Consider the following 283,188-nt stretch of genomic DNA (forward strand, 5'->3'; position numbering starts at 1 on the left):
GTGTGATGTCCGAATGCTATCGTATGCACTCCGTCATCACACATCCATCGCTTACCGTCAAATGCAGACAGTGACACCTTCTCCTGCGTGACGTTATGTATCTGATGTCCGTAGCTGCGCAGGCTGTTCATCTTATGCCGCTGTTCCTTGCGTGTTCGTAATACGTTGAGGTAGGACTCGTGCGTAATGTCCTTCTTAACCACATACTTTTTTACGCCTTTAGCTTTCTTTTCTACGCCGTCTAACTTTAGCACGCTGTACATCTTTGGTTTCAGACCCACGTATTCCACGATGGGTTTTCCTAACATTTCGTCTTTCATCTTCCCAATTACCTTCTTATTCTTCGCAGAGTAAAGGAAGTGCTCCTTCGGGTAACCGCTGGTGTCGTACTCGTCTATGTCGGGGAGGCAGTCTTTGTAAACGTCTTCCGTTTGCACTTCTAGAATTAGGGAGTCGGTGTCTGTGTACAGGAGGCGACAGCGGTCTCCGTACTTTGGCTTAAGCTTATCGTAGTAGAACTCGTACATAAGCAGCTTCGATAGATCCAGCACCGTAAAGCCTGTGTAAACGGGCTTGTTTAGTAAGAGGTTTGCCCTTTTCATGTGAATCACGTAGAAGTTCAGCATTTCTACGTATCTAACGAAGCCTGGCTGTGACACGTATGCTTCTGATTCCTCTTTGGTGCTGACTATTTTTACGCTTACGCGCTTGCGGATGTTCTCCATTGTCTTTCCGAACACGCTGTTGTTCATCAGTTTGAAGAGGTTTTTCTCGAAGTCATTTTTCGCTGCGGTACGCTTTTGCGTGTTAAAGTCAATGTAGGGGCGCATCCAGGGTTCCTGCGTGAATTTTAGGACTCTGTGGATCTTCTCTACGCGCATTCCGTGTCGCACGTAGAACTGCAGGTTGCGGTAATGTACCACATACTTCTTCTTATCCATCAGGTTCATAGTTAGTTTCCTGTACGGTTTGTAACCAGGGCACATTTGCTTTTGCAGCGGACTTAGCTGCTTAAATGGTATCTCTATCGCTTCTGGTGCTAAGGGGAACTCATTGTGTTCGTCGTGCAGGCGCTCTGGGTACTCCAGATCCACTTCTAAAACATAACCCTTGTCTTCCTCCTTTCCTACCTGCATGTAGAAGTCTATCGACTTCACTGGATCCCATTCGAAGTCTCTCACAGGTAGGTACTGTGACATTGCCCAACCATAAAGGTTATTCGCATCCAGGTAGTAAATGTATGTGGTTGGTTTCTCTGGGTCGTGCTCTACTAAGGGGTTGTTTGCGCGGGCGTAACGTCGGCTGGGCCCGCATACGCCGCCACGAATACCGTCTTCCATAAACCGATACATGTCGTACTCCGTTAGGAGATCCAACTGCGCATTTGTCTTCTTTAACAAAGCACTCCAGCTGAGCCCAGGAGCCGTGTAGAAATTAGCGGGATCCAATCCGTAATATTCCATAGCCATCTTTCTGAAGCTTTGGAAAACGTCTGCGAGCAGCACTACGTCAGACCTTAGGTAGATGTCGTGGTAGTCACCCATGTTCTCACAGGAGTACTTTTCCCACACGTCTAACGCATGCTGGTACTCCTCATCCTTTATACCGGACTCGTTTAGGGTGCTGTAGAAGCGATCTTTGGGTGGTAGGGACTCTTTGAATCGATCCCAGGAATCCATGTATTCGTATGGGTAGACTCCTTTCCTTTCCGCGCCATATTGACTGGAAATGGGAAAGTTGGTGTTATACTTTACGAGGTTTGCTAAGGAGTCCGCCATAAACTGCTGCGAATCTAAGAACTTCAGCTTGCCCACAGTTACGGACATGTAGCGCTCTTTGTTGTTGGGTATGCATTTGACGTCGGAGCCGTCTGTTCCTTGTAGTAGCAAATGGGAGTCGTACCCGCGGAGGTTGTGAAAGAACACCGGAATCTCCATGTCTGGATTTACTTTGAAGTTTATATTGCATTTCCAATGAGCCTCTCCTCTGTATTTACCCGTGGTGTGGCAGTGATCCCTAACCTTATCCACATAGAAATCCTCAACAAATGCTTTGTGGCAGTGAATGCAGTGCGTGGAGGGCTTTCCCGGCTTCTCACCTTTCTTAGCATACTTCCCGCATTTAAAATGAGCTTCTCCTAGATACTTTCCATCTTCATCCCACGCTTTCTTGGCTCGTCTTCCAAACTGAAGAAGCGTATGTTGGCAAATGTGGCATTTTTTTGCCTTGTTAAAAGCCTCCTGGTTCTCTTTGGTAAATTCCATCTTCTTTGGACGTCTTAATTGTTCTCTAATCTCCCCCTCCTCTTCTCGCAATGCTTCTAGAAACTCATTAGCTGCGTTCTTACCTCGGTAAATCACAGGAGGGTTTGCTTTACCGTCTGATCTGACTACTATGTAACCAAAGGAGCAGATCTCGTGTAATCCTACCTTATTCGTGGCGCCACGTTTCTGCTCTTCCTTAGTTATCAACGCTTCGAAGTCTGCATATATCACGTAAGGCACTTGCATCTGCTTTTGATGGTCTGCGTATGAAAGCTCTTTGTTGGTGGGCATCTGGATCCGTTGCGCCACTTCTTCGACTCCGCGGCAGATCTCATCGTGTTTCTTTAGGGCATTTAAGGATGTAAATGACAGCAAGCAGCAGTCGCAGAAGTACTTTTTGCCTTTGTGCTTAGTATGTCTGTAGAATAGTCTGCTAATGTGTTTAACCCATGAGTAGTGTCCGCCGTGGTAGAATAAATGTACGCGCTCTCCTTTACTTTTTGACAGAACTAACGGTACTATCGTCTGCTCTCTGACTCCGTAAACGTTAATTGCTAGATCGTTTATTTCCTCAAATATGGGGATGTCTATCAGCTGCATGGGAAATTCCACACCATCCCACTCTAAATCATCTGTGGGATACTTACTTATCCTACAGGGATCCTTCTCTGCTGGATACAGTGCAGACCTGATTGCCCACATAAAGCATCGATTGTCTTCATTCTTCACGTTTACAATAGCCTTCTTCCTTTCTACCCACGTTGGTAGCGGTACGTAACTCCCCCCTCGTATGGGTACGTACCTGGCCATACTTATCTCTATTCCTTCAACCTCCTCTACTGTCCAACCCGATCCTTCTTTCGTGTAGTTAGACAGCGACTCCATTATTGCTTCTAAGGCTTCACTGAGTGACCTATCCAGATTCGTGGATTCTAATATCACTAACGACTTTGATCGCAACATTGCTGTCGTCATTACCTCGTCTTTTGACAAACTTACTTCTACCATTATGCTCGCTTTCAGGGCTCCTAATTCTTCTATACCTTTTCGGAGAGTCCTTTTAACCTTCCTTTCTGACTGACGCCAAAACTGTCTAACGTCAATCTCACCGTTACCGGGTATTGACACCGTGCTGAAGTTGCTTTGGGATTCCATCTATATAATAGGAAATATTTTATACCTAATACCAAGCACTTTTTAGGTCGTCGTAGTCGTACTCACAGTCCTGACAATGCCAAAACAATTTAACCTTAGTCTCAAACTTCTTACCACATCCACAATCATAACTGCTCATACACTTCGTCTTCATTTTCAAATGCTTTTTCAAATCCGCTTCTTTCTTAAAAGTTCTCTTACATTCTTCGCACTCCATATATAGACTAACATATTTGCGCTGTTGCCCTCAACCACACTTGGAGTGGGGATTGTCCGTAGGTGGATTTTTGGCACGGGTCTTGCCCGTGTTGAGATTGCGCTGGAACCCCCATTCCCTATACTACTCATTGAATTAAATATATACACCATATAATTATATGCTGATGGGAGAGGAAAAAAACTTTTGTACAAAAGCTGTAGGCCAGAGTGTACCATGCTCCCTATATAAGAAGGACTATAGTGTTGTGAAAGTTGAATTGGTTACGTTGTTGCCGGCAAAGTATCTGAAAGATGTTGTCTAGCTTCGGTACACCACATGTTGAAAAAAATTGTAACGAAGCTATAGACCCAAATGCATCGTGATCCCTATCTCAAATAGGTCTGATGGTGTAACTACTAAGTGATCCGAGAGATGCTTGAGAGTTTGATATCGTATCACTCTGAGTTATTGTATTATCGTCTTTCTCATTAGCCATTTTTGGTGACCTAAAGAAGAAAAAATAGAAGTAAAAGGTGTAAAAAAAATTTTTTTTAATGTTTGAAAAACTTTCCATGGATCCTCTTAACTTTGGGCGTAACATTTTCCCATTTCAGATTAAGTGGCATTCTCTCGAGAATTATCAACTAAGCATGCTTTATTTGAGTTGTATCCATTTCCATGTGTCCTCTCATGCACAACCGTTAAACAAAGAAATAATGCTCTAGGGAATGACACGTTTTCTGAAATAGTAAAACATTTTGCTCAAGGTAAGGGGTCTATAACTATAAGTGGCAAAGGAAAAAAAGGATAACAAAGTAATAATACTCAAGAGAATGACTTGGTAACTGGGGTCTATCAGTAGCAAGGGAAACAAAGGATAACAAGGAAATAATACTCAAGAGAATGACTTGGTAACTGGGGTCTATCAGTAGCAAGGGAAACAAAGGATAATAAAATTCTAAAATCTGGGAATACGGGTTTTAAACTAGTTTAGAAGCTGTCCTTACCGTTCTCTGCAAATGTTTCTGGTCTTCTCCTTTAGAAAATGAAATCTCTGCCTCCCTACTCGATGCCAATAGATCTCGGTGGCAAGGGTTACGAAAGAAACTAAAAAACCTGCTGCTAGAACGATAAACACTCCTGCTAAGCTGTACAGTTCGATTGACTTCTGCTTTAGCCCTGTGGAATCCAATGATATATGTGTATAAAAAATCAAATATCGGCATAACTTAGGCAATCCACTGTTTCCCCATTTCAGGCCACATGTCATTCCCCACATGAATGGATGCTTTGCACCATCACGTCATGGCAGCCATGACAGGAGGCACAACAACAGATTCTTTTTCCCCACGAAACTGAATTCTTTCTCATGTACATCAGTAAATCAAATCACATACGACACCGAGCGAATCCTTGTCGCATGGGTGAGAAGCGACGTATTTGCTGCGGACGCCATCCGTGCTTCCCCTAAAGATCCATGGCAAGTGTCTAAGTAGATATCGGCCATGGAATTGCTACAAAATGACGTACATAAGATTAACAGCCACCAGGATGGCCGAGTGGTTAAGGCGTTGGACTTAAGTTCCAATGTACGAATGTACGCGTGGGTTCGAACCCCACTCCTGGTAGAATCGTTTTTTTTATGACGCGATGCACAAACATTACTTTTTTTCATTATTCTCATCATCACGATTATTAACTATTATCATTATTAACTTAAGCAATGCAACAACAAATGGGTGAATGTAGCTCGAAGGAAGCGCAATACCAAGTTTCTAGTTTAGAGGCCTTGTCTCTGCCTCACCTGGCATTTTGGCTTTTTCGAATGCTTAGAATTCCATTGTCTTACTGAATCCTCGAAAGTAAAACGTTCATTCGGTTTTTATGTATGAAGTATTTTAATAATTAGGTAGACTTAATTGCAGGCATTCCTGGTTGGTGACGGGAGGAATGGGACGGAGGAACAATTGGGACAAATCTCTATAGTCCCTTTTCTCATTCCCTAAATACGGCTGTGTTTTAAGATTGAAGACTCATCTCCGCAGGCTTAGCCTCGCTTAATAGTAAATCATTTGCAAATGCTAGCTTTAATGTAAAGAATGTGCAGCTTGAACAATACCAATGCTTTGAAATCCCACGTACTATTCATGGTATCTGTGAATAGCTGACTGATAAACGAGGCTAAGCCTGTGCAAATGAGTCTTCGAGAGTCTGTAGTCTTCAAAAACAGCGGTATGCATTGAATGTGAAACTGGTGTATTCCCAAGGAATCCTAAGGACAACTAGCCAGGAAAGCCTGCAATGCTGTCTATTAATATGATAAATAGAGTTTTAGAGAACTTACGGTTGGTGTTGATATCTGGACATTCATTTGTACCTTCCCAGTACTTGTATCGTAACTTCTCGATAAACCCGCTTTCACGGAGACGCAATATGGCGAGAGATATCTCTTGAAGGTGAGGGTCTTCATGTCTGAGAGCAAACGCATAGCTGCGAGGAGATTGAAGACCTGGAACTGAACAAACAATTATAGTATTGGAAAAATAGATCTAATCCATTGTTCTCCCATTTTAGACCATGCACGTGTCATTTCCTAGAGTATTATTTCTTTGTTTAATATGAAACGAAGAATTGTGGTGGAAACAAAGCCTGCAGCAAAACACAGACAAGGCTTCGCTGATAAAAAAAGGCAGTAAACGACCTTGCCCCTTTTGCGAAACATCGCATTACGATTCATTGGAAAGCAATCATTTGATTCATTCTAACTTTTTTGACATCGACGTCGTAGCCACCATCTTGGATCAATTTAACAAAAGACTCGTCAATGAATTCTTTTGTTATATCAACCAACATAGCTACCGTATCTTATGTTCGAATCAGGGACTGAAATCCTGTAAACAGTTAGACAGCGGCGTGGTATTAGAAATCCGAGGCTGGCAACTGTTATTAGAAGAGCTACCAGGATGGCCGAGTGGTTAAGGCGTTGGACTTAAGTTCCAATGTACGAATGTACGCGTGGGTTCGAACCCCACTCCTGGTAGGAATGTTTATTTTTTATGAAGCGATGTACAAACATTTTTCTTTTCCTCCTCCTCCTCCTCCCCCTCCTCCTCCTCCTCAGACTCACATGTAAACAAGTCGCATGGCTGCTTCTGTGCTACATACTCCAGTACCGGACCGTCAAGAATATGTATGTAGGGACTGCCACTTCTCATCCATTCGATCGATTCTGAATCATTCTTGGGTAGACGCTTCATTTTGTTCCAAGCTCTTCTGTATATCTCATAATCAGCAGAGAGAAACAAAGAGTGTAGATTGGACTTCTCGAGTACACCAAGGTCGTAATTCGAATCAACTGCCTCCTCAAAGTTGGTGACTGGTTTGATGAAGATGTCGACAGTGAAGAAAGCCACTAAGTTCGCAGTGTAAGTTGATAACCACACAAGGATAGAAAACCAGAAGAAACCAGCCAAAATACGGCCTGAATTACATAACGAAAAGAAAAAGAATAGAGGTTTTGCACCATCACGTGCCAACGCTCATGCTACAGCTTGGGCTGCCTGTTGTTAGAAAGCAGAACCGATAAAATCCCTTTGCACGTGATGGTGCAAAACCTCTATTACTGATATATTAGAAAACAAATAAACTGTTGCCAATCAGCTGTAAGCACTCTTTTCGCTAATCCAAGCTGTTCTTCATAAATTTTCGGTTTCAAACGTATGGAAACTAACGCTTTGGACGACTTCGATTAACTACTGAGGAGAAAGCATAGCACACTTCCATGAAGTACTGTTAGGCTCAGGTCTAACGTCGAACTTCACATGAGCCGAACTTAATAACATCAAAGAAGACTGCCTTGTTATCCATTGTTTCAATTTGGTTCGGCTCATATGAAGTTTGACGTTTGACCTGAGCCTTATAGTGTTTGTCATAATACCCAGGGTTCGGCTATTTTTGACTGCCTTTAATTAGTATTTTAATTAATGTCTTGAAGATTCGCAGCACAATGCAACTAACAAATGGAATAAATATCCAAATTTGTACTCAAATACCCACTGTTTGAAGTCAAGACAAAATACTGAAAAATGGTGAGCTTAATAGAGTCTTACCCGAGGTAGATTTGGGCGCGTGATCAGTGCCTTGCAGAAGCATGCTTCCAGCTGTAAACCAAAAGGAGTTGATCAAGTTCAACTCCTCCGACGTCTTGCTGCCATGTTCGTTTTTGTAGCCATAAGGACTGAAATAATTCAAAATATATACCGCCAAAGAAACGGCCACAAACGAAGCAGCCACCACCGTCCAGACATTTGTAGTGTAGGGCGCCATAAATTGGAAGAACTCCCTCTCTGCGACGACAGTCTTCTTCATCATCATATCGTCTGTGTAGTACATAAAGCTGGCTGTCAGGGCAACGTACTTCTGGCGTTCCACATTTTTTGATAAAGGAGCTACAATCATTTCTGCTTTCTGAAAACCAAAATGAGGTCTATAAGTTATGAAGTCAACAAGTTCCAAAAACTTTGGAATTGAAATGGAAACCTTTTATGAACATGATCGTTTTTGGTTGGCATGGGTGGTGTAGGGGTCTCTATTTACCGCTCGCCTCTCACCGATACTGCCCTACTTTGAGCCCCAGCTCAGACTGTGTGTTGAATTTGTTTGATGCGTTGTTCTCTCCCTTGCCACGAGGGTTTTCTTCGGGTTCTCCGATTGCCTTCTTCCGTAAAATTCAACATGTGAGTTGAGTGTTGTATGTCGTAAATATAGAATGTAGTGGTAGTGAGTGTGAAACCTCGCGGAAGAGTCCCATCGACGGGAAATAGTGTTTGTAATAATATTTTTAGTTTTCGCAGTCGCCGGGTGCCATTGTGCCCACACATGCACGCTATTAAGAGAAACAGTCATAACTTACCCTATCGATTAGTTCTCCGATCATTCCATTCCATGTACCGTTAATCAGTGCACCGTAATATCCATCATCAACCAACTTTATATGGTAAGTGAACTTTAGGTCAGATGCAAGTTTTTTTAATATGTCGATACAGAAGCCATGGTAGGTGACCGTCCCTTCTGACGATACGCGCCTCATCACAAATGGGTCTGTCTACATACGTCAAAAATGAAAACGGAACAATAGTCCCTTTATGCCATTACCTGCGCCATCTTGAAAGGCAGCCGTGCCTTTGCTTCGAAGCGAGACGAACGGTGAGCTTAAAATGTAAATAATTGTTCAAGGTGTTAAAAAAAGTCTCTATCATTGCAAGCTCACCGTTCGTCTTGCTTCGATGAAAAGACACGGTTACCTTTCAAGATGGCGCAGGGAACTGTAAAACGGACTATTTAAAGCTACTTGCATGTAGCTTGAAAAGGATGTGACGTCAAAGGAGCTCAATTCGGAGGACAAAACAAAAGAATTTCAATATCCTTGGAATTGGAATCCTATCGGTTTTGCCCTTCAAATTGAGCTGCATTTCGACGTGCAATGCTTTTCCAAAACACTCCACACGTACACTAAACCACATACATGCCATTAGACCATGTTTCCTCGTTATCAGATGGAGGTAATACTTGTGTTCTTGCAAAGCTTTATATAATTTGCACCAGTGCAGTTTATTTTCCAGGTATACTTACCACTGCAGTTACGACAGATATCTCTCTTCCCTTTAGCAAAGAACCATCCAGAGATTTATCATTAAAGTGGATTCTGTCCATTATTTCTAGGATATTTCCAGCTTTTGTCCATTTACCAATCTGACATAATTAGAATATTTTGAGTATCAATAACGCTACCAAGTTTTTCCAACCATCGAACGATTATTATCGTTCCTGTTATCATTATTGGCATCATCAACAACATCATTATTATATCATCGCCATTATCATATCGGCTCCATCACTGATCATTGGCATTATCCATGGGATCTCGGGGAACGCGAGAATAGGATTGTCGTAGTTGATCAGGCGGTCCTAGTTTCAGTTGTTTATCGGCGAACAAAGAGCTATCATTTCACGATAATTCCATAAAAGAATTGAAGCCACAACGAACCATTTGACCCATAGGTATTCGTTATAAGAGTAGGTAGAATTTTAAATGTATTGCTAGTCCATAACCTAGCTAGGGAAGCAATAATTCAGAGTAATTTTTTCTGACTTCGGTCGCCATGTTTTTTTCAATGAACCGCGTGATCAGATTTCTTCCTGCGCGATGATTGTAATTGGCTAGTTTTTGATGGGCTGTCAGAACGAGATGACCTGGATTGTCTTACCTCTGTAAAGGTGTTGTTAATAAGGTTCAGGATTCGAAGTTCGTTGAGCACCCGACGACCTTTGGTGTCAAACCGGACGGGGGACACGAGACCATTTTTATTTACTTGCATCTGTAGAGAAATTGATCATATTCCTTAGTATTTATCAACATCTTAGTCATTAATAAACCTTTTCGGTTTTGGCGCAGGCTTGGGCGTAATGCTTTTCGATTTTAGACCATGTGTCACTAATAATGATTATCATGAGAATAAGATTCGTTGTTTGAGTTGTATCCTCATTCTCATGCACAACCGTTAACTCTATGGAATAACGAGATGTCTGAAATGGAATAATAAAGAGGAATATTATCACTAGGCTTTTAATGGGTTATCATCATCATCGACAGTTTGTTGAATTATAATTTCTTCATCGTGATATCATCACGGCATCATATGGTACATTATCGTTATTTTTATCATCATCATCATCATATCATTACCATTATCATCGTCATCATCGTCATCATCGTCATCGTCATCGTCCTTATCATCTTCATCATCATCATCACCATCATCACCACCATCATCACCACTATCATCGTCGTCATCCTCATCACCATCATGATCATGGTCATATTAGTTATTAACGTCATAATTATACAGCTTCTCATTAATCCCATATAGGTAGCTGTCCAATTATTTTCTTAATTGGACAGGTCTTGTTGATATGGGATTAAATAATCAGCTATATACGTAATAGGTAATGGGATTTCATGCTCCCCAATCAAGAAATAATTAGACTCGAAAAATTCTTCTGACTGCCAAATTGGACTCGGCCTACGGCCTCATCCTATTTTGGAAGTCCTCGGAATTTTCCTCGTCCAATTATTTCTCAATATGACAGCATGGAGTCCTATTACATATACTTATTGTTATCTTTATTATTATTTCCATCAATTGCATCGTGCAGTTCATAACTTTGGGATGCCAACATTGACATTATTATCTTCATCACCATAGTTTTACTGATATCATCTCATACCTGTTTTGCATATCTATAAAATGTCTCTCTGTTGGATGACAAGGTAGCACTGTCGTTGCCTGTCAACCACATTCCATTGTCGTGAAGATTTTTTAACGTCATGGCAACCAATAAAATAGCATCATACACAAGATCAAAATTATCCTGTGTAAGAAACAAAAAGGAATGGTGCCATTTTTACATGTAATAGAATTGTAACATCTAATTGGTTAAATGCCAGTGTGTTCTTTTATATGGGGTTAGCCTAACGTTCACAAATACCAACGGTAAAGTAAAGAATGCACAACTTCAATAATACAAACACTTTGAAATTCCACGGACCTTGACTGGAATGCATGAATATCTCTTCACAAAACCTAACAAGCTAAATTCCACATGGTCAGGAAACAAGTGTCAATTGAGGCATGCAATGAAGGATAATCATTGTAAATAATAATGTTAAATATAGCTTGTGTTAAATAATTTTCTCTACGAAAAGTACATACCCGTTTACTGTTCCATTTGGCGCTGACATTAGTTGTAAGCCCAAACCCAACAACCATATGAGAGCTTTCTGCAGTAAGTACGTCCTGCAAAACCTGACGCGGGAAATATATGATCAATAGACCGTTTTCTCAAGGTTGCGTACGCATCCAAATTTAAGGGACTTGACGGGCCACGATACTAGAACACGAGCTTTACGATGAGTATTATCATGCATTGCTATGATTTTTTTGATAAAAATTCATAAAATCGATTATTTTCCTTCTAAACATAAGACTGGCTTCTCAATTTTACTAAAATTGCGTTTTTCAGTTTTGTCGTGGTCCTTCAAGATTGGATGCGCACGCAACGTTAAGAAAACTGTCTATATTACAGCTCTGTTGCCAGTTGCATGTTTGCGACTTCGTAAGCAAAACTCGAAATTACAAAGTGCATCCGTAAGGGTTAAACCAGGTCGTGACAATTTATTATGTATGAAGGCCGAGTCTCGTCAAAAAAGTTTTACACGATATATATATAAATGTGAAAGCAGGCAGTGATGATGAAATTAATTATTTTGTTGCACGTAAACATTGCAATGGCATAACGCTCTCAGCAAATGAAGAGTCCAGAACATTGTCAGTAATGTTTAAGTAATCTACACCTTGAAAAACATATGGTTGTATAAATGTCACGAAAAGACATACCGAATCTTGTATTATCCAGACATAGGTCTTACTGGGGTTGCAGCGATCCTATGAATATAAAAACAAAGTCAGAATTGTAGTAGTGGCGGTGGTGGCGGTGTGCGGTGGCGGTGGTGGCGGTGGTGGCGGTGGTGGCGGTGGTGGCGGTGGTGGCGGTGGTGGCGGTGGTGGCGGTGGTGGTGGTGGTGGCGGTGGTGGTGGTAGTATATAATGTCATGATAATATTATTACCATCATAAGAATTGATGATTTTTCGTTGGCGAACAGAAGAACGACATCAGCTTCTGAGGCAGCCAGTTCCTTCATGATTCTCTCACAGGAACACTCATTCTTATGAACGTTGATCTCGTCATGCTTAATTTGTATGTAAACTGACGTATAGTCCTTGTTGGCTGTCAAAGTTTTGAAGAAGAATGCTTCGTAGAACCTCGAAGCTGCGGACACAACAAAAGAGTATAACCAGTGTCTAGATTAGGCAACAGCAGCAAAAGCAAGATAGGGAAAGAAAGGTGACTAGAAAACGACAGAAATAGCCAGTTGACATGGATGACAAGATGACAAGATGGTACGTAACTGGCATTGCTACGATGGCCAGAAGAAGATCATAATAAGAGAGGACATGGACGAGCTGACAAGGAAATAAAAGATAATGGCCAAGAAAGATGACATGGGGAAGATGACGGTCCAGGACAACATATATGGCACTGACAACTGAGATAGTAACAGAGAATTGCTATAGTGAGAGAATGTGAACAAAGCAAATGAACGAGACGCATATCAAGCTTTACTCTATATGTTAGTGTCGAAGTTGGAGTAGAGAAAGCTCACTCCATATACGGTATGATCAATTCCATATTTGGATTGTGCGGAAAAGGTGCAAAAAAGGCTGTCGTTTTATAACGAATTCAACATGAACATTTTTGAACATTATGAAGAAGAAAAGAAAAAAAAAAAAGACAAGTAAAAAAAAAGAAAAACTTTGGAAAATCGAGGAAGGATACAGGGACGACGCTAACTCGTGGGTCTGTCTCGCAGACAACAGACACAGGGAAATACGACACTCAATATTTGAATGTATGGACAATAATAAACAGCAGGGAAGCAAACATGGCAAGAAAGATCTGGTAAATGACGGTACCGTAGAATCCCAGTTATAAATTACATCTCCCATATGAACAAGAAGATTGAAAGTAATGATACGTACCCTCAACCATCAAAGCAATCTTCTTCCACTGAAAGGCATCCAGGATTTGAACAGTCGCCTGCGAATAGCTATCGTAATCCGCTGACATGATGATCGCATTACAAGCTTCTCTTATCTTGTAGTTTCCGCTGCCATGGAGACGAATTATCGGTATCTTAGTAATGGTGCTTACTTCACATGCAGAATGAGGTAAGGTGTTAAAGTCCAACAAGGCGATGACGTCACTACTGACGAGAGAAGAGGCTGAAACAAGATCACAGACATTGAGACGAGTTAAGCACTACCGTACTCCGGTAAAAACAGTGCTTTTAATTTGCACTAAAAAGTTTAAAATAGTGCAACGTCTATTTGTTTTGCATTATTTCATCAGTGCTATTTAGTAGCAAATTAGTGGCAGTGATGTAGTATTGAAGAAATAGAAAACGCGCGCGCGTGCTTTGTGCAGTCATAAAGCACGTGGGGGTTGGCAGAACACGAGAGAAGTGTTAGGAGAAGCACGACGCGTAGCGGAGTGCTTCTCGACACTCCTCGAGTATTCTGCCAATCCCCAAGTGCTTTATAACTGCACACAGTCCAGCAAGCAATCTTTTTTATTTCTTTTATAAAATGCAAAGGGCGCGTGCTTGCTGTGTGCTCTCATAAAGCACGCGCTCCCGACCAATCAGAATGCGAGATTTATAACAGTTACTTTATAATGTTTCATATTTTTAGAGTTTAAACTTCCCATGGAGTAATAAAACAAACTTAATGGGAAGCTCTACTAAGTACCCTATACTCACAGTACGTATATAGGTCTGATTTCTGCGAAGTGTTTCGTATTTGTAGGGTAAAAGAGGAACCATTGGCTACTAGTTGAGAGTTGATGTCATCAACAGCCTGTTTTGCTGCATCCCTTTCGTCTCTTGTAGTCGTATTCAGCAGCTCTGCCAAAAAGTTCGAATATTCCATATTAATCAATTCATGGTTCCGACTCATGCAGACAATAGCAAACCAATCGACGTTCCAGAATTTTTTCCAGGGGAATTAAAATCTTGTCTCACAAACAACTACACAGTATCTGTTTTAAAGAGTACTACAAGGATTACAAGGCAATTTTTCTATTCTTTTCACAGGACAGTAAAGTATTGAAACAATTTATAAAAGTTTTAAATTCTGAGATATTCTAGATAATTCGCTAAGCTTGTGGGAAGTAGAAACGGTAAAGGGGAGACAGAAACATCAATTATGGATGAATCGTTAAAACTGAACTAATAATTTCATCTCTGAATGATTTACGTTTCCTAATTAATTTTCGGGTCCCCTACTTTCTTACCTAATAAAAAGTTCTTGCCTTTTGCATTGTTTATCGCTAGGAGTATTATCAATATCAGGCACAGCTCCACGGATGTTCGTCTTCTCATCGCTTTATTGAGGCTTGATTCGTGGATGATATGAGTCTGATTAATTAAAATACTATATTTCTTTCTTGTTACAGCTGACAAGGGATTGCTTTAATTATACTTCTATCCAAGGATTTGCCAGGAGGTTCCCCTAGGTATTGAATATAACGACAATTTCTGTTAATAAAAATTGCAAAAAGGTTGAATAAATGCATCAAATGTTACACACAGTTTGAGGAAGGTTTTATGGGATCCTTTTTGACGTTTAAAATGTGACAATGAACGAAAATGATTTCTTGTTGGGGATACTGGGGTTTTTTAAAGTGCCTATCACCCTTCTGACAATATTCACCGTATTAATTCTACATGGGGTAAGATGTTGAATAGCACTAAAAAAATGTATAGTTTAAGTGCAGCTTCTTGAAGTTACAAAGGTTTTTCCATGCCATATATATTATATTTCTTTACCGAATTTAGATCTAGGAGATAAGAAATTGATGAAAAATAGAAGGCCAAATTCAATAATTTGCTTATTAAGCTCTTTTAAAACTCAATAATTTTGAAAAGCGATTATTATTTGGTATATTTTGCATTCCTAACTTTTAGGGCTTGAACTTGGCTATATACACCTAATTCAAAAAACGTTGTCATCGCCAAAGGCGATAGGCAATAGGAGATAGGCGAAAAGCGATAGGACATATGTCTTTTCAAGATCCAAGTATAGCTGTTACATTTAGGAATTGAATGTATAAGTTGTGAAGACAGTCAGTTAGGACTGAAAATTTAGGAATTAAATTTGTAAAAATCGATTGCCAATCAGAGTGACCACAGTAAATCCGTGAAACTTTAGTAATACTAAATAGCACAATTTCATGCAAATTCCATTGTTTTCTATTGTTTAACTAGCACTATTTTGTACTATTTAGTAATTAGTGTTTCACGGATTTACTGTGGTCATTTTAACTATGGATTAGTATAAGCCTTTTCATAGTTTAAGAATCGATTCCACTGAGCATGCGATTTTATCCCGAATTTCTACCTTCTTTTTTCTAAACTTTCTTTTGTTCTTAATTAAACAAAAGAAGGTGAGAAATTCGGGATAAAATCGCATGTGCAGTGGAATCGATTCTTAAACTATGAAAATGCTTATTGCAGCAACTCAAGACAGCCGTATGTCAAAGTCACCGTTCATGACAATGAATTAGGTTTTACATAGAAATAATTAGCAAGTAAGCTCAGCTTTTCCTCAACATCATGATCTCATGAAAAACCTAAATAAACATTAGTTTAACTTAAATCTTAAAAAATCTTGTATTCTCTTACATAAAAATTGGACAAAAATGACATCGTTAAAAATAAACAAATCTTAACTAGCGGGTATAAATGTACTCAGTATCAAGTGTGTTGTTCTAAGGATAGCACATAAAATAATATAAATGAAAAATTCAACATCGTGGATTAAAATAATGATAATAGTACGACTTCGGACCAAAACGAAGGCGGTGTCAGTGGATCGAAATTTAAAGAAAGTATCGTTTTCCTCTACGGTGTTATCCAATGCATTTATCATTATTTGTAACCAAATTAAAAATATCTTGTTATGCCACCTGTACCTACCTTACACTCGCGAAACTTGTCGACTAAATAGTTAGAGATCAGAAATCTAACGCCTTCAATGTTTTTATAACTTCACAACTGGGAGAAAGTATATTGGGGAATTACATATTCGCAAATGAATGCTCTCTTTCTTTCTCTCAACGCATCTTACTCAGGGATTTTTCTAATGAATTATCAATGAGAATCAATTTCCATTTGAATAGAGAAGAAATTACTTATTTGACAAATAAATGAGTAAACATTGGCTTAATGTTTTTATAGGCTGCAATCGATAAATGTTTTGCCGTTTCTAATGTCAATTTTCTCCTACCCTGCGAGCAGAGTCTCCTTTTACCTGTAAAAGGAGACTCTGTTCGCAGGGTGATTTTCTCCCAGCTGAATGCGAAGTTCTATAACATGGATTATCAAGAGTACGAAAGGCAGTGTTTTCTTTTCATTGTAGATAGGCTGGTAATGACATTCATTCTAACTGATTGATACCCAGAAATTCTCGAACTTTGCTTACCACATGCCCTATTTCACTATGACGTCACTGCTTGTTTATGTGGGGGATAGAATCGCCAAAACCAATAGAAAATTCAACAAAATTTGCTCCTAGCGAAACAGTTTAATCTAGAATAGCCTGGTTTTCAGATATAATATGTGTTAATATGTACTAAAAAATATTCTGAGCGTTTGCTGGCTATTCTACTTCTCTTCGTGGATTGATAAGGGTTTATAACAATTTTCGGTTAGTTTGCGTTGATTTGATCCCGTCGTTCTTTGCGTTTAAATAATAGATTGTTTTGATGTAACGTCATAGTGAAATAGGGCAATTACATTACTTGCTATGTTTGATCCTAAAAACGGCGAGCTTAATTAGGAGCCCAACTTTCTTGTTATTGTCGACTTTGAAGATGAATTAATTTGCACCACTGATTCATGATTGTTCCCGATTGTTCTATCGAATTTTGAAATATAAACCCCAATGTCGCAGTATGAAATAAGAGAAGGCCAATGATAATTGGTTTGCAAAACACATATCCGTGAAATATCTTTTGTTTTCACTTGTATCATTGCGGTTCTATTTTGTGGTAATTATTTGGTATTCCATGGATATATGGTTTGCACTCTAACTGACAAATAACATAAAATTAGTAGCTAACAGTTAGCTGATTTTTTTTATTATCTTGGTTAATATTATGATCAGGGCTTGAAAAATTATTAACACTTAACGTGATAAATTAGTAGTTAACTGACAATCGGGTACCCTCATACACATCTTCAAATAAGCATCAGTATGAATGCTCACAATCTTACATAAGCCAATAGCTTGCATGTGTCGATAAATATAGGCCACAATCGTTAAAATTCTGGCACAATATCGAGTCTAGCCTTACGGAATAAAGTGCTGCAGGTTCGATTATAACGTTGTTGGGGAATGAACTGACTAGCATTTATACGAAAATGTTATTACTATAGCGCGAAAGATAGCAAGGGCGGATCCAGGGGGAGGGTCGGGGGAGTCGCGACCCCCCTGTCATTCCTGAGGTCAAATGGGCTTCTTGTGGTAAAAATGCGACTGGGATTCCTTTGCCCACAAAATTTACCCCTGAGACTCCCCCTTCAAAAAACCCTGGATCCGCCCTTGGATAGGAACGTCGTATATGATACATTAAGTTACTTATTCCTACCAATAAATGTATTCGGTGATCCACATGTTTGTACGTACATGAAGTATTAGACGACTAAAGCCTTGCAATCTATTCTGAAATTTAAAATATCGAACATATTTGCCGTTATATATATCACTAAGCTGGAAGTACCTATATCTCCCTTGATGGGGATTCTACTTTTTTCCCTTATCCATTTTGAATTTAACGTTTGTTTAATTCAAAGGCAAAATAAACAAAAAATTACGAAAAGTTTGACATCTTCAGTTTTATTACAAAAAGATTCTATTTACAACTAGATGAAGTTTTCTTTGGCTTTTCTTTGTCATTTTACTTGGATTAATTTTTTTTTTCTTTCATCCTTCATAAATATTCCAACCATCCTCAAATAAATTATTGCTCGAAAATGCGACGAAAAAATATATCTTCCCAAGGCATCAAAATTAACCAGAACCAAAGCCACCATTTGGGTCGTGGTCCAGTTTTCAAAACAAGTGGTTCTGCTTTTTCTATTTACTTATGTAATGAATATTTTTTACTGACAAGGGAGGAAAATGGTTCTGATGGTTAAAAAATGTACGGTTCAAACCGGACCAACCGGTACTAGAGTCTTCGGCCCTGTCGACTTCGGCCCTGTCATCTTTCCGCTCGTTTAGTCGTTGCTAAATGTATCAGGAATTTTCATCCTTTTTCTTCATCTACTTCAGCCGCTTGATTGACTCTGCCCATATGCAAGTCGTTATTCCTGAAATAAATAAATAAATAAATAAATAAAACTTTATAAACAAAATGTAGATAAACTATTTTTCAATGAATGGCCAATCTCGTACCCAGAGCCTTTATTTATTTCGTTGAGCATGCGCAGTAAGAAACAAAGGCTCTGTGTGCGAGATTGGATGAATGGCTTGGTTGCAACACGCAAAAATACGACCACGTTTAACGTATTCTCATACTTCTATGCACAGGCTTCTTGTTGCCAAACGAGCTTTTGCACCCCTCATTTGGTGGTATCAACCAGCTTTGCATCGAAATGTGTCGTTAACGTACGAAAGCCCTTGCATAGAAGTATGAAAATACAATAAATATGAACATACTTTTGCGCGTATTGCGCTTGAGATGATGTAAACATTGTCCAACGTTTGAATAAACAAAAGGATTTTTTATCCTTTTTGTGTCATTGCTCGTTTTTTGCATACTTTCGCGCAATGTGTTATGTTTCTAATCGTGCATTTTCCTTCATTCATTTGTGATTCATCCGATGTGTCATTGTTTAGAAGTTCATAATTAGTATTGGTCGCCAGCTCATTATCTTTCGAACGTCGACGTATTTAGCAAGAGCTTCGTTTACATGGCTTTATTCCGTCGATTTCTAGCTGCTGTATGCTTCTAATGGTAAGTATAAGGTTGTCGTATGAACTGATAGAAAATGCTTTATGTGATAAGCAACTTTTAATTCGACTTGCCAAATAAATGCACTCATTTTTTATTCGATTTTATCAAGTTTATCCAAGTCACTACTTGGTTGTGTGACCATATTTTTGCAAGAAACCATGATATATGACCATTATACAAATGCATATATATATGATTGCTGCATTTCAAGATGAGAGAAGTGGTTTAATAATGTAGTTTTGAATTCAGAACATTCGCAAATACAAACAACATGAAAATGTCTACGTACGTAGTAACACTTATCTGAGATATGATACACCTAGTAGTTCAGCAGGTGGGTAGGTATGTAGGGGGAAAGAGAGTGATTGAGCTAGTAAATTGATGGGTCAGTAGCTGGTAGTGGAGTGCTAGTGGAGCGGATGGCTTAGTAGGTGGTTAGGTGCGTATAGGCAGAGAAGGTGAAAGCTAGTTCGGAGAGTGGATGAGTGAGTTGGTAGGTGAGTAGGTACCGTAGGTGGGTAAGTAGATGGCTTGGTAGATCAGTAGGTATGTACCTTCGGAACCATTTTCCCGTAAAACCTAGAGAAACTTTCCAATTGGGTAATAATTCTACTTTCTCCCTTATTCTTGCACCATTATTATACCAGTAGATTTCTAAGGCTAGTACTATGACTGAAACTAGGCACCCAACAGCTAAAACAGCAAACACACCAGCCATGCTGGACAACTGAATTGTACTGCGAGTTATTTCTGGAAAAAAAAGACAACAGTATTTGAATAAGTCGTCATAGAGTTAAAAAAGAACGATCACAATTCAAGGAACTTTTTTTCTGTTGATGTATTTTTCAAAAATCTTCAAATACCCAGATACTTTTAAGGTGATGACAGCCATGACAAGAGACAGGAACAACTGAATCTGATTTACGTCTATTGTTGTGCCTCCTGTTATGGCTGCCATGACGTGATCTTGCAAAGCCATTATATTTACTTTAGTATGGTTTCTTTGTTCACTGGATAATGATTCGCGACGTCTCATATTAGCAATTCCAGTATTTTAGGGCTGTTTGTTTTAGTTGACATATTTCCAAGATGGCGTCTATTTTGTCCCCTAAGACAGCCCCAAAATGCAACGCAATGCCAACTCGATCCAGTTTTTTCCCTCAATATCGATATGCTAACAGTTAGTGCTACGAAACGGCGCTTCTTCGGAGTGTTTGATATGAGAAAAATACGTTGAAAATCTAATGTATAAAAATACTACTTACTTTGGTTATTATTCGTATTACACTTGCTATTACTGTCCCAGTATTTTCTTTTCAACGCGTCAATGAAGCCAGTGTCTCGAAGGTGTAGGATGCCTAATGATATTTGTTGTAGATGGGGATCGTCCGTCTTTAGAGCAATACCGTAGCTCTTGGGGGTCTCCAGCCCTGGAACTACACACACACACAAGAAAAAAGTTTTTGCTTTTCAAATTTACAAAATTCTGACATTTTTATGTTTTTTTCCGAGGGAATTTATTACTGTATGCAAGAAAGGGCCCTTTAGGTCTATGTAGGAGTCCATGTAGATTCCTTTATCCCTGTTGGCTTTAAAAATAATTGTTTCTCTAAATCTATATACTCTTTACCTTGGGCGTAATGTAATGGGGGTCTCTAGTCCTGGAACTACGCAAACCCGCAAAAAATACGTTTTTACTTCTGAAATTTTATAAAGTTCTGACATTTTTACGCGATTTTTGTTTACTGGAGAGAATTGGTTACTGCAAGAAAGGGTCCTTTAGGTCTCTATAAGTCCATATATAGATTCCTTTTGCCCTTTATGCCTTAAAAATAATTGTTCTACGTTTTTCTAATGTTTTTTTTCTTCCACTGCAGACCACGTGTCATTTTCTAGAGTATTATTTCTTTGTTTGATAGTTACGCATGAGGGGTAGAAGACAAAAGAAAATGGATAGGACTCAAACAGACAATCTTATTCTCAGAGAGAATGACACGTGGTCTGAAATGGAAAAACATTAGTCTTAGGGTGCATGTTACGTCATAGCCGCCATGTTAATTGACTATACAAAGCATTCCTCATAGAGTTTTTGCACCACCACGTGACGGCAGCCATAATAGATGGCAGAAACAATACATCAACAAATCGTTTTAAATGGGAGAGCAAAGGGATTTTATTGTTCTGCCATCTAACCACAGGCAGCCCAAGCGGCACGTGATGGTGCAAAGCCTCTATTAAGCTTCTTTTGTTAGATCAGCCAACATGGCGACTATTTCACTTTTATTTATATCTCAAGGGATTTTTTGGTCACGTGCTTGTACTCCAAGTATACCCAAAGAGGTTTATTCTAAGCAAGTGAACGAAAACATTGTCTTACTTATTATAAGATCACACGGTGGTTTGTTGATCTCATACTCCAGTAGCGGTCCATTTGCAATATGGATGTACTGACGTTCCCTCGCCCATTGGATTCCAGTGGGATTATCTTTAGGAATGTTCTTCATTAGTCTCCAGGCTCTTTGATAGAGCTCCACCTGAGAGGTCGAAAAAAACGTGTACAAATGGGATTTTCTTGAAAGACCCATTTCGTATTCGGTAGAATCGACTGCTTGTTGGAAGCTTGTTATTGGAAAGACCAAGTTGTTGACGGTAAAAAATGCTGCCAGATTCGCTGTATACGTTGATATCCAGAGGAGGATTGAAAACCAGAAGAAGCCAACTAGTACACGACCTGAACATATTATAAAAACATGTTAGGAGGTAAGTTATGGGATTATTTTTTCTTTTGCTGCTCGAGGTAGTTTTTGATGGTCTTGCAATTTTATTTGTTGCTGCAAGTAAGGGAATGTAGAAACATCAACTCCATCACTTACCTGAGAAGGCTTTGGGCAAATGTTCCGCTCCTTGTTGCAACATACATGCAATTGAGAACCAGAAACAGTTGAAAAACTGAAACTCCTCAGATGTCTTCCTTCCTTCATCATTTTTGTGTCCATACGGACTGAAATAGTTTATGAGAAACAACGCCAACGAGACCACAAGAAAACTTAAGAAAAGCGTCCCCCATACCCCTTCTGTGAAGGGAGCCATGAACTGAAAATAGTTTATGTGTTCTATTGGTGTTTTTCGCATCACCATATTTTCTCTGTAGTACATGTAGCTTACGGTGAAGTCTACCGCTTTTTCACGTTCTCCGGTTATGGTGATGTCTGCTACAATCATGTCCGCCTCCTTTGGGATGAAGCAAAATAACAGAAAATTTAATGAGCTGCATTACGTTAGCCTTCTATGGGAAGAACCAAAATAGCAGACGATGCAATAGGACACTTGCATTATGGCGTCATTTACCACTACCGAAATCCCAGCTAATTAGCAATTGTCTTACTATTCGATCTTATTTTATTTTATTTCATTAAATTTACAACCAATGCAAGTAAGCATAAACGCGAATGATACATACCACAATGGCATAAATAGATGAACAAAAGAATCAAAATATAAACTACACGCTGCCACATTGGTTGAAGGACTGAACAACAGAACATGGGTCGCATACGAAGATCAATGAGGGAATACAAATTTGATAAGAAAGAAAGTTCGCAAAGCTGCAAACATAACGGCCTCTGATAAAAAAATCAAACAAAAATACGATGCACTAATACGTATTGTGATTGATATTGTGATTGGCTGCAAATATATTATTCTTCGATGAAAAAAAAACCCACAAAATAACAGACGATGCAATATGTATAATGATAATCTGCACTCTTGTCAACCTTCTATGGAAAGACGATGAAGCTCTTAGCAATGGTTACTATGGTTTCAAACCATTTCTCAAGCTGAATTTAAATATCCTTCAGCATTGAGACCTGAACAAGACAACTAAACGGCTTTCCATATTTAGAAGACGTTACTATAGTAACTATATAGAGCGGTTTTAAGACCGTCATAACGCACAGGAAGCCCAACAGGTACTCACTCCGTCTATTATTTCTCGTATCATGCCATTCCACGAACCATTGTGTATGGAACCATACTGGTGATCAGGTGGTTCGTGAATATCGTAAGTGAACTTCAAATCAGCTGCCAGTTTTTGTAGCAAATCTATACAGAATCCAGTGTAATTAATCGTGCCATCGGGGAGCATGGTCTTAAATACAAAAGGCTCAATCTGTAGAAAATATTCAAATTGACAATCATTATTCCAGTCCCTAAAAATATTTTAGAGCTTACACTTCATAGCTAGCCTGCGTTATTTGGTTGTCTGCAGTTGTTGTGTGAAAAAATCCTGGTGCGAGGGATAACTTTGGTGGCTTACTTCCCAACAGGGAGGACACCGTAAGGGGTAACCAATTATAGAGCAGGTGTATGTTACGTCATTGCCACCATCTTGCATTAATCATTAAGCTTCTCTTGTTAGATCAACCAAGATTGCGGCTGCTTCATTGTTGTTTATATCCCAAGTGGTTTTGAGTCATGTGGTTGCACACACTCTAAAGAGCATTGAGTTTGTAATTATCACTGTGTTCTTTGACTCATTTACTCAGGCTTAGCTTCGTATCAGTGTCTAAATATCCAGAAATATTAACGGTAAAGTAAAGAATGCACAACTTGATCAATACAAATACTTTGAAATTCCACGAAACTTGTCTGGAACACGTGAATATTCTTCACAAAATTGAGGCTAAGTATTAAGCGAAAAGTTCACCACACCCTACCTTAATTCATGTGCGGCCAATATCAGGGACGGATCTAGAGGACTGGTGTAGGGGTGCGCACTGTGTTATTACGTTACATGTATCATAACAATAATCATATTCAATCCAATAAACCAATCATAACCGAAATTTATTCAGACCATGCTATCCGTTTGCGTCGCCATTTGTTGGGACTTTTGAAAGCCATCCGAAACCTTTTCTATCAGAATTTCTAAAGATGTTTCATTGTTGAGATAATAATAAAAGACGCCAATCAAAGAGCCGTTCAAGAGATATCAGACGCAACCTACCGCCATGGTCGTGACGGACAGTCTCCTTCCCTGTAGAGTTGCAGGGTTGTTTTTCTGCTCGACATTTTGTTTTATTTCTCCATCGAGTCGAAGTTTAGAAGAGTTCTTGGACCATGTTCCAATCTAAATATGATAAGTTGTATCAGTACAAGATATGGATAGCGAAAGCAAATTATAAAGTAGTAGAGTTGAAAACATATGGTAAAAAAAGTAATCTAAAAAAGGAGAAGAAAGTGACGAGATCATTAGAAAAATTAAAGAAAAATTTTAGAAACGTTTGAGCTGTTTTTCTAGAACGCTTTCAGCATTAATTTGGATGCGCGCGCGCCTAACAGATAAATACATCGGAAATCACTCTTTTTCCAGTTGGAATCGATTTGAGATATTTATTTCGCATTTTCCTGTTAGCATGGCATCGAAGATAATTGTGAAGGGAGTCTACGTTTCTTCGATCACCACAACTTTTCCACGGAGTTAGTTTTATTCTCCTAACGAATGCAATATACAGCGAATCGAAAAATGGCGGCCATTTTGAATAATTATAGCTATATATAGCCTCTCATACATGTGAAAACGCTTCCATGTGAACACGAAGCTAGTCAGTGAAACAAAAACATGAAAGCATAGTATTTAAAAATCAATCGCCGAAGGCGAAGTGATTATCGGTGGAATATCACCATAATCACTGAGTCTGAGGGGAATAATTGCTTTAGTATAATTTTAGACTTAAATATCAGAGAAATTCAGAATTTAAAAAAAACACATTTTAGTATTACTTCCGATCTGGAAAACTTTGGAAAACCTCATATTCACCGCTCCAGCTGTGATTATCGTCTCAGAATTACCGGTCGCTCGACCAATCACAGACCGAGAAATCTATATTCAAATAAAATTATACTAATATTTTATTAACAAGCTCGTTGTGCTAGCATTAGGTAAACTGAAGGTGATAATTAACCAATTAAAGTCCAGATAATTAATTATATCTAGATGATTATAGTTAGGTAATTAAAGTGCTTCCCTTGACCAGTAATTAAGAAATTAAAGCTACAAGGTTCTCTAGGTTCTTGAAACACGAAAACGCTCAGACGTAGAAGAATATTTTCATTTATAACAATTTGTTAATTTCTTACCTTAACAAAGACGTCGTTTCTCAAATTTACAATAGTCAACTGCTGTACAAGCCTTTCGCCTTTCTTGTTAAACTTGACCAGACCTGTCTTTCCAGTGATCGTTGTCTGAAAATTAGCAATGTAATAGACCTCTTTACCTTGGCCGTCATGTTTTTTCATTACAGATCACGTGTCATTCTCGAGTATAATTTCATTTGTTTGAGTTGTTTCTATATTCAAGTGTCTTCTCATGCACAACCGTCAAACAAAGAAATCTATACACCGAATGGAAATATGGCGGCCAATTTGAATAACTATTGCGACTGACTAGCCTATCATACATGTGAAAAAGCTTGTATGTCTCCACGTTGACACGAGGCTAGCCAGTCGCTAGTCAGTGCAGACAGGAAAGTTATCCCAATTGGTCGTCATATTCCGATTCGGTGTATGGAATATCACGGTGTCTGAAATGGGAAAACATTACACACAAGCTAAAGAAGTCTATTGTTTGAAATAATATAACTAATATTCTACCTTGATTGCCTTTTCATACAATCTTTTTCTGTTCAACAGTAGAGAAGAAGTACTGTTGCCTGGCAACCAGATCCCAGAACCTAGTAACCTATCCATTGCCATGGAAACCACAGATGTTGTATCGGAGATGAGATTGATACTGTCCTAAAAAAAGTAAGGAAAACTGAGCTCGAGTAAAAGAAACACATTTGCGAATCCACATGAAGATGAAGGATTAGCCATTCCTAGGTTAAAAAAACTGGGTTGACAAATGTTGTGGGACTGTTTTGGCGGAATCATTCCCAAGATGGCGTCTAATTCGTCCCCTAAAACACTCCCACAATGCACTGCAATTAATGTCAACTCGACCCAGTTCTCCCCTAAATCTTGGAACGATTAATACTTGCGTGGAACCAAAATTTGATTTAAAGAAATAATGTAGCATAGCTTACCTGAAAAAGCGAGGTGTTCTTTGATGGCAATGAGCTCTGTTCCCGCGGGAGGTGAAAACCAACTGTCATGTGATCTGGGTGGGACTTTATGTAGTCGGAGATCTAACAAAATTAATGAAAAGTGGCATCATCTTAGAGCTAATTAAAGGCAGGGTGTGGCTAACTTATTGTTGGATTGGAAATTAAAATGTTGGGTTGAAGGGAAGAAAACAGCAGAGCCGAAAGAAAATTTCAGTGGAACTAGGAAGAGCCCCGACAATCGCTATACTCAAGCGTAGTTCCGAGGTCAGGATTCGAACCGTATGCTCAAAATGCATGATGTATGCAGATGCACAATAATAATTGATAAACTGCCCTTAATACCTAATAAGCATTTCAAACTAGACCCCTGTAGCTTGGATATGATACTATCCCATTTCAGCCGCGACCACGTGTCATTCCCTTAAGATTAAGAATCTTTGAGTTATTTATGTCTTCTTATGGGCAATTGAAAAGACTTGACACTCAAGAGAATGACACGTGGTCTGGAATGAGAAAATATTACGACAAGAATTCTGTTGATTCTTTTTACCTCTGGTAAAATCTACCTTAAAGCTATCCTATCCATAGTTACATGACATTATCCCCAGCATGCAAGTGTCTCAAAAATTATAAGTGGTATTGTTGCAAAAAAATAAATAATAAGGCGTTGCTTACCGATTCCTGTATTATCCAAACATACGACTTTTTTGGATTGCACGCTTCCTGTCAAGTAAAAAAACCACAATAGATTAATACTTGCCTTTGCTGAGATTCCTATGAAGATCAAGATCGGTAAATGTTTTTGAAATATATAAAGGCTTTGCACCATCACATGATGGCAGACAGTAGGCAGGAACAATTGAATCTGGTCAAATCTGATCATTTACAAGAGAAATAATTCACAGGGCCAAAGACTCTAGTGTGGTGCCTCCTGTCATGGCTGCCATCACGTGAAGGTGCCAAAGCACTATTCCCATGTGAAAATTTAGAATAAATCATACTCAACAAATTTATTCTTACCATTGGAAGGAGCACTGATTTGTAACTGTCTCTGACGTAAAGTAGAATAACATCCACGTCAGAAGCAGCAAGTGTTTTCATGACTTTGTTCGCCATAGCAAAGGATGTCTTGTTGGCTTCGTCCTTCATTTGGATGTACGTTATTTCGTAATCCTTGTTGACTGATAGAGACTGGAAGTAGACTGTTTGGTAGAACCGATGACCTGGTGGAAAGCAGTTAACACATGTGAGTAGGTATTACTAGATGTACTTTTCTATTGACTAGAGAGAGGGAAAGAGAGTGTGAGGGGGAGAGGGAGAGAGGGAGGGAGAGAGAGGGAGAGAGAGGGAGAGAGAGGGAAAGGGATGGAGAGAGACAGAGAGAGAGAGAGAGAGAGAGAGCGAGTATGGCTAGAGGCAGATCCGTGCGCTATATTTAATCGCAAAATTGTCATAGCTCAATCCTTCAAACCTGCACAATTTATCAATACCCTGAAGTAGCCTCTTGGCCGATCAAAAGTTAGGGCACGACTTACTATGCGATCCACGATGTTACGTTTTGCGGAGAGAGGACTTGAAAACCGGTTAACCAGGAAGAAAAGTCAGGACCTTTCGTAATGTGGATACAGGTCAATTAGCCACGCGGATGTTATGTGGTTGTAAAATGCGTGATATGATCTCTGACCTACCTCTGATGTATGGCAGTGAAATGAAGGCTTTTGGTGTATTAGCCTTGTCATCAGGGTTATTTTTTGGCTCATCGAATCCACAGTACGAAAGGTCCTGACTAAGGTCAAAGATCGTGACAGCCCAAACGATCGAGTCGGTGCTATCTATATGATTTCATGTAATAATTGTGAAGCAACATATATTGGTGAGACGGGTAGATCGTTTAATATCAGACGTAAAGAAAATCAAAGTGCTGTTGAAAAACAGAATGATCATAATAACATTGCCAGGCATCATACCATGCGATAAACTGGGAATCCAGTGAATGCCTTATGGCTTATGAGAAACGATAACTTCGCTCACAATACCGAAACAGCGGCGCGCACTCATTAGACCGACGCCGTCAATTACGCAAATCCAGGTAATTAGGCTATATTGTTATCGTGGCAGTATAAATATGACCAATCTGACTTTATTCTTCACTTGACTCTGAAGATGACTTCCGCTCAGGTTGTCGAAACGTCAGTCACATCAAACAGTCCTTCTCAGGACTACATCCACCCGGATGATTATAACACTTCGATTAACATTCATTCACCTGGGTTCAGACCGTTCTATACAATACCAGCAATAAAACCTTAGACCGCATAGGTGAGAGGCAAGTTTAACTACTGCGAGCACCCTTGATTGCCTAATCTTGAGCTATTATTGAAACTAATACAGCTCTTACCTTCGAATATCAAAGCGATCTTTCTCCATTGAAATGATCCCAGTATTTGAACTGTTGCTTCGGCATAGCTAAAGTAGTCAGCCGACATTGTGATCAAGTTTTCAGAAAACCCTAAGTGATCCACTTTGGCGGTTTTCTGGTCGTGAAGGCGAAATAATGGAATCCCAGAAATGCTACTGAGAATGCACTCTTCCAGGGGATCTGGGTCCAAGCTAAATATACCAATGACGTCACTCTTAAGCAGAGAGTAACCTGAAAAATGACACAAACTGTTACTTTTTTAAAACCAAAACTATTCTCCCCCACATCAGTTTTCTTTATTGTTTCCTGAGGAACGAAACTGGAGACCATTTTGGAAAACATATTCTGCGTTACCATTGGTGTTTTGCACCAACACGTGATGGCAGCCATGTTTGATGGCAGGAACAATAAATAGTAGTAGGATAAAAAAACTCAATTTCTGACACAAAAGGATTCTATTGTTATACCATCTAACATTCCTTCCGGCACGTGATGGTGCAAATCTCTATTAAGGAAATGAGGTTTGCAAAAATGAAGCTTGTCGCCATGTTAGCTCTGATGATGCTTAAATATGGGGTAAAACATTCTTTAGGGAATCGCTGGTTGACTTTAAGTGTTTGGTACTGATATTTCCAAAGAATATAAAAAGGACAGCTATGTTTTGGATGATGTGCGCTGATATATATAGAGGCTTTCCATCATCACGTGATGGCAACCATGACAGAAAGCACCAACAGTTGAAACTGGTCTAATCAGTGATTTACATGAGAAAGAATTCAGCAGGTTTGCCCCAGGAGAAAAATTGGCAGCCACGATGACTAATTATATTTACTAATCTAGGTTTCTATTCATTTCTAGCAAGGGAATAAAATTGGTATTCATTTGGATAACATTCACTATGAAGCTAATCTGTCCAAGTGATTGGCTTCTTAGGCCCCGTCCACACGTATCCGGAAATTTTTGTACCCGCAATTTTTTTTTTTACGGATACGGGTTGCGTCCACACGTTGTCCGGAAATTTTTGTATCCGTATTCGCAAATTTTACGAAAACGGATACGTGTGGACGGTGAAAACGATTCGAATACGCTGCGTCTGGACGCAAACATTTTCGTATACGCAAAAAATAATTTGCGGATACAAACATTTCTTGATACGTGTGGACGGGGCCTTATGACAAGATAGTAACTATACTAGGGATAACCTCAGGTTAGGAAGTGCGGGCGTAGAACATTGGTGGAAGGTATTCTTAATTTATTTGAGAGGCTTGAGTAGCTATTAATATATGGAGAGGCAGATGCAAGTGAGTATTTAGTGATTCAGTTGGCCTGCTAAAGAAGGTTATCCCTGTGGATCGAATTCCCTCTCGTACTCGTGAAAACCTGTTTGAGCACTGGCCTAATCCTGTAAGTCTGCATTCTTCGCATTCTTTACATTCCAGTTGGAAGTCGAAAACTCTGAAAAGCTGTCTAGTCTCTCGTTTTCCGCGGGCCCAGGCCCCTTGGCGTTTTCTCGTCAAGATTATGCTTGCGTGCTCCTCTTGTCGCCCGCAATAAAGCAATCATTTCTGACGGCAATAAAAGTCACTGGGTAGCCATGTTTCATGATATTATTATGTATAAAGGCAATCATTACTGACGGAATATAAGTAGCAGCCATGTTGGATAAATATTCAATATATTGTAGAAGGTACTCCGGTCCGTTTCAAGTGCGAACGGAATTGGCAGCCTTTTATTGATATAGCGTCAATCATAACAAAAAAAAAAACCAACAACAACAACGACAAAAACAAAAAAAAAAACAAAAAAAAAAAAAAAAAAAAAAAAAAAAAAAAAAACAAAAAACAAAAAAACAAAAAAACAAAAAAACAAAAAAACAAAAAAACAAAAAAACAAAAAAACAAAAAAACAAAAAAACAAAAAAACAAAAAAACGAAAAAAAACAAAAAAACAAAAAAACAAAAAAACAAAAACAAAACAACAACAACAAAAAAAAACGCGTGTTTGCTCGGCGACAGTTTTAAAGACGTTTTTAGAAGTTTTTTTACTTGAAAATACATACCATTTTTATAAACATCACTTGGTCCAGAACTGACGTTTGACAGTCGAAGAGAAAATAACGATCCACTTGCTTTTAGTTCGGAATTCTTTTCATCCATGACCATTCTTAGCATGGATCTTGATTCGTTTGCGTAACTACGAGGCTCCAAAACTTCTAAAAATTCACAGAGAAAAATAGTCCAGTATTTGAAACTACAACATAGACACGGTAAAACATGAAATACTGCATGCTTAAAAGGTTGGCAAAAGTTGTTTTTATTTTGGTAAACCCTTGTATGACAACTATTTTATCTTTTCGACCACAGCATGTCAGTATGAAGAATGTGTTAAAGTATGAAGAATGTGAAAAATCGCTAATTCTAGCGCCGCTGTTTTACCTCTTTTTATATTTAAATATGTTTTTTGAGCTATTGCAGTATTTTTTTTAGAGATTTTAATGTTATGTAATAAGCATATCGATGTTTCTTTGTCAAAAACTAACAACCCAATTTAAATCTCACCTCCGTTATTTTCAAATTCACTGAAGATACTTTAACAAAACTAAGGAAAATGTGTGTACGGTGCCTTCCTATTCCACGTACAATTAATTTGCGACGGGGAAAATATTATATAACTTGTTACATACAAATTACCAATACAGGTGTCTTTGACTTACCGATAAAGTACGAATTAACAACAAAAAAATTTATGACAACCAAGAGGAGCAATTCTCTGTACATCTTTAGCAGCAAAACGAAACTGAAATTGCAAGTTCAAGAGTTGAATGTAATCAGAGTTTGGAATTGTGATTTGGATGATAAAGATGGCAAATTAGTGGCGAGAAAATACTTCAAACGTCAGTCAAGTTCGCATGACAAATAACTAAGAAACATAGTTAGTTCGCAATAGGGGGTTTGCGTTGGTTTGAGGACGGGTAGATGCTGTTTTTTAAGAAGATTTAAATGCAGTTGAGATAACCGAAGGAGATATCGCTATCGCTGTTAAACTGGAGTTTGTACGGCGAATATCGGTGTCGGTTTGATTTAGCGGTTTAAGTGAAAAGATTCAAACCTTAGCAAAAATAAACAAATAATCTTAATTCTTAGTCATTTTAGTTAATTACAAAATACTTTGACTGCGAAACATACCTTCTTAAGAGACTATACTTCTAAGATCGTCTAAAAGCAACAAAACAAAACTGATTTGCCAACATCTTTGGGAAACGATCGAGCACCGAACATAATCAACCAAAAAGAACACTCTTGTTGTTTTTAACGAGAGGAAATGAATGGTTGTCTTTGTCAAAGGAAAAAAAAGACAGAATTAAACTTACCATAAGGCGACTGAGACGCAAATAAAATATTTATGTCAAAACGTATGGTTTCAGGTTGTCACATTGAAATTCGATTATGACGTTCACTCAAGTCCCTCGTGCCAAAAATTGAATTTGGAGAAACTAAGGATGATATTCCTTTATTATCCTAACTTTCTATGGATAATACGCAGCCAATTAGTTACTGGTGAGTGTGATAATTATTTACATATCAATTGTATAATAACTTGTTTTTCTACTGTGAAACTTCTCTACTATTAATTTGGCTGTCGCTTAAAATTTTTTAAGCTTCTTATTTTTGTCACATTCGGCAACCGTAAAAAATTCTTGGGGTCGGCAAATTTGGCATTAAATAAACCTTTAGCAAAAACTAACTTTTCAGGCCATTAAAACTGAACCTTATTGATTGCTTACGACTCTCTGAAGTCTTTCTAAACCTCCATAGAAATGTCTAGAAAAGACGGTTGAAAAGATTTGACAGCTAAATAAATTAAGTTATAACGCTATAGTTGTCAATAGAAACATCAAACTGCAATAACGTCTGGCAGACATCAAAAACCACTGTGTTATTATTTACGTACTGATGTCACGGTAAAATGTGCAATATCAATATGGTTACAACTCTATTTACCATAGTAAATAGAGGGGTGACTAAATGTTATTATTTACTGATGTTCAATGATGCAAGTAACAAAGGTTTGGCTTTTTGGACAAAAAAATAAAAAGCAAAAATGAAACATTTTTCTAGACTTATGTGGTAATTTAGGACTTTTTTTACTTTTACTTATGAATGTGAATCAGTTATTCAAGCATTTAAAGTCGATATTTGTTTGCTTATCTTCTTATTCTTCCAACATTTTAGTAAAGCAATTTTCAATGTTACACGAACTAGGTAGTTGCGAAGGGCAAGCTAAAATATACTACCTTTTGCGCCTCTGGCGGCTGAAAAACTAAATTCCAACGAGCAATTCCCACTCGCAGCGACCAAGTTCGGGTAATATTTATTGAGAATTTGCTGCAAATTATCAGTTAAAAGGCTGTTGGAACTTCTGAATCGTATTTCTACCATAAATAAAGCACGTTTTACTTAAAGCACAGGCCATTGCACACTTTCAAGTAATTCATTTTAAATCAAAGGCAGCTATAGTATATGAGAAATGACTTCGATTCAGTTACATTGTTAATCTTGGAATTGGGGGCCACAGGGATCATTTTAAGTTCATGACATCATCGTCACAACCACCACCACTATCACCAAACACCACAACTAACCATCATCATTATCACCACTATCCAACATCACCAACATCATTACTGTTAACAATTCGAAACTTAGAGGAATGTAGCATATCAGCATCAACATTACATCCTCATCAAGGAAAAAGAACCTCCTTAGACCGCGTTAATCTATCATTACTTTGGCAATAAAAAAAGTAATTAAACACTCTAAAATACCTTAATGAGAAAACCGAAGCAGCACTGCGGTAATAAAAGTCAAATCAGTTAAAGCTATTAAAGGTATGACAAGCTGTGTGAGAAAATAAGAAGAGAAGAACTCGCGAGGCGTATGAATTTTTCTTCGGACAGCACAATCCCGTAAAAACGGAACCCCTTAAACGAACGACGTTTTGAGTGGTTAAAAATTCCTCTGGGAACGTGTAAACACAGCCTCAGTTTTATACAAGTAAGGTGTTATTAAAGTTGCAGGCAGAATTTGTAACTGGAATCATTTGATTTTTTAACAATGCCAAAGTTTTATTCTTTTATACGGTTTTTTGGAAGTTGAGTATCCATTTGGATCCATAGGTAGATTGTTTCACATGTACAGAATTAGCGGTTTAATTCCAAGCAAGTCATCTTTAGATTTTAATCTAAAAAACTATTCAATTTTTTTAGATTTACCTTGAAGGGATAGCTCATATTTGACTCAGCGAGCAGGGTCTCCTTTGATACTCGTATTTGTGCTACTGTACTCAAATTTTCTATAGTGTGTGAAGATTTCCTTTCATCATTTTGTTTGGCAATGAATCTGCTCACCTTATGATTTGAACTGTAGAATATAACAATACAAGCAGTTCCTCAATAGCTTCTGTCCTTTAAAAAGGAAGTTCTTGTATAATACTATCTTAGTGCTGGCAACTCTTTGATCCTCGGTACTGAAATGCAAATATGAAAATAACATAATCATCTTAGATTGCGTTTCAACATATCTTGGCTTTAATTTCTTCGACTTTGAAAAGAGCTAGCTGTCGCCATCTTGGTCTGTAAATATTCTAATAACAATACGATTAAAGCTTACCGCTTTTCAGTGAGTTCTATTTTGTGAAGGTAGACTGTTGAATTATTTTGTGATCATTATTCTTTTTCTCTTGCGTAGGGCTGCTATCCCGCTGAGAGAAACCTATTTCATTTTTATTGTATGGGTAAAAAAATCGTTTTATTTCCACAAATGAATTCTCAGAACTGAATATTGGGGATACAAGTTGTTGGAGCCAAGCTCGTTAATTGGATACATGGCTAATGCATGGTACATCCAGTATAGGGTTACAAGAAAGGATTCAAGAGATCTACGTTCAATAATTTCCACTTATTGTTAAATTCAACCTTCAAATTAATTTGATTGGTAAAGCTTTTTACTTTGTGATCAAAGCTAGCCTTTTGCTCTAGTTGAAGGATCATAAGCAAACAGGTAAATAAAGAAAAATTACTTTTAGATAATTACAGTCACCAAGGCCAAAACCTCACAAGTTCACAGTCAAAATCAATTTTTCGAGATTTAGTTTGGACATTGATACTTTTTTAACCTCATAATTTTAGAGTTTTTGATCAAATTCAATTTCTTGATTCGCAGGCTTATTTAAACAAAGACACAGCGAGTTGGCAGCTGGCACTAGAGTTATTGGTAAAACGCGGAAAATAATATCAGGCAAGACACAATGAATTTTTTTGTTTTGTTTTTGTGAACGGTTTTGATTTAATATGTTGATCATAGAAGTGCGGAATATCTATCTGCCTGCGGTGTCCCTGTTTGAGTCCCTGTTTGTGATTTTGTTTGTGTCCCTGTTTGTGATCCTGTTTGTGTCCCTGTTTGTGTTCCTTTTTGTGTTCCTGTTTGTGTCCCTGTTTTTGATCCTGTTTGTGTTCCTGTTGCTGTCCCTGTTTGTGATCCTATTTGTGTCCCTGTTTGTGTCCCTGTTTGTGTCCCTGTTTGTGTCCCTGTTTGTGATCCTGTTTGTGTCCCTGTTGGTGTCCCTGTTTGTGTTCCTGTTTGTGATCCTGTGTTCCTGTGTTCCTGTGTTCCTGTGTTCCTGTGTTCCTGTGTTCCTGTGTTCCTGTGTTCCTGTGTTCCTGTGTTCCTGTGTTCCTGTGTTCCTGTGTTCCTGTGTTCCTGTGTTCCTGTGTTCCTGTGTTCCTGTGTTCCTGTGTTCCTGTGTTCCTGTGTTCCTGTGTTCCTGTGTTCCTGTGTTCCTGTGTTCCTGTGTTCCTGTGTTCCTGTGTTCCTGTGTTCCTGTGTTCCTGTGTTCCTGTGTTCCTGTGTTCCTGTGTTCCTGTGTTCCTGTGTTCCTGTGTTCCTGTGTTCCTGTGTTCCTGTGTTCCTGTGTTCCTGTGTTCCTGTGTTCCTGTGTTCCTGTGTTCCTGTGTTCCTGTGTTCCTGTTTGTGATCCTGTTTGTGTCCCTGTTTGTGATCCTGTTTGTGTCCCTGTTTGTGTCCCTGTTTGTGTCCCTGTTTGGGTCGGGTGCTGGGCAGGACTGAGAGGGCCTTGCACACAAATTTGCCCTTCCAAATTTTGCTTTCAGCACAGTGGTTTTGAACCATCACATGATGGCAGCCATGACAGGAGGCAGGAAACATTGAATCTTCAAAAGAGAAAGATCAGAGAAGCCGTAGAAATGAGACGAATTAGGCCTTAAAGAACAAAGAGCAATGCATTAAAATCCCACGAGGCTATTAGAAACTGTTAATGCATGAATTTCTTAGTCATCGCTAAGATATCGCCACTGAATAAAGGAAGAGTGATCTCTTTCGAAACGTCTGACTAAATCTACTTTTGACTCTGTTATCTGGTATCTCTTTTATATTTATTTATAATGCCAGAGTTGTTAAAAGCTTTCTTCTCGCGATATATTTGTTAGTTCTCTTTTTTAATTTTGTTAAAACAGTTTTGGGGCGATAAGATGCTTCCTGTTGTTTTTATGGATGTATTTTGGTTTATGGTTTTATTATTTTGTTGCTGTAGAGGTGCATAAGGATTGCTGAGTTGTTTTTCCCTGTACGATTGCTTGTTTGTTCACTTGTTTGTTTATTTTTATGCGGTTCTCTTTAGGTTTTATCGTTGTACTTATGTTGAATTTGATTTTTGATGTATTTTCTTCTTCCTTTTTAGGGATAAAAATGGATATGTTGAATACAAAGGACAGTGAGACCCTTCACTCTTCCTTATGGTTCATGGTGCTTCTGCTTTGCTATATCATTCAAGGAGGATCATGTGTTCCTGTTGAGATAGGTATCCCCAAACTGAACATCTTCGATAAGAAAATCGATAAGAAACATCAAACATTTTATTGATAAAAATGCTACGACGATTATTTTTATCGCTGCTTTTTGCAAAATATCATTATTTGTCAGTCAATGTCTCCCAATCTCGCTACGTTTCTCAAAATGTATTGATGGGTCAGATTTTTTTATTCTCGTCATATCCGCAATGTTGGTTGACGATAACAAAGCATCCCTCATTAGCTTCTCTTGTTAGATCAACCAACATGGCAGCTGTTTCATCGTTATTTATATCTCAAGGGATTTTGAGTCACGTGGTTGCACGCCAAGAATAGCAACATGACGGCGCCACAAGTTATTGTAATAACATTAAAATGCTTAACTTTGACTGTCACGTGTCACCATTAAATAAAAATTCATTAACCAGTAATTCTGTTTTTTATTTGTTTTTCCAGAAGTGAATACAGAGAGTGACATTGAGTTTCTAGCTGCTCAACGTGCTCTACAGATGTATAATGAATCTAATTTTACGTTTGAGTCGAGAAATAAGAATAATATGACCGCTAAGGATCTGTATGAGTATGGTGAGTAAGGGGTGACATGAATGGCAGCCTACGCAAGACTAACAGAAAATAATGACAACAGAGGGGTAGTCAGGGCGGGTTTGCCAAGGGGGCCATTCCCTCCGTGGCAACAAAATGGCGGCTTTCGAAAATAAATATTTTTGCCCCTCAATTTTTGCAAATATAAAACGTAAAAGTTAATGGCAGTCGGTTCTTTCTTTTTTTCGTTCTTTCTTTTTGGTTCATCGTTTCGGGGGCTCAAACAAAATGGCAGATTTTTGAATTTGGCTTTCCCCTCCCCTTTGGAAATTTCTGGCTACAACGCTGGACAATGAATAGGATGTGCACCAAGTCGGGATATTTCGTGGTGTTTCACGAGATATACATTGCATTACTATTTTATCCACACCTTTGTTGAACCGCAAATGGGTCAATACAATGCAAACTTGATCCATTGTCCTCATTGGATGTCAAACCCCTAACCAACTGCATCGAATTTGTTTATAGTTCAGTCTCTCCTCGACCATGATGTGGCCGTGATTATCGAAGGCATGGGAACTAGCAAGCTAAGCTGTTCTGCAAGTGCTGTTGCTAATATTCCACTAATTAGAATCCATGACAGAGTAAACCGCGAAATATCAACAAGTCTTCAGTTCTGTCAGCCCTCCTTTGCATTGAATGCTGGGTACAAGGACTATTCGGAGGCTGTGATGTCAATACTGGACATGTTTGGATGGAACACGATGACCCTTATTTATGATAGTGAGCATTACCCTTGAGATTTCAAAGACAGATTTTTTGTTGATTTTCATAGAATAGGAGGTCAGGGGTCCCTTTTCCATAAAAACGAAAATAAATTATTAAAGTCCCCTTGACAGTTCCCTGCGCCATCTTACAAGGTAGCCGTGCCTTTGCATCGAAGCGAGAAGAATGGTGAGCTTAGAATGATAGAGACGTGTGAATAATTGTAAGAGGTCTCTATCATTGCAAGTGCACCGTTCGTCTCGCCAGTTCGATGCAAAGACCTTTCAAGATGACGCATGCAACTGTGAAAGGGACTATTAGATTTTTACCGTGATCATGCTCAGTTCTGGGCAAAGTCTTGAGCTTGTGGAACTTTTAAATAACAGGCCATTGGCGCTGACAGCTCAAATGAACCAAGCCCTTTTAACAACTCAATTTGCGTAGTAATGAAAAATGTACCTCTCCATAGGTGAAGCTTCAGATCAGATGTAGAATATAAGAGAAATATCATTAAATTGGATATTATTTGTTCGAGGTTTGCAGCATGCGTTTCACCTAATCTTCGTTCGCACTTGACGTCACACCCATATTTTATGCACAGCCTTAAAAACAGGATGTCAGCCATGCTGTGAGTTTTAACACATTTAATTTTCTTATTATTTTGTAGCTGATAGATTCCATGAAGTGGCTTTCTTCAGCTCACTGAGCTTGGCAAGGAAGTGTCAGCTACACTTCATAAGCGCGCAGCACACAAATGAAGATCCGAAATCCAATGATGACAACATTTACCGAATCGTTAAACAAATTCAAATACTGTCAAGTCAAGTTCACATTCTGTTCGTTGGTATCGAGATGATCAAAAAGATCCTAGAAAAGGTACAGCTGGTTGTATATTAAGAGAAAAACATTCTTAGGAGTGTCTACCTTCCTTTTTAGACTGGTCTGTTTGCCAGCATCTATCACAGATATTCATCGATCTCTATACTTGGTCTGTGAGCTGCCATATTCCCAGATCCGAAGCTCATTACTAGAAGAATTCATCTGCCATACTTGTTCTGTGAGCCAGCATATTACCAGATCAGGAGTTCATTACTAGGAGCATCTATCTCCCATACTGGATCTGTCAGCCAACATATTCCCAGATAAGGAGCATCCATTTTCCATACGGTGTCGAATAGTGAGCCAGCATATTCCAAGACGAGATCCCTGAGAGTATTGCTAGAAATAATATAATCTCTCATTCTGATTCCTTCTAATTAAGAATATGAATTGTAAAACGAAAGTAACGATGAGGAAATTAATAATAAAGAGCAATCCTAGTTAGCAACGAAGAAATCGTAAACTTTACTTTCTAATAAGTACTTTAACTCAGATAGGTGGATCGTGAACCTTACTTTCTAATAAGTACTTTAACTTAGATAGGTGGATGTGGCAAGATAATTCCCTCCCAGGAATAGTTCTCGTCAGAAATTAACTCTAGAATTAATTTGGTATTTTGATGTAAATATTTTCATCGTTTACATCTTTCATTTTCTTTTCTTCTTATCACAAATTTGTCCCATCATTTACTTCAAATATGTTTTATCTAGGTGTTACCGTGTCACATCAACCAAAGCAATACAATATGGATCATCAGTGGGACGGTACGTTTTATTCAGACTTACGTTAGACGTGTACTTCCCTTCATAATGTTACTTTGTTAGCTTCTTTACTATAACTAAGGGCCACATTATGACATGAACTCCCATCTCAGGAGCTCAGATTTTTTTGCCGAGTTTCCTGTCTCAGTACTAATGTCTCCTATATAATTATTTTTTCTAGGTTCCCATGAAATTGTCAGCAATAAACTCTCATATTGTTATTGGATTTCGACAGTCCTTGAATGACGACGCAGCAGCGAGGGACCTTGTTGCTAATATTGCAAATAATCTAGCAGGTAGCAAAGATCCTTCACTGGGAGACTACGAGGTATGGAAAACATAAAGATCTGCGACTTGATAGAGTGAAAAGAGAATAGACCCCTTGCATGTAACGTTAATTCAGCTCAAGTTAGAGGACCCCCCTTGTGTCTGAAATCAAAGCAGCTCAAATTGGAGGACAAAACAAAAGAATTTCAATCTCAAGAGAATTGGAAACCTATCGTTATGGCCTCCAAATTGAGCTGCATTCCGACGTGCTGCAAGGGGAAAGAATAACAGGTAGAAAATAAAGAAGATAGAGAAAAGGGTATCTGATGGATAATAGGAATGCATATGCCGAGATTTATATATATATATATATATATATTCTGAGAGATTTTTTTTCAGTAAAAAGTTCAGTAAAAACGTTTTGTGTGCTCATATTTAGGAAGATGCGGCCTTAGCGTTTGACGCTGTTCTTGCTGCCACGGACGCCATCAGGAAACAAATAGCGGAGGGTTTTTGGAGTCGGGGAAACTCCAGCAGGACCGTCAAGAAAAGAGGATCAATACTACATAAGTACATTAGTAAGGTAAACATAGCCGTGATATGCCCAGTTGCATTTGGTAATATGATAGAGCGAAGCAGGGTTCACTGATTTGCAGTTTTCGGAAGAGTTTCGAATTCAAGTCGCTAAAGTTTCGGCAGTTTCATTTGGCGAATATAAAAGCTCACTAACCCAAACTGGAGTAACTTTAGTCATTTGACAATAATTTTATCCCACAGGGACATTTAAGTCATACTACAACAAGATAGAAAAAAAATCCTTTGCCCATTTCCTTTATTATTCTTATTGTATTTCTTATTTATATTATTTCCTTTACGAGAATACTGCCCATTTATATCTCCTTTGTCGTAGGTCAGTACTCAAGGAATGACAGGATCGATTGCGTTTGACGAAAAGGGAAGAAGAAAAGACGTCCAATTTGACGTGTTAAAACTTCGCAATAATTTATTTGTGAAGGTAATCTTTGAAAAATTCTCATAAAATTTTTCTAAGTGGTGCCTTTTCCAGGAATGTAGAAAGGGCGCTTGCCCTGTTTGCATCTCCTATTAATTATAGTTTTCTGGTCACCATTTTGGATAAATTTAATTTCTTTGTTGAATTATATCAACCAATATCAACATTGACTGGCTTTTAGAGGCTGCAGTTGTGCTGCCTCTTGTCGCTGAGGCAAGCAAACAGTCAACTCGATACTAAATCCTTCTCAACGAACTCTTTGTTTTTTTAGACTGGTTCTTACGATGGGACTCAGCCTCTGTCAAGAAGGCTGCACTTGACAGATAACTTAGAGCAAAATAGTGAAGAGAATAAGACAAATCATGGGAGACTAGAAGGATCGAAGCTAAAGGTTGTCACTGTATTGGTAGGTGTTTGCCTCATCTGCGGCTTCGATGATATCAGTCAGGGTTACTTGATTATTCATGCATGATGGCAGACATGACAGGAAGCAGTAAGAATTGAATCTGGTCTAATCTGTTTTCCGTGAGAAAGAATTCAATATCCAAGGGAAAAAGATTTTTGTGCCTCCTGTCATGGGCGCCACGTCTATAGAGGTGTTTGCACCATCATTTTGTTAAATGGTACAATCGTTTTACATCAAAAAGAATTTAATTCCCAAGAGTAAAGGTGTTTAATATTTCTGCCATCTAACATGTCCGCCGGCTCGTGATCATGCAAAACCGGTATTACGAAAAGCTAAAAGAAATTCTATTTAAGATCCAGGCATGGAGCCTTGCGAAATCCAAATTTACTGTAACCTGCCTTAATGTTGTTTTAACCGTACCAGGAAACACCATTCGTGATGAAAACAAATAAGTCAGATGGCAGCTTTGTGTATGAAGGTTACGCCATTGACCTTTTAAAAGAGATTGCTAAACAACATAAGTTCATATACGAGATCTACGAATCCCCTGATGGTATGTATGGAGCTGAAGAGAATGGGAGATGGAATGGTGCCATCAAAGAATTGCTAGACGGGGTACGTTGGAGTAATCATTTTCTTTATACAAGAATCAATGTCGATGTTTTTAAAGGTTTTCAAATTCTTAAAACACGTTTTGTCATAGGCTTGATAACATCAATCGAATTTTGATGGCATGTTCTTATGTTTATTCCCCACCTACGTCACCATAACCATAACCATCACTTCCATTACCATCACCATCGCCACCATAATCATATAACGTCATCATCACCATTGCCATTGCCATTGCCATTGCCACTGCCATTGCCATTGAACAATAAGGTTCACAAAAAATAATCTGTAGGTGGATCGAGTGCAAACCTTTTTGGACTTTTTTGGAGACTATTACTGTTTCAAGACGTGTTCGTGTTGGTGGGGAAATAGTTATGCGTATTTAATCAAACAATCACTTCTCTAAGTATCTAATTACAACTGCGTAAGCTAATATTGTAACATCTCCCCTTTTATAATGTTTGAAATACATGGCTGGGATGATATAGAAAGATTTTAAAGATTTAAAAAATAAATGACCAAACAAAATGGCTGACTAAACTACGAAATGATTATATGGATATTAAAGTTCAACTGTAACAAAATCAATGTCCTATAAATGTTCGGTAGTCAAGTAAACCGATCAGGTTTCTTAACCACTCTCTGACTTCTTCGCAGTACAGGTGGATTGACCGCGGGTTCTGACGCAGGTAGAACTTGAGGTGTCCTTGCACTGTCTGCCTCTGGTGATGCTTGTGTGTCACTAGCTGGTTCTTTCGGTGCTTCGTCGACGGGCTTTAAAAGCTGTCTGTTTCGGCGAAGTAACTCTCCGTTCGACTCAACTAGATATGACCTGTCTGAGAGTTTCTCTTTACAGTTCCCTACTTCCCAGGGCTTGCCTCTCTGGTTTGGCGCTACTCTTACCTCTTGGCCTATTTCTAGGTCTGGTAGGACCTTTACATGTCTGTCGTAGTGACTTTTGGCTTTCTGGCGCTTAAGGTGGATTTTGGTTGTCACACCTTCCGCTACTTTGGGATACAGAAGGTTAGTTGCTATGGGGACTAGTGTCTTTGTTCTCCTAGACATCAAGCGCTGTACTGGGCTGCTCTGCATTCCTTGAGTGGGGGTATTTCGATAATCTAGCAAGGCTAACCACGGATCTTTACGGTCGTGCATGGCTTTCTTGAGCAGGCTCTTGGCTACTTTCACTGCTGATTCCGCCTTTCCATTTGACTTTGGGTGGTATGGCGATGAGGTGACATGTTTGAACTCCCAGTCTCTTGCGAATTCAGCAAACTCATTGCTGACGTATTGAGGCCCGTTGTCGGATACCAGCACATCGGGTATCCCATGTCGACTGAACTGTTCCTTCAGAAACTTGGTAATGGATGCTGAGGTTGTATCTTTCAGAGGACTTATTTCTATGTAGTCTGAGTAGTAATCTACCAAGACTATATAGTCTCTGTTCTGCAGCGTGAAAAGATCTGTGCCTAGTCTGCTCCAAGGTCTGTCGGGTATTTCGTGCGACTGCATTGGCATGCTGGGGTTACTTGGTTGATATTCTGAGCACACATGACAAGCCTTTACTGCATTTTCGATGTCGTGGTTCATTGCTGGCCAGTAAACGCGATCTCGTGCTTTCCTTGCACACGCCTCGATTCCTTGATGACTTGAGTGTAACCTCGCGACTACTTCAGATCTGAGGGCTCGAGGTATGATGATGCGTTGATTCTTGAATAAGATGCCGTTGTGGAGTGTCAGTTCCTCTCGGAAATGCCAGTAGTCTCTGATAGCTACTGGTACTTTGTCACGTACGTCAGGCCATCCTATTAGTATAGTATTCTTAAGTGACTGCATTGTAGGGTCTTGCTCTGTGGCTTTTTGTAGTTGCGCTAACCTTTCACTTGTGACCTTTACATTGTCGAGGGGGTTGATTTCTTCTAGTTCTAGCGCAAACACTTGGAACTCGTCTCCAGGTTCTCCTTGGTCTGCGAGGAAGGCTCGTGAGAGGTGATCTGCCACGTACATTTGTTGTCCTGGCTTGTAAGTTACGTTCAGGTTGTATCGCTGTAGGCGTAATATCATCCTCTGTAACCTGCTGGGTGCTGCTAACAACGATTTCTTGAAGATCACTTGCAAAGGTTTGTGGTCTGATTCTACTGTTATCAGCTCTCTCCGTGTGATGTACTGGCTGAACTTTGCACAAGCGAAGACGATTGCAAGACATTCTTTTTCGATTTGTGCGTAGCGTTGCTCAACTGGTGTGAGAGTTCGGGATGCAAACGCTACTGGTTGGCCGTTTTGAAGCAAGGTTGCTCCGAGGCCTTTCTCACTAGCATCACATTGGATAGTGACTTCTTCGCTCATGTCATAGTACTTGAGTACTGGATGCGCAATCACGAGTTGTTTAACTTCTGAGAAGGCTTTGTCGTGCTGGCGTGACCACACAAATCTTGCATTCTTTGTGGTTAGTTCACGAAGAGGCAGTGCGACTTCTGATAGTCGAGGGAGAAACTTGGAGAGATAATTTACAAAGCCTAGTAGGCTGAGTGTCTCTTGCTTGTTGGTAGGCTTTGGCATTTCGGTCACTGCTTTGACCTTATCTGGATCTGGCTTGAGTCCGGTGGATGACAAGATGTGTCCCATGAACTTCACTTCTTTTCTCCGCATGATGAGCTTCTTGCTGTTCAGCTTTAAGTTGATCTGTCTTGCTCTCTTGAGCAGACGTAGCAGATTTTCGTCATGGTTTTTGTTGGCTTCTGCTAATGTGTCACCGTAACCGACCACTAACATATCGTCGCGGAGCACTTCCACGCCTTCTAGGTCTCCCAGTCGCTCGTGTAGGGTGCTTTCGAATTCCTCTGGGGCTGAGCTGACGCCAAAGGGCATGCGTAGATATCTGTAACGGCCAAATGGGGTCCAAAAGGTTGTAAGCTTACTGCTAGCTTCGTCCAAACCGATTTGGTAGAACCCATCCTTTGCGTCTAACGTTGTGAAGACTTTGGCCTTGCCGAGTCTGGGTAGCATCTCATCCATCGTAGGCATTTGGTATTTGGGTCGTTTGATCGCTTTGTTTAGATCTTTGGGATCCAAACAGATTCGTATCTTTCCAGGTTTGGCTACAACGACCATGCTGCTGATCCATTCGGTGGGTTCTGTCTCTTTGACAATGATTTTCTTTTTCTCGAGTTCAGCTAACTTTGTTTTGACTTCCTGGCGAAGCGTAACTGCGATTCTTCTAGGCGCGTGTTGAACTGGCGTGACATCTGGGTCAACTGCGATTGTAGCGTTACCAATGTTTCCCAATCCTTCGAAGACGTCTCGAAAATCTTTTAAGATACTTTCTTTAGTTAGGGGCAGAGTTCCGGTTTCTTGAACCGCGTGGACTTGATGATCGATGTTTAACTTGATTAGATCTAATTGTTGGCATGTCTCGGCTGATAAAATTGGTTTGTGGTTTCCGTTGACAACCTGAAATTTGAAGCAATGTTTTTCGTTGACCTTAAGTGTCACTTCACCTAATGTTTCCATGATTGATCCATCAAACAATCGTAGTTTGACATTGCTTTGCTTGAGCGTCGGATTACCGTCTTGGTTGATGATTGCTACATCCTTGTGGCTGATTACGTTACAGGTCGCTCCTGTGTCTAGTTGGCAGTCCAAATCCGTTTTATAACTGGAATTGGTGTTCATAAACTCAAGCTTTGCAAAAAGCTGCTTGCCCTTCGTTTTCACCGAACCAACTTCTTCAATCTTCAACGTGAATTCGTCGGATGAGTATTCTCCTTCTTCTGATTCTCCTGATTCAGCTGTCATCGCTTTGACATTGCTTGACCTCGATTTACACACAGACGCGAAATGGTTTTGTTTCTTGCACGTTTTGCATTCACGGCCATAGGCGGGGCAGTCTTCTAACTTGTGTTTCTGAGAACCACCACAGCGGTAGCACTTGTAAATGCTCGTTCGTTGACTTGTAGTTCGTTTACTGTCCTCGCTTGGCGTTCTGTGGGAACGTCTGTTGTTGTACTTGTCACTTGGCTTGCTTGGAGATTTAGGCTTCCGTTCTCGTATTTCATTGATTTCTTCGTTATTTGTCTTATCCACTAGACTCATGGCTTTTAACTGACTGCTAGCTAATTCACTTGAGCGGCAAATGTTGAGGGCTTTGTTGAGATCTAGACTGTCCTCTTTTAAAAGACGTAGTTTTGTTGCGTGTTCTCGTATACCAAGAACGAGTCGATCCCTGATAAGCTCTTCCGTTAACGGACCAAACTGACATGATGAAGCGCATTTTCTAAGGCGATTTACGTAGCCATCTACGGTTTCTTCTGGGCCTTGAGTACAGCTGTTGAACAGATATCGTTCGTACACCACGTTGCGCTTTGGTTTGAAGTAGGCTTCTAGCGCGTTTAAGCATGTGTTTACGTCGTTCTTTTCTTCGTCACTTAACTTGAGATTAAGGAATATTTGCAGACATTCCTTCCCCATTACAGAGCGAAACGTTGCTAGTCGTATCTTTGGGTCTTGCTGGTACAGTCCGGTTGCGACTTCGTAGTCCTCCCACTGTTGTTTAAAGAAGTCCCAATTGTTTACTTGATCTCCTTTGGTATTCATCGGCGTTGGTACCGGAAAATGCGACGTGAATATTGGTCCTCGTGGACCGCTGCTGGTCGAAGCTTCCTCCTTACTTGACATATTACTTCTTCAATGCCTCGGCAGTAGGAACTTGACGGTTTTTTTCAGCTACTTTGGAAGCGTTATTTCCAATTTATTTCTGACACCATGTTTCAAGACGTGTTCGTGTTGGTGGGGAAATAGTTATGCGTATTTAATCAAACAATCACTTCTCTAAGTATCTAATTACAACTGCGTAAGCTAATATTGTAACAATTACTTCATTGCATTGTTTCTCCTTCTTATTCCAGAATGCTGATATAGCTGTCACTGCGTTAACAATTACTGAAGCACGCGAAAAAGTAGTGGACTTCACAGCATCTTACGAATATTACACTGAAGATCTGTTGATAAAAAAAGACACGTCAAAAGAAGGACTAGACTTGATGCATTTTCTCTCTCCCTTTACGATTGAAAATTGGACTGCAGTGTTATTGGTTTTGCTTTTGGTGGCTACTGTTCTATACTCCGTGAACTATTGTAGTCCCTATGGAATGAAAAAGGAGGGAGGATCTGGCACGGCTCCGGAGTTTTGCCTATCAAATTGTATGTGGTTTTCTGTAGCTTGTATGTTACAACAAGGCGCCGATTATCAACCAAAACCTACGTCAGGTACATTAGTCTAGTATAATCTCCAAAGAATTAAAATTCATCGAAAACTTGCGAAAACCAGTGAATATTTGAATACCTTGTCGGTGCATTTCCACATTTCTACACGCAGTGAAACGAAATAACCGAAACTTGTTCTCAGTGGGGTAATAGAGTTTTCTTCATATTCATTTCTTTTAAAAATACCTAAACGCTGCGCCATTCAGGGTAAACCTTAGTTGGAGAGTTGACAAGGTTGTTATTTCATTATTCATAATAGTGAATGTCCGTGATAGTGAGACCATAGTTCCTTTCGGCCCGATCGGGCAACTGCCAATCACCGCTTTCCATTTCGCCGTTCGCCCCTTAAATTTTCTTTTCGAAATAGCTGTGCACTTTTTTCTTGTTTCAGCTCGAATCCTGGCCGGCAGTTTTTGGTTTTACGTTTTAGTCTGGGTTGCAACTTACACTGCTTATTTGGCTGCCACCTTTACTGTCGATCAAAGCCTTCATTCTATCAATAGTCTGGAAGGAGCAATCGACTCAGGGCGTAAATTTACTTTTCTTAATGGCTCAAATGTGTACTCGTTCTTTCGGGATACAGACTTTCCATTGTACAAGAAGGTAAGACCTGTGATTCTCGTTTCTCTTTTCGATATTTGAAGGAAAACTAGGCAGGCAGGCAGGCAGGCAGGCAGGCAGGCAGGCAGGCAGGCAGGCAGGCAGGCAGGCAGGCAGGCAGGCAGGCGCGCCTAAATAAGCTTTCATGCAAAGCGATTAACCTCGGCTTTATTTGAATTACATAAGGTTTGGGAACGCTTGGTTATTAGTTCTTCTACTGCGGATGCTGTCAAGCTTGTCCGACAGAATAATGCTATTTACATATCTGGAGGAACTATTTCGGAATACACTGCCGGAAAAAATCCATGCGATCTAAGACTAGGTAAGACTGATGAGGGGGTCACTCTCCACCAAAACACATGCACTCTAGAATCCGCTGAATACACGAGGGGTCCTTCTCCAATCGCCTCGACAAATCATCTGGCTTCCCCATCCTCCCCCAAAACACATGTACGATTGGCTTATTGACTGCTAATGGAAGGTGAGTTGTAGACACCCTGTGATACCCTAAGTACACTCGACACCCACGACATACATAATCTTTCTGCAAAAACAGTGCAAATAGAAACCAAACAGGCATTTTTTGAATGTAGTACCAGTTGTCAGCACATCTTTGGACGACAGTCTTTTTCATCCAGAAAAACAATAGCTACAGTAAAAATCAATATTTTTGATACACCCATAATGCTCCCAAAATTGATTGACGTTTACCGTACTCTCTCCCCCTCCCCTAGTATGTAGAGGGGTTTTCCTTCTACGTGCTATTTTTAGAGTAATGTATCAACAACACTTTTACTGTAGCTATCGATCAAGAATTCCAAATCTTTGCAAATGAGCTTTTAAGATATTCTGAATAAGCTTTTCTTCTTCTCAGTTCCAGGTCTTACAACCCCTGAGGGCATGGGGTTTGCTTTAAAGTCAGGTGACCCCAGACTTGATAACATAACACTCTCTATTCTTTACCTACGGGACAATGGACACATGTCGAAATTAAAACGAAAATGGTGGCTGTTCAAACATGATTGTGTTACTCAAACACAAACGAGTAGGTACAATTATTTATCTTGGAAACTTGGGGATGGTAGAAATATCAAAAATGGAATGGGAAAATATGGGCTACGTTTGTTTTGTCCTCCTTTTCAGAGCATATGCCATTTCTTGGGTACTATCTAGAGTGCCAACCATATATCGCTGAAATAGTACTATTTGCAACACGTACATCTTTTTTTTTTTTTTTAATTTAAACATATAAATTCTTTAAGTTTACTCCAAGAGCTCTCATTCGAGCTCATCTAGGGAGTTCACTTCCATCTTAGTTGGAAAACGTTAAGCTCAAAGCATATCAAAAAAGGATCTTTGATGGCGTTTCCTTTCTGTTTTCTACCCAGTTTTTAAACAACACCAAATTACTTTGGACAAGATGCTAGGCGTGTTTGCTCTTCTTGGTGTGGGGGTGTTCGTGTCGTTTGTGGTCCTTGCAATGGAGATATTATGGCACAAGAAGAAAGCATCGATCTATTCATTAAGGTATATATTATACTAAGTTGACTGTGCCTCTTCTCTATAAATTTTGAATTTTTTTTATCGAAATGTGGAATCAAACAAACTTGTTATAGTTGGACCAAAAATCAGGTGAATATTGTTCAAGTCATTCTATATAGTGCATTGCCCCATTCATTCGTGAATAAATTTATAAAAGCCGATGAATCTCACTCGGGTGCATCGAGTCATCTGATAAAATCTAAAGAAGCTTATTGGTCCGTTGCAGAGGTGGCTTTAAGGATTTTGATTAGAAGGTGCAGTCATCTTTGAGCACTAAGGATGGAAATCATGTGCGATAAATAAATTAACTAGTTGCTCTTTGGGATATAAAATTTATCAGAAGAAATGATAGAGTATTTATAATCGTACCAGTCAGTTCAAATTGGGGCTAATTTCACACTTTCTCTTGTTCAGTTAATTAGCACCAATTGTCTTACTATTCTCATGAGGGAATACAAATTTAAATAAGAAAGAAAATTCGCATCTTGCATCTTGCATCTTGTATCTTGCATCTTGCATCTTGCATCTTGCATCTTGCATCTTGCATCTTGCATCTTGCATCTTGCATCTTGCATCTTGCATCTTGCATCTTGCATCTTGGTAGTGGGAGTCGAATGACAGCATCATGCAAACGTGGTATTGTGAACTTAAATAATGTCCCCGGATTCACACAGGATTCACTTCAAAGGGATGAGGATGATCTGCCATTGCATTGAGTCACATGATAAGATTTAAGAAACCTCATAGTGGTCCAATGGAAATAGGTTTTTTGACCAATATTATATATTATAACTTATGCCCAGATATAGTGCTCCAAATCATTTTTCTTTTTTGTTTCTTAAAATAGAATAATGATTATTTTTCTAGGACAGAATCTGTTCAGCCAGCTGATGATAAAGAATGAAAACTAGCACTAATTTTTTGACGTCATCTATTTATCCAACCAATGGTAACATTACACAATATCACGTGAGGAAGACATTCTTTATACACTACTCTCTACAGAATGGTTTGAGCTACATAGTCTCAAGACATTAAAACAAATACTACAGTTTTGAGCTCTCCCTGTTGCTCAGGGTTAGACTCAATTTTGTGTAGGATATTCATGTATTCCAGTGAAGGTCCGTGAAAATTCAAAGTGTTTGTATTATTGAAGTTGTGCATTCCTTACTTTACTGTTGCTATTTACGAATATTTAGACACTGATACGAGGCTTACCCTAAGTAAACGAGTCTGCAATCGAGTAACACAGAGGTAATTTGGAACTAGAAAATGGTCTGTTTAACAAATAGACATCAGTTTTTTATGTTTCTGTCCTCTTATTGACGATAAATTACGTCATCACATTTTCAAAGTAGTGTGGATCAAAGAGGCGTAGCCGTACACTACTTTATCTGTCTGTCCTCTTATTGATGATAAAAAAATATCCAATCAGCGCGCGAGAAATTTGTGCGTTATTGTAAAATAACCCATAGCCACGTCTTTTCAACTGGGACAACTGGACGACGACAGAATAACGGGAGTTGAATATTATGTTGTTTATTGTTTATTGTGACTCTGACAAAACGAAAGAATGCATGCGTTAAATTCTGTGTGAACTACAAAATATGGGAATTACAAATAAAAGGGAAGAATGGGAGCAACGTTCTCCAACTAAATTACAAAGCCGGTTTACTATTAAATCAAGTGCAACTGATTTCTATATAATACTTTGTGTTTACTAACAAAACCATCGTAACGATAATCAGAAAGCGGAGGTGCCCCTTCCATTATATGCCAACTATTTTCACAAAGTTTCTTTAAGAGTCTGGTTTGGTTTACCAGCCAATCATGATCTCTGGTTGGCACATGATTGACAAACGCTGACTCCACTCCATTGCTGTAAGTTGAACACAAGTGCATCGGACGCGTACTGTAAATGTGCGAAATATTTTGGCAATGGGCTTGCGACTTGAGAGATTCCTGCTTTGAAATTTTAAATGAAAATTGACTCTAACATTTAATTTTTGTCATCTCATCTCTAATTATATAAGTGTGAAGAAGAAAACTTATATATTCATTCAGATGATAGACAACAATGCAAAGCGTTCGCCATACTATTACATCGTAATAAGAGGCGTTAAAGAAAACAAGTCAAATTGAGATTTGAATGGTTGTCAAAAAACGATGATCGTCAACTAGGTTATATTATACAAAAGCCTATACGTAGATTAAAGTACGAAATATAGTGAATAATACATAAGTCCACAATGGTATACAATCATCCCCCCAAAAATTGAAAAATAAAAAAAGACATGAACGTAAATATAAAAGAATTGGCCGCCATTTTGGAGAAAATGAAAGAAATATAAAAATGTTTTTGTCACATTTTTCCAACATAGCGGCTATGACGTGCAAACGAAAAATGTGTTAAAGATTGCTTATCCTGCGCTTGGAAAAGCATTCCATCTGTTACTCTAGATTCCGTTTCCTCTTGGTAATGTCTTAGAATCCTTATCATTAAAGGGCATGACTGGCGTCCTGAAACCAAAAGCAATCAGAAAAAAATGATATAGCAAAAGACATGGTCACCATGTTGGATGACATAACAAAAGATATGGCCACCATGTTGGATAATATAACAAAAGACATGGTCACCATGTTGGATGATATAACAAAAGACATGGCCACCATGTTGGATGATAAAACAAAAAAATAATGACCACCATGTTGGATGATATAACAAAAGACATGATCACCATGTTGGATGATATGACAAAAGACATGGCCACCATGTTGGATGTTATAACAAAAGATATGGCCACTATGTTGGATGATATGACAAAAGACATGACCACCATGTTGGATGATATAACAAAAGACATGACCACCATGTTGGATGATATAACAAAAGACATGACCACCATGTTGGATGATATAACAAAAGACATGGTCACCATGTTGGATGATATAACAAAAGACATGACCACCATGTTGGATGATGACATGCATCTAACTCTTTTTTGCACCACTTACTTCATCGTTTTTTTGAGAGAGACTTTGCGAAGCTTTTCAAATTTCTCCTCAGCTTTTCGTTTCCATAGTATCTCTACAATCAGTACAACAAAGGCAATAACTGTTCCTCCACCAAGCACGATGTAAACACCAACCATGTTCTTTAGGTGAACCTTCTTACTCTCCAACGCTGGAAAAAAGGGTAATATGTTTTAGTTATGGGCTTGATTTTTTGCGTTCTGGCTAGATAAGTATACACCTAGTTTTAAAAAGTCATCCCAAAGCGATAGGCAATAGGCGAAAAGCGATAGGAGATAGGTCATTCCGAGATCCAAGAATAGCTGAAATGACTTGCGTTTCTGCTTTTTATTCTCGTCAAGAACATGGACCTTAGCGTTGAGACTGATTCAATGTTGTTTGTAGTCGACGAAACACTTTCATTCTCGGAATAACTAACTGCCTATCGCTTTAGGAAATAGGTGTATTTACTTACAGTTCGTATCCTCTTTAGGACATGCTGCATTTGTAACCCACCAAAAGTTTTGCTTCTCGTCGAGGATGCCTTTCTCGCGCATGCGCAGCATGCTTAGGGTCATATTCTTCGTGTAGATGCTGCCAGGATGTAAAGCGAATGCGAGGCCTTTCGGAGTGCTTAGGCCAGGAGCTTTAAAAGAATATAAAATCAATTATCTCATCGTTAAACAGAAGAAGAAGAAAAAACCATTTATATATTGTGAGCGAAAACTCTTAAAAAATCGAAAAAAAAATCGGAAAATATGGAATGATCAGTGATATGGATAGCATCAATCTGTAGCAAGTAAGGTTATTGAATGCCTACCTGTCCTAAGATTGCAAGGTGGTTGGGTGGCAGAACATCTTATTATGGGATCACCATTGATATGAATGGGATACACTGTAGTAAGTAAGGTTACTGAATGCCTACCTGCCCTAAGATTGCAAGGTGGTTGGGTGGCAGAACATCTTAGTATGGGATCATCATTGATATGAATAGCATTAATCTGTAGTAAGTAAGGTTACTGCATGCCTACCTGTCCTAAGAGTGCAAGGTGGTTGGGTGGCAGCATATCGCAGTATTGGCCCATCAGCAATATGGATGTATTTTTTCGTTCTAGCCCATTCTATCCCATTTATGCTAGTGTTGGGGAAGGTGTTTCTATTTTTCATTCGATTCCACAACTGCTGGTAGCTTTCATAGTCCGTTGTCATGAAGTATGAGTAGAGTGCCGATGAAAACGTCACTCCAATGTCATAATCAGAATTAATGACATCCTGCAATATAATTACTCGATATTATTATATAGTTGAGATAGTGCGCGCGCTCTGATTGGTAGTAAACTGTGCTGTATTAGTGAACGGAGCACGGTCACCTGACGCCAACCTCGCGTGCAGCAAACTTTGCAAAGAAATGCGAAAAAACAGCATTTAAAACTACAACCGATTTTTTTCTTTCTATATATAAAACGGCTTCTTTTCGTGCTCTGTTCTAGTAATACATGTAGCACTTTGGAATCATTTAAAACACTCAAGCAGTGTGCCTACGTCATTTCCTGCGCGCCGTTTTACTAAACGGAGCACGGAAAAGGTGCTTTATTTGTAAGTTAATATATTATTAAATTATATGATTATAAATTATAATGGTTGCTTTTATAATACATTCGTGCTCGTTATATATTTCAGAATTTGAATTTTGATATTTTTGTACGAACGCATTCTTTCAGCTACCATCATTTGCTCATGGAAATTTTTGAAGCAGGGAGTTGGCTTAATAAGCTCGTTAATGCGATTGTCTTTAGTCATTTTTTCATGAAAACCTTTTGTTACCTGGATGTTGTTGATCGTGGTTGCAGCACTTTTTGCCGTGAAAAACGCAGCAAGGTTTGCTGTGTAGGTTGATACGAACACAAGAATACAAAACCAGTAGAATCCTGCGAAAATTCGCCCTGAAAAAAAAATCGTATTTAATTTATTTAGAGACTGCGTGTGCTCTTGATTATATTGATGGGAAGAAGCATGAGGCACAGTGGGATGGAGGGAGAGAGGGAGAGAGGGAGAGAGGGAGAGAGGGAGAGAGGGAGAGAGGGAGAGAGGGAGAGAGGGAGAGAGGGAGAGAGGGAGAGAGAATGGGCATCTACAATTGATCTCATAATCTGCCAACCTCGGCAAGTGAAGAAAGAAAGGAAGAAAACCAACAATTATGCAATTATACTAGATTATAAGGTACAAGGTGAGTTGCATTTTCGTTTTTCATTTAACCTGCGTATCAGGCCCCCGAAGAAGAAAGGAGGGGGGGGGGGGGGGAACTGTGGAGTTGGCTCTCATTTTCCCCTCTCCCCATCTCCCTCTCCCTAAAAGAGCCAGATACTCAGGTTATTTTTCAATCTTTTTTCTACAGACTTCACTACCTGACAATGCTTTTGGTCGGTCAGCGGCCCCTTGCTGTAAAATACACGCCAAGGAAAACCACAAACTGTTGAACAGCGAGAACTCTGCAGCTGCACCTTGACCGTTCTTGTCTTTCCAGCCATAAGGACAGAAGTAATTCAAGAGATATGTAATTATCCCGACTACGACGACTGTACCAGCCAAGGAGAACCAAATAGCGTGAGACAGAGGGTCCACGAAGATAAAGAGATTATCTTCTTCAGCAGGTTTGGACATAAGCATTTCGTCAGTGTAGTGTTGGTAAGCCACCGTGAAGTCAACCACCTTTTCTCGACTTTCTGTTACGGTGAGAGCTGCCACGGCCATGTCTGCTTTCTGAATGAAGAAAAGAATGCCAATAAGAATCAGTGTTTTAAAAAAGCGAAGCCTCTTTGGAAAAAAGCATTTCGTATTTCGAAAACAAAAATATGTTTGAACTCTGTAAGAAAGTTGGTTTTCCTCACATGAAATTTTCCCCAAAGCTAGTTCATGATTTTTTGAAGTAAGGAGTATACTTACTCTATCGATAAGTTGCCGAATCATACCATTCCATTCTCCGTTGATCAACGCACCATATGCCTTGTCAGGTGAGAAATTTATTTCGTATTTGAACCCAAGGTCACGTGCAAGTTGATCGAGAATATCGATACAAAAACCTCTGAAGCCAACAGTGCCATCCTCTTTCTTGTACTGTATGATGTATGGGTGGACCTGGAATAGAGGACCGGGAACAACATTGGACTTCTCTCTATGCAATGAAAGGATTTCTCTCTATGCAATGGAAGGATTTCTCTCTATGCAATGAAAGGATTTCGATAGATGGCATCAGAAATCAAATTCATTGGCTTGTGCTCGATTGAGCAAAGGCCAATAGAGCATGTTACACCATTGCCGCCATCTTGGTTGACGATAACAAAGCATTCCTCATTAGCTTCTCTTGTTAGATCTACCAAGATGGCGGATGTTTCATTGTTATTCATCTCTCAAGGGATTTTGAGTCACATGGTTGCACACACTCCATTCCATCGGACCTTAAACAAAGTGCTTTGTGAGGGAGCCACTCCGGTAGAGATAAAATTCAAAGCATAGGAGAGAACTTGTCTCCCTTGATTCGAGGATTTTTTCAGTTTTTCTTCCTCTGCTACACGTAATCAGCTAAATTCCGATTGGATTTTTGAATTAGCCGGGTGGACATGGAAAACAACCTCCTATTCCTTCCTGTTGGAATTCATGGCTCGAACGTAAATAGCAGTTTTTTTGTCGACTTTCCGAAGAGATGATTTCTCTGGGAATCCGGTTTTTCCTCCCTCCGTCAAACTGAACTTTGAACTTTGACCTGAGACATGTTTATGCAACTTGTCTCTACATCACGATGAGGTTGTGGTGATGGAATGACACAAAATATAAATGCTATTGGATTGATCCGATTGCAAAATCTTTTTTTACCATCGCACTTCTGTGTTGGTATGGGATAAGACTTGTGGAATCGTTTCTATTATTTTACTTCATACCTCTACAGTTGTAATCCGAAGAGTGTGCCCCCTTAGAGGCGGCTGCTTGCAGTATTCTGCAACTACGTTTATAGACATTGGTTTGTGAAGAACAGCGTTACCAGATTTGGACCAATTACCGATCTGAAAAGAAAAAACTGACTAGCCATAGGTACCAAGTTGAGATATACTATTACCTGTCACTCGTACAATTGGCACATCTAGTGGCCCTAGGATGCCTGTATTCCTTCTATTCATAATATGTATGGATCTTCGAGGAAGGTAGGGAGGGGCGATTTGAGGTTAATGGAGAGGAACCCTTTTCCAATTGGCAGTCTCTTTATAACGCGTGTGTGTATCTTTGAGGAACTGGTAGAGAGGGGCGATTTGTTGAGGTTAAAGGAGAGGAACCCTTTTCCAATTAGAAGTTTCTTCATAACGTGTATGTATCTTGGAGGAAGGTAGGGAGGGGCGATTTGTTGAGGTAATTCGAGAGGAACCCTTTTCCAATTAGAAGTTTCTTCATAACATGTATGTAATTCGAAGAACGTTGAAAATCTTTCACCAACATTGTAAGTGTTGGCATGTGGAAAAGCTGGTGTAGAACTGACATCAAAAGATGGATAAAAGGAGGTCAAGAGCTGAATAATTGTGACCAAATATTTGGGAGAGCCGTTAAGAGAAGATAATATTTAGTTCACATGGTATGAAGAAGGCATGACACGTGACCAGAGGACCGTTGACAGACACTCACCTTAACATGCATATTGTTTTGCAAGTTTATTATTTGAAGTTCTTCGACCTCTCGTTCCAGATGGGAATTGATTTTGGTGGTGCCAGTGAAACCCTTAACGCTTGTCTTAAGAGAAAGTTTCAGTAGATTGTCATCATGATGATTTTTTTCCATGCAAATTGTGCAAAACCATCTTTCGTTACAAATATTAATAAAAACCTTCTTAGCTGGGGTATGATGATAAATCATATATCTCTGAAATAGTACTAACCGGGCTAATTAGTGCAAAATGGCACCAAAGAAACAGTTGAAAACAAAAAAATATATATTTAGATTTTTGTGCTATTTCATGGATATTGTTTGCACTCTGCCAGGTTCAAAATATAAACTATCTAGTGTCCCAGTACTAACATTCAAGATGTATTCCCGAAGCAATTCACCATTTGTAGGATAAGGTGAACTGTCGTTTGCGCTGGCATTCCAACGGCTATCATGGATGGCGTCATTAGCTGCCTTGGCAACCAACAGTAGTGCATCATGGGAAAGCAGCGGACCCTCCTGAAATGGAATTAGGAAGTAAGTATCCCTTAAGATATCCCTTAACATGTCTCTACATAAAAATGCAGCCTAAAATCTTGTTATAAATCTCTTACAGAGGTAACAAAAAAAATGTGCGACTTTCTTACCTCCATCCATGAAGTCATTGTTGGCAAATCCCCATTGTTTTTAAGGATTGTTTTCAGTTCTTGTGTTTCGCTTTCGTTTGTGACTGGCAGCTGGAAAGCGACCACGATGTTTTGCCCGACTGATGTCAGGTTGCTAGGAAACTAAAAGAAAAGAAAAGAAATATGAAAAGTCTGCACATTCTTTTTTGGCTTTGAAGATCACTCTTTGGTATTGTACGGTTTAAGAGTGGCTAGCTAATGATAAAAGAAAAGGAAAAGGAGAAGATGACAAAGAAGAAGAGCACGTAGAAGAAGAGCACGTAGAAGAAGAGCACGTAGAAGAAGAAGAAGAAGAAGAAGAAGAAGAAGAAGAAGAAGAAGAAGAAGAAGAAGAAGAGCACGTAGACGAAGGAAAAGGAGAAGGAGAAAAGGAGGTAGACGACGACGAAATTGATGAAGGAAACTAATGAGAAGAAGTCTTTTGTAATGCCCTTTTTCTCACGCAAAACTTTAACAAACTAAGGTATTCGAGCACGTGCTACCTATCACTTACAGTACTCCATTATACTTACCTTTCCTTGTATCAACCAGGTCACTGGATTTTGCAGAGAACATGTTTGCTACACGATCAAAAAATATATAATCTATTAATGATTTCTGTTCACATTTTTGGGCAGGTCCTTAAGTATATACCACAAGAAAAACGTAAAAGAGTCAGTTAGCAACATTTCCAAACCCAGTTGCTCAGTTCAAAGCTGTTGATTGGTGCTCATTAACTTTTGATTACTAAGTCTTTATGTGAGATTTAATTCAGGAAAGTGACGTAACGAGAGTAGTACAGAGTTTGGGGCACACGCGCGTGTTGGCACAAAATCTCCCGCCAAATTCACAAGAACTTTGACCAAAGCTAGGGGTTATACTGTGTGTGCACTTTTCAATGAAATCATGTTTCAGCTAGTGGCGCGAAGCAAGAGTCCCAAGGGTTTGGGGAAGCCAGACCTTAAAGTCTCGTCTTACCATTTGCAACAGACTTTTGATGAAGGCATCGCTGACCAATGGGATTATAGCCTGGGGTTTTGTTTTAACTATGGTTTTCCAGATTCTCTCCAAAAGAATAGAGTCAGTCTCATTGACTCTGTTCTCCATCAAAACAAGATGTATTCGGGACATTTCGCTGGCCAGTTCGAGTTGTAGCTGAGCTACGTGTGTTGCTTCTTCCACTGAATTAGAAAAGATGATATGGGTTGTGGTTCTCCTGTTATTTCTATTGTGTTTTGCCAAATCCCCGCAAGCTTTGTAACTGTATTCAACGCATGCGCGCGTTTTCTACTTTTTGACGTAACGCAGCAGTCGAAACAGGTGTCTGTCACAAAGAATCTAAGGACCTTTTGTGCCTCACAAACAGCGCGATAACAAAAGAAAACAATAGAATTAGCGTCTATTACTATGTATTACGTTGACTATTCATTCAAGGGCGAAGGAAAATCACTCTAAAACCATAGACAGATTAGAAAAAGTCGGTTCCATACTCTCTTTTGACTCCGCGTAGGGTCATTTTTAATTATAATGTTACGCAACCTAAATCGTGCAAAGCAGTGAAACCACGTAGGAATGTATAACATCACCCCATCAGGCAGGCAACTATAAAAAGCCAGATTTCAGATGAAAGCTAGCAAGGTTGTTAACTAGAGCAGTGGTACAAATTATGAGTAAACGTTTACCTGACTTAACACATACATAGGTGAGCCGAAGCGGAGACCTCTTTTACACTCGTCGTTTGTTGTGCCCATTTCAGACTATCTGATTTATGTTAAAACTTTAACACGTTTATCATAAAATAACAACGTGGTCTAGTATGGGAAAATATTACGCCGCAAAGTTGAGGTATATTCCCAGTCTGGGGGTCAAACTCTCAAGGAAATGTCACGTGGTCTGAAATGGGCAATTTGCATACAAAGGTAAAGAGGTCTATTGCAAATAAACGCCATCTTGAAACTAATGTCCCCTGAGTCCCACAATGCTCTGCAAATACAACTCGACCCAGTCTTTTGCTCAATCCTGGAATGTCTAGTACATCGGATAATTCTCCTACAGCCACAGAAATACCAGAAGGCTTATAGTACTTACTCTCGTATAGAATGACAATCTTGGTCCAGCTTGGATTCATCTTTACCAAGTCTCTGGTCGCCAGACTGTGGCTTTCTGAGTTGGCCGATACGGACATGACGTAGCGACATTGATCAACTTCCAAGAGCTCATGTGGTCTGCCATTTAGGCTGACCAGCGGAGATCGTGTGAGAGAACTTACTATGCACGATATCTGGGAAATTTGGTTGTCTTCGATGAAGACTGTCGTTTTGTTTTTGATAGATGAGGCTGGGTAGAGAAAGAGGCAAGTCCCAACATACATTGCAGTCATTCTCAATCACACGCGCCCTCTAGCGATTGTTTCTGTCGCGACGAAGAAGCTTTTGGTGCACGTCAATCAAGGCGTTTCCATGACATTCTATAGGCACGTGCCCTTGTGTTTTCCGACAATGTTATGGAAACGCCTTGTGATTGACGTCCACCAAAACTTTCTTCGTCGCGACAGAAAAAATCGCTAGAGCGGCGCGTGTGATTGAAAATGGCTGTAATTAATCATAATTCTAGACCCTTTGCACTACCCTACCTCTTTACCTAGGGCGTAACAATTTCCCATAATGTTTTCCCATTTCAGATGACGGGTCATTTCTTGAAAATAAGATTCTTTGTTTGAGTTGTATCAATATTCATGCGTCTTCGATGCTCGTTTACAACCGTTAAACAAAGAAATTATACTCTAGGGAATGACACGTGGTCTAGTATGGGAAAATATTACGCCGCAAAAATGAGGTATATTCCCAGTCTGGGGGTCAAAGCAAAAGTATTCCTTCTCTTGAGGATTGAACTTATCCACATTTGCAACTCAAGCTTGAAAGCAACTACGACCTTTGTTTATGCCCTGGTCGATTGCTGTTGATGAGCATGCATTGACATCTGAGTCGTACACGCATTCCACTTACAACAATTTTCGTATGACTTGTAATGAAATTTTCTAGAAATTTCATTGGCTGATTATTTTCTTGCGCAATGAGATTGCAGTCTGGCAGTGCCGTGTACTTTACGGTGACCGTGTCCACGTGTCCACGCCGTGTTCATGCCCTGTTCCGGGCATTTGATTGTCGGGATGGAGAGCAATTCCTCACGCAATTTAATTGATCCGACGTATCTCTTGCCCTGTCACGACTACGTTCGTGCCGCGAACTTTTCACAGTCGTACGAAAACTGCTCTATGTTTGTACTACAAGAGTAAACCAGAAATTATATACAGTGATACCTACCATACTCAAACAGGTCGGGTTGCCCCAGTGTGATGGATACCGTACGAATGTGGAAGTTTACCGAGGAATTCCCAGATGCAGTTTTATTGACTGCATACCGCAGTGACGTCATGATCTCACGTGATACGTAACCATTGGCAAGTACTTCTGAAATAAAGAAAATCCATTACGAATTATTAGCTTAGTTGTTACTAAAGCTCAAGGCAAATTTTGGCAGCCATATGAAATTAGGATGTGTGGGCTACTCTAAAATCAAAGCTCTGGATTGTTCACTTCAGCAGTGACAATAAAATCATCTTGATCATTAGTGTCGACATCCTTTAACCATTATACATAACACTCTGTTAGTCTAATGATTGGTGTTTATATTATCGTTGATTATAGACCTATTTAGCTTCGTCGTTTGTTGTGTACAATTCAGACCATGTGATGCCACTCTTGGGAGTTGATTCTTTCATGTGTAAATATTTTAACATGTTCGTCAGAAAAGAACAGTTCTCAAGGGAATGTCATGTGATCTGAAATGGGCAAATCTGCATACGAAGCTAAAAAGGTATATTGTTTTAGTATGTTTGTTTGTTGGAATATTAATTGGTAAATATGTCGGTTGGGATGGCATTTAATCTTAACTTCATCAGCGTCCCGCTTAGAATTGATACTTTCAATATGTAATATTTCAAACACGCGAGAGAGTTCTTCCTACGATTTCCAAACACCGAAAAGCGAGTTGAAAAAACGAGGCGCAGCCGTTTGGAAATCGGAGGAAGAACTCTCTCAAGTGTTTGAAATTACTTCTCAAACTAATGAATATTTCCTGGAGAAAATCAAAGAAAACGTTTACGAAATTTAATGCAAATTAACAACACATTTCCAAACCACCGTCACAGTAGTGATTTGCTTTGTTTTCTCCTCATTACTTATTCATGAGTATGAGAATAAAGGTTCACTCAGTTGCTTCAAGTTCTTAGATATATAAGGTTCACTCAGTTGCTTCAAGTTCTTAGATATATAAGGTTCACTCAGTTGCTTCAAGTTCCTTACCAATGTAAATGTCTTGTTTCGGAGTTTGCTGACTTGAATCCCTCGCTAAAAGTAAGAACCACAGTAAAGTAAAGATCACCGCGGACAACAGTTTTCTTACTTCAACCATGGTTCATCCCAATCTGACAAAGAAATCAGTCATAATACATTATAATCGTGTTATATAGCTTGTCGAGAACTGAACAAGCCTTGAATATATCAGAAAATAGTTAGAGAATTTGTGAAAGGAAAGGAAAGGAAAGGAAAGGAAAGGAATACTATAGATGATACAGTTTTGAGTCAGTTTGTAATGACCAATTTCAAATTCAAACTTCAAAGAAGAAAAGCCAAGACAAGAAAATGACAACAACATCAACAACATCATCATCATCAACGACAACAACAACAAACAAACAAACAAACAAACAAACAATGAAATAAAAGGCACAATATAATGATTTTTTTCATCAGAATTTCAAAACGACAAATAGAAAGCGAATAAGAACAAAACACATCAACTAAACAAGACAATAGCGTTATTTCAAATACGGAATAATCCCACGCAGCGAATCGCTTTCACTCGTACCAATTTCATCTGTTAATCAGTTTTCACCAAAATCTTTAGGAACTCTCTTGGTTATTATGTGCTTTGGTGAATAATTTTTTTAATAATCCTCGCCAAATATTTTGTTTTCGTATTTACTTGGGATATAATTCATTTTACTCGGACGAAAGTATGGTTACTGGAAAAAGTTTTTACAAGGTGTTTGCCTTTTTATTCGCTCGTTGTTATTCAACACATCAACATAGGAAAGTTCGTTAGTTGAACTGTACATTTGATATTCTAAATTTTTGATACATTATACGATAATTTAGCTGGGAATTATATGTGATATTGACGGACAGATCAGCATGGGTTTACAGGTCTTTTTAGTTCATGACATACAAAAACAACTCAAAACCTGTGCCTGTTCATAAATAACTATTGCAATCATTGGTAATAGAACGGAATTAGAGTTCGAGTGCTCAAAACAAACGAATGAACTTCAACTGTAGTAAAGATACGCCGTTAATTCAGAGAGACTCGAAATTGTATTTGTCCCTTGAGGAAACTACATTGCACAGTACTTAGAACAAAAGGATGCATAAATATTCACTTGAAAAAAATATTAAAAACAACTTTATTATAATTTTTTCCCCTACGTAAACACGTTTTTCTCATTTCATCTCCTCGACTTGATAATCCAGTATTTCTGAGAACGTTTCCGCGAAAATTGTATTTTTGAGTTTTGGCACTTTTTAAATAGGTTTTACTTAATAATTGGTAAGAAATCCTTTGTTTTTTATTTTATTTTTACTACATAATTAGTGAAAAAAACTAATTTTAAAAGTAATTCATTCTCAGCCCCCCTTTTTGCATAATCGCAGCTAGAACATCTTATTTTTGGCCGATGTTATGCATTGAAGAATTGGAGTATTCTATAAGATTTGTAGCCTATTTTGCTTTGTAGTTGATCCGTTCTAAGGCAATGTTTACTGTATCAGAGCAAAACTCAAGTCACCGATATAGTTCAAGTAAAAAATATTAATATTATATAAAGTTCAATAAATGTGCATGCAGGTGAACAAAATTTGGTAAAAAGGTTTAAAAATAACTAATAAACGATTTTACTTCTTTCGCACAGCAATATCATTCTAAAAACGTATCACAATTTTAAAATTTACCTTTAAAGCCAGTATATTTTCTTCAATAGAACGTGAACTACATTCTAGATCTGGGTTACCAAAAGTCGCTCTAAATATTCGAATACAAAGGAAAATCCTTGCGCTTAATCAACGTATAAATAGCAACTGTAACCACCACAAGTTTTATTTATTTCAATTTGAATAAACTAAATTATTAATTGTTTCCAGAACCGAATCGAAAATGAATTGGTAAAACGCAAAGTAATTAGAAGCGCAGACCCAATTAAGATTTTTCTCTAGATTCTAACGGGGACTATTAATCACTATAGCGGTCTTTTTGGCATATCTTTCATTAGCACCTCATTAAAATAAACCATAAATATTTTTCGTCAAAAAAAAAAAAAAAAAAAAAAAAAAATCGTAATATATAATATAGTGTAAATGAAAACAAGAGTACAAGTAATGAAACGACAATAAAATAATTATTATATATAAAATAATTATTATTTTATATTTAGGATAGTACGGCTGATTGGTCGAAAACTGTGCTTTATTAGTGAACAGAGCACAGTGTTGACGCCATCCGCGCGACGCGAAGTGTTGGTAGATCCTACGACCGTCTTTCTTTTTGCGTAAATTAATTCAATACCGAAATAAAATTAGTAACTATGTAATAAAACAACTAAAACAGCTTTTTCCGTGCTCCCTTCAGTAGTAAATCACTTAGGAAGCACCGTAAGGACTCAAGAAGTGCGAGGAGCACTCGCCTACGGCTCGGGCTTCTCCTTACACTTCCTTCGCGCATATGCCGCTTCGTGTGCATATTACTGAAAGGAGCACGGAAAAAGCTGTTTTATTTGTTAAATGATGATAAACAATTATAAATAATAATAATAAATGATAATAATAATATTAATAATAAAATAATAATCATGAAAAATAATAATGATAATAAATGAAAGAAAAGCAACTTTTATGTTATACTATTTGTCGTCTAGTACTAGGGCTTTTTTATCGATATATTTACTAGAGGAGATTTTTCACGCTAGCTGCTCCCTTAACTCATTCGGAAAGTATCAAAAACAGCTGATAAAATATCGAAAGGCATCGTTTTATCGTCCCCGTCAACAGCTATCTATTACTGGTTTTTTTTTTCGTCGTTAAATTTAGAATGATTTTTTTGGCAAAAACAGTTATTTTTCATTTGTTGCTCGGTGTGTTGTTCACACGAAATTTAATTTTGAACACAGTAAGAAAAGATGGTCTACATGTGGCACAAATATATTGGACGAGAGGTACCGTCTCTTCAATTGCTTTTATTCATTGTTTGCCTTTTACGTTTTCTTTTTTGTGCGCAAAAAATGAGTTGTGGGCAAAAACTAAAAATAATAATTGATAATAATAATAATATAAATAAATAAATAAATGAATAAATAAATAAATAAGTAAATAAATGAGTGAGTGAGTGAATGAATGAATAAATAAATAATTAATTAGTTAATAAGAGAGAAAGAAAAGTGCAAGAAGTGTGAAAGGATTAGGCAAGCAAGAAATAAGGGGGAAAAAGGTAGAGTAAAGGGAGTGGATAAGGAAAACGGGAAGAGAATGGGAGATGAAAGAAAAAGTAAAGAGTGGAAAACAGAAGTGTGATCAACACTCTAACAGAGTGAAAAACAGTAAGAGATGAGAAGAGGAGAGGAGAGGAGAGGAGAGGAAAAGTAAGGGGAGGAAAGTGGATGAGGAAAGAAGGAAAAAGGAAAGAGCATGAAAAAGGAAGAGAATATAAAATGGAAGAGAATAAAACGAAAACGTGAAATGAAGAGAACCACAAATGAAAAGAAGCGAAATAGAAAAACACATAGAGAATAGAAGAAAAAGATAAAGGGAAATGAAAGAAAAGAAAGAAAAGAAAGAAAGGAGAGAAAAAAACAGAAGGGGAAGCCAGTGCCCAAATACATCTTCATAGCAGAAGTAACTAAAAAAACAAACTTCAAAGACTCCAGCTCGAGAAGTATTCTATTTCATACCAAAAATCTCATATTATATTCCAATTGTTTAAACATGCTGTTATCATGTTGGTCAGCAGACTGTATACGGAAACAACCTGTGCAGGCGCACTAGGAAGAACACATTGACACTAAGAAATTTCGTACACAGAGTTCCTCGGTGTCGTTCCTTCCCGAAGACTGGTACCGGTTATGAAGAGAACACCACATATCTTAGTATTTTTGAGTCGTTTACATTTAGTGTAAATATCGATTAGCATCGTTTGTTAAATTTTTACATCCTAAAGACACCGAAGTTTGTGTGTTTGATGGGCGCGTTGAGTGCAGCACTTAGACTCAGCCCAAGGACTGTCCGTGTGTCTGCTGGGTCGATCACACCGTCATCCCATAGCCTAGAGGAAAAAGAAGATTAGCTGCTAGAATAATATTATGTGCAAGTATAATAAATATACTAGGCAATATGAAAACCTATCATGAGAATGGATGGATGGATGGATGGGTGGGTGGGTGGGTTGGTTGGTTGGTTGGGTGGATGGATGGATGGATGGGTGGACATTGGTGGGGATGGAAGGATGGAAGGATGGATGGATGATAGGTGGAAGATAGATGGATTGAAGGAGGGTTGGTTGGTTGGCTGGGCAGGGATGGATGGATGGAGGGAGGGAGGGAGGGAGGGATGGATGGATGGATGGATGGGTGGTTTGAAGGGAGACAACGTTAATCCATGAGATGATGCTAACGGTAAAGATGCTTGTAATATAATGCGCCCCTGATGACAATCAAAAGATCTTTATTACCTTGATGAAGAAAAATAAGGATGACCTTCTAATTCATATCGCTCCATTACTGGTATTTTAATAGCATCTTCTTCTTCTTTACTAAACTGTTAAAATACAATTTAAATTTTTTTTAGCTTCCTAAGATTCAAATTTAGTTGCAGAATTTTTTCCTTTGCTTCTCTGTCTTCTTTTTGGGTTAATTTCTTTTTTATTTCAAGGTGCAGAATAATTTCGCTGGTATTAACACAGGAGAAGAATAATCTATAGTTTCATTTTCTAATATCTTTTCTGTCGTTGCTGTTTTCTTTCTTTTTTTTTTTGTTTTTGTTTTTGAACTTATTTATTTTAACAGCTTGGTTGTTTTATTTTTTCTTTTCTCTCTTTTTCTTGTTCCCTTCACACTGCCCTTCATCTGATAGTTTACTTCTACCCATTAAGCTTACCGTTTTTCCTTCTCTTTCTCTTTGGTCACGTGACACAGTAGTGAGAACCGTCGCGGCCTGTTCACCACCCATGACTGATATTCTAGAGTTCGGCCACATGTAGAGAAAGCGAGGACTGGGGAAGAAAGGACTCATGTTAACAGCTCATTGCTTCAGGGAGATTGTGGATGGCTCCGACTCCCGTTAGTTACCGTTGCTATGTCCCACAAGCTTAACAAATGATCTAGAATATCACTTGGTCTGTTGCTTAAGCATTAAAGAAGCTAGAGTTACACTTGGCTACGCCTCGTGTGACTCTTACGCTTCCTTCGTGCTTAAGCAACCTCACGCGTGCACCCAAAACTCGATGAAAGCACGCTAATCAATGACCAATCATTTAGATTTTCGACTGACTAGCCTCGCATTCAAGTGGAAACACAAAAGCGTTTGCGCATGTATGACAGGCTAGTCAGTCCAGAACAATAGTTATTCAAATTGGCCGCCAATTTTCGATTCGGTGTATAACATACCCATATGCTCGTCCACACATCCCATAATTTCCTGCCCCAAAGCTGCCACCAATGATGACGGTGATCTTAGGGACCTGCGCACACGACACAGCATTCACCATCTTTGCACCGTTCTTGGCTATGCCACCTTTTTCGTACTCCTTACCAACCATAAAACCTGCAATTAGTTGCATATTAATGAGCTAAACTCTCTATTTGAAGGCGAATTATGGTGATTTCTGATATCTGCCAGTAGTGATTGGCTCTCAGCAGTGTGATTAAATCCCGAATGACGCCATTTTGAATTTTAAATCGTACTGTTTTGAAGAGCCACACGGTCGTGCAATTTTGTAATCACTCGTATGATTTCAGACCAAATTGCACTCCAGTTTGTTTAAATACTAATATGAATTTTAGCCCTCTTTCACTCACATTCAAAGCGCTAGTTAAAATGTCCCCTAAAGAGGTGACGGGAAACAAGCCTGCTTTTGAAAGAGAAATATTTATAAATCTTGTACGTGTGGATGATTGGATATTGAAAGCTTTAAAAACTCGCTCTGATTGGCTCATATATGCAGCCACGACCATAACAACATTTGACGACTTTATGAGAAGGGTGACACTTGACAGCCGCAACTGAGCCCTGTTGAGGCCCTTCAATGTCTTTAAATGAGGCGATACAACTATTTGCAGATATTTTTAAGCAAGGAAAGCACATTCTGAGCGGATATTATAAGAACTAAGTGTAAGTCTGGCCAAAGGAAAGAGAAAAGAGATTAATCTTTTTGTTACCTGTAATATTTTGCAAGAAAAGGAGAGGTATATTTCGTTTGCAGCACAGCTCAATAAAGTGTGTTCCTTTGAGCGCCGATTCCGAGAAGAGGACACCATTGTTACCAATGATTCCCACAGGATAGCCATGGATTCGAGCGAACCCTACAGATAAGAGTATGTACATTATCAAACTCGATCATAATCAACACTATTTTCATTGTTACCACCACCACCATTGTCATCGTAAACATATACACCTTCATCATCATCATCATCATCATCACCAACATCATCATTGTCATCACCGATGACATTATCATCAATGTAAACATATACACCTTCATCACCACCACCATCATCATTGTCACAAACACAACCACCACCAACAACAACATTATCAATATACACCTTCATCATCATTATCATCATCCCCATCATCACCATCATCATTGTCACCACCACCACCACCATTATCATCAATGTAAACATGCACACCTTTATGATCATGATCATGATCCCCACCAACATCATCGTCACAACCTCCACCACCATCATAATCATCATCATTGTCACCACCACCACCACCATCATCATCATCAATGTAAACATATACAACTTATCGTCATTATCATCATTACTATCACAGCCACCACCATTATCATCACTATCATTGTATTAAAGGAGGTGTTGTGTAAGTTCTACCTCACCTGTAACCAAGGTATCTCCATACAAGGCTTTGAACTCATCAAACTTACTCCCATCAACGATTCGTGCAATCACCTGGAGATGAGAGAATATATAATCTAGATTAGCTCCAGGACAACCAAATGAATATGAACATCCAACTTGTGAACCCAGTAAATGACTGCTCAGGTCACGAGTCTTTCCTGTAGCTCAGTGGTTAGAGTGTCCGGCAGGTTTCCAGAAGGTCATGGGTGTGATTCCTATCAGGGACTCTGATTTTTTTCTGAGTTCCTTCAGCTAGATACAAATGATAATAATTTCTGTGAATTCAAATAGTTTCTTACTAAAGAGCACTGTGAGTACTCCACCAAACCATATACCAGTACAGACAGGTAAAATCACTCAAGAAAGTGGCTCTAAAACAGGAAATGTAGATGTACCTCTCTGATGTCATAGGACCTCTTCAGATCTGTGCCAACTATGCCATAGATGTCATCAGCGTCATAGAGAGGATCCTCTGGGGGTTCAATGGTCACCTGGATTAGAACATACAAACAAACAGAAAAACAAATTGTTAGCATGCAGATCAACAGCAGCAAAGGAGCCCGGCTCAAATAGATTGCTTGATTGCTTTACAGTAGTGGACAAGATGGATTGGAGTGGGCCGATGGCTGGTCTGTTGACTACATTGGAACAAGCCCTAGTCCTGAGACAAAACTGATTCCTGGACTCGGAATCACATGTAAGTTGAATTTGTAAAGTCTCTCCCTTGATTCGAAGGTTTTTCTCTGCCCTCCCCATCATAATTCGATCTGTGAGTTAGCCATGCTCTGGCTTAGATCAGTCCAAATGTTGTTTCAGGGATTGATAAAATTCGAAGATCTGTTGACTGGTCAGACATGGGTTTGAGCTTCAGCCAGACAACATGTAGGGTTTCAAAATAACTGCAGAGAAGATCAGACTGCCTTTACCTGCACATTTTAGTAATCAAATGAGAGGTTGTCAAATTATTTAGCAACTTGATAAACATACCTGAGGATTCTTTTTATAGTTAAGATTCTTTACACAGTTTCTTGCTTCATGTAGAGCATGCAAGTCATTGACAGCATAGTAATCTGTTACTCCGGATGTGCTATGAAATGCATGGTAAAAAAAGACAAGAAAATGTTAGTTTGATGTGCACAGTAGCAAACACGTAGTACAACATTTTATACAAGAAAGAAAAAATGAAAGGGAAAGGGAACGGTCGAAGCATGGATGGATGGAAGAAAGGATGAACAATTGCAAGAAGGAAGAAAAGAAGAGAAGAAAAGAAAAGAAAAGGTAGCTAATGGCAAAGAAAGAAAAGGAAAGGAAAGGAAAGGAAAGGAAGGAAGGGAAGGGAAGGGAAGGGAAGGGAAGGGAAGGGAAGGGAAGGGAAGGGAAGGGAAGGGAAGGGAAAGGAACTGTACTTGTCCCAGTCATTCAACTTGATTGCTCCTGCCAAAGATTTATGCTCCAGTACACCACAGATAAATTGCCTTTAAAAGCAAGTCTCAATGAGGTCAAAGACTTAATTTACTCACCGACAGTGAAGGTCTGCACCACCTAATTCTTCTGCACTTACAACCTCTTGGGTTGCAGCCTTGACCTAAGTAACAAAAGAATGAGCTTACACCTTAACATACGGTAAATGATCATGTATGAACGAGTTAGTATTGCATGAATGAGTCCTGAACTGAGAAAAGGCCTAGGAGTCAACCATGTATTGTTTTTGCATGTCTTGCAACCATGGTGCATTTGTGGTCTAACTTCAGTACGAACACCTTTTGTTTATTATTCCTCATATTATGGTAAACGAATGAGAAGAAAACTTGAAGACCCTTTAAAAACATTTTACAGTAATAATAATCATCGCCTGACATTTCAGACATGAGTCCTTTATTGGAGTAAAATGGTAAATTGATTCTTGTACAAAGTTAGACCAGAATATGCCATGCTTATCAAACTCACGATATTATAATAAATAGTCATTACTCACCAGGGGTGGTCCACCAAGGAAGATTGTCCCTTGCTGTTTTACAATAATACTCTCATCAGCCATGGCAGGTACATAGGCACCACCCGCTGTACATGACCCCAATACCACTGCTATCTGGAAAAACAAACACAATCTGGCATCCTCACTTATAACCGATCAATGTGAATTGTAGTCTGTATCCCTTACTATTGCTGACTGATTGACTGACTGACTGACTGACTGAGTGACTGACTGACTGACTGGGTGACTGACTGACTGGGTGACTGAGTGACTGGCTGACTGAGTGACTGGCTGACTGAGTGACTGAGTGACTGGGTGACTGGCTGACTGAGTGACTGGGTGACTGGGTGACTAAGTGACTGGGTGACTGACCCATTGATGAACTGAGTGGCCACTTGTTTACAGATGACCAAACTGCCTCAACACAAAGATTGTTATGGAGATATTTACACGTTGGTTAATTATGTTTAGATGAATGCAATTTGCACCATTCGCCCTTTGCCCCTTCAATCTTATTTGAAATAGCTGTAAATAATTGATACCAAAGTTTTTACCTGAGCAATACCCTTAGAAGACATTTGAGCTTGGTTGTAAAATATTCGTCCAAAATGCATTTTGTCTGGGAAAACATCAGCTTGTCTAGGAAGATTAGCTCCACCAGAATCAACTACAAAATAGAAAAATAAGTTTAAAAATGTCATTTAAAAGAACATCAATTTCCTTATAATTCTCTCACCAGTTTCATTAGGGTACATGTATGAAGGTTGGCTTAGTGGCCTGGGTTCTTATGGATTCAATTCTTTGACTCGACATCACATGTGGCTACAACAGTCTTTTGGTCTTTCTCTTGAATGAATGGTGGTATGGGTGGCAGTAGTGGTTTACTGTTTGCCTCTTACCTCTCCCGTCTCGAGCCCTGGCTCAGACTGGATCATATGTGAATTGAGTTTGTTTGACGTGTTGTTCTCTTTCTTGCCACAAGGGTTTCCTTTGGGTTCTCCAGTTTCCTCCCTCCATAAAAATCAACATGTGAGTCTAAGTGTTGTGTGTCATAATATAGAATGTAGTAGTAGTGCATGTGTAGTAAACCTCATGGAAAAGCACTGTATAGGGGGATGTACTAATGTAAAATATATACTGAGGGCTTTTCTCTGGACTCTCGAAACCCAACATGTTAGTTTCCATTCAATCTCTAAGTTAGAAGCGCCCCGGCTTAGATCAGCCCTGAGGCTGTTTCAGAATAGAGATAAAATTTGAAGGTAACAAAGAAATTTTAATTGAATTACCTAGATAAATACAAGGAAGCCTATTCTCAGCAGCAATTTCTTGAGCCCGTACATGTTTCTTGACTGTGATTGGATAGTATGATCCACCCTTGACGGTTGGGTCATTTGCAACTACCATACATTCAACTCTGATGAGAATTAAAGAATGACAATTATAAGAAATATTTGTAAAGCCTTACACTTCAAATGAAATGAAATGAAATTTGGATTTAGTGGATATCCTTCAAATGCTGGCTCATTTTTATTCCTTTTTTTGTTAATATAATAGAAAACACATGTGTTCCAGTCAAGGTCCATCAAGTTTCAGAGTGTTTGTATTTTTGCAGTTGTGCATTCTTTACTTTACCGTTGGTATTTGCGAGCAATTAGACTGATTTGAGGCTAAGCCTGAGTAATCAAGAAACACAACGGTAATTTGGAACTCGAAGAGGGTCTATTTGGAATTCCCTGAGTTTCCATGATATCTATATATGGCTGAGTATGCTTTTGAAGTGATATGAAGTGATGGCTTTTCCACTGAGCCATGAGTGAGAGAGAATTAAGATACTTACCCATTAACACTACCAATTCCAGTTATTATTCCTCCAGCTGGCACCTCTTCTTTCCCATACAACTGATAACCAGCAAACTGAGATAACTCTAAGAATGGTGATCTAATCAAACACATAAACATGGAACAGCCATGTCAGATACATGAAATATATAAATTTTAAATATAATATATAAATTGGTGCTTGGTAAAGGAATAGCAAGTGCACAAATTTTAGGGTTTTGCTCCATTGTTCTCCGGTTTTAAAAATTAACATGTGATCCGAGTATATAAATCATAAAAATCAACATGTGATCCGAGCATTGTGGGTATAAGATAGTAAATGTAGTGGTAGTGAGTGTGAGTGAAAGCAAGCTAGCCCACATCAGTGAATGCTGCAAAAATAATCAGCCTGGTGTAACAAATAAAAGATTATTATTTTTATTGGTTTAATTACCCAGGGTCTAGAAGGTTTGCTATTCTTTCTCTTGGGAGCATCTTTCCTCTTGCTGTCTGTCTTTCTCTGGCTGACTTACTTCCACCTACACAAAGATTACAGATTGGATCTGAGCATGTGAACAATATATCATATACAATATTCCATAAATTGCCTTTAAAAAAATGCAGTCTCTGTTTATTTACATAGGAGTCAGTTCTCAAAATGCTACCTATTTGAAAACAACCTCTTAAAAAAAGTAGAACCCTTTTAAAACAGATCTTTAGCTTCAGCAGAATGTTTTCCAGTTTCAGATTTGTCATTCCCTAGAGTATCATTCCTTTGTTTAACAGTTGTACACAAGAAGACACATGAATATAGATCAAAATCATACAAAAAGTATAATTCTCAAGGGAATGACATCTTGGTCTGAAAAGGGAAAACAATAGGCACAAACTAAGGAGATCTATATAGGGACTAAAGGTACAAGGGTAAGTGACTACATAAATAGGGTGTCCATGGATACACTGAAAATGTATTAGTGCACATGTACAATCATGTACAACACATGTACAAGAGTAAATGCATTGCACTGTAATAGGGTGTCCATACTACATGTGACTTAACTAAACATATTGTTGATAATCTATTTATGTAAACTGGGTTCTGATTGGCCCAATTATGTAATATTCCAGATCACATGATCATATTAATTAATTAGCTTCATTACCTTCTTTGATTTTGTTTACTTTGGCTCTCAGATCCTCAACCACACGTTCCATATTTTCTTTATTTGTCTAGAAAATACAAGGATCTTAAGGATAATTTGTTGAAATTTGTTTAAATAATTTTCCCACAATAAATAAGCCTACGTTTGAACTGCTTCATTCATTATTAATAATTCGTCATTTTTTATCTCATATTTTGTTAGATAACCTTATATAAGAATATAGGAATATAGGAGATTAATTTACAAGGAAGAACGTATAAATCTTATCTAATGTACCTTAAAATCAGGCGAGTTTTTATCAACTTGACTCTGTACAACACTGGCCTTGGCTAAATTATGATACCACGATGAGCGTAGATAAAATCGGTTTAAACACCGATTATACCTTAAAAATACTGCTAAGCCCCTCATTATGATTCAATTAATAATATATCTAATATCTAAACGTCTACGTACTGGGGAAGGTACAAAAATGGCTTTACGAATTGAGAGATTTTTACTACAATTCGTCCGCCATTTTGTAAAAGTTACACGTGATAGCACAGGAAGCCCAGTCAGAATTTTCGTCACTCATACGGCTGCCAAAACTTATGCTGAAGGAAATAAAGGCAGGCAGTGTATTTGTGGTTAAATTTCGTATATACAAATGTTTAAGGAGGACCGAATATAAACTTCTCTGGTGTCTTATCCAAACATTTCGACATTAACTACAGATCCTACAGATACGATGTCTGTATTTATTGACTCCCAGAGCTTGGGTTTCCTGTGGTTTCGTCTTGGAAACAAAAATGGCGGTCGGGCTTGTTCTTTCTTTCCTAGCAGCATCGATTATCTTCCCTCTCTTCACACTTATTTTTTGTGGGTTTTTATTCGTTCAGAACTTGCACAAGAGGCACTCCCGCATTCCGGGACCGAAAAGAGACAGCTTCATTTGGGGAAACGTTAAAGAATTTCAACCACAGCACAACAAGAAGGCAAGGTTTCTAGTTTTCGAAGACTTGGTGGGAAAGCATGGATCTGTCTTGGTAACGTGGGATATGATCAAGCCTGTAGTTACTGTATCAGACCCAGAAGTTTTAAAATCCATCTTTAAGCCTGCAGATTTTAAAGATGTTATTTCTCGCGGAGAATTTGAGACCATTTTTGAGCAGAGATTCCTTGGAAAAGGAGGGAAATTCGACAGCTGTTCTTTTTTTGATAAGAAATTCATGGAAAGACAGATGAAGAACTTTAACCATTGTTGTGGAGCGTTCTTAGAGGAACTTAAGAAAAGGGCAAATGGTGGGGATGAAGTAAAGATGGCAGATATGTTTTCAAGATTAACATCTGATTTGATTGCTAAGGTAAGAGTGAACTAATAAGGAATGATTGAATGGATGAACGGACGGACGAAAAGACTATGTACTTATTGACTGAGTGGGAGGGCTGTACGGGAAAATATTTGCCTCGAGGTGATGCCGTATGAACCGAGCGTAGCAAGGTCCGTACAAATGACCGAGAGCCAAATATTTTGCCGTACGGCCTGACCTAACTCAGTCAATAAGCATTTTATCATATGACCCTCACGAAAAATATCAATAAAAAATAAAAGAAAGAAAGAAATAGTAAATAAAAGCTAAAAAAGAGAAAGCGCACGGATTCGAGCAGGGCCGTACGAATCCGTACGGCCCTGCTCGCTCAAAGCTGTCTGGCCCCCATCACGTGACTTTTTCCAATGGTTTTATTAGAGCACTGCGAACAGGGCCGTACAGGTCATATGATAAGTTTCTTTATTCAATCAGTTACGGTGATTCAACTTTATCATTTATTGATCACTGTATCCATTTTGATCTAGATTGCCTTTGGTTTTGACCTTAACTGCATTGCAGACTCAGATGTGCCATTTTACAAAGCATTGAGAGCTTGTCAAGAAGCATCTTGGTGGAAATTATGCAATCCTTTTCACAAGTGGGATATTGGGAGCTATGATTACCAAAATGATGTGATTGAAGCTGTCAAATACTTAAGAGATTTTGGTAAAAAGGTTATAGACAGCCGCAGGTCAGCCATGGAGGAAGGGGAAGCCATTCTTGAGGATTATCTAACAGGCATGTTCAGAGCTGTTGATGTTGATAGTTCTCTTACATTTGATGATATGTTGGATGAGTTTGTCACTGTTTTTATTGTGGGTAAGTTAAAAAAATTTTATAATCTGTAGACCCCTTACATTGCTTTCCTAGAGGAATTTAATTATACAGTAAGCTGTCCCACTTTTCCCTCCAAAATTAGTAAGGGTGAGTGTTTTGGGATTCAACCCTCTCCTTACTCCACTTACTTGGCTGCTCACTCAGCTCCAATCTCGTGGGTGTCCACAGGAATCCCAAAATATTTATCTTTACTGAGTCTGGAGGCAAAAGTGGGACCAGTCTCTCAGTCTAAGAGGAATTGTTGTTGTGGGGAAAAAATTAGGCTGGCTTTTCTTTTGAAAAAAAATCCATTGTTTGGTCGTTCAGCCTTCTCAGGACCCAGTACAAGAGGTCTATAGTTGCTTTGTAGAGAAGCTACTGCTACACTTGTATCATGACAAACCTCTGGGGGAATAAAGAGCTATTGTTTTGCAACTCGTCGGGGTATCATTGTTATTCCTTTCGTATCCTTTGGGATACTCATGAATTTTTCAAAGTAGTAAAAACGAAAAGAAAATGAATCCTCTGGAGGTTTGTCACGCTGAATTGGGAAAACATTGTCACACCACGAATAAGGTCTATTAAGATTAGTGTAGTAGTAATGCACTTGCCTCTCTGCTCTAGGGTTTTAGGTTAAATTTCTGGTCTCACATGTGAGCAGCATTACTAGAGATCTTAATTATATTAATTCAAGCGTTTTTCTCAAGATTCTCCACCAATAAGATGTAGGAGACATATATATTTTGTTTTTAAACTTCTTAATCTCACCAGGTCAGGATCAGCTCACTAGTCTTTTGTCAAACTTCCTATTGGTGCTCTTCCAGCATCCACTCATTGAAGAAAAGTAAGTTTCAAGTTTTATTACTGAAATCATTGGTGGCTTGAACTTTCTTTTTGCATTCTTATTTTTCTGAATTTTTTTTTTTGAAATGGAGATTTATCAGGTCTAGGAGCTTAAGGATTTAAATGGCATGGATAAACTTAATTGCAAAATCATTTTTAGGTTGAAAACATATATATATATAAAGCATATCATGCTTCAAAACCCCTTCTATTAGTAAACTGCATATCAAACAATTGCAAAGAAGTGTTTCCTACAATATCCAAACACTAAGAAGTGAGTTGAAAAAATGAGGCAGAGCTGATACAGGACATGGTGAATAACAAACGTTACTTGATGCAGGGTTTTAAACTTTTCATTCCTTCAATTTCTGGATTGTAGTCATACTTGCAAAACTTAGCTAGTTAAATTTTTTGTCACTCACTAAATACAAATTTCACCCGCATTTTACAAGTTGGCGAGTGTTAATTTTGTGCCCTGATTAATAATTCTTGGAGAAATAAAATGCATTACATGTAAGTTATCCAAATTTTATGCTAAAGTTAAGATCACATTCCCAAACCTCCTTCACACGAGTGATTTTCTTTGTTTTGTCTTCATGGATTATTAATGAAATTTAGAAGTAAATGTATAGGTCATTAAATTTTTTGATTAATATTTACCGGTATTTTATTTCTATATTTCTAAGGCTGTACGAAGAAGCAATCAATGTTGTCCAAGGAAGTAGAGATGTTGCCATTGAAGACCTTGATAAGCTGAACTATATGTATTGTGTTACCAAGGAGACACTGCGTCTGAATCCTCCTATCCCTGCAGTTTCCATGGAAACAACTAAAGAAGAAAAACTTGGGGGTTACTTGATTCCCGAGAAGACGACAGTCCAAATCATACCTTATATCATGCAGACTGATCCTATTGCATGGAGCAATCCCAAGGAATTTAATCCTGAAAGGTTCATGGAATCAAAAGAGTTGAGCATTGCGGCACAGTTGCCATATTGCTTGAGGAAGCATTGTTATATCAATGACAACTTTGCTGAATGTCTGGTGAAAGCTCTCTTTCCATGTTTGCTGCAGAAGTTCAAGTTCGTTCTTGTTCCTGGTCAAGATGTGAGACCACAAGAAGAGTTGACTATCTTGCCTAAAGATGGTGTTCTCTGTACAATGACTCTGATTTAGTTAAGGAAAATATATTAGCTACTAATATAAACAGTTCAAAAGCCTGTAACTTTTAAATTCTAATTGCAAAGAAAGGTGCAATGATAAGATTAATACAATCATGTAGAAGTATGACACTTCTTAATTCCCACATTCGTTGCTTCGAATTTCCTTGTTTTGTTTAGATTTGCAAGGGGATATTTTTGTTGTTTTTTTCCCCTCATACTATTACCTGTTTTAAAATAATATAATTTTAAATGAATAATAAAATAGTGGAGGCATTTGTCATGATATTGGCTCAACACACGACAAATGCAAATGGTTTGCAAATATATATACAGCCCCTGTATATATATTTATACCTTTCTTTGTAAATATGGGAAAAATTGGATATTGCATTTCATTATTGAGCCTTTCCGGTTTTTGACCTGGCTGAGGAAATTCTGGGGTAAGTGTTTGGAAACAAATTATAAAATCGTATTACTTGGGTTCTAAGAATATTTACAGTACTAGCTAGAAAAATCCTGAGGGGGAGGGGGTCAGGTGAACTGCACTGCACTGGAAATTCAGTCTCTTTTTAGTTATAAGCATGTGCTGAAACTGGTCGTGTCTATATGTGTTTTTTTTTTTTTTGCTCATTTTTTGTGCACGCATCCTCACTTATTGTGTATGGATGTCTTCGATTTCATTCCATAACACAGGAATCCCAACTTCAATTTATTTCTTTTTTCGTCTATATTGTAAAAAGCTGCAACAAAATAAAACGAAGATAAATATGTGTATTCGAGATCAATTTTTAAAATTATATTCTATAATTCATCTTTTTTACACCCGAACAAAAATAACATTGGACTTGAAATATGTGAGCTCTGAGCCTTCGATACAATGGCTTGCTGGTCAGTGTTCTTTAACAGTTAAAATGGCGACCTGCAGAAGAAAAATGTTGAACGTCTCTCAACAGAAAAAAAACGACAATTTATAGTTGTAAGTATTCCTATTACTATATATTTTTACTGTCTTAAGAAGCTGTTTCCATAAAAGCCACAATTTTTCTCAAATTTTGCTGCGAAAATCTTTCTCATCTCCGAGAGCCTTCGATAATAATTTCCATACTCGTTCGTTTGGATTTTTGCTGTATTTTTTGTGAGTTTTACTAAAGACTTTAATTATTCTTAATAGGAAAATACTGTTATTTAAGTAAATGAAGCGATTAATGATAATTTTAGAAAACTTTCTACTAGTAGCAAAAGATTTTTTGTGTTTCGTACACGTGGTATTCTACGAAGGTTTTGGACTTGTAGTCCAATAACAGCAACAGGCTGAGTTCAAGTCTTGCTGACGCTGTGGAGCTTTGAATAATTCCTTCTTAAATCTTTCTTAGCTATTTATATTTTCTTTACATTTGGTATCACCAACTAAGTTTATTTAAAAAAAGTAAATCTAGAGATAAGGAAAATCTTGTTGAGCACATTTTTACTTTCACAGTGCAAATAATATTAAATTCATTAAACTTTGAAGTAAGTTTGTTTCACACCCTATTAATTGCCCGTAATGTACTTATTTTGATTTTGTTTAAAAAGATTTAGGAAGAATGAGTTAATTGTATTATGTTCCAGGGTAGAAATCCTTGCAATACTAATAATAATTAATAATTTGATAAATTATATTGTTTGAAATACATAAAATGACCTAATGTGCATTGCAATCAAGAATAATAAATAAATTAAAACAACCATAATATATGTTATGGTAGCATATAATAGGCAGGAACTGCAGAACTAGGGGGCTGGGTGAGCTTATAATCCCCCCCGTCCCCTAATTTGTTGCTGCTCGCAGTCTACCAAGTAGCAAAACAATCAAGAAAAATATATCCACTTCATATTTTGGCAACTCTTTTATAATCATAACAAGCCACAAGCATGATTTTATTGCGTTTGGGCGCATTCAGATCTGCATGTTTAGAATATTTCTGGGGGATTAAGAGTGGGAGAAGTGTGAAGCTTTTGTTTTATGGCCAGCAGGACGCCTGACTGGAAAGACTGCTTCATATTGAAAGGCGTTGATCAAATTAACTCGCTTGTTATTCTGTCGTTATTACCATGGTAACGTAGGGATCCTGGTCTTCGCAATAAAATTGCACTTGCGGCTTGTTATGTTTGTTGACATTCTCCATGGGTCCATGATTCCATCATATATTGATCTCATCCCATCCATCATTCCATCCACCCGTTCACCCATCTCATTCAATCCCATCCATCCATTCATGTCATATATCTCATCCATCTATCCTGGCATATCTATTTATCTTGTGCTATCCCAACCTGGGAAGCACGGGTGGCATAGCGGTGAGAGCACCTGGGTTCGAGTCCTGCCATGCTCGGTGTCATATGTGAGTAGAGTTGTTTATTGGTTCTCTCCTGTGCTTCGAGGGTTTTCCAGGTTCTCCAGTTTTCCTCCCTCCTCAAAAATCAACTTCTAAATTCCAATTGGAATTACAATGGATGGAGAGCCATTCTGTAGAAGTGCCACTGTCCTGATAAATCCCATTTATTTTATTTTTATTTTATTTTACCTTCTTTCCATCCAATATTTTATTCAAACATGTATGGTATGTAGTATGTTAGCCTCCATTGAAGGCGTTCTTTTTGTTGCTCCTTTCTCCCACCCCACTACCACTAACACAGAAAGAATACTGACACAAATAAAGTCTGCAAACTTGATGTACATGGATGTAGGTGGATGCCCCTGAAAGGTTACTTAAGGAGGCTTTAAATGTTTTTTTATGAATGTCCTTATTTAGATTTTTTTTTTGTGCTTGGTGAATTATTAAAGATATGAATTTTGGTTTTCTTCAAGCTAATTTTTGCCAGAAAAAATATTCTGAGCTCTGGGCAAGATTTGAACCAGTGACCTTCTGTTTGCTAGTCAGAAGCTCTAACAACTGGGCTACTAGTGAGTTCCAGATGGTATTTAAGCCTGATAATGTCATAGCCATTGTCATTTTGAAGTTTGTATAACAAAAAGTTTGCCCCAGAAATTTTCATATTCAAACTTAAAAACTGTTGTTCTGATGGTTTAATTTGTTCTGTACATGTTATATGCAATGCATCACTTTTATTTGTATGCATGTACATGAAATCGCAGCTAATCTCCATGTGATAATATGAAATTGCATGCATACCTCTACTTTCAGCAACATGCTTGCAGCTAATCTTAAATTCATGGGTGTATAATATGCAGCTGCAAAGGCATGCATTAGTAGCCCCTGGTTGCTCCCCCTCTCCCCTTTGCTTCTCCTTTCCCTCAATAATTATTTTGGTGTGGTAGCGACTTTCATTAATAGCAATATTAATTTTTGTAAATTTCTCTGATGATTTAGAAATCCAGGGTTTGGTGGTTTGTGGCAACATGTCTTCTTTACCAGAATCTTCCCAACCTACAGACAGATTCTCAATTTTAGATCTTGACAAGATAAAAGCTGAACTTGAATCCAGTGGAAAAATCGACTGTCCAACACCAACTTGCAAAGAAACTTTCAAATCCATCTGGGGCTTAAAATTTCATTTGAAAAAGAACAGCTGTAACTCTCCTAAATTTAACTGTGATAAATGTAATGGCGCTTTCCAGTCGCGGATACTTCTTCAGCAACACGTCTGTGGTGCATCAAAGGAAGATACTGATGGAAGCATGAAGAAAGGCAATAAAGACGATGCTAAAGGGGACAATGATATAAATGTTGCACCAATTAATACTAATGTTAAAACTGATTCTTCTGAAAGTTTGACAAGCAATCCGGAGATGTTAGCTCCAAAAAGAAAACGAGAAAGTTGTCCGAAAAAAAAGGATGAGTTACCAATAATTCCTAAAGAAAACCCAACAGAGATTTCTCCTACTCCAGGAGAAGATAGTTTGTTAAAAGATGAAAGAGAAATTTATCAAGAAGTACTTGTCGGAAGAGAAGAAACTTGCACCACATCAGTGGATCCCATTCAAACACCAAAACCCGCAATAGAAAATGTTCAGGTTCTCACTTCGCCAAAGAGAAAAAGAGGAAGACCTAGAAAAACGGAGAGTCCAGCGAACAAATCCTCTGAAAAAAGAACAAGTAGAAATCCCAGTGAATTGAATAAAGATTCAAAGAATAGTGGTTTAGAGTCTGCCAAAAGAGATGGCATAAATGAAAACACTACGAAGGATACCACGAATGATCAGAAACAAACTGGTTCTGCCAACTTACAAGACTTTGCAACGCCGAAGAGAAAACGACGAGGAAGACCTCCAAAAGCTAAAACCAACGACCTGATAGGAATATCAAGTAAGGTGTCTGACAATTCTAGAGATTCTTCTGTGCAACAGAATGGTGTGAAATCCGTTAAGAAAAGAGGCAGGCCACGAAAGATCACGACCGATAGTCCAAGTGTTGATGTTGCTAAAAGAAGCAGTGCGCGATCTGCGTCAAAGAAAGGTTAGTAGATTCGTCTTTGCTTTGGGTCACGGTAGTGCTTACACGCCCAATTGGGATTTAAGCTCAAGGTTTTGTTGGGGGAGGGGGGGAGGGGGGATGGTGATGATGATGATGTTGGTGAGATAACAATGAATGATGACGATGATGATGATGATGATGAGGATGAATGATGTTGATGATAAATTATGATAGTGCTGGCGATGATGATGCTGTTGGTGATTATGATGATGATGGTATTGGTCACGATGATGATGTTATAGAATGATGACGATAATGTTGGTGATAATGTTGATGATAAATAAAGATGAATGCTGATGATAACGATGCCTAATCCGGACAAAAACACTTATGGCAAGAGAGAGAACCACACATCAAAGCACCATGATGATGATATAACATCTAAATTTATTTTCTCTTAGTGAAGTAAGCGGAAAGAAAACATAGTGATAGCGATGACGATAGCATCCTTGACGACGACGATGATGATGATGATATGACATCTAAATTCATTTTCTCATAGTGAATTATGCGGAAACAAAATATGATGATAGCGATGATGATAGCATCCTTGACGAAGATAATGATGATGATATGACATTATGTAAATTCATTTTCTCATAGTGAATTATGCAGAAACAAAATATGATGATAGCGATGATGATAGCATCCTTGACGACGATAATGATGATGATAATATGACATTATGTAAATTCATTTTCTCATAGTGAATTATGCAGAAACAAAATATGACGATAGCGATGATGATAGCATCCTTGACAACGACGACGACGACGATGATGATGGAGCCTCAAAGAAACCAAAACTAGACGCCTCAATTGATGGAGATGATGATGATGACGACGATGATGATGATGATGGTGTTAATATCAAAACACCAAAACCAGTGAAGACCACAGCACAAACTGAAAAACAGGTAGTTTATATCATTATTATAGACTTTTAGTCTCGCGGCATCGAAGGTACTAGTGCAACGTCGCAAAATGTTCAGCAGTTCACTTCACAGGGACGTAGGAGCCGTTAAGGAAGAGAGGTGAGAGGCGAGTACTAACTAGAGATATTTTGGACAAAAGAATCCCAAACAAAAGGGTTGTGACACCACCTAATTAAATGTTCTTATTTCTTACAGAAACTGATGGCTAGTCTAAAGAAGCAGCTCAAGACAGGAAAAATTTCTTGCGCTAACAACTGCGGAAAAAAGTTTGCTAGCATCGCAGGGTATAACTTTCACTTGGAAATTTGCGGCAAAGAAAGAAGCACAATAAAGTGTGATGTTTGTGGTAAAGAATACACCACACAGGCTGGGTTGAAGTACCACATGAATGCTAATCATCCAGAGACTGAGGTACGTCTCCTGCATAATGAACACCAACATGAATAACCAACATGTGATTTAAAAAATATTCCAAGAAACAAGTTCTGGGCTGATCAAAACCATGGCACGGCTAACTCACAGATCAAACTCTGAAGCAACCTCTATGTTGCTCAAAGTCAGGGCACGGCTAGCTCACAGATCAAACCCTGAAACAACCTCTGGGCTGATCTAAGTCAGGGCACGGCTAACGTAACTCACAGATCGAACCCTGAAACAATTCTGGGCTGATCAAATCATGGCAAGGTTAAATTACAGATCAAAGCCTAAAAAAACTTTCGAACTGATGAAATCAGGGCACGGCTTACTCTTTTCTTATCACTTATGGTTCATTGGTGTTTTCCAGAAATTTCTGCATTATTCTTTCTATATGCAAGTATTTCAAAAAAGCTCGCAACAATATGGAATCATCTCAAATTTTCATCATTTACATATGATATATTATTTATGTTATGAGTAACATGCAACATGCAGCATGCAACATGCAACATGCAGCATGCAACATACAACATGCAACATCCAAAAACCTTTTTTTAAATAGTTGTATTTTTAAGTTACGCGCGTATTTATATCCAAAAGGACGAGGCTGAAGAAGAAAAAGATAAAAAAGAAGAAACCGAAGGCCAGGAAACGACCATTGACAGCACAGAAGATGCATCGAGGAGACCAAGAAGAGCTGCTTCAAGGTATTGACAAAGATCTTCTCTGAAACATGCTTATACATGCCTATAAACCTGTATTCATATTTCTGCTATCCAGTATATTCTAGTACTGTATATTCCATCCTTGGCGCGTTTTTTAAGTTTTGTTTTTTGAGATTTTGACTTCAGCCTGGTGCTGCACAATAGGACACAGGGTTCTCTTCGAGGTACTGGCACCAATTTTCAACCACGTAAAATTCCCATACCTATCCCACAATAGAGGCTTTGCACCATCACATGATGGCAGCCATGAAAGGAGGCAGGAACAATCGAATCTGGCCTAATCTGATTTACATGAGAAAGAATTCAGTTTCCCAAGAGGCAACGACTCTATTGTTATGCCTCCTGTCAAGGCAGCCATCACGTGATGGTGCCAAGGCTCTAAAGACTAAATTACCTTCGTATGTAAATTGCTCATTTCAAACCATGTGATGTTCACATGATGTTCTCGTGAGAGTTGTTCCTTTATCTTTCTTAATTTTATACCTTCATATTCATGTGGATATAAAAGCATTTGAAAGAAACGTATCGATTCAACAAAAGAACCGAAGCAAATGAAAAAATGTCAGAAGAAATTAGTAGAGACATTGATCCAAACACCTGTCCCGATTTAAAAATAAAAAGAAGCTTTGTGCAATAAAGTACTTTTTCCACCATCTTAGAGCGAAGCAGAAGTTCCGGGAAATTGAAATAGAGCAGAAGAAAATCGAAATATTGAATAAGAAGAGTAGTTACGGAAGCCGATCATCAACACTGGACCAGCACGTGAAGAAACTGAGAGAGGATATCATCACTCCTACCTTGATAAAAACAGTAAAAGATGAGCTAAGGGAGAATAAAGAAATGGTGTGTCCTAATGAGGTATGTTGGTTTTGAAAGGAATGATTCAATTTCTAGTTCTCTGCTTCTCAGGTTTAGCCTTGATTTTGTAGAACTTTTACGTGTTCCAGTGTAGGGCTGTTAAATATCACAGTGTTTCTATTCTTGAAGCTATGCATCGTTTTGTTTGCCGGTATTTGTGAATATTTTGATACGAAAATGATGAGGCTATTCCTGAGCAAATAAGTCTGTAATCAAGGAACACAGTCGTATGATACGAATTTCGAAAAAGCCTTCCGTTGCAGTTTATTGTAGCTTTGTCAAAATCCTTGCGACAATGATCTTTGAGTGTTTTTTTGTGCTTTAGTGGGAGGACGTAAATGAAAAACAACTTTAGTGTATCTGTAATACCTTAGCTGAAATACTTTCACCTAATAGAGCATGAGCATGTTACGTCATAGCCGCCATCTTGGTTGACGATAACAAAGCATTCCTCATTAGCTTCTCTTGTTAGATCGACCAAGATGGCGGCTGTTTCATTGTTATTCATATCTCAAGGGATTTTGATTCACGTGTTTGCGGCACACATTGTATTTTGAGGCGGAGTAATCTTGTTTTGATTATTTATTTCCAGGGATGCGAGAAATTATTTAAAGCATTTATAGCATTCAGAAATCATTATTTGCAATGCGGCTTCGATAGCTGTCCCTACAGTTGCCTGTTGTGTGGGCAGGGGTACAACTCCATAGATGGTGTAAGAAGTCACGTGGAAAAATTCCATGGAATAGTAAGTACAGTCTGAGGAACAGTATTCTGTTTTTCTCTTCTCTTCTCTTCTCTTCTCTTCTCTTCTCTTCTCTTCTCTTCTCTTCTCTTCTCTTCTCTTCTCTTCTCTTCTCTTCTCTTCTCTTCTCTTCTCTTCTCTTCTCTTTTCTTCTCTTCTCTCCTCTCCTCTTCTCTTCTCTTCTGCAAGCACAGATTACGTATGACCAAGTCAGATTATCTTTTCAAATCCAAAACATCTTGATTCACGTCTATGCTTATTCTCCTAGAGCAGGTGTCATTCACCTCTGTATATTCCTTTCGTTCAAATGTAGGACGTCGACGGAGACTCTCGTAAGGATAGCGGGGCCTCAGGATCAGAACAAGAAGACTCAGATGAGAGCAGGGACAGTGACGTGGACTACAAGAAGAGCACTGACGATGAATCCAACGAAGAAGAGGAAGAAGAAGACTATGATGTCATTGAGGAAGATGAAAGTGATGTTGCTTCTAGTGAGGGCGAAGACGATGATGGTGGCAAAAAAGCACTGCAGTGGGACAAGCATAAAAAGAGATATAAAGTGGAAATGAGACGTAAAGGTGGAGAAAGAAATAATGGGTTCTTGATAATGTTATTGGCGCTTGCAAGTCACGTGCTTTCATAGATTAGAAGAAGCAGGTACAGGTTATCGTCACCATGATCACCTTCGTTGTCATCACTATCAGCATCAGCATCAGCATCAACATCCATCATCACTATCATTATCATCATCATCATCATGATGAGCATCATTACCTTTCATCATCATTAGCAGCACTAGCAGCAGCATCGCCATCATCGCCATTTCCATCTTCATTATGACCATCATCATGACCATCATCATGACCATCATCATGACCATCTTCATCATCATGACCATCATCATGACCATCATCATCATCATGACCATCATCATGACCATCATCATGACCATCATCATTACCATCATCATGACCATCACCATCATGACCATCAACTTTATCACCAACATCATCTTTATCATCTTAAGAATCCTAAATATTTGAAAAGACATCATTGTGCTTACAGTAATTTCCGTCGTTTCCTTGACTTTCCTGTCCAGTGTGCATCCATTTTCTCTTTTATATTATTTTCTTTGGTATTTTTCTTTCAGACAATAGAAATTCAGACATGATGCTTTTTGTTGGACGATGGAATAAAACCTTTAGAGAGTTCGAAAAATGGTAGGTCTTTGATGTGTGTGTGGCTGTTGAAGAAGTAAAAACATTCGAGTCGACTTTGGACTTGAAGAAGAAGAATGAGAAGAAGAAAAGGGAAGAGGATAGGAAAGGAGAGGAGAGTAGAAAAGAGAAAGGGAAATGGAAAAGAATAAAACGACCAAATGGTTGAACCAAAAAAAAAAAAAAAAACACACAAATAAAAAAAACTATGGCTTTCCTTTTTTTATTTTGCTGAAGTTCGTGTGAAATATCCTTCGAAAAAATTAACCAAGGCCGTAAAAAGTTCAGTAGCAACTGCATACTACTTTGGCCTATTTGTTTAACATCGATTAGTGAATGACCCCTCCCCCCCCCCAAAAACAAACAAAACAAAACAAAACAAAAACAAAAACAGAAAACAAAAAAGCACAAATCAAAAGCTATGACTTTCCTATTTTTCGTTTTGCTGGAGTTCCAGTGAAATATCCAAGGTTTAGTTTATCTTCTATTACTGTCCAACTGTGGTTTTTCGTTTATTCTGACTTCTAAACTTCAGTGACAATTACCTAAATTTATTTCCTTCATTTCTTTTTCACAATACAGGAGAAAAGAAAATTTCAGCAAGAAAGAGTTCTTCACCCAGCATATCCCTACCCACAATCACTGGTCTAGAGTCCGAACCAGGTGAGATGTTCAAATATATATACTCCAACTGTCCAACACATTGATTAAAAAGATGAGTTATCTAACTAAAAACTAGTGTGAGCTGCGTCGGTGTTTCTAATGAAGCAGGAATGATAAAAGGGTAAATTATACACCGTGAAAAGATGAGAAAACTGACGTTTCAGACTCTAGTCCTTCGTCGGAGTAAAAGAGCAAGATTAAGAAGATGATGCACTAGTCGTTCAATTACTTCAATATTTATATAATGTTCTCTAATGAGACGTCTGGAGAAATCCAATAGACGTAACTTGTCGATAATAAGAAGCTATGAGAGGAAACAGAAGATTTGTTACTTTGGGTATTCTCAAAGTGTTTGGGTGACCTCTTCCAGTTTTTCATTCCATCCCCCTAATTTAAGTTCTTGTGGTAAAGATAGGTGACTATAGGAATATTTTCTCTCAAAAGACGATTACGTTGGATCTTTAGCGCACACAAATTCATATTTTGTTCACCACGGGAATCTCACCAAGCCTTTTTGAATTTACGGTTTAAATGCCCTTATAAACGGTCCCAACATTTGACCCAACATTTTGACCCAACCATGAAAAACGTTCCCAACATTTGACCCAACCTTTAACCCAACATTTTGACTCAACATTTGACCCAACATTTGGCCCAACCTTTAACCCAACATTTTGACTCAACATTTGACCCAACATTTGACCCAACCTTTGACCCAACCTTTAACCCAACATTTTGACTCAACATTTGACCCAACATTTGACCCAACATTTGATCCAACATTTGACCCAACATTTTGACCCAACCATGAAAAACGTTCCCAACATTTGACCCAACCTTTAACCCAACATTTTGACTCAACATTTGACCCAACATTTGGCCCAACATTTGGCCCAACCTTTATCCCAACATTTTGACTCAACATTTGACCCAACATTTGACCCAACATTTGGCCCAACCTTTGACCCAACATTTAACCCAACATTTGATCCAACATTTGACCCATCATTGACCCAACATTTGACCCAACCTTTGACCCAACATTTGACCCAACCTTTGACCCAACCTTTGACCCAACATTTGACCCAACCTTTGACCCAACATTTTGACCCAGCCATGATAAACGGTCGCAACATTTGACCCATCAAACGTTGGCTAAATGCTGGATGAAATGTTGGGACCCATTGTCAGGGCCTTTTAACAAATAGACATCAGTTTTTTATTTGGTCTGTCCTCTTATTGACAATAAATCGTCAATTCATTGTCAAAGTTGTGTGGATCCACGAGGCGTTGCCGAGAAAAATGAAAAAATTGGGACGCATAAGTGTGAACAAGTGTACTACTAATAAAATTAATTATATACTTTTCTGTTGCCATAGTGACGTTTCCGGTTACATGCCAACTTCGACAGAATCACCACACTTCCGTATCGTGAGACCAAATATCGAGCAGCATCAGAACACGTTGGATACACAGTTACCTGTCTTCACTGCTCTGCCTAAAGATGACAGTAAGTGTATACTGACTACATACTGTGTGGCATATCCACCAAGTTTGCTTATTTTACATTCTAACCTTGGACGATTTGGGATGGTTGATTTATCAGATATTTGTGTAATTTTAGACTTACATATAGAGGTTTGCGCGCTGTGATTATTTGGTCGAACGACCAGTGATTCTGAGACGATAATCCCGCTCGAGTATGAGATTTCCCCAAAGTTTGCATGAGCGGAAGTTATACGAAAACGTTTTTTATCCTGAATTTCGTCTTTTCTCAGATATTCAAGTCTATAATTATACTGAAACAAGACTCGCGGTCACTGAGCCTTCGGCAAATAATTGTTTAATAAAACTAGGGACAACATTAACATTTCTGTGCTGTTCTATTCTACATTCCTTTCCCCAGTCCGAGTGATATTTTTCACCATCCCTACCCCCTAAATATTTAACCTTTCTGTGGAATACTTCCAGGTGGTGTCCATGGAGATCGCATATTTTACGCAGGGGGACCTGTATGGGAACTAAGTTGGTGTCCGACCCCAGGTAAGTGCATCAGTGATAATATGTAGAACACAGCTTTTAACCGACTTACCATTGATTCAATAACGCAAACCTTTCTTTTATTTTAGATGGGGAGCAAAACGCCAACCAGTACTTGGTAGCCAGTGCACATAAATCATTTGACACGGTATATATAAATTTCTGGAATTTAATTTATCAATCCCCCTTCCCTTCCCTTCCCTTCCCTTCCCTTCCCTTCCCTTCCCTCATCTCTTTCCTCATCTCTTCTTCTTTTCTCTTCACTCCTTTGTAATTTTTGGTCAATTTATGAGGAGCATTTAATCCTAATATATACTACATGTATGTAAATCATTACAAAATAAGTTCAAATAAAAGCATTGGCGCGAATTTTTTCCAGGTCCATAACGCCTATGAACACCATAAAGAAAAAGGCCTACTTCAAGTATGGAATCTAGGGACACTCTCGAACACTTCATCAAGGTATAAACCAAACATGGCCTAACTCCGTCAATGTAACTGTTGTAAGACAGGGTCTTGCTATACAACTTACGGTCCGCCGATGCATCTCCAAAAGAAACCCTTTTTTTCCCGCTACCCCTAAACAGCCTCTGGGCTGATGAAAGTCAGTGCACGACAAAATCATATGCGGAGGAAGAGAAAATGGAGAACCCGGAGAAAAGCCCTCAAATAAAAGGAGAGACTGAAACTCTACTTACATATTATATGGAATGGAGTCCAGGAATCGCATCCGAGACCCTAGAGGGGAGAGGCGGGAGCACTGGTGCTACGTTACCCTTGGTTCCGTATGTTTCCCCACATTAGAGAGCTTAATATTTGCAAAGTCTACGACGGCGACGTCAACCAGAAGTGTGAGTAATTTCTCTTTTGTTGTTCTGTTGATTGGAGATCATCCAGAACATTGTCAGTAAAGGCAACTCATCCATTGGGAAGACAGAGACGAAGGCACGAAATTCCAAAGTGAAGTTATTTACACTTCCGGTTGACGTCGCCGTCGTAGATTTTGCAAATCTTTAAGATCCCTATTGTTGAGAGATGATTGCATTTGATCGATGGATCAATTCACCTTCACATGGCTTTTATTCCCAGCTCCGGCGAAAGTCCAACATTAGCTCTTACTATAGCACATGATTTTGGACCGATATGGAGAATATCCTGGTGTCCGAATGGAGTCTGGCAATCCCCACCCCTAACCGTGGACAAGGTAATTGAACCATTATTTGTAGAGTAGAAGTGAGAATTGTACACCAAGGAAGACAGTTTATTCATAGAAGGAATAATATTAAATCTCTGGGTAATGCTAAGACTTGGAAAACAACTGTCAAACAGCGAGCATGTATTACTTCTGTTGTTGTTGGTAGTAGTGATAGTGCTGTCATTTTTACTGTTGCTATTGTTGTTTGTTGTTGTCGTTGTTGTTGTTACTGTTATTTTTTGTTCTAATTGTTGTTGTAGATGTTGTTGTTAATTCTGGCACAGTCGTTGCTGCTGAAATTTTTAATCCTGCTGGTGCTAAGTGCTTCTGCTGCTGATGTTGTTGTTGTGGTGGTGGTTGTTTTGTGCTGCTGTTCCTGCTGCTGCTGTTGTTGCTCTTGTTGGTTGTAAAGGTGCTCTTGTGGCCAGCTGAATGAGACGTTTTCCATAAAAAGCTACGTTGGTTATTGAGAACTTGAGTTGGGAATTAGTTACCAGTCATCTTAGACTCGTTACGAGTTCCATGACAATTACTCAGCCTACTGACTTGTAGTGTATCAATATTGTTTCATGTTTCTTACAATTGCTGTTTCTTTGTGTAATTAGGACAATAATATTTCACGATTAGGCTTAATGGCACTAGCTTGTGGTGACGGGATTGTGCGAATAATAAGGTCAGTCCTCAGTATACTACTAGACTACAAGCAATCCCTATATCTCCCTTGGTCTCTGTTTGGTGTTTGCTTTGATTATAGTTTGCCCCATCGAGGGTTAGTAGCTAGTTGAATATCCCCAGGGGAGAGGCGTGGAGATTGAAGGACGAAAGGAAAATACATATACATTTAACCTTGCCTGTTACGATGCAAACCTAGAAGATCGTCTCGATGGCACGTATACCATGCTACTGGTCAGGGCCCGCGGAGCAAGCTCTGAAGTTGTGGGGCTAAAAAATCTCTTTCGCACAAAGATAACTGCGATGAAAATTTTTTTAATGCCTTAGAAGGTTTTTCTGTCTGTGCCCTTCAAGAGCCCTGAATGAGGGTACAAAATATCTCATGGCTCGAGCAAACCAAGACAAAACAAAAAGATCATATTTACGCAGATAATCCACCTATCTCTGCCATTATTGCGTAGTCACTGATAACGATATACTGATCATTGATACTGATATGTCGCTGATCACTTCTACTTTGCTAAGGAACAGCTCAAGTCATATGCTAGAGACTTCCCGTCCCCTAACAGAGAACGAAGGACTTCTAGCTATATTGACGTGCTAATGGAAAGACAACACACAATTGAGAATCTTCCTTGTTTAATGATTTAATTCTGTTGCAGCTACAAGATGATGATATCTCCAATGTTTAAATGAGTATGACCCATTTGAGACCCCCCATCCCCTTTGTACCCCAACAAAAATTGCAGCATTTATATCGCAATAGTTAAAGAATCAAAGCTATTTTATTTTATTCTTCAGTGTTCCTCATCCTGATGACCTTCTGTCAAGACTTAGTGACTTGTCTAATGTCGAGGCTAACGAAACAGACGAAAATAAATCAATTAATAAAAGTAAGTCCACCATCCTCAATCAGTCTCCAATCACAACGCAATTTTTCTAATGACATTGACCTATTTCCTAGTAATGGTTCAATGTGTGCCTCACGTGGAGTTGTACCCTTGCCCTCTCAACGCTACTTACAATGGAAGGCGTGGTCAAGCACTTTGTGTTGAATGGTCAGTGGTTGAACCTTATAATAAAGTTGCTGCTGGATTTTCAGATGGTAAGTTTTTTGGGTCCTGGTCTCGCTAAAGACTTGTCTTGTTGTACATGTAAAACCCGGGGTCGATTTAGGATTCCAAGATAAGGGTGGAGGGAGCCCTTTAGTATGGTTTTCCACGAAAGAATTGTTTCCCGTGTGGAGTGCGCACACGTGTCTCGTGAGCTCCAGGGGATGATCCTCTGGGAAAATTTCAATTTATTGTTCGGAGATACTTTATGCCGTATTTCCAAGTCATTTTATGTCCCAATCGAGACTCGCCCTCTTAGCAGTCACCTCACTTAAAAGATCATCCCTTATCTTCCTTATACAAGTCCTCGGTCTCTGGATGAACTAGATGAACTGTCTTGTGTTTTATCTAGGTACTGCAGTGGTGTGGAATCTTCTTACCGAGTCACCTTTACTTAGAAAATCCACCGGAAAGGAAAAACTGACTTTACGTAAGTATCTTGTTGTATCAGAGGATCATCATGATGTTCTGGAATGGGATTTTCTTCTTAACCACCTTTAGGTAATCGTATACTTACTTCATGACCAGCAGACACGTGTCGAACGACTATTGCCCGACTATTGGTCGACAGTTGCCCGACTGTTGACCAACACTTGCCCAACACTTGACCGTCACTTCGCCGACAATTCACTACGATCGTTTTGCCTACGTGTAGTTTTGTCTACAGAGGTATCTTATCAAATACTTTGTGATAAATCTTCAACGACTATCGGCCAACACTAACCTAACCTAGCCTAACTGAATAACCGATTCTGACTGATAGAGCCTCGCATTTTGACAAGTAATATCTTTGTATGGATGCACATGTGACGTCATACTCATTTTTCCCTTAAACTAACTTGTATATCATGGCTCTTTCATCTGTGACACGAAATCTGACCTTACTTGAATGCGAGATTTGATTCTGACTGACAGAGTCAAGCATTGTCAAAAGTAATATCGTTGTATGAAGGCACTTGTGACGTTATATTCATTTTTCCTTTAAACTAACATGTTTATCATGGCTCATTCATCTGTGACACGAGATCTGGCCTTACATTGATACGAGATTTGACCTTTACAAACGATTTTGACTGACAGAACCTAGCATTGTAACAAGTATTGTAACAGTCAATTCAAAACATGTTGTCGTCGGACAATTCAAGCCTACGCAACTGGACCGAAAGGAACTCTGGGTAGTAATCATTGAAGCCGAGTTGACTCCATAATTTTATCTAACTAGTTATGCCTGGTTTACAGCACGGACCTTCGTAGGCGAGCGGGAAGTGTTGAAGGAGACGTTTTTTAATGCCTTCATATTTTCGGAATTGTGAACTGAATCATAACTACTTTGTTTTTCTTCACCTAAACACGAAGACATGCATTTGATGGATTGTTTCTCGCCATTATTATGTTATTACGAGCGTGAACAATTAATTCAGAACGAATATTTAACCGCTTCAGTGATTTTTACCCATATTCCTTTCGGTCCAGTCGCGTAGGCTTGAGCCGATCGACGACAACGTTTTTTGAATTGACTGTATATCTCTGTATGGAGGCACAGGTGATGTCATATTCATTTTTCTTCAAAGGTCTGGCACCTAACATGTTTATCAAGGCTCATTCATCTCTAATACGAGACCTGGCTTTTTGCCCTGGTAACGATGACTTCTTAGTTACTGGTGAGTGAACATACATGTAGATAACGACTAGTTTTGGAACTAACTTGTATCTACGGTGAAAAAATTATCTACTACGACACATTAAGACATACAAATGAGGGAACTTCGAAGCTGAACTTTTGTGTATTTTACACACATATTATCAATATTATATTAAATTACGAGAATATTCAAAACAGAATTATATATTATATCATGTGAAAAGAGAAAAAAAAGTAAGGAATATAACCAAAAAAAAAAAAAAAAAAAAAAAAAAAGGGGAATGCGTTTGATTTTCGAAGTAGAAAAAAACTTTCGACTCAACATCCACCCACGTAGTCTCCCCCACAGCCGCTTTCACTGTCGACACTGAAAGCGGCTGTGGGGGAGACTACCACCCACGGTGATTTATAAAAGTTACACAATGGACTACTTTGGCGATACAGCGGCCATCTTGCCAGGGGGCAAAACAGTACAAAGATGACGGAAAATAGATAGTTTCGTCTGTTTGTCTTTCTTTTATGGGTGAAGGTGATCGATGTGCCGTCTTAATTCATCTTTTGTTGTATTGTCTTGTGGTGAGCTGTTTTAGCAAAATAAGTCACTACTCTAAGAAGTTCTATTTGCCCCCTGGACGCCCCATAATGCCTTGCGATCAGAGATGTATTCGCCGTATCGTGGAAGTAGTCCATTTATCCACAAACCACAGCAAGCCACAACTAAGATGTTAAACGTGGAACGACGTTCCACGTTTGCAAGTTTAAATCAAAGTAATTATGCAAATCTGTGAGATCTCATACATGCGTAACAGGGGGTCGCCGTCATGAAATAGTAGTAGGACCCCCACGGGAAGGACCAAAGGATGGACCTTTTCTGGAAGGGGCCAAATCCTTCATCTAGGGAACTATATAATGTAGTACAAAACATTTTGGGTAGCACTAACCGAAAGGCTGCCACAAACAGAGCTTGGGCTACCTGTGCTCACACTTAAGCTATTTTTAGGTAGTCATGATCGAAGTTACAAGATATGGGACCTAACGTCATCGATATCACCGGTGTATGTAACAAAGAAAGGTGAGTGGTTAATACTCAACTTAACCAGCTAATATGAATTGTGAGGTAAAAATTAAAAATTCCCATATCAAACTACGTGTCATTCCCTAGAGTATCATTTCTTTGTTTAAAGTTTGCCCACGAGAAGACACATGAATATGGATACAACTCTAACAAAGAATGTTATTTTCTATGGGGATAAAAGGGGGGAAATATGATAAAACGTTTGAAATAAAATAAGTGACAACTGATGCATTTATGCATATTGTTATTGAATTTAAACTTACGTTTCCTTTTTTAAGGACTTCCTTATGAGGTGGAATGGCCATTCTGTGCCAATGGGTTTTTGTATTGTGAGGATATCATATATTTTAAAGATGAACCCTCAGTAAGAATATTTAACCTAGCAGGCGTGAAACCTCTGCCTCGTGTTTGCTTGAAATTTCCTTCTTCTCCATATGTAAGTACTATTTACTCTTGTGTCATTGACTCTTTTATTAAATCCGATATCATTTATTCATCCATCCATCCATCCCTCCCTCCCTCCCTCCATTCCTCCCTCCCTCCCTCCCTCCCTCCCTCCCTCCTTCCCTCCCTCCCTCCCTCCCTCCTTCCCTCCCTCCTTCCCTCCTTCCCTCCCTCCTTCCCTCCCTCCATTCCTCCCTCCTTCCCTCCATTCCTCCCTCCCTCCCTGTCTCCCTCTCCCTCTCCCTCTCTCTTCAACCCTCCATCCTTCCATCCTTCCATCCATCCATGCATAATATTTTATTGCACGGCCATGGCTTATTAATCTGCTCTTGTGTTTATCGTCGATGCTCGTGTGCATCCCCATGCCCTTAGACTTGTACAATGCATATATCATATGATCAGACTGACGCCAGTCTTCTATGGAACCATATCTCTTGATACACCTTTTTTCTCTAGGCATGTCTTCTATGAAAAATGACATTATTTTAGCTCCTTTTGACGAGATAAACATTTTGAAATTTGTAAATAAATCATTTGCCATTTGTATTTTCTATTTTTCCTTTGGTGATGAATTTTGAAAAAACTCGTTTCGATAAGGAATGCTTTGTTCTGATTGGCTGGTTTATTGTCTTTTGGTCTTCTCATATCCAATCACAGTAAGGTGTTTCAACATTTTTCACGTTCATTTCACATTTTTCTACTTGTATTACAAGGGAACGCACCGCTCTCAAACAATCAGATATGAGTAATTTTTACATCTGTGTCATTACTTTAATTAAACCATTATTTTCTAGACATTGTCGTTCAACAGTTGGATCAATGTCTTTGCCAGTGCTGATGTCGCTGGGAATGTTGTACTTGGTAAAATGATTTCTTCAGGCGAAGAAAAATGGGTAAGTAAAGAAGCGACAATAGCTACTAGCAATAGAATAGGTCATGTGCCTATGGAACGGTAAATGTTCCAAAGATGATCATCTTCAACCTCCAATCCTATCATTTGCCTTCCAATCCCTGGCATTCCTTTCCATCCCGTCAGTTCTCAAACTCATTAATAATTCGCGAGGACAAAACCAGAAAATCAATGGCGTGAAAAAGGTTTGAAAATGTGTTCTTAATTAGCATAAAGTTTGGGTAACTTATGCCTTGAATTTCTCCAAGGATTATTAATGATCATGCACTTGAAAGAGTGCTTCATCTTCTATCCAAACACCTCAAAGTTGGTTAAAAAACTCGTCTCCGCCTTGTTTTTCCAACTCACTTATACGTGTTTGGAAATTGGATGGGATGAAACACTCTTTCACGTGTTTTATATGTAATAGGACTCCATGCTGTCCAATTAAGGAATAATTGGACGAGGAAAATTCCGAGGACTGACAAAATTGGATGAGGCCGTAGGCCGAGTCCAATTTGGCAGTCAGAGGAATTTTTCGAGTCTAATTATTTCTTGATTGGGGTGCATGAAATCCCATTACCTATTTATTATATAGCTGCCTAATTAATCCCATATCAACAAGACCTGTCCAATTAAGAAAATAATTGGACAGTTACCTATATGGGATTAATGAAAAGCTGTATAATTAGATATATTACTTCCCATTCCATCCCTTCCCTTCTTTTCCCTTCTCAACATTATTTCACAAGCATTACTTTGTTAGGATCTCTACAAGACGAAATTAGAAGACCTTGAAGCAAGTGGTGAGACACCAGATTCTACTGACGATGTAGCAGCACAATTAAAAGAGAAAAGCCGAAGTCTAACAGAAGAAACCAGCATTTCACGAATCGTGTTTGAAGACAGGAATACTGTAAGTGTTTTACTTTCTTGACAAATGGTATAAACAGAACATAGTGAAGATGTTCAAAGCAGTTGATGGTAGTAATGATGATTAAAGTGATCGTAGCGATGTTCATGGTCACTGATGTTAGTGATGGTGATAAAGTAATGTTCGTGATGATAAGTTGATGGAAGTAATGATGATGAGAGTGATCGTAGCGATGTTCATGGTCACTGATGTTAGTGATGGTGATAAAGTAATGTTCGTGATGATAATAATTATGACAGCTTGGCCATGACAATGTTGGTATTCAGGTTGTTTATCATGATAATGATGATGATGTTGACGATAACGATGGTGATGATGATGTTATTGAGAAGTGATGGTGTTGAGTTATTATAATGGTAATGATGATGCTAAAAAAACTTGTCATCGCTTATCACCACCGCAGTACTACATTTGTCGAACTGAAAGCATAATACAACAACAACAACAACCGTATTTATTCATTACCTATTCTAAATAACATTTAAAAGAGAAAAATAAATACAAAGTATTAAAACCTAAATAAAGGTACAAGGTATCTATAATAACCACAAGGGCTAGCCGAGATAGATAGCTATACATACAGTATTAAACAATAGAAAATTGGTCTATGAATATAACATAAAGAATTTAATGGTGATGGTGATGGTGATGGGGATGGTGATGGTGATGGGGATGGGGATGGTGATGGTGATGGTGATGGTGATGGTGATGGTGATGGTGATGGTGATGGTGATGGTGATGGTGATGGTGATGGTGATGGTGATGGTGATGGTGATAGTGGTGATGTAGATGAAGATGATAGGAATGATGAAGATGATGAGGATGATGATGAAGAAGATGATGATGGTAATGATGAAGATTGTGGTGATGATGATGGTGGTGATGATGATGGTGATGATGATGATGATGATGATGATAATGGCGATTAAGAGTGATGATGACGGTTTGCGATACATTTGCGTCAGTTGATCAATCACCTCATTAAAAAAATACTTTGAACCTTCATCATTATTAACGATGGTAAATTATTCGATGATATTATCATTATAGTTGCAATTTCAATTCTTGGTATCAAAGAACAACAACAAAGAACTGGATGAAAAACTGCATCCAGTTCCTTACAACTGCTCAACATTACAGGCAGTACATAAGGTTTGTATGAACTCCTTGCTTTTAATCCCTACCTGGAGGTCAAAACGATAAAAATTATTAACACTAAGGAAGATTTCAATCAAAAGAATGGAATTTTGTTGACCCCCAGATTGGGAATACCGATCCCGGTTATTCTTGAGTGTGCACCCAAACAATTGGTAGTTTTCCCAATGGAATACAGAATGTCTAACCAACAAACTCGAATTCATAAGATTTTTTAGTAGTTACCAATTTTTTTCTGAATGTACCTTGAGAATGCATTAACACTAAGAAAGACATTTACAGTTTCCAGCAATCGTTTCCAGTTTCTGTTCCATGCTGTATATCAAAAACACATTTCAGCTTGTCCGACGTAGCAACAGTAACTAGGGAGGTAGAATAATGAATGCGGGATCGGTGTATTAGTGTGAAGGATCTATAATCGCAATTTCTATTTTTACTTGCCTATACTTGCCTCTACTATATTAACCAATCGATCTCTTCCCCTACCTACGTTTTAGCATCATCTATAGCTATCACCTGTAACAAAGTTACACAGTCTTTTTTGTTTTCAAGTTTCTCCCAAACTGGGAACTAATGCATTGAGATTATTGAGCAAAGTAGGGAAAATGTTGGTTGTGTGCCTCACCATATTCAAACTAGCATCATGTTTAGTGCGCAGTGTCCTCCCTCTTGTTTCCCTCAATACTGAATACTAGTGGGGGAAAACCAGGATAAACGTTTTGTTGAAACATTTCGATTGAAAGCTATGTAACTGGAGTATGAAATATATTGTTTTACATTCTACTATTGAATAGCGTTTTTTCTCGTTCGCTCTTTGGTTTCTTTGTTTGGGAACACCAAATAAGAGTTGTTTCTAGCAGCATCCTACCCTGCCTCATGTAAGGGAACCACCTTCCAAAATAAGAGGGGAAAATATTGAGGATGTTTACTATACACAACGGGTTTAAATCCTGTCAGGTGGACCAGGGTTTGTTACGTGTCTTTCTTTAAGATAGTATTATAATTTAAATTTTAGGTCAGATGGAACCCAAATAAACAGGCTCTGACGTGGATAGCTACAGGGGGTGCATCAGGATTGGTTAGAATACATCACATTAGACAAGTAGAACCTCGCCATCTTAAATCTGCTTCGTAGCAGCTCATTCATGGCGGCCATTTAATTTGTCATGCCTATTGTTTTATACGATTCAACATGACCGCCATGTCTTTTGTCAGATCATCCAACATGGCGACCATGTCTTTTGTTATATCATCCAACATGGTGGCCATGTCTTTTGTCATATCATCCAACATGGTGACCATGTCTTTTGTTATATCATCCAACATGGTGGCCATGTCTTTTGTTATATCATCCAACATGGCGACCATTTCTTTTTTTATATCATCCAACATGGCGACCATTTCTTTGTTTCATCATCCAACATGGTGGCCATGTCTTTTGTTATATCCTCCAACATGGTGGCCATGTATTTTGTTACATTATTTCTATATGGTGGTCATGTGTTTTTTAATATCTTTCAACATGGTGGCCGTGTCTTTTGTTATATTCTCCAACATGGTGGCCATGTCTTTTGTTATATCATCCATCATGGTGGTCATGTCTTTTGTTATATCATCCAACATGGCGACCATGTCTTTTGTTATATCATCCAACATGGTGGTCATGTCTTTTATTATATCATCCAACATGGTGGCTATGTCTTTTGTTATATCATTCAACATGGTGGCAATGAAGTATATTTATTTTTTGTTAATTTGGCTTTAAATAATAAATAGAAATGGTCATACATTCTTTACACAAAATTACAATATTGCATTTCTCTTCCACTTCTTTATTTTCCGAAAAACACTGAACTTAAAAAATATATAAAAAAATTACTCTATTCATGACTCGTATGTCATCGAGAATAAATAGAAGGTTTATGCAGCTCATATTATTTTCGAAATCTCTACGAAATAAATATTTTCTAATCTAAGGGGCGTCCATTACGGTCCATCTTTTTAGTAGTGCGTGACACAGTGCGACGTACGTGACAAGTGTCATGATTTGCATAATATCAGCTTCAGCGTGTTTGTATATCGTAATTGGAACTGCACATGCGGTAAAGATGATGTCTGTCATATTCTTCGCTATTTTATCTGCTATCCTTGGATTTCTCTTACTAATTTTCGACTTTGTATTCGTCCATGCACCGAAGAAGAAAGAAGGCATTGAAGTAATCACAGATGCGACGACTGGAAAAAGACGAAAGCGAATATTCGAAGGCGCGTTTGACTACGGAACTCATGATGATATCTATTGCTTTGGGCAAGCCTTAATCTCGCGAGTAGTATTTATTGAATCCCAGGTTCCACTGGACAAGTCTGTTTTGATGGAAGGACTCGTATCTATGGCTAAAATCCACCCTCTTTTACGAATGAAATGTGAATGGGAATGTTCAAAGGGAAAGACGTATCGCTATCTGTCTGAAATGGACAACTTGACCACTAATGAGTTGTTATATTCAGAGATTGATAAAGAACGAGATAATTGGAAGGACGTACTGGAGAATGAGCTTTTGAAAGGGCTTGATCTATCAATGGGGCCCTTGTGGCGAGTCACGAGGATGAAAGAAGTGTTTGATTCCACTTCCAACACTTATAAAAACACGGTCTTGTTCACTTTCCATCATTCTATCTGCGATGGTGTATCGATTTTTAACTTCCACGATAAACTCCTTGAAGTCATGGATAAATTATTCTATGGAGATCTTCTGGATAAAAACCTAGAGCCACTGCCTCTATTAGAACCGCTTTCAGTACTAATCAAACATCGTACACAACTCCCTTGGACACAGGACCTTAGACTGAAACTTGAGCACTATAAACACAGACTGCTAGCTTTGATCAAGCTGTCTCCCAAAAACCTGTTCCTTGAAAGGTTTCCTCCTCCTATTAGAACTGATACCATGGTCAACTCTAAGACGGTCTTGATACCAAGCTGTTTGACAATAGAAGACACATCAGTATTTGTGAAAAACTGTAAAGTGCACAATTCTACTGTGGGGGGTGCCCTAGGAGCAACTCTTGCACTTGCTGTAAGAAACCTACTGCCTACTGGTACTGGATCTTTAGATCAGATTACTATAGGATTGCCAATAAATATAAGGAGTGGATGCAAGCCAGTGGTCAGTAATCAGGATTTTGGTTTCTATGTTGGAGTTATATTCATCCCGTTGTCAATTCCTGGTGAAATACCAAGTATTGATAATTACTTCTGGGAGTTAGCAAGGAAGATGTCAGCAGAAATAAGAAGAAAGATCTCAAAAGATGAGCAGTATGATCTGCACAAAAAGGCAAAATATGGTGGCTTTTGCACCACTGATTCTTGGGAAAGTGGGAAGAATGATGTAAGTGATGCTGGCAGATATCCTAATTTTGAGCTGAGTAACATAGGGAACTATGACTTGGATAAACAAAGGGTTTACAAAATAACAGAGACATACTCTGGTGTTGCACAAGACATTTGGGGTCCTGTGATGTCGGTTGTTGTCATGACTGTCAGTAGAAAACTATGTTGGAATGTGTCATATTCTACGAGAGCTGTCTGTGAAGAGGTGGCTAAAAATTACTCAGAGCAGATCTTGAAATTAATTAAGGACATTGGGTGCAGTCAAAAGGTATTCAATTGAAACCCTTTCTACACAGGCCATGTATATAACCATTGTGTTAACCATTAGAAGGATGTATCATTGATAATACACCTATTTTGGAAAATGTTGTCAGTCGGAGATCTGAAATCTGAAACCGAAATGAATTGTGGATTGTAAGCTGGTAATTGTGTTGTGGTTTTAATTAGAAGTTCTCAACAAGTTATGTAATAATTTAATGTATAAATATATCTACTTTGAGCAATGACCTGTGCTAACGAGTTGTCTGACTAAGTGTATCTTGATTTTTTTCTGGGGGAAGGGGGGTCCTTTTACAAATTTCCTCTTTGGTGTGTGTATGGATATTTTCTGGAACTACACATTCCAGTTCAATCTGTGAGTTAGCCATGCCCTCAAGCAGATCAATCCAAAATGTTGTTTTAGGGTATCATTTAAGTTTTAAGGCTTTTAAAAGGAATTACTTTATGAAGGGTACTAACACTAAGTCTGCTTTTTTGGTTGACAGCTACTTTTTTGGTTTTGTCAATCAAAAAAATTTGTTAATCATTTAATGATAAAATAATTTCTTTTACTCTGTGATGAAGGACTAAAAGTCATTAAACATCCGAAAAATCAGTATCTATATTACGACAATATTCTATATTTAATACTATTTAGATTAAATGCGTTCATTGACTGAATATATTATCATTAGAAATAATTAATTTTATCAAACTCATTAATAATGCATGAGGAAAACACAACAGAAATCACGACCGTGAAGAGTGTAGTAAATCTGATACAAAACTGTGTTCATTTGCATAAACTTTAAGTTGAATTTTCTTGGCCAAATTCACTTTAATTTTGAAAATTTTAGTGAAACACAAAGGAACTAACATAGATGTTTGATAAGTCATATACAGTATTCGTGTCCGTGTTGTATCAGATATACAATCACTCGGCTACGCCTCGTGGTTGTATATCTGATACAACACGGCCACTCATACTGTATATATTACTTGTACTTTTTATTTCTCCTAATTTTCAATAATATACTCTAAATTTTCATGTTTGAGCCAATCTTTCCCTCCCCCTCCCCCACCAAACAGACTTGTAGTCTTTTTCTGTCTGTCTGTCTGCACCCAATTTGTTTTAGGGTGGTCTGCTGCATGTGATGGATAAATGAGTAAGTTATTAATACTGATGGGTTTGGTTAAAAATACTAAGGGGTGAAGTTATAGCTTAACATGTTTGCAAGTGTGAGGAGGGTCAATATACAGTATTAGGCGATAGACCCTATTTGTGGTGATGCAGCATATTCCCATTTCAGACCATGTCTTATTATCAAGAGTACCATTTCTTTGTTTAACCGTTGTGCATGAGAAGATGCATGAATATAAATACAACTCAAACAAAGAATCTCATTCTCTAGGTAAAATATGTGGTCTGTAATTGGTAAACATTGCACCCAGATAAATTAGGTCTACTAGGGACTTCCTTTTAAGTCACTTAATAATCGGTGGGGGGGGGGGGGGGGGGGGGGAGTCATTGTAAGGGGAATTTTTTTTGTTTTGTTTTACATCAACATTTCCATACCAACTACAAATCAGATAATTGGGGGGGTTTATGTAAATCCCCCAAAAATAATTGAACAAGCACTTCACCCCTTTACCCACCTCAGAGCGTTTACTAAAGTAACAACCGTATTTCCTCTATTATGACACTAGTCATTAATAAGCCCCCTTCTTTAATAAGCACCCATCTGAGGCGTCAAAAAGTAAAAAGTAAATAAGCCCCCAGCCTCTAATAAGTGCCCACCTCTAATATAAGGTCGGTTGTGGTTCTTTTTCCCTTGTCAGGCCCAGCTTTGAAAGTCATTTTAAGTCTGTCAAGTTTATGAATCAAAAAAATATGATTTATTGATTTATTTCGATTATTATTTATTAAGCTCCCAGCCTGTAATAATTCCCCAGTACAAAAGCACTAAAAAAGAATAAGCCCCTAGAGGACTTAACAGAAGGAATATGCCATATCCACTTTTGCTTCTGTTCATTCATTCCCTGCTTCCTCATCCAAAATTTCTTGGATATTTTCATTCAAATCCATGCGATAAATCGTCAAGATATCTTTCTGTCCACAAAACATCTTATGCCAAAAGAACTGCAAAAAGCTGTTGTACAATGCGGCATTGCATACCATCAGCATCAGGTTTACTATCGCGACGGGATGAGCTGCAGTAGCCTTGTCAACCGTGTAAATCTTGAAGGCCACTTGTGCAGATGTTGTAATGGCTTTGCAAAGGTTGTCCAATGCAAAAATTGACAGTGCAGGGGGTAGGGTGAAGTTTAGTTGAAACACTAAAACGAGGGTGAATACCTTTGAAACAATCACAAGAATTTCGATGTACATATGAGCCTTTTTGTTTTGGTCAATTATAAGCGCATCTTAAACGACTACTAAAGTAAGCACGAATGACAATGACCAAAAATATGGTTTCTTAAGGAGGATCGTTAAGACTTTTGTATTTTTTTCGGGGCGAATTTCTGGAACAAATCGCTTGCATAAAGAAAAGAGTATTAAGAAGGATGATATAATGGAGCAATATAGCCAGACAGTTTTCCAACAATACGGGTCACAGTGAGAGTCATTATAAATGGTGAAGTTATCACAGTCCACGCTTGTCTTTCCATGCCATAATGTACAATCAACGACAAAAATGGCAAAAAGCACCAAAGATACAGCCCTGAACACTTGAAATATGAAGAAGAATGGCATGGCACGAGAGGCAAGTCTTGTTAGGAATATGACCAAAGATGTACGCTGAAAGGATCGAAAAGGGCAATATTATAATCATCATTATCATCATCATTATTCTTACCATTATCATCATCATTAGCATCATCATCTTCATCATTTTTATCATCGTCATCATCATCATCATCTATATAATTATCATCATCATTATAATCATTATTATCATCATCGTCGTCGTCATCGTCACCATCATCATCTTTATAACCATCATCATTGTCGTCAATATCATCATCATCATCGTTATCATCATCGTCATCGTCACCGTCGCCATTATCATTAGAGAAATTTAGCATTGAAACGCATTATCCTGGCCGAAACCGGGGATTTAACGCACATTTAAATTATAACGCGCGTTTAACAGCGTGGATGCACGCTGATACTTCAGCAGTCTAACAATTTCAACAGCAATATCTTCGAAATTGACTATTGTCCATATTAACTATGAGGTTTGTTGTGTGTGGTTCACTCGATAATGGATTGTGCACTGATCAGGTTCCATCTATTTCTTGATACAAGTAAAGAGTTCGCACGATTCTACTGTCATGCTTCGCCTAATTTACCTACCTGTTCTCCATTTTGCTCCATTTTTTAAAACTTTTCTTTGTAGTGTCTTCGTTTGTAGTTGATTTATTTATCTTGGGTTTGAAAGCGGAAGCTACTACACGCGGTGTAATCTTTCACATTTGTCAGACTCGATGATTTTTTCCCCCGGCTGACCAAACAAATTCGGATGGCGATTCAAACTCTATATTGGATTTAATTTCTTTCCTATACAGAAGTAAATTGCATTTTTATGAATAACGGTAAGTTTGAGCCAAATATTTAATATTTTCAAGAATTTTCCCTTGTATATGTATTAAACTCTCAAGTATCCGTGGTCACGCGTCACGCTAGACACTCATTCGTTGGTAGTTATCATTCAGGTTGCACTTATCTCACCAAACTGCTTGAAAAAAAAAAAAAACTGCTTGTACGGACAACTTTTGCAGACTGGAATTTATCAGTAAGTAATAATAACTTAATTGATTTAGGAGTTGTTTTACTATGATCACTTATAGGTATAATGATAATGTTGGACTATTGTTAGCAGTAGACTATGATCAGAAAAAGCGCAGGACTACGAATAAGAATTATCGACGCTTATTCATTCGTTCCAAACATTCGATTTTTTTTAAGCAACAGGCTAATTTCTTTAAGGGATTTTCACTTTCATACTTAGATAATATCATTTTTTTTCGTATTTGAAAGAATTTTCTGAAAGTTTCAGTGCTTTCAAAAATATTTTGCCAATATATTCCGAGATCGAACGAGTCAAGGTTCCAAAACGGACGAGCATATAGGCTCAGTTAAAGTATATTGCGGCCCCAAAACGTCAGAAAAACTACTGACAAAGCATTGTCTCAATTCTTCATTCTCTTTTTATTCATTTTGCCTTTCAAAAACACAGGGAAAAACGCTTTAGGAAACGTATTTAATATCAGCCAGCAAAGCTTTTCACTCTGTAAATACATGACGCTTCGATTCGGCCCTGTTAACACAGGAATTCAACTTAGATTATAGTGCGAAAACAAAGTAAAAATAGGTTCAATGAAGAAAAATCCCGTAGGTTGCAAACCATATATTCCGTGTATATTTCGCTGCGCTCACTCGTGAGAGATCTTTTCAACACTTGAAGATAAAATTCGTATCTCCGCGCGCCCATGTAACATCCTCTATTTATTTGATAGCTTACGTAGTACTCTTCCAATGTTGGAAAACTGAAAAGTGTACTACCTGAAATTAAAATTCTACATTCAAACATATTTCGTGTATTTGCAACTAAATCTGTAGACTTGTAAACAAAATTACGTCACGACTTGTGCTAAATTTCTTGAATTTCTAGAGAAATACGTTTTTGAAACAAATTTAACCGTGATATTCTTACTAATGCCAATAAGCTACACATTTTTTCGTGTCATTACACTTTAACATTCAGCTGTTCTTTTCTTGCTTCTGACCTTGGATATTTATTACATGCACGAGTCTATGTGTTCATTTTTGGAGCTATTTTTTTAGTAGAACTAATAGAACATTTTACATCTAATTTTAACAACATTTATTATTATTTCCGTTGAGTGTACAACATGAAGATTTTGCTCCTTCTTGGCGTGTTGGTGCTCTTTTCCATGCAGCCTCAAGATGTTGATGCTGGTCTGCTTGCTTACGGTATCTGCCAGACTGGCTGTAACACGGTTTGGGTTGCCTGTGTCTCTGCTGCTGGAGGAACTGCTGGTGTGACCACTGGTGCAGTTGGGGTCCCGGCCGCCATTTTGACATGCAATGCTGCACAAGGAGTTTGTATGGCTGCCTGCGTAGCTGCTGGATGTACTCCAACACCTTGAGACGTTCCAAGACATGACGCACCATCACCCTACCACCTTTAAGTGTATTCAATTTGATTAATCGTTTTGACTACTTTTATATTGCATTTATTGTAATCTTAAGTCGCATGCATTTGATTTAAGTCTTGATAAAACTTGATTAAGTACAGCTCAGTAATTGTTAACCAATGCTTTTGATCACATATACAAAATAATGCTCACTTGTTTGTTAAAAGATTTTGAATCAGTGACATCGCTTTCTTTTGTCATCGTGTACAGTGATAAATTGAAATACAATAAAGGTTTTAACAACCTAGAAAATTATTTTTCTTTCTTCCTTGGGTAAGCATCGGAACAATTAGGGGAGACAACTCGAAATGGCGTATCTGACCGCTCGTCAGATTATCTGTGTGTAATCACACCATCTACACCATCGCCTGATGAAGACTAGCAGTCTAGTGCAGTGAAAACGTCGCGGTCCTTCTACAAATCACCCTCAATCTTGAGACAAATGAATAAGTATCAATTAATACCATTTTTCTTGGATAGAAAATGAGCAAGTTTTCAACAAACTAATGATCATTTCAATTCTAAAGTTTAACGTATCGGTCAATTTAAATTAAGCCTGTCCTCGGAGAGGGGGCATGTCCCCTACACCCATTAGTCCAACACCAATCACATTTGGCCCACGAACGTATCCCTTCCAAAAGAATTCAAAATATTTACCACGTGAGAATGTTAATCACTGTACATTTGTTTTACCGACTCCACTCTTACGTAATGCTTCTGGTGCATGGTGTTTGGCATTGACTTGCAAGCATCATAGAGGTAAGTTGACTTTATTTAGACGTACTTGTCATCTTCTTTCTGAAGCAGAACTGTATTTTTGCAATTCCAACATACGAATATAAACTACAATTTATACTACATTTGTGGGCTCAAAAAACCTTTGATTCGTGAAAGGAAATGATGCGAATAGGATACTAAGATATGTGGCTAGCCCTGAGTAAATGAGTAAACTGACTATCAGCCTTCTGACAATATTCACAGTATTGATTCTACATTAGGTAAGATGTTGAATAATCCAAAAAAATATAGTTTGAGTGCGGCTTCTTGAAGTTATAAAGGTTTTTCCATGCCATATACTGATGCTTCAGATAAAATTAGGAAATCAAAAGGTTCAAGTGAACTACTTTTCCACGACGTTTCTGAAATGTTAAAGTGCCTATGACCCCTAACTCAATATTTTCAGCATTGATTCTACATGAAGTGAATAGTCGAATGGTGAAATATTTTCATACGATTTGAGTGATGCATCTTGGAGATGCTAATGAGTGTGATGTCATAGTAAGCATTGTTAAATATACGAAAATTTACTGGGATAGTAAAATATCCTGTATAAAACATAATTATCTTACTCAGGGTTTATAGAAAGGTTATTGCAAATTTGTTTTCTTATAGTAATCAGTGTTTTGATTTTAAAATGATGACAAATAAACCCAAATGCCTACTATGACATCACACTCATTAGCATACTGGAAGTACAAACCTTGATATCTCCAAGATGCATCACTCAAATCATATAAAAATATTTCACCATTCGACTATTCACTTCATCTAGAATCAATGCTGAAAGTTAGGGGTCAGGCACTTTAAATTTTTGCAAAATTTCTATGCTTCAAAATTTCAAGGTGTCAAAATAAAATGCTCTCACAGATGTTCTTAAAATTTTCTGAAACTTGAACAAAGTACTCATCCTCCAAGATCTCAGGCGCGATATTTAGAAACTTAGATCAAAAAAAGGGAGAAAATGTATGGTAAAGCAAACGCACCAATACTTAATAGCAGTTTTATATTAATTCCGATTTCTGTAAAAACATGCTCCTTCGAATTTTTTATCTTTCCTTAAAACTTCCAAAATATTTTTTCCCCCAATGAACTGTTACCGAGCGCGCCAAGAAAACCCCATGGATCCACTTTAAACCGACTCCGTCGTACACAGATCTTTGCACCATCATCAGTCTGCACCAATCAAACAAAGCCAAGTAGTCATTGTATTGACTGGAGGTTAAATGACGTCATAACGTATGACTATATATCTTTTAGTTACTTCAGTCCCCTCGTGACAAAAGCAAAGGCGCAGCTAGTGAAAGCGAGAGAACTGTAACTCAAAACTGTTACTGGAAAATATTAGTAAGTATTGCTAACTTTCTTGATTTTGGGTGTTTTACTATGATCAGCCTATAATGATATTGTTAATCGTGTGTTCTTAAACGAATTTTTATGCGTAAGCCGAACTCAGGATCCGTATATCAGGGACAGAGAGCGAAAAGTGCTGCATTGCTGTTTTGATCAAAACATTTGTTCTGTTTTTGTTTTTTTTCATTCTTTTTCTATTCTCTTTTTCCGTCAAAAAACATCAAGAAACGTTTTTCATTTAATGTTGATATAAGCCATCATCTTTCCACCCGTAACGTACCTGAGTTCATCACGCTTTTCATTTCGGTTTCCAAGAATTACAAGAAGGACAAGCGAACAATAACCGTATATGGCAAAGCTAACCTTGCTTGAAGCACAGGGATTCAAGACTCATCGTACGTGTGAAAATATAAATAATTACGGAAAATCAATAATGAAGAATCAGCTGCAGTATCATAACGTATCCGTTAAACTACCCAAAGTATTTTCAGTTGGTTATACGCTATAACAAATATATATAGAAGTAAGTCAGTTATTGGAAACCGAATCTCGGCGTTACATGTGATTCTTGGAATTTCGAGCAATGATTGGAATTGCGTTACGTCCTCACATGTTTGAATTCTTGCATTTGTAATACAAAAAGACGATATGTTAATACGATTTTGATAAAAGTATAGCGCCCGTCGTAGATTTGTAGAAGAGCTGATTCATTTTGGGGAGAAGTAAAATTATTAATTACACAGGCAATATTTTGCCGACTTAAAAAACCGACTGATTCGAGTATTGCTCTCGTTTTTCTTGGAATTGTTTTTTTTCTTTTCGACTTGTTGAAGGAGCGATATTGACCAATATTAAATTCCCAGTGTTTTTTTTTAAACGTGCAACTGTTCTTTTCTTGCTTCTGACATTGGATATTTATTATATGCACGAGTTTATATGTTCATTTTTGGAGCTAATTTTTTAGTAGAATTAATAGAAAATTTAACATCTAAGTTCAACTTCATAGCATTTTTTTCTTATTTCCGTTAGATATTTTACACCCTGAGTGTACAACATGAATCCGAAGTTGCTCCTTCTTGGCGCGTTGTTGTTTTTTTCCCTGCAGCCTCAAGATGCTGATGGTGGTCTGCTTGCTTACGGTATCTGCCAGACTGGCTGTAACACGGTTTGGGTTGCCTGTTGCGCCGCTGCTGGAGGAACTGCTGGTGTGACCACTGGTGGAGCTGCTGTCCCAGCCGCCATCTTGGCCTGCAATGCTGCACAAGGAGTTTGCATGGCAGCCTGCGTAGCAGCTGGATTGACTCCAACACCTTGAGACGTTCCAAGACATGACGCACCATCCCCTCCCACGGGATCCTCCTTTCTGTTTAAGTGTAGTCAATTTGATTAATCGTTTTGACTACGTTAATATTGCATTTATTGTAATCTTAAGTCGCATGCATTTGATTTAAGTCTTGATAAAACTTGATTAAGTACAGCTCAGTAATTGTTAACCAATGCTTTTGATCACATATACAAAATAATGCTCACTTGTTTGTTAAAAGATTTTGAATCAGTGACATCGCTTTCTTTTGTCATCGTGTATAGTGATAAATTGAAATACAATAAAGCTTTTAACAACCTAGAAAACTATTTTTCTTCTTCCTTGGGTAAGCATCAGAACAATTACTGAAGGGGATACAAATCGAAATGGCGTATCTGACCGCTCGTCAGATTATCTGCGTGTAATCACACCATCTACGCCTGATGAAGACTAGCAGTCTAGTGCAGTGAAAACGTCGCGGTCCTTCTACAAATGACCCTCAATCTTGAGACAAAGGAATAAGTATCAATTAATACCATTTTTCTTGGATAGAAAATGAGCAAGTATTCAACAAACTAACGATCATTTCAATTCTAAAGTTTAACGTATCGGTCAATTTAAATTAAGCCTGTCCTCGGAGAGGGGGCATGCCCCCTACACCCATTAGTCCATCACCACTCATATTTGGCCCACGAACGTATCCCTTCCAAAGGAATTCAAAATATTTACCACGTGGGAATGTTATAATTACTGTACATTTGTTTTACCGACTCCACTCTTACGTAATGGTTCTGGTGCATGGCGTTTGGCATTGGCTTGCAAGCAACATAGAGGTAAGTTGACTTTATCTAGACGTACTTGTCATATTAGGAGCAGTTCGTATTTTTGCAATTCCAACATACAAATATCAACTACAATTCATACTACTGCATTTGTGGGCTCAAAACACCTTTGATTCGTGCTTCGATACCAAGACGTAATCGCCTAACCCCGGGGATCAGAAATTACTTATTTAAGTTTCTGACATAACCTTGTTGGCTTCAAGGTAATGTTTTTGCTAAAACCAGCTTATTGCGAAATGTTTGCTAATAAAATTTTAAAGCGTTTATGAGAAAAATACCGCAGAACTACGTCCTCGTTACAAGTGGTCCCAAACCATTAGTGGTCATTCCCATTAGACAATTATCATGACGTCATTATATTCCTGATCTTATTTACATACTCAATATTCTGGTGAACCAAGAGTTTATAAAGTAAGCCCTACTTTTACTGCTGGTTCAGTCACTACCTACGATATGACCATATATTTCATATGATATTGAAAATATCCACTATATTTTATATCACCTCTAAGGGGTACTTTTCTAGTGATATTTACTACATTGCCTTTGATTCTTTACTCCCAACGTACAAATCATAAACAGGATGAATAAATATGAAGGTGCACCATCAACAATAACTTCGACAAGATTTCTTCGGTTAGGATTCAATTTCATCATTTTCATTTTCTTCATCCTTAACGATATATATTATTAATATTGATTTCTTTTCATACAACAGACGCACCCTCGTTTGATTTAAGCTCAAAATATACGTACAAAACGTTGATTACAGGCTATATTTACAAGGCAAGGGTAGCTCGAGTTAATTTTGCATTTTTATTAATTTCAAAACATTAATTTTGGCGCATAATCCAAAAACGTTTTTCTTGATTGAATTCTGGGGATTTCCCTAGTCACGTGATTTCCAGGAATTTGCTAACATGACATTTCTCAGAATTTGTGTCACGCCATTTTTCTCAGAATTTGCTTACATGACATTTCTCAGAATTTTTTCACACCGTTTTTCTCAGAATCTGGTCGCTGATCTATTCGATTGCTGGGCATATTTTGTTGATTTAGGGCTTGTGTAAGAGTACTTTGTTTGGTTCTATGATGCAAATCAGAGGATCGGCAATTTTCAATTTTGTGTGCTGGAACCGCCCATTTAATACTACTTAGAGACTTTCTTTTCAGAGTTCCCCCTTCCAACTAGTAATTATTCATATTTATGCCTTACTAATTTGCATAATTCCTAGACAAGCTTGGGTGAAACCCCGATTCGCTTTTGCTAAAGTAAACATTTAATTCTTTAGTCTTTCTAGAACCTTGTTTTTCGCTCCTTGGTGATATTTCTTTCGTGATTCCACAGATAATTCTTTGACCACCACTCTTTCGTCTCTTCGATCTTATCTCAGAATAGCTTCTAATATATAGTTGCAGTCATATGATATCATATATTATAAAATATCCAATATTAGCGTTTATTTAGGAACATTTATTTTACGATCGAAACTAGACTACATTTACACCGACTCCGTCGTACATAGTTCTTTGCACGCCACCATCATCAGTCTGCACCAATCAAACAAAGCCAAGTAGCCATTGCATTGACTGGTGGTTAAATGATGTCATAATGTATGACTACCTTATTAAAGGGCCACTTGGACGAAAATCGTTCCAAATTTAAAACTCTTTCATTCGAGCTGGAACTTTGCTGAAATAATCTTGAATACATTAAGAACCACCCACTGGAATATCTTTCTAATATTCGAAAGGAAAGGGCCAAAATTTTACGATTTATTTTCGTCCGCCATTAATTTCTTTGACTCACAGAATTCGGCTCAAGAAGACTGGCACGAGTACTTATGACGTCATTTACTCAACCCAAACCAAAACATTGGTGGGTAATGTATGTGCCATGTTCGTAAAACTCGGTTTATTTGGTTTATTCAGAAAATATATAATGTTTCATTCGGTTTCCTAACTACTATATGACCAAACAATGTCTAGGCGCTGAAATTTTTTACTTTCAATAATACTGTCGATCATAATTCGAAAATTTCAATACATCTCGGCACGCCAAGAATCACAACAAAGTAGGACGCATGGACGAGATTCTAGCGGTTCCATCGCGCGAAGTGACTGAGATATTCGGGATTTATTCGAAACAACTTTTCAAGGTATATTTACATACAAGGGCAAAGAGCAACCCCACAATTTGGGTCCGCGAGACATCCGACACAATGAAAGAAAAATCTACGAGCTGAGTGACAGACGCCGCTGTCGCGCGAGTAATAAATAAGAAACCTTTGACATGTTCTTTTACAAAGATAATATTAGATAATCGTATGTTTGTACCTATTCAATGCATAATAAACATTTTGAAGCAAATAATAACCGTCCTGTAGTAAACCAGCTAGGAGAATTACGAGCTCACATTTTAAATTATTCGGCACATAGATCTAAGTATATTGTCACAAATCTTTATATCACAACGCAGAATTCATAACATCAATCACTATTAGATTACATTGAAACTTCAAATTTAAGATCTTTATATCATGGACAGTATGTAGCAAATACAAATAATGAAATGAACGTAAGGAATTTTTATGAAAACCTCTTCCCAAGCAATTCTTCTTCTTCTAGTTCGGCTTCATCTTCATACATTATAACTTATGGTTCTAACTCTTCAGGATTGACAAAGCGAGCGTCCAAAGGAGTTTCCATTATATTTGAAGAGGTATCAAAGGTTTAAAAAAAGTCTGTTTAGAGATTCTTTTCACGATAACGCGTTTAAAACATCAAATAAACTTCAGGTGATTTAACAAGAAATGTATGGTCAAAACGACGCTAACATGACGGTGTTGAGTAAATGACGTCACAGCGTAAAACTGCTGTACATAATGACTCGTTGGCCGTGACACAAAGAAATTAATGGCGGACGAAAATAAATCGTAAAATTTTGGCCCTTCCCTTTCGAATATTAGAAAGATATTTCAGTGAGTGGTTCTAAATGTGTTCAAGATTATCTCAACAAAGTTCCAGCTCGAATGAAAGAGTTTTAATTTTGGAACGATTTTCGTCCAAGTGGCCCTTTAAAGCGAAGGGATTGAAAGCAAGAGAACTGTTACTCAAAACTGTTACTGGATAATATTAGTAAGCATTGCAAACTTTAATTCTTGATTTAGGGTGTTTTACTATGATCAGCCTATAATGATATTGTTAATCGTGTGTTTTTAAACGAATTTTTATGCGTAAGCCGAACTCAGCATCCGTATATCAGGGACAAAGAGCGAAAAGTGTTGCATTGCAGTTGAGTTCATCACGCTTTTTATTTCGGTTTTCGAGAATGACAAAAAGGACAAGCGAACAATAACCATGTGGCAAAATTAACCTTGCTTGGAGCACAGGGATCCAAGACTCATCGTACGTGTGAAAATATAAATAATTACGGAAAATCAATAATGAAGAATCAGCTGCAGTATCATAACGTATCCGTTAAACAACTCAAAGTATTTTCAGTTGGTTATACGCTATAACAAATAGATGTAGAAGTAAGTCAGTTGTTGGAAACCGAATCTCGGCGTTACATGTGATTCTTTGGAATTTCGAGCAATGATTGGAATTGCGTTACGTCCTCACATGTTTGAATTCTTGCATTTGTAATACAAAAAGACGATATGTTAATACGATTTTGATAAAAGTATAGCGCCCGTCGTAGATTTGTAGAAGAGCTGATTCATTTTGGGGAGAAGTAAAATTATTAATTACACAGGCAATATTTAGCCGAAGTTTTAAAAACCGACTGATTCGAGTATTGCTCTCGTTTTTCTTGGAATTGTTTTTTTCTTTTCGACTTGTTGAAGGATCGATAATGACCAATATTAAATTCTCAGTGTTTTTTTAACGTGCAACTGTTCTTTTCTTGCTTCTGACCTTGGATATTTATTACATGCACGAGTCTATATGTTCAATTTTGGAGCTAATGCCTCTAGGCCGTAGCCTAGTACAGAGCAGTATGTTCTACACAAAACACATGCTCACTCAAACTTATAGCAGTTTTTACCTATACACTTTTACACTGAACTCCACTGATAAGAACCTTTCTTAAAATCGTAGGCTTAATAGGTTCTTATGTGGAGGGGTCTTAAGGAGGCTCTGCGCATTGAAACGGTTACAACTTCGTCTTGAATAACTCGATCTGTAAGCGCTTTTCATACAATATCAGGGAAGGATTAAAGGTTTCAAAAATGAAAAATTAGTTTAAAGCGGCCTTTTCATTATGACATTGTAACATTATATGATATTGTGTGACAATGCATCTTTGTTTAACTAGTTACGTTATAGTTAATCACATGATTGTAATCGTATATATATACACATGTATGCCAGATATATATCAGCTCGCGTACTGATCAATACATGTAGTATAGAGTCAAGATAAAACAAATAAATCGAGACATAACCAACCGAAGACTATCACATGGATGTCAGAACCGGGATCAGTTAACTTACTTCGAAGAACCTATTTGTAAAGCCAAGTCTTCGAGAGATGACACCCGGGGATTACACAACAATAACACCGAGGTCAATTTTCAAGTCGCCGCCACGCATCATCGTATTCATTAGTATATACATCGTATTGTTCAGCAAATCCAGTACGAGAATGGGAGATCTTTCAGGCTTCGAAGCCCCAAAGATGGATTGGTCGTCTGGACCAGATTTATATAACCGTTTCAAGCGTTTTAAACAGAAATGCGAACTCATGTTTGATGGGCCATTGAAGGGCAAAACTAAAGAGTAAAGGATTAACTACCTACTGTTATGGTCAGGAGACTATGGACTAGATCTATACAACACTTGGACATTGGACGAGGAAGAGCACAAGGACATAAATGGATATTGGAAGAGATTTGAGGATCATGTTAAGCCACAAGCAAACCATATCTTGAACAGATTTAATTTACGTAATGTGAGACAAAACGGCAGACCGCTAGACGTATGAGACGTATGACGCTGAAGTTAGCCGGACATTCAGCCGGACATTCAGCCGGACATTCGCAGAGGTCAAGTTAGATATTAATAAGTGCTACCAAAATTCTCCTGATTTATATATTGATTTTAAAATACTCCATTTCGGTGAGGAATCCAACATGCTTTCTTTCTAAACAAATCTAATAGCATAATTTTTAATGGTTTTGGCTCCGCACTATAGCAGCCCGCGACACTTAGAAAAATTTTAGCATCTCACTCGAATAACAACTATTTAAATTTTAATAACTTCTGTACGATTCAACCGAATTCCTAGAAAATCATGCAACGGACTATCACTACACCACTTAGCCCAGTGCAAAGGCTTTTAGATTTTTTTTGAGATTTTTTCTTATGTTTTTGATGCCCTCAATTCAAAAGGTTTTTCAATTAACGCCGAATTCAAACTTGAATAACTCTTCGCCGGATGTTCCATTTTCACTTGTTTTTCCTTCACTACACGCTACAGCGAAAAAAGACCCCAGTGCAAGATATTTGCAGGCTATAAACATGTCGAAAATGCTCGAAAAAAGACTCCGAACTTGGTTCGTTCCACAAATGACATCCGACACTTCAACTCACGCGAAGTCCACTTCAGACACGCTCGCCTAATTCCAAGTTTAATAACTTCTCTACGGTTCAACTAAAACACCCGAAAATCAATAACCAGACGCTCACTACACCACTTAGCCCAGTGCAAAGGTCTTTAGAATTTTTCCGAGATTTTTTCTTATGTTTTTGATGCCCTCAATTCAAAAGGTTTTTCACTTAACGCCGAATTCAAACTTGAATAACTCTTCGCCGGATGTTCCATTTTCACTTGTTTTTCCTTCACTACACGCTACAGCGAAAAAAGACCCCAGTGCAAGATATTTGCAGGCTATAAACATGTCGAAAATGTTCGAAAGAAGACTCCGAACTTGGTTCGTTCCGCAAATGACAGCCGACACTTCAACTCACGCGAAGTCCACTTCAGACACGCTCGCCTAATTCCAAGTTTAATAACTTCTCTACGGTTCAACTAAAACACCCGAAAATCAATAACCAAACGCTCACTACACCACTTAGCCCAGTGCAAAGGTCTTTAGAATTTTTCCGAGATTTTTTCTTATTTTTTTGACGCCCTCAATTCAAAAGATTTTTCACTTAAAGCCGTTAAGCTCGCGATCTGCAACGCGTTGTCATATGATTGTTGAACAAAGAAAGATAGAGTACACGAGAAGAAGCTATAATATGCCTTTTCGCATATAAAAGGCACACACTGTTCGCCGTAGACCTACAGAAAGGTGTTACGCATTTTCGAAACAGGTCGATCCGCGAACTCAAAAGGAATCTGAACTCAATTGATTTAATGTAACTCACCTGACGTCGCTGAAACGTTTTAAGCTTCAGTAAGCACAGAAAAAGGACGAAAATGCAAGTTTGCGTCAAGGAGAAGACAGATACGAGGTGAAAATGAAATTAAACTTCCTGTTTAAGCTTATTTTTCTGAATGAATGAATGTTATTTATTTACACCACATCCAGATATGCTTATTGCATTTTACAGATAATAATAGAAAAAAAGAAGGTGTTAGGTTACCTTAAGTAATCAAACAACTAATCAAGTCAGGTAGCCTATTCACAAATATTACATTAAAAAGATAAATAACTTGGGTCTATTTTTACACATGCTAATAATACATTTATAATGACAAAAAAGAAGAAAGGCATAATAATTAGGTGAAAATAACAAAAGAAATAATATCATCACTGGCTAATATTGGACTGGAAACGTTTTAGCAAGATTCTTTTTAAATATTTTTTTAGAGGAGCAGGATTTTATTTGTTGAATGTTATCACTGTGATAAATATGTTGTTGAAAGCGGTATTTGCGTACATCAGAGATCGTACTAGTATCACTATAATAGAACAAGAGCTTGTGTCGCTCACACTGATGATGTCTTTGTTTAAAGTGCTACTTCCTCAACCTCGGAAAAAAGCGATTTGGAGTATAAGGCATCTTTTTTTTTTTTGAAAAATTTCCAGCAATATTTGATCACCTTACTCTTGAAATGAATGGTTGTTATCCTTACCTGGATATCAAGGTTTCTCAAATGACGGTGCCAACAGTCGTAAACTGCTCGGGTTTCCCCTTCTGATACATTTTCAGGACCATAGACGAACTCAGCTAGCTTCCAGAATTTACCATTACGTTTTCTCGAGTCGCCTTTTGCGGGCCGTAAGTCAGGATTGTTCCTTACTATCTGAACAATTCTCTGTACATCAAGCGATCTTTTTTACCGTTTCTGAAAAAAGGAAAGTAACAGTTTTTTACAGTTCGTTTGGAATGAAACTGTTCTGGTGTTTAACCTTAGAATAGGGAAAAATATATATATTTATGTAGCTGTGTAGTCAGCCTAACCAACTTATTGCACTTACCTTAACACGGGGCATTTTTGCTTGAATCGAGCATGAATGGCATCGCTGATATTCCTTTCAAGTGAAATACTTACTGCTCATTCTGCAGTGGTAGGAGCAGCAAGCCGATCTTAGGTATGCAATAGTTGCCAAAAGATAGTAAGAACTATAGAGTAGCTTGACAGTGATTTCTGTGCGGGTCAAATGCGAATGATGCTATGTTCTCATTGCCCTACTATACATATAGTTGTAAATGCGTAATTAGTAGCTTATCGCTTCTTAAAGATATGACTGTGTTTTCACTCGGACAATTGAAACTAGCTTAAATACGACACCGGAAATAAGGCAAAGTTAAACTACCTAGCAAGATGGTTTAAATTGTCCTACCAAATAAATGGGCCAATCACAGTGTTATTCTTGAAAGGTGGACGTCGCATTTAAAAAACACCTTCAGGAATTTTACGCAAGTTAACTAATCAGGGTTTGGATAGATGCCTATTATCGTGTGACTTCCTGTCCCCATCCTGGCACGCCTATAGATAACGTGATGACAAGGAACAAGGTGCAGATAAGCTTGCTGCAATTAGAAATGAAAAAAACTTTTATTTTATTTTAATTTAATCGTTAAAAGAAAACACTTGTTCTGAATCTTGTGTAAAATGGTACCCTCGACATAGTATTATCCGACCCTCGACTTAGTACCCTCGACCTCGACATAATACTCGACCCTAGACACTTGACCAAAAGACAAACTCATGTAAGATCCGTGTAAATGTTGACAAGAAAATTGACTGGATATCGACCACACACGGTCATTTTTTTGACGAAGTCATATTCCTACTTCTCAGTGCTGTGTTCTATCAACATATTTATTCCAAAAAAGGTGGTTTATTTTGGGGGTTCATTGTGTTTATTGTTCTATTACTGCCATACAAAGTTTCATTTATAGAGGTAAACAGCAATATTCTTTAGAGAAGAAAAATCGTGGTTCATTATGATTGGTTAATGTTGACACTTGTTCGTTGATGATGAAAAGGCAATGGAAAATAACGAAAGTTTGAATTCGGCGTTAAGTGAAAAACCTTTTGAATTGAGGGCATCAAAAACATAAGAAAAAATCTCGGAAAAATTCTAAAGACCTTTGCACTGGGCTAAGTGGTGTAACGAGCGTTTGGTTATTATATTATTAACCTAACACCTTCTTCTTTTTTTCTATTATTATCTGTAAAATGCAATAAGCATATCTGGATGTGGTGTAAATAAATAACATTCATTCATTCAGAAAAATAAGCTTAAACAGGAAGTTTAATTTCATTTTCACCTCGTATCTGTCTTCTCCTTGACGCAAACTTGCATTTTCGTCCTTTTTCTGTGCTTACTGAAGCTTAAAACGTTTCAGCGACGTCAGGTGAGTTACATTAAATCAATTGAGTTCAGATTCCTTTTGAGTTCGCGGATCGACCTGTTTCGAAAATGCGTAACACCTTTCTGTAGGTCTACGGCGAACAGTGTGTGCCTTTTATATGCGAAAAGGCATATTATAGCTTCTTCTCGTGTACTCTATCTTTCTTTGTTCAACAATCATATGACAACGCGTTGCAGATCGCGAGCTTAACGGCTTTAAGTGAAAAATCTTTTGAATTGAGGGCGTCAAAAAAATAAGAAAAAATCTCGGAAAAATTCTAAAGACCTTTGCACTGGGCTAAGTGGTGTAGTGAGCGTTTGGTTATTGATTTTCGGGTGTTTTAGTTGAACCGTAGAGAAGTTATTAAACTTGGAATTAGGCGAGCGTGTCTGAAGTGGACTTCGCGTGAGTTGAAGTGTCGGCTGTCATTTGCGGAACGAACCAAGTTCGGAGTCTTCTTTCGAACATTTTCGACATGTTTATAGCCTGCAAATATCTTGCACTGGGGTCTTTTTTCGCTGTAGCGTGTAGTGAAGGAAAAACAAGTGAAAATGGAACATCCGGCGAAGAGTTATTCAAGTTTGAATTCGGCGTTAAGTGAAAAACCTTTTGAATTGAGGGCATCAAAAACATAAGAAAAAATCTCGGAAAAATTCTAAAGACCTTTGCACTGGGCTAAGTGGTGTAGTGAGCGTCTGGTTATTGATTTTCGGGTGTTTTAGTTGAACCGTAGAGAAGTTATTAAACTTGGAATTAGGCGAGCGTGTCTGAAGTGGACTTCGCGTGAGTTGAAGTGTCGGATGTCATTTGTGGAACGAACCAAGTTCGGAGTCTTTTTTCGAGCATTTTCGACATGTTTATAGCCTGCAAATATCTTGCACTGGGGTCTTTTTTCGCTGTAGCGTGTAGTGAAGGAAAAACAAGTGAAAATGGAACATCCGGCGAAGAGTTATTCAAGTTTGAATTCGGCGTTAATTGAAAAACCTTTTGAATTGAGGGCATCAAAAACATAAGAAAAAATCTCAAAAAAAATCTAAAAGCCTTTGCACTGGGCTAAGTGGTGTAGTGATAGTCCGTTGCATGATTTTCTAGGAATTCGGTTGAATCGTACAGAAGTTATTAAAATTTAAATAGTTGTTATTCGAGTGAGATGCTAAAATTTTTCTAAGTGTCGCGGGCTGCTATAGTGCGGAGCCAAAACCATTAAAAATTATGCTATTAGATTTGTTTAGAAAGAAAGCATGTTGGATTCCTCACCGAAATGGAGTATTTTAAAATCAATATATAAATCAGGAGAATTTTGGTAGCACTTATTAATATCTAACTTGACCTCTGCGAATGTCCGGCTGAATGTCCGGCTGAATGTCCGGCTAACTTCAGCGTCATGCTAGACGTCTTTCTGACAGAAGCACAACTCATCGTACAAAGTTGTGGATTTCCCGTCGAACTACGAGATGAAATGCTGAGAGACACTCTAGTTTTTGGCACTGGCTATGAGACTGTTAGAAAGAAATGCATTGCAGAGGGAAATTCATTGACGTTCCAAAGAGCGAGGGAAATCGCACGAACCGAAGAAGCAACACGTGAACAACTTGTCGCGATGAGCAACGCAAGCCATGAAGTAAATGCTCTAAAGGGTCCACAGCGACAAACGCAAAATCAACGTAAGTATGAACAGTACCCTACGAATAAAGAAACTAAATCGACGACCAAGTCCACGTGTCACCGTTGCGGGAATGAACAGCACACAGCAAACCGGAAATGCCCCGCCAGCGGTGTCGAATGTCATTACTGCCACAGACGAGGACATTTCAGTAAGATGTGTAACAAGCGCAGACAAGTACACGAAATAAACGAGGAACCAAGTCCTGAACACTGTGAAGAAGATTTTAAAAGATTCTTTATGGGATCGCTTGAAGTCGACGGGTTACAGAGTTCAAGTCGCAACAAAGTGATTACAACCGTTAACGTCACAACAAGGCCATTCCACAAGAAAATGACAAGGTTATCATGTAAACTTGATACGGGCGCAGAGACCAATGTTATGTCTAAAACAGACTTCGACAAGATAATCGCTTTACCGAAAGATAAAGTACTCGGGCCACCACATATTCTGACCGCGTATGGTGGACAGGAAATCCGTTGTATCGGTACATGTGAACTGTACGTACACTACAATGGGAATACTACGAAGGTACCCTTTACTGTAACAGATGTACAAGGGCCTGCCATGCTTGGATGCAACACGTGCGAACAACTTGGACTCGTTACAATCAACTGCAGCATTGAAACATTCAACAAGCAAAAAGGAAAGTTGCAAGACAACCGTCCTCTAACCAAAGAGAGACTCATACATGAATACAAAGACCGTTTTGAAGGTATTGGTACCTTTGAAATGAAGCCATACCACATCACCTTGGACCCAAGAGCAGAGCCGGTCGTTCACCCTCCTAGAGCAGTACCTATACATTTACGCGAACGTTTCAAAGCCGAACTTGACAACATGGAGGAACTTGGAGTTATAGAAGCAGTAAATGAGCCTACAGACTGGGTCAACAGTGTAGTCCTGAACGAGACAGTCAACGACAAGGGTGAGATAACAAAGCTAAGAGTGTGCCTGGACCCCAGGGACCTCAACAAATGGGTAAAGCGAGAGCACTACCACTCTAGGACGATAGACGATGTAGTAAGCCAACTACATAATGCTAAATTCTTTAGTATTGTTGATGCCACGAAGGGCTACTGGCATGTGCCTCTTGACAAAGAGAGCTCGCTGCTCACCACGTTTAACACCCCATTCGGCCGGTATCGATTCACGCGAATGCCATTTGGACTAAACGTATCGCAAGACATTTTCCAAAAGGAACTCGACTCATCCCTAGAAGGCCTGCAAGGTGTTACAGGCATCGCCGACGACAACTTCGTGTATGGCAAAACAGAGAAAGAACATGACGACAACTTAGCCAAATTAATGTGCCGCGCAAGAGAGAAGGGCATAAAGTTCAATAAAGACAAAGTGCAAGTCAAATGCAAAGAAGTGAGTTTTTTTTGGACACACATGGACACCTGAAGGGATTAAGCCAGATACAAAGAAAATATCAGCCATATTGAACATGCAACCACCGCAAAGCGTCAAGGATTTACAGAGTTTCTTGGGCCTTGTTAATTACTTGACAAGGTACTCCAGCCGTCTAGCGACAATCACAGCACCACTAAGAGAACTGACCAAAGCTGAAACAGCTTTTGTTTGGGATACAGAACAGGATAAAGCCTTCCAGGATGTCAAGAAAGAAATCGCATCAGCTCCAATACTCCGGTACTTCGACAAGAATGCTGAGACAACTATTCAAACAGATGCGTCGCAGAAGGGACTAGGCGCAGTCCTCCTACAAAATGGCCAACCAGTATGCTACGCATCGAAAGCACTCACAGATACAGAATCAAACTACAGTAACATTGAGAGAGAGACGCTAGGCGTGGTATGGGGCCTAGAAAGATTTCATTATTTTATATATGGGAAGCACTGCAAGATAGAAACTGACCACAAACCTCTTGAGTCAATCTTCAAAAAGAAACTCGCTAGCTGCCCCCCGAGGCTACAACGATTGGTGCTCCGCGCATTGAAGTATGACGTCACAGTTACATAAGTTAAAGGAGCTAATGTCCCCATTGCAGACGCCCTCTCGAGAATCACTCCACAAACAGGGCCAACCATTGGAGAACTACCAAGAATAGATGTCCACTGCATCACAAAGACCCTACCTGCCTCGCCTACAAAACTTAAACAGATCAGAGAAGGGACAGCAAGGGATTCTACCATGTCGCTTCTCAGAGAAACCGTGTTTAGAGGATGGCCTGATCAGAGAGGTAATTGTCCAGCAGCTCTATTAGACTATTGGAATTTTCGAGAAGAGCTTACTATCGAAGATGGTATCCTCCTTAAGCAAGACCGAATCATCGTCCCACCCAAGCTACGTGCTGACATCTTACGCGCCCTCCACCAAGGCCACCTAGGCATCGAAAAGTGTCTTCTCAGAGCACGATCATGTGTATTCTGGCCTGGAATAACGAAAGATATAACGCAAATAGTTGAACAATGTGAACCATGTCAGAGATATCAAAATAAGAACCAAAGAGAACCAATCTTGCAAGCTGATACACCCAGCCGACCATGGGAAACACTCAGTTCTGACATGTTTGAGTACAAAGGTAAGCACTACCTACTAGTGGCTGACCAATACAGCAAGTTCCCAGTCATACGTTACCTCACAGGTACTACCTCAGCAGCCGTCATCAGCCACCTGAAGAGTATATTCGCAGAGCATGGTATTCCATCACGCCTTATAACTGACAACGGACCGCAGTACAACTGCAGAGAATTCAGTTCGTTTACAGCAACATATGGTATAGATCATGTGACAAGCTCACCTTTGTACCCACAGTCAAACGGTTTTGCTGAGAGAATGGTGCAAACCATAAAAAACATCCTGAAGAAGTGTGACGAGCGAGGTGAGGACCCATACTTGGGGATCCTTTCGTACAGGACAACACCAGTCAACAATAACCTCAAGTCACCAGCAGAACTTCTTAACAGTCGAAAGTTCAAGACCACTTTACCAGCTGCACAAAGAGCATTCCAGACTGGAAATGATAGGGACCAGATCAGAGAGAGTCTACTTGACCGACAAGAACAGCAGAGTAAATACTATAACCGTACCACTGGAAGAGTACAACAACCCTTATATGGTGGGCAACCAGTGCGCATGTATGATCACAGATGGAAGACATGGGAGCCAGCAGTAGTACAGCAACAAGCTAGAGAACCAAGGTCGTACCTTGTGAAAAGGCATGATAATGAAACTGTATATCGCAGAACAAGGTCTGACTTGCGACCGGATACAGCAGTACAAAAGCAAGATACACCACCAAAGCCACCAGCAGATGACCAAGTACCACAAAGTACTAGTGGCATGGACACGCCCTCAAACTACACAACTAGATATGGACGGGTTGTCAAACCAACAACAAAGTTTGACTTGTAGTTCGTTGAGAGGAGGATGTAACATTATATGATATTGTGTGACAATGCATCTTTCTTTAACTAGTTACGTTATAGTTAATCACATGATTGTAATCGTATATATATACACATGTATGCCAGATATATATCAGCTCGCGTACTGATCAATACATGCAGTATAGAGTCAAGATAAAACAAATAAATCGAGACATAACCAACCGAAGACTATCACAGACATAACTAACGTTTTCGCACGATTTGAGGTTCAGAGCCCATGAAAATATTGAGCATTGAATATTTAGTGCATGGATCACACAACAATTGGTTCTATGTAGCACAAGAATTTGGAGTTGGCGTGAAATGTGTTTCTTGTTGACTACTAAACCAAAATAACGGGGCCACAATAGCGGGGGTTTTAACAGTGAATGTGCCCCCGACTACCGGGGAAAATGTCTGATTTTAACACCACTCAAATGTTAAATTCCCCGGTATTTCGCGGGTGTCGGGGGGTGGGGGTTTCAATTGACTAGTGCACAATTGTTTTAGTAGAATTAATAGAAAATTTCACATCTAATTTTAACATTTTTTTCTTATTGCCGTTAGATATTTTACACCCTGAGTGTACAACATGAATCCGAAGTTGCTCCTTCTTGGCGCGTTGTTGTTTTTTTCCCCTGCAGCCTCAAGATGCTGATGGTGGTCTGCTTGCTTACGGTATCTGCCAGACTGGCTGTAACACGGTTTGGGTTGCCTGTTGCGCCGCTGCTGGAGGAACTGCTGGTGTGACCACTGGTGGAGCTGCTGTCCCAGCCGCCATCTTGGCCTGCAATGCTGCACAAGGAGTTTGCATGGCAGCCTGCGTAGCAGCTGGATTGACTCCAACACCTTGAGACAGTACAAGACATGACGCACCATCCCCTCCCAGGGGATCCTCTCCTCTGTTTTAGTGTAGTCAATTTGATTAATCGTTTTGACTACTTTTATATTGCATTTATTGTAATCTAAGTCGCATGCATTTGATTTAAGTCTTGATAAAACTTGATTAAGTATAGCTCAGTAATTGTTAACCAATGCTTTTGATCACATATACAAAATAATGCTCACTTGTTTGTTAAAAGTTTTTGAATCAGTGACATGGCTTTCTTTTGTCATCGTGTACAGTGATCAATTGAAATTCAATAAAGCTTTTAACAACCTAGAAAATTATTTTTCTTTCTTCCTTGGGTAAGCATCAGGACAATTAGGGGATACAACTCGAAACGTTGGGTCCAACCGCTGTCAGATTATCTATGTATAATCACACCATCTACGCCATCGTGCTTCGATACTATGACGTAATCACTTAACCCAGGGGATCAGAAACTACGTGAGATAACCTTGTTGGCTTCAAGGTAAAGTTGTTGCTAAAACAAGCTTATTGCAAAACGTTTTCTCATGAAATCTTAAAGCGTTTATGAGAAAAATGCCTCAGAACTACGTCCTCGTTACAAGTGTTCCAAAACCATTAGCTGTCATTCCCATTAGAGAATTGTCATGACGTCGTTAACCAAGAGTTTATAAAGTAAGCCCTACTTTCGCTGCTGGTTTAGTCACTACTAACGACGTGATCATATATTTCATATGATATTGATACTCTTACGGAGTATGGCGCATTGACGGCGGTACGGATTTGACGATATCTGCTGACCAATCACACAGTGCGATGTTAATTTTCATCCAATCAGAATTTTCGAGTCCGACACGACAAGGTCATGAGACGACAAATATATCACGGCACTTTCTCTCATACCATTGATAAAGACGTTGTAAGTTCGGCGCTAATGTGTATTTGATAGTAGCATGTAGGCGAGTTTTGATATTCTGGAATTCAAGTACATCTGTTGAAAAATCAATGATTATGTAATCACAATACATTTGATCGTGTAATATGAACCCAGCGCTTAGGGGTGTGGTGAGTTTTCGTGAGGAGTTTATAGCGGAGTGAGAGAGCAGTGAGTACTATAATCAAGAGCTAATAAATCAAGAAAAACCGAATCTTTTGTGATAATTTGCCAGTGTGTCGTGGAAGCAACTACGACACCTCGCAGGATATTCTATGGCATTCAAATAATAATAATAATAATAATGATGATGATGATGATGATAATGATGATGATAATGATAATGATAATAATAATATAACTATAATCGTATAGCTAGCAGACAGCTGGTATTTATTTCTTAATTGTAGACCGTCACGGTGTACAGTGATTTTTTCAAAATAATACAAATTCCTTTCCATTGCACCTTTTTAACCAATCGCAACGATTCGTTTTTCTTTTTTGAGAACAGGTGTTTTTTTGCTAGTCTAAGGGAAGGTACGTGTTTTATTAGGGGGTGGGGGTGGGGGGATGACTGGTGCTTCAAAAGGGAAGGTCATCAGTAAAAAAATTAACTTTTTTGGCAGGCCGAGCCTTTTTATTCTGACGAAAGCTTTTCATTGTTGATTCAATAGGAGCGTCATAAAATTCTTAATGAATGAAACGAGGGAGGGCTAGAGTCCCTTAGAAATGTTTACTGTGAATCCCCAATGATGGCGTCTATTTCGTCTCTCAAACATAACCACAATGCAATGCAAACTCGACCCATTTTCCCCCTGAACCTCAGAACGGCTAATGGCGACCTTAATGCTAATAGTTCTCTTTAATTAATAGCGTTTAATGGCAGTCAGTCTTGTGCGACCAGATGGGCTTTCTTTTTTCCAGGAATGCCTTGATTCCCTCTTTTCCATCAGACAACTTGAGATTCTCTACCATCACAGCTCCTGCTTGGCTAAAAAAAAAAAAATGAAATAAATAAATAAATAAATAAATAAATAAATAAATAAATAAATAAATAAATAAATAAATAAATAAATAAATAAATCGTAGGAACTTAATCGTAAAAATTTAAAAGAGTTTTTCCATTTTGAACCATGGAAAGCCGAGTATCCACGAACAATCCCAGAATGCCAAGTGCAAAAGGATCCAATATATTGTTAGTAACATTATTAGTAGCATGGATATATAACCCTAACGTGTGTTAGCCAACTGTGGACCACAAACAATCCCAGAAGCCCAAGTGCAAGAGTTGCTTGTTGGTTCTCTCCTGTGCTTCAAGGGTTTTTCTACGTTTTCTTCAGATTTTCCACCCTCAACAAAAATCAACTTGTAAAGGTGCAATTCCAGAAATTATCCATACTTCCCCCACGGAGGAATTCGTTTCTAAGACCCTCCCTACCTCTGGAAATTCCAATTTTCTTCCATAAAAACTCTGTAATTTCGTTCTTTCTTTGACCCCCTACCCCTCAGAAATTCCAAATTCGTCTGTGGGTGGGGTATGGATAATTCCTGGAACTACACAACTACCTAACTCGATCTATTGGTAGCCTTATCAAGTGGATTGCAAAACCTGTTAGGCTTTCTGTCCACCATGGAGTGGGAAATCCGATTACATTTTTTAAAATTTATGCAATGAGATTTCATCTTTGAGGTACCCACAACCAAACAATCCCATCATGCAAGCGCAGTTGAACCCAAGGTGCTACATTGGACTGATACATACATGGCCCCAACTGTATTCATTAGCTCCATCTGTATGTGGAAACCACAAACAATCCCACAATCCCTTTTGTGCTGCAACTCAAATGGCAAGACGGTTAGTTAAGCTACTTACCTGTAGGCATCATCTCTGTTCATTGCAACTTGGGAATAAAAACAACCTTTTCCTATGGCAACCACAGGTTGACTGGTCTCGCATATTTTGGTGGCTATCTTGTTTACCTCATCTCCAAGTGAATCTTCTGCCACAACTTTGCTTAGTAGTCCATGGATAAGTGCTTCTGGAAATGAGAAATAAAGTTTGGGAAACTACACCACATGGCTTGGGTGGGAGCCAGGAAAAAGACACACCCAATTTGTGCTGAGCTCCTTTGCTCCCATACCCCCAGAAAACTTTTGCTGAGAAAACATTGTGTATGGCAGTATAGCTTGAATAGAAAAATATTGTTCCTCATGCCTTATATGGTGTTGTTTGTACCCAAGCCATACCATAATGCATTCTGTTTATCAAACTCAGAGAAGGCCTATACAAGCCACCTGGTGTCAAGTTGAAGGTGGGGGAAGGGGGTCATGCTCTGCCTTAGATGAATCTAGGAAAGGACTGCACCCCAGAAAGATGCTGCAGGTACTAAGTGTGCAAGTTTTTCAATAGTGCAGTTATCGTATCACTGTGAAAAATTCACGGCACGAACGCGGCAATGACACAGCAAGGGATACACCAGACCAATCACATTGCACGAGAATTTACTCTCCCTCCAATCAAATACCTGGAACATGGCATAAACACAGTGCGGACACAGTCACGCCAAGGTCACGGCAATGCCAGACCAATCACATTGCACGTGAATAAATCAGCCAATTAAAATTCTAGAATACATCACAGTCACGGCACGTCACGCTTACGGCACTGAGCTTTTCACAGTCATACGAAAACTGCTCTAGTCAAGGTGTGGTGTAATTACAGTCAACTTGCCAGGAAGCCAACTTGCCCATAATCCAGGTCAACTTGCCCACAATCCACGTCAACTAGCCTGATGTAATTTCTTATAATTTCAAATTCATAGTAAAAGAACCTTACTCATGTATTGTGTCATATCTTTTTTCCCCAAAAAAAGTCTTTGAAATATAATCTCCTATCATACAGTATTGACTTAATTCACATAACTAAGATAATTGATTGGGAAAATAACCTGGATTGGGCAAGTTGACCAATTAATGGCAAGTTGAACAATGGATTACCAGTGAGTTTGTAATATGGGGAGTTGACCAGATATCCAGAGAGTACATACTACAACAAAGTTTCTCATATGACTTCAATTCTAACCTTGAGATGAGATAGGATGGCCTGTTAACAACATCTCCATGGCAACCTTATGAGGCACTGCTCTGGATAATGCAACACCAGGAGTGGAGCAGAATAGGCCAATATTTACTCTTAAAACAAACAGATTTGATGGTTTTCAGTAATAAAACAAATAGACATCAGTTTGTTATGTGTCTGTCCTCTTATTGCATCATCACATTGTCATAGTAGTTGTGATCAAAATAACCAACAGAAAGAGCTCTCACTCGTTGACTGTCTGTCCTCTCATTGATGATAAAAAATAACCAATCAGTGCACGGGAAATTTATAAGTTATTGTAAAATTGAAAATATACATGCCTGGATCTCTCAAAGACAATTATTTTCCTAAGAAGTTTGAGATGATAGCTTACAAATGCTTCCAACTTCTATGGACTTTTACTGGAATGTGTGAATATTCTATACTAAATATTCTACACAGAAAACTCGAAATTTTTAGTATTTTGATATATCTTCTGGATAAGAAAATACATACCCTGGAGTTGCAAACTGACTCTTCTCGGAAGCCACTGCAATATCACAGCTGGCAACCAGTTGGCACCCAGCAGCTGTTGCAAGACCTTGAGTAAGTGAAGAAAGAAGTCACACAAATACATGATTCTAGGCAAGAAATGATCCCTTGCAACTATGAAGTAGCATGATACATACTGCCATGTGGCAAAAATTTGTCACAATTGAAATTGCAAAATTGATTGAGATATTAGGGAGGGGTGGTGGTGGTGGTGGGGGGGGGGGGGGGGGGGTAGATATGGCCAGCCAGCTTGTCATTTGTACAATATATTTATATATGCATGTAATGATTGTCCAAATTATGAACAGAACACTCACCATTTACTTGTGCAATCACTGGATAAGGTATATCCTACAGATATTAAATAACAGAATGTAAATACTGACCAACTTAATTAAATTTACATGTTACAGTTCAATACAGGGCTCAAAAAAATGGACAGTCGATAGGCAATGTCTGGCCTAATCTGGCAGTTATTATCTGGTAAAACACCTCTTAGGTCAGTCCCCTTGACTGGTCATAAGTTCATCAGTCTGTTGTCACCAGTCACAATTTCCGAGTGCTTAGATGCCATCATTTTTTGTCAGCAATGTCAAGTAAAATAGTCACCTGAATGAGAGTCATAACTTCTGTACACCTGTGGAACACTTGTTGGTGATACTCTGTACTTCGTTCTTCTGACTGCAAAGAAATGAAGGTACTGGATTAAGGAACTTACTAACAACTGGTATGACAATAGTGCAACAACTTCCAGCTGATCCAAGAAAAAATGTTAGCCATTCAGAATTGAGAAAATTCGCAAAATCAAAGTCTCTTTTATTCCTTTTGAAATTATGGATTTCCAAGCTACCAAATGAACAAATACATTGCTAATAAGCACTTGATAACAGTGACACAATTATTAATAAGTTATAAATTTTTATTGCATTTTTCCTGGTCAATTGTCATGACAACTCAGTTTTGCAGTGATGTCGTGGTATGTCACAGTATTTCATATCAGCTGGTTAGTAATGAAAGAATATAATATGAATTATATTTATCGTTATCATTTCTATTATGTTATTAATCATATATGTAATCATTTATTCATTGATAAATTTAATAACCAACCAGTTCCTTCAAGTCATGACCAGACGAGAACACTGGGCCATTGGCTGACAATATTATAACCCTTAGTTCATTATCCAAATTGTGCAAGAGGTTCGCCTTGATGGCATTCAGCATGTCTAACGAGAGAGCATTTCTCTTCTTTGGGTTGTTAAGAATGATTCTTCTTATGCCTTTATCTTGATTGCATACGGTTAACGAGTCTTCTTTACGACTAACAGGACTTCTACTGAAGGATCTTGATAGGAAGACAGTAGATATCTGTGGATTGAGTCAATTAGAAACCAATATGCAGATCAAAAACTTGTCGAGATTTCGAGAACCGAAAATATAAAATAAATGCAGGAAACAAACCTGGCATTGATTGAAGTGCAATCTGTTTAAGTATCGAAGCATGTTTTTGCAGATAAATTATTAGATTATTATTGAACTGTTGATTTTGTTTTGATCTCTTTAAAAATGAGCCTGCAGTCATCTCGTCAGCGGTGTATCTGACACAGGAATCCCAGTAAGTACGTATTTTTCTTTCTCTCTTTTAGTGTGTAACTACCGGATTTATACCAATTATCGCGTTGAAATGCCAATAATCCTTCTACCCAAGATAAGTTAAGGCTTGAAAAATGTTAAAACCTATCGAGAATTCAAGTCCGACATTCTTTCAAGAGATCATTGGGGTAACCCCTAGCACTTTCCCTCAGTCCCAGGGGACTGTTAGACTGTTAGTTCTTAAAACGAAAAGTACTTACAGTGTATCAGTAACCAGTTTTTACGAATTACAATTGCGAATGTTGATTGCCGATTTTCACAAGTTGTTTTAAGTAAAAATATCTTAATTCATTTGTCAATTGGAGTATCAAATTCCCCGATAATAAAAGTTTAAAGAAGCAACGGCACGGTCACTACACGGAAATGACGTCATCCATATCGATACAACGTGAAACAAAATGGTTATTATGCTTCAACATCACACCTGCAACCACTAATATAAAATGATACTAAACTTAACGTCACGACATATTCCTTGATTTTTCAAGGCAAAACAGTGCTCTCTGTAGTCTTGTAGTCTTGACCATCATATGATTATGGAACAGATTTGTATCAGCTGATCCTCCCATATACATTAAACTAAGCCTTTCAGCAGTTATGCAAAGTTCAATTTATTGCGATAAAAAATTAAAATTGAATGATACACTCGGCATATATAAAACATAATCAAATATTTTATTTATTTATTTTAACTGTTTACAAAAAATAATTCATTGATGCGAAAGCTTGCTCAGGGGCGTAGCCAAAATTTGTGTAAGATCAAGATTTTTTTGTATTATTAGAAAATCATTAGTCTAGTCCCTGGCTACGCCCCTATGAGGCTGACGAGTACATGAGGCCAACTGTGTGAAATTATTCGTGTGTGCTCAAAACAAAACGGTCATTGCATTTAAACTTTGAATCCCGTTTAAGGGTGAAATGGTGACCAAAGAAAACTAAGGAAAATGTGCTTAAAAATGAACTGCGGCTAGCAGATATCAGCCGGGTTACACTCCACTGTCTTCAAACGATCGTTACATTTGGGTAACTTCCATTCTGTGTTGGCACATTGTCATGGCCGCCATAAGTGAGGTTTATGACAAAAGATTTCTTTCTCATTAGATTCCTTCGTCACTAATGTCTGGGCATAAAGAGCTAGCTGAAATACGCAGCCAGTGTGTTCTTATGGCGAGAATAGTAGGTGTGGAGAAGGAAAACAATCATCTCAAACGAAAGACGCACAAAACGTAAATGCAACGGCCCAAATAAGAAGTTGCTCGTGTCAAATCTTCAAAAATGCTTATAAATTTCTAACGTTAAAATAAGCCAGGGATTTTAGTCACCTGTTTCTTTTGCTATTTAAAAAGTTTTAAGAAAATATATCTTTCCGAGTGATTTTTGGTGATAGTGAAAACTTAAAATTGCGCTTGGCAAGTGTGAATGATACGTGTAAAATGTCTATTAATTAAAGAGTTGTGTACTCTAAATTGAAGGTAACTATACTCAGTTTCTCATATATGGAAATTAGAGCAGATTTCCTATGCCTGGCCATGATATTTAGTCATTGTGACAGCGCGCATAAGCGGTGAGCCAATCAGAATCCACCAAGTTATTGCTCAGTTATGCATGTTTGCAGCACAGGGAGCCGATTATTTAAAAAGATCCATTTAAAAGATCCATTTAAAGAAAAACATTTACAAATTTTTTTTGAAAGATTGAAATTTAATTTATCACACATAAATCATAATCAATACAAAAGCATTGCTTGGGCTCCCTGTGGTATGCAGAATGGAGATTGAAGTGTTGTTTGACAAACGCAGTTCCAATGAATGATATGAAGAAAAGTGGAAGATCTTTTAGGAGTAGATCAAAAACAGGCCCGAGAGATGATGATGAATATGATGAAGAAAAAGAACGTCGAGTGGCTTTTGGCTAATCACGTGCCAATGAAAATGAACTGACACACGTCATATGGTAAGCCAATCACAGTCCTCGAAGTTATTGCTCACCCAATCAGAATGCTATAATGCGATACCGTCACGAACACGGTAGGGCAAGGTGGTACCGTGAATAGAGTATTAGCATGCTACGTCATAACCACCATCTTGGTTGACGATAACAAAGCATTCCTCATTAGCTTCTCTTGTTACATCAACCAAGATGGCGGCTGTTTCATTGTTATTCATATCTCAAAGGATTTTGTGTCACATGGTTGCACACACTGTTTTTTGCCAGTCATACAAAGTCTGCTCTCATTCGCAAACGTAAATATAATCACGTGATAAAGATAGCTTCTGGTGCTATCCATTCATGCTATGCTGTGCCAACGATTAAATACGAAGTGTTCTTTCTACAATATACAAATTGGTTTAAATTTCAAGTCCTAATATCAAATTATGGACTCATTTATAGAACCCTTGCACTAATTTCCGACCTGGGGGTCAAAACAAAGATTTTCCTTCTTTTGAAGATTGAAAAAAAATTGATTTTTTCCTTATGGATTTTTTTTTCTGGATTTTGCACAAGGATTCTTAATATATTTACAATAACTAATACTACATTAATAATTCGTTCCCATCGAGGTAAGTTGACTCTATTGCTGGGGTCAAAGATTCTTCCCCTAGGGACATCCTAGCATTTGAGTCACCCTGCCTTCGTAAGGCTTTAAGAAGTTCAATAAAAATGATGCATTGTGGTCTAGCTTGGGTAGAAACAAATACCGAAGCTAGAACACAATGCTCTATCTAAATGATAATTAATCAAATCCAACCAACCTCTTTCAAGCTGTCTAGAAGATTGGTATTTTGATAATTTAAATGCTATGGGTGCAGCTTCAAAAACAAGGTTTTTCATTGGGTGGTTCAAAAACTTTGAGTTGGACATGTTAAACCCAAAAACAACTGCTACATGTTGAGGCATACGTTTCTAGGAGATCCTGGACTAAGTTTCTATGGAGATGTTTAGCAGACTAGGCTATCGGAGACTCCAGCTCAAAACTCCCATGCATTGATTTCTTGGACAGAACACGGAAGGGGGGGGGGGGGGGGGGGGGCGTAGGGCCAAAGCTTCTCTAGACATCACTAAAAGTAAGTTGGAGGGTCTAAAAACGGGCAACCATGCCTTTTGCCGTTCTGCCCAGGAATAGACCTATTTACATTAGGCATGGAGTTTTTTCATTTATGACTACGTGTCAGTCCCTTGAATTGCATCTATATTCATGTGTCTTCTCATGCAAAACCATAAAACAAAGCAAATCATACTCTAGGGAACGATACGTTGTCTGAAATGATAAAACACTACACCTAAGCCGAAAAGGTCTATTCCTCGACAATGTGGGAGGAAAGAGCATCTTCTTGAAAAATTTCATTACTAGTAATTTTGTTCCTTAGGTGAACCAACTCATCAACTCAAAATCCTTAATCCACCCATGGTGAGTATATTTCCTAAAGTTAAACTAATGTAAGGTTATTTCCAGCCAAAATTGTGGTCCTTTTACTATTGAGTACCTTCCACATGATCTAGACAAAAGTCACCAATCTGTCGTCTGTCTCACTTGTCGTAGGCTTTGGTCCTTCACTGACAACATCACTCCCGGCTGAATTTCTTTTCGCCTCGTTTACGATAGACTCATAATGACCAGACGCAGAGTCCTTGGACGACTTTGAGGCTGTTGAAGATCTATCTGTTTGAGTAGGTTTGGCATGTTTTGTCAAAACCTCATCGTAATCATGTGAACCTGTTGAAGATCTTTTCTCGCCTTCGAGAGAGCTTGCACTAAGTCTTCCATCAGAATTCCTGGGAGATCCTAGAGGAGGCTTGAGTCGCTTCAGTACACCATTGGGATCTTCATGTGACATAAGAGACGTTTGATTCTCAGTTCTAATATCTTTTGACTGCGTTATCTTCAAATCGCTTACGGTCTTGGTCGGTCTTGATCGTGATGTGATTGATTTAATTTCGACTTTAGTCGCCACTTCTTCGTAAGCATTCTCTTCGGATTCTGTTTGAGGCTGAGTTGAAGAACTTGATGGCTGATTATCATTTGCTAAAAACATATTGACAAATACAGGTAATGAGGTTAAGAGTTGATACTTATGAGTGGATTCCGAGGTTAAGCAAAAAGACTGGATCGAGTTGGCATTGCAGTGCATTGTGGGACTATTTAAGGGGACATGTTCCCAAGATGGCGTCTATTTAAAGTTGACATGGAAATGCATTGTGGAGCTGTTTAACGGGACATATTTTCAAGATGGCGTCTATTTCGTATCCTAAAACAGTCCCACAATGCACTGCAATGCCCACTCGACTAGTGATCTTTGATCCCACATTTGGTGATGGATGTCGGTATGTTTCCTATGTCCCTGCCTCACAAAAAGGTATTCTTCGGAGAAGCATCTACATCAAAAAAACATTAGTTTAATAGTGCAGTTTTTGTTGACACAGAGACATTGAATTGAGCCACTAAGTCCTTAATATAAATAATAATAAACTTTAACAATGTCTTATATCTTATAGCTTGGAACCGGGGTGCTTTGCTAATTGGTGAGACCTTTTGTAACGATGAAGTACTGTACGTTCTTTTGCGCATTAACCCGAATGCAAAATAATAGAGATCTTTAGCATTAGGTTTACCGCCAACCGCTAAGGATCACTGTGGCCCAGAAACACGCGCGCAAACACGGAGAAAGACTCAGCTTGTGTGAAATTCAATATTGCGGCCCTTCCAGCAACAACTTCGTTACGACGCCTTGCTAAATCACAGGGAGCCCGGCTTGATGATGCTAAATCGGTAAAACGATCACGTTTCATATGTTGATGACATTACATAATAATCGTAACTCAATACACCCCTATTACAAACGGTCACTACGTAATAGAACACCAGTGTTTGTAACGCGTAACTTAATACCGTGATAAATTCAAATACGTAACGCACGCGTTAAGAAGAGAGAAAGGAGAGAAGGGCTGAAACAAGCGAAGTTTATTCGTTGTATGTGCGCCAGCAGTTGATGGGACACTTAATTTATTCATAACCAGCATGACATCGAACGGGTACTCAAATGTACTAGTTAGGAGTTCGTCCATAATAGTAGGTATTAAAACTGATTTAAAAAAATACTAAATGAGTTTGTTATCGATTATAAACTAAGAATTATTTTCGTGAATTTCGAGGACAGGCTACTTGAAAACGTTGAAGTTGGCTCTGAAGAAATATCAATCGCCGAAATATACGAAGAGCTACCGGCATATAGTTCAGGATACCCTGCGAGCAGAGGTTTTTTTTCTGACCCTCCGTGGAGCTGGCTGTCGGGGAGAAAAAATACCTCGAGGTGGCAAATCAGGCTAGGTTAATCATAAACATGTCCCATCAACTGCTGGCGCACGTAACTTTAAACCAAGCTTGCCGAAATTGCCGAAAATATCATGAGAACTGCTCACAAGTAGTGACCGTTTGTAATATGGGGGTATTGAGTTACGATTATTATGTAATGTCATCAACATATGAAACGTGATCGTTTTACCGATTTAGCATCAAGCTGGAAGTTAAACGCCTGACGTAGCACTGGAGCTTGAGGTTTGCTCTACGCATCCAGCAAAAGGTCTCTCGCACCCTCCAACAAAAAAATACTGCATAGACTTTTTCTGAGATTTCAAAATATGGTGTATTATAGTCTAACTTGGGTACAAACATATTTTAAAGTGTTCGCCATGTCTTATATAGTGTTAGAGATATTACGTGGAGATATTAGCATGTACTTGCTATTTTTTTAATTCAAGAATAAATAAAGCTATTGTATCGTTGTATTGTATTGTGTCGTTGTAAAAAAGCAAGACCAGGATTCACCAGTTCGCTATCTCAGAAAATGTTTATCGGTTACAGTAAAGGCGCGATTACACGAAGCAATTTTCTCTGCAACTCGTCTCGCAACGGCGTTACGACAAAGTTGCATAGAGCCTTACGGTATGTACTGAACCTACAGCGCAATTTGAACAAATGTTGCGACACAAGTTGCGACAAAAGTTGCAGTAATCATTGCCAAAAGTAGAATTCGTTTTCCTATTTTGACAACGATTGCGTCTGCGTTGCACCGTAAGAACACTCTTGCAACTTGTGCCAAAACGCTGTTGCGAAACAAGTTGCGGGAGAAAATTGTTCCGTGTAAACGCGCCTAAACGTAAAGCCATTAGCCTGCGTGTAACCGAACATAAACCGTTGGCTAGGTTCAGTTTGTGTTCGGATGCTCGAAGGTTATAAAGGCCTATAGACTTTTACCTTTATCATCATCTTTCCTGACGGATTCGAGATCAGCGTATAAAGACGGAGGGATAGGGGGTGGGGTCTCGTCTTCGTCGAAACCCTCAGGTAATGCAGTAGCAGGAGCGAATTCATGAGCATGACCAGGGTGCGAAACTTCTGCTGAATGCCTTTTCTTCTTGGCAAGATTCACTTTAGCGTACGTTTCGTCCACTTCGAACATTGTTTGAGGTCTGTCAGACTGCAGTGAAGGAGGATCTGCGGGCGAGTCAGACAGCGGAGAAGCGTTTAACCCGTCTCCTTCACTCTGTGTTCGTTTACGCACAGTTGAGCTAACATGGATTAGACTCGAAACAGGAGGAGGAGCTGGAGCATGGTGAATCTCGCCAGAAAGAGATTTTTGTCTCTGCTTCTCTACTTGACTGTAACGTTCATCGTCATCCTTCTCTGAGGCACGCTTTTTAGACGGACCTTTCTGTACAACGGCGTAGTCGGCGTCCTCAACCACAATGTCTGATTTTCGCGCATCAAGAACGCCACTTTGTTGCTTTATATCATCAGTAACAACCTCGTATAGACCACTACCACCGCTCGTTTCTGTAGGAATACGAGGCATATCCCGTGAGGCCACAACTGAAACTGCATACTCGAGTCCATTTGCTGGTTTCTTGGGTGGTATACGAGTTTCGACGACGTCGTATTGATTACTTTCCGAAGACAGTCGTTTCATATTCGCGCCTTGGTCGTTGATACACTCGTACAACTCGGAGGCAGGTCGTGATTGGTCCTTCGGTAACAGATTTATTTTATCGTATGTTCTCGTCTTACTCGTGGTGACAGTTTCGTAATCACCATCTTCTAAGCTTTGTTTTGGTCTTTGAGCATGATTCTCTACCATATCATATTGTGCTTCTTCAACGCTAGCAGATGAAGGTCTCGGTGGAAGAGGTATATTTGCAGGTCGACTAGAAGATGGCACATGTTCTGGAGTCGAAATTTTCTGACTTCCGCTCTTCTTCTTCTTCTTTTCCTTTTTGGTGCTGATGTTCTCCAAATCCTCGACATTGCCCTTCGTCTTTGAAGACTTTCTTCTCTTCCAGAACGATTTTTTTTGTTCTTCATTCTCTTCAGGGCTGCTTTTCGGTTCTTTGCCATTGCTACCCGTTCGTTTTCTCGAGGGTTTGCGAAAAAAACTTTTCTTGGCCCCTTCGGAAGAATCAGTTCGCGTCCGAGCCTCACTGGAGCTGTTGTTCTCCTTTGATTGTTTTCCAGCGCCTGGAGCTTCTTTGTCACTACCCGTTCTTTGTTTTTCAGGAGTCACGTTTTGTGTTCCATTTTCAGGTGCCGAAGATTCCAATTCCACTTCCTCAACGTTTTCTACACTATTTTTAGAGCCAGAACTGCGCGGGCGAGAATCGACCTCTCCCATGGAACGCTTGTCTGGTTGGCTTGACTGACTTGCAGCCCGTCCTTTAGAATTCACTGCACCATTTTCTGTCGTAGATTGAGAGTTCCTGTCACTTTTCTTGCTCTCATTTGTATTTCTTCTGTCATTGCTTGAGTTCTCATTTTCGTTTTTGACATGCAATTTATGTTCCGTAGTCTTCTGCCCGTCCTAAAAATAGATATAGACGTAAGAAAACATTCGGTTTAGAAAGATTTTGTAAACAAGTTACTTATAAAACACTGCGACGGTATAAAAAAGTAAAAAAACATAATAAAAAGAAAAAAATATGATAGCGACGTTTCGACTTGTAGCACACGTCTAAACGCCGTGTAAAAAAAATGTATTAAGGTATTTTTTAGGATGATTTACGTTTATGTACCTAAAGTAATGGAGAGCCATATAATGAGCACTCTCCTCTAACTAACATGTCCCAGGGAATGTACCTAAAGTAATGTAGAGCCATATAATGAGCATTCTCATCTAACTAACATGTCCCAGGGAATGTACCTAAAGTAATGTAGAGCCATATAATGAGCACTCTCCTCTAACTAACATGTCCCAGGGAATGTACCTAAAGTAATGTAGAGCCATATAATGAGCACTCTCCTCTAACTAACATGTCCCAGGGTATGTACCTAAAGTAATGGACAGCCATATCATGAGCATTCTCCTCTAACTAACATGTCCCAGGGAATGTATCTAAAGTAATGGAGAGCCATATAATGAGCACTCTCCTCTTACTAACATGTTCCAGGGAATGTACCTAAAGTAATGTAGAGCCATATAATGAGCACTCTCCTCTAACTAACATGTCCCAGGGAATGTACCTAAAGTAATGTAGAGCCATATAATGAGCACTCTCATCTAACTAACATGTCCCAGGGTATGTACCTAAAGTAATGGACAGCCATATAATGAGCATTCTCCTCTAACTAACATGTCCCAGGGAATGTACCTAAAGTAATGGAGAGCCATATAATGAGCACTCTCCTCTTACTAACATGTCCCAGGGAATGTACCTAAAGTAATGGACAGCCATATAATGAGCACTCTCCTCTAACTAACATGTCCCAGGGAATGAACCTAAAGTAATGGAGAGCCATATAATGAGCACTCTCCTCTAACTAACATGTCCCAGGGAATGTACCTAAAGTAATGTAGAGCCATATAATGAGCACTCTCCTCTAACTAACATGTCCCAGGGTATGTACCTAAAGTAATAGAGAGCCATATAACTTGAGTTTTCCCCCCTGCTTCTCTGATTTTCCTCCCGTCACAAATATCAAGTTCTGAATTTCAATCACTCAGCCCTTCCTACCCCCAGAAACAGAACAGAAACTCTGTGAAAATATTAATGCTACATGTAAATCCCCTTTGGTTTTGATTTAAAGCACCAGGTGACAAAAAATGCCCTTTTTTGTCTTTTCAAGACATCAAATCCATAGAAAATAAACCCTTTATCAAGATGTGAACACATTACCTCTTCTATTGTAACACTGGAGACTGCAACAACATGATGATCAGCTTCAGCACCTCCAACTTCATCACTGAGAGCCCTAATAGAAAGCAAAAGGATGCTACTGACAATTTATGTTAGAGACCAGTCATTAGAGGGTAAAGGGGAGTTATGGTAGATATATTGGGAGTGCTATAGTGCTAAAAATTATTATATTTAAAACAGAAGGGATTCTCTCTAAGGTAAATAAGAAAACAAACTTTGATCAGGAGTTGTGTAGGCTTGGGTTTAGAGAAAGGTGTGACAGTCGACAGGGACCAGCAAAGCTAATTTGAACATGATAGACACCAATTGCATCTTAATCTCAATCAATTGTATTGGGGGGGGGGGGGGGGGGGGGGGGGGTCCTTTATTGACTTGCTATATAAATAATAGAAAGGTAAAGCTACTGTATGTGCAAGTGTGAGCATGCTCAGTGCTAGACCTCATCCCACATCGAACAGTGAAATTTCATATATACTCGATTGCAGAAATTTTGTAGTATACATTTATACAAATAATATCTAATTTATTCAGTATATTTAATGATATGCAAAACGGAAAAATCGCTTTATTTATTGTTTGTTTCATTCAATGACTGTCAAAATATTTTTTTCTTGTCTTTTAGATCGTACAGATTATAAATCAGTTGGTTTTAAGAGTTGAAAATGGTTATTTTGCATTATGCATCTCATTAGATATTTGTATAAATGTATACTACAACGTTTCTGCAATCGAGTATATATATATATATAGCTGATTCAACCCTTTACTGGATATTTCATGAAGTCCAAAAGTTTCAAAGTTTCGTGTTATGCTCATAAGCAGATGATGTAAGACAATTGATAAACTAAACTATTGATCTGCTAAGATCTTTTGTGAGTATAAGCGAGTGAGCGAGAGGCACATTTGCATATTCAGACCCATCACAATAACTCATTTCTATGCTTCCCGTATCCATGCAATGCATTGAATAGAGGCTTTGCACCATCACGTGATGGCAGCCATGATGGGAGGCACAGCAACAGAGTCTTTCTTTCCTGGGAAAATAAATCATTTCTCATTTACATCAAATCAGACCAGATTCAATTGCTCCTGCCTCCTGTCCTGACTTCCATCCCGTGATAGTGCAAAGCCCCTGTAGGTACAGCTGTAGATAAACTGCTGTACAATGGTTTTATTGAATACATGATAATGTCAGCTACTAAACTTACTTTTCATGAGTGGTATTTCCACAAGCACACATTGCTAAAGAAACAATAAGTACAATAATTCCAGCAACAGCCACCAGTACAGGGGTAGCTAATGAAAAATCCATGTCGCGAACACTGTTCTCAATCTTAAAACTGAGGAGTTTGCGTCTCTGAGTTTTCCAGGAAGATTGAGTGAAACGTTTCTTGATAGTATCTAAATATGTTTAAAATGGAAGTTATTGCATGTAAATGTGAAGAACACATACATCTGCAGTTTTATTACATGATTAGCACTTGCTAAGTGTACAGTAAGGGACCGTTTATAATTTATGACTTGGGGGCTATGTTGATAATTTCTGAGCAACATCTTTCAGAGAAGTATGTTGTTGGTAATATCTTCAGGTTCATAACACTTATTCACTGAAAACATGTTAAATCCAACATTCCACCAAGTGTATCTGCAGCATTTGTTTTGAAAACTAAGCTTAAGGAAGTGAATAGGAAAAACTTTGAAATCTGACATGTGAAACTTTGCCACTTGATGTCAAACTAAAACATGTTTTGCACGTGTGTGAGGCATAGATGCAATCAATGGTATATGCTTTCTAAATAATTATTGTACGTCCTGATCATGATGCAATAAGGTTATCTGTTAGTGTTATAAAATTTAAGTTAATTAAAACTCAGAAATTTCAATACGAAGTACCAACTGAATATGTTTGATTGACGCGGCAAAAAAACAAATTCCACTGATGTGCCAAATTTCATTGATGTGCAGTTTACAATTACCGAGTTCCAAAATATCTATCTAAAACTTCAGTAAGAATATGACTACCTCAAGAGTACTATATTTATGGAACCACCTTAAATTATGATGGGCCCATCCTAAGGTAATTTGAGAGTTTGAAAGGCTGCACTGTAGTGACCCAATGGTATATCCGGTTGTAACCCCCCCCCCCCTCCCCCTCTGACAATGACAACTCAACCATGGAACCCCCAGTATGTTCTAAGACACCCCTAGTCTGTAATATGACGACACCCATGTTTGTTTGACATTTACAGATATAAATAGTCATTCAATGCATAGTTGCAGGGCTTGAGTGTTTAAAAAAAAAATGTAAATCAGTAGACAACAAAAATATTGATATGTATTTAAAGATCAAGTTATACGAATAAAATGCCTTCCTTAGAAGCCAAATTTGCTCTTAGAGTTACCCATGTATGTAAAACCAGCTTGGATTAGGGTTAGTGTCTAGGGGTAGGGTTAGGGTTATTTTCCAAAAATGTTTACTGTATCATACATGTAGCTTGAATGTTTACTGTAGTACAGACTGGGTGCATCATGGTATGAACTGGGGCTTTATGGTAGTACAAACTGGTTTAGTTATGATATTTACTGGGGACGTCATTTAGTATATACTGGGGGCATTATGATATATACTGTGGGTGTCATGACCATAATTCGACCCAACCATTACATCAACCAGTCACTAAAATTACAAATATAAGCTTAAATAAAATTAAGTATATAGCTGAAACAATTACTGATAGTATATGAGGTATTTTTTGGATTAAAGAATGATGCTTTGATATGCATATATGCTGCATTTTGGAGATAAAATATAACATTCACGAGATATATATTGTGATCTTCAAAGCAATGTGCCAGTGCTTGTCTGTAGTAACATGAAACTACATAAGCTTATCGTGACAGTCATTAAGTGAACTGTCCATTTGAATATAAGTAAAAACAAGGATACTTCTGTCTTATGTTTTTCTTCGTTGAGGTTTGCATGAATAATTAGATAATGGAAATTTTAGATTCTATTGTATGTTTTATAATAAAATTATTCGACAAGATGGATGCATCTGATTGTGGTGCTGAGAATAGTAATATTATAAAACATGAATCAAAGAATCCATGAACTAAATAATAAGAATCACGAGAGGTAATAAATATCCCAATACAGACAATTACCGTGAAAAACTACTATCAATAAATATATGCATTCATGCATAGATGCTAATGATTTTTAACTTCAAAACTTACCAGCTGAAAGCAAAGCACAGCGTCTTCCATAACAGTCTAGTTCAACAAGAACAAAGACTTCATCTACTGGAAGATGTTTAAAATCACGATGTTTTAAAATCACCTGATAGACGAGGAAGTTAAAGCTTTAGACAACTAACATAAAATCCATTGTTTTAATTCATGAAAATGTTGACATTCGTACATTTTTTCTGACAATTACGTCTTCCAATTGTTGAACGTTCGGAAAAAATACATGACTCTAGGAATGCATAACCAAATAAATGGATCATTTTACTCAAAATAAAAGCGAATCAGTATATCTGTGAATACAGTAAAGTAGTAGGAGTTTCTCATTTGAATCAGCAGTCATTTAGCGTTGTTTCATAATTGTAATTCACCGTCAAAATAAACTTCGACAAACAAAGTTTTTGCATACCTCAAGTTTAGCGTTGTGTTTCTTTGTCACAATACGTGTGAAAAATCTTGTTTTTAGAGGGATTTTTCCATGAAATCCTCTTAGTATTTTCACTGAACGGACTCTGCAGTCAAGTGGTGAGAAATCGGGATGACTATTGCCATGTTTAAAGATCTCCAAGCTTTGGTATCCAGTGAAGAAGACGGGTTTTGTATTGAAACGGAGGGTTAGATTGCAGCTTTTACTTCCGCTCTTTGAATCCCTGATTTCTACGCTTCCAGTTATTTTGATCAAACTTCCCACTAAAATCCAATGGAACAAATCATTTCCCATGTTGGAGCTGAATCCGTAATCCTCTACAGCCTAAGTGTCATCCAAACAAGAGCATTTCTTTATCCCAATATTGTTTCAGCTCCAACACACCTCAACTGAGGAAATTTCCCATCAGGCATTTGGGCTCGAACCGGAAGTCTAGTGTATTTCCGGTTCGACACAACAGACGGTCAGCAATCAGCAATGAACTGTTAATCGACCACACATCGACCACTTCTTTTTTGTTCCTCCTTTCGCATCTTCTTTCTAATCTTTTGTTAAAATACCGCTCCCAAAATTTCATTTTTCTAACAGTTGTAAATCTACATTTATTTTTTCTACAACCTCAGAATTTATCAGAATTTGAATGCATATATATGTGCCCTTTTGCAAGAACGGTTGTCATACGAAAATAGAATATTTGTACTTTAGTAGGAAAGGAATTAATTAAAAGACAAAAGGGGATCACTGAACTAGTATGACAACGTTCTTGCGCAGATATATATATTTCGATAATTATTGGCCAAAGTTATAATGATAATATGAGGAAATAAAATAAATCAAAGGAAAAAATACGAACATCGCAAACTGAAATAATCAAGACGAGAGGAAAAATAAGCAGGAAAAGTAGAAGAAAAAAAGAAAGAAAGGAAGGAAGAAAAAAAGAAAAGAATGAATGAAAGAATGAAAGAATGAAAGAAAGAAAGAAAGAAAAAACGAAAGGAACGAAGGAAGAAAGAAAGAAAGGAAGAAAAAAAGAAAGCAAGGAAGAAAGCAAGAACTGAAAGAAAGGAAGAAAGAAATAAAGAAAGTAAGTAAGTAAGAAAGAAAGAAAGAAAGAAAGAAAGAAAGAAAGAAAGAAAGAAAGAAAGAAAGAAAGAAAGAAAGAAAGAAAGGACGAAAGGAAGAAAGAAAGGAAGGAAGGAAGGAAGGAAGGAAGGAAGAAAGAAAGAAAGAAAGAACTATCATTCGCGAAGCATCCTGGGACGAGCCACTCCTCCAGCCGACCCACAATGCCCCGCGCACCATTGCACGTTGGAAGAAACTTTCAAGATGTCGTCTGCTCCAAGCTCAGCTGATCTCCTTCACGTTGGAGGCGAAAGAACCTCAGGACAGGTCATAAGAAACCAAAATGGCAAGTTAACATAAAGTTTAATACCCATTCTAAACATTAAGCTTATTTTTTTGTCCATTTTCATTTCAGTTACGGCCGTCACAGCCATCGCAAATATTGTCAAAAGTTCTCTGGGACCAGTCGGTCTGGACAAAATGCTAGTCGATGATATTGGGGTAGGTTTTCTCTCTGTTTAATTACGTTACCAGGGTTATTTAGTAGTTATTTTACATGGTCAGGAATTTAGCTTTTAGATCTAACAGTGAGATCGTTGATAGAAACCTTTACAAAGGCGAACAGTGTAAATGCCGGTACATGAACTGTATGAACTGTCATTTTGCACGTGTTTGATTGGTGTGGCTCACTTTACACGAAGTTCTCGTCTGTACCACGGCTTCTTTATGCTAAATTTGTAAATAAATGAATGACTAGAAGTCTTAAATCCGTTCAGAGAAGCCTTTTTGTGGGAATTTCTATTGATTATATAAATGTACTTGTGGTACAAATTAGATAGGAGGTCAATTGTTAATGAAGTTAAAAAACGTACAAACCTAACCACGTACCTCCACCCCCTGGTAAATGTTAATATGCTATATATGTAAAGTATATCGTAATCTTAAGTATATTCTTAATTATCATAGTATGAAATTATAAAATCAATAAGCAAACTATTGACAAAACAGTTTATATCTAAGTTTGCTTTTTTATGACATTTGGTTATACAAATTTTATATCTTTTAACACCAGGGCCAGGTTTTACGAAGGCTGGATAGCACTATCTGATGGACAAATCTTTCCTAGTGGATAAATAATTGGATAACAGCATTGACTTATCCATTGGATAATGATTTATCCCTCACATAGTGCTATTAACCCTTCATTCAACCCGGCCCTGCAATGCAAGCATAAACATAACTACAAGGTTGTATTTATTATGATAGGCTGCACATATCAAATTATAAAAGTCCTGGTTATAAGCCCTTAGCTTGTATTTATTTGCAAGGGTTTTTTGATGGACTCATAAGGCAGGGCCTCATAACCAAAAGAGAAAAGACTTTTGAATGAAGAGGGAACCTTTAGTACCTTTTTTTATGTGTTATAAACACTATAATAATTATGAAATATCATGGGGTGAGTAAATTGGGGCGGAGTAAATTGTCTTAGCAAAGTGGAGTTATATTTCAACTGGGATGTGGTATTTATTTTTTTCCCTTTCTGTAAAGGATGTTACTATCACCAATGATGGTGCCACAATCTTAAAACTCCTTGAAGTAGAACACCCTGCGGCAAAGATCTTGTGTGAGCTAGCCGACTTACAAGACCAGGAAGTTGGTGATGGTACTACATCCGTTGTTATTTTAGCAGCAGAGTTACTCAAGGGAGCTAACGAGCTGGTTGCACAGAAGATTCATCCTACATCAATTATTAGTGGTTATAGGCTGGCTTGCAAGTAAGTCTATAAATAATGTTTTCCATTCAATACTGTGACCACTACACATTGGGTTCAACCTGGGTTCGATTCTTGGACTCATATGTGAGTAGAGTTGTTTGTTGGTTCTCTCCTGTGCTTTTCTCCAGGTTATCTGGTTGTCCTCCCTCTGCTAAATTCATCTTCTAAATTCTAATTTAATCTAGAAGGACCTAGATGAAAATTACTCTGTGTAAATCTAGTTACCCTATCAAATTGTGTAGTTTTTAATGGTTTGGTGCAATTACTACATACCTTGTCATATAAAAACCACTGTATGTTTGATCACTCATGATGTAAATGTTTTTTTATCTTAGGGAAGCATGTAAATATATCCAAGAACACTTAACCCTTAATGTAGATGACCTAGGCAGGGACTGCATCGTTAATGCCGCTAAAACATCACTGTCTTCTAAGCTAATCAACCAGCAATCAGATTTCTTTGCTAATATGATTGTTGACGCTGTGACGGCAGTCAAGAGATCAGGAAACAAGGGTGAAGCCAAGTATCCTATTAAAGGCATCAATGTACTCAAGGCGCATGGTGCAAGTGCACAGGAAAGTGTTCTAATTGATGGATATGCTCTGAACTGTACTATTGCTTCACAAGGTAAAGCACACATTTCGTCTTTGTTCTGTGGTCCACCTCTTTGAAATCATCATCTTCACTACCTACAGTTCAACCTCATCATTGCTGCCTATCGCTTAACCATCCTTATGTGTGATGTACATGGTGATATATATGATTATTTACGATGTTACGCATTGCGATCATACATATAGTTATACACAGTCGTACTGCTAGGCTTTACCATTTTACTGGAATGATATAACAATGTGCCACCATGCATGTAGCATGTTTTTACTAGTAAATCCGAGTAGTAATTAAGAACGTTTTAACATGTTTTGTGTTATGTTTTTCCTGTGATGCAGCAATGCCAAAACACATCCAAAATGCAAAGATTGCCTGTCTTGACTTTACTCTTCAAAAAGCCAAGATGCATTTGGGAGTCAGTGTGGTGGTTGATGACCCTGAGAAACTTGACGCAATAAGAGAAAGGTAAACTTGGGACCTATTTGGTTAATACAGCGACATATCCCCGGCTTTTCCTAGGGAAAGGTTGTTTCCAAGACAGCTCCAATATTCAGGTGTGGTGAGAGGGAGGAGTGGCTAATCAAAAAATTGAAAATTTTTGTTCATATTAACTGAAAATGTTATCCAGATAAACTTTTATTGGGTTTAATTGTAGCTCTCAATTTTGGTTTCTTCCAATTTGGGACATTGTTTTGGTCATTTTCCAACTTGTTATGGGTTTACTGTGGCTTTGGCATGACGTACCCTGTAACAATCCTGGATCTGCCACTGCAATATGTAATAACTTTAACAACGTTTTGAAGTTTTACGCTTTACTGTATTATTAGCAAAATACCAAAAAAGTACCCAATCAATCCCCACCTCACCCCCAGGATCTGCCAATGTACCCAGTTTCAGTATTCAAAACTTTTTCATCTCGCATCTTAGGGAGTCCACCATTACCAAAGAGAGAGTGCAGAAGATATTGTCATCAGGAGCCAATGTTGTTCTGGTATCAGGTGGTATTGATGATCTGTGCCTCAAGTACTTTGTTGAAAATGGTGCCATGGGAGTCAGACGAGTCAAGAAGGCAGACCTAAAAAGAATAGCAAGGGCTACTGGAGGTACAGTACCTATAGTGTATTGTACATGTACAACCATTCAACAACCAAAACAAAAAACTTATATGTTACAACCATGACTTCTCATAAGGGGGCTCTTCAGTGAGGTTTGCTCCACATTCACTACCACTACATTTATTCTTTACAACAGTCATGTGACGCTCAACTCACATGTTGATTTTTTACGGAGGGAGGAAAACCATACAATTTGGGAAAAACCCTCATGGGAAGGTAGAGAAAAACATCAAACAAACTCAGTTGGAACTTGAACCTTAGCAGCACATGCTGTGCATGAAAAAATTGTTTCCAACCAGTCATCTAAATAGAATTTTTTTATTTACAAATAACATATGTTTGAGCATTTATGTACATAGTTTTTTTAATATCAATACAGTACCTTGTAAAGCGGTGTTGAACATTGGAATTGTTACTATATAGAATAAAATAATGACTAGGGATAACCTCAGGTTAGGAAGTGCGGGCGTAGAACATTGGTGGAAGATTTTCTTAATTTATTTGAGAGGCTTGAGTAGCTATTAATATATGGAGAGGCAGATGCAAGTGAGTATTTAGTGATTTGGTTAGCCTGCTAAGGAAGGTTATCCCTGCGGATCGAATTCCCTCATGTATGCCTGAAAACCTGTTTGAGCACTGGCCTAATCCTGTAAGTCTGCATTCCTCACATTCTTTACATTCCAGTTGGAAGTCGAAAACTCTGAAAAGCTGTCTAGTCTCTTGTATTCCACAGGCCCAGGCACCTTGGCGTTTTCTCGTCAAGATTATGCTTGCATGCTCCTCTTGTGGCCCGCAATTATTATTATTATCTTATTAAACTATCTTTTATACCTTCTTCAGCAACAATGGTACTGTCACTGGCTAACCTTGAGGGAGAGGAGAGCTTTGATGCAAGTATGTTAGGAATGGCAGATGAAGTACGACAAGAAAGAATTAGTGATGACGAACTGATCATTATTAAGGGGTAAGGACCCTGTGTCAAATGCAGAACATTTATATTAACTGCACTCACGTTGAGGTCTGAAGGTAACTCTTTCAAAATTTCTTGATTATTTCAATGCAATTCAGTTGACTTGCTCAGTTGGTAGGAGTGGCTGGACCAACACTTAGGATCTAAAAATAACTAAGGAGAAGGTGCTGCCTTTGTATGTAAAATTACATCTGCAAATGGTTAAACTTTCACATGGATCTGATGACCATCTTGATGGTATCCCATCCCTAATCAACCAGAGTTAATCAGTTGAATTACTGTCAATTGTTATCCTCTATAAACAAAGTTGAGTTATTCTGTTTTTTTTTATAAGACTAAAAGTTGTGGGCAGGTTTAGCCCTAAGAGCTGAAAACTTATATTATATTACAATCTCCCTCTCCATGCACAGACCATGTTAAAATCCCTATCTGTATTGATCCACAGGACTAAAGCCAGGTCTTCAGCCTCCATAATCCTGAGAGGTGCAAACGATTACATGCTGGATGAAATGGAGCGTTCTCTTCATGATGCTATATGTGTTGTTAAACGTGTCTTGGAATCTAAGACTCTTGTTCCTGGTGGAGGTGCTGTAGAAGCTGCTTTGTCGATTTATCTGGAAAATTTTGCTACGTCATTGGTAAGTTGTATAATCAAACCAATAATAGAGCATTTTCGCTTGCATGACAAGGCAGCTATATTGGTGTACCAAACAAGCATACAATTTCCAACATGGCCACTGTGACATCACATGGAAATCCTCTATAAGTACCTATTAGGATTCATAGGTACTGTAACATAGGATCTTCGTTAGAGCAGACTAATCTTTTGAAGGCAGTTGTGAATGTAGCCACGCTTTCTCCAGACCATCACATTGCTCAAGAATTTACACTCCATTCAATCAGACACTCAAAACATGGCATGAACATGATGCAGACACGGCTATGCCAAGGTTACGGCACTGCCACACCCTGATCATATTGTGTGAGAAAAAATAAATTTGCCAATTAAAACTCTAGAAAAAATTACTGTTGTGGCCAGGCAAGGCATATGCATATGGCACTGAGCTTTTCACAGCTATGTGAAAACTGCTCTATAGCTTACTTAAATGTTTTCAAGAACAGGATTCTGACTAGTAGTGGTATCGAACGTAAGGGGGGAGAGATGGGTTGGTAGGTGGTATGAGTCCCAGATGATGAATGTCATGGATCTTATTCATCTGATTATCTTGATGAGATTACTCCATGCTGCCTTCCTACTGATGGGATATTATACTCCGCATACAGTATATGTATTTGCATGTAGTAAAACTAGAGAAACTCTTAGAATATTTTGTTGTATTAATTTCTTCATTTCTTTATTCTTTTTTATATTATATATTAACACTCAGTATAGATGTATTTACATGTAGTAAAACTACAGAAACTCTTATAATACTTTGTTGTATATTCCTTCATTTATTTACTCTTTTTTTTTTTCTTTCCTTGTTTATAATCTTAGGGTTCTAGGGAGCAGTTGGCCATAGCTGAGTTTGCACACTCACTTCTAGTAATTCCCAAAATCCTAGCTGTCAATGCTGCACAGGATTCTGCTGATTTGGTAGCAAAACTAAGAGCATTCCACAATACTTCTCAAATCAATGCTGAAAGATCACATCTTAAATGGTAAGCTAATACTATCTATCAAAAATAGATTTAATTTAAAAACGAATTTGACTGCCATTTTCTCAGAATGGTAACGGTATGAGCAGTTGTGAGTTGTTTTCAACCATTCCCAAGAGAATTGAATAACAAAAGACATGGCAGCCATGTTGGAGGATATAACAAAAGAATTCATTGACAATTCTTTTGTTAAGTTCCTCCATCATGGTCGCTGTGAAAACCAATAATTTGTCACAGTAATCATAATCCCACAACCCTATAAGCTGTTGAAACTTCGAATTTAAACAGACAATGATTATACTAAATTTGCCATTCCAGGATCGGACTTGATTTAGTAGATGGCACCGTAAGAGACAACAAGAAAGCTGGCGTTCTTGAACCTGCAATATGTAAAATAAAATGTTTAAAGTTTGCAACTGAAGCAGCGATTACTATACTCCGTATCGACGACATGATCAAACTAGCACCTGAAAAGAAAGAAGAAGGAGGCTATCAGCAAGCATACCAATCTGGACAACTTGGTTAATGATAAAAACTGATATATCGTAGACCTTTTCTGGTATAGCCAACATGGTCCATTAGGGTCTACCTTGGGTATAAATTTCTTGTTCAGCACACTTCGTATGGTGTTGTTTATAGTCCCCTTGCAGCACTTTGCAATGCAGCTCAATCTGGGGGACAAAACAATAGGTTATAATTCTCAGGAGATTGGAATTCCTTGGTTTGTCCCCCAGATCGAGCTGCTTTCACATTACATGCAAGGCATCTACACCCAAGCTAGATCACAATGCATTAGGTTTATAAACTCAAAAAGGGTCTATATTTTTGTAGTACAAGTATGAACAATTACTTCACAGGACAGTTAACTGAGGCTCAATTTCAAACTATTGTGTAAAGACATTGCAGCTACTCTTGTCATTTTTCTTGATCAAGGCACCTCTAGATATGGCATGTTTTGACATCTGTCAATCAAGCTAACAGTGGTTTAAGTAAATTAATTTTGATTGACGATAAATAATTCATCTAAAAATCCAGGCATTTACAAGTTGTCATGGTTAATGCAAACATTTCAACATACTCTAATGGTTGTTATGGGAACATGGTAATTTGTAGGTGCTGGTAGGTGCAGATTAGTGCTAATTATGTACAGGTTGCACTCTATTTAAAATATCAATTTCTAAAAAGGTGTACTTTATAGTGTTCAAATCCTCATCAATGGTTTTATGTCCGTAGTGTTTCTGTAGTGCTAATACACAGTTAGAAAAAGAAAGAGCTATAGTGGAGCCATGGTGTTTTACATTTTGTCATTCAAAAATCCAGTTGACTAGTGATAGTTCTTGTTCATTTTGTACTTCTATCAAATTACTTTGCAGTGTGTTTAAGGAGTGTTGACATCAAATAAACAAACCAAAAGGAAAAAAAATCTGGTTCTTTTCATTATTTGTTATAAACACATATATTACAATTTTGTGAATGACCAATATTTCTCTCCAAGGGGGAGGGGGGTGCCGGTCACCCCCACCACTTTGACAAAGGGAGTATCCAACCTGGAAAATTTCCCAATAGACCTTTCCTGAATTCTCTTGGATGACCACAAAACAATGGTTTGAAGTCGAGACTGAACTTGAATCTTTTATTCATCAAGTTCAACCTCGACTTCAAACCATTGTTTGGTGATCAGTCAAGCGAATTCAGGAAAGGTCTATTAAGCATATTCAAAGGTTATTTTTCAGAAATTGAGAAACCCACAAATCAACCACTACATATCAATAGGCCACTTTTGCTTGTCATGCACAAAGGTTTCAGTACGAGGCTATGTGCAAAATCAAATCATTCTTTCCCCTTTTACGAATCACTGAGCATTATGCATGAAACCCCACATTAAAACCTTTGTGCGTAACAAGCAAACCATATCTCGGAAGTGGGCTATCGGATTTGTTAGTTCTCACTTGGTGCCAGCAGGTAGCCTCCTAACAGGAACCTGAAGTGCCTCATAGAGGCTGTGCAGGAGGCTAGGTGTCAGGGGGATTTTCTCATGGCTTCAGTTATATATATGGAAAAAACCACTGCCACACACCAGGGTATGTTCCTTCTTTTCAAAATGATTTTACTCATTTTCCTTCAAAAACCAAAATTTAAGAGTATTTTTTGTTATTGTTTTGTTTTGTTTTAGTTTTACTGTTGATTAGTCACTAATTATACAACTTCGTTTCACAAGCCAAATAAAATCGCTTGAGTAAATAGGAAATTTTCTGAAAATCCACAATCATGTTACATAGTTATATGGAGTTCCTGTGGCAATCTATTCAGATGAGAGAGTGGGCCGAGCATATTGCCAGCACGTACACAAATTAAAACGAACGACCTTCAATGTTCTTCAATGGAAAACATTTCTATCGCATTTTAGTCTGACGTTATTGCAGATTTACCATCTTAAACTACGTAGGTTTTTAACATGGCTTGGTCTGCTCCTTCAGAGTGGGACCGATGGGATCCTGATAGACTGATAGTTTGTCCTTATGACCCAATACACAAGGTTCCCGCGAAGAGGTATCAGTACCATGTGATCAAGTGTAGAAAGGTAAACATGTTGAAAACAAGGCCAAATCCGTTGAATTTCTTCATTTTTTAAATGATATCTAAGAGAGCAATTCAAGTTTTGTTGTCTTTCTTGTATATAACGCTGTGTTTGTTATGTCATTTAACGTTTTAACCCGAGGAAAATATTCTGAAAGTGGATGTACTGTACATTATAGTGAGATACATGTATATGTGTATGCCTTCCAACTTCTTATCCATCCCTACCTTTTTATCTGTGTATAAAGTCGTTATCTAGGTGGAGAGAAGGTCAAATTCCCTACTTTGGGGTCGTGGAATATTGTCAATTTTCCACAAATTCTTGTGATGCCAGTGAAGATCGTGGCAGTGATTCACTCATTCAAAACAGTGAAACAATATGACAAGCAAAAGATTCCTCTCCCTCGCCCTCTCAGAATGAAAGTTTTACTTACAGTGTACAGTGTACTTGAGCACAAGAGGTTATTGAAGAAATAGAAAACATGCGCTTGTGCTGTGTGCAGTGGGAATTTGGCAGAACACCAGAGAAGTGTTAGGAGAAGCACGACACGTAGGGGAGTGCTTCTCAACGCTTCTCGGGTGTTCTGCCAATCCGCAAGTGCTTTATAACTCCATACAGCACAGCTAGCAAGTTTTTTATTATTTTTATAAGATACAAATTACAATAACCGTTGTTTTAGATAGGAATGACACAACTTAAAGTGTGCGCACGTGCTGTGTGCTCTCACGCGAGATTTATGACAGTTATTTTATAATGGCACTTAAATAGACAATACTCCATTTTAAAGTTCCATTCAGTGACCACAAATAATAGTTTCTTACCAAGGCTGGAGTTGTGATTCCGCACATAGCAAAACCACAGTTTATCATGTGCAGTAACTCCAACCTCAGCTAGGAACTATTATTTGTGGTCACTGATTGTAACTGTAAAATGGAGTATTTACTTTATTTCACTTCATTTGATATAGAATTATCCCGAGAAAGACTTTGTTTCATGCCCATTCAATGCTAAACACATAATGTTGAGACCTGAACTTAGACGACACATCACAAGATGTCCAGATAGGGTGAGTTACAGCGAGTTTACAGTAATGAAAGGACAGGATGTACATTCATAAACATCTCTTACTCAGACGAACAGTTTTGCAGGCAATCGATGTTGCAAGCCATGTCACAATTTGTTTTGTGCAATGTTATATCAGAATTAGAAAACAATCCTACTTCAGCAACATTGCTCAATGTTGGACCATGCCTACCCTCCCTGAAACTTCCAAATGCAAATTCTACGTACACCTTAATGCACCCTGGTGCAAATCCTGCTCAGGATCCTGGTAGGATCCTACTAGGATCCTACCAGGATCCTGAGCAGGATCTTGTACAGGATCCTGTGCAAGATCCTGTTTCAAGATCCTATAGGATCTTGAATAGGATCCTATAGGATCTTGAATAGGATCCTATAGGATCCTGATAGGATCCTATAGGATCTTATAGGATCCTATAGGATCTTAACAGGATCCTATAGGATCCTATTCAAGATCCTATAGGATCTTGAAACAGGATCTTGCAAAGGATCCTGTACAAGATCCTATAGGATCCTGTTTAATATATCGTAGGATCTTGTACAAGATCCTACAGGATCCTGTTCAAGATCCTACAGGATCCAGTTCAAGATCCTACAGGATCCTATAACATCCTACTTAATATCCTACAGGATACTGTTCAAGATCCTACAGGATCCTATAACATCCTACAGGATCCTATAGCATTCTATTCAAGATCCTATTCAAGATCCTATTCAAGATCCTATTCAAGATCCTATTCAAGATCCTATAGGATCCTATTTAGGATCCTATTCAAGATCCTATTCAAGATCATGTAGGATCCTAATTGAGGTTTTGATAGGATCCTGTACAGGATTTTGTTATTTTCTTGAGGGTATAGTTTTCAAAATAAGACTATGGTGGCCATCTTGGATTGCAAGGCATTATGGGGCATCCATGGGCAATTAATCATATTGTATAGTTCCAAAAATTATCCATACCCCCTCACGGAGGAATTTTTTTAAGACACCCCCTACCCCCCGGAAATTCCAATTCTTTTCCATACAAACTCTGTAATTTTTGTTCTTTCTCTGACATCCCTATTCTTCGGAAATTCCAAATTCCTCTGTGGGGTGGGTATGGATGATTTCTGGAACTACACATTACCCATATTCTTTATCATGGTCTTAGATTTGTAGCTTTTTAGGTGACTACACTAATTTTATAGAAATAAGTATATAAATATTTCATAATCTTTGTTTTTTCAGGGTGAAGTTGAACCATATTCATTTAAAGGTACAGTATTTTGAAACTAAATTCTGTAGCCTGGCTGCAATGTTTTCCCATTACAAGTTGCCCATTATGGAACATAACATGTCATTCCTTTGAGAATAAGAAGAATAAGAGTTGTATCCATATTCATGTGTCTTCTCATGCATGATCATACTCTTGGGAATGACGTCTGAAATAAAAAAGGTCTGTTGTGCCTTATTACAGATGCCATTAACTTTTCACTTATCACCAAATTCTAGTACATTATCTGTCAATGACACTTTTTTTGACCCATTTTATGATCATTATGAGCATGGGAAGCACAAAATTCCTTGTTGTTCACTAAATAATTTGAGCCTAACCAAACTAGGTGTCATATAGGAGTTGTTTGCTGGTTCTCTGCTGAGGGCTTTTCTTCGGGTTCTCCTGTTTTCCTCCTTCAAAAAAAATCAATTTCCAAATCCAATTTTGATTAGGAATTTGGGACCAAATTGGAAACAGGCCTCTGTGCTTTACCTGTTATGTCAGGGGTGGATCCAGGAAGTTTAGAAGGGGGGTGACTATTACAAAGGTTTTACCAGGAATTTGAGGAAAAGGGGGGTGACTGTTACTAACGATATACTGATAAATTTGTGCAAAAGGGGGGTGACTAGTCACCTACATTACCACACCTGGATCCGCCCCTGTATGTGTACATGTATACCCTAGTAAAACAAGGAATGTTTTACCTTTGTTTCAGATAATGAACAGGACAGTGAAGGGTTTTATTTCAAAGGTGATACCTCAGTGCCGTGTTATAAAAAAGAACCTGTATCAAGAACACTAGATGAGGACTGGGATAGAGGTGAGATGTTTATTTCAAAGTGACGTTACTGCGATTTTCGATTTGCGGACTTGAACATTTCAACTGTTAGTATAGGAAATTGGTTTTTCACTGCCGCCAGTCAAAAATATAAAAAGTTACGACTGGTTATTTTTAATTGACGGCATTGAAAAAGTAAATTTCAGTATGCAGCTCACAACTACCAAGTTTGCAGAATTTACATACATGTACTGTACATGTAAAGTGTATGTGAGAAGGGTTGCTTGTCTCTGCAGATGATGAAGACACAACTTCTCTACAAAATCTGTCTGAATATTATGCAAACAGTGCATCTTTACCAGGAGGAAGTAGACAACTAGTAGAAGATATATCAAGGTTAGGAGTGACTCTAATTTTCTTTCCTTCTGCTTTCTACATGTATGGCTCTATAGTTTTCAGGGTTCGTGCTACTGTACTCCTTAAACTCCTTGAAAACTCCTTGAATTTAATTCACAGTTTTCAAGGGCACTTGAAAAGCTCTTGAATTCAATGGTTTTAGCGAAACTCCTTGAAAACTCCTTGAATTTTGCTTTGGTCATTACTTGCATGGTTCTGAAATAGATCTAAGTCAGAAAGATCGGAAAGTCTGAAAGTCAGCCATGTGCAACCAGTGTGTAAAACCTTGGCATAGTTAGCTGAACATACTCCTTGAAAATTCATACTCCTTGTATACTCCTTGAATAGTCCTTGAATTTTAACTGGTTACCTCAGCACGAACCCTGAGTTTTAATAATTAGTTTGTGGTTATGATATCAATTTTGTTGGTGTATAACTAGATTGTGTTTGTTTGTTTTTGTTTTTTCATTCATTATTGTTGACTTTTCTTTTTATTGCATGTTGCATGTTGCATGCTGCTTACAAAGCTTGAGATGCATTTTATTCACATGTAAATAACATCAGCACAGAAGAAATTTCTAAAATCTAAAATCTACAAAACTTTTCGCTGTTGTATCACAGCGTGGGACAATCACAACAGAGCTAGGCTCCAAACTAAGTGAAAGCCCAAAGATCGAATTAGAATTTAGAAGTTGATCTTCGAGGAGGGAGGAAAACCGGAGAACCTGGAGAAAAACCCTTGAAGCACAGGAGAGAACCAACAAACAACTCTACTCACATATGACATTGAGATCGGCAGGAATCAAACTCGGGCCGCATTGGTGAGAGGTAGTGCATTAGCAGTGCACACCACTAGTGCTTCCCAAAACATGCCAGAAAAGCATGCAGACAAAGTTTGGGAAATTTCATATCAATGTGCCCTTTTGCTTATTGGATTCATATCGTCCATAGTGCAGTTAATGCTTGTTATGCAACAAAAATTATGCAACAAAACCTTCACTAACTTTCGTTGAAATTGCTATATATAGTTCATTGCTTTTTTGTTTGTTATTTACCTCCTTTCATTATTTGTTTGTTTATTTTTGAATTCTTGATTTCATTATTCGATTCAATCATTCATTATTGAAAACGAATCTTCAAAGCCTAGCACATACAAAGGCCAAGCATACACTTATTTCAATAAAGTTAGTCACCTGAAAAGCTATAAGGCTGAGGCCAACAAGGATTATGGATTATGCTTTTTTGATATGAAAAGTTTCCCATGATGCTCAGTGATCTCATCTTTCTAGGTGACTAACTTTATTGAAATAAGTATATACACTTATTTCAATAAAGTTAGTCACCTAGAAAGCTGAGATCACTGAGCATCATGGGAAACTTTTCATATCAAAAAAGCATATATATACAAAGCTTTTTTAACACAACCTGCAGCTCGATGATGCTCAGAAGAGGTGAGACTGTAACCGGTAAAAGATTCGCAAGTCCATGAACAGTTATCAAGCGGTTGAACGTGTAAAATGAATCTACCCATAATCCTTGTCGGCCTCAGCTTTATAGCTTTTCAGGTGACTAACTTTATTGAAATAAGTGTATGCATCTAAAATGCAAGATCAACTTTTTGTGTAAGGATTATGTAATATTAATGACTTACCTTCTGTTTCCGCTATAAACAAGAGTCACGAGCCAAGTTCATTGAATTTTCAAATTTTTATTATTTTTTGAATATTGAAGATTCGTTTTCAATAATGAATGTTCGAATCGAATAATGAAATCAAGAATCCAAAAACAAAGTCATTAATGACCTCTACGTGTTCACGCTTGAGGTGATTTGACTGTAAATGAATGTGAGTAATTTATAATGATAAAAGACATCAAGTAACAGAATATACGACTATAGGTTAACCCCATCATAAGTTAATAGAGGGGAATGGTTAGGAAACCAATTGTTATAGGTCTTTGATCGCTTTTGATGTTGAACCGGTCTTGACCATGCACAATGTTTGATTTATGCTCATCCAAAATTGCGAAATAAGTAAACATAAACTTTTTGTATGGGATTGTTGTAAGGAATATTCAAATATCTCTTCCAAATCCTTAAATATTTTGAACTAGCAGTGAAAAGAAAGATTTTTGTCTGTTCACTCAGCCATTGCCAAAAATGGTAAAACAATGGTAATACAAAGGATTGTGAATGGCCACTCTTGAAAAAAGTGAACAAAGACCTATAACAATAGGTTTCATAACCATTCCCCTCTATTAACCCTACATTTAGCCTAAACTCAAGAGAACGAGAGCAATTCAAGCGAAACATGAGAACCCAGGCAGTACAAAGTCATCATTCGGCGCAGCAAAGATTTTCGGACCACGCGAATCATCGTGAGGCGGCGGAGTCCATTGCTAGGAGAATTGGGGATATTGATATTAGAAGAGAAGATGAAAATGCTTCAAACAGTTATCCACGAAGCCAATGGTTTCATCCTGTGAATAGTAATCATCAAAATGACGTCACTATTAGTAAAACCACGAACTTTTATTTAGAAAGTATGCAAGATGGTGATGTCCCATTGCATGGCCAAGAAAAACATTGGACATCGAAAAAGGATGATATTTCTGCTTCTAGGAATTGTAACGGATTTTCAAAAGACGAAGATAAATGCTTACGTAGTGATTACTCGACTTCAGGAACAATATATTCGCACCAAAATAATAGACATTTTGATATAGCCACGAATACGAATAATCATAGTTTGGGCGTGGCTAGGCCGGAAAAGATAGGAGATGAAAACAGCACAGGTATCCCCATCTTCAAAGGAGCAGGTCGAGCTAAACTAGCCGAAGAAGCAAGGAGAATGAATTTCGGTAAGTAAGTAGTTGGTATACAGTCAATTCAAAAAATGTTGTCGTCGACCAACTCAAGCCTACGCGACTGGACCGAAAGTAATTCTGGGTAGTAATCATTGAAGCCGAGTTGACTCCATAATCTTATCTGACTAGTTATGCCTGGTTTACAGCACGAACCTTCGTAGGCGAGCGGGAAGTGTTGAAGGAGACGTTTTTTTAATGCCTTCATATTTTCGAAATTGTGAACTGAATCATAACTACTTTGTTTTTCTTTCACTAAACTCAAAGACATGCATTCGTTTCTCGCCATTATTATCTTATTACTAGCGGGAACAATAGCGCAGCGCAACCGTGACGTCATAAAAACGAAGACAAAGGCGAAATTCGGACAAACAAACTTACAAGTTTACTTTCAGCAGACAATTTCCACAGCCGATCGCAGTTGATCTCAGTTTACATGGGTTATTATTGTAACTTTAAGTAAAAATAATAAAATCGGCTCGTATAATCCTCGTAGCGGTTAAACAGAATGCAATGTTTGTCCGAATCTTTAAGCTATTTTTAGAATCAGTGCGCTGCGCTATTAATTCACAACGAATATTTAGCCGCTTCAGTGATTTTTACCCACATTCCTTTTGGTCCGGTCGCGTAGGCTTGAGCCGGTCGACGACAACGTCTTTTGAATTGACTGTATTGGGTGATTCTGGGGTAACTCCGTGTTCATGTGAGATCGTGAATCTGGGTGTTGGTAAGTATTTGTTATATTGGGTGATTCTGGGGGTAACTCCGTGATCATGTGAGATTGTGATCTGGGCGTAAGCAGGTAGTTGGTATATATCTTATATACAATATACAATATTTTCCAGGTTTCCTGCTTCACGTACAACAGCTTTTACTCAAAAATAAAGAAATTAAAACTCATCGGTGGAAAGATTCATCAAATACCTTTTAGAAATAGCATATTTCGTTGTTATTAGAAAATATTTTGGTTTGACCAGAGATAATAGAAAATACTTGGAAATTTTCTCTGTGACAAACGATGCATTGTGCGCCTAGATTTTAAGTCATCTGGAGTGAGTTCAGTTTTTACGTCTTTTTAAAAAATGTTTCCCTCCTTCAATATAACATTTAAAAGCTTTTTTTTCCTGAGAAATACTGATTTTTTTAAAGGTTTGAGAAGAAGTGGTGCTCCAGTAGGCAGAGGAAGAGGAATCCTGAAATTATTTGGCTCCAACTACCAGGGATAGTCTCAACCATCCAGTCTACTCTTCTGCTGTGTTGGATTGGTATTTATACGCGAAGAATGCGTCATTAAGGGGCAGTACATTAATTGTTGAGGGGGATGGGGGAGGGGTTACTGGAATCCTGAAATTATTCAGTTCCATAACCCAGGGATAATTTCAACCATCCAGTCTACTCTTCTGCAGTATTGGAATGGTATTCGTACACGAAGAATGTTCGTTATGTTTCGGGGGGGGGGAAGGGGGATTGTGGACGACAAAATAAGAGGGCACCGTATTTCTACCATTCGTTTCGGGAAGGTTGAATTCGATATTCTAGTGGTTCCCTGCCATTTTACAATATCCTTTTTAAGATGTTAGGTTCTAGGACTCTCACCTTCAAATGCCGCACTTAAACACAAAGAGTTTTATCCCCACACTTGTCCCCTATGTGAATAATGAGTGATCCGTACCCATGGCAACGACATATTTATATGTATTTATAACAACTATTGCAGACATATATATGGAGAGGAATTAGTGGGAAAAATAATACGCTATTTCTGAAAAATTAATTGGATATAATATATTGATTCGAGTCTTTGAATCATTGCATGGATTATTCTCCTGCAGGGATTATTCTTAATATTCAGCAAACACGTTTTAGTTCTTACTTGGCTTGTAGTTCGTAGTTTTAAAATAAAAGCTTGTTTTCAAGAAGCCTTGGAAACATCCTGATGCTGGCGTCGTTTCACATTACGAACAAGGCCCTTTTTAAATCTCTCGGTAGAACTTATGGTTTTCACTTACATTGTGGCAAACTTTTCAGTTGCTCCCTGGTTGGACGAATACAAAACATTTCACTAAATTTATATGACAAGAAACTAGTATTTCTGCATTTTCGTTAGACCAGCCGCTTACTTTACACACGTGTTGCTGGATATATTATTTCTAATGGAATCTTTTCGAGGAAGATCACTCATCATCAACCTACATATATAGGTGTCATTCCATTGTTACTGAATGATGACTTTTATTGAATCCTTTAACGAAGAAAATTCACTCATCATCATTAACAGTCGACATGCATAAATGTTATTCCATTGACTCCTAGGGGATGGGGGGGGGGGGGGGGGGGGGGGACATCATCCTGAAATCGAGATGCATTCCAGTAGATGAGAACTTCAAAAGTCCCCTTGCAGCACGTCGGAATGCAGCTCAATTTGGAGGATATAACAATAGGTTTCTAATTCTATTGAGATTGAAAATTGTTTTGTTTGCTCATCAAAACTGAGCTGCTTTGACGTCACATGCAAAGGGTCTAAAGCCGAAGGCTTCAACTTTTATAACGATGTCCCTTTATCAATCTTGAAAAGAAGCCATTTTCTTTCCCATCAAGAACTCTGGGATTATCGTATTCCATCACGTGACCATGGTCAAGAACCACTACCTTGTCATAGTCCATGATGGTGTTCACTCGATGAGCTATGGTCAGCACAGTACACTTGGTAAACTTTTGCCTGATTACTTGCTGAATGAGGTGATCTGTCTTGTAGTCCACGTTGGCTGTTGCTTCATCCAGCACAAGTATTTTACAATTCTGTAATAATGCTCGAGCAAGACACAGCAGTTGTCGTTCACCTACACTAAATCCTGACCCTCCTTCCCCTACGCAGTAGTCTAGCTGGTGGTGCAGTTTGCTGACTTTCTTCATCAGTTGTACTTCATCAAGTGCTGTCCAGATAGCCTGGTCTGTAAAACGATTGAATGGATCTAGATTCTTCCTGAGACTTCCAGCAAACAGCACAGGGTCTTGAGTGATAACAGCCATGGATCTGCGCACAACCTGTATATCAATGGTGCCAAGATCAACACCGTCAATAAATACTTGGCCTTGAGGATCGGGCATCCGAAAGAGAGCAGCTACAAGAGATGACTTGCCTGCTCCAGTGCGACCTACGATACCAATCTTCTCTTTGGGTTGAACATCAAGGTTGATTTCCTTTAGTACTGAGGGTCCACCTTCTAAATACACCATAGACAAGTCTCGTATAGACAAAGAACCTTGACTGGGCCAGTCATCTGATGATTTGTCTTGTCTGGTGTACCCAGGTTCAGAAGGTAGCTCAGTATACGTCATCACTCGTTCGACTGACGTCATTTGACTCACAACATCAGTAGCCTGGCGTATACCGTATTGGGTAGTACCGAAGAGAGTGATAGAAAGTGACAGTAACATTCCAGCTAAACCTGAGAGCAAAAACGTTACAAATAAAACTATTTTGCCCTCATTCTGTCAGATCTATTTGCACAAATCAATCATTTGCAAGAACTGATATTTGTATATTTACCGTGATCATGAATGGCAACCAGTCCTACGATGGCTACCCCAACCAAGAAAAAGGCACACAGTAAATCAACGTACAGTCCAAGCCAGCGAGATGTTGCCATGACTAGGAAAAAGGCTTTGGTATGCTCATCTTGAAGCCTGTGAAATTAAAGTCATTAGTGCAGAAGAACGACTCTTGTACACTTCATAACTGTATGGGGGAGTGGGAGTTGTAAATGACTTTACAACAATGAAAAGTGTCTCCTCCGAACTGAGTTGTTTGTGAAAGAGGTTACAAGCAGCAGCACCTGACATGGAAGACTAAATTTCATTACTTTCTCGGAACTGATGATAGCCACCCTAACCATGTCAAACCAAAGGCACTGTTTATTTAACACACTCGCTTTTGACTAGCAAATAATGCTATGCAGTTTTTTACCTTAACAATTTGTTGCAGCATTCTTCTTCCGCCCCTGATGTTCGAATGACTTCTAACCCTGTAATGGTTTCGGCAACATGGTCATAGACAGGGCTGCATCTTATCGCTTCTATTCTCTTCAGTTCACGAGAACTCTTCAGATAATACGCAGCAATCAAGAATAACAGCATTGCCATTGGAATGACAGCAACAGCGATCCACAGGCTAACTACCAAAGCTAGTAATATAACTATAACTATATTCAAGCACATAGGAACCGAGTAAAGGAATTGGATAGGCAGCAGATCATCCATAGCACCGATATCTTTGGAAAAGCGGTTCATTATTCGTCCAGCAGGATTGGTATCAAAGAACAGAACAGGAGACTTGATAACAGCCAGTGTCATCTTGTCGTGCAGCTTTCTTGTAGACCTCAAAATTGCACTTACAAAAGCCAAGTCTTTTACTAAGAAAAGAATTAACGATGCTCCAACCAAACCACCAAACACGCTCAAGGAGAAGGAACCTCTTTGCTCCTGTAGTGTCATATGAACTATTCGTGACATCCACCAAGTTGGAACCACCGATGACGCTACACGAAGGAGAACGTACGTTAATCATGAGTAAGCAACAGAAAGAATGACCGGCTTCTGTCCATTACACACTATCCAAGTGCCTCTTGGACAAACATTTTCCTAGATTTAAATCAGCTGAAACTTTTCTAATATAATTTTCTATATTGTTGTAATAAAAACTGGTGAAAGTTATTTGAAAATGTTATGCCTCAAATTTGGGCCATTTCTTGGTGCTGGAAGGCGCCTGAAGCATGAAGACTATAAACCAAATACGCAAGGATAATGAATTTGGAGCTAAACAATACCCAAAATACAATAAAGCTTGCTATACCGGGAAAGACTCCAAATAGAGATCCACTACTTTACTACTTAATAGACCTCTTGAGCTTCGTATGCAAATTGCCCATCATATTAGATGACATGACATTCCCTTGAGAATTTTTTTTTGATGACAAGCATGTTAAAATATTTACACATGAAAGAATCTACAAGAGTGGCGTCACATGGTCTGAAATGTGCGCAACAAACAATAAAGGTCTATTCCACAGGTTCTTTTACCAGGTCCTCAATTTACAGGGTAAAGAAGGGTTTTGCGACTAAACCTACGGTTCCTTTTCCAAGAAAGCATTATAGTCTAAATATTTGCTGATGTAATTAGCAAAAGCAACAACTTCTCCTATCAGTATTTAAGACCCTGAGTTACTTGGTCCGGTCAAGACCAAGTTTTTACAAGTTGAGCTAACTGTACGCACGTTATATTTAATGTCAAAATACATAGAGAGAGATACCAAAGATATAGATGAATTTTGTTTCGTCCATGAAATTAACAATAGTAAACGTATGGCTATACTTTTAGTTCAGGTAACCTTACTATTCTAGGAGACTCAAAGTCTCGAATTACCAAATTGCCAAATTACCGCCAACCTCTTGGTTGGCCAAGCCATTGGTTGAGCATCGGACTTTCGTACGGGAGGTTGTGATTCGAATCCCGGCCGGACCAACAATAGAGTTCTTAAAAAAATTGAGGAGAAAGTGCTGCCTTTGCATACATCGACATCTTCATATACATCTGCAAATGGTTACACTTTCGAGTGGCTCGGATGTCCTCTTTAAATGGCGGTCCCGTCTCTCCACAAATTATCGTCATAACCAATATCGGAGGGACGTAAAAGAACCACTGAGGACGTAAAGAAACCCTGGCAGTGACCACCCTTAGTGCCTACACCTCATACTAACCGTCTCTCATGATTGTAAATTGCATAAAAAACAATCTGAAATTCACAACTCAATGTAAAGCGCCTTTGGTTATATCCATAAGGAAAGGGCGCTATATAAATCATAAATTATTCCCATTATAAATACCTTGAGCGATGATGTAAAATAAAGCAAGGCAACCAATGATAACAGAGGGTAATCCAGCCTTGAAAAACCTCCAGTACAAGCGCCAAGACACCGTACCAGTAACTCTGTCCTCATCTTCCTCCCTCATGTCCTTAGAATTATCATAATCATAATGATTGACGTCTTCAAGCAATGTGTAGTCGCTTGTAGTATCTTCATGTCTTTTCTGTAAGGTATCTACTATTCCGTTTTCGCTCAATTCCGAATATGTCCCGAGAACAACAGCACCCTCTCTTACTACTGCTATCTTGTCAGCTCGTGGAAGGTATTGTACTTGATGGGTCGCCAGAACTCTTACTCGATTCGACAGCTCTCCACAGATACACTTATCAAAGATGTGTTGTCCAACCCTGGCATCAACTGCACTGAGTGGGTCATCCAGTAAGAAGATATCTGCTTCTGAGTAGACTGCGCGTGCTAGACTGAGTCTTGCACGCTGGCCACCACTGAGACCTACACCTCTCTGGCCAATAATGGTCAAGTCTTCATGAGGGAAGCAGTTGATGTCTTTCTCAAGGTCACACATTTCTAGTATTCTCTTGTATCGAGACTCGTCAAATGGTCGTCCAAAGACAATATTATCACGAATGGAAGCCGAGAAGATCCAAGGTATTTGGCTAACATAAGCTGTTCGACCATGGACCGTAATCTCTCCTTCAGTTGTGGGAATTTCCCCAAGGATGGCCATCAGTAAAGAGCTCTTTCCACTGCCAACAGGTCCTGTGACTATAAGTAACTGGTTTGATTGTACTACCATCGAGACTTGGTGTAAAACACTCTTTTGTTGACTTGTCCATGATGCCGACATCTCGATTATATTTACTCTGGGCTCAGTGTCCAGTTCAATACATGTTGCTCTCGTGCTATCAATATTTTTGGTAAAAGTCAAACTTCCAATTTTACAAGGTTGGGTATCTTTGGAATATATTATGGCACTTCTACTTGTTTTAATTAATGCTGGACGATTACATAGGAATTCCTCGATCCTTTTCCAAAATATATCCAGTTTCAGGAGCCCATTTAACCAGGTAAAGAAAAGATAGGAGAAAATACCCTTTTTTAACGTCTTGGAACCGGTTTCAGAGGCAAGGCGTTGATATTTTCCACCCATTTATCATTTACTGATGTCTCTCAGGATGTTCTCCAATACTAATGAAGGATTTTTAAAACGTGTTGTCGTTTAGAGAGCTAGGGATCAAGTTACTCAGGTCAAACGAATACCTTCTTTCAATTGGTTCTCAAGACAAAAAGGGAGACAGCTAGTTTGATAGTATGATAATAATTCAAATGTTTTGCGTTTTAGTTTTTTGTTAATATTATTTTAGTCTTTTATTAATATCATAATTTATTTATTCATTCATCCTTTTATTCATTTTTATTCATTCATTCATTCATATATTTATTATTTTTTTCAATTTATTTATTAGCTTATTTATTCATTTATTTATTAATTGATTGATTTGTTTACTTATTAACTAATTAATCTATTTATTTATTTATTTATTTATCCATTTATTCATTTATTTGTTTGGTTGTTTGTTAATTTGTTTGTTTATTTATTTATCAATTAACTAGATAGTTCATTATCATTTAGTTCCATTACTATCAGATCTTGTTACTCGCTCGCTCCTTTTTCCTACATTTTTTATTCTAACATACAATCTTAGCTCACACAGTTTTAGTTTTCCGTTTAGTTCATATTTCACGTGCAAATAGTTGGCTCGCGCAGTTGTAAGTTAATTCATGTGGCTCTAAAGATGGCCAGATATCACAAGAAAGTGAAACTTTTAAACGGATTTTTCTCTAAGTATGATAACAGTTTGATAATATGTAGAAGTGCTAAACATCCTCCTTAGAGAATATGCATGTTTCGTATAGAGTATTTAGCCTCACGTGAGAAGCCACCAGCAATATTGATGTATCAAACAATAGAAACTTTCTCATAAAAATACTAGTTTAGACTATGTGCGGTGTTAAATAATGATATATTGCTCTTTTCAGCTGAACAGACCCTCCTTCCCGTAAAGACTGTAGATTCTGCACCAGTCAAGGATCATAATATTTTTAATTATAGATAAATAATAATATATCACCAAAACCAGATAGTCTTTCTAAGGTAGAATTTATTTTAATTCTTCAGAAGTCTTAAAAATGTGATAATTTAAAAACAAAATAAAAAATAAACACCTGAAAGAAAATGGAAAATATGTATTTTTGGAAAGTTTGTTCGCTTTGAACAAAAATTAAATGAATTTATATTAACCTAGACATTACAAGGCAGACTGATGATTCACTGAAACATCAATTCTGCATTTCAATTTCACTGCCCCTTCACAATTTGGTCTTCGACGTTAGTCAGCAAATTTTTTACACGTGCGAGTGTATCCATGCTGCCTTACTGCACAATTCTTTATGCGTTTCCTGCGCATCAATAGCCACTTCTCTGTAGCTCTTTCTTTTCTTGTCACTTGGTTAAACTGTCTTTTAATTTCGATTTTAACTGTACTTGTGAATTGAACATATTTACGGCCGAAGCGTGTATCGACGACTTTGTCTCATTAGCATGTTTTTTTAATCTAACAGTGTAAATTTCACACCGTGAAAAGATGAAAAAACTTACTGACGTTTCGGACGCTAGTCCTTCGTCGGAGTAAAAGAGCGTCTGAAACGTCAAAAAGTTTTTTCATCTTTTCACGGTGTGAAATTTACCCATTTTATCTTAACTGCTTCATTAGAAACACCGACGCAGTTCACCCTAGTTTTCAGCTAGTTATCTCCTATTTTAATCTAAGGCTTATTTGCAGGTAAAACGTAACGTTATGTGAAATCGTATTAATGACTGCCAAAATTTTAATAATACTTTAAAATCTTTTATAAGCCGTTTGAGATATCAATACTTAGCAAATGTGATGTTTTTTTCTGAAGATAGAGCAGCATTTACTTCCAACTGCTTCACAAATCATGTGAAGGTCATACCACACAAAACCGCGAAAGCATTGCGTGACCATCGGCGACGGGATCATAAATACTGTGTGTGGATGTGACTTATTTTTAAAAAAATTGTCTTTATGTCCGGTTTGCTAACTAAATGTTAAACTGGGATATTAGATAGTCTTTCTGTATTTCTGTAAGACACGTTTTCGATCTTCGTATAATTTTAATCCCGAGCCGCCCACGTTGTGATCGAACTGAGCTGTATTTAGAGTGTCCTGAAGGGGTAAAATGCCTTTCTTGGGCTGGGAAAATGGGATTTCATGCATACTGGGACTGGGATTCATAAACAAAAACAAAAAAAAACAACAACAACAACAACAACAATCTAAAATGGTAATAAGATTGATATTTGAGCAAAACATAGGCTAGGACTATGGGATTTGAACTGGGATTTGGGTAAAATTTGGGTTGGGAAATGGGATTAGGACACCACTTACAGGACCCTCTATTTATCACCTTCCATTTTGCTCGGATTTGAACGGCCAGAAGCTGCTAAAACGAACGGCTTTTAAATGCTAAAACGTTAGGAGGAGGACATGTACGAAATGTAGAATAACGGGGAATCAAAGTCTTAGAGTCTCTATTTATTTGGATCCATTTTTTTGAATAACTCACATACACACTATTTATTATCCTGTCGCCAATGGTCACGCAATGCTTTCGCGGTTTTGTGCAAATGGTCGTCACTACACAGAGAATTATATGGTTTGTGAAGCACCTGGAAGTAAGTTCTGCTCTGTCTTCAGAAAAAGCACTCACATTTGCTAAGTATTGATATCTCAAACGGCTTATAAAAGGTCTGAGAAATATAATTTTAATTTGGCAGTCATTTACTTGCTAATTTATGCAAAAATGATCCTTGAAAAACAACGTATTTAGACATATTTGGTCGATTGCAGCAGATAAAAAACATTTACCTAAGAATGTCTTTTCAACGTCTTGAACAATATCATAGTGACATTACATACCGTGAAAACGTCTCTCTTCCGTTGTATCCCGACGGCCATGATAAAATTCTCACTTGTTTGAGGGTACTTTTAAGCTCAAGAAAACTGTGTGTCACGAAGGGGAAGTGGGGGAGTAATTACTTTCCCAACAGACACAAAGATTCGGGTAGTTCTTCTGTTGCTTCCTTCTGCTTTATTTTCTGTTGCTTGTAGTACTTTACAATGATCTCATCTGAACTCTGGTTATGGCTCTTGACTAGCTGCTACTTCGTTGTGTTCTGTAGTATCAGCTCTTACTCGTGCTCTCTTACTTACACTCACTTACTGAACTGAACTCTGAGTGAGCTCGTATTTAAGGGCTAAGCTTACGCAATACCCCACATAACTGGTTTATACTAGGTCAAACTAGATTAGACCAGTTAGGTCAAGTATGATGTAAGAGCTTGAGACAGGTGTTGACTTTAGGAAAAAGTACGAGCACTCAGTTCTAAGAGCTGACCCTAAAAATCTGTCGATGGTGTTCGCTAACTTAACTAGCATAGAGCAGATTGCACTAAAGATATTCTAAAGTTATAATTAAGATCATTCTGAAGAAGAGAACAGAAAAAGGCTTAGGTAAGTAGTTGTTTGTACAGTAAACAACCCTGCTCTTTTCCAGTACGCATGTACAAAGTTGTGCATGATCAAAACCCGTTTTCACTGGAAAAGTGCAGTAGATTTGCAGCTGTTGTTTACTACAAAAAGTACTTCCCAATTAGAAGTGTAAGGCTATGTCAATGAACAAACATCCTTGACCCTCAGGTTACTGAACAAGTCATTATAGATGACTTACAATTGGTCAATGACAAGTTGTCTATTGACATGTCATTAAAATAAAGAGATTTCCTTACATTTCTTATTTACAGAAGGCTTAACAAATAAGTTTCTTTTTCTAGATTATTTTTCCCTTAATATTATTTTTCCCCTTTACATGTGTCGTGCAAATAATTCTTCAAAAAATTCGTCTCATTTATGTCTCATTTTTTCTGTCAGTCGCTCTAGATGTTTAATTTTTAGGTAAAATGGGGCAAATTCCTTCATATTCCTTCATAGCAATAGCGCAGTTTTGGCGGAGCTAGTCTACAAACGTGTCCATCCGCAATAACGACATATGCTCTAAAGATATTGGAGTTTGAAAAATGGCGGCCATTTTTCATGCTCACGTCATATTCTCAATATTTGAGCAGCCTAACAATATGATAAGCTATGTCTCAGCCCAATTTTAATCAAAATCAACCCAGTTTAGTAGCGTTATAGAACTTTAGCTGTTCTTCAAAAGTAATTACGGAGATAAGTTACCATAACAACGACGTTGGTTCAAGGCCACCCTTATTTAAAAATCAGGTTTTTGAAATTTCTACCTTTACGAGAGACGTATCGAATAAGAATTCAGTCAACAATTTTCTGCTCAAGTTAAAAAATTACAAAGCAATCATGTGAAAAAAGGTTAAAATCGCTGTTAGGGGCCTGGACACCAGCGTGCTGCCAAAGCTGTATCGTTTCTAGACGAAGTATTGTCTCAACGGAGACAGAGGATCCGAGCAAAAGGGTAAAAATAACTACAAGATTCGTGTGTGTGTGTCTCTACTCGAGTAACTCAGTTGACTGATACACACCCGTGAGGGTTCAGGTTACATAAGGCCAATAACTGATTATATGATAACGTCACAAAAGCAATCACTGTTTTTGCATTTTCATGTTTCATATCTTGATAATACAAGTATACAGCAAATATTCTTAGAGATACGCTGGAATCTATGTTGAAGCAAACTGAGCCGATCACAATATAACGGCATCAACATCCTAATTAGCATAAACTTTTAAAATTATATGTCTTTCGAACCAAAATTGTTAACGAAAAACGAAAAACACCAGTTTTCTTCTTTTGTAACGGTGCTTTAAAATGTGTTTAATTAAAGTAAAAATTGCACAGTTAAATTTCAACGTCGTGGCACTGACAATGGTGGCTCTATTCCAGTATAATTGTGAATCAGTTCAGCAAACCAGTGTATGTAGCAACCTAACTACCAGATACATCAAATTTTATCAGACCTTCATGGTATGTCCCTTTATCAATCTTGAGAAGAAGCCATTCTCTTTCCCAGAAAGAACTCTGGGATTATCGTATTCCACAACGTGACCATGGTCAAGAACCACTACCTTGTCATAGTCCATGATGGTGTTCACTCGATGAGCTATGGTCAGCACAGTACACTTGGTAAATTTTTGCCTGATTACTTGCTGAATGAGGTGATCTGTCCTGTAATCCACGTTGGCTGTTGCTTCATCCAGCACAAGTATTTTACACTTCTGTAATAATGCTCGAGCAAGACACAGCAGTTGTCGTTCACCTACACTAAATCCTGACCCTCCCTCCCCTACACAGTAGTCTAGCTGGTGGTGCAGTTTGCTGACTTTCTTTATCAGTTGTACTTCATCAAGTGCTGTCCAGATAGCCTGGTCTGTAAAACAATTGAATGGATCTAAATTTTTCCTGAGACTTCCAGCAAACAGCACAGGGTCTTGAGTGATAACAGCCATGGATCTGCGCACAGCCTGTATATCAATGGTGCCAAGATCAACACCGTCAATAAATACTTGGCCTTGAGGATCGGGCATCCGAAAGAGAGCAGCTACAAGAGATGACTTGCCTGCTCCAGTGCGACCTACGATACCAATCTTCTCTTTGGGTTGAACATCGAGGTTGATTTCCTTTAGTACTGAGGGTCCACCTTCTAAATACACCATAGACAAGTCTCGTATAGACAAAGAACCTTGACTGGGCCAGTCATCTGATGGTTTGTCTTGTCTGGTGTACCCAGGTTCAGAAGGTAGCTCAGCATACTTCATCACTCGTTCGACTGACGTCATTTGACTCTCGACATCAGTAGCCAGGCGTATACCGTATTGGGTATTACCGAAGAGAGTGATAGAAAGTGACAGCAACATTCCAGCCAATCCTTAGAATAAAACGTTCGAAATAAAATTATGTTACCCTTACTATGTCAGATCTAATGGCACTAATCAAACATTTGCACGAAGTAATATTGGTATATTTACCGTGATCGTGAATGGCAGCCAGTCCTACGATGGCTACCCCAACCAAGAAAAAGGCACACAGCAAATCCACATACAGTCCAAGCCAGCGAGATGTTGCCATGACTAGGAAAAAGGCTTTGGTGTGTTCATCTTGAAGCCTGTGAAATTAAAGTCATTAGTGCGGGAAGACGACGAGTACAGCAATAGAGAAATAGTTTTGCACCATCACGTGCCCATCCCATAATACTGTTTAAGCTTCCTGTGGTTAGATGGCAGAACAATTAAATTCCTTTACTTTGGGTATTGAATTGTTTCTTATGTAAAACGACTGTATTGTTACTGCCATCTAACATGGCTGCCGTCACGTTGTGGTGGAAAACCTCTATTATCAAAGATAGGCAGGCGTTGAGCTGCAAACAATTTAAAATTAGTAAAGATTTATTAAACCACATTTGTGGAATGGTTCACATAGTTTACTGGTTACTGATCTTTCATAGGCTCTCGAGTTAAATCCAAGGATTCTCTCAAAATCATCTCAATGATACCAATTTACACTTGTACGCTTCATAACTGTATGGGGAAGTGGCAGTCGTAAATGACTTTACAACAATGAAAAGTGTCTCCTCCAAAATGAGTTGTTTGTGAAAGAGATTACAAGCAGCAGCACCTGGCATGGAAGACTAAATTTCATTACTTTCTCGGAACTGGCGATAGCCACCCTGAACATGTCAAACGAAAAGCACTGTTTATTCAACACACTCGCTTTTGACTAGCAAATAATGCTATGCAGTTTTTTACCTTAACAATTTGTTGCAGCATTCTTCTTCCCTCCCTGATGTTCGAATGACTTCTAACCCTGTAATGGTTTCGGCAACATGGTCATAGACAGGGCTGCATCTTATCGCTTCTATTCTCTTCAGCTCACGAGAACTCTTTAGATAATACGCAGCAATCAAAAATAACAGCATTACCATTGGAATGACAGCAACAGCGATCCACAGGCTAACTACCAAAGCTAGTAATATAACTATAACTATATTCAAGCAAATAGGAACCGAATAAAGAAATTGGATCGGCAGCAGATCATCCATAGCACCGATATCTTTGGAAAAGCGATTCATTATTCGTCCAGCAGGATTGGTATCAAAGAACAGAACAGGAGAAGTGATAACAGCAAGTGTCATCTTGTTGTGCAGCTTTCTTGTAGACCTCAAAATTGCACTGACAAAAGCCAAATCTTTTGCTAAGAAAAGAATAAATGATGCTCCAACCAAACCACCAAACACGCCCAAGGAGAAGGAACCTCTTTGCTCCTGTAGTGTCATATGAACTATTCGTGACATCCACCAAGTTGGAACCACCGATGACGCTACGAAAGAGAAAGTACGTTACTTTGAGTAAGGAACAGAATGAATAACCGGTGTTTCTCCATTACACACTATCCAAGTGCCTCTTGGACTAACATTTTCCTAGATTTAAATCAGCTAAAACTTTTCTAATTAAAATAATTTTCTATATTAAGGTTGTAATAAACACTGGTGAAAGTTTTTTTCTTGATATTCCGAAGGGAAGTATTGCATTTTTGCGAATCTTTAACATTTCTTTCAGTATCTATAACACTAACAAGATTAGGAAAATAATGATTATAATGATGATGATGCATAATAAGGCGCTGTTAGCAGCCATGCAGCTTACAATCATGAGGGAATTGTTAGTCTAATAGTGTCAAATTTGGGATCTTTATTGGTGCTGGAAGGCACCTGAAGCATGAAGACGATAAAACAAATACGCAAGGATGATGAATTTGGAGCTAAACAATTCTCTGCAAAACAAAAAACTCTAACCCAGAACACATTAAGCTTGCTACACCAGGAAAGACTCCAAATAGAGATCCACTACTTTACTACTTAATAGACCTCTTGAGCTTCTTATGCAAATTGCTAATCATATTAGATCACATGACATTCCCTTGAGAATGTTTTTTTAATGAGAAACATGTTAAAATATTTACACATGAAAAAATCAAATCCCAAGAATGGCATCTCTGTCTGAAACGTGCACAACAAACAACAAAGGTCTATTCCACAGGTTCTTTTATCAGGTCCTCAATTTACAGGGTAAAGAAGTGTTTTGCGACTGAACCTACGGTTGCTTTCCCGAGAAAACATTATAGTCTAAATATTTTCTGATGTAATTAGCAAAAGTAACAACTTCTCCTATTGGTATTTAAGACCCTGAGTTACTTGGTCCGGTTGTGACTCGACCTTTCGCAAAACAGACCAAGTTTTTACAAGTTGAGCTAACTGTACGCACGTTATATTTAATGCCAAAATACATTGAGAGAGATACCAAAGATATAGATGAATTTTGTGTCGTTCATGAAATTAACAATAGTAAACGCATGGCTAATTTTTTAGTCCAGGTAACCTTACTATTCTAGGAGTCTCAAAGTCTCGAATTACCAAATTGCCAAATTACCGCCAACCGCTTGGTTGGCCAAACCGTTGGTTGAGCATCGGACTTTCGTACGGGAGGTTGTGGTTCGAATCCCGGCCGGACCAACAATCGGGTTCTTAAAATAATTGAGGAGAAAGTGCTGCCTTTGCATACATCGACATCTTCATATACATCTGCGAATGGTTACACTTTCGATTGGATCGGATGTCCTCTTTAAATGGCGGCTCCGTCTCTCCACAAATTATCGTCATAACCAATATCGGAGGGACGTAAAAGAACTGCGGAGGACGTAAAGATACCCTGGCAGTGACCACCCTTAGTGCCTACACCTCATACTAACCGTCTCTCGTGATTTTAAATTGCATAAGAAACAATCTGAAATTCACAACTCAATGTAAAGCCCCTTTGGTTATATCCATATAGAAAGGGCGATGTATAAATCATAAATTATTCTCATTATAAATACCTTGAGCGATGATGTAAAATAAAGCAAGGCAACCAATGATAACAGGTGGTAATCCAGCCTTGAAAAACCTCCAGTACAGACGCCAAGACACCGTACCAGTAGCTCTGTCCTCATCTTCCTCCCTCATGTCTTTAGAATTATCTTTATAATGAACGACTTCTTCATGCAATATGTAGTCGCTGGTAGTATCTTCATGTCTTTTCTGTAAGGTATCTACTATTCCGTTTTCGCTCAATTCCGAATATGTCCCGAGAACAACAGCACCCTCTCTTACTACTGCTATCTTGTCAGCTCGTGGAAGGTATTGTACTTGATGGGTCACCAGAACTCTTACTCGATTCGACAGCTCTCCACAGATACACTTATCAAAGATGTGTTGTCCAACCCTGGCATCTACTGCACTGAGTGGGTCATCCAGTAAAAAGATATCTGCTTCTGAGTAGACTGCGCGAGCTAGACTGAGTCTTGCACGCTGGCCACCACTGAGACCTACACCTCTCTGACCAATGATAGTCAAGTCTTCATGAGGGAAGCACTTAATGTCTTTCTGAAGGTCACACATTTCTAGTATTCTCTTGTATCGAGACTCGTCAAAAGGACGTCCGAAGACAATATTATCACGAATGGTAGCCGAGAAGATCCAAGGTATTTGGGTAACATAAGCTGTTCGACCATGGAGCGTAATCTCTCCTTCAGTTGTGGGAATTTCCCCAAGGATGGCCATCAGTAAAGAGCTCTTTCCACTGCCAACAGGTCCTGTGACTATAAGTAACTGGTTTGATCGTACTACCATCGAGACTTGGTGTAAAACACTCTTTTGTTGACTTGTCCAGGCTGCTGACATCTCTGTTATATCTATTCTGGGCTCAGTGTCCAGTTCGATAAATGTTGCTCTCCTGCTATCAATATTTTTGGTAAAAGTCAAACTTCCAATTCTACAAGGTTGGGTATCTTTGGAATATATTATGGCACTTCTACTTGTTTTAATTAATGTTGGACGATTACATAGGAATTCCTCGATCCTTTTTATGGAAACCATAGAATCTCTCAAATTGATAAAATGAAAAGCAATCTTTACAGCTATGCAGTACGCGCAGATGTCCAATATCATTGCCAATGTAAAAGCCCTAGCAGCATCTACTCTTATTCCACTGTACACTAGCGCCACCACACACACCAAGGATGCCATTGGGGTTACGTTATACGTTAGCATCTGGAATGATGCTCGTATCATGTTCTTTTGTTTGTTATAATTCACTTCTTTTCTGGAACAAAGAAAAAAAGAATCCAAATGGCCCTTGGTATTGAATGTCATTTGAATAGATCTGTGTTTTACCATTTCAGATATTTTGTCATTTCTAAAAGTCTTTTAATATATTTTGCACTATGAGAGTACATATCATACTAGAAGTAAAATAAGCAAATAAAAATGGGGATCACCACCTTCGTTTATCTGTCAAAATGCGTGGAAGCTCGCCCTTTTTACGGTAAAAACGTGCTAACAACGTAAACATGGAAAGATTTCACGAATAACCCATATTTTGCTGAAAAAATAAATTGATCGGCCCACATTTTTCACATAACTCTAGAAAATTAAAAAGCACTAGTTAGCATTTAAATTTTTTGTTAAAAATTAGAAAAATAAAATGTTATTGGGCTACAACTATGGACTCTAATCCTCGTGTTACGTGAAATTGTATTCAAATTATGAACAAAATATGTAATCTAATCAGATTTTTAAAATTTTCCTCTATATTTAGGTATTATATAAAGTACTTTAAAAATAATAAATAAATAAATAAGATGACAGTACCAACATGGTGCAAACGGTACCAACATGTCCGCGATGACGTAACTTGCAAACGAAGAATAAAGTCAAAGTTTATGCAAATAAACATGATTCTGTATCAAGATTATAAAACTCTTCACGGTCATGATTGCTATTGTGTTTTTCTCATGAATTATTAATGAGTTTGGAAGGGGGAAAGTAAAGAATTGGTGTTTTATGAAACACAGGGAAAGGAGGAAGGAACTGATTTTCGTTTTCCACATATAAAGTAATAAGAGAAAAGAATTTGGCAATACCCTCGTAGTGCTTGAACTGTTTCGTTGTATTTCCATTCCCAAGCATACATCTTTACAGCTCGTATCCCACAGATGATCTCACTCATTACTGCCAATCGCTTGTCTGTGACTTTGGCTTGCTCAAGGCGAATGTTAGTATACAGTTGTGTGAGTAGTAAATTTATAATGATCAAGACGAACATCAATAGAAGGCAAGACAAGGACGACCAACCAACCAATAAAGGTAGAAGTACGACTACAGCAACAATAACAAATGGGGTTGATAGTACTTCTCCAAGTGATATGCCTAACTCGTCCATTCTTTTGACGTCGTTGGACACTAGATTCACTATATGACCGGTTGTGAACTTGGAGAGATCGCTGCGTCTAGATTCAGTGATCTGTGTCAATAAAATAACAACAACTGTAAGATTATAATAAATCCATCTGATTCCACCTTTAGCTCTTTATCACCTCACCGTTTTATGGATCAACCCTATAACAGCACTTTTCAACCTCACACCCATCAACACAGCCAAGTAATCAGAATGATGATAGAAGAACACCTTAATCAGACTTGGAATCCCAATGCTAGCAACTATACCAACAGCGTAGGTCTGATCCATGTGGGATCCTTCTTCTAAGAACTTTAGATAAAACCACACTGATACTATCAAAGTAATATCCATAGCTTCATCCATCAGTTTCAAAGCGGTAAAGAGAATGACATCTCGAAGGAATAGTTTGAACATGGCCTTCCAAAGTCGGGGATTTCTGCCTCTCTTCTTAGCACTGTTAATCTCTTCATTCCATAACCCGTGTAACTTGGCCACTAGACCTTGTGCCTTGTTTTCGTCAGACAGCTTCAACACATCATCATGAGTGAGAGGTCGTTGGTATCCCAGTTTCAGGAGCCCATTTAACCAGGTAAAGAAAAGATAGGAGAAAATACCAGTTTTTACCGCCTTGGAACCAACTTCAGAGACAATGCGCTGATATTTTCCACCCATTTATCATTCACTGATGTTTCTCAGGATGATCTCCAATACTAATGAATGATCAATTTTTAAAACGTGTTGTCGTTTAGAGAGCTAGGGATCAACATTACTCGGTCAAACGAATACCTTCTTTCAATTGGCTCTCAAGACAAAGAAGGGAGACAGCCAGTCTAGTATGATAATAATTCAAATGGTTTGCAGTTTAGTTTTTTGTTAATATTATTTTAGTCTTTTATTAATATCATAATTTATTTATTCATTCATCCTTTTATTCATTTTCATTCATTCATTTATTCATTCATTCATATATTTACTAATATTTTCAATTTTTTTATGTGCTTTTTTATTCATTTATTTATTCATTTATTTATTCATTTGTTTACATATTAACTAATTAATCTATTTATTTATTCATTTATTCATTTATTTGTTTGGTTGTTTGTTAATTTGTTTGTTTATTTATTTATTTATTTATTTATCAATTAACTAGATAGTGCATTATCGTTTATTCCCATTACTATTAGATCTTGTTACTCGCTCGCGCCTTTTTCCTATATTTTTTATTCTAACATACAATCTTAGCTCACACAGTTTTAGTTTTCCGTTTAGTTCATATTTCACGTGCAAATAGTTGGCTCGCACAGTTGTAAGTTAATTCATGTGACCCTGAAGATGGCCAGATATCACAAGAAAATGAAATTTTTAAACGGATTTTTCACTGAGTATGATAACAGTTTGATGATATGCAGAAGTGCTAAACCTCCTCCTCAGAGATTATGCATGTTCCGTATAGAGCGTTTAGACTCACGTGAGAAGCCACCAGCAATATTGATGTATCAAACAATAGAAACTTTCTCATAGAAATACTAGTTTAGACTATGTGCGGTGTTAAAGAATGATATGTTTTCAGCTGAACAGACCCTCCTTCCCGTAAAGATTGTAGATTCTGCACCAGTCAAGGATCATAATATTTTTAATTATATATAATAATATATCAACTAAACCAGATAGTCTTCCTAAGGTAGAATTTATTTTAATTCTTCAGAAATTTTAAAAATTTGATAATTTAAAAACAAAATAAAACAATAAACAACTGAAAGAAAATGGAAAATGTGTATTTTTGGAAAGTTTGTTCGCTTTGAACAAAAATTAAATGAATTTATATTAACCTAGACATTACAAGGCAGACTGATGATTCACTGAAACATCAATTCTGCATTTCAATTCAAGTCACTGCTCCTTGTCAATTTAGTCTTCGACGTTAGTCAGCAAATTGTTTACACGTTCGAGTGTATCCATGCTGCCTTACTGCACAATTCTTTATGCGCTTCCTGTGCATCAGTAGCCACTTCTCTGTAGCTCTTTCTTTTCTTGTCACTTGTTTCAGCCTCTAAATATGATTAAATAAACTGTCTTTTAATTTCGATTTTAACTGTACTTGTGAATTGAACTTATTTACGGCCGAAGCGTGTATCGACGTCTTGGTCTCATTAGCATGTTTTTTTGTTTCGGCCCTCGGGCCGAAACAGTCACTACATTCGGTTTGCCGGCCCATAATAGTCTCCGTGCGTGTCATTTAGCTGTCAGAGTTTTGGACCTAATCCAATCGTATGCCGTTTCTATCATAAGCAATGGGAAAATGTAAAACATTTCACCATGCGGAATATTTGGGAGAGTTGCTGTGAATCTTCTCTGAGGTAGTTGTGTAGACTATATTATGCCCTTTCGCATGACGCCATTTTTTTAACAGTCTGAAATCATCAGTTTTCATTTATTAATACTCTGATTTAAAGTATAATTTCTTGGATTCGGTATTATTTTTAAAGCACCAAAAGATGTAAATTTTGAGTTGATTGGTGACGGCGCACTGGTCAAAGACAAGCCTTGTATCTTTTCGTTCGAATTGAGAATTTCGCATTTTCTTCAAGCTACGGTATAAGAGCTAAATACATTTACCATAAATGTCAAAGAGCAGAATGGAGGTTTAAAAAGTATCCTACATTCAACATAACGCGTACAGTAATGCTCATGTGCCAAAATATTTTGCACCAAGTACTCTGGTCTCTGCGATATACTCAATCATTGTTTATATCTATTGTCGGATCTCTCATTCGTTCGGCGAGACGTTATATGTATGTACGTTTCCCTGTTTTTCCCCAAAACACTGCGATGTTTCAAAGCAAGAACCACTAAAATCTCAAAAAAACTTAATTACGATGTATTTCGTCCAAGAGAATTTTTTAACAAATGTTTCCATCGAAATTTGCGTAAGACTTTGCAACGGAAAAGCGTACCGCGAGATCGCTCTTGTCTGCCATTTCCAAAATACAGGAGACCCAATCATTACCACAGCAAGACCAAAATTCTTTATCCAGCAATGCCACACGATAAATAGATAACGGGCCGAAACATCATCGCTTTCGAAGCGATATAGGCTTGTTAAATCTAACAGGGTAAATTTTACACCGTAAAAAGATGAAAAAACTTACTGACGTTTCGGACGCTAGTTCTTCGTCGGAGTAAAAGAGCGTCTGAAACGTCAGTAAGTTTTTTCATCTTTTCACGGTGTAAAATTTACCCATTTTATCTTAACTGCTTCATTAGAAACACCGACGCAGTTCACACTAGCTAGTTGCTTTTCAGCTAGTTATCTCCTATTTTAATCTAAGGCTTATTTGCAGGTAAAACGTAACGTTATGTGAAATCGTATTAATGACTGCCAAAATTTTAATAATACTTTAAAATCTTTTATAAGCCGTTTGAGATATCAATACTTAGCAAATGTGATGTTTTTTTCTGAAGATAGAGCAGCATTTACTTCCAACTGCTTCACAAATCATGTGAAGGTCATACCACACAAAACCACGAAAGCATTGCGTGACCATCGGCGACGGGATTATAAAAACTGTGTGTGGATGTGACTTATTTTAAAAAAATTGTCTTTATGTCCGGTTTGCTAACTAAATGTTAAACTGGGATATTAGATAGTCTTTCTGTATTTCTGTAAGACACGTTTTCGATCTTCGTATAATTTTAATCCCGAGCCGCCCACGTTGTGATCAAAACTGAGCTGTATTTAGAGTGTCCTGAAGGGGTAAAATGCCTTTCTTGGGCTGGGAAAATGGGATTTCATGCATACTGGGACTGGGATTCATAAATAAAAACAAACAATCTAAAATGGTAATAAGATTGAGATTTGAGCAAAACATAGGCTAGGACTATGGGATTTGAGCTGGGATTTAAATAAAATATGGGTTGGGAAACTGGGATTTAGGATCCCGCTTACAGGTCCCTCTATTTATCACCCTCTATTTGGCTCGGATTTGAACGGCCAGGAGCTGCTAAAACGAACGGCTTTTAAATGCTAAAACGTTAGGAGGAGGACATGTACAAAATGTAGAATAACGGGAAGTTTTAGTCTCTTTATTTATTTGGATACTTTTTTTTGAATAACTCACACACTATTTATTATCCTGTCGCCAATGGTCACGCAATGCTTTCGCGGTTTTGTGCAAATGGTCGTCGCTACATAGAGAATTACATGATTTGTAAAGCAGCTGGGAGTAAATTCTGCTCTGTTTTAAGAAAAAAACTCTAACATTTGCTAAGTATTGATATCTCAAACGGCTTATAAAGGCCGGTTTAGACGGTACGATTTTCTCCTACAACTATCGTATACAACACGCTTGAGCCATCCTACAACTCGAGTCGTAGCGTGTAAATCAAGCCTACAACTCGCCTACGACAGAGGCGAGCGTGTTGTATACGATAGTTGTAGGCGAAAATCGTACTGTATAAACCGGCCTTAAAAGGTCTGAAAAATATAATTTTAATTTGGCAGTCATTTACTTGCTAATTAATGTAAAAATGATCCTTCAAAAAAACCTATTTAGACATATTTGGTCGATTGCAGCAGCTTAAAAATATTTACCTAAAACTGTCTTTTACTCAACGTCTTGAACAATATCATATTGACATTACATACAGTGAAAACATCTCTTTTCCGTTGTATCCGGGAGGTTATGATAAAATTCTCACTTGTTTTGAGAGTACTTTTAAGCTCAAGAAAACTGTTTCTTGCAAATAATTCTTCCAAAAATTCATCGTTAGAGCTACATGTCTGAAAATCGTTTTGAGGTATATAAACCATTTTTCATGCTCACGTCATTCTCAATACTCGAGCAGCCTAACAATATGATAAGCTATATCTCAGCCCAATTTCAATCAAAATTAACCAAATTTAGTAGGGTTATAGAACTCTAGCTGTTCTTCAAAAGTAATTACGGAGATAAGTTACCATAACAACAGCCTCGGTTCAAGGCCACCCTTATTTAAAAATCAGTTTTTTGAAATTTCTACCTTTACGAGAGACGTATCGAATATGAATCCAATCAACAATTTTCTGCTCAAGTTAAAAAAATAACAAGCAATCACGTGATGTAAAGCTAAAATCGCTGTTAGGGGCCTAGACAATAGCGTGCTGCCATAGCAACCACAGTTTTTGCATTTTCATGTTTATAGCATAATATTTAAAATTATATGTCTTTCGAACCAAAATTGCTAACGAAAAACGACAGTTTTCTTCTTTTGTAAAGTACTTTAAAATGTGTTTAATTAGTAATAATTGGTCAGTTAAATTTCATCGTCGTGGCACTGACAATGATGGCTCTATTCCAGTATACTTGTGAATCAGTTCAGCAAATCAGTGTATGTAGAAACCAAACTCCCTGATAACTCCCTGCTCAAGTTAAAAAATAACAAAGCAGTCGTGATAAAAGGTTAAAATCGCTGTTAGGGGCCTGGACACCAGAGTGCTGCCAAAGCAATCAATATTTCATACCTTGAATACAAGTATACAGCAAATATTCTCAGAGATATGCTGAAATCTTTGTTAAAGGAAACTGAGCCGTTCACAATATAACGGCATCAACATCCTCATTAGCATAAACTTTAAAATTATATGTCTTTCGAACCAAAATTGCTAACGAAAAACGCCAGTTTTCTTCTTTTGTAAAGTACTTTAAAATGTGTTTAATTAGTAATAATTGGACAGTTAAATTTCATCGTCGTGGCACTGACAATGGTGGCTCTATTCCAGTATAATTGTGAATCAGTTCAGCAAACCAGTGTATACAGCATCCTAACTACCAGATACATCAAATTTTATCAGACCTTCATGGTATGTCCCTTTATCAATCTTGAAAAGAAACCATTCTCTTTCCCAGCAAGAACTCTGGGATTATCGTATTCCACCACGTGACCCTGGTCAAGAACCACTACCTTGTCATAGTCCATGATGGTGTTCACTCGATGTGCTATGGTCAGCACAGTACACTTGGTAAACTTTTGCCTGATTACTTGTTGAATGAGGTGATCTGTCCTGTAATCCACGTTGGCTGTTGCTTCATCCAGCACAAGTATTTTACACTTCTGTAATAATGCTCGAGCAAGACACAGCAGTTGTCGTTCACCTACACTAAATCCTGACCCTCCCTCCCCTACGCAGTAGTCTAGCTGGTGGTGCAGTTTGCTGACTTTCTTCAGTCAGTTGTACTTCATCAAGTGCTGTCCAGATGGCCTGGTCTGTAAAACGATTGAATGGATCTAGATTTTTCCTGAGACTTCCAGCAAAGAGCACAGGGTCTTGAGTGATAACAGCCATGGATCTGCGCACAGCCTGTATATCAATGGTGCCAAGATCAACACCGTCAATAAATACTTGGCCTTGAGGATCGGGCATCCGAAAGAGAGCAGCTACAAGAGATGACTTGCCTGCTCCAGTGCGACCTACGATACCAATCTTCTCTTTGGGTTGAACATCAAGGTTGATTTCCTTTAGTACTGAGGGTCCACCTTCTAAATACACCATAGACAAGTCTCGTATAGACAAAGAACCTTGACTGGGCCAGTCATCTGATGATTTGTCTTGTCTGGTGTACCCAGGTTCAGAAGGTAGCTCAGTATACCTCATCACTCGTTCGACTGACGTCATTTGACTCTCGACATCAGTAGCCTGGCGTATACCGTATTGGGTAGTACCGAAGAGTTTGATAGAAAGTGACAGCAACATTCCAGCCAAACCTGAGAGCAAAAACGTTACAAATAAAACTATTTTGCCCTCATTCTGTCAGATCTATTTGCACTAATCAATCATTTGCAAGAACTGATATTTGTATATTTACCGTGATCATGAATGGCAACCAGTCCTACGATGGCTACCCCAACCAAGAAAAAGGCACACAGCAAATCCACATACAGTCCAAGCCAGCGAGAAGTTGCCATGACTAGGAAAAAGGCTTTGGTATGCTCATCTTGAAGCCTGTGAAATTAAAGTCATTAGTGCAGAAGAACGACTCTTGTACACTTCATAACTGTATGGGGAAGTGGGAGTTGTAAATGACTTTACAACAATGAAAAGTGTCTCCTCCGAACTGAGTTGTTTGTGAAAGAGGTTACAAGCAGCAGCACCTGACATGGAAGACTAAATTTCATTACTTTCTCGGAACTGGTGATAGCCACCCTAACCATGTCAAACCAAAGGCACTGTTTATTCAACACACTCGCTTTTGACTAGCAAATAATGCTATGCAGTTTTTTACCTTAACAATTTGTTGCAGCATTCTTCTTCCGCCCCTGATGTTCGAATGACTTCTAACCCTGTAATGGTTTCGGCAACATGGTCATAGACAGGGCTGCATCTTATCGCTTCTATTCTCTTCAGCTCACGAGAACTCTTTAGATAATACGCAGCAATCAAGAATAACAGCATTGCCATCGGAATGACAGCAACAGCGATCCACAGGCTAACTACCAAAGCTAGTAATATAACTATAACTATATTCAAGCACATAGGAACCGAATAAAGAAATTGGATCGGCAGTAAATCATCCATAGCACCGATATCTTTGAAAAGCGATTCATTATTCGTCCAGCAGGATTGGTATCAAAGAATAGAACAGGAGACTTGATAACAGCAAGTGTCATCTTGTCGTGCAGCTTTCTTGTAGACCTCAAAATTGCACTTACAAAAGCCAAGTCTTTTACTAAGAAAAGAATAAATGATGCTCCAACCAAACCACCAAACACGCCCAAGGAGAAGGAACCTCTTTGCTCCTGTAGTGTCATATGAACTATTCGTGACATCCACCAAGTTGGAACCACCGATGACGCTACACGAAGGAGAACGTACGTTAATCATGAGTAAGCAACAGAAAGAATGAACGGTGTTTGTCAATTACACACTATTCAAAAGTGCGTACAGTTAGCTCAGTGAGCTAACTGTACGCACGTTATATTTCGTGTCAAATTACCTTGAGAGAGATACCAAAGATATAGATGTATTTTGTTTCGTGCATGAAATTAACAATAGTAAACGTATGGCCATTTTTTTAGTCCAGGTAACCTTACTATTCTAGGAGTCTCAAAGTCTCGAATTACCAAAATTACCAAATTACCGCCAACCGCTTGGTTGGCCCAGCCGTTGGTTGAGCATCGGAATTTCGTGCGGGAGGTCGTGCTTTGAGTCCCGGTAGAACCAACAATCGGGTTTTTAAAATAATTGAGGAGAAACTGCTGCCTTTGTATACATCTACATCTTCATATACATCTGGTACAAATGGTTACACTTTCGAGTGGCTCGGATGACCTCCTTAAATGGCGGCCGCGACTCTCCACAAATTAAAACCATAACCAATATCGGAGGACGTAAAAGAACTGCGGAGGACGTAAAGAAACCTTGGCAGTGACCACCCTCAGTGCCTACACCTCATACTAACCATCTCTTATGATTGTAAATTACATGAAAAGCAATCTGAAATTCACAACTCAATAGAAAGCCCCTTTGGTTATATCCATAAGGAAAGGGCGCTATATAAATCATAAATTATTCCCATTATAAATACCTTGAGCGATGATGTAAAATAAAGCAAGGCAACCAATGATAACAGAGGGTAATCCAGCCTTGAAAAACCTCCAGTACAAGCGCCAAGACACCGTACCAGTAGCTCTGTCCTCATCTTCCTCCCTCATGTCTTTAGAATTATCATCTTTATAATGAACGACGTCTTCATGCAATGTGTAGTCGCTAGTAGTGTCTTCATGTCTTTTCTGTAAGGTATCTACTACTCCGTTTTCGCTCAATTCCGAATATGTCCCGAGAAGAACAGCACCCTCTCTTACCACTGCTATCTTGTCAGCTCGTGGAAGGTATTGTACTTGATGGGTCACCAGAACTCTTACTCGATTCGACAGCTCTCCACAGATACACTTATCAAAGATGTGTTGTCCAACCCTGGCATCAACTGCACTGAGTGGGTCATCCAGTAAGAAGATATCTGCTTCTGAGTAGACTGCGCGTGCTAGACTGAGTCTTGCACGCTGACCACCACTGAGACCTACACCTCTCTGACCAATGATGGTCAAGTCTTCATGAGGGAAGCACTTGATGTCTTTCTGAAGGTCACACATTTCTAGTATTCTCTTGTATCGAGACTCGTCAAATGGTCGTCCAAAGACAATATTATCACGAATGGAAGCCGAGAAGATCCAAGGTATTTGGCTAACATAAGCTGTTCGACCATGGACCGTAATTTCCCCTTCAGTTGTGGGAATTTCCCCAAGGATGGCCATCAGTAAAGAGCTCTTTCCACTGCCAACAGGTCCTGTGACTATAAGTAACTGGTTTGATCGTACTACCATCGAGACTTGGTGTAAAACACTCTTTTGTTGACTTGTCCAGGCTGCTGACATCTCGATTATATTTACTCTGGGCTCAGTGTCCAGTTCGATACATGTTGCTCTCCTGCTATCAATATTTTTGGTAAAAGTCAAACTTCCAATTTTATGTGGTTGGGTATCTTTGGAATATATCATGGCACTTGTACTTATATTAGCTAATGTTGGACGATTACATAGGAATTGCTCAATCCTGTATATGGAAACTATAGAATCTCTCAACTTGGTAAAACGAAAAGCAATCTTAACAGCTAAGCAGTAAGCACAAATGTCTAATATCATTGTCAATGTAAAAGCCCTAGCAGCATCCACTCTTATTCCACTGTACACTAACGCCACCACACACAAGAAGGATGCAATTGGGGTTACGTTATACTTTAGCATCTGGAATGACGTTTGTATCATGTTCTTTTGTTTGTTACAATTGACTTCTTTTCTGGAACAAAGAAAAAAGAATGTGAATGGTGCGAAAGCAAATTGCGAATGCAATTGACCCTTGGTATTGAATTTCATTTGAATAGAGCTGTGTTTTACCATTTCAGACATCCTGTCATTTCTAAAAGTCTTTTGATATATTTTGCATGATGAAAGTACATATCAAACTAGAAGTAAAATAAACAAATAAAAATGGGGGTCACCCCCTTCGTTTATCTGTCAAAATGCGTGGAAGCTTGCCCTTTTTACGGTAAAAACGTGCAAAACAACGTAAACATGGAAAGATTTCACGAATAACCCATATTTTGCTGAAAAAATAAATTGATTGCCTCCCATTTTTCACATAACTCTAGAAAATTAAAAAACACTAGTTAGCATTTAATTTTTTTCTTAAAAATTAGAAATATGAAATGTTATTGGGCTACAACTATGGACTCTAAGCCTTCGCCTTACGTGAAATTCTTTTTTAAATTGTTAACAAAATATGTCTAATCTGATTTTGATTTGATCCCATCGTTAGATTTTTTTAAATTTCTCCTCTAAATTTACGTATTATACAAAGTACTTTAATAAATAAAAGATAAATAAATAACAAAGGGGGTTCGCCCTAATTTGTTCAAGAGCTATAAAAGATTTTAGGATTAAAAAGATGTCATTTCATGGTATTTCGCTTATCAAAATAAAAGTTCGATTTGATTCAAATGAACATGATTCTCTATCAGAATTATAAAACTCTTCATGGTCATGATTTCTATCGTGTTTTCTTCATGAATCATTAATGAATTTGTCAGGGGAAAGTAAAGAATTGGCGTCTTATGGAACAAATTAAGGGAAAGGAATGTTGTCATAATGTGAGCAGCCGTTAGGGGAGAGGGAGCGTTGCCTGACAACACTGAGAACAGCCTACACGAGGAACGAACTGATGCTCATTTTCCACATATAAAATAACAATAATAGAATAGAATTTGAAAATACCCTCGTAATGCTTGAACTGTTTCGTTGTATTTCCATTCCCAAGCATACATCTTTACAGCTCGTATTCCACAGATGATCTCACTCATTGCTGCCAATCGCTTGTCTGTGACTTTAACTTGCTCAAGGCGAATGTTAGTATACAGTTGTGTGAGTAGTAAATTTATAATGATCAAGACGAACATCAATAGAAGGCAAGACAAAGACGGCCAACCAACCAATAAAGGTAGAAGTACGACTACAGCAACAACGACAAATGGGGTTAATAGTACTTCTGCTAGTGATATGCCTAACTCGTCCATTCCTTTGGCATCGTTGGAAACTAAATTCACTATATGACCCGTTGTGAACTTGGAGAGATCGCTGCGTCTAGATTCAGTGATCTGTGTCAGTAAAATAACAACGACAACAGTAAGATTATAATGAAGCCATCTGATTCCACCTTTAGCTCTCTATAACCTTACCGTTTTTTGGATCAACCCTATAACAGCACTTTTCAACCTCACACCCATCAACACAGTCAAGTAATCAGAATGATGATAGAAGAACACCTTAATCAGACTTGCAATCCCAATGCTAGCAACTATACCAACAGCGTAGGTCTGATCCATGTGGGATCCTTCTTCTAAGAACTTTAGATAAAACCACACTGATACTACCAAAGTAATCGCCATAGCTTCATCAATCAGTTTCAAAGCGGTAAAGAGAATGACATCTCGAAGGAATAGTTTGAACATGGCCTTCCAAAGTCGGGGTTTTCGGCCTCTCTTCTTAGCACTGTTAATCTCTTCCATCCATAAGCCGTGTAACTTGCCTACTAGACCTTGTGCCTTGTTTTCGTCAGACAACTCCAACAGATCGTCATCAACGAGAGGTCGTTGGTATCCCAATTTCAGGAGCCCATTTAACCAGGTAAAAAAAAGATAGGAGAAAATACCCTTTTTTAACGTCTTGGAACCTGTGTCAGAGGCAAGGCGTTGATATTTTCCACCCATTTATCATTCACTGATGTCTCTCAGGATGATCTCCAATACTAATGAAGGATGTTTAAAACGTGTTGTCGTTTAGAGAGCTAGGGATCAAGTTACTCAGTCAAACGGATACCTTCTTCCAATTGGATCTCAAGACAAAGAAAGAAGACGGCCAGTTTGATAGCATGATATTAATTCAAATGTTTATTGCAGTTTAGTTTTTTGTTAATATTATTTTAGTCTTTTATTAATATCATATTTTATTCATTCATTCATTCATTTATTTCAATATATTTATTTATTTATCTATTTATTTATTTATTTGTTTGTTTGTTTGTTTATTTATTCATTTATTTATTTATTCATTCCTGATTTACTTATTGACCAATTAACTAGATAGTGCATTATCGTTTAGTTCCATTACTCTTAAATGTTGTTACTCGCTCGCGCCTTTTTCCTATATTTTTTATTCTAACATACAATCTTAGCTGACACAGTTTTAGTTTACCGTTTAGTTCATATTTCATGTGCAAATAGTTGGCTCGCGCAGTTGTAAGTTGATTCATGTGACCCTGAAGATGGCCAGATATCACAAGAAAATAAAACTTTCAAACGAATTTTTCACTAAGTATTCGACGTTAGTCAGCAAATTGTTTACACGTTCGAGTGTATCCATGCTGCCTTACTGCACAATTCTTTATGCGCTTCCTGCGCATCAATAGCCACTTCTCTGTAGCTCTTTCTTTTCTTGTCACTCGGTTCAGCCTCTAAATATAATTAAATAAACTGTCTTTTAATTTCGATTTTAACTGTACTTGTGAATTGAGCTTATTCACAGCCGAAGCGTGTATCGACGACTTTTTCTCATTAGCATGTTTTTTTAATCTAACAGGGTAAATTTCACACTGTGAAAAGATGAAACAATTTACTGACGTTTCGGACGCTAGTCCTTCATCGGAGTAAAAGAGCGTCTGAAACGTCAGTAAGTTTTTTCATCTATTCACGGTGTGAAATTTACCCATTTTATCTTAACTGCTTCATTAGAAACACCGACGCAGTTCACACTAGATTTCAGCTAGTTATCTCCTATTTTAATCTAAGGCTTATTTGCAGGTAAAACGTAACGTTATGTGAAATCGTATTAATGACTGCCAAAATTATAATAATACTTTAAAATCTTTTATAAGCCGTTTGAGATATCAATACTTAGCAAATGTGATGTTTTTTTCTGAAGATAGAGCAGCATTTACTCCCAACTGCTTCACAAATCATGTGACGGTCATAACACACAAAACCGCGAAAGCATTGCGTGACCATCGGCGACGGGATTATAAATACTGTGTGTGGATGTGACTTATTTTAAAAAAATTGTCTTTATGTCCGGTTAACTAAATGTTAAACTGGGATATTAGATAGTCTTTCTGTGTTTCTGTAAGACGTTTTCGACCTTCGTATAATTTTGATCCCGAGCCGCCCACGTTGTGATCAAACTGAGCTGTATTTAGAGTGTCCTGAAGGGGTAAAATGCCTTTTTTGGTTAGGGAAAATGGGATTTCATGCGTACTGGGACTGGGATGTATAAACAAAACCAAAAAAAAAATAAAAAGCCTAAAATGGTAATAAGATTGAGATTTGAGCAAAACATAGGCTAGGACTATGTGATTTGACTGGGATTTAAATAAAATTTGGGTTGGGAAATGGGATTTAGGATCCCGCTTACAGGACCCTCTATTTAACACCCTCCATTTTGCTCGGATTTGAACGGCCAGGAGCTACTAAAACGAACGGCCCTTAAATGCTTTCACGGTTTTGAGTAAATGGTCGTCGCTACAAAGAGAATTACATGATTTGTAAAGCAGCTGGGAGTAAATTCTGCTCTGTTTTAAGAACAAACTCCTAACATTTGCTAAGTATTGATATCTCAAACGGCTTATAAAAGGTCTGAGAAATATAAATTTAATTTGGCAGTCATTTACTTGCTAATTTATGCAAAAATGATCCTTCAAAGAAACCTATTTAGACATCAGTATTTGGTCGATTGCAGCAGCTTAAAAACATTTACCTAAGACTGTCTTTTATTCAACGTCTTGAACAATATCATATTGATGTTACGTACATTGAAAACATCTCTTTTTCGTTGTATCCGGGCGGCCATGATAAAATTCTCACTTGTTTTGAGGGTACTTTTAAGCTCAAGAAAACTGTGTCTTGCAAATAATTCTTCCAAAAATTCATCGTTAGAGCTACATGTCTGAAAATCGTTTTGAGGTATATAAACCATTTTTCATGCTCAAGTCATATTCTTAACACTTGAGTAACCTAACAATATGATAAGCTATATCTCAGCCCAATTTTAATCAAAATCAACCCAGTTTAGTAGTGTTATAGAACTCTAGCTGTTCTTCAAAAGTAATTACGGAGATAAGTTACCATAACAACGGCGTTGGTTCAAGTCCACCCTTATTTAAAAATTAGGTTTTTAAAATTTCCACCTTTACGAGAGACGTATCGAATAAGAATTCAATCAACAATTTTCTGCTCAAGTTAAAAAATAACAAAGCAATCACGTGATGCAAGTCTAAAATCGCTGTTAGGGGCCTGGACACCAACGTGCTGCCATAGCAACCACAGTTTTTGCATTTTCATGTTTATAGCATAAAATTTGAAATTATATGTCTTTCGAACCAAAATTGCTAACGAGAAACGAAAAACGCCAGTTTTCTTCTTTTGTAAAGTACTTTAAAATGTGTTTAATTAGTAATAATTGGCCAGTTAAATTTCATCGTCGTGGCAGTGACAATGATGGCTCTATTCAAGTATACTTGTAAATCAGTTCCGCAAATCAGTGCATGTAGCAACCAAACTCCCTGCTAACTCCCTGCTCAAGTTAAAAAATAACAAAACAATCGTGATAAAAAGGTTAAAATCGCTGTTAGGGGCCTGGGCACCAGCGTGCTGCCAAAGCAATCATTATTTCATGTCTTGAATACAAGTATACAGCAAATATTCTCAGAGATATACTGAAATCTATGTTAAAGGAAACTGAGCCGTTCACAATATAACGGCCACAACATCCTCATTAGCATAAACTTTAAAATTATATGTCTTTCGAACCAAAATTGCTAACGAAAAACGCCAGTTTTCTTCTTTTGTAAAGTACTTTAAAATGTGTTTAATTAGTAATAATTGGACAGTTAAATTTCATCGTCGTGGCACTGACAATGGTGGCTCTATTCCAGTATACTTGTGAATCAGTTCAGTAAACCAGTGTACACAGCATCCTAAGTACCAGATACATCACATTTTATCAAACATGGTATGTCCCTTTATCAATCTTGAAAAGAAGCCATTCTCTTTCCCAGAAAGAACTCTGGGATTATCGTATTCCACAACGTGACCATGGTCAAGAACCACTACCTTGTCATAGTCCATGATGGTGTTCACTCGATGAGCTATGGTCAGCACAGTACACTTGGTAAACTTTTGCCTGATTACTTGCTGAATGAGGTGATCTGTCCTGTAGTCCACGTTGGCTGTTGCTTCATCCAGCACAAGTATTTTACACTTCTGTAATAATGCTCGAGCAAGACACAGCAGTTGTCGTTCACCGACACTAAATCCTGATCCTCCCTCCCCTACACAGTAGTCTAGCTGATGGTGCAGTTTGCTGACTTTCTTCGTCAGTTGTACTTCATCAAGTGCTGTCCAGATGGCCTGGTCTGTAAAACGATTGAATGGATCTAGATTCTTCCTGAGACTTCCAGCAAACAGCACAGGGTCTTGAGTGATAACAGCCATGGATCTACGCACAGCCTGTATATCAATGGTGCCAAGATCAACACCGTCAACAAATACTTGGCCTTGAGGATCGGGCATCCGAAAGAGAGCAGCTACAAGAGATGACTTGCCTGCTCCAGTGCGACCTACGATACCAATCTTCTCTTTGGGTTGAACATCGAGGTTGATTTCCTTTAGTACTGAGGGTCCACCTTCTAAATACACCATAGACAAGTCTCGTATAGACAAAGAACCTTGACTGGGCCAGTCATCTGATGATTTGTCTTGTCTGGTGTACCCAGGTTCAGAAGGTAGCTCAGTATACTTCATCACTCGTTCGACCGACGTCATTTGACTCTCGACATCAGTAGCCTGGCGTATACCGTATTGGGTAGTACCGAAGAGATTGATAGAAAGTGACAGCAACATTCCAGCCAAACCTGAGAATAAAAACGTTCGAAATAAAACTATTTTGCCCCCATTCTGTCAGATCTATTTGCACTAATCAATCATTTGCAGGAGCTAATATTTGCTTAATTACCGTGATCTTGAATGGCAACCAGTCCTACGATGGCTACCCCCACCAAGAAAAAGGCACACAGTAAATCTAAGTATAGTCCAAGCCAACGAGATGTTGCCATGACTAGGAAAAAGGCTTTGGTATGTTCATCTTGAAGCCTGTGAAATTAAAGTCATTAGTGCGGAAGGACGACGAGAACATAAATAGAGGTTTTGCACCATCACGGGCCCATCCCGTAATACTGTTTAGGCTTCCTGTGGTTATATGGCAGAACAATTAGATTCCTTTACTCTTGGGAATTGAATTCTTTCTTATGTAAAACGACTGTATTGTTACTGCCATCTAACATGGCTGGCGTCACGTTGTGGTGCCAAACCTCTATTATCAAAGATAGGTAGGCGTTGAGCTGCAAACAATTTAAAATTAGTAAAGACTTATTAAACAACGTTTGTGTCAATCAAGCCTTGGAATGGTTCACATAGTTTACTGGTTACTGATCTTTCCTAGGCTCTCGGGTTAAATCAGGGCCGTAGCCACCGGTACGGTTGGTCCGGTTTCAACCGAACCAACTTTCGGGAAAAAAAAAAAAGAAAAAATATTAGAAAAACTAAAAACCCTCGAAAGCCGGAACAATCAGAAATTTGTGGCTACGGCCCTGTAAATCCAAGGATTTTTCTCAAAATCATCTCGGTGATACCAATTTACACTTTTACACGTCATAACTATGGGGAAGTGGGATTCGTAAATGAATAGCCCTCTGAAACGTTTACGTCACGAAAGTCTTGTGGAAGGAATTATTGGATACCCTTGGGGTAAACAAACAAAATGGCGGAGTGTCTTGTATAACGTTTTGGTTTTAGTAGTCTCTCGTACTCCATTTTTTCACGTTTTTGCTAGTTTTTTATCAAACTGTAAATGTTAACTGTTATGTTCCTGGTTGTGTGTCCAATAACTGTTCGTATCAGAAGACGAAGGTGGCTGGTAGACAGAATTTTATTCTGATCCTTCAATATTTCCTTGGAGTCCAGAATGGCCTGATGTTGTGGCAAGTTACAACAACTACGTAACGGAGCGTTTTTCGCTGGCTCAAGGTACAGACCATGGATATGCCAAAGCTCCAATGCTGATGAAAGTTCCAGCAATTTGCCATTATTTTGGTCCCCAATCATTGATATTGAGACAGATAGTGATCGTAGCAACAGTAAAGGATCATGAAGCAATTAAATACTGAGGTATCATGTATATATATATATATATATATATATATATATACAATAATTTAAATAAATATATTCATATTATACTTTTGCTGTTTCTAACACTGAAATATAATTATATTTATTCAAATATAATGATCACAAAATTATATTTACAAATATCTATCTGAATCTCTGGCGTACAAGAGCAGGTACAACATGTCTAGCATGGAAACTTAGCAGCTGCTCTTTCATTTCCTTCCAAAACTGCTTATCAAATTTTACCTTTATAATGTCAACATTGAATTTATCATTTGTAAATATTACTACATAAGTGTTAAGTCTATTAGTTAATGCCATCTGCATTTGCACTTGATAGAAAAATTTATGCTTTTTCTTCAGAACAATTTGACCTTTATCTAATTTAAATCCAAAGATGCTATCTTTCTCTCTTGCAGTAACCGCAGCAAGTGGTGGTAGATCTCTGCTTGCAGATAGACATTTCACCTCTACAACCACTTCTTCTCCATCTATGGTTGCTAGCCTATCTGGTGTAGCAGCTAGTACACCTGTTTCTTCTTCAATAAACAGTCCACATTTACGAATACTGCAGTGGCAACCATCAGCATTTATTTGTAAATTGAATTTCTGAATTGCATTTTCTTCATTTTCAATACCATTACTTAATATGTGGTGAATTAGGCCCTCTACCTGGTTTACCAACTGTTAAGATATTTTTTACAGTGGCAGCAGGGTTCCCTTTAGAACAACAACTTTTTGCAATGCTTGCTGTAATTCTGCCTTTCCTTTCTCTATACCATCTAAGACTCTCACTTTGACCTCTAGTATCTTTCTCTATTCTTATTCTGTCTTCTACTGTTACCTAGGAAAGAAAACAAAATATAGCCTCCAAATATGTTCTGAAGAACAAGCATACGTATACAATATTATGAAAATTAATACTATGGTGCTGTAAATAAATTATGATCATAATAAAATAATCTATATTATCATCCACGACAATTATGTAATTTTATAAACTCTACATAAACTTCAAATCAATGAAACATAGATTAAGTTCTTTTATGATCATTTAGTTATTAAAAGAATATCTATACCAAAAATAAAAAGAAGAGTGATACTATGAATGTTCTGCTTTACTTTTAATTCCTTCATAATGATTTCCTCTGGTTTTAGATTTTCACCATCCATGGCACTTTCTTGTGATTGGCTTGGGCTGCTTGGGGATGTCATGAATAGCTGTTCAATAGCCATTTTATGTGGTACATCATTGATATTTTCCTTTAAGTATTTGAAATCCACTGTAGGATCTTGTACAGTATATATTGTGACTTGCATATTCTTGTAGAGGTCTCTGTCTTTTGACTTCCCTTCCAAATGTGTGTTTTTTGATTTGGTGTTTACCTAGAAATTCCAGCATATTGCGGTATTATTATCAAAATCATTAATGCTCATAAGGCCAAACACAATAGAAAATCATGACCATGACTGAGTCTTTAACTTGGCAAGAGATTCATCCTGCATAGCATGATGTGGGAATACCTGTTCATCACAGTTTAGGAAGCATACTGATTAGGAAATGAGGCTTTCTGGTTGATACTTACCTTTTCTCTCAAACAAGGAAAGTGATATGCATGCCAGCGCTAGCTTGCTATTAGCTTCTGAGACCGTATTATGATAATCACAATATTATTGCCGTCATTAATTCTATTATTACCAGTATTAACAGGTTTAGTGCTCTGCTTGCTTTTTCGAGATGGTAAATTCCACTGCTGGGGTTCATCAGTACATGAAATTTTCTTTTCTTGTTCTTTGTATTCCACAAGAGCAAACAGTACTGCAGCCACATGGTTGCACTTGCCTGCTGCACCAGCCACACACTGACACTTTGCAGTGAGGATGATGGATGTTGAATTCTCAATGGTAATTGAAACTATATATACCAAATTTCTCATGCTGGCCATGACAGATGCCTTGCCGTAACATGATTTTTAGAAATTTAGTTAACAATATACTTTTCAATAATCTATATCTACCTTCAAAATTGTAATAGTTCTCCTGACAAGATATTCATATAAATGACTAAGGAAAAATCTGTGGGTACTGCCATGTCCTTCGTCCAATTTTTCAACAAGGGGGATCTGGAATTTTTTGTCTCACGTGCTCTCTTCGATGATTGCATACTGTACATCCCCATCTGGATCGACGATAAATTTGTCCAGCCCACTCGACTTGAGATCTGAAATTCTGAATAATGATAATAGAAGACAAATAAAAACTCTACAACACAGCAGATACCAGTATTATTCAATAAATAGCTATGCTTTTCTTATGCTATTAAACTACATTGGATTTAAGAGGGAAAAACAGTACTATTTGTTATTTTTAACCATATGCAACTATGCACGAAACTTTCTTTCGGTAACACTGTATGCGTTGTTTATAAATTATCTGAGTTACAAAAAAACCGCAATTTATTAACGCTAAATCAACGACAAGTGGTTAATAGACAATGTTATGGCAGTGTTTTACACGAAAGGAGACTAGCTGCGTCTTTCTTTCGTCAAAGGTACAAGCTTCTAGCTAGTAGTCATGGAAATAAAAATATACCTATTTTTCCTGTCTTTAACAAGGATTTTTGCTTATTGCTTCTACTTTGCTAACTAGATCATTTCAGGTTCATTTTTAATACGGCTAGACGAAGTATTAGCCTTATACTTTATAAATATATTAAAGTCTTGAAAAAATCAAAACATCCCTCGAAATATCGCTCAATTCATCAACTCTTACCTTTTAAGAAGCTTCACTTTTGACTCTTGCTTTCCCACTGTAAAGCCTCTGTTCTCCACGTATCGTTTGAGGTCTTCAAAGGTGTTATCTTCTAACACAGGGCAAGGTAAAATTGCCCCTGGAACATCCTCCGGTAAAAATTTTACAAGACACTCCGCCATTTTGTTTGTTTACCCCGAGCGTATCCCATAATTCCTTGCACAAGACGTTGCTGACGTAAAAGTTTCAGAGGGCTATTTACAACAATGAAAAGTGTCTCCTCCGAACTAAGTTGTTCGTGAAAGAGGTTAGAAGCAGCAGCTGCCATGGAAGACTAAATTTCATTACTTTCTCGGAACTTGGCGATAGCCACCCTGACCATGTCAAACCAAAGGCACTGTTTATTTAACACACTCGCTTTTGACTAGCAAATAATGCTATGCAGTTTTTTACCTATGATAACCGCTTTCAAACATCATTATGCGATAATAGAAGTTAATGGCTAAATTTTGTTTCACGGGTTTATCGAAATCACTCTAACGTTTTGTATCACAATTATCTCTAGATTTCGAACAAGTAAAAGTAACAGAAGATGATGTTAAATGACTAGGAGTTTTTCACGATAGGGCTATAACCTCAATATCTCCTTTCGCACTCACTGATGCGAATAAATCAGTGTTTTTTTTGTTTTTGTTTTTTTTGTTTTTTTGTTTTTTTTGTTTTGTTTTGTTTTTTGTTGTTGTTGTTGTTGTTTTGTTTTTGTTTTAATGATTAGATGATTAAAGTTCTGAAAGCTTTACTCCTTTTCAGGCTGACGACTCACCGATCGGGAAGAGGTAAAAAAAAGAAAGGTCTCAAAAACGTGGATCCGACTATGAAAAAGAGTGTTGATTTCTAAACAACAGGAAAGGGACGCTCAAGGGAATGCAAATGGAATATGAAAGGATAATATTGGCCACACAAATATCACCGACAAAAAATAGGAATAATTGAGACAAACCATAAAATGAGCCTTTGGGGAAAACGTTATAGCACAGTAAAGCGAATAGGATGAGTTTTGGGAACTTTGGAGGGGAATAAATCGACTTGGACACTCAATAGACAGATAGACATGCTCAATAGACTTACTCAATAGACTTGCAATAGACCTTATTCGTGGTGTGACAATGTTTTCCCAATTCAGCGTGACAAACCTCTGGGGGAATGAACAGCTATTGTTTTGAAACTCGTCGGGATATCATCGTTATTCCTTTCGTATCCTTTGGGATACTCATGAATTTTTCGAAGAGTAGAAACAAAAGGAAATGAATCCCCTGGAGGTTCGTCACGCTGAATTGGGAAAACATTGTCACACCACGAATAAGGTCTATTGAGCAGGCACAGCAAATAAAACCACTCAAGCGAAGGGAAACGGTCTGGCACGATCATACAGCGTGCACATCCAGTTGGTTTTGTGGAGGGGCACCGCTTAGCATGATCACACAGCGTGCAGAATCAATATTCGAAACGTTTTGCGGGAAACGGTCGTGGGGCACGATCAAACAGCGTTCATATTTAGTAGATCTTATTGTTATGTTAGTTACCCGTTGTTATTTCTATCTTTAAGAGTATGATTAAAATTTGAAAATACCACCTTCGTTATACTTGAACTGTTTCGTTGTATTTCCATTCCCAAGCATAAGTCTTTACAGCTCGTATTCCAAAGATGATCTCATTCATTGAATAGGACCTTTGCACGATGGCGTCATTGACCTCTACTACCAGACTCCCTTGCACACTTTTTTTTGTTCAGTTAATTACCACCAATTGTCTTACTATTCTAATGAGGGAATACAAATTTAAATAAGAAAGAAATTTCGCGAAGCATTATGGTAGTGGGAGTCAAATGCCGCCATCGTGCAAACGTCCTATTCGAATTCTCTCAAGACAAAGAAGGAAGACAGCCCGTCGGAAAAAATTTTTTATAATTCATATGTTATGAGAGAGAAAATTAATGTTTTTACAGACTAAGCTAGACATCAGTTTTCTAATTACTATTTCTTATCGTATGAAAACAAGATAAAGAACGATCAATTAGTTATTGAAAATATCGATATAAGATTTCAGTAAGGCTGCCATCACGCACGAGTTTAGATGATGATATGCTTTGAATTTACAAGGAAACTACTTAGCTCCTCCCATTAGCATGTACACCTATGGTTACACCCTAAACACTCTTTCCCCCTTTGCTTAGTTATTTTACCACTATTCTTTTAAATCTTATGATACATATATTCCTCGTAGACCTTTCTTTACCATATATTCACATATAATCTTTAGTTTAAGCTATGTTTAGTTCTATGATTTTCACTCGTATTATTCTTAATAAGATATCACACTTAGGAATTTACTATTTCCATTAGCCAATCAAGGCACAGCGATGATATCATATTGATTGTAGAATGACACCTGTCATGAAGTTATTATAAATAGAGCTCATGTAATTAGTTTAAGTCAGATAGAGAAGAAGAGAATAGAGTGAAGAGATAGTAGAATAAAGATCCCGAGTAGCTCTACCGAGAGCGGCCAATCCCATAACACATACGTGGCGCACTAGTTCGAAAATGTGCAGAAATGTAAAAATTCTTCAGTAGAAATAGAGTGTTTCATAAAGGTATGCAGCGGACATATTAGGAATGCCGGAAAAGTGAGGAAAGCAAGCACACGATTTACCTTCTTTTGTAATCAGTTTTTAGATTTCCTTTCCTTTATTAAAGCAGATTTTAAGTGCACATCCCCAATCCCTGGAGCATGTCCAAAACATTAAAAGAAGAATATTATTCAAATAAAAAGGTAAAATTCTCTCAGAGTATGGTTAAATCTTGAATTTTACTAGGTCGATATAGACAGATGTACAGCTATAAGATATTTATGCTGTATGAATGCAAGCTGGACATAACTTCAATTCTTGTCTGCTTCTGCTGTGGTCTACCCATTGCGTTGACAAACCAGCAAGGTCGGTTCTCTGATTTTTTCTAGGGTTATTGTGTTTATTATCGTGTTTATTAGCGTGCTTATCTTCACTAATTTAATTCCTGTGTATATAGTATGTATATTTATCTTCGTTGCACGTTTATACGCATAATTGAATTGATGGATTTCAGTATATGGTTTATCACTGATGGATTTCAGTGTACACAACTCTCAGGGTTCGATTCCCATCCTGGTTTTCTGATTTTTACTAGGGTTGTTGGGTTTATTAACGTGTTTATTAGCGTATGTATATATATAAAACAATGCATGCTGGCCCTAATCGCACAGGGGACCATTAGCCCCATTGTTTTTTCCATGTAAAACTCAGTAACAAAAAAACGAGAAGTATACAAGTGAGTCTCAGTAAACCAGTGTATACAGCATTCTAACTCCCAGCTACATCAAATTTTATCGAACATGTTATGTCCCTTTATCAATCTTGAAAAGAAGCCATTCTCTTTCCCAGCAAGAACTCTGGGATTATCGTATTCCACCACGTGACCGTGGTCAAGAACCACTACCTTGTCATAGTCCATGATGGTGTTCACTCGATGTAGCTATGGTCAGCACAGTACACTTGGTAAACTTTTGCCTGATTACTTGTTGAATGAGGTGATCTGTCTTGTAGTCCACGTTGGCTGTTGCTTCATCCAGCACAAGTATTTTACACTTCTGTAATAATGCTCGAGCAAGACACAGCAGTTGTCGTTCACCGACACTAAATCCTGATCCTCCTTCCCCTACACAGTAGTCTAGCTGATGGTGCAGTTTGCTGACTTTCTTCATCAATTGTACTTCATCAAGTGCTGTCCAGATAGCCTGGTCTGTAAAACGATTGAATGGATCTAGATTCTTCCTGAGACTTCCAGCAAACAGCACAGGGTCTTGAGTGATAACAGCCATGGATCTGCGCACAGCCTGTATATCAATGGTGCTAAGATCAACACCGTCAATAAATACTTGGCCTTGAGGATCGGGCATCCGAAAGAGAGCAGCTACAAGAGATGACTTGCCTGCTCCAGTGCGACCTACGATACCAATCTTCTCTTTGGGTTGAACATCAAGGTTGATGTCCTTTAGTACTGAGGGTCCACCTTCTAAATACACCATGGACAAGTCTCGTATAGACAATGAACCTTGACTGGGCCAGTCATCTGATGGTTTGTCCTGTCTGGCGTACCCAGGTTCAGAAGGTAGCTCAGTATACTTCATCACTCGTTCGACTGACGTCATTTGACTCTCGACATCAGTAGCCAGGCGTATACCGTATTGGGTATTACCGAAGAGAGTGATAGAAAGTGACAGTAGCATTCCAGCCAAGCCTGAGAATAAAAACGCTCGAAATAAAATTGTTGCCCTCATTCTGTCAGATCTAATTGCACTAATCAATTATTTGCAAGAACTGATATTTGTATATTTACCGTGATCGTGAATGGCAACCAGTCCTACGATGGCTACCCCAACTAAGAGAAAGGCACACAGTAAATCTAAGTACAGTCCAAGCCAGCGAGATGTTGCCATGACTAGGAAAAAGGCTTTGGTATGTTCATCTTGAAGCCTGTGAAATTAAAGTCATCAGTGCAGAAGGGCGATTTTTATAGAATAAGATGAAACTTTTTTTGGATTTGTCCCTGAGTCACAGGTTTTACTATATTAAAATGAAACTACGCTTCTTATTGTGTAAACATTTATTACATGCCGTGTCGAGCAAGCTCTTCTGTTTCCTTTAAGTTTTTTCTCTCAAAGCGATTTTGTCCACGGACTACTAAGATATGGAAAATGTAGTAAAAATCTAGATTAGCATTAGATGTATGGAACAACTTCAGTGTCAATCAAAACTAGCTAGTGATGCCCTTGGACACAACTTATCAGCAGTACTGATATCCCCAAGGCTCGCAGGTTAATCCAAGTATTCTCTCATAATCATATCAGTGATACCAAATTAAACATGTACACTTCATAAGTGTATGGAGGAAGTGTTTTTTTTAAAAGAGAATTGGCAATAATGAAAAGTGTTTCCTCCGAACTGAGTTGTTTGTGAAAGAGGCTACAGCCTGCAGCACCTGCCATGTAAGACTAAATTACATTACTTTCTCGGAACTGACGATAGCCACCCTGATCATGTCAAACCAAAGGCACTTTATATTTAACACACTCGCCTTTTGACTAACGAATAATGCTATGCAGTTTTTTACCTTAACAATTTGTTGCAGCATTCTTCTTCCATCCCTGATGTTCGAATGACTTCTATCCCAGTAATGGTTTCAGCAACATGGTCATAGACAGGGCTGCATCTTATCGCTTCTATTCTCTTCAGCTCACGAGAACTCTTCAGATAATACGCAGCAATCAAGAATATCAGCATTGCCATTGGAATGACAGCAACAGCGATCCACAGGCTAACTACCAAAGTCAGTAATATAACTATGAGTGCATTCAAACAAATAGGAACAAAAAACAGGAATTGCATCGGCAGCAGATCATCCATAGCACCGATATCTTTTGAAAAGCGGTTCATTATTTGTCCAGCAGGATTGGTATCAAAGAACAGAACAGGAGACTTGATAACAGCAAGTGTCATTTTGTCGTGCAGCTTTCTTGTAGATCTCAAAATTGCACTGACAAAAGCCAAATCTTTTACTAAGGAAAGAATCAACGATGCTCCAACCAAACCACCAAACACGCCCAAGGAGAAGGAATCTCTTTGGTCCTGTAGTGTCATATGAACTATTCGTGACATCCACCAAGTTGGAATCACCAAGGACGCTACGAAGGAGAACGTACGTAATTAATTAAAAAGGAATGTTTTTATAATAGCCCCTCTTGAACCACAGGGAACTCTAATGATGAGCTAAGTCGCAGCTAGTAGCGCATGGGCTATATCTCATATAAACTACAATCCAGCAATAACTAATTATATCGACGGCCATTAAGGGCACGATTATCTCTAAAAATTACCATTTCATTATTTAAAAAGGAAGGTTTATTTAATTGTTCCTCTTTCTTTGGTATGAATTACCTCGTTCTATTCAAATCCCTATCATACAGATTTAAGGCCAAATTACCTTGAGCGATGATGTAGAAAATAGCAAGAAACCCAATGATAAAAGTTGGTAATCCAGCCCTGAAAAACCTCCAGTACGACCACCAAGACACAGTAGCAGTAGCTCTGTCTTCATCTTCCTCCCTCATGTCTTTAGAATTATCATCTTTATAATGAACGACTTCTTCATGCAATGTGTAGTCGCTTGTAGTATCTTCATGTCTTTTCTGTAAGGTATCTACTATTCCGTTTTCGCTCAATTCCGAATATGTCCCGATAACAACAGCACCCTCTCTTACTACTGCTATCTTGTCAGCTCGAGGAAGGTATTGTACTTGATGCGTCACCCGAATTCTCACTCGATTCGACAGCTCTACACAGATACACTTATCAAAGATGTGTTGTCCAGCCCTGGCATCAACTGCACTGAGTGGGTCATCCAGTAAGAAGATATCTGCTTCTGAGTAGACTGCGCGTGCTAGACTGAGTCTAGCACGCTGTCCACCACTGAGACCTACGCCTCTCTGACCAATGATGGTCAAGTCTCCATGAGGGAAGCACTTGATGTCTTTCTGAAGGTCACACATTTCTAGTATTCTCTTGTATCGAGACTCGTCAAATGGTCGTCCAAAGACAATATTATCACGAATGGAAGCCGAGAAGATCCAAGGTATTTGGCTAACATAAGCTGTTCGAATTTCCCCAAGGATGGCCATCAGTAAAGAGCTCTTTCCACTGCCAACAGGTCCTGTGACTATAAGTAACTGGTTTGATCGTACTACCATCGAGACTTGGTGTAAAACACTCTTTTGTTGACTTGTCCATGATGCCGACATCTCGGTTATATTTACTCTGGGCTCAGTGTCCAGTTCGATACATGTTGCTCTCCTGCTATCAATATTTTTGGTAAAAGTCAAACTTCCAATTTTACAAGGTTGGGTATCTTTGGAATATATTATGGCACTTCTACTTGTTTTAATTAATGTTGGACGATTACATAGGAATTCCTCGATCCTTTCTTTGGAAACCATAGAATCTGTCAAGTTGATAAAATGAAAAGCAATCTTTACAGCTATGCATTTGGCACAAATGTCTAATATCATTGCCAATGTAAAAGCCCTAGCAGCATCTACTCTTATTCCACTGTACACTAACGTCATCGCACACACTAAGGATGCCATTGGTATTAAGCTATACTTTAGCGTCCAGCATGTTATTTGTAAAATATTCTTTTGTTTGTTACGATTCACCTCTTTCCTGGAACAAAAAATTGAATATTAATGTTTGAAATGAGCTATCACAATGAAAATGGTCATTCAGTAGCGATTTTCATTCGAATACGCGTGTTTTAACATTTCAGTCAATCTCTCATTTCAAAAAGGTAGTATCCGCACTTTTGAATTGCGCATACCCACTGCGCATAATGTAAGATGGCAACATTGGAAAAAATTGCCCATACATTTGGAATATTTGCTCTTTTCGGTCTTTTTCCTCTCTTTCCAAAGCAAAAGGTCGTTCTTAAAAGTAAAGTTATATAGCACAAGTAAACTGCGTGACAAAACATCCTAAATAACCCGTAAATCTTCTGTCCTTTCGCTAACTACCGTGGTTAGCGTGTTTTCGAGACTACGAAACCTAAGAAACCATAGGAGGCAAATGTATAGGCCAACAGATAGTATGAGCTTATAAAATCAGCAAAAATACGGTTCTAAATTTTATCAAATTCCTATGAATTATATACCAAAATGTTCATGAAAGCCCGGGGTTTTCAAATCCTCTTCTGTTTTTTTGACAGTTTCTGTTTTATTTCAAGGAGAGACGATTTTCTAGCTTGACCTCGGTTATGTCATGCATTTTCTCTTGTAAGATACATATCCAATAGCGTACATTCAACTCAAAAAGTACGGTGGTTTTTTCAATAGAATTCAATCTAAACCATATCATACAGTCCTTGAATAGTTGATTTAACTGAATCCACTTCTGTTTTTTGCCTAGATAGTCATTATTTTGAGAAAAGATCCAAAAACCGTGTTTTTGAGACATAATTTGTATGGGCTCACATGAGGGGGCGTGAGCTTGAAATTGTAGCTGGCCAAATGTTAACAGATTTTTTCTGATGAAATATCCAGACTCCGAAATATCATTATGGTACGGTCTAGGCACGAATTAGAGGAAATTTTCTCCGATTTGAATTGTAGGGTCGTGATTGAGCCGCTATCGTGAAACTAGCCTTAGTCTTCCCTCGTCACTGTATGTCTTTAGGCCCCGTTTCGTATTTTAGCGTCAGTAAATCATGAAAACGAACACGGTGACCTAGCTTTTTTTTTAACTTTTTTTTAAAATGAATTAACAACAAAATGAATTAGTAACCATGCATCCATACAATTAATTAATTAATTAAAAACGAGGAAGATAGAAAGGAAAAGAAAGTACAGAAGAAAAGAAAAGAAAAATGAGAAAGAAAACTATTTGAGCTTCGGTTTAAAATTTTGTTTTCTGTTATTTTCTTTAGCTTTATACATCAGTTGTTTTACTCCATTTTACTTGCCAATCTATATTCAATTCTTTCATGTTGATGTAATAAACTCTTGAAGGAGTAGACACGGAACTTTTCAGCTTTATATAAGGACTATAGGTTGCTATCAATAGACGTCACTTCCAGTAATAGCTCTTTTTTGATGGCTTGTAGAATCCTGGAGGTTGTTTTGATCTCTTGTTTTCTGGTTTGATGTCGTGAAAATAGTCAAATACAATAGTTTGAGGACTTATTCTGATATGTTTTGACTTAGCATCCGCTAGTTGCCCCCCAGTCAACCGCTTGTTTGCCCCCCAGTCAACTCCAAGAAGTCACGTGATTGATAGTAAGCAATTTGTAAAGTAAAATAATATAATTGATAAAGCTGTCTTCGACTCCAAGATAATATTAAACATATTAGAAACCAGTAGATTGATTTTAAATTTTTCGAAACAATTTCTTATTTGGAAATAATAATTTCATAGATTCTTTTCGTTCGATAAACAGATGATCTATTGTTTCTGGGTGAAGACGGCAAAAAGAACAATCTGAGTAATCAATTATTTTGAAACGACAGAGGTCACGATTTAAAAATAGAATGATAGTAAGTATCTTAAATTGAAAGAATCTATAATATATGTAGATTTGGGTTTTATATATTCTATCACAAATTTTTTTCTAGTGACCTAGCTTTCTTATTTAATTAATATAACGTGAACAAGGTTAGCTGTCACATATTTGAGTTTCAAAAAAAATCTATATTTTCAAGAGAGCATATGTAACAGAAGGAAAATGCTTAATAACGTGCGTGACATGTAAATTCCCGATTGGGCTATTTTAACTTCTTGTGATATTTTCGTGCTGTTGAAACTGTTTTCTGGATGATATTGGGATCATAACTGACGTTGAAAAATCCTTGATTTTTTGCTCTATATATATGCTGTTTTGGTATAAATTTTGGCATCAGACCGTTGGTTAATATTATTTAAAACCTAACCTTACTAGGTTCGCTGCTACATTTTCGTTCGATTTTCATGTCTCGAATGTTATTCGCATACGACACCGAAAACACCAAAGATCCTAGCCCTAGGCAGGTAAGAACCTTGACATAACCTGGAAGAAAGCCAAAAATTTTCTGCACGAAAATTTAGGTCATAGAAAATCTTCGAGGAAGAGCCAAAAGAGTTTTTTAGAATGAATCCCCCATCGTAGGGGTTATTTTGATCAAGCTTTTTGTTGAGTTCGAGGTTTAAAAGACGATGAAATCGTGGTTTTAAGGTGAGTTTTTTTTTTTTCAAAGATGGCGACTGTACTTTCCTCTCTTGTCAGAGTATGTATACATAAGAGTGACATTAGATACCATAAGGGAATTTTATAGGAAAACAAAGACGCGGCGAAAAAAAATGTTCTAGTACATTTTTAATCGATTTGTTTACTCTTTCGTATTACGGAGGTCATTCATCATCTTGACCTCGAATTAAAAGATTTAATTATTTATTTAATATTTCCGATTTTCTAAATTGGGCTCCCTGTGCAGAAACGATAAAAACTTATCATTTCTTAGCGCTCAAAACAACCAATGGAAAGAGCGCACGCTTGTTGACGTCAGCTTTATCTGTCTGTCATCTTATTTATGATAAAAAATAACCAATCAGCACACGAGAAATTTGTAAGTTATTGTAAAAGTAATAATGATAATAATAATAATTATGGTGATGATAATGATGATGATGATGATGATGATGATAATAATAGATTAGAATTTGAAAATACCCTCGTAATGCTTGAACTGTTTCGTTGTATTTCCATTCCCAAGCATACATCTTTACAGCTCGTATTCCACAGATGATCTCACTCATTACGGTCAATCGCTTGTCTGTGACTTTGACTTGCTCAAGGCGAATGTTAGTATACAGTTGTGTGAGTAGTAAATTTATTATGATCAAGACTAGCATCAATAGAAGGCAAGACAAGGACTGCCAACCAACCAATAAAGGTAGAAGTACGACTACAGCAAGGAAACCAAATGGAATCAATAGTGTTTCCGCCAATGATATGCTCAATTGTTCCATTCTTTTGGCATCGTTGGACACTAGATTCACTATATGACCGGTTGTGAACTTGGAGAGATCGCTACGTCTAGATTCAGTGACCTGTGTCAGTAAAATAACAACAACAACAACAACAGTAAGATTATAATAAATCCTTCTGATTCCAGCTTTAGCTCTTTATCACCTCACCTTTTTATGGATCAAACCTATAACAGCACTTTTCAACCTCACACCCATCAACACAGCCAAGTAATCAGAATGATGATAGAAGAACACCTTAATCAGACTTGGAATCCCAATGCTAGCAACTATACCAACAGCGTAGGTCTGGTCCATGTGGGATCCTTCTTCTAAGAGCTTTAGATAAAACCACACTGATACTACCAAAGTAATATCCATAGCTTCATCTATCAGTTTCAAAGCAGTAAAGAGAATGACATCTCGAAGGAATAGTTTGAGCATGGCCCTCCAAAGTCGGGGTTTTCTGCCTCTCTTCTCAGCACTGTTAATCTCTTCCATCCACAACCCGTGTAACTTGGCCACTAGATCTTGTGCCTTGTTTTCGTCAGACAGCTCCAACAGATCGTCATCACCGAGAGGTTGTTGGTATCCCAGTTTCAGGAGCCCATTTAACCAGGTAAAGAAAAGATAGGAGAAAAGGCCAGTTTTTAACGTCTTGGAAGCGGTTTCAGAGGCAAGCCGTTGATATTTTCCACCCATTTATCATTTACTGATGTCTCTTTGATGATCTCCAATCCATAATTAGGTTTTTAGAAAAGTGTAGTCGTTTAGAGAGCTTAGGATCAAGTTGCTCTGTGGAACGAATAGCCAGGAGCGCACACAGCAAATACCTTCTTCGAATCCTCTCAAGACAAAGAAGGAAGACATCCACTTTAAGAAAAGAACTTTTTAAATCATAGGCGGCCGAGTAAATCGAAAATATTTAGAAATTTAAAACATCATCCGTAGAGATAGCTTATGCATGTTTTGTATACTACTTGTGCTCTGAATTTGAATGGCAATCCAATAATCTCATCCATGACTGGCTTTCTATGGTTTGTAATTACCGCCAAAATTAATGTTAACGTTCGAATTTTGGCGCCTTGTTTACACAAAAAATATTTTCGTATGCACTTTTATCATGTATGTTTTTTCTCGGTGGTCCTCTCTTTTCTGAGCTTCATTTTTTTTTCGGAGTTAAATTTTTTTCGGAAGTACATATTTTTCAAATGGCCATTATTGTTCGGAGGTACTTTCTTTTAAGTACACCAGCATCCCTTGTGAGTCCTAATTTATTAAACACAGCAAACGAAATGGCGGACATTCGGGCTTTGCATTTCTTTAACACCTTAAATTGACTCTCTTTGTTCTTTCTCGGTGCAACAATACCGAATACTGATCATGGTTATCATGGTAGAAATTTGCAATGCAAAATACTTTCTTTGTTGCAGAAAACAATACAGTATGTTTATTAAGATATAGCTAGCTAAAAACTAGTGTGAGCTGCTTCGGTGTTTCTAATGAAACAGTAATGATGAAAAGGTAAATTATACACCGTGAAAAGATGAAAAAAACTTACTGACTTTCAACTAACTTTCAACTAACCTTTTCTTTTGTCTTTTGATTGTTTGTTTTTGTTTCCTTGCCTACCTTGCTCTCATTGGTTTCTTTTGTCTTATTCTATCATATATACACTCCTTTCTACCACTTCTTTCTCTTTTACTCCGACGAAGGACTAGCGTCCGAAACGTCAGTAAGTTTTTTCAACTTTTCACGGTGTATAATTTACCTTTTCATCATTACAGTATATTTATTACTGTGCTCCGTTGGTAGAACATTTCAAAAGGTTTTTAAAATGTGGTTTTGCCAGCGAAATCCCTCGTGGTAAGCACTATTTACCTGATGATTAGGTTTAGGGTTAGAGATGGGGTAGGCAATGTTTAGTGGTTCGATCCTGTCGTGTCTCTCGTTCTAATATTACATGACTAATCTTCACGCCATCTAATCATGGAGGAGGAAAAGGTAAGTAAGGTTCACCAGGTTTTTTCTTTCTTTTTTTTTTTTTTTTTTTTTTGTTTTTTGTTTGCTTTTTAATACAAATTGACATTACTTTACCTAAGACTAACTTTGTGTATTTTTCGAAATGTTTTGGTCATATTTATAGGGACGGGTATGGTCACAAAATATTTTTCGATAATATAAATTCCAGTTCAGTGATTCAGTTCTTTCCTTTCTTTGCATGATTGACTATATTACTGTAAAAGTACTCAAAAACGCAAGTTCAAGCTTTAATAATCTTAGATCTGTTTTGTATTCACCATATGAGCCATTTAACAATATTATGTACTTTTTTATTTCTTTGCTATATATGTTCAGATTTCAGATTCATTTCAGATTTCAGATTAATTGATAATAAGATTTTGCTGATCCTTTATCATAGGTAGAAGACGAGGAATCGAAAAGATTGTGTGGATAATTATAAAATAAATTAAATAGTATGCACGCTGTGATTGGTTGATAGCCATGTTTGCATGAGGGTATGTAAACACAGTTGTGACGTCACAACTTTCGTGTTTTCCCGGTACAAGTTCAAAAATTAAAAATTTACAGTTTCTTTCGAGGAAAAAAACGCCCCCAAAAATGTATTTTGAAGACAAAGTTCCAAATTTTGACTTGTGTCAGGGCCACAGGCATAACCCTGTGGTCTCATGCAGGTCTTTCTGATCGTAATATCATGACAATCTCTCGTTGGTCACCGCAAAGAGAATTCCCTCAGGAGCTACAACACACGTCCTCCGTCAGGACAGCTTCGGTTGTTCAGCGACGTGCTTTCTCACGATTTAAATGCACCGCCCGATAAGGAATACAAGTATTTCAAGGAAACAGTCAGCAGCTTCAAACTTTTTCCAGCGATAGCTCTTCAGCTCCACAAAATATCTTCTCGAGGCAAGACGAAACAATCAACTTCGTTGCCATGTTTTCTCGCTGTCAAATTGAGCAAAACCACGTTTCTTTCAACCGAGAATTCCATTCACAGTGACACTTGTTATCCACTTTTGACCACTTTCGTAAAGATAATCAATTCTGAAATCTTTTATTAAGATTTCTATTCAATCTTTGGACATTTCTTTGTATTTGTTTTAAAGTTTTAGAATGATAAATGTTTAAAATAGCTAGCGATTCTTTCTCGCTTCACATTTGCCTCCTTGGCGTTTATTACACGAAATTTGATTGGCTAACGATCGAAGTTCGTGATGTATGGAGAATTCGTATTTTGATATGAGAATCAAATTCAAATAAAGATTTATTTTCTTGCAAGTGGTAATGTTTTCCCTTAGTATTTATTTTATAAAAGCAATAGAAAACTTTTTTCTCTGTGTTTACATAGCCTGATAGCAACACTCGGGGGGTTGGAAGAATTCTCGACAGTTATGCAAACCCTCGACTACGTCTCGGGTTTGTATAACTGTCTCGAATTCTCCCAACCTCCCCTCGTGTTGCTATCAGGCTATGTAAACACGGAAAAAGTTTTCTATTGCTTAAATAGTAGATGAGAGATAAAACATCTAGTTCTCATAGACAAATTTCAGATCCTGACATTATTCTACAGAAAAACAGGCCACTTGTGTCTTCTCCTCCAGATATGGAACACCTTTTATCTATTCTCAGGGCAAACAGCTGTAACTGCTTTGCACTGGTAGAAGAACCTGGGACATTACTGCAAAACTATTCTGAAGAGAATTTAACTTCTGCATTAACAGAGTTTTGTGTCATTTACTACCACTACAAGACTTCCTTGCACACTTTCTTTTGTATAGTTAGTTAGCACCAATTGCCTTACTATTCTCATGAAGAAATACAAATATGAATGAGAAACAAAATTCGCAAGGCATTTCCGTAGTGGTAGTAAGAAGACGACATCATGAAAATGGCCTATTGAGGAGAGGAGGATAAATAAAAGTTTCTAGACAAGCATTTCTTGAATATGAAAGACAGAAAGCAGTGCAGAGTGATGACTTTGGTAATCCGGATGATTTGTTAACAGAAGATTTGAAAGAAGAAGTTACAGTAAGAAGCAAAGAAAGAAATTAAAAAGGAAATCTAAAAGAATACTTGCGCAAAGAAAGGCTGAACAAAATCTGCTTAAAAGAAAAGTACCAAAGGGTGTTTGCAAAATGTTATGGTAATGTTAGAACAGGCCTAAAGTTACTATTAAAAGATTCCAGCAACACCTTCAACAAAAGTATGATATAAAGATAGGCTATGGGACTGTTGTCCAACTATGTGTTGTACGAAAAAAACGGAGAGTGTCTGCTAAAAGATATAAAGGAGATGCAAGAATGACGTGGCGTTAGATGAAGAAAAGAGTTTTCAGTGAGAATGAATCCTGATACACATTGCAGTATTGCAGTTTACCAAGGACAGGATGAGATACAGTTAAAAGATGGTAGGGATAAAGTGGTTATTAATCGTGACGGTGCTGCTGGCTTTCGCCTTAAGACCAACACGCCTAAACAACATAAAGGTATGCAATTAGTGGAAGAACTGATAAAACAACTAGGACAGACCTCGTTAACAGTTATACTGCTTCTCTTCCGACAACATCGTCATTTTTATGGAAACTCTCACTACGCCAAAAGCTTGTGTCGGATTAGTAAAGATTCAAGTAGTTTATGAGAAGTGTTCAACTCAACCTATGACAGGATGTTAAAATGCTAGGAAAAAAAAAAAAAAAAAAAAAAAGAACAATTATCATCCATTTTCAGACTTTCTACTAATGGCCAGTTGAAGACTGATGAAGGGCCTAATCATAAAGAAGTAGTTTTTTTTATAGACTGAGAAACACCACTATACATGTTTAGTAAAAATACACAGGTGATTATTAAAATCTCGCGCGCTGATTGGTTGAGAAACTCACACTATCACACGATAATCACCTCCAGCGATATCCAAAATGGCGGCCAGCCGCTTTGTTGCTGTTACCGGAAAAAATGCCTTTTATTTTCTTTATTTTCTTTTTTTGAAAGAATCACTTGTGTATTTATACTAAAAAGACTCGCGTCTCGGTAAATGTTCCCCGATAATCACTTCGCCTTTGGCGAATAATTGTTAAATAGCGTCACGACATTCTGGTGGTTCCTACTTACAGCCATTCTCAATCACACGTGCCGCTCTAGCGATTGTTTCTGTCGCGACGAAGAAGCTTTTGGTGGACGTCAATCAAGGCGTTTCCATGAAATTCTATAGGCACGTGCCCTTATAGCTTTGTGTTTCTGACAATGTTATGGAAACGCCTTGTGATTGACGTCCACCAAAACCTTTTTCGTCGCGACAGAAACAATTGCTAGAGGGCGCGTGTGATTGAGAATGGCTGTAAACAGTAAGTGTTAAAACGATGAAGAAAAACGGAGACAATTTCATAGCTCTGGCTCTTTCACAGGAAGCCCGATCAATTAGAAGCTGGAAGAAGATTTTCAACAACAACAAATACAACAACAACAACAACAACAACAAAAAAAAAAAAAGAAAAAAGAATTGAACTTATATAGAAATTATCTTCCTAAGACCTGCAGCACAAGCTGTACGGGAGATTCTAACTTTTTTTAAAGCGGATGTCTCAGGGTTTTTATTATGGACACCGATTTGCTGTGGATAACCGAGGAGATCAGTTATGGGTGAGACTATTTGACAGCCATTCAGGCTCAGTGTTGTATGTAAACATGTATAATCTATCTCTACTGAGGGAGTATTTCTGCATATTTCCGAATTAGTCCGCCACGTATGATTAAACAAGTTCTTTTTTCGACTGTCTGTCTTCCTTCTTTCTCTTGAAAAAATTAAAAAAAAAAGCATTTTTTGCTGTGTACGCTCCTGCCAATTCGTTCCCTGAACTGAGCAACTTGATCCTAATCTCTCTAAACGACTACACGTTTTACCTTCTTTTGTACTTAAGATCATCCTGAGAGACATCCGTAAATGATAAATGGGTGGATAATATCAACGCCTTGCCTCTGAAACCGGTTCCAAGGCGTTTAAAACTGGCCTTTTCTCCTATCTTTTCTTTACCTGGTTAAACGGGCTCCTGAAACTTGGATACCAACGACCTCTCGCTGATGACAATCTGTTGGAGCTGTCTGACGAAAACAAGGCACAAGATCTAGTGGCCAAGTTACACGGGTTGTGGATGGAAGAGATTAACAGTGCTGAGAAGAGAGGTAGAAAACCCCGACTTTGGAAGGCCATGTTCAAACTATTCCTTCGAGATGTACTCTTCGCATACTGCCGTGAATGTACTTTGGAGTTCTTTCTTATTGAAACTCCAGTGTTTACTATTTTGGTTGAGAAAATCTACAAAATAACTTCTATACAATTGGGGTGGATGTTCATAAAAATTGCCCTTGTTCTGGGGTGATAAAATAAAACGCCACCCAGTGTTTTCCTGGTTGGTTGCTTGGGTCTGTATTTGCTGTGTTACCGCATAGGTAAAGGTTCGTTGAATGTGGAAAGCGGTTTCTTCAAAACACGCTTCCAAATTTATTTCGTACGGTCGTACGGTCCTTCTTGATGACGGATTCTATCTGGTTGGTATTCATGCTGAGTAGTCATAGATCACGTGACGTGTAGAGTCAATCTTGCCTGTTGATATAAATTCTCCGTATGCAATAAGGTTGACGGCGTTGGGCAGGCTTGTGCTAAACTGAATCTTCAGAGACACGTTCCCCTTCTGTTTCTGGTTTAAATGTGACGAGGAACCGCAGAGATCTGGGGTTAAATCAAAGAGGAGGATGGCATAGCCTTTGTTGTATTCTTGTCGTTCGATATCTATACCAGAGTTTACGAACAGCCTCTCAGTTCCAGATAATAGCATCTGATACGCTTCCATAAAGTTCATGTCATTGGCTCGTGCGATTTTTAAAGTAATGGGTTTGAATGGAATCCGTTCTCCTTCGATGATTAGACTGATGGACGTTGCTCCATACAATTTAAAATTGTAGGAGTTTTTGGTAAAACTTACATTAAAAGCGTTGGAATCCACCATTAAATAGGTCTTCTTGGATGGTGTGGGGAAAGGTAATGAAGTCTAGCCCTACTTCCAAAGCACCCACTAAATCCACGCGCTCGGGTAATTTCACTCTATTCGGGCAGAGTGTTATTACTCGGGCTTCCGCAGGAACCCGAGTCTAAAAATGCAGGCCTTTCTCTTTAGTCGTATTTGGTCGCCAAAATGGGGGTCATGTTCCCTGGCGTTCGTAGCTGAGTCGCTGGGAACTGGGGAAGAGAATCTCCTGCTTCCTTCGTTCAGTTCCTTCTGCTTCGGTTCGTTCGATTATAAAGTTGTTGCGTAAAGAATGTTTGGAAAGTGCTATGCCCACACTAAAAGATGTAGAACTTTTTCGGAACGGGTCGGTCCACGAATCTTATAGCTTGAAGGCGTTGAAATCTTTGAAAACAGGTAAGCTTACTAGCCAAATTCATACTAGTTCTCATCACGAGGTAACAAATGAGCCATATTCGAGAGCACAAACCTCGAAAAGACTGCCAAAACTATGACTAGTGACTCAGCAGAAAACTATGACGCTGAAATGAACACTTCAGATGTTGAAATAACAGAAAATCACCTTGAGCAGAATTCAAAGGTGAAGCAAACGACAAGTAAATCGCCATATTGGGTATGGAACATAGTCAGCAAAGCAACTTGAACAGTAAATATGTAAGTCTAACATTTTTGTTAAAAATCCTGATTCATTTATTTGTTTTTGCTGTTAGTCGTAAAATACGATTTGATTTTGCACAAATAACCATTTGTGTTTATATCGTACAAGCGATTGCGAACATTGGTTTGAATTACGTATGGAATTGCACATGCTTAGTAGAAGACGTGTTAAATACTCTTGGTGACTGTGACATACTAGATAAAAGTTACCCATTTTACAAATGTACATGAACATAATGATGTTTTAGTACCAATTAATTGAAGGTACTGTATTCTTTAGAAATTTATCTAAAGAAAAAACAGCAAGCAGAAGTCACGCATGTTTGAATATTAACTATAACAAGATCACGTAACGCAATCACTGCGCAGCGTTATTTTGTTATGCAAGAAATACTCAAGTGCTTTTGCAGCATCTCTTCTAATTGTATCTAGGGGTACAAATGTCGTAGTCAGGCGTTCTCGCGCCGTTCTTCCTCAACGAAGCCCGAGTGAACACTGCAATAGTGTCTAGGTTGGATATACATCAAAACTGACGTCATGATTGTTAGGAGTCAAATGAATATACTACACAAAACATTTGATTTTATAGCGGAGCTCCCAAGCGGAGTACCATACTAAAGAAAAAATGGTAAACCATCAAGTTGATTTTTCATGGCTTGACTACTACGTCACTTCCGTACGTACGTACGTGCAGCTATCGTATGTTTGATGTTTGAAATTTGAAAGAAAAAGGAAAAATACAGCTTTGTTCGCCTCCTATATCGGCAAACCAAAGAAGACTTTCATTCAATAATTTCATATCTTTCTACAGATAATTTATTTAAATATTGAATGCAAATACTATAAAATGACACCAAATATTCAACTGTTAATTAAGCTGTTCGAGCAAGTATGATTATACAAATGAGCTGAAATTCGTGTTGTGGAGATATCCTATTGTATAAAAACCTATACTTTCACTTTAAAAATCTAAAAAATATTCAAAAACATCTACAAATGCCAATTTACTGACAAAGAAATTCGTCATTTTGTATATTTTGCACTGCATTTTGCATTATTTTCTATTTTGCCTCAGTTGTTCTTGTCATTAACGGAATGTAAACTTTGGTTTTTGAAATCTTTTGTCGTTCTTTCTCATACATAAAAACACAGACGAAAACTGGTAAGATCGAATCTCAAAATCTAGTAAGCTTAAGTTTTCAAGCATCTTGAAAAGTAGTTAAGGCTTACATGAAAGAAAAAAAATACTTTAATGGAGAATTAGGATAAGAAAGCTATTTCTAAAGACGTAAGTAAGCTTATTTTTTGCTCACCTTAACCAATTTTCAAGTCTGTTTTATAGTCTTGATTTGTCCTAAAAAAACTTCGGGAATCTCCAAAATTTCGATTTCAATGAAAGACATCCACGGTAAATTTCACTAAACCTGATAATGTGTTGGATTATCTGTATAGTTATCTTTCCTTTTTAAAGTAAAACCAACCAAAAAAAATGTCGACAATAGAGAAAAGTAAATGCAAAATTAAACAGGAATTCAAAGCTTAAAAATGTCGGCCATGGAAAACTTTGCCGAAGAATCTTCCAAGAACAAAACTAGCCCCTGGGGGTGCTGGTGGTGAGTTGTGCAAAAAATTCCTAAGTAGGAGAGTATACTCGCGCAAAGAAAACAATGTAGTGTATTTTGATTCGATTTCAATGCATGGTTTTTATTATGGGATACATTATCTTCATCTCGAATAAAAATAATTGGATATTTTTTTATGGTTTGCCTTTCAGTTTCATTCAAATTGGGCTCCCTGTGACATACGTATCGGGAGCTCCGGTTTTAGTCAGTGCCTAAAAATATATTAAACTTTATTCAATATCACTAATCAAGACCCAGCTATTACCGCAATGCGCATACTTAATGACCATGAAATCTATTGTTGTAGCGTCGTTCTTCAAAGATTTTCGACAACTGCATATCATTTGCGGGGTATTCGATAAGTGCTCCTACACTTCTTGATCTCCTTCAGTGTTTACTCGTTGTAGTTCTCGTTCATAAAAGGTTCCTTCTAACGCATCCCCGTCAAATTTTTTCAAATTATAAACTGGCGGATTACGAGGGATGCGCTTCGAAATAGTAAACATTTCCTCGCTCCAGTTAGCTTGATAACCTTTCTCAAACAGTTTCTTAGACTTGGATATGCGCACTTCATCTCCTATCTTAAATTTATAGGGTGGTCTTCTCATCAACGTATTTCTATGCAAAGTTCGCCACACTTTATTTTCATTGTTCTCATTCACCAAGGCTGGGGCTTTCTTAATACTCCTATGATAGGAATTATTGTATGCATCTACAATATCAGGTAACACATCTAAATATTTTAGGGTTCCTTTCCACGTGAAGTAGAGCCTTTGATGTTTGAGTTATAGGTATAAGATCCAATGTTCTTTTCTTTTAAAAACGACTGGAATAATCGATTCGTAAATTCACTTTCACGGTCAGAATGAATCTTTTGGGCTTTACGCTCCGATTCATCTAATGTCTGTTTGAAGGCTTTGACTAGAGTCGGGCCGCTCTTGTCTGATGGGAACCACCCATGCATACTTCGACAGCACATCAATACAGCTGAGCATATATCTGTAATTGCTATTGTATTTCTTGAGGGATTGGTATGTCAACTGGCCAAATCCAATTCCCAGACTGCGTCTATTGATCCGACTATCACGCGATTTCTACGGAAATGTTTCTGAACAAGTCTGTGGAGAGAATACACCCTCTGCCCTTTTAACCATTCTTGAACCTCTCTCGTGATTTTCTTATTTTTCTTTTTGGCAGCATGGTATAAGGCATTGACGCATCCGAGACTCCCTCCTTGATCTTGTACCAGTAATGCAGTTTTTCAAACGGTTGGTCTCAATCAATCTGTGAATTTTCAATGATCACTTTTCCATCACAACACGCGAGAACACAGCGAGCTTTCAGTTTGAAAATGTTTTGGAGGTTAAGATTAGGGAAGGAACTTAAACACCCACAACCCATGTCTTTATCCCTCGAAGTCAGACACAACACTTATTCTCATCATGATCAATCTACGAAAAGATTGATTTTATTCAATTCATTATAATAGTGTATACAAACTCATCAAGTATTTCTGAGGACAGTGAGTGACCTTTCTGCTTGGAATCACACATCTCATTTACAGAATCCACCAGAGAATGTTATACCAGGGAATGATATCGAATCGCTCGCTATCATCTCTGCCACACTAGAGTTTATACTTGGCAGGTTCAGTGCAAAAGCATCCCATTCATCCGTCATAGGTAAGTCTAAACGTTTAACAAACTGCTCGCACAAGTCTCATATATATCATATCATGATCGCCAGTCATGCAGCAGGCATGGTCCCATGACTTGGGTAATCATTCTCACATCCTACACACTCTTCTCAGCTTTTACATCATCTAATAATAATAATAGTAATAATAATAATAACATAACTTTATTTAAGTGTCAATTTAAGAAAAATAGCCGACTGAAAAGACTACTAATTGGGGACACTATATACAACTTAAATATGAATATATGACTAAATAAATTATAAATACTTAATATATACAATATGAGCGGGAGATCTGTATGAGGATTTAAGGTGGCTTGATTGGATAATGCCGGCGCGCTACCTTTCAACTTCGAAGCGCAATAGATCGTTTTCACGCACGTGACCAAATCACTTGACAACCGTTGCTAGCCGCCATATTGGTGTACCAAAAGTGTAAACAAACCAAGAGCGTCTTGAGTGTGAAGATGGTTTTATGTATGATTGTTGGCTGCGCATCGAAAAGTGGAAGAGATAAAGGAGTTTATTTTGCAAGAGTACCTTCTATCGTTACTAGTCAAGGGGAAGAAGCTAAATATTTGTCAGAAGAAAGGCGATCGAGGTGGATCACAGCTATAAGCCGAGATGATCTGACGGAGGCGATTATCGAGAATGATCGAGTATGTGGCAAACACTTCGTAAGTGGAAGGGCTGCGAAACCTTGGGATAAATACAACATAGACTGGGTTCCAACTCTTCAATTAGGACACAAGAAAAAGCAGCGTTCAAATCTGGAAACAGCGGCAAAGAGAAGCGAGAGAGCGAGAAATCGCGAGCAAAAGAGGTCTTTGCCGTTTGACACTGAACACACTAGTGACGAAGAGCTGTTGGCAAAGCGAAAGAAACTGAATGAACCAGGTACTGAAGTTTTGAATATTGACTTCTGTACACCAGAAGAAGATGATTCAGAACAAAAGGATGCTGCCACTCAGACAGAGGAAGCAAAAATCTCCCAAGCAGGTACACAAACCGATGAGTTTGAATATCTTTTCGAGTCTCTTAAGCTGGACGATAATAAGCCATTTGACTGTTATGACTTTGAAAATAATGATGACAAAGTCTCCTTCTACACTGGATTACCCTCTTTTGATATATTAAACACAGTTTTTAAACACGTTTCACCACACGTAAACCGAAGGACTCAAAGCCTGACACAGTTTCAAGAATTTGCCATGACACTGATGAAACTCAAACTTAACATGCCATTTCAAGATCTAAGCTATCGATTTTCGGTGTCTTTATCTACAGTCTCAAGAATTTTTTCTTCCTGGATGGTAGCTTTGGATATAAGATTACAACCATTAATCCACTGGCCAGAAAGGGAAGATTTGCACCGTACCATGCCCCAAAGTTTTCACTTTTCCTTTGGTAACAAAACCACTGTTATCATTGACTGTTTTGAGGTCTTTATTAACAGACCTTCAAACCTTTATGCCCGTGCACAAACTTTTTCTTCTTATAAGCACCACAATACAGTGAAAATACTCATTGGCATTTCACCACAAGGAAGTATCTCCTTTGTTTCAAAAGCCTGGGGAGGAAGAACTTCTGACAAGTTCCTGACAGAGAACTGTGGTTTAATGAAGATGCTAGTACCTGGAGATCTAGTCCTTGCAGACAGAGGCTTCACTATTCAAGAAAGCCTAATGTTTCACCGTGCACAGCTTGCCATCCCTGCGTTCACCAGGGGAAAAGACCAACTTGATCCTGTTGATGTGGAGCAAACACGTGGCATTGCTAATGTACGTATTCATGTGGAGAGAGTCATTGGACTTCTTCGGCGAAAGTACACAATATTTTCTGGCATTCTACCCATAGATTTCCTTCAGTGCAACCCTAATGATTCCAACGAAGATTCAAAACCAATGATTGACCGTATAATTAATGTATGTGCTGCTCTCGTAAACTTGTGCCCTGGAATAGTTGCATTTGATTGATTAAAACCAGAGAAATATATTGTGAGCCATTGTTCGTAGACAATGTAACATGTTTTGAATGAGAATTGGGGCTCACAATCATTTCTCTGTAAATTAATGCAGCAAATGTTACTATTACCCCTGATGCATTACTACACAATACTTTTTAAAATGTTAACATACAGCGTGTTTCAGTTGAGTATGGAGGGCTGAGTTTTATTGAAAATTTTATCAATATGTTTTCGTGGGATAAAACTAATGTGGTCAAGCTAAGGCGGATCACTGAAGTTGTGATGGAAATGTGAAATACATGTAGGCATGTGAAAGTTTGAATTAGGCATGCACACTTTCATCGCAACTCCAACACAATCTATCTTTAGAAATCTTTGTATATGATTAAGTATCATAACATGTACATATGCTTTTTTGAAATTTTCTAATAGCATGAACACTAACTTTTTTAGGTCATTGTATTTCATAATTAACTCTTATAGTTAAACCTTTAGAGATAAATGTCTCATGAAATTAAAGAAATAGGCAATAATTTTTATTCCAAAATAAATGCCTCAAGAAGTTCAAGTGGTAGGGAAAAGTGTCAAATGACCAGCTTTAAGACAACTCAGCAAATGTGGCCGCATCCTTGGAATGATGAACTTCACAACTGGAGTTTTACCATAGGCTAGGCATGTGGCATATGCAATGGCAAACACACCACAATCACTCCCATTTTGCTGTTGCTGTACAGGTATATGAGTGATATTCTTGAAATTTGGACCAAGCAAATTCTTCGTGAGCTCAATTATCTCTTGCGAAATTGGTGATGTCATGCTGTCTAACAGGTTAACATACCCAGGAAGACAGCCAATAGATGTTAAGCATGCCCAGTGATTGTTATTCAAATGCACTATCTGAATGAAATCACCAGTAACAACATTGAACTGTCTGACAGGACCAAGGGTTGGTCTTTGGAAACCACTTACATTGCTGTTGACTTTCATAAACAGTACATGTGCTTCTTGGATCACAGAACAGTCTAACCATCCTGTTGGAGATGCAATAAGGTCAAACTCTGACTGTGTAAGCTTTCCAAGTGGCTTTTGTTTGTCACTCACACTGCTGTTGGTTCCTTGGATTTGTTTGACAAAGTTGACACTTCCACTTCCTTTTTTCTTATTAGATTGTGCTTGATTCTTTTTACAATCTGGGCATGACCATGTGGAATTAGCATTGTTTGGCATACGTTTAAGGCTTAAACAGGCCAAGTGAAAAAATGTTCCATTTTTGCACACAGGGTTATGGCACTCAATAAGCTTATCTGTATTCTTTGCCTTGCTCTTGCATATACAGATATCATCCAGGGCCAAGGCTTTAGAAGATGCTATTTTTTTCTTGCTTGATTGGGACTTGCCTTTAGAGTTTTTGAATTCAGGTAACAATCTGCAATTTGGGCAGTACCATGTTTTGGATGTGGTTGTCAGTCCCAAGCATGAAAGATGAAATGTACTGATTGGGCACATGGGGTTGGCACAACAGACACATGATCTATCTTGGGCAGTTCTACAAAAGCAAATAGCCCCACTTGCTGTTGGCTCACTTCTTTTTGAAGTATGCCTTCTAGTGGACCATTTTCCAAGCACTTCAGGTAAGACACAGGTTCTCCAAAAAGTGGTGAGCTTTGGCAATGCAATTTCCCAGTGTTCTTTGTCTGGGAATATTCTCGGCTGGACAAGTGTCGTACTCCCATCATCTCCAAATGCACATACAACAAAGTCACAGTAATCTTTGTGTAAAGTAAACAGCTGCTGCTGAACTTGATAGTAATACTGGTGATCATGCTTAAGGGTAAACATTTCATTGTTATCTTTTAGTAGACAACATGATGACTTTGATAGATAGCTATTAAAGTCACAGTCCTCAATGCAAAAAGGGCATTTCACCTCCCCACATCCTTCTCCACAACAGTCACAAGAACATAAGAAGTCAGGTGTCGCATGTATATATGGATAAGCTTCATTGATAAACAGACCACACTTCTGAACCTTGAAATTGGTGTGCTTCCCTTTCATTATTTGTTCATAGGCCTTGATAGCATCTTCCTCATGTTTACAACCATGAACAGTGGCTTTAGTAGTAAACTTGGCTAGCTCTGGGTAACAAATTGATTGTATTAGAGACAGGGAGGGCAAAGCAGGATCTGAGTGGCATGCAGCCTTACTTTGAGAAGCTCCAATTCTTCCAGCTCTGTGTTTGAAAAAGTTATGTCCTTTTGACTGTTTTAAGGTATCTCTCTCAATTTGTTCTATGTGATTTTTTGAAATTTCAATCTTTATGCCTTGACAGACCTTTATAAGCTCTGGATATGATAGATCTAAGTATTCCTTTTTACAAAGATCATTTACTGTTGGAACAGATCTGCTTTTCAGCACAAAGCTACTTGAGTATGGAGAAATCAAGCTTAGAACCACGGCCTTGTTTTGACTCTTGTTGATTTCCGCGTAGAAAGCATCCATTTCCGGTTCTGTAGGAGCTTTGCATTCTTTTGAAGAAGACTTAAATGTTCCTAAAACTTGTGTTGACTTGCTTTGACTGGGAATATCGTTATGATAATCGATTTTTTTCTCTAAGTCCGTCTTCATTTTTCGTGCAGAAGTAAAATTGATATCTCGTACTCTAGCATAATCAACTTGTTTCACGTAGGTTGGCAAAATCCACGTGCACTTTACTTGGGTACAGGATAACTTGCCGTTTATTTTCGTCCAGGCTTCTAGGTAAAATAGTACGCTAGCTACGTGAGAACACGACTCACCAAGACCCGCTTTACAACCTAAACAGTGACAAGAAATTATGTTCCCCTGTTTTTCTGTGATTATCCATACTGGGATCAGAGCATCGTTCATTCGCTGAGAATGTCTCACCTTCGCGACAACAACAAACTTGTCAGAAATGATGTGGCCTTCTACGCTTGCAATAAATCCGGAGACCATCTGATTATAAGCTTCCAGACTACGAAAAGCTTTAAACTGTTGGTTTGTGTAGAAACTTGTTTCTAGGACGAGATAAAATAGCAGATCTGTAGATTCTACTGGAGGTAAACAGTCCGGCTCAAAAAGGTTGCTGTCAACTAACACGGGGTCGATTCCAATCGACGAAATTTTATCAAGATAACGCCGTTTCACTCGAGTTTCCAGCTTCTTGGCATACTCAGATAGAGGTATTGAAGATAAATTTTCGCTAAACTCTTTTTTTTCCTTTTCGCCGGCAACATATTCCATATTATTCAGAGCACTTCGCTAGTCATGGCATGATTGTTACACACATGTTTTTGCATAGTCACGCTATCGAGGTACACCAATATGGCGACCGGAAATTGATGACGACACGTGAAAACGATCTATATTCGCGGACGCAAACAAATCATTAGAAAATAAAACTTTCCCAGGTTTTAATAGAAGGATAGAACGAACAAGTTTTCACGAAAATCGCATTTAACTCACAGCCGCTAGTCAGCGTTGGTGGTTTTGCTTCACTGCTCTTTTTCTCCATATTTTGACCTAAGTCTTGAAATCGCGCTTTATATAGTAGAGTAAATATAATATGTAGAATAATGACAAGAAAATTAAAAGAAATAGAGCCATTTGATTTTCCAAAATATCCGATAGACTTGAGGTCACTATGAGCCGTATTTTGCAGCTAATTTATTATAATACTAGCATAAATGTAGCTTGATGAAAACGGCCCGATGAATTTTTTTCCTATTTTCGCAACATTAACCACAATATGTTAGCATCATAATACCAAAGTTTCATTTTCATTGGATCATTTTAACGCTCTCAAAATTCGACCTAAAATGAGAGTACTTCGTGCCGGCTATTTGGCGAAGACTTTGTTTGATTGATTATCCATCGAAGCATCGACTACCTCACACGTCACACTGGAATTCACGATTATCCAACATTGGCTCTTACATATAAATATACATATACATATAAAAGCGGAGCTCCCGATACGGAAGTCACAGGGAGAACAATTTGAATGAAGCTGAAGGGTAAAAATACACCTTTTGCTGTTCATTAACAGAAAATGTACATTCATTTGTGCCAATAGTTGTATCAATAACGTGTAATGTACTTTCATCAACACCACAAGTAACATCATTAGCGCGGATCAACTTTCAATAACGATATTTGAATATGCGTGTACATTCATAGGCATCAATGGACAATCAATAGCGCGTTTGTACATTCATATGCGCGGATTGTATTTTCTTGTGCGCGAAATTCAACTTCAATAACACCAAATGACAAACAATTGCATGTATGGACAATCATTTACCCAAAAGTGAAAATTCATTAGTGCTATTAGCATAATCATTGACAATCTATAATGCGTTTGGACAATCATGAGGGTCAATGTTATATTCTATAGCGTGGTTCGACAAACATTTGCATGGTTCGAATGAACAATAAGAGAAATAAAACAATCATTAGCGATTTTTTATCTATTTTAGCCTTTAATTTCTTCGCCATTTATACATCGTGGCAAATACGTTTGCATATAACTGAATCACTGATCACATTTAGCGATAGTGATAGTTGCCACATTTCTCTGGAGCCCTTCCATTAGCAACTGCGTTCTATAGTGACCTAGAGCAATCCCTTGTCGTCTTGCCTCAGCCTGATCGTTCGTATGTTGTTGGATCTCTGGACGGCTGAGGTCGGCTTTGATTGCTGCTTTAAGTGAGCTAACTGCTATTCTCCTACGCAGCCGCTATTATGGAGGCAGTTACCTGAGTTTTTTTATACGTTTTAAAGTGATAAACAAAAATCGCTAATGATTGTTTTATTTCTCTCATTGTTCATTCGAATCATGCAAATGTTTGTCGAACCACGCTATAGAATATAACATTGACCTTCATGATTGTCCAAACGCATTATAGATTGTCAATGATTATGCTAATAGCACTAATGAATTTTCACTTTTGGGTAAATGATTGTCCATAAATGCAATTGTTTGTCATTTGGTGTTATTGAAGTTGAATTTCGCGCACAAGAAAATACAATCCGCGCATATGAATGTACAAACGCGCTATTGATTGTCCATTGATGCCTATGAATGTACACGCATATTCAAATATCGTTATTGAAAGTTGATCCGCGCTAATGATGTTACTTGTGGTGTTGATGAAAGTACATTACACGTTATTGATACAACTATTGGCACAAATGAATGTACATTTTCTGTTAATGAACAGCAAAAGGTGTAAGATAGGGGAAAAAATCTTCAATTATTTTTTATTCGAGATGAAGATAATTTCTCCCATAATAAAAACCATGCAGTGAAATCGAATCGAAATGCACTACATCGTTTGTTTTTTTGTTTTTTTTTTGCGCGAGTATACTCTCCCACTTAGGAATTTTGTATACAACTCACCACCACCCCCAGGGGCTAGTTTTGTTCTTGGAAGATTCTTCGACAAAGTTTTCCAAGGCCGACAGTTTTAGGCTTTGAATCTCTTTTACTTAAAGAAAAACTAAAGCTAACTACAGATAATCCAATACAATATCAAGTTTAGTGAAATTTACCTCGGATGTCTTTCATTGAAATCGAAAATCTGGAGATTTAGGACAAATCAAGTCCAAAAAACAGACTTGAAAACTGGTTAAGGTGAGCAAAAAATGAGGTTTACTTAATTAGGTCTTTTACAGTTTTCCAAAAACAAAGCTACATTCATTTAAACTTGACAAGAACAACTGAGACAAAATAGAAAATAATGCAAAAGTCAATGCAAAATACAAAATGACTCATTTCTTTGTAAGTAAATTGGCGTTTGTAAATGTTTTTGAATATTTTTTAGCTTTTTAGAGAAAGTCTAGTAGGTCTTTATACAATAACATCTTTCATCAACACAAATTTAGCTCATTTTTTGCTCGAACAGCTTAATAAACAGTTGAATATTTGGTAAACATTCATATTTCATTCAATGATTAAATAAATTATCTGTAGAAAGATATAAAATTATTGAATGAAAGTCTTCAGCTTTGTTTTGCCGATGGGACACGCGATAGGAGGCAAACAAAGCTGAATTTTTCTTGAACGAAAGACATGCGATAGCTGGTTAAAAACAACCGAATTGTTAAAGATTTACAAAGCTAAATAAAGCTAGACGAATATTTGTTGTAATATGCTCTTCGTGTTATATTTCCTCCAGCATTGTAATAAATTAAGCTTATTGATAGAAATATAAAAAGTTTTGAGAGAAAGTCTTTGAATTGTCGATTCGTTTAGAAAAATGCTTGTCAAAAATATATATATATACGATTGTTTGCTAAAAAACACACACCTGAATTCTTGAAGAACACTTCTTGATCCATCTTTGACTACATGAAAATGTTTTTTTTAATTGGTTTTGGTCTATAACTTGTCCTAAAGCGATTTTTTCTGTGCACTTGGGAGCCGCATTTGTGAGTAGTTTTGATTTGACATCAAGTGAGATTCCTGTGTTGTGTACACGCCCGGACGGACGGAAGTGACGTCAGCCAAGCCATGAAAAATTAACTCGATGGTTTACCATCTGAAACCAGCCAAAACATTGAATCTCCATCGAGTTTGTCGTCACGTTTGTGTATTTTATTGACTTTTATCGATCGATCGAGTGTTTATTTTCCTTGGAAGGGATGTACTTTATGGTAGAATATCATATAGTCGCTCATATGTATAGTCTCCCATAAAAGTATTCCACACTTATACCTCACCTCTCCCTTGCTTTGATTACCCGTTCTTAACTATGATCAACCGTCCCTACCTATGATCAACTGTTCCTAGCTATGATCAACTGTCACTAGCTATGATCAACTATCCCTTAGCTATGATCAACTATCCCTAGCTATTTTCAACTATCTCTTGCTATTTTGAACTGCCCCTAGCTGTCATCAACTGTCCCTAGCTATTTTCAACTATCCCTAGCTGTCATCAACTGTCCCTAGCTATGATTACAATTTGAACATTTTTTTTACATACTTTAACGTGTAAATTTGTTAAACTTAACATAGGCCTATCTAGGGGGCTCAGGGGTGCCTGTGACCCCATTTTCAAAGCCAAAGATAAATCATCTGACCGTTGATGCATTATGTGATTTGATGTCATAGTGACAATTTGGTATGTTGTGACCCCCACGCCCCGCCCCCCCCATGACAAATCCTGGATAAGCCCCTGCTAAACGTAATTCAGCCATGTTGCCTGCAAGTTTTAAAGTTCATTAGGGGAAGTTAATCTATATATAGGTACAGGAAACCATTAGTAGAGAATGGTGAAAATAGCTAGGGATAGTTGATCATAGCTAGTGACAGTTGATCATAGCTAGGAACAGTTGATCATAGGTAGGGACGGTTGATCATAGCTAGGAATAGGTAATCATAGCAAGGGAGAGGTGAGGTATAAGTGTGGAATACTTCTATGGGAGACTATACGTATGAGCGACTATATGACATTCTACCATGAAGTACATCCCTTCCAAGGAAAACAAACACTCGATCGATCGATAAAAGTCAATAAGATACACAAACTGGACGACAAACTCGAAGGAGATTCAATGTTTTGGCTGGTTTCAGGTGGTTTCAAGACGGTTTCAGGTCGTTTCAGGTCGTTTCAGGTGGTTCTAGGTGGTTTCAGGTGGTTTCAGGCCGTTCCTTGTTTTAGTAACAGTACCCGCACGAGTTATATGTTATTGTATTAACTAAAGTAATGATTTTTGTTTTGGTTAGCTAAAAGTATCTATTTCTAGTCGAATATTTTTATGAAAAAGGGATTTTCATGCCGAAACCTTCAACGAGTGGGTGGACGAGGAATTTACTGCGTCATAACTTACATAAAAGAGTACTCACACGAGTTTTATATTAGTTTATTTATAGTTCCTTTCACGGTTTCCGACGCCATATTGTTTGGGGGGCAAATTTACTAAGAAGCGTAGGGAAAGAGATAGGTTTTTCATAATATTTCCATTCTGAGGTTACCCTGCGAGCAAAGTCTCCTTTACCTTCCCCCGAGTGAGAGAAAGGAAAGAGTTTTCTTGCCTTTCTCTCACTCGGGGGAAGGTAAAGGAGACTATGCTCGCAGGGTATTCTGAGGTAAATTTTCGAGACCAAACTTTATCTGTAGATGGAGAATCTTCTGTTCAATAATGTTTTGTGTGGTGTTTTTGAGCCGATGGAGCCACCATAACACTGGTTCTCAGAAAGACGGAGGCTTGCTTTGGGGTTTGCGACCAAGACTCGTTTATGCTGGTTCAATTTGACCGTAAAAAAATATTCAAACCGAGTCCACGGACTTTCTTCTGTCTTACAATGACTAAATCCCAAATAGTCTTCTACTCTATTCAAAGTACCCAATGTGCCCAGCATATTTGACACGTTTTCCCGTGTCAAAACTTGTTATTTTTGAAGTATATGTCTCTGGGTTTTTTACCTTTCAAAAGTTATTTATTATGGACACCGATGTGCAGTGGATAACCGATGGGATCAGTTATGGATGGGATTATTTGACAGCCATTCAGACTCAGTGTTGCATGCAAACATGCATAATCTATCTCTACTGAGGGAGTTTTATATTTCTGCATATTTCCCAACACGTATATGATTTAACAAGTTCTTTTTTCGACTGGTTGTCTTCCTTCTTTCTCTTGAAAGAAATAAAATACTAAACCATTTGTTGTATGTCTCCCTGGCAATTCGTTCAACTGAGCCACTTGATCCTAATCTCTCTAAAAGACTTCACGTTTTACCTTCTTTTGTATTTAAGATCATCCTGAGGGAAATCCGTAAATGATAAATGGGTGGAAAATATCAACGGCTTGCCTCTGAAGCCGGATCCAAGACGTTAAAAGCTGGTCTTCTCTCCTATCTTTTCTTTACCTGGTTAAATGGGATCCTGAAACTGGGATACCAGCGACCTCTAACTGATGACGATCTGTTGGAGCTGTCTGACGAAAACAAGGCACAAGATCTAGTGGCCAAGTTACACGGGTTATGGATGGAAGAGATTAACTGCGCTAAGAAGAGAGGCAGGAAACCCCGACTTTGGAAGGCCATGTTCAAACTATTCCTTCGAGATGTCCTTCTCTTTACCGCTTTGAAACTGATAGATGAAGCCATGGGGATAACTTTGGTAGTATCAGTGTGGTTTTATCTAAAGTTCTTAGAAGAAGGATCCCACATGGATCAGACCTACGCTGTTGGTATAGTTGCTAGCATTGGGATTCCAAGTCTGATTAAGGTGTTCTTCTATCATCATTCTGATTACTTGGCTGTGTTGATGGGTGTGAGGTTGAAAAGTGCTGTTATAGGTTTGATCCATAAAAAGGTGAGGTGATAAAGGGGGTAAAGCCGGAATCAGATGGATTTATCATAATCTTACTGTCGTTATTTTATTGACACAGATAACTGAATCTAGACGTAGCGATCTCTCCAAGTTCACAACCGGTCATATAGTGAATCTAGTGTCCAACGATGCCAAAAGAATGGATGAATTGGGCGTATCATTGGCGGAAACACTATTGATTCCATTTGGTTTCCTTGCTGTAGTCGTACTTCTACCTTTATTGGTTGGTTGGCCGTCCTTGTCTTGCCTCCTATTGATGCTAGTCTTGATCATCATAAATTTACTACTCACACAACTGTATACTAACATTCGCCTTGAGCAAGCCAAAGTCACAGACAAGCGATTGGCAGTAATGAGTGAGATCATCTGTGGAATACGAGCTGTAAAGATGTATGCTTGGGAATGGAAATACAACGAAACAGTTCAAGCATTACGAGGGTATTGCCAAATTCTTTTCTCTTATTATTACTTTATATGTGTTTATAATTTGATAGAGAATCATGTTTATTTGCCTAAACTTCAACTTTATTTTTCGTTTGCACGTTACGTCATCGCGGCCATGTTGGTACCATTTAACAAAAAAATTTCTCATTAGCATCCATTATCAACGGTACCACAATGGCAGCCATGCTATTGACTTTTAACTCTCTTGGGAATGTATGCAACCCATCAATATCTCTCATCGTGACAATACCATTGTTTTGATAAGCAAAATACTATGAAAACATCTTTTTAAAGATTAAAACTTTTATAGCTCTTAAAGTGTATATCAGGTCTAGAATTTTTTTACGGTTTTGGCATCTCTAGATGATATAAATAAATATTCCAAAAAAATTTTTTCGATTTCGAATTTTTTTCACCTCGAAATCAGCCTTCAAAGTTAGATTTCTGGCGACGCCCAGTCGTGTTGGCCGTGTTTTAGGAGACTGGTAACTAGTGACGTAAATTCGAGAACCGAGAAAAGCGATTGTCAAGGATACGAGTAGACAAAGTATTGTAAACATTGACCCGTTAGTGACTTTCATTCCTTCAAAAAACATAAATTTCAATATATAATTTCACAAGATGGCTACGAACTATTACGGGAGTGATTGCAGCTCTGAAAGCGAGATTTCAAGTATATATTCAGAGGAAGAGGATGGAGAAATTGAGGACGAATGCCATCAACATGCTGAAACACACGAGTCAGATGATAGCTACCCCAGGTCTGAATCTCACGAATTGGTAGGACCATATTCTTCAGAACCACTTGCTGATGCGGACTGGCTCAGTGAATATAACGAAGAAATTTCAAAGATCGAGAAGAGAAATGAAAAGCTTCAAGAAAGATTTGATGGCGTCACGCCGAATAGCGCTTGGTACGTAACTATCAAGATCTAGCTACAAGCTCACTCTTTTTGCAAAATATTTAGTTTCGTTTTGATTTTTTTACTAACTCGCAAATCTAAACGTTTCCTCTTTTAGGTGTAGATGCGGTCATTGCAAGAAAGACTTACTTCAAAAACCTCAAGAGTGTAATTGCTGTCACGAAATAGAGGGTTGTCTCGAGTCACTGAAGTCTTCCGAAGTGCTCGAAGAATTGGAAGTACCGGGCTGAAATTAGCAGCCAACTCGGCAGCCAACTCAATATTTCGAAATATTGCCTCGAATGCTATAAATTATGAATGGTATATCCAAAGAAAACCTTTTTATAAAAATTTTAAAAGTCACAACTATCAAAATAATATTAATATCTTTAATATATTACTTATTAAGAGGCTGTCCGCGTAAGAACGGATAAGGCAAAATTTGACCCATCACCGATTTTCCTGATTTTCTTAGTAAAAGTCCACTATTATATGCAATGAACAATTATCACATTTATTTGGTATCAATTCGGATTTTTAGGTACTTTACGAGACGGTTTTCGATGACACCTCAAAACTTACAAATTCACCGTCGGGAAAGCTGCGATTAAGCTGTACATATCGGGCGCCGCCAAAATTTTTTTACTAACTTGAATCAACTGAAAATTTTTACACATGAATTTTATAACCTTTGGTTATAATTAAAAGTTTTAAAGATTAAATTTAATAAAATTTTCACTGAGATATGATTATTTAAATATATATACTAAAATTCCTAAACGCGTTAGGCGCTAAAATACCTGCAGTTGAAGGCGATTTTCTCGAAAGTGGGACCTAACCTAGAGTTTAGTCTATCATAGCTCAAATGCACTAACACCAGTCTACAAACTTATGAAATAAAATTTGTGGGTACTCTTGTTTACGCTCCGTACAAGAAGTCGGCAATTCATTAAATTTCGCCAGGTTAAGCAAAACCGATAATTGCCGGTGCGATGAAAAAAGACCAAGTTTGGAACCAAAACTAACTGAGTATATCAAACAAGTCATTAAATACCGGTTTTGCCTTTAAGTAAGCATGTTGAGCCTTTTTAAACATTTTAAAAACGTTTTTTAAAACGATATTTATTTTTTATTGGTACGATATGCAAATTAGGTTCACAAATTTGCATCAAACAACATGAAAGCGTGAAGTTTTTTCCACTTGTGAACCTATATTATATACCCTATGTTTCCAATCAAAACAGAAATAGTTTTTTTACCAGGATATGTCTTTGCGACTTTTCTCTCTTTTCTTCGATGATTTGCTAGCATTGTTCATTTGTACTAAAACTTGTAGATTTCTTTTAATTAAAACCAGACTGAATGGTATTACGTAGCAAGCTAAGCCTTGTGAAGCCTTGTCATATTTGTTCGAGCTACTTTTAACTAATGATGTATTATGTTGAGAAATGTCTTCTTTGCCGACCCGTTGTTCTTTTTACGAAATCTTACAGACGGAATGTGGATCCAGTAGGGGCACTGACGCACATGTGCTGCTATCAGAGTGCAATGCTAGTATTTCTGCTCATTTAGTGAGCTGTCACTTGTCCCAATACTTAGATATTACAGAAAGCGAATTGATTTTAGCGAGAGCTGGAATCAGAGGCTTATCATCAACTCATGTCGCATCCATGACCATATGTCCAAAGCACAGGCATCTTTTAGGAAGATTCTGGCGACCACTGAAGTCTTGTCAATACCCTAATCATTCTGGTAAAACTACGAGCGTGGCGGGAAGACACGTTATAAATTTGCAAATGGCCGAAGAAATACACTTTTTATTTGGTATATCTACAGCTGTCGGATCACGTAAGTATTATCTTTAATGTACATGCACTCATCTCTGCCTTTTTTTAGTTTAAAGTTAAGCAAATGTATATCAAGGGCGTAGGATGAGACCCCCCAAACTAAAACGTAAAACTAAAAACTAAACTGAACGTAAAACGCAATGCGGGCTATTTTTTGGTTTGTTTTGGTTTTGGTTTGGCGTTTCGGGACCCAAACTTGAATTTCGTCCCCACCCCCCCCCCCCCCCACTCCCCCTTTTTTAACGCATTCAAAAGATTAAATAAATTGCAGTTATTTAATCGGACAACCAGTGATCAACATAATGCCAGTATAACATACTTAAGTTGAATATAGGCGGATCTTTGCTATAAATGATCTTTTGATTCAGAATTTGTTTTATATATACATAGCTGTGTGTACTTGTTGCCGTAAGAAATATGCTGAGCGTATTCAAGCTAAGAAAAACATAAAGACAGCCCATCTCGATGATCATCAAAGGTTAGTTTAACAAGTTGAAATATATCCATTATTTTACAACCGGTTGCTTCCTTTTCCCTTTTTGCCTGACTAAGTAGGAAAGGAACAAATAATACACGGATTTGCAATCCGCGAGTTAAACGGGGTGTTTCAGTAGTCTTACTAGTCTTGCAAAGATGGGTTACAATGTTGCGTTTTCATTCCCATAAAATTAACATTTGATTCTTTTTGCTAACACTTTAATGTTACTTTTCATTTACTTTTAGAGCCGCAAAATGTTACGCGAATTCGGTGATAAGCGCACATACCGCAGATATGAAAACAACTCCTTTCCGTGAAATATCGGCGCCTGATTCACCCATGCTCAGTCCATGTTGGACTCCAGGAATTGGCCATACTATGGCATACGGGAACACCAAAAGCAAAGATGTCCTAAATGTTTATAATACAGCGATGGATGACATCGCAAGAAATATATATCTTGTTCCCGAGAACCTTTGGATTTACAGATTAATTAATTAGAAATGGCTCACAGGGAAAAAATAAAACTTCACGCTTTCATGTTGTTTGATGCAAATTTGTGAACCTAATTTGCATATCGTACCAATAAAAAATAAATATCGTTTTAAAAAACGTTTTTAAAATATTTAAAAAGACTCAAAATGCTTACTTAAAGGTAAAACTGGTATTTAATGACTTGTTTGATATACTCAGTTAGTTTTGGTTCCAAACTTGGTCTTTTTTCATCGCACCGGCAATTATCGGTTTTGCTTAACCTGGCGAAATTTAATGAATTGCCGACTTCTTGTACGGCGCGTAAACAAGAGTACCCACAAATTTTATTTCATAAGTTTGTAGACTGGTGTTAGTGCATTTGAGCTATGATAGACTAAACTCTAGGTTAGGTCCCACTTTCGAGAAAATCGCCTTCAACTGCAGGTATTTTAGCGCCTAACGCGTTTAGGAATTTTAGTATATATATTTAAATAATCATATCTCAGTGAAAATTTTATTAAATTTAATCGTTAAAACTTTTAATTATAACCAAAGGTTATAAAATTCATGTGTAAAAATTTTCAGTTGATTTAAGTTAGTAAAAAAATTTTGGCGGCGCCCGATATGTACAGCTTAATCGCAGCTTTCCCGACGATCAATTTGCAAGTTTTGAGTTGTCATCGAAAACCGTCTCGTAAAGTACCTAAAAATCCGAATTGATCCAAATAAATGTGATAATTGTTCATTGCATATAATAGTGGACTTTTACTAAGAAAATCAGGAAAATCGGTGATGGGTCAAATTTTGCCTTATCCGTTCTTACGCGGACAGCCTCTTAAGTTTTAAACTTGGGTCTTTCTCTCTGTCACACACTGAATAAACTCAAAAAAGAAAAAAAAAAAAACAACAAAACACATCACAGCATTTATTAATGAAAAAACCTTTCAACTAACAATGTCCAATACAGAAATCTCTAACGAAGTTAATTATTAACATTTGCAATTGCAACTGTGACATTTATAAACAAACAAAATTACGAAACTCAAAGAACTCGTAATAATCGAGCTTTGTAGATGGACTAGCAGACACCTTTACTGTGACAATCGATCTTTGTAGATGGACTAGCCGCCATGGTAACAGTGACAATCGAGCTTTGTAGATGGACTAGCAGCCATTTTAACTGTGACTATCGAGCTTTGTAGATGGACAAACGGCCATCGTTACTGTGATAATCGAGCTTTGTAGATGGACTAGCAAACACCTTTACTGTGATTATCGAGCTTTGTAGATGGACAAACGGCCATCGATACTGTGACAATCGAGCTTTGTAGATGGACTAGCAGACACCAATACTGTGATAATCGAGCTTTGTAGATGGACAAACGGCCATCGTTACTGTGATAATCGAGCTTTGTAGATGGACTAGCAGCCATGTTAACAGTGACAATCGAGCTTTGTAGATGGATTAGCAGACACCTTTACTGTGATAATCGAGCTTTGTAGATGGGCTAGCCGCCATGGTAACAGTGACAATCGAGCTTTGTAGATGGACTAGCAGCCATGGTTACTATGACAATCGAGCTTTGTAGATGGACTAGCAGACACCTTTACTGTGACTATCGAGCCTTGTAGATGGAGTAGTAACCATGGTTACTGTGACTATCGAGCTTTGTAGATGGGCAAACGGCTATCGTTACTGTGACAATCGAGCTTTGTAGATGGACAAACGGCTATCGTTACTGTGACTATCGAGCTTTGTAGATGGACTAGCAGCCATGTTAACAGTGACAATCGAGCTTTGTAGATGGACTAGCAGCCATCGTTAATATGACAATCGAGCTTTGTAGATGGACTAGCAGACACCTTTACTGTGACTATCGAGCTTTGTAGATGGGCTAGCAGCCATGGTAACAGTGACAATCGAGCTTTGTAGATGGACTAGCAGCCATGGTAACAGTGACAATCGAGCTTTGTAGATGGACTAGCAGACACCTTTACTGTGACAATCGAGCTTTGTAGATGGAGTAGTAACCATGGTTACTGTGACTATCGAGCTTTGTAGATGGACTAGTAGCCATGTTAACAGTGACAATCGTGCTTTGTAGATGGATTAGCAGACACCTTTACTGTGATAATCGAGCTTTGTAGATGGGCTAGCCGCTATGGTAACAGTGACAATCGAGCTTTGTAGATGGACTAGCAGCCATGGTAACAGTGACAATCGAGCTTTGTAGATGGACTAGCAGATACCTTTACTGTGACAATCGAGCTTTGTAGATGGAGTAGTAACCATGGTTACTGTGATTATCGAGCTTTGTAGATGGACAAACGGCCATCGATACTGTGACAATCGAGCTTTGTAGATGGACTAGCAGACACCAATACTGTGATAATCGAGCTTTGTAGATGGACAAACGGCCATCGTTACTGTGATAATCGAGCTTTGTAGATGGACTAGCAGCCATGTTAACAGTGACAATCGAGCTTTGTAGATGGATTAGCAGACACCTTTACTGTGATAATCGAGCTTTGTAGATGGGCTAGCCGCCATGGTAACAGTGACAATCGAGCTTTGTAGATGGACTAGCAGCCATCGTTACTATGACAATCGAGCTTTGTAGATGGACTAGCAGACACCTTTACTGTGACTATCGAGCTTTGTAGATGGAGTAGTAACCATGGTTACTGTGACTATCGAGCTTTGTAGATGGACAAACCGCTATCGTTACTGTGACAATCGAGCTTTGTAGATGGACAAACGGCTATCGTTACTGTGACTATCGAGCTTTGTAGATGGACTAGCAGACACCTTTACTGTGACAATCGAGCTTTGTAGATGGAGTAGTAACCATGGTTACTGTGAGAATCGAGCTTTGTAGATGGACAAACGGCTATCGTTACTGTGACTATCGAGCTTTGTAGATGGACTAGCAGACACCAATACTGTGATAATCGAGCTTTGTAGATGGAGTAGCAACCATGGTTACCGTGACTATCGAGCTTTGTAGATGGACTAGCAGCCATGGTAACAGTGACAATCGAGCTTTGTAGATGGACTAGCAGCCATGGTAACAGTGACAATCGAGCTTTGTAGATGGATTAGCAGACACCTTTACTGTGATAATCGAGCTTTGTAGATGGGCTAGCCGCCATGGTAACAGTGACAATCGAGCTTTGTAGATGGACTAGCAGCCATGGTTACTATGACAATCGAGCTTTGTAGATGGACTAGCAGACACCTTTACTGTGACTATCGAGCCTTATAGATGGAGTAGTAACCATGGTTACTGTGACTATCGAGCTTTGTAGATGGACAAACGGCTATCGTTACTGTGACAATCGAGCTTTGTAGATGAACAAACGGCTATCGTTACTGTGACTATCGAGCTTTGTAGATGGACTAGCAGCCATGGTAACAGTGACAATCGAGCTTTGTAGATGGACTAGCAGCCATCGTTAATATCACAATCGAGCTTTGTAGATGGACTAGCAGACACCTTTACTGTGACTATCGAGCTTTGTAGATGGGCTAGCAGCCATGGTTACTGTGACTATCGAGCTTTGTAGATGGACTAGCAGCCATGGTAACAGTGACAATCGAGCTTTGTAGATGGAGTAGCAGACATGGTAACAGTGACAATCGAGCTTTGTAGATGGACTAGCAGCCATCGTTAATATGACAATCGAGCTTTGTAGATGGACTAGCAGACACCTTTACTGTGACTATCGAGCTTTGTAGATGGGCTAGCAGCCATGGTTACTGTGACAATCGAGCTTTGTAGATGGACTAGCAGCCATGGTAACAGTGACAATCGAGCTTTGTAGATGGAGTAGCAGACACCTTTACTGTGACAATCGAGCTTTGTAGATGGACTAGTAGCCATGTTAACAGTGACAATCGAGCTTTGTAGATGGACTAGCAGCCATGGTAACAGTGACAATCGAGCTTTGTAGATGGACTAGCAGCCATGTTAATAGTGACAATCGAGCTTTGTAGATGGACTAGCAGCCATGTTAACAGTGACAATCGAGCTTTGTAGATGGATTAGCAGACACCTTTACTGTGATAATCGAGATTTGTAGATGGGCTAGCAGCAATGGTAACAGTGACAATCGAGCTTTGTAGATGGACTAGCAGCCATCGTTACTATGACAATCGAGCTTTGTAGATGGACTAGCAGACACCTTTACTGTGACAATCGAGCCTTGTAGATGGAGTAGTAACCATGGTTACTGTGACTATCGAGCTTTGTAGATGGACAAACGGCAATCGTTACTGTGACAATCGAGCTTTGTAGATGGACAAACGGCTATCGTTACTGTGATAATCGAGCTTTGTAGATGGACTAGCAGCCATGTTAACAGTGACAATCGAGCTTTGTAGATGGACTCGCAGACATCGTTACTATGACAATCGAGCTTTGTAGATGGACAATTGGCTATCGTTACTGTGATAATCGAGCTTTGTAGATGGACTAGCAGCCATGTTAACAGTGACAATCGAGCTTTGTAGATGGAGTACCAGCCATGGTAACAGTGACTATCGAGCTTTGTAGATGGAGTAGTAACCATGGTTACTGTGACAATCGATCTTTGTAGATGGAGTAGTAACCATAGTTACTGTGACAATCGAGCTTTTTAGATGGACTAGCAGCCATTTTAATTGTGTGACTATCGAGCTTTATAGATGGACAAACGGCCATCGTTACTGTGATAATCGAGCTTTGTAGATGGACTAGCAAACACCTTTACTGTGATTATCGAGCTTTGTAGATGGACAAACGGACATCGATACTGTGACAATCGAGCTTTGTAGATGGACTCGCAGCCATCGTTACTATGACAATCGAGCTTTGTAGATGGACAATTGGCTATCGTTACTTTGATAATCGAGCTTTGTAGATGGGCTAGCCGCCATGGTAACAGTGACAATCGAGCTTTGTAGATGGACTAGCAGCCATGGTTACTATGACAATCGATCTTTGTAGATGGAGTAGTAACCATAGTTACTGTGACAATCGAGCTTTTTAGATGGACTAGCAGCCATTTTAATTGTGTGACTATCGAGCTTTATAGATGGACAAACGGCCATCGTTACTGTGATAATCGAGCTTTGTAGATGGACTAGCAAACACCTTTACTGTGATTATCGAGCTTTGTAGATGGACAAACGGACATCGATACTGTGACAATCGAGCTTTGTAGATGGACTCGCAGCCATCGTTACTATGACAATCGAGCTTTGTAGATGGACAATTGGCTATCGTTACTTTGATAATCGAGCTTTGTAGATGGGCTAGCCGCCATGGTAACAGTGACAATCGAGCTTTGTAGATGGACTAGCAGCCATGGTAACAGTGACAATCGAGCTTTGTAGATGGACTAGCAGACACCTTGACTGTGACAATCGAGCTTTGTAGATGGAGTAGTAACCATGGTTACTGTGACTATCGAGCTTCGTAGATGGACTAGCAGCCATGGTAACAGTGACAATCGAGCTTTGTAGATGGAGTAGCAGACACCTTTACTGTGACAATCGAGCTTTGTAGATGGACTAGTAGCCATGTTAACAGTGACAATCGAGCTTTGTAGATGGACTAGCAGCCATGGTAACAGTGACAATCGAGCTTTGTAGATGGACTAGCAGCCATGTTAACAGTGACAATCGAGCTTTGTAGATGGACAAACGGCTATCGTTACTGTGATAATCGAGCTTTGTAGATGGACTAGCAGACACCTTTACTGTGACAATAGAGCTTTGTAGATGGACTAGCAGCCATGGTAACAGTGACAATCGAGCTTTGTAGATAGACTAGCAGACACCTTTATTGTGATAATCGAGCTTTGTAGATGGGCTAGCAGCCATGGTAACAGTGACAATCGAGCTTTGTAGATGGACTAGCAGCCATGGTTACTATGACAATCGAGCTTTGTAGATGGACTAGCAGACACCTTTACTGTGACTATCGAGCCTTGTAGATGGAGTAGTAACCATGGTTACTGTGACTATCGAGCTTTGTAGATGGACAAACGGCCATCGTTACTGTGACAATCGAGCTTTGTAGATGGACTAGCAGACACCTTTACTGTGACAATCGATCTTTGTAGATGGACTAGCAGCCATGGTAACAGTGACTATCGAGATTTGTAGATGGAGTAGTAACCATGGTTACTGTGACTATCGAGCTTTGTAGATGGACTAGCAGCCATGGTAACAGTGACAATCGAGCTTTGTAGATGGAGTAGTAACCATGGTTACTGTGACTATCGAGCTTTGTAGATGGACAAACGGCCATGGTAACAGTGACAATCGGACTTTTTAGATGGACTAGCAGCCATCGTTACTATGACAATCGAGCTTTGTAGATGGACTAGCAGACACCTTTACTGTGACTATCAAGCCTTGTAGATGGACAAACGGTCATCGTTACTGTGACAATCGAGCTTTGTAGATGGACTAGCAGCCATGGTGACAGTGAGAATCGAGCTTTGTAGATGGACTAGCAGACACCTTTACTGTGACTATCGAGCCTTGTAGATGGAGTAGTAACCATGGTTTCTGTGACTATCGAGCTTTGTAGATGGACTAGTAGCCATGTTAACAGTGACAATCGAGCTTTGTAGATGGACTAGCAGCCACTTATTTCTTTTTTGTAAAGAAAGCTGTGACGGTCACGTTTTTTGTGTATGGGTTTATTTTGCCTGTTTAATAACTTTTCTTGGTTTTCCTTTTCTTCTTGATTGCTTTTGTGTTGTTGCTGGGTAAATGGTTTCATTAGATTTAATTATGTTAATGTCGATGCTAGAGGTGTGCAGTTCCCGTTTAGTTTCAGGGGTTTGGTCGTACGCTATAGCTGAAGCTTCCTCGTAAGTGCAGTTTTCTCTATCGGTGATAAGTTTAATGATGATTTCAGGAAAAAGTACTTTTGATATGTATTGCGGAGTGCAAAAGTTGTATCTTATGTTTGAAGTTTGCAGACGTTTGGCTAATTCTTGCAGCAAGTCATCCAAAGTGTTTTCCTCGAAGTAGGTTATTCCTGGAAATGTGTAATTTGTTTCAAGCCGTTCTTTGTGCGATGATTTTAGGTATATAAGATGCCTTTGCTGGCATTTGTCCGGTGATTCTTTAGAAGTCGGTGTGTTTATAATCTCTAATGCAAACGGGATGATGTTTTGGATTGTTTGTTCTACCTCTTTTATTTGGATTCGGGAAAATTTCCACTCACGGACAACTGCTGATATTCTGTACGCAATAGAGGTTGAGTAGGTTGTTGACGTTATGATGCAGGTGTTTGTACAAATGATGTCTCCAAAGCTACTTTCCATTTCGCAAAAGTATGATCCATCGCTGCTTTGATCAACAGTAAAGACTAGCTTATTGCTGGTTTCTTCAAGTGTGATGATCTCTCCTTCTGACGTTTCCTTCTTCCAAGTGTACCTTAGAAAAGCATCATCTTTTGCAATAAAGCGGAGAGTACATTTAGAGCCACGTTCGCACTGTTTTCGTTTGGGTAAGTCAATGTCAATTGTCAGTTTTTCGCAAAAGTTACGGTCATGTTTAATACCGCCTTGTAAAATATCATCCATGATTGATGCTCGATGAACGGCTTCAAAGGATGATCCAAGAATTTTGTTTCGAACAAATTTTAAACAAAAAACACCACAGCTAACGGCATCGTCTTGCTTTGGGTGGTGATTATCCATTGAAATATTCAAATCGTCAAAAAAATTACAATATCCCCTTACTATTGCAATCGCAGATAGATAACATTTAATCATTTTAGCTTCCAGCAGACATTCTTGAAAATCTCCATTATGCAAAGGATCGTACAGTGTGATCTTTTTGACATTGACATCCACAGCTGCAATAGCCCAATGTCTATAACGGATGGATCTGTGTATAGGGAACACGATGTGATCAACGCTTGTCAGGTCGACTTTCTTAAAGTGTGAATGACAGAGATTTAAGAGGTCTTGCGTTGTCTTTGGACTTGTTGGAGAATGGAAAAAAACTGACCTAAGCTGCGAAAAAAAATTGGTATCATAAACAACACATTCTTTATTTTCCAAAAGCAACGCTTGTTTGATCAAATATAGGTATGCCAAGATAATAGTGTCATTGAGTTCTCCAGGGTTGTCCGGTAATACATATGTGTTATTTAAAGGAGGATGTTCTAAGGTTTTCAAATCCCGTCCGTATATTTTAAGCGATTTCACTGTCCCAACGATTTCATTTTTTTTGGTAATATCCAGTGCGTCATAGGGTGAAATATATTTGTGTTCTTGCTGTTTTTCATTTTCAGCTGTACGTGCGTCGTCAATACTTGTATCGTGAACTTCAATCTTGTGTTTGTTGTCGTTTTGCACTCCGTCTTCGCTTTGTATGTTGTTTACACTGTCGAAACCACTTTTATTGTGAGAGAATTCACTTTTGAAATCGGTATACTTGCTCGCGTCCTCGATCTCCGCTGAGTGTACAGTGTTTTTATCTTTTTCTCCATCAACTCTAACATAAAACAGCATGTATACTTCTCTTGTGACTATTCTTTTAGACAAGTATGCAAGGTTTTTATGTTCGACCTTTTCGTCATCAAAAAGTACTACAGTATCATTGTCAGGGAAAATTTGTAGGGCAACATAATGACCTGAACTCAACGCCTGTCCTTTGTGGAGTATTACAGCTGCTAATATGTATTCAGTGGGTGGAGAGCCCTCGTGCTTCAACTGTGATACATCGATTGTGATGTCCAATGTCAATGGAGAATGATCTTTAGTATTTGCGGTGACATCATTACGTTTTAGTACACAGACAAAGTTCTGGGGGCAGGTTTTTAAAAAATTCCTGTCGTGTTTGACAAGTCTTTTGACGACAAGTCCCACATTCTAATTTGTTGTCATCGATAAGAACTTCTTCCTTGAAATATTCAAAGAGGCAGTCCTTTACTGAAGATGTCATTCCGTTTCTGGGGAGCTCCACAGCAAGTGAATGAAATGAATCCTCTTCACTCTCTCTTGAATTTCCACAAGTGCAACAGGAATTCTTGTATTGCACTGCGCCCCAAAACGTAGAAAAAAAAGGAATGGGTGTTCCACCAAGGTCGAAAGAGCAGATTTCCATAATTTTGGAGAAAGCTTCATGAACATCGTGTTGCTTACCAATCTTCAGACCCTTTTTGTGTAATTGCTTGAGTAAATCAGTGGGATTCAATGGCCTTGTATAATCTGCACTTTCCTTAAGTCTTGTAAAAATCATGGCAAGGTAATTGAACATCATTGGAAATAGTGGTTTTGCGTCCTCTGTTGTAATATCACCTAAAGTGGTAACTGAGAAAGATTGCAACAAAGCGTTCAACCAACAGTTGTTGTGTTTGTTTTTCATTCCTATCGAAAAAATAGGACAACTTGGGCTGGTAGATGGTGGCGTTCTTTTACCTTTTGGCATTCTGGATTCGAGAGAACCAGTAGTTATGTCATTCATATCATAGCTATCTTTTTCCTCGGCAGTGAGTTGCTTCCACTTTTTAGAAGCTATTTTAGAGACTGCTGGGAGATCTTTACCTTTGTTTGAAAATGATTTAAAATTCTTGGTCAAATAATTTGAGTACGCTGAAGATTGTTTTTTTATTGGTTTCATAGTTGTTGTCGTTGACTTGTTTGAATTTCTAGAAGTGTTCTTGGTTAAATTTACTTTTGAGTTGACTGGGGTTTTTGAGTAGTATAGGGAATGGGGGTTCCAGCGCAATCTCAACACGGGGTAAGACCCGCGTCAAAAATCCACCTACGGAAACAACCCACTCCAAGTGTGGTTGGGGGTAACAGCGCAAATATGTTAGTCTATATATGGAGTGCGAAGAATGTAAGAGAACTTTTAAGAAAGAAGCGGATTTGAAAAAGCATTTGAAAATGAAGACGAAGTGTATGAGCAGTTATGATTGTGGATGTGGTAAGAAGTTTGAGACTAAGGTTAAATTGTTTTGGCATTGTCAGGACTGTGAGTACGACTACGACGACCTAAAAAGTGCTTGGTATTAGGTATAAAATATTTCCTATTATATAGATGGAATCCCAAAGCAACTTCAGCACGGTGTCAATACCCGGTAACGGTGAGATTGACGTTAGACAGTTTTGGCGTCAGTCAGAAAGGAAGGTTAAAAGGACTCTCCGAAAAGGTATAGAAGAATTAGGAGCCCTGAAAGCGAGCATAATGGTAGAAGTAAGTTTGTCAAAAGACGAGGTAATGACGACAGCAATGTTGCGATCAAAGTCGTTAGTGATATTAGAATCCACGAATCTGGATAGGTCACTCAGTGAAGCCTTAGAAGCAATAATGGAGTCGCTGTCTAACTACACGAAAGAAGGATCGGGTTGGACAGTAGAGGAGGTTGAAGGAATAGAGATAAGTATAGCCAGGTACGTACCCATACGAGGGGGGAGTTACGTACCGCTACCAACGTGGGTAGAAAGGAAGAAGGCTATTGTAAACGTGAAGAATGAAGACAATCGATGCTTTATGTGGGCAATCAGGTCTGCACTGTATCCAGCAGAGAAGGATCCCTGTAGGACAAGTAAGTATCCCACAGATGATTTAGAGTGGGATGGTGTGGAATTTCCCATGCAGTTGATAGACATCCCCATATTTGAGGAAATAAACGATCTAGCAATTAACGTTTACGGAGTCAGAGAGCAGACGATAGTACCGTTAGTTCTGTCAAAAAGTAAAGGAGAGCGCGTACATTTATTCTACCACGGCGGACACTACTCATGGGTTAAACACATTAGCAGACTATTCTACAGACATACTAAGCACAAAGGCAAAAAGTACTTCTGTGACTGCTGCTTGCTGTCATTTACATCCTTAAATACCCTAAAGAAACACGATGAGATCTGCCGCGGAGTCGAAGAAGTGGCGCAACGGATCCAGATGCCCACCAACAAAGAGCTTTCATACGCAGACCATCAAAAGCAGATGCAAGTGCCTTACGTGATATATGCAGACTTCGAAGCGTTGATAACTAAGGAAGAGCAGAAACGTGGCGCCACGAATAAGGTAGGATTACACGAGATCTGCTCCTTTGGTTACATAGTAGTCAGATCAGATGGTAAAGCAAACCCTCCTGTGATTTACCGAGGTAAGAACGCAGCTAATGAGTTTCTAGAAGCATTGCGAGAAGAGGAGGGGGAGATAAGAGAACAATTAAGACGTCCAAAGAAGATGGAATTTACCAAAGAGAACCAGGAGGCTTTTAACAAGGCAAAAAAATGCCACATTTGCCAACATACGCTTCTTCAGTTTGGAAGACGAGCCAAGAAAGCGTGGGATGAAGATGGAAAGTATCTAGGAGAAGCTCATTTTAAATGCGGGAAGTATGCTAAGAAAGGTGAGAAGCCGGGAAAGCCCTCCACGCACTGCATTCACTGTCACAAAGCATTTGTTGAGGATTTCTATGTGGATAAGGTTAGGGATCACTGCCACATCACGGGTAAATACAGAGGAGCGGCTCATTGGAAATGCAATATAAACTTCGAAGTAAATCCAGACATGGAGATTCCGGTGTTCTTTCACAACCTCCGCGGTTACGACTCCCATTTGCTACTACAAGGAACAGACGGCTCCGACGTCAAATGCATACCCAACAACAAAGAGCGCTACATGTCCGTAACTGTGGGTAAGCTAAAGTTCTTAGATTCGCAGCAGTTTATGGCGGACTCCTTAGCAAACCTCGTAAAGTATAACACCAACTTTCCCATTTCCAGTCAATACGGCGCGGAAAGGAAAGGAGTCTACCCATACGAATACATGGACTCCTGGGATCGATTCAAAGAACCCCTACCACCCAAAGATCGCTTCTACAGCACCCTAAACGAGTCTGGTATAAAGGATGAGGAGTACCAGCATGCGTTAGACGTGTGGGAAAAGTACTCCTGTGAGAACATGGGGGACTACCACGACATCTACCTAAGGTCTGACGTAGTGCTGCTCGCAGATGTTTTCCAAAGCTTCAGAAAGATGGCTATGGAATATTACGGATTGGATCCCGCTAATTTCTACACGGCTCCTGGGCTCAGCTGGAGTGCTTTGTTAAAGAAGACAAATGCGCAGTTGGATCTCCTAACGGAGTACGACATGTATCGGTTTATGGAAGACGGTATTCGTGGCGGCGTATGCGGACCCAGCCGACGTTACGCCCGCGCAAACAACCCCTTAGTAGAGCACGACCCAGAGAAACCAACCACATACATTTACTACCTGGATGCGAATAACCTTTATGGTTGGGCAATGTCACAGTACCTACCTGTGAGAGACTTCGAATGGGATCCAGTGAAGCCGATAGACTTCTACATGCAGGTAGGAAAGGAGGAAGACAAGGGTTACGTTTTAGAAGTGGATCTGGAGTACCCAGAGCGCCTGCACGACGAACACAATGAGTTCCCCTTAGCACCAGAAGCGATAGAGATACCATTTAAGCAGCTAAGTCCGCTGCAAAAGCAAATGTGCCCTGGTTACAAACCGTACAGGAAACTAACTATGAACCTGATGGATAAGAAGAAGTATGTGGTACATTACCGCAACCTGCAGTTCTACGTGCGACACGGAATGCGCGTAGAGAAGATCCACAGAGTCCTAAAATTCACGCAGGAACCCTGGATGCGCCCCTACATTGACTTTAACACGCAAAAGCGTACCGCAGCGAAAAATGACTTCGAGAAAAATCTCTTCAAACTGATGAACAACAGCGTGTTCGGAAAGACAATGGAGAACATCCGCAAGCGCGTAAGCGTAAAAATAGTCAGCACCAAAGAGGAAGCAGAAGCATACGTGTCACAGCCAGGCTTCGTTAGATACGTAGAAATGCTGAACTTCTACGTGATTCACATGAAAAAGGCAAACCTCTTACTAAACAAGCCCGTTTACACAGGCTTTACGGTGCTGGATCTATCGAAGCTGCTTATGTACGAGTTCTACTACGATAAGCTTAAGCCAAAGTACGGAGACCGCTGTCGCCTCCTGTACACAGACACCGACTCCCTAATTCTAGAAGTGCAAACGGAAGACGTTTACAAAGACTGCCTCCCCGACATAGACGAGTACGACACCAGCGGTTACCCGAAGGAGCACTTCCTTTACTCTGCGAAGAATAAGAAGGTAATTGGGAAGATGAAAGACGAAATGTTAGGAAAACCCATCGTGGAATACGTGGGTCTGAAACCAAAGATGTACAGCGTGCTAAAGTTAGACGGCGTAGAAAAGAAAGCTAAAGGCGTAAAAAAGTATGTGGTTAAGAAGGACATTACGCACGAGTCCTACCTCAACGTATTACGAACACGCAAGGAACAGCGGCATAAGATGAACAGCCTGCGCAGCTATGGTCATCAGATACATAACGTCACGCAGGAGAAGGTGTCACTGTCTGCATTTGACGGTAAGCGATGGATGTGTGATGACGGAGTGCATACGATAGCATTCGGACATCACACGATAAGCAGTTCTTCTTTGACGAACCCACGCGTGGGACCATCATGAAGATAATACAAGATGGGCTGACCCTTCTTAGCTATCGCACTTCGGATCTGGTAAGTTTCCAAAGACCAATTAGGATCCGTAGCTCTTTTGGATCCTCCTTCTAATTCACCCGGCTCATAGAGATATCGAACCGTGACATTACCTAATTTCTTTTCATGGGGGAAGACCGCCCTCGAACTTCTGATGAAGGACTTGTGTTCCACGTGTTTCTTTTTTATGGCATCCCTGGGTTTCATTCCCGTAGCCCTGGCCGCCTCGTTGTTCGAAGCTGCGACGACCTGGGGGAGCCTCTGAGTCCATTCCCTATTGCGTTTGGAGGGATCTTCCAGCTCTTTCCAATACTGGTATCCAAAGAGACGCTCGGCCAGGGTCTTATTGAATCTTTCGACAATGCTTTGACCCCTGTGGTACTCTGCTTTAGCTCTTCTAATTTTAGTGTCGTGGTCTTTCAGGGTCTTGGTAACCACGCCCATAAACTCCGTCCCCGCATCCACTTGCAGCAGCTTAGGCCATTTCAAGACGCGCTTATAAACCCTACCTAGGGCTTCTGCGACTTCCCCAGAATCCTTGCTGGTTATAGGTTCGGCGTCCTTGTATCTGCTTGCGATATCGACTACGGTCAAAGCGTACCTATAGGTCTTCTTTCTCACCTTATCGTGCGGCAAGAAAAGCAAATCCGCCTGATGAACTTCATTGGGGGTATTTACGGTGAAGCTGGGCCTGGGAATGTACTTAGGCACGGGAAGATAAACCTGCCAGAGGGTTTGTTTTTTCAACCAGTTCTTAGCCGTTTCGTCTGATACCCTGGCCGCGGTCGCGAGTTTCTTGATAGCTGACGCTCCTCTCCAATAGCCTTCCGGTCCATAGTAAATCCTTTTAAGTTTGTCCTCTACGCGGCTCATTATATGAATTCCAAAACGAGATTGATCTTACGTCCGTTAAAATCCACCGTCTTTCCGTCCACTTTAATGGTGATGTTTATGCTTTCTACCAAATTAGACAAGTCATAGCTCAAAGAAATGGGAGTGTATTCTACTGGGTCAAATGGATTACCTTGGGGCAGAAACTTGGACATAAGAGAAGACTTTTCTCCATTGTTGTAACTATGGACCAAGTCGCAATAGACTTCATAAGAGGATGCGACTTTCCATTTCACATCATATGTACTGCCGCTATTTATCGTGGTACTAGTAAGGCCCAGGAGTTCTACCAATGAACTGTCCTTTAGATTGGCGCTCCCATTATTTTTCTTGAATGTCATTTCATGGGGCAATCCTGTGGTAAGAGTATATCCATGCTTTGCTAGCTCCTTAGCCAGTGTTATTGGGGTGTAATGGGAATCTGGTATTTTTGGTTTGGTGCCGGAAGTTCCGATGACAAAGCCATTAATTAAATTATACCAAGAATTGTACAAAGAGCAACTAACCAACCGAACCTTACAGGCTTTGATGGGAGGATTCAAATACGTGGTAAAGTCATTCTTGTCGCTTTCCAAAAAGACGATCATTATATTAGATACGCCAAAGCCACGCCTCCGGCCAGCCCTGCGACTCCTACAAAGACCAATTCATTGTCTTTTTGTTTCTTAGAAGGCTGGTAGTAATTCTTGAACTGAGGCTTTTTCATTCTAAAGTCGGGGTGTGCTTGCGCATAAAGTTTGAAGGCGTAGTCTGTGTTTTCGAAGTTCTTGTCTGCCTGCATTTTGTCTTGGTAGTTCTTATCCAACCAATCCCTGTAAGCTTGTCTTTTTTCATTCCAAGCTGCAACGTCCCTTTGATATTTCTCCAGCGCTAAGTCGTGTCTCTTCCTTTCGGCGGCACCGCTTTTGTCGCCTCTGACTAATCTATCCAAATATTGACCACCATAATTAGCCCCTGTAAATGCTAAAGCTGCAATGACTCCACCTGCGACTAAGCTAACCATTATACATTAGGTAGGTACTTTTCCTTCCGTAGGTAATCCTTTACCATGATAGCCCCGCCTACGGCAGCGGTCATCTTAGCAAAGTTAGCGAAGCTCTTGCTTGGGTCTTCAGTAAAGTCTTCTTTGAGCACTTTCTTACCTACCCAACCAATACCCGCAACGATGGAAGTAATGATAGCTGCCTCTTCAACAGTTTTCAACAACGCGGTCGACATTATATTACAAAGCGAGAAGGAAAATCTAGGTCGCCACGGTACGTGGTGATAAATCTACTCCATTTCAGGGATCTTACTTTTTCTAACCTCCACAGGTGCGTGATACGTTGGTGGTTCTACCTTTTTCGTTGCCCGCCATTGTAAGTAAAGGCTGCCTGCTGCTATAGCGACTCCTAACGCGCCAATGACGTACCCAGGATTAATGAAGGATTCCTCTTCCTCCACCTTTTCTTCTTTTTTGGCTTTGTTCTTCCTGTTCATCTCCGCGAGCTTCTTTCCGGCAGCGACTCTGCCTGGAGATTTAGCCTTGGTGATTCGTTGCTCCTCTACTTGAGGGGTTTCCTCCGCCTTCGATTCAGCTTCACTCATTTATATCTAAGGACTTGAAGGAATTGATAAGTACTTAACTAGGTACTTGAGGCGACCTGGGTAATTCCCGCGAATGACTTGACTAAGTACTTGATAAGTCACTTGCAGGTACTTGACTAGGTACCTCAGCAAGTGCCGCCTGGAAGACCTTTTCGACTTCTCTGTCCTTCTTGAAGTCCTTCCAAGATGTTCCGAAGGAACCTAGTACCTCCTTCAAGTCGACATGCTGAGCTACGTGCAAAGCCGCAGAGGCGACTGCCATTAACTTACCGCACTTCAAAGACAACCACCCACAGGTTATCTTAAGTTCTTGGGATATGACATAGTCATCTCTTATGTCCTTCTGTAGTTGCTCCACGTCGTCTATGGGCAGTGCAAGTCCAAGCAATTTAGTGGCAAGTCGGATAGCGGAGTCTGCTACGGCGTCCGTGGTCTTACTTGCAAGGGCAGCCTCGTACCTCTTATGGAACTTCTTAACCTCCTCTTCTGACAGCTTATTAACCTGCTCATGGGTAAGTTCCTTACCTATCATTTCTTTACACTTCCCAGAAGACACAAGAATGTTAAGTTGTTCCTTGAGGTTACTTTCATCTAACTGTGTGGGGACTTCATCTATGAGCTGCTCAATGTCCATATATGTTAACGTCATACGGAAACCTCAAAGAGAAGATCATCTTGGAATGTTGGTGCGTTTTTAAATGCCGCATGTATTCGTGCAGCTGTTCCTTGCTTATCTCACCGCCGTAGTCGCTTAAAATGGTTTCCAGGTCAGACTTGCTCGGAGTATAAAATACTACGAGAGAGCCTATGTTTTCCCTAAAGGGCTTAGAGACGCTGGTAAGCTGCTGGGAAAGCAACCAAACGCTAATGTTGTCATGTCTGCCGCTAAAGGCGAGCTTCACTAATTCGGAGGTGCGCCTTTTTACGTCGTCCCCACAGGCAATGTCATCCAATATGAGGAGCGTCTGTGTATCTTTAGGGAATTGCTTGTGCCAGAACTTCAAATGGCTGGATAACTCGTTAGGATCTAAGATATCTACGAAGAAGTCGTCATCTTTCACTCCTATGCCTTCCCAGGTGCGGTTATTCACGTAGGTGGGACAAAGCAGCACTATGTAGTCAAAGCGGTATCTAAAGGATCCTAATAGCTGCTCCACGATGAACTGGGTCTTTCCGCAGCCGGTGGGTCCTACTATCAGAGCGTTACAAGGCATGTGATCTGGGTTCATATATAGATGGAACCAGTGGAAGCAGTAAGAAGGATTACCGCCGACGCAAAGGATAAAAGAGACACCATAGAAATGCAAAGGGAAGAGATAGACCGGTTAAAAGAGCGCGTACAGGAATTGTACGATGAAATGTGTGGTCTGAAGCGTGCAGAACGGTTTGGCGCGCTTTTGACAATGGCGGGCTGGGCTAAGGAGTCCATTAAGGACTTCATTCGATATCCCCCATAGATATATGGACTGCATTACGTGCGAACTACCTGCTGACTGCATCATCGTTACCCCTCCGACGCCTCGTAAGAAACACAGCTGCTGTCACTGTAATAAGGTATTCTCTGAAGAAGACTTCGTTGGACATTGGTGTCCCGCGGATACTAAAGCACAAAGGACTTTAGACGACGTTCGAGAAGAGTAAGAGGTCGCAAAGAAGATCTTACTAAACCCCAGCAAGAGGAATTAGCATAGGTCTTTCTTTTTTTATCGTTATTTTGTTAAATGCTGCAAAGAGGTCTCAAGTAAGGGTCTATCTTTTATTGTTATTTTGTTAAATCATCACGATCGAAGAATGGTTAACATGATTATCTTTTTGCTGGTTTCAACAATGAGAAAGAATGATACCTCATCTTTTAATGGGGGCTTAACAAAATAACAATAAAAGATAGATCCTTACTTGAGACCTCTTTGCAGCATTTAACAAAATAACAATAAAAGATAGATCCTTACTTGAGACCTCTTTGCAGCATTTAACAAAATAACAATAAAAGATAGATCCTTACTTGAGACCTCTTTGCAGCATTTAACAAAATAACAATAAAAAATAAGGTGTATATAATGGAGTGCATGCGATGTAATAAATCTTTCAGCAGTAAGCAGCGACTGCAATACCATCTTTCCAAGAAAGTCTGTCAGAAGACCGTAAGTACCCTTTGCGGTGACTGCGGTAAGGAACTGTCCACTGTACAGGCCCTACGATATCACCGCGAGAACAGAGTCTGCCTCAAAGACCGTTGTCTCCGTTGCGATGAACCTCACTTCGAGGAGAACTGGCATAAATACCGCTGTCGTCGTTACCACCTCGAAGATGTCGTCTGTGAAACCCACGGAGACTTAGCCGAACGTTGTTGTCCCCACGAAACCTCCCGGGTGCTCACGCGACGTAAGAAGGAAATAGACCAGACCTTCGTATGCTTTGACGACGTTGAGGGCGTGAGATGGGAATACAGGGAACACTGGGACGGCATTTGCAACCGATGTGGCTGTATACGTAGCGGTCAACATATTTGGTGTTGCCTGTACGACGGACCCAAGCCCTTAGACCATTACCTTGCTGTAAGAAAAGCATGGAAAAATGAATAATATATGATGTTACCTTACATCGCAGCGTTCGCAGGAGGAGCCTTAATTTACCATACTAATTACATGACAGAAAAAATGAGGTCCGACATAGCAGACCAATACTTAACCGCCCATGAGGATGACTAATCACATAATGGATTAGCGTCGGTGCGGCGTTCGATGTCAAACTTCCATCGACCATTCACTTTACCATAACTTCTTACGTGTGTGTATTCCTCACCTTGAAGGACATACCGCACGCAGTCAGGTGCCCATAAAGTGCACTCTTCATTGTCATGCATCAAGATTAACCTCAATCGGTTGATATCTTCAAACATGACATAATTTTTTATTTTGTAAGTTTGACCAACGGTCAGATTACGCCAGTGTGTCTGTTCAACTATCATTATATCTATGAAATATTCTTTGGTGAGTCCTTAACGCCTCCTGCGTCTTAAAAGCCTTAACACACCAAGGACAAGGTACACGAATGCCTTCCGCGTAATGGTCGATCTCCCTACATATAAGGTCGTAATCGTTGCACACCATGGTTAGGTAACCATTTGCCTCGTATTGTGTGAGTAACGCCTCTTGTTTTGAGGATAATACGCCGTTACCCTTAGGCGTCTTCAACTCCAGGCATAACCCATTATGTTTTTTATGTGCATTAAGGACTAAGATGTCGGGTTGCCCCGCCTGATACCCTTTCTGCCAACATACTATCCTTTTGCTAGCTGAGTCCTGTAGTTCTCCAAGACCTGGTGCGAGCAGTAGGATAGGGTGGAATCGACGTATGTAGTTTACGACCTTCTTATGCAGGTCAAATTCATTTTCTATTTTGAATACCAACTTGTTAGGACTGTCAAAGCGTTTGTCCATTGCATATTTACCTGTTTTCCTGAGGGTAGGGAGAACTTCCTCTAAGACCCAATCCTGGAATGTCTCTGCCGTTGGCATCTTAGAGCTAAATATCAACTGATACAACCCAGATTCAGTTACGTACAGGGAATTAGGCTGTGAATGAGAGGGGAGGCGATTCACCTCCACTCTAAGTTCGCTAAGCTTTACCTTGTATTTATCGCAAACATGCGCCTTAATTGCATCTTTTGGACGCTCGTAACCCAACGCAGCCGCCACTTCCTTTGCTTTGAAATAAAGTTTATCGCCTTGCACTATGCATTGCAGTTTAGTTTCATTGTTTTCAAATACGCGAAGCATTATATACGTAAGGGATATTTCATTCTTTTTTTTTTTTGGATGAGGGAGCGCAGCGCATCAATACGCAACGCTCTTTAGCTGATTCATTTCTACGCTCAGTTGCGCGTCTGAGACTACGAAGATATACGCGTTGATCTTAGTAGTGTCGCTGGCATGTTTGGTGCGCTTGATCTCCAACGTAATACCGTCCTGGGTATTTACCAGCCGCAATCCCTGACCATGTAGGTCTTCGTCGTTTGTCGTGCGCATGTCGATCCACAGCGCGTACTTATCCTTAAAGAATTCCTTTGGACTAATTTGATCGCCAAACTTACGCGCGACTTCCCGGTACATGTCCTCAGGCTTTATCCCTTGTGAGTAAACCTTATTAGGTACTCCGTTAATGCTAACGCCTACGTTAGTGATGTTAGGATTAAAGAATGCCTCAGAGTCACGCAATCCTGCCGTGTATGTCTTTGCGAACAGCAACATTATCCCTGTAAGGCTGCGTCTGGGTAGGTTAATGCTTTGGTTGATGACCTCTTCGACGTTGTTCGTGAAGCTAAAGGTCTTGTACATCACGACGTGATCGTAAAGGAAAGCCTTCCCAGCGCTGTATTCCATGCCAGCGCTACGAGCCAGCTCTTCGCTGTGTACCGTCTCGTACTGCAGCTCCAAGTTCTTGATGAAATAAGGATCCACAGCTGATGAACTTACATCTTTTCCTTGCAGGACGTTCGTAGTATCTGCTAGGGTCACTTCGAACTGCAGTTCGCTTAGCTGCCTTGGGTAGTATGCACCGTGGTTCGTGATAATTTCGAAATCTAATGGAACGACATATTTAGTACCATAAGCAGTCTTTATTTCGTCTTCTCCTGAGGCGCCAGAGGTTGCGCTTCTTACTTTGCGTATGGCTGCGCTTGCTATTCCCTGCTCTATCCTTTGCGCGCGGTCAAATGCAGTCAACCATAAGTCTTTGTACGTGGTATACAAATCATACCTGTTTAAGTCCAGCAAGGATTCCCCGGCGAACTTTACGCGTATTTTGGAAACAAGGTTTCTACCTGCATTATTGACGACGTAACGCGCGTCTGCGGTATCTGGCTGTATTGCTAGGTTAAACCTTAGCGCCAGGGTGCCAGGAACCAATACTAGGTTATCCGTTAGGCGGGGTACGCCTACAGTACAGCGTCTCACCTGGCTTAGCGCTAGAAGGCGTAAGGTGACCCGGTGAAAGGTGCGTTCTGCCTTTAGTCCGCCAACCTGCTTAGGTAATACGTTGGGGTTTAACTTTGAGCTTATCATATATAATGGAAGTAGAAGGAACGGATTTTGATCCCCTTACCGAAGAAGGTCAAGTCGACATTAACGACGAAGAATACGACGCATGGACTAAAGGCGCGGAAACCGACCCCCTAATCTACGACATGGCTCTAGAAAACAAGTATGGTAATAGATGGAAAAGCTTCAAGGCCGCCTTGAATCGCATGTGGCAATCAAAAAACCACGGCAGCCCCGTCCCTGAGTACTTGGAGCTTCAAACATAGAGCAGCCTGAGGCAGCCGCGCGGGAAACTGTAGAGTGGGCAACGCAAGAGCTAACGCAGCGCTATTCCCACTTCGAGGCCGACGACGTAAGGCTCACAGAACGCGGAAACAAAGTCCTCATAAGCGTCCAAGACTTGAGATTTCCTGACAAAGACCGCTGGACGAAACCGCAACCCCTTTTCGACGACAATGGTGAAGTTAGGGGTGACGTGGCAAGATTAAAAGGCTTTCAACTAGCTACCCGAAGCGCGTTAGAAAGGTTGGCAGCCTTGAATGAAAAGGTTGCGTTAGAAAAACGCGTCGAGGAACTGCAAGAAACGTTGGAAGAAAGGGAGGCAGATTACATGAGGCAAAACCGACTACTTCTCGATGCTCAAAAGAGAGAAGTTGATGACAAAACCCAAAGAATAATAGAAATTAGAGGACAAAGAGACAATGCCCTACGCGATAGAGACCAAGCCCAAAGGGCTTTCGACCTCACCTTACAGGAGTTAGACCTGACAAAAGAGGAAGCTAAAAACTTGCATATCACCATATCCGGCTCTTTGGAGGAACGGCGGCAGTTGGTTGCCGAAATCAACACTAAAGAGGAGCAAATCCGGCAAAGAGATCAGGCTATCGAAGACCTGGAGGGGCAAATAGAGCGGCAGCAAGAAGTAATCGAGGACCAAACTCGTACCGAGGAAGAAAGGGAAGCAGCTCAAAAGGAAGTGGAGGCCCTTGAAATACGCCTTGCGGAATTACAAGCGCAAAAGGAAAACCTGGAAAAAGAGCTGGGGCTTACCACCAAGGAAAAGGTAAAAAGAGCCCTTTTGAAGTATGGCGTTCCGCTGGCGTTTGCGGTCGCTATTAGCACCGTAGTAGGAGTTATCCTATCCGCGCTTAAGGCTACAGGCGCGGGCGTAAAGAAATTAGGCAATGGACTAACGGACTTAGGAAAAAAGATGGCAGCCGGTCTTCCTGGGCTGCTGGGTTCGGTTGTTTCCTTGGCACTTAGGGCCGGCGGCGAACTGTTGAAGTTCGTGGGCAACAACATTTGGATCTTGGTTGTCGCTATTGGAGTGGTACTCCTGAAGAAGATGAAGGCTTAATCTTATCCTTGTGTATTACTGGTGGCTTATCGTCGTCGGGCGCCCGAGGCGTCCTCGACTGGGGATAAGTAAAGTTAGTATTCGCACCGCCTTGATAATGCGGAACTAGCGGCAGCACGCTCATGGTGCTAATGGGCTTATGATTCCAAGTGGCATCCGTCGGGGAATCTCTTGACGGGGCGGCATTTATCCGAAGGTAGGCAACGTCGTTGGGGAGAACTTGTAACTTCGCATATTGGCAATTGGCTATCATGTGAAAAGTTACCGGCGTTAAGTCTTCTCCGCTTCTTGGAGGGGGCTCCGACGAGAAATGGGCTGGGTTCCTATTATTATCTTTTTTTCTGTAGGGTAGTAATGGATGGTCATTCTCATCAACGATCCTAAACCCGACATTACACGAATACCCCGTCGAAATGCTAATGGTACACATGATCAATCCCAGGCCCCCAACCTTCACCCACAGCCCGGTGTCATGCCAATGCTGTTCTAAGTAGTCCTTCTCCTCCAAAAAATGTAGAAACCAATCTTCCTTCGCGTGTGGGTTCATATATTTCAGGGAATAAATTCCCTTCTATAGACTCATTACCGTAAGAGTGCTAATGGTCTTGTGATTATAAACCGTATCTCTCTGATTTTCTATACTATTTATGCAAACGCTCCCGGTGTCATCTACGCGCATTTGCAGCTTTACCTTCCCATGGCAATCAGCAACCATATGAAAAGTCCAAACCGATAGATTCTCGGCGCTGCCGGGGTTGGGCTCTACGGAGAAATGCGCAGGCTCCCTGTTGTTTGTCTTCGCGCGCATAGGCTGCAGTACGCCATTCTCATCCAGGAACCTGAAGCCCACGTTGGCATGGCCGCTCGTGCCAATGCAAATACTACAAAGGATTAACTTCTTTCCTGAGTAGTTCAGGTCTACAGACATTCCGGTGACATCAACCCAAGATGCCTGGGTGTATTTTTTCTCGCCTGTGTAAGTTGTATAGACACAATCTACTCCAGCTACGTAGGGGTTGTTCATCGCCATATATAATAGCTCAGACCAACGCCTGCGGCGGCTAAGCCGGCTTTTAGTAAGTTATGGTCATATTCCTCAGGTATCGCAGGCAAAACCTTCTTCTTTACGTTCTTTGGTGCGGGCTTTTCTACGTGCTCCTTCTTAGGCTTCTCCACGAAATGGGGGATGCTTCTAAGAGTGTCAGAGTTCACGTCGTTCACCCCAAACTTCATGTCCTTGGTAGCTCGCTGCAGCTTATTGTTGTATCCTACTACAGAACCAGTATTTATAGATAAATTACTAGGCATTAACCAACAACCCGGGGCTACTGCGTAGTCCAGTCGGGCCTTAGAATTTTGTATGGCTAGTTGGTAACGCTGTACGCCCTTGCTAATGTCGCCCTCCAAGATTGAACTTTCAAATAAGATCAAGGCTTCGGCTCGCGTTTCTTCTGCGGCGCCAGTATTTCCGATTATGCTGGATCGGGTGTTTACCTGAGCTCCAAGGATAGAATACACGTAAGCTTCTATGCTGCGGTTTAAACGGGCAAGGCCGGCTTTGGTTAGTCCTTTACCTTCTGGGGGTATGAAATTAAGATATTGCTTTGTTTGCTCGTCGTTGGTAATTTTGATAATCAGTGGATTAGCCCCTGCATACTTACCGCCCTCGTCTTTGAACAAAGGTCCGTCTCTAACTTCCTTAGTGGTCTTAGCGTTTGGTTCAAAGAAGGTGCTACTGTCGTGAGTTTCTTTGTGATACCCAGTGTTCCATCGTAGATTCAACGCATGAACTTCCTTATCACTTAGCTCGTGTCCACCAATCCCCCAATAAGCCCAAATATGCCCCAGACCATTGTTAGCGCCGGCAGTGCATCGGAAATCCTTCCCTACAACGTCAAACTCCTTACAAAGTCTGTCATAAGCCGGCACGCTGTATTTATTATCTCTTGGATAAAACGTGGCATCTCCCGGCAGCGCAATAACACCCATTTCATGCAGTATTCTTCTAACCGTGAAGTGAAAATGAAACATAAATATTGAATTCTTCATCAAGCTTGCGCTTACACCACAGCCGCTAGTGGCACACCAAACTGCAAAGTTTAGTTGCTGCGGCCAATAACGCATGTTAGGACCACTTAACCATTCATGAGATTCCTTAGCGGTGGTATGAATAATGGGTACGTCTTTGAAGATATCCCGCACCTTTAACGGAAAGGAATGCTTGTTAGAAATCCGCATGTTCAGCGTTAGGTCCAAGCTTGGGTGTTTATCAAATGAAACTGCGGGTATCGGATAAGTACTGGTACCAAGCAATAATTCCTTTGACCAACTGGGTTCAACATGCGTTGGCGCTGGCGTTGGCTTATGCATTGGCGAATGCTTCAGTTGATCGTCTATTTGATTAACCAGCGTAGGCTTCAAATCCTCGTTGCTGTACATCCTAGAGCCGTTATAGTAAATACCATCGGGTCTTCTTTCGAACTTACTGGGGTCTGCATGTGGAAACATCTTCCTAAATGCTCTCCAATTCCAGTAATCTCGATTATCGTGATGTGGCTGCTCCTCAATATCATTCCCAAAAGCGTCGTACATTAGTATATATAATGGATGTTATACCATCAGCACCTCCACTTTATCCTGAACTTCATAAGGAACCTAACGAATTAAACGCTGAAAACTTTCGCCTTAATAAGGCAAACTTAATCCTGGCTTACTTGGAAGGGCAGACAAAACACTATGAAAAAGTTAGAAAAAAGTACGTCAGAGCCCGGAGTACGCTACATAAGATTTCGATAACTTCAGGGTCCATATCTGTTGTGTTAACGGGCTCCGGCGTTGCTACTTCGCTTACTGGACCCGGAATAGTCGTTGGCGTTCCTTTGGCCAGCGTTGGGGCAGCCTGTGGTATTATTTCGGCTGTTGCTACGGGCATTATGAAACAGTTGTCAAGCAAAATATCAAAACACGACACGACAATAGCTCTGTCAAGGGCTAAAGTAAATACGATCACTGACCTTGTCTCAAAGGCTTTGCGTGACAGAAAGATAGACGACGTAGAATTCTCGCTTATCTTAGCCGAAGAGGAAAAGTACGAGAAATTAAAGACGGACATAAGGAATAAAAAAACAGTCGTAAGAGATCTTTCCGAGGAATCTCGCAAAAAGATCTACCAGGAGGCAAAAGAAGAGCTTCAAAGAAAGCTTGCTCAGTAAACATCTGCTTTGAAAAAAGCAAGACAGGATTCTATTTGCATATTGAACGCCGGCTGTCTGGTTCATATGCAAATTAATTTCACAAATCTATTTCACAAATGTGAAACGTTTTCACAAATGTGAAAGAAAATTGTGAAGGTTTTGATTGGCCAAAAACATGTGACGTAATCGTCCACTATCTTCTCGGAATCCATCCTAACAGGGGGTGGTTGGGGTCTATCTTGTAAAATATTTCGTAAATTACGTCAGGGTAATAAGGAATATCCTTATCCAGCCGACAAAACATCCACTCGGCTTTTGTCATATCAGAAACCTCGGGAATAGACTTACCGGTAATTTCAGACAAAAGATAGGGAATAGCTTTGTAATATTTCCCTAGTTTTAATTTTTTCAATGTCTTCCGTAGACTTTGTGGGGTTGGCTCTTCTAAATGGTCTATGATTTTCTTCTTTACTTCGTTGTCTAAATATACCGGTCGATAACCTTGGATATGACTCATCCAGTCCCTAAAGTATTTTATTCTTTTGTATGGCGTCTTCTTACGACCTCCATTGGCGTAATATTGCTCTCTGGTAGCATTTGGTACGGCATTACGAATATTCTTACCACATTCGTAACACTGTGCTGACGTGTCGTCTTCTATTTGCATTTTCTTGTCACAACAAATATACTTATTTGGTGGTGGGGTAACAAACTTGGGTTTCAAGCACTTTACACAGAAATCATAAACAAACTCTTTACAATCTTCGCACTCCATATATAGACTAACATATTTGCGCTGTTGCCCCCAACCACACTTGGAGTGGGTTGTTTCCGTAGGTGGATTTTTGACACGGGTCTTGTCCGTGTTGAGATTGCGCTGGAACCCCCATTCCCTATACTACTTGGGGACACTAGAGAAAAACGTTTGCGCATGCGTGCATTTCAGCACGTTTTCTAAGAATTTTAAAGAGTTTGAGTGAGAAAATAAATGTTTGTTTTCTCCAAGTATACAAAAAAGTTCGAGAGTATGCTTTTGTCAGACCAAGATACTGTATAAACAAACACAATATCAAAGAATTAGCCTTAAGTTTCAAGCATGGACACTACGTTTTGACATTTTGTGAAGTCCAATTCATCAGGCATGTTTGAAAGTCAAATTTAATTATGTTTTGACTAATTTACATACGGATACAGAGCATGCGCAGAAGTTTTTCATTCGTGTCCGTTGCGGGTATTTAAAAAAGTGTCTAGAGCTTTTATCTCTTCGCCGTTTGTTGTCTCTTCTGAATGTCTATATTATAGACTATGCGACGCCATACCTGACATACGTAGAGATTCATGATCAAGCTGCAAGGCGGATGCATTAGCTTTCGTATCGTCGTATTGTTTGTCTTGTAGTCGCAATAATTTATTGCATGTTAAGTCATTGTAGTGTCTACGTCAGGGTACGGTAAATATCTAACGTCTGGCGCCGATATCTGTTCTCGTGAGAACATGTACTGAAAAAAAGAGTACAGTTGAGGCAGATGTTAATATAGACTGAGTCCATGAATGATGCTTCGTGAGAAAAAACCTAACACGCTAAAATCCAATTCGAAATGTGAGTTAGCCATGCCCTGACTTAGATCAGCCCAGAGGTTGTTTCAGGGTTTGATCTGTGAGTTAGCCATGCCCTGACTTAGATCAGTCCAGAGGTTGTTTCAGGGTTCTATCTGTGAGTTAGCCATGCCCTGACTTAGATCAGCCCAGAGGTTGTTTCAGGGTCTTCGGTCTGTGAGTTAGCCATGCCCTGACTTAGATCAGCCAAGAGGTTGTTTCAGGGTTCGATCTGTGAGTCAGCCATGCCCTGACTTTGATCAGCCCCGCAGGGGTTGTTTTGAAGCCAGTTCGATGAAATTGAAAGTTTTTTCGTTCCTCTTTTTTACATTTCCAATTCATTTTTTCGATTTTTATTTGTTTTCGATTTCTACTTATTTTCTCATTTCTATTTTTCACTTCATTTCATCGTTTTTCTAATTTTTTTCTATTTTCATTGTTCACTCCCACTTTTATCTCAGCATCCTTTTCCATTTTTCTATAATTTCCGTTTCTATTTCATTTCTATATTTCATATTTTTCTCTTCAGTATTCAACTAAACTTGATTTTATTTCATTTTCAAACTACTTCTCACTCGCATTTCATTTTAATTTTGTCTCTACCTCGAATCCATTCTATATTAATTTTTCTTTTCCCTTTCCATTAACATTACCATCGACCACGTCATCGTTATTTTATCCCTACATCTACATCGTTTATCTAGACTCAATGTAATACCAAGTACTTTACATAATCCTTCGGCATTTTTGCTCTGTTTTTTGCACTAGTGAACCAGCATCTTATCGTAATCCCCTACAGTTCCTAATCGATCCGGAGGTTACTCTCACCTTTTAGGATCAGTAGATCATCGGAAATGGACGAGACTGAAATCTAACCCTATGAAACAATCCCAGTTCTAGTTATTTTGGGATTTTTCTCCAGTGAATTTCTTTTTTTCTTTTTTTCTTTTTTTCTTTTTTTTTCTTTTTTTTTCTTTTTTTTTCTCGTTTTTTCTCTTTCTATCCTTTTGTATTTTTTCTTTTATTTCTTTCTTTTACTTCTTTTAGTTCTCTATTTTTTCTACCAACCTTATTCTTATTCTTACTCTTTTTCTTTATTCATTTTATGCATGCATATATATATATGCACTCGGCTTCCAAGGGAAAACAATTTCGTTTGAATTAAAAAGATTTTACAGAGTTCATTCAAGTAAGTTCGCGCTCAAGTCCTTGGTTCGCTTCTTCGTTCGTTCATATATTTATGTAATTGTTCATTCGTTCATTCCTCTATTTATTTTTAAATAAAAATTCGTAAATAAAGACGGAAATAGAACTATAGGAAAGCTAATGCATCGATTTGTCAGTATTTTGGATATCCTTCAAGAGTTCTATATGTTTCTCTATAGAACGTGGAACCAAAAGCTATATAAAAAATCCTTTATTTCATTTAAAACACATCTTATTTCCATCTAACTAAAGCTAAGACTTCAACCTTGTTTTAACAGCTATTTCAATCGGTTATTGTAAACTTGAACAGCACAAAAACACAACGCAGTCTTTTTACTATCTTTCATTTTCCCTTTTTCTTAGTAATACTACAATTTTACACTAGATTTATATTTACATCAGCTGAACATATTAACTAGTCGTTAAAAACTCGTAGTATTCAAGTATAGTTTTAGTTCAACTCGCACTAAACGTGAAACTCTCCCAAAACGCCATTGAATCTCTGTACGACCAAAACACAACACTCACCAGCTGGTTTCAACACGCGATCCAATTGGTTGAAACCCGAGATGTTTTAAAGACGATCGATTCTGATTGGTTATTGTCGAAAGGGATCACAGGTGTAGATTTTGTGGTTTAAATGATTCAAGTCTAGCAAAATGATGTCACGCCTTTTGCCGAGACATCACTACGGTTTACATGCAAAATTTCAATATTTTCAAATGCTAGCCAATAAAAATGGTTTTTGACCTTAAAGCTTCGCACCTCGATATTGATTTGTATGTTCGATAATGTTTTTCTTCATGACAATCGCACGGATACATCGTCATATCCGTTTGTAAAAACACCGCTTTGGACTAGTGCTGGCGTTCCTTCTTGTCGTATTTCGGATTTGGAAGCACGAACCTTGAGCCGAATTCTTTGAGGGGATTTTCCGAGCTTAAATGGCGTCGTTGGCCGTTCGTTCGTCCACATGTTGAACTGTCACTCGCATCACCAACCTAGGATCAAAATTCAAGCTTCTATTTTCTCCACAGGACATCGTTTTTGCTGTGATACCAAGCGAATTTAAACTCAATAAGAAAAAAAGTCAAAAATGCTTTTGGTTGAGAAATTTTTCTCACGAAGAACTCCCAAAGAAGGTTATTGAAATCTATAATTTTATTCGATTTTTTCACGTCGAACTTTGAATATTTAATCGATGGAAAAATAGCGTAAGATATACACGTTTCGGATCGTTGGGCGGATCAGATACAATTTATAATTTTTACGAAAGTGTCTCTTCATTATTACTTAGCGTTTTTCTGGGCTAATTTTGGTTTCTGGTTTTTGCAGACCTTGAGATTCAGTCCCAAAAAGAATGTTACGAAAAACAAATGCAAGAGCTACAGAACGATCAACTTGCTAAGCTGGCCGAGAAAGAGTCGCTCTTGGAGCACGAGAAAGATGAAGCCAGAGAAGAGGTTAGTCAAAGGATAAAAATTAAAGGGTTTTGAATGAATAAATTGTATTTGAAATTAATAGATATATAGAGAAGGGGGGAACTTTCTACAAATGATAATAATAATAAATAATAATAATAATATTAATACGTAAAAATTGTAAGCGTAATCCTAAAAGACTTGAGTTGCTTGCTGTAAAAAAATACGTTCATTAAAATGAAAAAAATATCATCTAAATTAGAAAATCCTCTATATGCGTGAAAAGCTCTGTTATAGAAATGTTTGTCAAGATAAACGAGTAAAGCTCTGCTATACAAATGTTTGTCAAGATAAACGAGTAAAGCTCTGTTATAGAAATGTTTGTCAAGATAAACGAGTATTGCTTTTTCCCAAAGTAAATATTTAGAAAACATAAGTTCATGTTATTCTACTGGCATCCTGAATTGTGTCATTTTCTTCATTGATATTTATATTCACAGTCTTATTCTGTGTATTAATCAAACAATACAACAATTACTGCCTTTCAAAGGGAAAAAATCTCCCAGTTTTTAGCTAAAAAATTCAATTCTAATACAAATCTATTTTTTTATGATTTACACCTTTTGAGCGCTAGCCCAAAACGTATTGGATTGTGTTACGGCAGATCGACACAGGGATATCATATTATTTACCGCTGTACATAGTGCAGTTTTCGTATGACTGTGAAAAGCTCAGTGCCATAAGCGTGACGTACCGTGACCGTGATACTTTCTAGAATTTTAATTGGCTGATTTTTTTCACGCGCAATATGATTGGTCTAAAAGTGCCGTGATCTTGGCGTGACCGTGTCCGCGTCGTGTTTATGCCTTGTTCCGGGTATTTGATTGGATGGAGAGTAAATTCTCCTGCAATGTAATTTGTCTGGCGTATCCCTTGCCGTGTTACGGACGTGTTCGTGCCGTGAACTTTTCACAGTCATACGAAAACTGCACTAATATGAGTAAGTTTGAACCCGTCAGATACCGTTCGTCCGTTCGTCCGTCCGTCCGTGCGTTCGTCCGTCCGTCCGTCCGTCCGTCCGTCCGTCCGTCCGTCCGTTTGTCCGTCCGTCCCTTGATATCAATTCCATCCCATCCTTCCCAAATCTATAGTCTTTGGAGATTTCATTTAGGTAGGCAAAAATAAACTGTATCTTCTGAAACTGATTTTTTTTCAGGCGGAGAAACTCAAAGCTGAAAATGAAAATCTCAAGAAACGCCTCGAGGAGGAAAGCAACAGGAAAAGTCTTCTGGAGCAAGAAAATCTTGAATTCTTAGAAAAATCCCTACGAGAAGAACAAGAAAAAAGTGAAAAATTAAGCGAGCATCAAAGAGAGATTGAACGACTGAAGCAAGAACTCAAAGAAGAAAAACGCAAGTCAGTTTTACTTGAAGAGCGAACCAAGGTTGACCTTGAAAATTTACTCGAAGCAGAGAGACAAGAAGCCATTAGACGTCAGTTAATGGAGAGAGAAAAGTTTGAAGCAGAGCTCGAGGAAGAAAGACAGCGCGGACTAGTTGAGCAAAGAAAACAAACAGAGAGAGTTTATCGTGATGCGTGCTGTCAATCACCTACTGAAGACATGATTGATATCGGACTAGATCAGCCCGTGATTCCAGAATGTGCGTCAACAGAAACGCTTCACAACGTTCTACTCGCAGAAATCATGTCTCTGCAACTGTTATACCAAATGCAAGATATTGCTGATGTCTGTAATGGTGTTCTTCCAAGATCGACTGATAGTGGGTGGGCTGATTATGACGATGATCTGCTGGAAAACGTAGGGATGAATCTGCTAGAGAAAGGAGGGATTATTTTGGACACTTTGAGGCATAGTGGTGACGTAACATCACACATGACAAGTACCGATTCTCTACGAGATGTTTTTGTATTTCCATTTCCATCGTCTCCTAAGATTTCGTGCAGCACCGAAGAACGAAGCAATCCCTCCATTTTAAGAATCTCTCGCGACCTCATGAACGAATTCGGTCGTAAAGAAACCATCCTTGAGCAGCTCCATAACGCATCATCTTCCACCATGGGATCCAAAATCAGTAGTGAATACTCCATTGATAACAAAAACGTAGAGTCTGGGACGAGCTCTAGTATGAGCTCCTATTGTGACCAAGAACCCTTGAGCCCACGTGCAAAACGTCAACCAAGTGACAGCGGTTGTAGTACACAGCACAGCGAAACTGATTCTCCAGTGGAGCAACGACCAAAACTTCACAAGGCATTCAGCAGTAAAGGTATTGGTTCAAATGTGTGTGTTCCGTTAGCAGAAGAAGATGATGAAGATTTATTCAACGACATGGAAGATGTTGAACAGGAACAAAGCATGGAGATACTAAAAGACAGAGTATCTAAACTCGATTTAGAGTTGACAAGGCTGAAGAATGAGCTGGACAGAGAGACTGTCAACTTCTTCTCGGCGGTATTTCTGGTGGACTTGTCTTCATATGTTGAGGAAGGTAAGATTAAGAGCTTAGATCAAAAAAAATCGGGCGACCTAAGAGTGACGTCATCATTTCCGCCATTTTAGTTTAAGAGAGAATTCTTTTCGTATTCAAGCAGTGAGCGCCAAAAACTATTTTCTTGAAGAAATGCTGTTGTACAAGGCTAAAATCTTGTTATTCAGAAAGTTTAACTTGTTTGGAAGTGGAGGTGACCGATGAAGGTGGAATCAAAGTTTTAAGTTGACCCAAAGCAAAAATTTGAATCGAAAATGAGGTTTAGGCCTTCATTTGCTTATTTCCCATATATTTTCTATAAAAAAGCCTGACTAAGCAGCATTCTAACACAAATGCAACAAAACATCTTTGTACAATTGAAAATACCGCTTCCAACAGGCATTTTATCATAGTACATCAGTTTCTAACTGTTTAAAAAAGGTTTTGAGTGTTAACCCAAAACAAAAATTGGGATCAAAACTCATGCGAAAGTCTAGTTTTTGGCGCTTTTTGCCATCATTGCTCGTTATTGAAAAAAAATACCTCTTAATTTTAAAACGAAGCACTTTTTTTAAAAACTTTTGGGAATAACAGTGTACCAATTCTTTCTCAAGTTAATGAAACTATATATCACTCAGCCGTGTGAGTTTTTTCAAACTTAATTTTCTGGAGAAAAATCAAAACTTTTAAATAGCCGAAAAGGGCGGGCTAGATTCCGTTGGTTTTTTGACCTGTAGACCAACAGTTTGAACGTTTGCGGATGACTCTGCCTACGTTCTGCTGTCTCACGAGATTTCCTTCACCACATGCCCAAAAAAACTTGCTTTTTCTTGAAATTAAATCTCAAAAAAGGTATGTAGTTCGGTTTGATTTTTGCCCGGAGACATTGAGTCAAACCTTTGCTATCCAATATGGCCGAACAAAGTTCACATGATCTGATTCCATTGTTTTCTTCTATTAAATCCAAGTCAGGGCCCAGTTGTTCAAAGCCCGATTAGTGCTAATCCTGGGTTAACTCTTAATAAGACCTATAGAGTTAATCCTAGATTAGCGCTAATCCAACTTTGAACAACCCGGCCCAGGGGTTTTGATTTTCTCATTAAGATACACTTATTCTTTTTCCATCAACAGATTCGCCCCGCGTGATGAGGTACCTATTCGACTGTGTACGAGATAAACTGTCCGCAGAGATCGCTAACAAAAGTAAGCCACGTTAACTCTCTTTTTGTCCTTTCAATACGAACAGCCTTAATAGTCCCCTTCACAGTTCTCGACGCCATCTTAAAAGGTAGCCTTGCCTTGGTGTCGAAGCGGGACGAACGGTGAGCATGCGATGATAGAGACCTTTTTTAACACCTTGGACAATTATTCACATGTCTCTATCATTGCAAGCTCACCGTTCGTCTATCTTCGATGCAAAGACACGGCTACCTTTCAAGATGGCGCAGAGAACTGTGATGGGGACTATAGACCTAATCCACTGTTTTCCCATTTCAGACCACGTGTCATTCCCTAGAGTATTATTTCTTTGTTTAACGGTTGCACATGAGAAGACACATAAATATGGATACAACTCAAACAAAGAATCTTATTCTCAAGAGAATGACACGTGGTCTGAAATGGGCAAAACAGTTACGTCTAAGTGGATTGGGTCCATCATCCTCACTTTTCACTCAAATCGAATTTTAGGCGACACTAGCAAGGAAGCAAACGACCTTGAGCTTCCATTATCAGTGTTAGAACAGGCTGTCAATCTTCTTCTGGTGAACAAAACGGTCTTGAGCTGTATACTGGTGCTACAGAATAGAGCGCGCATCAATGAAAGACAGAGAGACGACACACTGCCAAGTATTGATCTGTCGTCTACACTTGAACCACAAGAAGACCTCAAGGTTGGTTTACGCATTTTGTATAGAGGATATTAATGGCCGCGCGGAGATACGAATTTTATCTTCAAGTGTTGAGGTGATATCTTTCGAGTGAGCGCAGCCAACGAGTAAGATATTGTTAACACGAGAAAATAAAATCCGTATCTTCAAGCGGCCATGTAATATTCTGTTTAATATATATATCGACCAAATTGATATTTTTACAAATTTATTTACTCGGTTTGATTAGTTAGTTCTCAAAATACAAGCAAAATATCATTTCTCCCAACTTGATTGAAGCTTTTCTTACTGTTGTTTAGAAATGTAAATAAAGAAATCGATCTGAATTTTCTTTTTAAATTCAATGAATTTGTATGGGGATGCGAGAACAATGTCCTGAACTTTTTGGTGAGCGTAACACAATCCAGCACATTTTGGATTTGGGATAGGGCTCAAAAGGTGAATTTATGGAAGAACTATGTTTTTCCAACTGATATTCTTCTTGTTTTTCATGTAATCGGACCTTCATTTTCAATTTTTGTCCGCATTTCGATCCCACAAGGCTTTGCGATATCTATTTTTAGTAACCGTGAAAAATGCTAATAACCAAGTACTGGCATTGTTCGTTTTAATATGACCAAATTATTATGTGTTCATACTATAAATGTTGCTTTCGTTAGATTGATCAAGAAGTTCAAACAGAAGAACCATCGCGATCCTTCAAGCAACACAAACGAAGAGGTATTAAAACGATATATTTATAGATATAATAACCCGCACGCTGATTGGCTGGCTACCATGCATGTTCAGACTTAAACGGTGAAAACACGTTCATGCAAAATCTTTTTTAAATGCTTATAAAAGCAACATTAAATGGCCGATTATCACTGTATTGTGATATTAACATTCTGGGAGCTGTAGAGTATGAGAGAAGCGAGAGAAATTCGGCGCAATCTCGTATCTAGAGTCTTTATTTCTTACTGCGCATGCTCCACAAAAGAAAATAGTCGAGCATGCGCAGTAAAAAATAAAGACTCTGGGTGCGAGATTGTGTTCCGAAGCTCGCTTCTTTAGTCCTCATAGTAAAAAGAAACTTGCTCATGCGCAGCTTAATTAATTATCTTAAAAAAGTGTTTCGTGAACAATACCAGAAGTTCATAAGTTATGAACTTCTGACAATACTGAAGCATTAAAAACTTGTTGACAGTCCAGGATAATGCAAACTGAAAGCCTTAATTGAGTTTTGTATAGAATTGAATAAAAAGGTTAACGCAATCGTTCTTCGCCCGGTTGTAAGAAAGGTGGATGGATAGCACTATCTAACGGATAAATCCTTATCCAGTGGATAAGTCGATGCTGTTATCCAATAAATTTATCCACTGAAGAAGATTAATCCCACGTCCGTCCTATAGCGTCGTAAAGTTTTTAAACCGGCGTGGAAAAGGTGGCAGAAAGTGTTTGAGCCAAACTGACTATGCGCACTAGTAAAACCGCTGACAATACAAGTGTATAAACGAGCCTTAAACGAACTAATGACTGATTGACACCTTTGACATACAATAAATACAGACAAATAAGAACAAGATTGCTTTTGTTTTTTTAGGGCTTCTCAGCTTTGCTTCCAAACGTAGGCACTCAAACCAAGGTTAATATATTTTTTCCTTTGTAAACTTAATTATCATAAATATTACCTAATGTAAGCGCAACATTTTGTATGTAGAGTCAATGTCATTAACGTTGTCCACCAAGAAAAGACATTTACACATTTAGACATTTAGACTAAAAGAAATAGCACGTGTTTCCTCGAAGGTTCTGGCATAAGACAAATGCTGAAATATTTCATTCTCCATCTTAAATGCTCACTAAATGGTCGGGGCATTCTGGATTTTCGATTCACGAGTTGAATTTTACATTTAAAGTTCAGGCTGACGCACACGAGGCAAAGAATACATAATGAAACACGTGATATATTCTTTTAGTCTAAATGTGTAAATGTGTAAATGTCTTTTTTCGGTGGACAACGTTAATGACATTGACTATACTTTGTATGAAATTCCTTCGAAGCGCTATAAAGGATTAAGGCTTATAGCAATTTTGTTCTCAGTGCCCTTAATTCTTACCTGCGCATGATCGAGCATGCGCAGTAAGAAATACGGCTCTGCGAACGAGATTGGATTTACAATGGCTTACGCGACAGGGCGCATAATAATAAGATAGGGTGATAATATATAATAATAAGTAATAATGGTAAACCATGTTTAAAGTAAATTTGTAAAGGATAAAGTAAGGTAACGACAATTTTAAAAAGATAATTTGGGTAGTAACAATCATCAGATAAATAATTTGATAACGATAAATATATAACGCCAATTAAAAAGCTAAGATGTATATGTCAATTAATTAATTAATAATGGTCAATATGTATAAATAATTACTAAGGGGGTATTTCTAGTTTTACATGCATGGATAGGTGTTCAAAGGAAGCTTTTTTACCTCAAGTTACGGTGAGGAAAGGATAAAAAGCCCACGAATTTTTTCGAAGGAAGGGTTCTCATCGTAATCCATCAGTAACTTTATTGTTTTCGCTGTTGATGTCGCTTCTGCTCTCGTTGTTGCTGTTGTTGTTGCCGTTCTGTGTCGTTAGTACTGTTGTTGTTGGCGTTTATGTTCGCTCTTTTTTAAGTCCATGTGACGTCATAACGCTGTCACCTTGGATGACTATCAGTAGGATTTATACACGTTATATAGCAATGGTCAACCAAAATGTCCGCCATGTATTTTTTTAATTCACTCTATGGGAATGACAAGGAAAAGCCAAGACCCTTTGCTAAAATAGAACTTCACCCTAATGACGTTTCTTACCTAAACTACCACAATCCTTTTCAAAATATTTTTTTACATTCAAATGTATAAAACTCCTTTGAGAGTATCAAGACAATAGTGAATAACAAAAAAGCTACCGAAAGGGATTCTGGAAGTGAAGGTATAAAACGTCATCATGCTTGAACCTTGGGGGACACTAGAGAAAAACGTTTGCGCATGCGTGCATTTTATCACGTTTTCTAAGAATTTTGAAGAGTTTGAGTGAGAAAATAAATGTTTGTTTTCTCAAAGTATACAAAACATTTCGAGAGTATACTTTTGTCAGACCAAGATACTGTATTAACAAACACAATATGAAAGAATTGGCCTTAAGTTTCAAGCATGGACACTAAGTTTTGGCATTTTGTGAAGTCCAATTACTTAGGTATGTTTGAAAGCTAAATTTACTTATGTTTTGACTAATTTACATATGGATTTAGAGCATGCGCAGACGTTTTTCACTCGTGTCCCTAGGGGTCAGAATGAAAAATAATCCCTTCTCTTGAGGATTGATTTTTTGAAATATTGTTGATATTGTTTTGACATTAGGAAGGGGTTAAGTGCAAGTTGTCTTTACCAATAATAGTGATGTCATATATAGTATACTGAGTGTGGTAAAAGCCTTTATATTTCATGGCGGGAATTGAATGACAAACTTTTTATTCTTGTTTAGATGCTGGTACATGCACAGAACCTACGAGCCCTGTACATCACAGGGAATGTCAGACAAGCGATGATTGGACCATATCAAGGTAGTCAATTGTTTCTGTCTGTCCGTTTGTCTGTCTATCTGTCTGTTTGTCTGTCTAACTGTCTGTGTGTCTGTCTGTCATTCTTGTCCCCTTTTATGTTTTAAGATTTTTTATTTTATTTCTTGTAGGTTTTTTTATATATCATTATTTCGTTACGTTCTTTTCTTTCTTTCATTCATTCTTTTTATTTTATTTTATTATTTCTCATTTCTATATATATATATATTTCTTCATCTTTTTCTTTTTATCATTCCCTCTTATATTCTGTTTACTCTTTTTTTCCTTCATTTCTTTTATTATTATCATTATCATTTATCATTATTATTATTATCATTAGCTAAATACTTAAAATATATATATATAAATGTTTGCCATTATTTATTTATTTATTTTTTTAAACATATATTATTAGGATTAGTTTTTACTAAATAGATTTTATGGTTATACGTTAGTAGATATATTTTTATTATAGTATATTTTATTATAGTTTTTCTTTTTCTCTTTTTTTATTATTATTATGAATAGATATATTTTTTATTGTAGGATATGTTTTTAAAAACAAAAATAATTTTAAAAAAATTATTATCATTATAATAATAATTATTATTATTATTATTATCATCATTATTATTATTATTATTTTCCTTTCTGTTTTTTCCATATTTGTTTTCTTTCGTTTCTTTCCTTACATTCCTTTCATAAATTTACTATCGACAATTACTCTATTCTTGGCTTACAGTTCTCCTATCCTGAGTGGCAATCAAGCAAGTGGCACGACCGCAATCAGCCAAGAAGATCCCTGGAGCAAACGACTCGAAGAAGCATTGACATCCAACGATACATTCTTCTCCGAAAACCTATCGCGTGTTCCCGATGGCGCCTCCATAGCTGATACGCCTAGTGCTGGCGCTAGTGTTGAAGAACATCTGCCAATCAGAAACCAGAAAGGAGAAGATCAAATCCCATCAGAAGACGAAGAAGATGAGAACTCGAAACAGAAGAAGAAAAAAATGAACCTACTTTCTTGTTTAGGACCAAGGGCTAAAATATCTTTTAGAAAAAAGAAAAACTCAAAAGCGCCTGGAGAAAAACCCGATAAATTAAGTAAGAATAAATAGATTTTTTAAAAGTAAAACACATTCGACAATAAGGAAACATTATATAGGGGATATAAAAACATTTATTATTTGCTGAACTGAAAGCAATGACAGTTAGTTAGTTAGTTTATTACGAAAAAATATATTTGAATAAGAAGTAAATCACCACTGCCCTACAAATAGTTAAGACTAATCGAGGCAGTGTAATGCAAGCGAATAAAGAGGAACAAAAATCCAGTGGTAAACGCCATCTTCAGACATGTTGAATTAGGTTGTAATTTAAACGGCTTTGCCTTGTGGAAAATCTGGCTTTTAAAAGAAGATATCATTTCTCATATTCGCAAAAATGCCCGTTGAAAATAAAGAAGAGAGAAGTCACAGGAATTCCAATACCAGGTTTTTTTTAAGATTTATCTATCGTATTATAACTGCATTATAATTTTTACAATAGCTTACAATTTCTCGAGCGCTGATTGGTTAGTTTTTATCATCAATAAGAGGACAGACAGATAAAGATGACGTCAACGAGCGCGCGCTCTTTCCGTTGGTTGTTTTTGATCACTAAAAATGAGAAGTTTTTATCGTTTTTGTTATTGTAAAAAACAAATAGACATCAGTTTTTTATGTGTCTGACCTCGTATTGACGATAAATTGCGTCACATTGTCAAAGTAGTATGCGGATCTTCGGCTACGCCTCATGGATCCACACCACTTTGACCATGTGATGACGCAATTTATCGTCAATAAGAGGACAGACGCATAAAAACTGAAGGTTTTTTGTTAATTAGAGGCTACCTGTAATAAATATCGAGCAAATAAACTTAGACTACCGAGTAGTAAAAGAGAGAAATGACGGAGGAAAAAGAAATAGAGAAAAGACACAGGAAACCCAAACCCAGGTAATCATATTAAAATTTCGTGACCGTATCATAAAGCCTTACTGCTGTTCATAAAAATTGTAGGCTCACAAGATGGCCGACGAAAAAACATTGGTTCCCAAGATTAGAAAAGATATAAATTTTTGTAATTTTTCACTAGGAATAAATACCCTTATGGCCCGTTCAAGACGCGGAAAACAAGCATCCGATCCGTCACCAGATCACAAAGAACCAAGACCAAAAATCTCGAAGTCTCGAGGAAGATCGTCTCGGAGTTCAAAAGATGGAGTTTTGAGTCCAACTATTGTTCTTGCGATCTTAATAATTGTTCCTGTCTGTATTGCTGCATCCTATGGAGGATATGCTTTCTATAATTACAGGAGAACAGCACGTTTGTATACTCCTTTAGATGCGGAGCCCGTGGTAGATAGAAGTAAAGCCGATCCAAGGAGGTTTTGGGGGTCATACAGATCCAATCTGTATTTTGGAATGAAGTAAGGGAGCTAGAGAGTTAGACAGTAATGATAAAAAGGTAAATTATACACCGTGAAAAGATGAAAAAACTTACTGATGTTTCGGACGCTAGTCCTTCGTCTTTTACTCCGACGAAGGACTAGCGTCCGAAACAGTAAGTTTTTTCATTTTTTCACGGTGTATAATTTACCTTTTTATCATTACTGTTTCATTAGAAACACTAGCAGCTCACACTAGTTTTTAGCTAGTTATATCTTCTAAAATTTAGAGTTGTTCCACTTTCTTTTAAATACTACATTATTTCTTCTTTTAATTGTTTTAAAAGAAGCTATTTCTCCAGCTAATTATAGAATCTTTTTAGTAGCATAGTGTTATTGAATAAACTTAAACTTAAAAGCTTACGTCGTCTTATAAAGTTCAATTTTGATTTAATTGTTGTCTTATTATTTTACTATTCTTTTTTCTTTTCTATTCATTATTAATTCTTATCTTTTTTTCTAACCAAAAAGTTTCTTGAACGCAAACTGTTAAATGATTGAAACGTGGCTTGAAGTACCATTATAGCGCAATGCATCAGACAAACACCTGTTTTAATTTCAGAATAGGCCCTTTGCAGCTAAGCAATCATGTGCTGATTTATTCACTGTGAACAAATGAATGAACATTTTGATCCCATGGGTGAAATACACTGGACTGCAAACAAACTTTCAATACAACCTGTTTTGAGAGATCGTAATAAAACTGCATTTCGTAACATACTGGTTACACATCTTTTCATTCAGCTCTTTACAAATACCTAAAAAGAATCACGAATTTAACATAAAAACAAAAATTTTGCCCTCCAGTACAGACACGTGACCATTAACTGCAAAGGGCCTATTATACCATATATACCATACTATATTATATTATATATTATATATATAAGCTTATACCCAAATTTTGAACTCATATTCAGACTAAACAACTTAGCCCAAATAAGATGAAATACTTTCGTTACTTTCATTACTTTCCTTATTTTCCCAATCTTATCTTATCGTAATCCATTGCATTATTCTTTCTTTTTTTCTCTTTCTTCTTATTCTTTGATCATATTTTCTATACAATCTTTCAATTATTAATTGCACGTTTATAAATGAATTATCCTTTTTGTATCTACACATACCATATGTAAATAAAAAAATGTATCATCTACGTAATTGCTTTTACAATTTAAATCTATGTACTAAGTAGCTACCTATCTAGTCTAACTTTTAAGTTATCATAGGTAGCTTGTACTTTTATGTATGTCATACACCGAATTGAAATATGGCGACCAATTTGAATAATTATTGTTCTGCTCTGACAAGCGACTGACTAGCCTCGTGTTCACGTGGAAACATAAAAGCATTTTCACATGTATAGGAGGCTAGTCAGTCGCTAGTCAGTGCAGAACAATAGTTATTCAAATTGGTCGCAATATTTCGATTCGGTGTATATTTCTCACAAATGTAAAAATTTAAATATTGTGTTATATTAATAAGTACTGAATAAAATATTGATCGATTGATATACTTAAAAAAGTTAATGGCTGAGCCACATAGCTATGAGTATGCTCACTTAGGAGCTATATGCTTATAAATAAAAATACCATACAAAATATACTAAAATGTACTTTGGCCTTGAATTCCTTCCGAGGACTAGGAGCCCAGCATCTCTAATGCCTGGTCTAATGTGGTTCTCCCAGTTCCCTCATGATGGACAGCTGTCAATCAGACACACCTGTGAACAGGGTGACAGATTGTCCAAGTATGGATGGCTCAAACATGACGGGGTCAACTTTGGAACTCAAGAGATTGTTGACGACGACTTTATCCTTATGACTGATTTTGTGAAACAAGCAGGGGGAGATCACGGTGGTGACTGGACAGCGAGGATCTCTGGTAGAAAGAGGGAACAGGTACGGTGTTTTGTAATAGATTCTGCAATATTACATATGGGTAGAGTGTGTTGGGTCTCTCCATTGATTTGAGGGTTTTTTTCAAGGAATTATGTTTTTTCTATAATTTAATCATTCCTTTCTTTTATTCTGTACTTTACTTTTCCATTATTTGCTTTTTTTCCCATTCTATAATTAATCCATCCTTTCCTTTCCTTTTCCTTTCCTTTCATTCCCTTCCCTTCCCTTCCCTTTCATTTCCTCAGAACCCTAGCTCTCCTGCCATAATCAAAGCTCCAATGTCATTTCATTTAAGTTACTGCAATGTTCATAAACATGTGCATTGCAAGCTGAAATATTTTGTTTTCTGCTGCCGTCAATCAAACTTAATAAGTTGTTACCTATAATATTTTTGACTGGCAGCAGCGAAAAGCAAAATTTCAGCGTGCAACTCGGAGACACAGAGTTCACATGTTTATAAAAATCACAGTAAATCTTATCAACAATGCTTTTTTCCCTTAGGGAAATCCAAATCAGCTCGTTTCAGTCTTATTCTACGCAACTCATGACAATCCAATCCAACTCAAACCATCCTTGGGAAGAAACTCTCTAACAGAACTTCAAGGTGAATCACCAGAGCTTGGCAAATTCAAAATCATTTTTCCCAAGCCAAATAATAAGGTAATACTTTCCAATTTCCTCGCTACTCATACCCCAAATATCCATTCCATCAAAGACGTTGTCATGCAAAGCTTAGGGTATATAAAGATGAAGAAAGACTTAAAGCTCATAGGTCTACAAGGAATTCTTCCGAAGCGTGACGAAAACCAAAGAGAACTACCAACCAACTTATACGTCCAACAATGGACTTTCCAACTTCCATTTGAAATGGAAGTCATCTTTGAATCGGCAAGTTTTACCTCTAGAACAAGAAGACTTTCAGGGAACATTTTTTCAGATGCCTTTCGGAAGTTTTCAGATTCTTTTGATAAAAAATTTGAAGAAACATTCCCTTTGGAGTCCAAGAGCTTCAGCGAAGAAGAAAGAAGGTTTGCTCAAGCTGCTCTTAGTAACATGGTCGGTGGAATAGGATATTTTTACGGCAAGTCACGTGTAGTGTCAAGATATTTAAAAAAGCCTGTAGAGTATTGGGAAAGTGCTCTTTACACAGCAGTCCCATCAAGACCGTTTTTCCCTCGCGGTTTTTTATGGGACGAAGGGTTTCATCAGCTATTGATAAGTCAATGGGATAAGGATATTAGTATGGATATCATTGGACATTGGCTTGATCTTATGAATATTGAAGGCTGGATCCCTAGAGAGCAGATTCTTGGAGACGAAGCTCGTACTAAAGTTCCAGATGAATTTGTAACTCAACATAATGAGAATGCCAATCCACCAACTCTTATTCTCCCCATCAAATCTATGATCGACAAAGGGGTACTGGATAAGCAGTACCTCGTGAAGATATTCCCTCGGCTAAAGGCGTGGTTTCATTGGTTCAACACTACCCAACTCGGCCGGCTTCCTTCTACATACCGCTGGCATGGACGAGACGCCAAAACAGACCGGGAACTTAACCCAAAGACTCTGACGTCAGGACTTGATGACTACCCTAGAGCGTCCCACCCAAGTGATGATGAAAGGCATGTTGATCTACGATGCTGGATTGCATTTGCTGCAGGATTGATGGCCGACATTGCCACAGCAGTAGGAAAAGACCCAGAGGTGTATCATTCTACCAATGCATACCTCTCAGATGCAACCCTGTTAGACCATTATCATTGGTCGTCGAAAGCTCACATGTACAGTGATTTTGGGAACCATACTAAGCTAGTGAAGTTAACTCACCGAGCAAGCCAACCTGGAGGTCCCACACGTGTTGTCCGGGTCGTCACCTCTCGCACAGGACCTGTACTGAGATTTGTCAACTGCTTTGGTTACGTCAGTCTTTTTCCATTCCTTCTCCAAATTCTGAAACCAGATTCTCCAAGACTGGACAAGATCTTAACCGATTTGAAGAATCCAGATCTTCTGTGGACAGACTACGGTCTTCGCTCACTTTCCAAGAGCGACCCCTTCTACAAGAAATACAACACTGAACATGACGGCCCATACTGGAGAGGATCTATCTGGATTAACATGAACTACCTGTCAGTCAGGGCTCTGCGTCACTACAGCCACACTGAAGGCCCCTACCAAGAGAAGGCTAGATCATTGTATTCTGAACTAAGGCATAATCTTATTTCTAACATCTTTAGACAGTACCAGACGTCAGGTTTTATATGGGAACAGTACAATGATGAGACAGGGCGTGGCAAAGGGTCTCATCCATTCACAGGGTGGTCTTCTCTTGTAGTTCTTATGATGTCAGAACGGTATTGAAAATACGACAAAAATTATTAAAATTTTGAATTTAATTGCATCATTGGTAGTGGGGAGTGTGCTGATTGATTATATGAATATTATTGGGATTTTATTGGTTGGTTGGTACTGTATGTAAGGTGCATAGTTTGATTCTCAGTAATGTCACTCATTCGCTTTAAGGAGCAAGTGTGGCTTGGTTGGTTAGTGTGCTGCCTGCTAAGCAATAGTCCATAGTTTGATCCTCAGTAACCTCACACACTTGTTTGAAGGAGCAAGTGTGGCTTGGTTGGTTAGTGTGCTGCCTGCTAAGAGGTCCATACAGTAGTTTGATCCTCAGTGACCTCACACACTTGTTTTAAGGAGCAAGTGTGGCTTGGTTGGTTAGTGTGCTGTCTGCTAAGCAAGAGGTCCATAGTTTGATCCTCAGTGACCTCACACACTTGTTTTAAGGAGCAAGTGTGGCTTGGTTAGTGCATGATTCTTGCTAAGCAAGAGGTTCATAGTTTGATCCTCAGTGACCTCACACACTTGTTTGAAAGAGCAAGTGTGGCTTGGTTGGTTAGTGTGCTGCCTGCTAAGCAAGAGGTCCATAGTTTGATCTTCAGTGACCTCACACACTGGTCTTAAGGAGCAAGTGTGGCTTGGTCGGTTAGTGTGCTGCTTGCTAAGCAAGAGGTCCATAGTTTGATCCTCAGTGACCTCATACACTTGCTTTAAGGAGCAAGTGTGGCTTGGTTGGTCCTCAATGACTTCACATGCTTGTTTTAAGAAAGCAAAAGGGCCACATTTAGTTATATCAAATCAAAAAACAAACAAGCAACTTT

General features: G+C 38.5%; 24 protein-coding genes, 3 long non-coding RNA genes, 2 other non-coding genes and 3 pseudogenes across 34 annotated transcripts; 16 read left to right on the forward strand and 16 right to left on the reverse strand.

Moving 5' to 3' along the window:
- Positions 1-3,771: 3,771 nt before the first annotated feature.
- Positions 3,772-16,403, reverse strand: LOC116288246 (glutamate receptor 2-like). The gene is made up of 16 exons (XM_031695015.2): positions 16,275-16,403; positions 14,591-14,808; positions 14,058-14,201; positions 13,279-13,521; positions 12,306-12,508; positions 12,075-12,122; positions 11,391-11,483; positions 10,906-11,049; positions 9,885-9,995; positions 9,250-9,369; positions 8,531-8,722; positions 7,728-8,085; positions 6,746-7,099; positions 5,963-6,133; positions 4,626-4,797; positions 3,772-4,124 (listed from the first exon to the last, which is right to left on the reverse strand). The coding sequence occupies exons 2-16, from the start codon at positions 14,676-14,678 to the stop codon at positions 4,010-4,012; spliced, it is 2,556 nt and encodes an 851-aa protein (XP_031550875.2). The 5' UTR covers positions 14,679-14,808; positions 16,275-16,403; the 3' UTR covers positions 3,772-4,009.
- On the forward strand, positions 5,164-5,246 carry Trnal-uaa (transfer RNA leucine (anticodon UAA)). The gene has a single exon. It is a non-coding gene; the product is annotated as a tRNA-Leu (tRNA).
- On the forward strand, positions 6,576-6,658 carry Trnal-uaa (transfer RNA leucine (anticodon UAA)). Its single transcript has one exon. It is a non-coding gene; the product is annotated as a tRNA-Leu (tRNA).
- A 1,776-nt stretch (positions 16,404-18,179) lies between the features above and the next one.
- LOC116288251 (glutamate receptor ionotropic, kainate 2) lies at positions 18,180-32,205 on the reverse strand. The gene is made up of 16 exons (XM_089029235.1): positions 32,029-32,205; positions 31,557-31,639; positions 30,903-31,055; positions 28,823-29,074; positions 27,445-27,647; positions 27,100-27,147; positions 26,404-26,505; positions 25,973-26,116; positions 25,460-25,564; positions 24,327-24,449; positions 23,298-23,489; positions 22,192-22,549; positions 21,696-22,049; positions 20,584-20,754; positions 19,873-20,068; positions 18,180-18,671 (listed from the first exon to the last, which is right to left on the reverse strand). Exons 2-16 carry the CDS (start codon positions 31,618-31,620, stop codon positions 18,608-18,610), a joined length of 2,529 nt encoding a protein of 842 aa, XP_088885361.1. The 5' UTR covers positions 31,621-31,639; positions 32,029-32,205; the 3' UTR covers positions 18,180-18,607.
- A 134-nt stretch (positions 32,206-32,339) lies between these two features.
- On the forward strand, positions 32,340-35,228 carry LOC148911630 (uncharacterized). Its single transcript, XR_016119541.1, has 3 exons — positions 32,340-32,400; positions 34,591-34,902; positions 35,065-35,228. It is a non-coding gene; the product is annotated as an uncharacterized LOC148911630 (long non-coding RNA).
- A 1,378-nt stretch (positions 35,229-36,606) lies between these two features.
- Positions 36,607-51,021, forward strand: LOC116288240 (glutamate receptor 4). The gene is made up of 16 exons (XM_031695008.2): positions 36,607-36,718; positions 37,164-37,292; positions 37,779-38,033; positions 38,683-38,891; positions 39,605-39,658; positions 39,837-39,983; positions 40,362-40,505; positions 40,833-40,937; positions 41,206-41,340; positions 41,764-41,955; positions 46,857-47,217; positions 47,606-47,817; positions 48,001-48,136; positions 48,689-48,859; positions 49,203-49,341; positions 50,224-51,021. The coding sequence occupies exons 1-16, from the start codon at positions 36,607-36,609 to the stop codon at positions 50,258-50,260; spliced, it is 2,538 nt and encodes an 845-aa protein (XP_031550868.2). The 3' UTR covers positions 50,261-51,021.
- On the reverse strand, positions 50,880-63,907 carry LOC116288239 (glutamate receptor 2). Of its 2 annotated transcripts, none has more exons than XM_031695007.2 (17): positions 63,788-63,907; positions 62,084-62,205; positions 61,043-61,186; positions 59,808-60,056; positions 58,698-58,900; positions 58,253-58,300; positions 57,702-57,842; positions 57,427-57,573; positions 57,037-57,141; positions 56,304-56,426; positions 55,312-55,503; positions 54,774-55,128; positions 54,193-54,311; positions 53,400-53,640; positions 52,844-53,014; positions 52,372-52,540; positions 50,880-51,876 (listed from the first exon to the last, which is right to left on the reverse strand). In XM_031695007.2, the coding sequence occupies exons 2-17, from the start codon at positions 62,190-62,192 to the stop codon at positions 51,813-51,815; spliced, it is 2,580 nt and encodes an 859-aa protein (XP_031550867.2). In that variant the 5' UTR covers positions 62,193-62,205; positions 63,788-63,907; the 3' UTR covers positions 50,880-51,812. The 2 variants fall into 2 exon arrangements, with proteins under 2 accessions (XP_031550867.2, XP_031550866.2); XM_031695006.2 differs by having other exon boundaries at positions 61,043-61,189.
- A 1,839-nt stretch (positions 63,908-65,746) lies between these two features.
- Positions 65,747-74,444, reverse strand: LOC116288257 (methylcrotonoyl-CoA carboxylase beta chain, mitochondrial). Its single transcript, XM_089029261.1, has 16 exons — positions 74,200-74,444; positions 73,924-73,990; positions 73,215-73,299; positions 72,780-72,881; positions 72,229-72,356; positions 71,497-71,609; positions 70,943-71,056; positions 70,488-70,552; positions 69,955-70,054; positions 69,363-69,458; positions 68,946-69,018; positions 68,257-68,400; positions 67,486-67,642; positions 66,977-67,091; positions 66,552-66,637; positions 65,747-66,146 (listed from the first exon to the last, which is right to left on the reverse strand). Exons 1-16 carry the CDS (start codon positions 74,332-74,334, stop codon positions 66,029-66,031), a joined length of 1,698 nt encoding a protein of 565 aa, XP_088885387.1. The 5' UTR covers positions 74,335-74,444; the 3' UTR covers positions 65,747-66,028.
- A 260-nt stretch (positions 74,445-74,704) lies between these two features.
- On the forward strand, positions 74,705-78,864 carry LOC116288258 (cholesterol 24-hydroxylase). Its single transcript, XM_031695030.2, has 4 exons — positions 74,705-75,266; positions 75,758-76,091; positions 76,860-76,932; positions 77,618-78,864. Exons 1-4 carry the CDS (start codon positions 74,712-74,714, stop codon positions 78,105-78,107), a joined length of 1,452 nt encoding a protein of 483 aa, XP_031550890.2. The 5' UTR covers positions 74,705-74,711; the 3' UTR covers positions 78,108-78,864.
- Positions 78,865-78,970: 106 nt separating this feature from the next.
- LOC116288250 (uncharacterized) lies at positions 78,971-101,118 on the forward strand. The gene is made up of 26 exons (XM_089028997.1): positions 78,971-79,070; positions 81,466-82,551; positions 83,277-83,485; positions 83,699-83,914; positions 84,521-84,627; positions 85,305-85,503; positions 86,096-86,248; positions 86,559-86,823; positions 87,396-87,465; positions 88,045-88,125; positions 89,505-89,635; positions 90,097-90,168; positions 90,255-90,313; positions 90,545-90,627; positions 91,255-91,369; positions 91,966-92,033; positions 92,834-92,925; positions 92,997-93,137; positions 93,497-93,574; positions 94,716-94,805; positions 95,787-95,858; positions 96,140-96,297; positions 97,100-97,198; positions 97,961-98,110; positions 99,179-99,280; positions 100,299-101,118. The coding sequence occupies exons 2-26, from the start codon at positions 81,495-81,497 to the stop codon at positions 100,416-100,418; spliced, it is 3,987 nt and encodes a 1,328-aa protein (XP_088885123.1). The 5' UTR covers positions 78,971-79,070; positions 81,466-81,494; the 3' UTR covers positions 100,419-101,118.
- A 102-nt stretch (positions 101,119-101,220) lies between these two features.
- On the forward strand, positions 101,221-103,180 carry LOC116288260 (uncharacterized). Its single transcript, XM_031695032.2, has one exon. It carries the CDS (start codon positions 101,326-101,328, stop codon positions 102,952-102,954), a length of 1,629 nt encoding a protein of 542 aa, XP_031550892.2. The 5' UTR covers positions 101,221-101,325; the 3' UTR covers positions 102,955-103,180.
- Positions 103,181-104,822: 1,642 nt separating this feature from the next.
- LOC116288234 (uncharacterized) lies at positions 104,823-106,431 on the reverse strand (annotated as a pseudogene). The gene is made up of 2 exons (XR_016119581.1): positions 106,291-106,431; positions 104,823-105,732 (listed from the first exon to the last, which is right to left on the reverse strand). The product of XR_016119581.1 is annotated as an uncharacterized LOC116288234 (transcript).
- A 192-nt stretch (positions 106,432-106,623) lies between these two features.
- On the forward strand, positions 106,624-108,407 carry LOC148911631 (uncharacterized). The gene is made up of 2 exons (XR_016119582.1): positions 106,624-106,729; positions 107,842-108,407. It is a non-coding gene; the product is annotated as an uncharacterized LOC148911631 (long non-coding RNA).
- Positions 108,408-114,066: 5,659 nt separating this feature from the next.
- On the forward strand, positions 114,067-127,470 carry LOC116288235 (uncharacterized). The gene is made up of 2 exons (XR_016119583.1): positions 114,067-115,568; positions 126,871-127,470. It is a non-coding gene; the product is annotated as an uncharacterized LOC116288235 (long non-coding RNA).
- A 987-nt stretch (positions 127,471-128,457) lies between these two features.
- On the reverse strand, positions 128,458-133,305 carry LOC116288256 (enoyl-CoA hydratase domain-containing protein 3, mitochondrial). The gene is made up of 8 exons (XM_031695028.2): positions 133,180-133,305; positions 132,829-133,086; positions 132,328-132,399; positions 132,036-132,069; positions 131,683-131,767; positions 131,170-131,279; positions 129,961-130,126; positions 128,458-129,078 (listed from the first exon to the last, which is right to left on the reverse strand). The coding sequence occupies exons 1-8, from the start codon at positions 133,219-133,221 to the stop codon at positions 128,964-128,966; spliced, it is 882 nt and encodes a 293-aa protein (XP_031550888.2). The 5' UTR covers positions 133,222-133,305; the 3' UTR covers positions 128,458-128,963.
- A 3,090-nt stretch (positions 133,306-136,395) lies between these two features.
- LOC116288233 (uncharacterized) lies at positions 136,396-146,621 on the reverse strand. Of its 2 annotated transcripts, XM_031695000.2 has the most exons (7): positions 146,210-146,621; positions 145,792-145,894; positions 143,763-143,955; positions 142,534-142,609; positions 139,625-141,221; positions 137,677-137,745; positions 137,256-137,395 (listed from the first exon to the last, which is right to left on the reverse strand). In XM_031695000.2, the coding sequence occupies exons 1-6, from the start codon at positions 146,519-146,521 to the stop codon at positions 137,717-137,719; spliced, it is 2,310 nt and encodes a 769-aa protein (XP_031550860.2). In that variant the 5' UTR covers positions 146,522-146,621; the 3' UTR covers positions 137,256-137,395; positions 137,677-137,716. The 2 variants fall into 2 exon arrangements, with proteins under 2 accessions (XP_031550859.2, XP_031550860.2); XM_031694999.2 differs by lacking the exon at positions 137,677-137,745 and having other exon boundaries at positions 136,396-137,395.
- A 905-nt stretch (positions 146,622-147,526) lies between these two features.
- LOC116288248 (T-complex protein 1 subunit alpha) lies at positions 147,527-154,838 on the forward strand. The gene is made up of 10 exons (XM_031695019.2): positions 147,527-147,635; positions 147,705-147,790; positions 148,838-149,064; positions 149,400-149,692; positions 150,016-150,142; positions 150,605-150,780; positions 151,633-151,756; positions 152,208-152,400; positions 153,261-153,424; positions 153,740-154,838. The coding sequence occupies exons 1-10, from the start codon at positions 147,554-147,556 to the stop codon at positions 153,945-153,947; spliced, it is 1,680 nt and encodes a 559-aa protein (XP_031550879.1). The 5' UTR covers positions 147,527-147,553; the 3' UTR covers positions 153,948-154,838.
- Positions 154,839-155,744: 906 nt separating this feature from the next.
- LOC116288255 (uncharacterized) lies at positions 155,745-164,307 on the forward strand. Of its 2 annotated transcripts, none has more exons than XM_031695026.2 (7): positions 155,745-156,002; positions 156,967-157,065; positions 158,307-158,334; positions 159,050-159,154; positions 159,409-159,508; positions 161,781-162,367; positions 163,520-164,307. In XM_031695026.2, the coding sequence occupies exons 1-7, from the start codon at positions 155,877-155,879 to the stop codon at positions 163,594-163,596; spliced, it is 1,122 nt and encodes a 373-aa protein (XP_031550886.1). In that variant the 5' UTR covers positions 155,745-155,876; the 3' UTR covers positions 163,597-164,307. The 2 variants fall into 2 exon arrangements, with proteins under 2 accessions (XP_031550886.1, XP_031550887.1); XM_031695027.2 differs by lacking the exon at positions 155,745-156,002 and adding an exon at positions 156,349-156,459.
- A 407-nt stretch (positions 164,308-164,714) lies between these two features.
- On the reverse strand, positions 164,715-169,430 carry LOC116288242 (ATP-binding cassette sub-family C member 4). Its single transcript, XM_031695011.2, has 4 exons — positions 168,254-169,430; positions 166,338-166,908; positions 165,921-166,057; positions 164,715-165,819 (listed from the first exon to the last, which is right to left on the reverse strand). The coding sequence occupies exons 1-4, from the start codon at positions 169,401-169,403 to the stop codon at positions 164,906-164,908; spliced, it is 2,772 nt and encodes a 923-aa protein (XP_031550871.2). The 5' UTR covers positions 169,404-169,430; the 3' UTR covers positions 164,715-164,905.
- Positions 169,431-171,745: 2,315 nt separating this feature from the next.
- LOC116288252 (ATP-binding cassette sub-family C member 4-like) lies at positions 171,746-181,410 on the reverse strand. The gene is made up of 6 exons (XM_089029025.1): positions 180,778-181,410; positions 180,320-180,699; positions 178,235-179,499; positions 176,110-176,680; positions 175,333-175,469; positions 171,746-175,232 (listed from the first exon to the last, which is right to left on the reverse strand). The coding sequence occupies exons 1-6, from the start codon at positions 181,306-181,308 to the stop codon at positions 174,319-174,321; spliced, it is 3,798 nt and encodes a 1,265-aa protein (XP_088885151.1). The 5' UTR covers positions 181,309-181,410; the 3' UTR covers positions 171,746-174,318.
- A 5,052-nt stretch (positions 181,411-186,462) lies between these two features.
- Positions 186,463-188,071, reverse strand: LOC148911632 (ATP-binding cassette subfamily C member 4-like). The gene is made up of 4 exons (XM_089029189.1): positions 187,896-188,071; positions 187,479-187,615; positions 186,799-187,377; positions 186,463-186,698 (listed from the first exon to the last, which is right to left on the reverse strand). The coding sequence occupies exons 1-4, from the start codon at positions 188,069-188,071 to the stop codon at positions 186,463-186,465; spliced, it is 1,128 nt and encodes a 375-aa protein (XP_088885315.1).
- A 47-nt stretch (positions 188,072-188,118) lies between these two features.
- On the reverse strand, positions 188,119-192,140 carry LOC116288253 (ATP-binding cassette sub-family C member 4-like). The gene is made up of 4 exons (XM_089029276.1): positions 191,901-192,140; positions 191,440-191,819; positions 189,198-190,465; positions 188,119-188,465 (listed from the first exon to the last, which is right to left on the reverse strand). The coding sequence occupies exons 1-4, from the start codon at positions 192,108-192,110 to the stop codon at positions 188,137-188,139; spliced, it is 2,187 nt and encodes a 728-aa protein (XP_088885402.1). The 5' UTR covers positions 192,111-192,140; the 3' UTR covers positions 188,119-188,136.
- A 3,564-nt stretch (positions 192,141-195,704) lies between these two features.
- On the reverse strand, positions 195,705-196,825 carry LOC148911633 (ATP-binding cassette sub-family C member 4 pseudogene; annotated as a pseudogene).
- Positions 196,826-198,023: 1,198 nt separating this feature from the next.
- LOC148911634 (uncharacterized) lies at positions 198,024-199,882 on the reverse strand. Its single transcript, XM_089029273.1, has 3 exons — positions 199,639-199,882; positions 199,062-199,325; positions 198,024-198,783 (listed from the first exon to the last, which is right to left on the reverse strand). The coding sequence occupies exons 1-3, from the start codon at positions 199,768-199,770 to the stop codon at positions 198,580-198,582; spliced, it is 600 nt and encodes a 199-aa protein (XP_088885399.1). The 5' UTR covers positions 199,771-199,882; the 3' UTR covers positions 198,024-198,579.
- A 4,165-nt stretch (positions 199,883-204,047) lies between these two features.
- Positions 204,048-212,031, reverse strand: LOC116288254 (ATP-binding cassette sub-family C member 4-like; annotated as a pseudogene).
- A 9,448-nt stretch (positions 212,032-221,479) lies between these two features.
- LOC116292165 (ATP-binding cassette subfamily C member 4) lies at positions 221,480-234,459 on the forward strand. Its single transcript, XM_089029180.1, has 3 exons — positions 221,480-222,329; positions 233,094-233,654; positions 233,731-234,459. The coding sequence occupies exons 2-3, from the start codon at positions 233,124-233,126 to the stop codon at positions 234,265-234,267; spliced, it is 1,068 nt and encodes a 355-aa protein (XP_088885306.1). The 5' UTR covers positions 221,480-222,329; positions 233,094-233,123; the 3' UTR covers positions 234,268-234,459.
- On the forward strand, positions 222,717-224,850 carry LOC148911635 (uncharacterized). Its single transcript, XM_089028975.1, has one exon. It carries the CDS (start codon positions 222,813-222,815, stop codon positions 224,319-224,321), a length of 1,509 nt encoding a protein of 502 aa, XP_088885101.1. The 5' UTR covers positions 222,717-222,812; the 3' UTR covers positions 224,322-224,850.
- On the reverse strand, positions 224,490-227,687 carry LOC148911636 (uncharacterized). The gene has a single exon (XM_089028973.1). It carries the CDS (start codon positions 227,570-227,572, stop codon positions 224,876-224,878), a length of 2,697 nt encoding a protein of 898 aa, XP_088885099.1. The 5' UTR covers positions 227,573-227,687; the 3' UTR covers positions 224,490-224,875.
- Positions 234,460-234,588: 129 nt separating the features above from the next.
- Positions 234,589-235,346, forward strand: LOC148911637 (uncharacterized). Its single transcript, XM_089029181.1, has 2 exons — positions 234,589-235,030; positions 235,137-235,346. The coding sequence occupies exons 1-2, from the start codon at positions 234,738-234,740 to the stop codon at positions 235,267-235,269; spliced, it is 426 nt and encodes a 141-aa protein (XP_088885307.1). The 5' UTR covers positions 234,589-234,737; the 3' UTR covers positions 235,270-235,346.
- Positions 235,347-255,856: 20,510 nt separating this feature from the next.
- On the reverse strand, positions 255,857-264,334 carry LOC148911638 (uncharacterized). The gene is made up of 2 exons (XM_089029204.1): positions 263,785-264,334; positions 255,857-256,399 (listed from the first exon to the last, which is right to left on the reverse strand). The coding sequence occupies exons 1-2, from the start codon at positions 264,209-264,211 to the stop codon at positions 256,392-256,394; spliced, it is 435 nt and encodes a 144-aa protein (XP_088885330.1). The 5' UTR covers positions 264,212-264,334; the 3' UTR covers positions 255,857-256,391.
- A 2,627-nt stretch (positions 264,335-266,961) lies between these two features.
- On the forward strand, positions 266,962-276,972 carry LOC148911639 (uncharacterized). Of its 2 annotated transcripts, XM_089028645.1 has the most exons (9): positions 266,964-267,380; positions 267,574-267,701; positions 268,876-270,169; positions 271,280-271,351; positions 271,838-272,040; positions 272,697-272,757; positions 273,620-273,661; positions 275,552-275,630; positions 276,370-276,972. In XM_089028645.1, exons 1-9 carry the CDS (start codon positions 267,335-267,337, stop codon positions 276,746-276,748), a joined length of 2,304 nt encoding a protein of 767 aa, XP_088884771.1. In that variant the 5' UTR covers positions 266,964-267,334; the 3' UTR covers positions 276,749-276,972. The 2 variants fall into 2 exon arrangements, with proteins under 2 accessions (XP_088884772.1, XP_088884771.1); XM_089028646.1 differs by lacking the exon at positions 273,620-273,661 and having other exon boundaries at positions 266,962-267,380.
- A 279-nt stretch (positions 276,973-277,251) lies between these two features.
- LOC116301958 (mannosyl-oligosaccharide glucosidase) lies at positions 277,252-282,422 on the forward strand. Its single transcript, XM_031711130.2, has 3 exons — positions 277,252-278,099; positions 279,757-280,018; positions 280,520-282,422. The coding sequence occupies exons 1-3, from the start codon at positions 277,699-277,701 to the stop codon at positions 282,380-282,382; spliced, it is 2,526 nt and encodes an 841-aa protein (XP_031566990.2). The 5' UTR covers positions 277,252-277,698; the 3' UTR covers positions 282,383-282,422.
- The last annotated feature ends 766 nt before the right edge of the window (positions 282,423-283,188 follow it).

This window comes from Actinia tenebrosa, unplaced genomic scaffold (genome assembly GCF_029948245.1).
Source record: "Actinia tenebrosa isolate PJP-AT-01 unplaced genomic scaffold, QUT_ActTen_1.0 PGA_scaffold13__45_contigs__length_12533684, whole genome shotgun sequence".
In the NCBI taxonomy this organism is placed as follows: Eukaryota; Metazoa; Cnidaria; class Anthozoa; order Actiniaria; family Actiniidae; genus Actinia; species Actinia tenebrosa.

What these genes read in the sequence shown, in the direction of transcription:
- LOC116288246 (XM_031695015.2), bottom strand. Translation starts at nt 14,678, where the DNA reads ATGAGAAGACGAACATCCGTGGAGCTGTGCCTGATATTGATAATACTC. An exon ending in CCAAATGGAACAGTAAACGG is followed by an intron (nt 11,050 to 11,390) that starts GTATGTACTTTT and finishes TTTCTTACACAG; the next exon opens with GATAATTTTGATCTTGTGTA. An exon ending in TTTATAGATATGCAAAACAG is followed by an intron (nt 9,996 to 10,905) that starts GTATGAGATGAT and finishes ATTTCTCTACAG; the next exon opens with ATGCAAGTAAATAAAAATGG.
- LOC116288251 (XM_089029235.1), bottom strand. Translation starts at nt 31,620, where the DNA reads ATGTACAGAGAATTGCTCCTCTTGGTTGTCATAAATTTTTTTGTTGTT. An exon ending in GAAACGACGTCTTTGTTAAG is followed by an intron (nt 24,450 to 25,459) that starts GTAAGAAATTAA and finishes TATCATATTTAG; the next exon opens with ATTGGAACATGGTCCAAGAA. An exon ending in TACGAGAAATAATAGACGGA is followed by an intron (nt 22,550 to 23,297) that starts GTGAGTACCTGT and finishes TTCATCCCAAAG; the next exon opens with GAGGCGGACATGATTGTAGC.
- LOC116288240 (XM_031695008.2), top strand. Translation starts at nt 36,607, where the DNA reads ATGGATATGTTGAATACAAAGGACAGTGAGACCCTTCACTCTTCCTTA. An exon ending in CTTCACTGGGAGACTACGAG is followed by an intron (nt 39,984 to 40,361) that starts GTATGGAAAACA and finishes GCTCATATTTAG; the next exon opens with GAAGATGCGGCCTTAGCGTT. An exon ending in TAAAGGTTGTCACTGTATTG is followed by an intron (nt 41,341 to 41,763) that starts GTAGGTGTTTGC and finishes TAACCGTACCAG; the next exon opens with GAAACACCATTCGTGATGAA.
- LOC116288239 (XM_031695006.2), bottom strand. Translation starts at nt 62,192, where the DNA reads ATGGTTGAAGTAAGAAAACTGTTGTCCGCGGTGATCTTTACTTTACTG. An exon ending in GATTGTCATTCTATACGAGA is followed by an intron (nt 58,901 to 59,807) that starts GTAAGTACTATA and finishes TTTCTAATTCAG; the next exon opens with TGGAAGAAGCAACACACGTA. An exon ending in TCAAAAGTCTGTTGCAAATG is followed by an intron (nt 58,301 to 58,697) that starts GTAAGACGAGAC and finishes TTGATCGTGTAG; the next exon opens with CAAACATGTTCTCTGCAAAA.
- LOC116288257 (XM_089029261.1), bottom strand. Translation starts at nt 74,334, where the DNA reads ATGAGGGGCTTAGCAGTATTTTTAAGGTATAATCGGTGTTTAAACCGA. An exon ending in AAAACTCGCCTGATTTTAAG is followed by an intron (nt 73,991 to 74,199) that starts GTACATTAGATA and finishes TGTATTTTCTAG; the next exon opens with ACAAATAAAGAAAATATGGA. An exon ending in AGTAAACAAAATCAAAGAAG is followed by an intron (nt 73,300 to 73,923) that starts GTAATGAAGCTA and finishes ATCTTTGTGTAG; the next exon opens with GTGGAAGTAAGTCAGCCAGA.
- LOC116288258 (XM_031695030.2), top strand. Translation starts at nt 74,712, where the DNA reads ATGGCGGTCGGGCTTGTTCTTTCTTTCCTAGCAGCATCGATTATCTTC. An exon ending in TGTCACTGTTTTTATTGTGG is followed by an intron (nt 76,092 to 76,859) that starts GTAAGTTAAAAA and finishes TAATCTCACCAG; the next exon opens with GTCAGGATCAGCTCACTAGT. An exon ending in CATCCACTCATTGAAGAAAA is followed by an intron (nt 76,933 to 77,617) that starts GTAAGTTTCAAG and finishes TATATTTCTAAG; the next exon opens with GCTGTACGAAGAAGCAATCA.
- LOC116288250 (XM_089028997.1), top strand. Translation starts at nt 81,495, where the DNA reads ATGTCTTCTTTACCAGAATCTTCCCAACCTACAGACAGATTCTCAATT. An exon ending in TGGTCTAGAGTCCGAACCAG is followed by an intron (nt 88,126 to 89,504) that starts GTGAGATGTTCA and finishes CTGTTGCCATAG; the next exon opens with TGACGTTTCCGGTTACATGC. An exon ending in AAATAAATCAATTAATAAAA is followed by an intron (nt 92,926 to 92,996) that starts GTAAGTCCACCA and finishes CCTATTTCCTAG; the next exon opens with TAATGGTTCAATGTGTGCCT.
- LOC116288260 (XM_031695032.2), top strand. Translation starts at nt 101,326, where the DNA reads ATGATTTGCATAATATCAGCTTCAGCGTGTTTGTATATCGTAATTGGA.
- LOC116288256 (XM_031695028.2), bottom strand. Translation starts at nt 133,221, where the DNA reads ATGCTTCGATACTTAAACAGATTGCACTTCAATCAATGCCAG. An exon ending in TGCACTTCAATCAATGCCAG is followed by an intron (nt 133,087 to 133,179) that starts GTTTGTTTCCTG and finishes CTCAATCCACAG; the next exon opens with ATATCTACTGTCTTCCTATC. An exon ending in CCATCCTATCTCATCTCAAG is followed by an intron (nt 130,127 to 131,169) that starts GTTAGAATTGAA and finishes TCTCATTTCCAG; the next exon opens with AAGCACTTATCCATGGACTA.
- LOC116288233 (XM_031694999.2), bottom strand. Translation starts at nt 146,521, where the DNA reads ATGGGAAATGATTTGTTCCATTGGATTTTAGTGGGAAGTTTGATCAAA. An exon ending in CCAGTGTTACAATAGAAGAG is followed by an intron (nt 141,222 to 142,533) that starts GTAATGTGTTCA and finishes ATCTATTTTTAG; the next exon opens with GACGGGCAGAAGACTACGGA. An exon ending in CAGGAAAGATGATGATAAAG is followed by an intron (nt 137,396 to 139,624) that starts GTAAAAGTCTAT and finishes ATATGTTTTTAG; the next exon opens with CAAATGATAATCAGCCATCA.
- LOC116288248 (XM_031695019.2), top strand. Translation starts at nt 147,554, where the DNA reads ATGTCGTCTGCTCCAAGCTCAGCTGATCTCCTTCACGTTGGAGGCGAA. An exon ending in GGTTATAGGCTGGCTTGCAA is followed by an intron (nt 149,065 to 149,399) that starts GTAAGTCTATAA and finishes TTTTTATCTTAG; the next exon opens with GGAAGCATGTAAATATATCC. An exon ending in CTTGACGCAATAAGAGAAAG is followed by an intron (nt 150,143 to 150,604) that starts GTAAACTTGGGA and finishes CTCGCATCTTAG; the next exon opens with GGAGTCCACCATTACCAAAG.
- LOC116288255 (XM_031695026.2), top strand. Translation starts at nt 155,877, where the DNA reads ATGGCTTGGTCTGCTCCTTCAGAGTGGGACCGATGGGATCCTGATAGA. An exon ending in TCACAAGATGTCCAGATAGG is followed by an intron (nt 157,066 to 158,306) that starts GTGAGTTACAGC and finishes TTGTTTTTTCAG; the next exon opens with GGTGAAGTTGAACCATATTC. An exon ending in AGCAAGGAGAATGAATTTCG is followed by an intron (nt 162,368 to 163,519) that starts GTAAGTAAGTAG and finishes ATTTTTTTAAAG; the next exon opens with GTTTGAGAAGAAGTGGTGCT.
- LOC116288242 (XM_031695011.2), bottom strand. Translation starts at nt 169,403, where the DNA reads ATGGGTGGAAAATATCAACGCCTTGCCTCTGAAACCGGTTCCAAGACG. An exon ending in TGCTGCAACAAATTGTTAAG is followed by an intron (nt 166,058 to 166,337) that starts GTAAAAAACTGC and finishes TTAATTTCACAG; the next exon opens with GCTTCAAGATGAGCATACCA. An exon ending in GGTTGCCATTCATGATCACG is followed by an intron (nt 165,820 to 165,920) that starts GTAAATATACAA and finishes TTTTGCTCTCAG; the next exon opens with GTTTAGCTGGAATGTTACTG.
- LOC116288252 (XM_089029025.1), bottom strand. Translation starts at nt 181,308, where the DNA reads ATGGGTGGAAAATATCAGCGCATTGTCTCTGAAGTTGGTTCCAAGGCG. An exon ending in TAGGGTTGATCCATAAAACG is followed by an intron (nt 180,700 to 180,777) that starts GTGAGGTGATAA and finishes TTATTGACACAG; the next exon opens with ATCACTGAATCTAGACGCAG. An exon ending in ACAGTTCAAGCACTACGAGG is followed by an intron (nt 179,500 to 180,319) that starts GTATTGCCAAAT and finishes TCTTTGTTCCAG; the next exon opens with AAAAGAAGTGAATTATAACA.
- LOC148911632 (XM_089029189.1), bottom strand. Translation starts at nt 188,071, where the DNA reads ATGGCAATGCTGTTATTCTTGATTGCTGCGTATTATCTAAAGAGTTCT. An exon ending in GGTTGCCATTCATGATCACG is followed by an intron (nt 187,378 to 187,478) that starts GTAAATATACAA and finishes TTTTGCTCTCAG; the next exon opens with GTTTGGCTGGAATGTTGCTG. An exon ending in ACCACCAGCTAGACTACTGC is followed by an intron (nt 186,699 to 186,798) that starts GTAGGGGAGGGA and finishes TGCTGGATGAAG; the next exon opens with CAACAGCCAACGTGGATTAC.
- LOC116288253 (XM_089029276.1), bottom strand. Translation starts at nt 192,110, where the DNA reads ATGGCGATTACTTTGGTAGTATCAGTGTGGTTTTATCTAAAGTTCTTA. An exon ending in TAGGGTTGATCCAAAAAACG is followed by an intron (nt 191,820 to 191,900) that starts GTAAGGTTATAG and finishes TTACTGACACAG; the next exon opens with ATCACTGAATCTAGACGCAG. An exon ending in ACAGTTCAAGCATTACGAGG is followed by an intron (nt 190,466 to 191,439) that starts GTATTTTCAAAT and finishes TCTTTGTTCCAG; the next exon opens with AAAAGAAGTCAATTGTAACA.
- LOC148911634 (XM_089029273.1), bottom strand. Translation starts at nt 199,770, where the DNA reads ATGTGGCTGCAGTACTGTTTGCTCTTGTGGAATACAAAGAACAAGAAA. An exon ending in CACTAAACCTGTTAATACTG is followed by an intron (nt 199,326 to 199,638) that starts GTAATAATAGAA and finishes TGGAATTTCTAG; the next exon opens with GTAAACACCAAATCAAAAAA. An exon ending in TCATTATGAAGGAATTAAAA is followed by an intron (nt 198,784 to 199,061) that starts GTAAAGCAGAAC and finishes TTTCTTTCCTAG; the next exon opens with GTAACAGTAGAAGACAGAAT.
- LOC148911635 (XM_089028975.1), top strand. Translation starts at nt 222,813, where the DNA reads ATGGTTTTATGTATGATTGTTGGCTGCGCATCGAAAAGTGGAAGAGAT.
- LOC148911636 (XM_089028973.1), bottom strand. Translation starts at nt 227,572, where the DNA reads ATGGAATATGTTGCCGGCGAAAAGGAAAAAAAAGAGTTTAGCGAAAAT.
- LOC116292165 (XM_089029180.1), top strand. Translation starts at nt 233,124, where the DNA reads ATGGGTGGAAAATATCAACGGCTTGCCTCTGAAGCCGGATCCAAGACG. An exon ending in TAGGTTTGATCCATAAAAAG is followed by an intron (nt 233,655 to 233,730) that starts GTGAGGTGATAA and finishes TTATTGACACAG; the next exon opens with ATAACTGAATCTAGACGTAG.
- LOC148911637 (XM_089029181.1), top strand. Translation starts at nt 234,738, where the DNA reads ATGGCTACGAACTATTACGGGAGTGATTGCAGCTCTGAAAGCGAGATT. An exon ending in GTCACGCCGAATAGCGCTTG is followed by an intron (nt 235,031 to 235,136) that starts GTACGTAACTAT and finishes TTCCTCTTTTAG; the next exon opens with GTGTAGATGCGGTCATTGCA.
- LOC148911638 (XM_089029204.1), bottom strand. Translation starts at nt 264,211, where the DNA reads ATGGAGTGCGAAGATTGTAAAGAGTTTGTTTATGATTTCTGTGTAAAG.
- LOC148911639 (XM_089028645.1), top strand. Translation starts at nt 267,335, where the DNA reads ATGCTTTTGGTTGAGAAATTTTTCTCACGAAGAACTCCCAAAGAAG. An exon ending in GTCTTCATATGTTGAGGAAG is followed by an intron (nt 270,170 to 271,279) that starts GTAAGATTAAGA and finishes TTCCATCAACAG; the next exon opens with ATTCGCCCCGCGTGATGAGG. An exon ending in GATGATTGGACCATATCAAG is followed by an intron (nt 275,631 to 276,369) that starts GTAGTCAATTGT and finishes CTTGGCTTACAG; the next exon opens with TTCTCCTATCCTGAGTGGCA.
- LOC116301958 (XM_031711130.2), top strand. Translation starts at nt 277,699, where the DNA reads ATGGCCGACGAAAAAACATTGGTTCCCAAGATTAGAAAAGATATAAAT. An exon ending in AATCTGTATTTTGGAATGAA is followed by an intron (nt 278,100 to 279,756) that starts GTAAGGGAGCTA and finishes ATTCCTTCCGAG; the next exon opens with GACTAGGAGCCCAGCATCTC. An exon ending in CTGGTAGAAAGAGGGAACAG is followed by an intron (nt 280,019 to 280,519) that starts GTACGGTGTTTT and finishes TTTTTCCCTTAG; the next exon opens with GGAAATCCAAATCAGCTCGT.